Source organism: Ascidia mentula, chromosome 8 (genome assembly GCF_947561715.1).
Source record: "Ascidia mentula chromosome 8, kaAscMent1.1, whole genome shotgun sequence".
Taxonomy (NCBI): Eukaryota; Metazoa; Chordata; class Ascidiacea; order Phlebobranchia; family Ascidiidae; genus Ascidia; species Ascidia mentula.
Window position 1 is genome coordinate 6,971,171 of NC_138573.1, and position 235,020 is coordinate 7,206,190.

At 41.0% G+C, this 235,020-nt stretch overlaps 23 protein-coding genes across 30 annotated transcripts; 6 read left to right on the forward strand and 17 right to left on the reverse strand.

Annotated features, from left to right (window-relative positions):
* Positions 1–2,300: 2,300 nt before the first annotated feature.
* LOC145911354 (cytochrome P450 7A1-like) lies at positions 2,301–6,948 on the reverse strand. The gene is made up of 7 exons (XM_082998672.1): positions 6,808–6,948; positions 6,344–6,484; positions 5,859–6,243; positions 5,283–5,577; positions 4,213–4,485; positions 3,612–3,790; positions 2,301–3,265 (listed from the first exon to the last, which is right to left on the reverse strand). The coding sequence occupies exons 1-7, from the start codon at positions 6,888–6,890 to the stop codon at positions 2,825–2,827; spliced, it is 1,797 nt and encodes a 598-aa protein (XP_082854798.1). The 5' UTR covers positions 6,891–6,948; the 3' UTR covers positions 2,301–2,824.
* Positions 6,949–10,359: 3,411 nt separating this feature from the next.
* On the reverse strand, positions 10,360–39,785 carry LOC145910192 (uncharacterized). Its single transcript, XM_082997226.1, has 38 exons — positions 39,646–39,785; positions 39,459–39,585; positions 39,133–39,263; positions 38,132–38,297; positions 37,330–37,444; positions 36,144–36,380; positions 35,821–35,948; positions 35,210–35,348; positions 34,783–34,891; positions 34,443–34,509; positions 34,330–34,386; positions 33,767–34,263; positions 33,388–33,622; positions 32,735–32,891; positions 32,372–32,523; positions 31,989–32,078; positions 31,389–31,583; positions 30,358–30,786; positions 29,976–30,045; positions 29,650–29,801; positions 29,251–29,337; positions 28,758–28,913; positions 28,291–28,485; positions 27,754–27,918; positions 27,241–27,387; positions 26,285–26,491; positions 25,592–25,738; positions 25,085–25,243; positions 24,547–24,646; positions 24,408–24,490; positions 23,743–23,912; positions 22,407–22,568; positions 21,002–21,146; positions 18,674–18,853; positions 18,136–18,302; positions 17,435–17,513; positions 13,642–13,778; positions 10,360–11,197 (listed from the first exon to the last, which is right to left on the reverse strand). Exons 1-38 carry the CDS (start codon positions 39,747–39,749, stop codon positions 10,843–10,845), a joined length of 6,198 nt encoding a protein of 2,065 aa, XP_082853352.1. The 5' UTR covers positions 39,750–39,785; the 3' UTR covers positions 10,360–10,842.
* A 1,512-nt stretch (positions 39,786–41,297) lies between these two features.
* On the forward strand, positions 41,298–47,330 carry LOC145912417 (kinesin-like protein KIF3A). The gene is made up of 16 exons (XM_082999877.1): positions 41,298–41,395; positions 41,513–41,606; positions 42,397–42,558; positions 42,717–42,868; positions 42,950–43,133; positions 43,334–43,473; positions 43,544–43,741; positions 43,808–43,921; positions 44,077–44,209; positions 44,296–44,464; positions 44,532–44,712; positions 44,847–44,924; positions 45,225–45,437; positions 46,238–46,309; positions 46,440–46,558; positions 46,730–47,330. The coding sequence occupies exons 1-16, from the start codon at positions 41,390–41,392 to the stop codon at positions 46,779–46,781; spliced, it is 2,067 nt and encodes a 688-aa protein (XP_082856003.1). The 5' UTR covers positions 41,298–41,389; the 3' UTR covers positions 46,782–47,330.
* A 203-nt stretch (positions 47,331–47,533) lies between these two features.
* On the reverse strand, positions 47,534–62,215 carry LOC145912505 (dual oxidase 2-like). The gene is made up of 31 exons (XM_082999987.1): positions 62,106–62,215; positions 61,189–61,263; positions 60,130–60,291; positions 59,509–59,819; positions 59,279–59,420; positions 58,999–59,165; positions 58,798–58,888; positions 58,605–58,716; positions 57,869–57,956; positions 57,299–57,454; positions 57,121–57,222; positions 56,789–56,958; positions 55,888–56,009; positions 55,467–55,613; positions 54,821–54,984; positions 54,236–54,394; positions 53,901–54,086; positions 53,289–53,505; positions 53,095–53,188; positions 52,862–53,034; positions 52,367–52,460; positions 51,797–51,981; positions 51,135–51,365; positions 50,811–50,994; positions 50,314–50,437; positions 49,995–50,174; positions 49,387–49,557; positions 49,062–49,220; positions 48,551–48,706; positions 48,156–48,284; positions 47,534–48,076 (listed from the first exon to the last, which is right to left on the reverse strand). Exons 1-31 carry the CDS (start codon positions 62,164–62,166, stop codon positions 47,954–47,956), a joined length of 4,635 nt encoding a protein of 1,544 aa, XP_082856113.1. The 5' UTR covers positions 62,167–62,215; the 3' UTR covers positions 47,534–47,953.
* Positions 62,216–63,283: 1,068 nt separating this feature from the next.
* LOC145911818 (3-oxo-5-alpha-steroid 4-dehydrogenase 1-like) lies at positions 63,284–65,622 on the forward strand. Its single transcript, XM_082999255.1, has 5 exons — positions 63,284–63,413; positions 63,698–63,842; positions 64,076–64,245; positions 64,570–64,825; positions 65,556–65,622. The coding sequence occupies exons 1-5, from the start codon at positions 63,284–63,286 to the stop codon at positions 65,620–65,622; spliced, it is 768 nt and encodes a 255-aa protein (XP_082855381.1).
* A 145-nt stretch (positions 65,623–65,767) lies between these two features.
* Positions 65,768–85,223, reverse strand: LOC145910437 (suppressor of hairless homolog). The gene is made up of 11 exons (XM_082997563.1): positions 84,988–85,223; positions 76,975–77,013; positions 76,726–76,821; positions 76,268–76,433; positions 72,956–73,130; positions 71,965–72,102; positions 70,223–70,347; positions 68,932–69,060; positions 67,441–67,596; positions 66,903–67,088; positions 65,768–66,702 (listed from the first exon to the last, which is right to left on the reverse strand). The coding sequence occupies exons 1-11, from the start codon at positions 85,110–85,112 to the stop codon at positions 66,385–66,387; spliced, it is 1,653 nt and encodes a 550-aa protein (XP_082853689.1). The 5' UTR covers positions 85,113–85,223; the 3' UTR covers positions 65,768–66,384.
* A 1,917-nt stretch (positions 85,224–87,140) lies between these two features.
* On the reverse strand, positions 87,141–90,903 carry LOC145911340 (AN1-type zinc finger protein 2A-like). The gene is made up of 8 exons (XM_082998655.1): positions 90,767–90,903; positions 90,018–90,060; positions 89,584–89,767; positions 88,546–88,706; positions 88,357–88,473; positions 88,234–88,285; positions 88,053–88,108; positions 87,141–87,492 (listed from the first exon to the last, which is right to left on the reverse strand). Exons 1-8 carry the CDS (start codon positions 90,819–90,821, stop codon positions 87,363–87,365), a joined length of 798 nt encoding a protein of 265 aa, XP_082854781.1. The 5' UTR covers positions 90,822–90,903; the 3' UTR covers positions 87,141–87,362.
* Positions 90,904–92,540: 1,637 nt separating this feature from the next.
* LOC145912627 (C-Jun-amino-terminal kinase-interacting protein 4-like) lies at positions 92,541–105,453 on the reverse strand. Its single transcript, XM_083000164.1, has 32 exons — positions 105,283–105,453; positions 105,137–105,163; positions 104,824–104,962; positions 104,304–104,519; positions 104,169–104,239; positions 104,015–104,109; positions 103,822–103,839; positions 103,386–103,542; positions 103,089–103,194; positions 102,143–102,287; positions 101,758–101,873; positions 101,618–101,686; positions 101,139–101,271; positions 100,654–100,804; positions 100,266–100,462; positions 99,673–99,888; positions 99,094–99,153; positions 98,715–98,777; positions 98,110–98,170; positions 97,745–97,855; positions 97,258–97,425; positions 96,751–96,967; positions 96,255–96,320; positions 96,079–96,182; positions 95,843–95,997; positions 95,589–95,737; positions 95,382–95,530; positions 95,056–95,258; positions 94,731–94,829; positions 94,339–94,589; positions 93,894–94,097; positions 92,541–93,642 (listed from the first exon to the last, which is right to left on the reverse strand). The coding sequence occupies exons 1-32, from the start codon at positions 105,346–105,348 to the stop codon at positions 93,422–93,424; spliced, it is 4,203 nt and encodes a 1,400-aa protein (XP_082856290.1). The 5' UTR covers positions 105,349–105,453; the 3' UTR covers positions 92,541–93,421.
* Positions 105,454–107,650: 2,197 nt separating this feature from the next.
* Positions 107,651–109,240, forward strand: LOC145910506 (inositol monophosphatase 1-like). Of its 2 annotated transcripts, XM_082997649.1 has the most exons (7): positions 107,654–107,995; positions 108,059–108,192; positions 108,331–108,435; positions 108,500–108,654; positions 108,720–108,828; positions 108,885–109,036; positions 109,100–109,240. In XM_082997649.1, exons 1-7 carry the CDS (start codon positions 107,924–107,926, stop codon positions 109,204–109,206), a joined length of 834 nt encoding a protein of 277 aa, XP_082853775.1. In that variant the 5' UTR covers positions 107,654–107,923; the 3' UTR covers positions 109,207–109,240. The 2 variants fall into 2 exon arrangements, with proteins under 2 accessions (XP_082853774.1, XP_082853775.1); XM_082997648.1 differs by having other exon boundaries at positions 107,651–108,192.
* A 36-nt stretch (positions 109,241–109,276) lies between these two features.
* LOC145910507 (ankyrin repeat and SOCS box protein 5-like) lies at positions 109,277–110,491 on the reverse strand. The gene is made up of 6 exons (XM_082997650.1): positions 110,355–110,491; positions 110,186–110,293; positions 109,985–110,129; positions 109,863–109,922; positions 109,482–109,658; positions 109,277–109,422 (listed from the first exon to the last, which is right to left on the reverse strand). Exons 1-6 carry the CDS (start codon positions 110,436–110,438, stop codon positions 109,277–109,279), a joined length of 720 nt encoding a protein of 239 aa, XP_082853776.1. The 5' UTR covers positions 110,439–110,491.
* A 717-nt stretch (positions 110,492–111,208) lies between these two features.
* On the reverse strand, positions 111,209–112,621 carry LOC145910505 (uncharacterized). The gene has a single exon (XM_082997647.1). It carries the CDS (start codon positions 112,560–112,562, stop codon positions 111,252–111,254), a length of 1,311 nt encoding a protein of 436 aa, XP_082853773.1. The 5' UTR covers positions 112,563–112,621; the 3' UTR covers positions 111,209–111,251.
* Positions 112,622–114,009: 1,388 nt separating this feature from the next.
* On the reverse strand, positions 114,010–118,215 carry LOC145910331 (ubiquitin carboxyl-terminal hydrolase 39-like). Its single transcript, XM_082997412.1, has 13 exons — positions 118,047–118,215; positions 117,794–117,975; positions 117,354–117,447; positions 117,141–117,278; positions 116,891–117,043; positions 116,719–116,822; positions 116,406–116,451; positions 116,168–116,321; positions 115,913–115,980; positions 115,597–115,785; positions 115,218–115,360; positions 114,553–114,688; positions 114,010–114,196 (listed from the first exon to the last, which is right to left on the reverse strand). The coding sequence occupies exons 1-13, from the start codon at positions 118,080–118,082 to the stop codon at positions 114,047–114,049; spliced, it is 1,593 nt and encodes a 530-aa protein (XP_082853538.1). The 5' UTR covers positions 118,083–118,215; the 3' UTR covers positions 114,010–114,046.
* Positions 118,216–118,409: 194 nt separating this feature from the next.
* LOC145910895 (putative ribosome-binding factor A, mitochondrial) lies at positions 118,410–119,821 on the forward strand. The gene is made up of 5 exons (XM_082998108.1): positions 118,410–118,609; positions 118,746–118,938; positions 119,127–119,278; positions 119,391–119,542; positions 119,617–119,821. The coding sequence occupies exons 1-5, from the start codon at positions 118,503–118,505 to the stop codon at positions 119,811–119,813; spliced, it is 801 nt and encodes a 266-aa protein (XP_082854234.1). The 5' UTR covers positions 118,410–118,502; the 3' UTR covers positions 119,814–119,821.
* Positions 119,822–119,889: 68 nt separating this feature from the next.
* LOC145910894 (thioredoxin domain-containing protein 5-like) lies at positions 119,890–123,072 on the reverse strand. The gene is made up of 9 exons (XM_082998107.1): positions 122,228–123,072; positions 121,994–122,084; positions 121,881–121,939; positions 121,507–121,819; positions 121,254–121,355; positions 120,959–121,093; positions 120,822–120,857; positions 120,510–120,728; positions 119,890–120,393 (listed from the first exon to the last, which is right to left on the reverse strand). The coding sequence occupies exons 1-9, from the start codon at positions 122,398–122,400 to the stop codon at positions 120,250–120,252; spliced, it is 1,272 nt and encodes a 423-aa protein (XP_082854233.1). The 5' UTR covers positions 122,401–123,072; the 3' UTR covers positions 119,890–120,249.
* A 1,361-nt stretch (positions 123,073–124,433) lies between these two features.
* On the reverse strand, positions 124,434–126,854 carry LOC145911530 (elongation factor 1-alpha-like). The gene is made up of 8 exons (XM_082998914.1): positions 126,750–126,854; positions 126,335–126,520; positions 126,090–126,269; positions 125,848–126,020; positions 125,516–125,790; positions 125,203–125,459; positions 124,914–125,148; positions 124,434–124,852 (listed from the first exon to the last, which is right to left on the reverse strand). The coding sequence occupies exons 2-8, from the start codon at positions 126,473–126,475 to the stop codon at positions 124,734–124,736; spliced, it is 1,380 nt and encodes a 459-aa protein (XP_082855040.1). The 5' UTR covers positions 126,476–126,520; positions 126,750–126,854; the 3' UTR covers positions 124,434–124,733.
* A 1,898-nt stretch (positions 126,855–128,752) lies between these two features.
* Positions 128,753–131,166, reverse strand: LOC145911849 (hydroxylysine kinase-like). The gene is made up of 6 exons (XM_082999290.1): positions 130,980–131,166; positions 130,192–130,302; positions 129,986–130,131; positions 129,424–129,604; positions 129,253–129,339; positions 128,753–129,081 (listed from the first exon to the last, which is right to left on the reverse strand). Exons 1-6 carry the CDS (start codon positions 131,164–131,166, stop codon positions 128,753–128,755), a joined length of 1,041 nt encoding a protein of 346 aa, XP_082855416.1.
* Positions 131,167–133,702: 2,536 nt separating this feature from the next.
* LOC145910351 (uncharacterized) lies at positions 133,703–152,007 on the reverse strand. Of its 2 annotated transcripts, none has more exons than XM_082997440.1 (14): positions 151,866–152,007; positions 149,664–149,945; positions 149,181–149,323; positions 146,207–146,261; positions 141,006–141,076; positions 140,680–140,814; positions 140,269–140,406; positions 139,715–139,796; positions 139,539–139,653; positions 138,866–139,071; positions 138,395–138,572; positions 137,710–137,834; positions 135,079–135,929; positions 133,703–134,849 (listed from the first exon to the last, which is right to left on the reverse strand). In XM_082997440.1, the coding sequence occupies exons 2-14, from the start codon at positions 149,847–149,849 to the stop codon at positions 134,747–134,749; spliced, it is 2,388 nt and encodes a 795-aa protein (XP_082853566.1). In that variant the 5' UTR covers positions 149,850–149,945; positions 151,866–152,007; the 3' UTR covers positions 133,703–134,746. The 2 variants fall into 2 exon arrangements, with proteins under 2 accessions (XP_082853566.1, XP_082853565.1); XM_082997439.1 differs by having other exon boundaries at positions 135,064–135,929.
* A 1,742-nt stretch (positions 152,008–153,749) lies between these two features.
* LOC145912411 (uncharacterized) lies at positions 153,750–184,139 on the forward strand. Of its 5 annotated transcripts, XM_082999867.1 has the most exons (56): positions 153,750–153,872; positions 154,063–154,234; positions 154,338–154,456; positions 154,528–154,602; positions 154,660–154,707; positions 154,864–155,019; positions 155,250–155,369; positions 155,441–155,566; positions 155,638–155,724; positions 157,220–157,376; positions 157,549–157,700; positions 157,820–157,923; positions 158,021–158,143; positions 158,251–158,365; positions 158,760–158,936; positions 159,115–159,722; positions 159,805–160,827; positions 161,033–161,146; positions 161,213–162,317; positions 162,826–162,987; positions 163,204–163,394; positions 163,726–163,867; positions 164,135–164,224; positions 164,301–164,425; positions 164,557–164,740; positions 165,208–165,382; positions 165,517–165,648; positions 165,717–165,912; positions 165,973–166,126; positions 166,291–166,640; positions 167,073–167,313; positions 167,644–167,925; positions 169,284–169,403; positions 169,599–169,723; positions 170,029–170,188; positions 172,009–172,153; positions 172,226–172,411; positions 172,579–172,763; positions 173,905–174,051; positions 174,458–174,580; positions 174,904–175,072; positions 175,199–175,368; positions 175,501–175,635; positions 175,709–177,003; positions 177,127–177,346; positions 177,576–177,758; positions 177,995–178,051; positions 178,252–178,504; positions 178,725–178,969; positions 179,039–179,158; positions 179,282–179,367; positions 179,440–180,067; positions 180,811–180,903; positions 182,208–182,396; positions 183,069–183,242; positions 183,801–183,989. In XM_082999867.1, the coding sequence occupies exons 2-56, from the start codon at positions 154,171–154,173 to the stop codon at positions 183,942–183,944; spliced, it is 12,249 nt and encodes a 4,082-aa protein (XP_082855993.1). In that variant the 5' UTR covers positions 153,750–153,872; positions 154,063–154,170; the 3' UTR covers positions 183,945–183,989. The 5 variants fall into 5 exon arrangements, with proteins under 5 accessions (XP_082855993.1, XP_082855994.1, XP_082855995.1 ...); XM_082999868.1 differs by lacking the exon at positions 177,995–178,051; XM_082999869.1 differs by lacking the exon at positions 174,458–174,580.
* LOC145912413 (solute carrier organic anion transporter family member 2B1-like) lies at positions 184,128–193,164 on the reverse strand. The gene is made up of 12 exons (XM_082999872.1): positions 192,813–193,164; positions 191,554–191,681; positions 191,039–191,159; positions 190,596–190,680; positions 189,586–189,684; positions 188,914–189,231; positions 188,294–188,458; positions 186,579–186,748; positions 186,070–186,221; positions 185,797–185,861; positions 185,050–185,164; positions 184,128–184,870 (listed from the first exon to the last, which is right to left on the reverse strand). The coding sequence occupies exons 1-12, from the start codon at positions 193,065–193,067 to the stop codon at positions 184,681–184,683; spliced, it is 1,863 nt and encodes a 620-aa protein (XP_082855998.1). The 5' UTR covers positions 193,068–193,164; the 3' UTR covers positions 184,128–184,680.
* Positions 193,165–196,512: 3,348 nt separating this feature from the next.
* Positions 196,513–197,447, reverse strand: LOC145912504 (uncharacterized). Its single transcript, XM_082999986.1, has 2 exons — positions 197,373–197,447; positions 196,513–197,313 (listed from the first exon to the last, which is right to left on the reverse strand). Exons 1-2 carry the CDS (start codon positions 197,445–197,447, stop codon positions 196,513–196,515), a joined length of 876 nt encoding a protein of 291 aa, XP_082856112.1.
* Positions 197,448–207,190: 9,743 nt separating this feature from the next.
* LOC145911437 (dihydropyrimidinase-related protein 2-like) lies at positions 207,191–213,005 on the reverse strand. Its single transcript, XM_082998769.1, has 12 exons — positions 212,822–213,005; positions 212,520–212,650; positions 212,098–212,186; positions 211,614–211,822; positions 210,661–210,875; positions 209,869–210,018; positions 209,680–209,800; positions 209,351–209,507; positions 209,146–209,290; positions 208,559–208,834; positions 207,984–208,236; positions 207,191–207,741 (listed from the first exon to the last, which is right to left on the reverse strand). The coding sequence occupies exons 2-12, from the start codon at positions 212,553–212,555 to the stop codon at positions 207,656–207,658; spliced, it is 1,737 nt and encodes a 578-aa protein (XP_082854895.1). The 5' UTR covers positions 212,556–212,650; positions 212,822–213,005; the 3' UTR covers positions 207,191–207,655.
* A 2,234-nt stretch (positions 213,006–215,239) lies between these two features.
* LOC145910536 (uncharacterized) lies at positions 215,240–220,910 on the forward strand. Of its 2 annotated transcripts, XM_082997690.1 has the most exons (7): positions 215,243–215,297; positions 215,490–215,559; positions 216,430–216,486; positions 217,375–217,599; positions 217,673–217,768; positions 217,905–218,023; positions 218,093–220,910. In XM_082997690.1, the coding sequence occupies exons 2-7, from the start codon at positions 215,509–215,511 to the stop codon at positions 220,137–220,139; spliced, it is 2,595 nt and encodes an 864-aa protein (XP_082853816.1). In that variant the 5' UTR covers positions 215,243–215,297; positions 215,490–215,508; the 3' UTR covers positions 220,140–220,910. The 2 variants fall into 2 exon arrangements, with proteins under 2 accessions (XP_082853817.1, XP_082853816.1); XM_082997691.1 differs by lacking the exon at positions 216,430–216,486 and having other exon boundaries at positions 215,240–215,297.
* Positions 220,911–221,001: 91 nt separating this feature from the next.
* LOC145910538 (uncharacterized) lies at positions 221,002–228,626 on the reverse strand. Its single transcript, XM_082997692.1, has 5 exons — positions 228,464–228,626; positions 227,525–227,581; positions 223,290–223,363; positions 222,546–222,700; positions 221,002–222,116 (listed from the first exon to the last, which is right to left on the reverse strand). Exons 1-5 carry the CDS (start codon positions 228,564–228,566, stop codon positions 221,018–221,020), a joined length of 1,488 nt encoding a protein of 495 aa, XP_082853818.1. The 5' UTR covers positions 228,567–228,626; the 3' UTR covers positions 221,002–221,017.
* Positions 228,627–235,020: the final 6,394 nt, after the last annotated feature.

A 235,020-nucleotide genomic window follows, 5' to 3' on the forward strand; every position in this document is an offset into this window, starting at 1 on the left:
TTTTGTCTGTAATGTAGAACTCACGCAATATGCTCGTTTGCCAAATGCCAACATTTCAAATTTTGGAAAATTGCTGGTTCGTTTGAAATAGTTTTGAATACATTCACGAAAGATTGAAAGCTTCAGCACTTCGATAATGCCACATCAGATAAAATCTAAGAAGTGACAGTCCAAAATGTGAATGTCAAAATCGATAAAGACCCTGTCAATGTAATATAATAGTTGTGGACAAAGTTTAACACGTCAAATCGTTTCAATGCATCAATACCCCAAAAAGTGTGGACATTTATAGGTTTCTAAAATCACACAAAGCGCTTGGGTTGAAATGCCAAGTATTTATGTTCGGTAGCTTTATTCTAAGCTAGGGTTGTACGCAACATTTGTAGGAAAGTTATTGCTTCGTCATCGGGGTATTGGAGAAACGAATTAGGACAACGCACCTTCAATATAGATCTGCAGACTGGAACACTACCACGACCAGGTTTCAATGTTATTGTTTCCGTTACTTCTAACTGTATACATTATTGGACGGTATGTGAACTTTCATCCACTAATAAAATCTATAATTGCATATTTTCTTAGTGGCTTCGTCGATAATCAAATACTTGTTACATTACTGATAACAGCCCTGGACGCTTTCCAAATTTAAGTTTTCGGCGATATTTGCCGAATGTTTTTGCAAACAACGACCTTTGTGATTTATGTGGCTTGTCTGAGGCCAAACACGTGCGAAACTGTGCTGTGACTGATTTTATATTGACGCTCAAAAAGCAAATAACTTGGTAACAATGCACACGAAGTCTACTCGGTTGAAAAAGGTAAAAGGTGTATCCCTGTTTAAAATTTTCCGCTAGTGATGAATTTTATTATTGGATCTAAGTTGCGTGCAAGGACAGAAAACTAAATTTTCAACGAAACTTGAGCCGTGCATTTTTCGCATCATTGGGCATCACGCACAACGTCAGGCCTTTACAGGAGTGAGGAATTTTGACTTAAGCCAACGGGTTTTGAAACCGAAAGACACTATAAATAATACCCAACTTAAATTAGCCCTACAGCCAGGACCGATTTGAAGTCGACCTTTTTTGTCCTTGCTGGGTCACCTTTCAGAGTGATTTAGTCAAATAGGTCAAACGTGCCTGGGGTTTGCCTGTATTGCATTTGTGTGGAATTGTTATGCGCAAATTCATAGTGTCTTAAAATAACAAGCATGTAGAAATTGAGAAAAAAAAGTTTCAAAAAGTCATGTTTTGTATTATTTTGCTGTTGCAAGAATTCGTTGTGCTCCGGAGGACGAAAGATATGTAAAGCTAATCGTTCACCTGGTGCTCCATTACACTTTATGTACAACACTGTCGGCATTTGTAGGCATATATGTTGATCTTTGGATTCATAAAACTAATTAATGCATAAATGTCATATTTTTATGTCACTGACGCCGAATGGGTTGTTGTGTTATGTTTTATTTCCAATATATCGTCTCTGCTGGCGTTGGTCCATGTCTGACCATGTCAAAGCAAGTTTTTTTGCCTTCAGTGTATATTGTGCAACGTTGTTTCACCCGCCTGACTGGGTCGGTCACTTCCTCTCTGACCATCGTTCGCTTTTGCAAGTGTTGTGCCGGGTATTCTATTTGATTCGGTTGCCACGTAAAGTGCTAATGTGGAAAGGCCTAAAGTTAACGTTGCCTGTCTGATGGCTTGATATATAGGCACTTGATAAGAATAAAATTGTAAATATTAACTAGAAGATGTCGCAGAAGTAATGCCATGCCTATAAAGGGCCTGCGCAGTGGGGCGATCCCGCCTTGCTATGCGTAAGCATGGTATTACTTCTGCGTTTTTTGATTACGATGGTGGACGCATGTGAAGGCCGCCTGACAAGTTGTGCGCTTGCGCACCAGTGTACCTTGGCCACAATATACCCCGTGAAGCCACTGAGCTCCTGTAGCTCAGTTGGTAGAGCGTTGGGCCTGGTTAGCCCAGGGTCGTGAGTTCAAACCTCACCGGGAGCTTGATTTTTCAGATCTCGCTCCGACTTGTCGGGAAAAGTGGCTGATCCAGCTTGCTTGCAAAGCCTTGGCTGCGAAGCCTGTGAACCTTATGATTAACTAGAAGATTGAATGATTTCAAAACCAGTAAGTAAGGAGATTGCCAAATTTCAGTCCCAAGGATCAGGCCTTAAAGGGTCAAGTAACATAAACTCTTGAGCTTCAATAAGGAACTCTACGCTTAACCTAATTAAGCGCCACTTACTACACAGATCGTTACAGCATTGCTTTTTTACTTTTATTTCGTGTGCAAAAATACGTGAAAACAAAATCCCACCACGTTCGTTGAACACAAACATTATAAAGGTAAGTATATAAAATCAAAAACAATTTTCGATGTCGACAAAAATAGGAATATTTTGTAAATATGGAAACGAAACGCGGAACACAGAAGACGCAGTGAATGCCATCACAGCTGGATAAAAGTGCAATGATGATTTGGAAACAACAAGAGACCATGAAATATATTAAGGTCCGCTGCACATTTAGATGCCTTTAATAACTTAATTTTGGAGCATTTTAGAAAAAGAAAAAAAGATGAAAGCGCGGGTTGATAGGTGCCTTTATAAATCGCTGAACTTTGAATGAAAGGGCGTAAAGATATTAAAAACAAACATACAAAATAATACAAAACTGATATATTGTTTTGCCATTTTAGGTGAGGCACACCAACCATTATCCATCATTAAGTTAAAACATATAAATATCAAGCAGACTGCAGGTCAAACCTCACAAGCTACTACGAATAGAGACTCATGGCCAAGCCATTTCGCTCTAATGAGGGAACAGTCGATTGTTGTTGTCGTCGCCTCGCATGCAAATGTTGACCTGCACTTCGTACGTTGGTGGCATTACGCCGAAACCCAGATGCGTGAGGTCAAAATCCGGCAGTTTCTTCATAGGTTCAACCAAGCTCACGTCGAAGTGCTTCAAAAGGGCCAAAGCCACGAGCTTGATCTCGATCAGGGCGATGTGGCGCCCGGGACAGCGAGTGGTGCCAAAGCCGAAGGTCATAATCGCCCGCGAGGAAGGGATGCGTTTGCGCTCTTTGAAGAAGCGTGAACGGCTGCGCAGCGTTCCGAGAACCGTTGCACGCGTGTGATGCCTCGCATCGCTGTCGCCCGAGCTGCTGTGGCCGCTGCTGCTGTTGCCGTCGAAAGCGCTGCTCTCGGATGACTCGTTTTCTCGCAAGAGGAAACGCTCGTGGTCATATTCCTGGAATGAGAAGCAAGATATCAGTCTTTGTGAGATGGAATCTGACTTCGGTCGAGTTCACATTAGAAACCATCGGAGTAAATCAATCAGCATTCGCCCGTAAGTAATTCAATTCTTAATGCCCAAAGTCGTGTATATCTGGGTGTTAAACCTACAGCTAACAATGCACCCACAGTGTTTACGCCATTCTCGCTCATTTCAAACTGATCAACTGACTCAGGAGAAGGCCCTGAAGAGCGGAAAGGTGATTCACCCCGTAATTGGGTAACTAAACCCTTTAAAACCACGGCATCCCAAATTAAATTCCACATGGGTTGTTTATCCCACTCAAAACCCACGACCTTACCGTGGGATTGTCGAAGATTTCCTCGTCCATGTGGGTGACCCGCGCGAAGAACATGGTGTAGTCGCCCTTGCGGATCGCGAAATTTCGTCCCGAGTGCGTGTTTACGATCATGTCCGCCGACGCCTTCCGCATGCTCATGCTCGACCCAGTGAGGCGCATCGTCTCTTTGAGGCAACCGTCTGCACACGATCGGTTGGTTAGCAAAAGTCAATACAACGCAGGGATGCGTGAAGAGCGAGAGTCGAAATTTGCCACCCGCGGTGATGAATGTTTACTGAGCCGAGGAAACAGGGAAACGGCTTTTGATACGACACTAGCTCTGCTGGTCGAAGTGGAGCGTTATGTAAGCAAATGAGAGTTGAATGCCGGAACAACAACACACACGATGCAAATTTCATTAGACCTTGTTTGGAATTATGGTTCACAATGCAGTTTATCGAAATTATAAATTCCAATTTGTGCGATAATTAAAGTTGTGCTATCTAAGCAACATTTTCATTGTTACAACAAACTGTAATCGGTGACAAAATTATTAAAATTTTTATGTTTTAACCAATTTTTATTCAAAGTAAATACAAACAGTTAATTTTTTTCTACTCACCAATCAGAACCAGCTTGTCAATATCCTTTTTCTTCATAGACAGGATGTCGTTCATTACAGGCCAAGCTTCCGCCGATTCAGACTCGTTTGTGAGGAAGGAGGAACTGCGAGATTTGGTCTTGGATAAAAATTCTTCGTATTCTTGTAAAGCCGCGTGCTTCGCATCTGGGTTGGCGAACAGGTGGGCAAGGGACCAGAAAAGGGCCGGGGCTGTGTTGGCCTGCGCTGACCACAGGATGATCATCAGATGTCGCGCGCTGGAGTCACGAAAGTCTGGAAACAGTTTCAGAAACAAAACACGTTATTTATAAAATCCTGATTATTTTACAGAAACCGTCAATCAAATTTTCCAAAGGGTTCAGGGTATATTCCTATATACATATTTTTTTAAAACTGCACGTTTTTGGAGTTACATATTGCTTGTAAACATGTTTTTCATGTAAACTTTCGTTTATCGTTAAAGTTTGAACGTTGTCGCTGTACTGTTATACTTGGCATGGCAATGACCAACTATGATACTGCAATAATATATCTTTGGCGGATCACTTTAGTGATATTGGAAATTTAGCGAAGACTGGACGAGTAACTAAAGCTACTGTTTAGCTTTATTTGGCTAAAGGTCGATCCTGCGGCTTATCTGGTAACAATCCATCAGTCGCAATTTTTCCGTGAAGCTAGCGGAGTAAAATATTTCTTTAAAAATGCGACCGCGGCGGATGTTTGCCCTGAGGGATCGACGGTGACATTTTGCGCGGACTTGCAAGCGTATAAATTGGAAGAAATGTACAAAGACGCAAAGTAGACGTATGGATAAACATCGCTGGCCCTAACACTGCGCGTTCATAATTAAGGACGCCGAAATGCGCCAACCGCCGACGTTTGGTACGTGACCACAGAACCACAACCACCGGAGCGACTATAATTGTTCCGAAATATGCAGCAACGCTTCAGTGGTTTCAACGAGTTCTAAACTCTTCTACTCTAGAGGTTAAGTCTGCAATATCAGAACGTGCTTACAGATAACTAACGACTTATTTAAGTTTTGCATGCGAGATTTTCTTCAAACATACTTTTTCTGGGGTTTGCGTTCACAATTTCCGTAATCAACTGCGACACATCTCTTCTCTCCGACCAATCGATCTCCGATATCATTTCGAGCATCTTCGAGAGCGCTCTTTTGGTCTCCGGGAGGAAGTGGATCGGAATGCGATCCACCAACAGCGGGGATCCTTTGAAGTAGACCTTAAACACCTCGTAGAAGCGTGCGGTCTCTTCTGCCCGCTTCTGTGGGTCTGGTAGCGAACCGAAGAGCATGTTAAACGTGACGTCGAAAATGATACGTTTGCAAGCGTCGTAAAGGTCGACCTGAAATTCAAACACAAACCTTTTAAATGTGAAATTAAACCTGTTTTCGTGTTCCAAATTACACATCGTCTTTGTTATAGAACTTGTAAGAAAGAAGCAGTTGAACTTTATCCAAGGTCGATTTGATGACACAAGTCGGTTTAAAAATCATGCTCTAAACTATTTCACTTCTTCAAGTGAGAACGTTTGTTACACGTCAAATCATTATAAAGTATTTTTACCACTTTATGCATGCTATTATTGGCGAATAAAAATACAAAAACACGAAAACTTCAATATACCGTGGAAGCTCCTTTCCTAACCCCGGCATCTTCCAAAACCCTTTGCAGTGCAATCACAACCGCACTCCTCGCCACCTGGCAAAGATCCGTGAGCTGTGTGGTTCCTCGGAGGTTGCTCTCCAGGGCATGTTCGATCCTCTTCGAGATACTCTTCCCCGTTGGATAAACTGCCTCCGTCACACTCGGGGCACCGTGGCGCCACTTTTTCCATTGCTTTACCACGCGACTGACAAAGCCCCATTGGTGCTGTTGAGGGTTGTTGTGTATGTAGTGGTTCGGGCCAACCATGTTGGTTACGAAGTCCCCGATGATGTCTTTATGATCGAGCAATCTGGCCCTTTCCAGATTCCGCACGTCCAGGGGATTCATGAACACGTGCGTGTTCCTGTGAAAATATTTACTGACGTGAATATATGCTGGGGAACAAGAGATTAGGTTTTTTTTCGAAAGTTTATCTGTAAAAACACAAAGAAAGAGACGCTTACCACCCGGCCAGTTCTATCGTGTAGACATCGCCGTGCTTTTCTTTGAGCTGCGTCAAGTACCCGAGAGGATCTTTGCCGAAATCCAACGCTCCTCCCACAAATGGGATGGGGTGACGTACCAACGGTGGTTCGGCCTGCTTTCTGTGGCGTAATTATCGTGTTGAAAAATAACGTGCGGAAGAAATTATTTGGCTTAAAATTGATCACACCTGCATGTAACAAGCTGCTGTTTATCAACTGGAACATACAACAGGGATTTTTAATTTTAAACGATTTTATAACCGGGATGTATACAAAACGCTTGTACAAAATGTTAGGAGTAATTTACAACGTAGCCTACATGCAAATCTTGTGGAGGTCAAAATTATGCGGCCTCCAACATGCGGTGACCTTTTAAACATGCCTCAAAGGCAGATTGTAATACCTTAGCCGGTAAATAGAAATATTTAGTTACTTCAACTTACCTTCTTCTTCTTTTTATCAGGTATCGAAGAGCCAAAAAGTTAACCAGAAGGAGAATGGCCCGGACGGTGTATTCCAAAAGCATTTCGCGTTTTTCCTTTGAACAATGCAATACTTGCAATAACCTATGAAATAGCTTTGCTGGCACTGCAAAAGTTTCAGGGTTTGCGTTTAAAGTATTCGCATCCGAGCAGAAAGATCATGAAAAACGCAAACCTGTTTCGGCGTCCGCCAGTCAAAATTTTTAATACCTCGGCTAATATTTTTTATTGCCGGCGCTGACGCACATTGTTTACGCTCCACGTGACTGTTGCTAATAAAGCTCCACGAGGCCTCGTAAACTTGCCTGTCACCACACCTTAGGCAAGAGATAAGTTCCGCCAAGGCGGACTTGAATCACATAGCGTGTGTTAGAACGTCCCATGGAGGTTCTGAATAGAACACTGAAAGATGTTCACGCAAAACACCTGCGTCAGGATGGCTCACCTTGCCCTTCTGAGCTAACTTTTTCCAAATCGTGTTTTTATAACGTCTAAGCACAAGGGAGAAAGAATTTGGAGCATTGACGCATAAATAAAAAAGGTCCGTACCTTTGCAAGCACGCTCACGCAGAAAAAGAGCGGAGAGTGTTTCCGCTTGGCTGTGCCCGTAGGTGCCAACGTAAGCGTAGGCAAAATTTTCAAGTATTTGGCAGGAATCTTACAACTAAATCCTATTTTCGTATTTGCACTAAGAAAGACAAAGCGCCTATGGCACCACGTATATCAATCAAAACGGTTGGAGAAAGTTTCACAAAAACAGGTTTGTCCATTCTTTTAAAGGACGTGTATTATTTTTCACAGTGGTGTAAAAATTATAAAATATTGTACATCGGTCGGAAGTTCTGAAAGTCGTGTACGTAGTGACTATCGATCTCTGTAAATACTGGAGAGCGATCTCCGGCACTTTCTAAATGCTAAAGCGCTACTTGGCGTGTTCAACCAAATCTCAGGAGGTGAGTGGTCATAAACAATGGCTTCTACTTAAAGTATAGTGATCTCACAAAATTATAACCATATAAAATTGAAGAAAAAACATACGGCGATGACTAATGTTGCGAAAAAACAATAAAAAATGGTAAAAAAGGGAGGGTTTTGTACAAAATGTTCCCGCAAAAATACATTACACATACATCAAGTGCATTTTTTCATGACCATGATTGGATCTAAACTGTTTTTTCGGTAAAGATGGAATTCGATACAAAAACTTGCTTCAAATGGTGTTTAAACTCGAACCCGTAAAATACGAGCGCCTTGGTCATGATAAAGTGCGTAAATGTGGTCATTTTTTGGGCGCTGCTGCACATCAGAGAGCATGGTTATACGCAGGTAGATCGTATTGAATAAGCACAGACAACGGAAAGCAAAAAAAGGCGCGTAATTTTTTTTAGTCTGGGAAAAGGGGCAGATGAGACGATAAAAACATCGGTGGGTAAATTTTTCGCCCGTGTTGTAACCCGTACCGGCTTTTAGCGTGATTCATATTACAGAGAAAAACGTCTACATCCATCACTCACGCTGGCACAATACCTTCTTGGCCTTTGCACGCAAGGTCTCAACGCACTCCATATCGTTATGGTATTTGCGTCAAATATTTGGTGATAGTGAAATTTAATCATGTACCCTTATCCCTTACGAATTGATGCATTAAGATTATATCGCTGAAAGATTGCAAACATAGCATTTTTAAACCCACTATACAAAAAAACACGTAAGTCCCTATCCTATATTAATTTTTTTTCGACTTTTATATTTATTTGTGTTGTTAAATGTTGACTGCATGTAGTAAGTGTAGTGAAAAACTATACTTTCAAGCCACCGTATACATGTACCGTCGTACAAATTAAGGCGTTTTTGCATATATGCCATTATTTGCAATGCAAACGCTTAACAGATTTTGCAGCCATTTTTATCACATGAAAAAATCGACAGAACCAAGCGACTGCGGACACGCAAACTCTGTTTAACATCAAGCAATGATTGATGGCTGTTCCAAGAGGCGTAAGGTCAAAGGTCGCGATAAAAATATAGTTTTGATTTCGTGCACGTTTTTCAGGGATGCAAATAAAGTGCTGACCTTGACATTCGAACAAGACATGTCAGTTTGACATCAGTCGTATATCGCACCAGCCATTTCGCCCAGCGTGTTTGATGTGTGAGTTAAGAACACGTCGAGATGCACCAATTTTTGCAAAAACCTTCTTCTCCAGGCAAACACGTGCAACTGCGGGTAGCACTTGTCGATGTACGGCGTCAAATAACGTTGCGCGAATTACCTTCCAATGTATAATTTGGGTGTTATCCTAACACCTGCATGCTGTTGTGCTCTACTCGTTTTTAAGTAGAACATTGCAAGGGCCTCGGGGCAAAGCATTCTGCGAACAATTCGAATTCGTGTCTTGCCAAGTTCGGGAATTCGAAGGTGACCGGGGAGGATTTTAATTTTTCTTGGTTTTGTTCAATGCTTGAAGAGTTTTGACACGCCCCTAGGTAACAAAGATGTAGGCTGCAAATAAATCTTGACCAATAAAAATCTTCACTAGAATGACTGAATTCAAGAAAAAACTATCAAAGGTGATATGCGAATATTTATAAGTTCAGTGTATTGAAAACCATGCAAACAGGCGATAATATTTTATATTTTTTGGAATTTTTTGACGATATTAATAGATATGATATTTACCTTAACCTAGGCAGATTTTTTCTGTCTTTCGTGTGCAATAAATGAGTCTTTTTATCTTTGAGTCTCTTTTAATTTTTATCCCAAACGTTACTTTCGATACAAAAACTTTGGGATTTCTAAGAAATGACTTTGAAACTTATGGGACTTTCTCTATTCGAACGGATAATAAGTGCCGAATTAACGTTAAAAATACACTATTTTTATAATAAAATCAGTTAGCGTGTATGGCTACCCGCACCAACATAGGCCTGGGTCATGCATTGCAGTTGTGCCTGAATCAATGTCACTTTTCCCCGATAAACCAGAAACGTCCGGCTGTGTTGCCAAATGACCGAACGATCGGTGCTATAACTAAAACAGCCTGTTCAGGGAAATTGGGTTATCCATTAAACTGTCGTATAAAGCATGGATTAGTTAGAAAAACCTTAGTAGAGAAATTTCTCTTTCTTCGACATGAGTAGAAATACTTTAATCCCGTTATGTTTGCGATACTGTTTACTACTGTTTACACATTTTCAACGGCCAGTGGAAGTAAATAATGCGCTGCGGATTTTTATTGCAAACTCTCCGTTTTAAAAAAATTAATATCCGCGCCATAGCTGATTAAATGTTAAGATGCTTGTGAATTGATTTGAGGTAGTGGAGAGCCTTTTTATTTTATTTTAACCTAATACTTGCTTTGCTTTTTTTGAGACTGATGATGCTTTCAACAAAGCGAAATATATTTGTCCAATTTAACAAGACTGACAGATTTTAGCCTCAAACGAAAGTTTCTTAGATAGCTGATTCAATGTTAAGACGCAAGTTTGTGCATTTCTCTTTTCAAATTGGCGATTAACGTCAGAGCGGCAGCGCTTCAATGAATATTCGACTTCTAAAAGGCAAAATATGTTGCGGGAGTAAAAGTGTCAATTATACCCGGAAAAAAGCAAACGAACAAATCTGAAAGGAAAGCGTACAAGAACATTGAAGGTCTTCCCAAAAGGTCAATAAGAATGCCATTCAACAATTTTAAACTTATGTTATTATAACATAGTGCGTACAGACAACACAGTTTCCCTTATTGCTAAATAAATGTCGGTCGAATTAAGACTGTGTTAACAGCAGCGTTGTATTGCACCGGATCAACAGACAGCAACGTACACTTAATTGGTGGCAGGTAAGACACTGGTGACGAAAATACATACATCAGACTTGCGCCGTCAGATCATATCCGCGATCACGTCCAAGGCGCCTCGGCTTGGGGGCAGATCGTTGGACGCAAAATAAACGTCTGCATGAATACCGATGGAAACATACATCACTGAACGTTTTAATCAAAAATAAGGCGGTCGCTGTTCTTTGTGGTTGGACCAAGTTGGCCTTGGTTGGTCGGTGGGAGGGGCACGCGGTCGGAACGTGTAATAACTGCTGTGCGGAGTACGTTGGCCCGTGGTTGGGTTAGTGTATTGAGCACCGTACTGCGGCATGTACGATTTGTAACCAAAACCGTTCTGAGCGTTCATATATCTTGGTCTGTAGTTGTAGTTGGAGCCTGGAGCTTGTGTCGATGTATTCGGGGCCGTTGTTGGGTGATTAGGGTTCGTGTGCTCGGGGTTCAAATTCGGATGAACAGTGGGTCGGTTTAGAGTAAGGACATGCTTCAGCTGGTCGATCTTGGTGAGAATGAATCTGCAACGACACAATTTGTTTAAATTGGGAAACACGACCCGTCGTAGGTGATTTTTTTAGCAATGATTGCGGTGTCGTGAAAATCCAACGCTTCTTGTACCAAGATTTCAGGTTTTACTCAGCAATGACAACTACTGTAACACAAACATGAGTTAACCAAAAAAAAACCATAACTCATTGAGTACTACTAGCTGTCAGTATTTATGAAGTCAAGTTAAAGCGCTACGGGTCATCGTTCCTATTTAAGACCGTTTAGATAAGGCTGCCGGATTCAAAGCGGCCGACGTAACAAGTGAGGGAGCACTTAGATTGGATGTCACGCAGTGGGTTTATCGGGGAGGTCGGATTAGAATATCGTACAAACCAATCTACTTTTTTGTAAGTGAAACTGTTGCTTCCGTTCCGGTTCAACAACGTAAACGAACGGTAAATAGTTTGGTACTGGTTTATACTTTTAGGGACTGTTTCGTTGTCAAGTCAGACATTCAAAAATTGCCCTCATTGGAAAGGTAAAAATAATTTGCTCTTTGCCAAAAACCTTTTTTTTAATTATTTCGCTACCCTAGGTTCATTTTCCCACTGTGACAAGGATCGGCAACCTTTCCTTAGCCGCCGGCCAAAGTTCAAACACTGCAATGTATCAGCGGGACGTACAATTTATTCCACTTAAAACAACGTATGGGGTGAACAGGTGGAGTATTTTTTTTAGATTAACTTTTTATTCTTTGTGCTGCGTACACTTCTTCCACTCATAAGGTCAATTGCACTGAGCAACCTGGTAACCTAGCCAGGAACAATATCTCCACTTTGCGGAGGTACGATCCATTGAGTACACGTAACTTTGTACGAAATAACAGGGATTTATTAGTTATGCTCTAATGTAAAGCACACTGTGATTCATATAGTTGCAGCACGTGGGCCTGATGGAGAAAATACAAGTTACATTTCTCCCCACCTCATCTCTTTGAGCGAAATGTTAAGACAATATCGACTCCCCAAAAAATCTGTCGCAGGCGGAAGTTGTAACTTATCTTTATCTGGCACAATCTTATGTGAAAATGATTCACCCGGCCCAAACTCTTCACAGCCGGCGGAGCGAATAATGACAGTCGATAATTTGACAATTATTCTCTCATTAAACCCGACCAACGCCAAGTGCACTGTTCAAATATTTGCTCGCGAAATTTTACACCGTTGCACAACAGCAGGGAACTGTTGGGGGTAAATAGGAGAACTGGCACCGTGTTTAAAAAAATGTTGCCATCCCATCCCTTCATTCTTCTGGATAAATTGAGAAAAAAGCGACCCAATTCAGTTTGTCCCAAGTAAACACTAAATTATATTAGGTATGTTGTCATATTCAATACTGTGGGATATTTAGTGCAAATGTGATGAAGATGGACAAAGTCCTCAGTGGAAAAGCTTGATTACAGTCTAAATCTAATGCAAAAAGTGACATCACTCTTTTAAAGCAAAACCCGTAGCTCGGTTCCACCGTTCGTTTCGGTTGTTGCTCAAACAGCCACAACAACAGGGCCAGTATGCAAAGCGCATTAGGTCGTCTACGCAAAACAGATACGCTGTGATTTAGCGCACTGAAACATCACAAAGCGGTCCTGAAGAATAACCAGTTTGTAAGTTAAGTTCTTATTATAGTAGGTGCCAGTGGCATGCGAATGGCGTGCGAATATGACCTCGTTGATGCGAGACCGAACGTGCAACCGCACCACGTACCCGACATTCAGATGCGGGGTCACCGCGGAGGTTATGGTGTTCCTATAGCATATGTTTTTAGTCAACTGAGGCTTGTGTGGGTTTGCGGGATGCCGTAACACTGTGACCCGTTAGGAATGCTCGGGACTCCTCGAACCTTATAAACACGGGAAAGGGAAATGGGCGGTGGCGTGGAAAGGAGATCAAGCAATTTTTGTTTCTTATTACTTAAAATGTGGAATATGCTTGTAAGCACACCTCCTTTCATGATGCGTTGGACCACAGCAGTGCACACTGTATTTGTCAGGGTCAGACGTATGGGATCTGATACCAAAACCTGTAAGGTTTTATCGGTGTTCACGCCATTCTAACTTTTACAATTTATAATGTACAGTTCATTTATGTTGTGGACTTTTGCGCAGAAATGAAGATGATTTGATTTGACTGCAACCCTTTTGGTGCGTCAGCGTGGACGGGATTGCTGGGCGGTTTCATGCTACTTACAAAAACTGTATGCATGGGCAGATGGAAATGCGACAGGTTCTTGCATATATAGAACCACACGAAACACAACTTCAATCACGTAATTTTCGGTAAAATGACGCAAAATTGCGACTATTATATTAAATCCAATCTTTACATTTGGTCTTATAATCATTACTTTTATTTCCCATTCATGTGCAAGTTTGCATTGCGGCAAAAAATACAATATCGCAAAAGCACGCGCCAACCTTTGGGTCCGTTGCATTTGCTCCTTGAGTAAAATTTCCTTTGCTTGAATGCTGACGGCGGACGCTTGCAGTCGCTCCGTCCCCATCTCCGGATCACACGCCTTCAGTCTCAGCATGATCACATGTAGTTCCTCATCCTGTTAAAACGATAAAACTTTGAATATGTTTGTTAATATTTTGAAGAAGTTGACGGTGCAGAATCGTTGCTTTTTAGGTACTTGTAGCCTAAACGAGGCAGCACCTAATCAAGATAGCTCGACTTGGCCGTCGACCTGCTGTCAACGCTCCAATCGATCTTACAACAACAAGAACCGCTTGGCGTAATCCCCACCAGGGATTTCCTTTAGTGAAAACTAACCCGCGTACTCAAAGATGGTTTCATGTTTAAAACCGCGAAACATAGAAGGCTCCGAGCCAAGATTTGCGTTCCAGACGCGGCACGCACGACCCAAGGGCATGTTTGCGACCTCGGCGGGAAAAAAAAACAAAATGGCAGCGACTTCGTGCCCGGAACTGGCCATCCAAACCGCCGTAACATAAATCACTGTGGGGTTCTCGCATAACCTTGCAACCAGTTATGCAACAGTCGGTGTGTTTCCGCTTCAACTCATGAAGCGAGATAGATTGCCCAACTCCGCTGAAACGTTATATGGTGTGTTGAAATATTGTGCTGGCAAGTTACGCCCCACCACAAACACCGAATATTGCACGCAAAATAATTTGCGCAGAAACATTCTTGGTCACGGCTATGCAGAGGTGAGATATGGACATGTTCAGAAGCAAACTCACCGACGGAGTGTTACGAAGTACTTGCGCAGTGACCCCCAACGAGGATAATTTTTCAAGCAGAAAATTGGGTTCGGTTGCGGAATATAGGTGGACTGCTGTTTGGACTCATGCCAGTACCTGCTATACTGCTGGGTTCGGCGCATTGCTTTTACGTCACAACAAGGACGATTGGAATCATCCTAAACCATCCCCTGATGAAACAAAATTCTCACAAAAGTTTGATCAGGTAAGGAATTCGGCTCAAGACCAACCCGCCTTTTCTAAAGTTCCCACGGGGATTTGAACCCAAACATCGCGACATCCAACGGGTTTTTGCGACACACGTGCCGACGAAAACAAACACACTCAATCGGGCATGACTTGTACCGACAAAAAGTGCAGGGCGAGGTCCATTCACATGCGGTCAAACAGCAAAAATCGGATATGGGCAAGAGTTCCTGTTGAGGGTACAACAGTACGTCTGGCGTAGCGTATTCACTTTCAAGCAGCCCTTAAAGATAACGGGGTTACGGGTGGTTTCAAGTTTATGGCGTTCTTTAAACCATCGTCGTCTTTTTTAAATTTTATTCCTTTTACCGTTGCACATTTGCGGCCAACTTTTGTTAGGAAATTATTGTTATTGATTAATTGCTTTGCATACTTTCACCGCACATGTATTTCAATGAAATGTACATTTGTAATGCTTAGGCAAGAATGGATTAGATGAATCAAACGTGAACGCCAATATTATTAACACAGGGCTTCCTCTACGATTTTGTCGGTGCAACAGATTATTCGCAGCAGACAAATCGCAGTGGAAATAATTTCCCACTATATAAATATCCTCACATAACACGATGTTCTCTGGGAAACGAAATGGTCAATCGTGTTTAACGTAATGCAAACTCGGTCAATGCGTTCATCGCAAGAGCTCCATACCAAGTAGACTTGATAGGTCGCAAGTGCACTGTATGCAGCTCCCACGTTGGCCTAATTACTTAACCCCAGGAAACTGTGCAGCAACCAGGCTCCAGGGTATGTTTACCCATTCCACCCAACCGAACGCTTACACAACGGATCTCTGCTTGCGACCGATCTGCAGCCAACTCCACACCTGGGGTGTCAGGTAGCGGGAGGAAGAACTCCTCACGCTCGAAGGCTCATTCAATGAAGCAAGACCGCACGTGAGCTTTGTCGTAATGACGCAGGAATTTCATTTACCGTTTGGCGGCCACGCCACGACGTTTTCAGGCGTCTGCGTAGGGAGAAACTGATTAAAACCGTAACCTCCCGAATTGTGGCGGTCTGCTACATGATATTTTGGTCGCTTTGGTGTTTATAAATATAAAAGTGCGTTTTAAGCGTCTTTGATTCCCACTCTATCGTGCCATGCTTTTTGCACAGCCTTTCCGCAAGGGGGATGCCCCTTACAAGCTGCAGGGATGTGCAACGCAGATGGACAACTTTTCACAGGGCATATTGTTTGCATTCAAAATAAGAAACTTGGTTGTTGTGAAAAGTAGGGTTGCACTTCCATTTGGATTGTTCATAAAATGCGCTTTAAAATGCACCAAATGAATACATCACGTATTGTTCAGTTGAAACACCCGGTGTAACCCCAAAAAACGGTAAAAATTACTTAGCGGCAAAAAGGTAGAAGATTTGGAAGGGGGTTAAGGCTCATCTCTGCTATTCAAACGCATACAGGCCATAAAAGGGCGAGGCAGCAGATTGGAATACCGTGGGTGTAAAATGTAAGTCTCTGTTTTCCGAATCGCTGGTTATGGTACCGACCCTATTGTTGACAGTTAAAGCTTAATGACTGGGGAGATGGAAATTGTAATGGAAGTTAGTATTACGAAATTTGCGTGGGAATTTCTCCATGGTATTTGCATTCCAGAAATACGCTCTTCCAGGTAAGCGTGGTGGAAATTTTGACAGACGTAAAAAGACCGCCCTGTTTGAGTTGAATCATCAAAATTAATTCGCCCCCGAATATTCCGTAAATTCCAATGCCTGCTTATTTAATGGCTTTACCCAATATTTAATATGGCAAAGATCGATGAAATGTTTGCTTAATTTTCCTGATCGATAACTTCACCTTGCGGGATGGCGTTTACGTGTTGTTGGGATGACAACTTGGTGATTGTAACGACAAAACTTGCTATTTCTTCCATAACCTACAAATTTGTATGGGCGCAAATTTGAGTAAAGCAGATCCTCTCAACAACAGTTATGGATTGCTGTTATTGAAAAAGGTCGAAGGTTTGCGGCATGTTTTCATTTCGGTGAAGCTTGCAACAAAATGATTGCACGCAAAAAGCATTTTGCGGTATTAGGTTGCGATCTTATATGTCTGTTAGGGCGCCGCAGAGGTCCAAAATGTGTTTTCGTCGTTCAAAATGAAGACTGGTGGAGCCCAGGTCAAGTAATCGGCATGCCGTCGGTCTGAAACACTTTCTACCGATCTTTTTACCGTAGAGCAGCGGTGGAGTGTAAAAAAAATAACTTTTCTCTTGGAAATGTACACGGCGCAATTGCTCAGGGTGAAGTCAAGATTGTACTTAAAAAACAGGGATTATTTAAACGAAGCCATTAGACAAGCAAAAATATACACAGGAATATTAATTTAAAGTGGGTCAATTTTTATGGAGTCTGCTTTCCAATAATGGAGTGTTTATTGTCACGACCGTCACGTTCTGCAACCATACATCAAATACTTCACGTCTCAAAAACACGATCGAACTTGTTTACTGGGACCGCTTACAATCGAATGCAGTCACATGTGATTTCAATCTGACGATGACTCATCCCCTCACGCAAGGTTGGGACTACTGCCTCCAGTTTTTATTATAGCGGCCGGTTCGACATCAGGCTTTAATCTTGCAGTCAAGTTACGCAGGAAACGAGATGACGTATCCTTTGTTTGAATTGCACGCCTAAGCGACGGTTGCAGCAAAGGAATGTGGTCATTTCATTGCAGAGGGGTATGTCCTTTATTGGAAGTCAAAAACAAGCGTTTTACCTTGATTTTGGATAAGGTCTCCGTGGTTCGCTTCAGTTCGGCTTCGGCCAAATGGAGAAGATTCTGCAAGTCCGCCGTCCTATTAGACAAAAAGCGAATAATAAATAAGGTCTAGCCTGCAAGATCGTTGAAAGTCACAACACAGCTGTACTGATGAGACATATTAGGTTGAAAAACATTGCATAAACAAGCGTTATTGGCTCCATTTTCAAAAACTATCCTTACGGCATTTTATGCGGTTTTGACATTTACAACAATCAGCAAATGACGGTAAGTCTGCATTAAAATTTCGCCGAGATAATTACTTTCAGGACTTAAAATGTTCTCGCTGCAGTTTGTTTTGAAAGTGCAAACCCGTCGTTTTTTTAGTTTTCAGTTATTTTAGTTTTGATTCTATCATATTTCGCAATTTCATTTAACCTTGATCTTGAAAAGAAACCAGAAATTTGTAATTTTCATTTAGAAAAGGAAAAACGCAAGCGCAGGGGTCTATTGACAATGGATTTGTGGCAAAAAGTTACAATGGAAATTTCCAGCGCCCGGGCGAAACCCGAGAGTTCGGCACTATTCAACCACTTGTCCATGTAACATGTAACTATTGTCTAGGAGGCAGGACAGTTTGCATTTCCCAGAGGGTTCCGCGAGCGTAACATTCTTTAAACGTGGACAGAAGGATTTTACAATAAATCAGGAACAAGTACTTGAGTTTTAGGAGAGGACTTTGAGAAACGTCGATCTTCCGTCGCTCCCGGTCGTACTCGTCCCAAGCCAGACGTCTCTCGGCCTCACTCAGCTCCTCCTCCACCTGGTGGTCGAGAAGTGATTCGTGTTCGTGGTAAGACACGATTGCGTCACGTGTGTTTGCTTGCTGCGAGAGTGAATGAAGTTGTCATGGTGACACATTTTGTACAAAAACAGCTTTTTGGGTAGAAAATACAAGTTTGTCTGTAATATAGGATCGGTATGGCGGTATGCACAGCGATGCATAATGGTAAAAGACTGGATGCAATTTACAGACGGTGCACCGAGCCGGTTAAGAAACTTCACACTGGTTTTTTGAACGCTTTGACCTGAAATTATAGTCTGAGGCTATTTTCCAGACACAGATGATTTAAACCAACCAACAAAAATCTCGACGTCAAATATTAACAGGTAAACCAGAAAAAAAAGCTGTGACCCGAAATCCGGTTGCAACCGGTTTAAGCTAGTCATCGCTGACAACACACGTCGCCAGCCCACCTGCAGTAATTCGGAAAGCAGGGGATCTTTTGGCGGAAGCTTCTGTCGTAGCGTTTCCATGCTCTTCTCGTCCAATTTGTTGGGACTGAAGTCGTAAAGGTCTGAAATGTCCTCAGCCGAAAAGTGACGCACGATCTGTTGTTCGTCCACAACGCGGTATGCCAGCGACTGCTTCAACACCTGAACAACACTGTATATGAGTTAGTGGCCCTGGGTGGAGGATTAGGAAGTCACAAGGTAAGCTCAAAACCGACCGCACTGTGTTTTTTTTCATGCAGTTTAGACATCGAAAATAATGCTCGCGTAAGTACATAAAACTATTCCACGCATGTAGGTACTTTTAAAGCGGGGTATATTTTATTGTTTTTAACCGGAACAAAGGTACCTGTATTTTCGGTGGTCATGGTTTAGTTTCATTGTTAGAAAGGCATTTTCGCAATGAAATATATGCTAAATTTCGACATATCTTGATTTGTTTTTAACCACAAAACATTTTCGAAAAAGCGAAAACAAGACACACTCCGCCAGTACTTCCACGACGAACAACACAAACGGGTGACCGAATAACATTTGCGCGAACCCGGGCGAACAACAGAAGTCCCACGGATGGGTTAAGTTTACCCGATGGAAATCCATCAATATTATGAGGTGTGGGCGGTGCGAGTGCGCTATCACGCATTACCGCATGAGTGAAAGTGCAATTGAAACCGCCATTCAAGAGCAGACGGCGCGACACGGAGTTTACGCAGGATCGGAAAGACCTTATTGAAAGGTGAAGATGGAGATACCTTTCGAGTCGTTAATCATCAGGAGTAGTGCCTTACATAATAGTTGTATTTTCAGCTGTTTTCAGCTTGTTTTACAAATTCCCTGCCATTAAATGTCCAATGCGTACAAGCACCGACGTTTATTCGAACAAACGATCCAGCAAAAGTTTGTGCATTTTTCATTATCTTTGGCATGATGAAACTCTTGGGGTACGGGTTACAAGAAAAATTTTTTTGGCAACGACAAAGCGCATATAGTGTATATTTTTCTGTCCTTTACAGCAACTTGTTGTTATTGTTTATTTGTGCCAGAAGGTCAGTTCCCAAGTATAATATGCCTGACAGAAACACATAATAATTTTTTTTTCGTTTTTTTTGTTATGAGCTTACAACGTATATCCCGTGATAGCAATTTCTTACTGAATACAAAAAATATCACGTGCTGAAAATCTAACGTGACAAAGTAGTCAGTGAATTCGCAACCACTGCAACGAAATTGATATGGTGCGTTACGCACAGGAGCTCAAATACAAAGTATAAAAACCCATCAGTAAATCCCTAAAAGCAATACGGCGACAAACAGGCGGCTATTATGTGCTTATGATAATAGTGGCCCTAAGCACGCACGAGGTCAAGGCGCATTTTCCGTGGCTCAGGTCATGTGAACTATGCATACTGAGCACGAGAAGTAAAATCAATTTGGCGCAGACTTCGCCTCCAAGTTTAACTTTTTAGGGGGGGGGGGGGCGGGGGGTGGGGGGTCACGGGTTCCTGCACCTACGCTTGGGCACAGAGTGAGTGCGGGAATTGTTTTTGCCGATTTGGTTGCGCAATGTCGTCGCGCTTTATCAATCAATGACTTAGACGACGTGCGTACGGAACGAGCTATTTTGTTTTGAGAACTTCCCGTCAGGTTACCTACTATTCCTCATTCCTTCAAAATTGGATTACTTATTATTTGTGGGTTGAAGTGCCATGCAAATTGGCCAATTATATCACGTGAGATTTAGATATTATACACTGTAGGTTTTTAGTAACACAAATCCTGAACGCCTTTGATTCAAACATCGATTTTTTAATTGAAAAGTTTAGTGACTATAGCTTTTCTAAAGAAAACAGGTTTGATTCAAGTTTAATCAAAAAGTTGATCAATAAGAAAAGTATGAAAACCTCACAGATAATCGCGATTTATGCTTCAAATCCCGACAGTAAGACGCATAAATCCCAATATACAGGGTGTTTGGCCAAAGTAACACATTACGATTTCTGTGACTGAAACATTTTTCACTGCCACAAAAGTTCGTCGCAGGGCTTCTTTAAAATACCGCATCACGGAAAATACATTTTCGGTAAAATTATCAATAATTATTACATCTATTCTGGATATTCCTAACACAAAAAAAGCTCGTCTAGCAATGGTTATTTGTAGGTCAGTGTATGACGTTGTTTGTAAACATTTGAAAAGCACATCCTAATGAACATTGTTGTATGACAACAGAAACGTCGAAAGAAATAAGTAAAAACTGCCAGAAGACCCCTGTTGTATAACAGAAAACCCCACCTGACGGTTGTAGATCTTTTCCTCCATAGTACCTTGAGCGATAAGACGATACACGTAACAGATCTTCTTTTGTCCGAAGCGATAGATGCGGAAGATTGACTGCAGATCATGGGTCGGGTTCCAGCACGCGTCGAACACGACCGCCCTACGCACAACAAATGAAAACGTATGGAAAACGTGGTTATGTATTCGTTGAAAACAAATGTATTAAATTGAAGCAAGAAGTATTTTTGTTGAGGCGTTTTCGTTACCGGTAACTATGTGGCCAAACACTGATCACAAGGTATAATACAGGAACCCATGATTGGACTGTGTTTGTGTGTAGCCCGCAAACAACCTAACGTCGTCTTTTAAAGTAAGTTACATGCCTGTTACCTCGACCGTAAAGGTTTTCTCCAAAAAACAGACCACCTGCAAATGCAGGGAGGCCAAAGATAACAATCGGGGTTGGAATATGCGCGTAACAATACCCGCGCACACCTGCTTGACCCAAGCGAGTTTGGCTTAGCTTGCACATTCCTCGAAACTAAACTGCAGTGCGCCGGTCAGCGGGTGATTGAAGACCTCGCGTTCAAGTTTTACGGAAAGCGCATGAGAGCGAAGAAAGTAATCAGGCCTGGTGTTGCACTGGCTTGAGATTAAGAAAAACGCGCTAGAGACACATCAGGCTTATAGAAAATCGCTGCCAGACAACTTTGACCCAGGAAATGTTGGTTTATCTGAGCAACACTCGGGTTATTTTAGGATTGCAAACAGCGGAGGGGAGGGGGGATGTAACCCTGCGTGAGAAGGACCACACACTGCCGTCTATAGTAGGTGTAAACACTTTCGAAGGGTAAAAAATGAAACGAAAAGATGCGAGAACGGGAACTTTAAGAACACCTTGTTTTGTTTTAGCAAAAGAAGATATTGCGGTTATGATGCAAAACGACTGTTGGAAAGTTCTGTGATCTTGTAATATACGGGGGTTCTTACGACACACGTGAGCTAAGACAAAACAGGGTGTGCCCTTTCTCGCATCTTGTAACGTCTGAGTTAACGTTATTTCCCAGGAATGGGAGAATTAAGTTGCTCACTGCAATAGCGGCATACAAAAAAACAATCAAGTAGTGGTAAAAACATCCCAAAACGCCCCGCCACGAAAATGCCAATAAAAAACGTGGGCTGCCGACAAAGTTTGGGTACCACCCACTGTAAAGTTTTTCAAGGTAACCTCCAAATCGCGTTTTAAAAATGTTGAATTAAACTATTAGAGGAAAATTGATACCTGGTCAAAAACAACTGAACAATATCGCGTCGAAGAAGGAAGAATAATTTGTGAAACGAAGTATTTGAACCTCATCGAAATAGCATATCGCTAAGCGACTTGAACAAACTAGACGAAAATGTGCACTCAGATACAGACCTGTTGGCGCCGACAAGATTCACGCCGATGCCACCTGCTTTTGTGGATATAAGGAATAGGCGTCCCCTGTGGTCGTTATCATCGTTAAATTGTTCGATGTATTTCTTTCTTTGTCCGGCGTTAGTCGATCCGTCCATGCGGTAATAATCAACGTTGCGGTACCTGCAGTAAACAACGTGGCCTTACTGGGCAGAGATAGACCGATATAGGAATTTTGTACCTCAATGGGGCTTATGGTCAATGCAATGTCCAGCTTTAGTTACAAATTGCTTACTATGTGAACCACAGGGCACATGTTTACAGCGTTAAACGCGCATTAAAAAAAGAAATCTAACCTGTGTTTACTTTAGGCGTAACAATTTCTGACGTCAGATCGTGACGTAAATTACATTATTAACATAATATGTGGTTTCAACAAATAAAAAATAAAAGGAACGGACTTCGTGTTTTCAAGCCTTTTCTTAAAGCGGATTGCATTATGAGACATACCATTAAATAAAGATGCCAGTGAAAACATTTGTGAATTTTAACTACCACGTAATCCAATCACAAGTTACGTCAAAATGTTGAGTATCGCCAATCGCAATAACTACAGAAGAAAAAAACTACGCCGGTACTCCAAAAAGTATGTGTTTGCAGCAAAACAGATCGTGATGTTCGCTGGCGTGACAACGAACGAGTACTTAAAAACATCTGCGGCGGATTGTCAGATGCTGTGATCCAAAAACTGGATACACGCGATTTCGTGGTATTGTGGGAAACAACAATAAGCCAGTTGAACTTAACAGTAAGGGTGAAAAGAATAGCAATGTTGCGGCACTGAATTTTTAAGCCAACACCTGCATAGTTTCCTAACGGACTGTGCAAGTTTAGGAGACTAAATGTGTGGCCCGTGTTATAACTGTCAAGTAGCTCGTGCGATCTGGAAGTTCACTGCATTGCGTTCGGATGAGTAAGGCTCAAATTATTTCCACAAGCCAATTCGCATGTCTGACTACCGTATGTCTGATAATGGTGTTGTTTCAACGACCGGAATCGCGGTTTGTGAATGGATTTGTATGACTTTCGCTGCTGAGTCATTTGTTCTTTTTCATCACAAATAACCACCGAGATTCTTTCAACACGTGGAAAACGAATAGAGCGTCATATGAAAATGAGGATGCTGACGATGATTTTAATCTTTTCATTATTTTTTTTGGTAATACCACACAGAAAGGCACCTACACGATTTCTATTTCACAAGGCGCGATGCGCAATGATCGGTGGCAGGTTATCTTTGTTTTCTTTAAAAGTTTGCTTTTTAGTCCTTTTCCAATCGTGCATGACGTAAACTAACCATCGCCAGAGGGCGTTAGGGAGCCTCTTCATTTTTCCGTTCTCGCGTTTTTTTGTCACCTCCATCAGGACTTCCTCGATAAAATCCAGTGTTAGAAGCGATTGCGAGAAGACCACGACCTTGTCACCTATTACCGCGGCGTGGTTGAGGATCTCCAGCAAAATAACGACCTTAAAGGAAACATTTTCAAGTCAATCTTATTTCTTATACTAGAGGTCCTGTGGCAATCAGGAATGGCAAATAAACACACGTTTAAAGTGCGGTTTTGTATGACTTAAAAATCTAACGAAATAAGCAACTCGGTTTCGTTGTTGTCTACTTCCGGGACCGAAAAAATAAACTGTGTTGAAATCATTTTTTATTGAAAACCACCAGGTTGGACATACGTGTATTGAGGTGCTATGTTGGCATATTAAATAACATAGTAATCACGAACGACATCCGCGAGGTGTATTTTTCCTAATCGATGGCAATCGAGAACACCATATTTCCATGAGGTAGGGGATTGCAAACTTAACGAGAAAGTCGGCTTCAAATTAAACGTCACAGATTTTTAAGCCTTAAGAACGTTAACGTTAATAAGCGCTGAGGCGTGTTGATACAAACAAGAACCACTAAAAAAACGCGGATTTAGCTTGTCAAGCTCCGAATTGTTGGCAACTGACCTTGCCGCTGTGTTCTACCGCACGGTAGAGTTCATCCTGTGCGGGCATGACCGACTCAAACCACGATAAAGGTGGTTGCGTGCCTGTGTATAAAATAGCCATTAGTACCAAGCCATCAACGCCACGTCGAAACGTTTACTTTGAGGGTTGAGAAGGCTTTTGGCGAGATCGACGAGGTCAGACTTCTCCTTTGCACCACGCAGGTCCCCTCCTTTGTCGAGGATAATCCTTTTCAGCTCCTGGGTTGTTTGAGGCAGTAGATTAGAAAACTAGTCCATCAGCACGAAACCCTTTGCACTGGTGCGGGTAAGCAAAGTTTTGTGTGCGACAAACAAGCATACATTTCAACCGTTAGAGGCGCTGTGGAGTCCAGATTATGTAGTACTTTGCAGCCAAGCAAGGTGAGCGGTTGTGAGCATAAATATACATGCGATATATGATGATCTAGTTCATTATGCAAATTACCCTCGGTTTAAAATCATAACAATAATCATAAAAATAAGGTTGTTAATTTCATGTTGTTCCGAAAATCGCAAAAAAGTATTCGAGCCGGTCACAGATATATGCTTCTCTTTCAAAATAAGGACAACAATGATACATGACAGCGTTGTAAGGACAACAATATTTTCTAATACGTTGTGAAAATAACGGCAAGATGACGATCCGCACATATTCACCTGTATGGACATGAAGGGCAGTTTTTCGAGCACAAGGTCTTTTCTTGTATTGGTTTCGTCACTACTCCCGTCATCATCGTCGTCTACGTCATCATCCTCGTCATCGCTGTGGTCGTTGATCATTCTCTTCAAATTCGCTTGATTTTCCCCCGTAATTTTCTGGTGACACAGAATAACTGATTTCTAAAAATTTAACCCTCGAACGAGCAGGAATCAAATTGAGGAGAATTGGTTTCGATATTTTAAAATTACAACACGGTTTTAGACAAATGGCGTCTCGGTCCCAGGCGCAATGCCAATACGACTGCTACTCGATTGACATCTTAAATTGAGACCACAAATAGCGGTTCGCAATCCGGTCGTCGGGGACCCATGATATAAAACAACATTTTATCTCACCAAGACGTTTCCCCTTCAAGCCCTCGGTACTTCCCCGGAGTTAAGCTAGCCGAGAGTCTGCCAGTATTTTCGCCCGAAAAGCAAATACTTAAAGTTTCTTAAATTTACCCGTTTCTCGCGGCGCGCCTTGGCCATGTACAGGATCCTTGGATGACAATTCACCATGAGGAGGTTGTTGAAGTTTAAGAAGAGACAAACCTTCTTGTTTTGAAGGTCGCCCGAACATCGGTTCAAGTACGCTTCATAAAGTCGAACCTTTTAAAACAGAAATAAACGGTGGAAACATTCGACCGACAGCATCTTGGCATCAATGGATTTAATGGGTGGCCGAGTTTAACATTTCGCCGGAAATGCAGACTAAATTCGGATCAGAATTATTGTTTTTTTAGACATTAAAATGTAAAGACTTTCCTTTGTGGGAACTTAAAACTGTACACAAACAGATTTCTTGAACGAAGAATAAAGGGATATTTTACAGTCATACTTTAGCGTAACCAGTTTTGCACGTGTTTGTCGGTGGTTTAGGATTACCTTGAGTTATTCAACACAACACATTCCGATGGAGACAACGGCGCTAGTTGTTCCATTGCGTGCAACTGCATGCATACCTAAACCTAACGACGCATAAAGTACTTTACCCACTCAATCAGCACACGCGCCACGTCCATAAAAACGACGTAAAATAGTACCGCCGTAGTGCGTCCTTGCGCCTGTACGCTAACACCCAAAACCAACAGTTCGACGTAAATTATTGAAGCGAAAATCCCCTGCAACGACGCTATCACCCGTATAAGCACACACCTGCAAGGGAGAGAGGCGAACCAATAATACGTATTCGAACTTTGGCTCGAGGAGTTCCCTCAAGCAGCCAACGTCCTTCCGTTGCACGAAACCGGCAAGAAGCTTGTGGAGGATGTGGGATCGTTTCTTCATTAAATGGACGTCGCCTTTGGTCGAATCGACGTGTTGCCCGTTGGCAATCGGGTTGGCAAAGCGGTTTGCGAATTCCTGTGAAGTTCAAGGAGAGTGCATTAGAAGGAAGACGCGTTGTTGTGAATACGCGATGCATGTCCTTGTGGGGGCTGAGAGGCGAGACATTATTGTTACTTGACATTGATAGATGGTTCCTTTCTGTTTACAGCTGTGCAGTGATGCGCTCAAGCAGATACTAATGGAGGGAATATTGTGGCATATTTACATAGGAGGCATATTTACATAGATTAACAGAGAGAGAGGATGTTCTCGTCCACCAAGCAACCATTGAGATTTCAGGCAAACACCTCCGAAACTATATTAGGAGTGTTTCTCAAAAGTAAGTAACCCAAACGGTCAGTATACCGTTTTTAGGAATATTTCAAAACTTTACTGTCGATAAATTGATAAATGTAGCTTTCATCTGGCGGTAACAAAACGATATTTTGGTGCCACAAAACCTTTTTGGAACACTATTTAACATGCATTGGAAACAAAAAAAATTCATAGATTCCATACATGGAAAGAATCATATAACAGACAGTATCAGTCTTGTAACACTGAGCTGCACTTGTCTGGTGTTGTCGCAGTTGAAAAGACTTATCTTATTTGCGCAAAAACAGGAGCTTTCGCGAGTTCCTCTCGCTTCATCACGTGTGAATCATGGTAAACCAACGAAATGCGTAAACAAACCCAGAAATTGATTTTTCAACAGTACTAAGACCAGAAATGTAAACAATTATTGCGCAGTATTTAATAAAAAGGTAAAACAAAAATTATCTTACCACAGAATTTCCGAGTAAACCTGGTTTTATGAAGCTGACCATGCAGTGATATTCCATCAGGTTGTTCTGCAGAGGAGTCCCGGTGAGAACAATTCGACGCCTGGTCTGAACTTTAGACACCAACGTCGATAAGTCGGTCTTTGCATTCTAAAAAAAATGTGTTAATGCACATCTTGTTTTGCTTAAGGTCAGGCGAGACGCCTGTTTAATAAAAAAGGAGCGTTCATTGGCAAAAAGGCATTATCCGAAAATATCATGTTGTCTAGCAGGCACTGTTAAATAAGAAGCTTTGGAATTTTTTTTTTTTTTGATTTCGGTATATGCCGGTACGTGACCTGCAGACTTAAACGTGTCCTATGGAATTTTGAGCTACTCTTCTTAGTAAGTTTCGAACGAATAAGTACTTTCCATTTTAAATGTTCTTTATGCAAAACTGAAAATATTGAATGTATTTTTTAGAAATTCGCTAATAAATTTGAACCCCCACAAACCCGTTGATAAGCAAAACCATACCTTGATGACGTGGCCTTCGTCACACACGATGACGTCAGGTCCAGGGGAAAGAAGGTGTTCCGTGAATGTGTCTTTGTACCTCCCCGAACCTCTGCCTTTTCCCTGGCAAAGCGACTTGAACGTACCGTAGCTGATGATCATTACACCGCCTAACCGTTGCCATTTCTGCACATACAAATAAAAATAATACAACTTATACTATCTTGCTTTTTTGAAATAGAACGGATTTTAAGAGTTTTTACAACAAAATTAAACGGAAATAGACTGACCACTGTATTAATCATGATTATTTCTGAGTACATTGCCTACGCTACAGTAAGGTTGGAACCGCGTAAATATTGTTTCACCTAGGGATGCTATACCTTAAACTTAAACATATCATACTCTTTGTTGTACCACACACTGCCTTTAAAATAGGTGTGGATGTAACAACGACAAATCGAATATCAACAACCTGAAGATTTGAATTCTTATTAAAATTTATCCCCGGCGTAAGCTGGTACAAAAACCCAGATGCGTTAAAAAGGTTTGTTTTACCTTCACTTCCATACAACGCTCATAGTTGCTTTTCTGCGACACATCAAATATTCTTATACTGCGCCGACAGCATCTAGTCCACATTACGAATTCTCGTGCCCAGTTAATGACGATGCCGAGCGGACAGAGGACGAGGGCAGTGTTGATTTTGGGTAGGAACGGTGTTAGAAGCACAGTGTGTAGAATTGTAACCACCTGCAGAAAATGCATTTAGAGAATGTGTGTCAACGTGATATTTACTACCAAACTGAAATATTTTAGAAAACACAAAATTAAGGCAAGCTGTGTATTGGTGGTTTATTAGTTGGTTGTATTCAATACTAGAATGAAAATCCAGCACAAAATCAGCTCGCAGGCGAATCCGTACATTTTCCCGTAAAACATTGGAAGCAGTTTTAAAAATCTCCACAAATCAGACGCATATCACTTCCGTAAAGAACAGAGAAGTAGCTGAAAGATTTGAATACCTGAAAGGTCTTTCCTAGTCCCATACAATGAGCGAGGATACAGCCGTCTCCTTTGTATTTCCTCGCAACAGAAACCGACTCGATGACATTTTTCCAAATGAACTTCACTCCCTCCACTTGGTGGGGTTTGAGTTTCTGCACCAGACCGCTGTCGACCTACGTTACAAAGAATGATTGAAACAGTATAGATTTTATAAGCAATCGAGCCAATAATGTTTTATAGTAAGTTGCCGACAGGGCCGCTGTTTTGGGATAATAGGTCATCAGTGCAGCTTTGATGTAACAATCTTGCCAGCTAAGTACCCAAGCCGGACCTCCACTTTATGGTGACTGTCTACAGCCGTCAACCAAACGGCACCAAACATGGTTTAAACCAACGGAAACAAACCAAGGCGAAAACACTGTGGACTATAGCAAATGCAGTAAAGATCCATACAAGCAAACGACCCGCAAAATAAAACAATATATGTAGCACTAGACTGAAATATTTTACCTCGACGAGCGGTTCTTTGGATAGAATAAGACGAGTCGTGGTGATTTTCTTTTTCATTGGAGAAGATTCGTCTTCCACGATTATCACCTGCAAAATAACAATCACACAATTTATAGTTGATTGTTTAAATCAGTGGTTCTTAATCTCTTAAATGTGAGAGCCAAATGCGAAATCTCCAGTTCGCAAGAAGCCGCCAAAATAGCACAGGATGTAAAAAACTCGGATAGACGTAGCTTCAGTGTGATGGGTTCAGGGGGTATGTGAATAAAACAATTTCTATTCTGAACTTTTCTTTATGTCATATCCGGGTAAATTAACGTAGGGGTCCGAAAATCTACAATACGGTTGGGAGCCACTGACAACCTTCCCTTTAAGAAGAAAACACTAGGTATAGGTTACCTCCTCTTCCAGGTCGTCGTCGTGCTTCCGCAACCTCCGCATTCGTTCGCTCTCCATCCTCTCCGCATCCTGTGTCGCCTGACTCAACGAATCGTCGTCGATGATCTTCCGGATGTTTCTTCTTCCCGATTTCTTCGCCGGCCCATCTCCATCTAACGACACGAAAATAGCAGGTGTTTTTGCATAAATATCTAATTGCAGGTAATTGGCATTGGTTATTACATAGCCAATATTGGTTCTTGTAAAGTTACTTACACTGTACATTGGAGCGATATCAATTTCCAAACTACTTTTATTAGTATACATATTGTTTCCCAAACACTTACATGCGTCGTCACTGTCGCTATCGTTCATTACAATCCGGCGTCTCTTTTTCGTTTTGCTTGTCAAAGGAAGCTGTAAAAGAAACAAAAACATAATTTAGTCCTCAATTTAATTTAAATTTGCTTTCCGTCAAATCTAAGAAAAATTCACGCTTCTTAGATTTTTCTGTCAATGTGTGTGTAGTGCTTATATCTTAAAATTAGCAAAGCAAATCGACAGCCGGCAAGGGGGCCTTTGGTTTAAATTGATCTAGTTTTCTTTTCTTTCTGTACTCACATTGTATTTGAAGTGATGTTGTTTTAATGTAACTAGATAATTTGAGTTAAAATAAAAGCCAACAAAGGATTTTTAAACGATCACACGCGCAAAAAAAAACAAAATTACCGCGAAGTCGTCCTCGCTCGCTTCGCGTTTCACGAAGTCCGATATTAGACTCTGGCCCTTCTTCTTGGAGAAAACGCGATTGTGTGTAAAAACTGGTAAGTCATTATCCGTCGTTTCGCTACTCGATTTCTGCGGGCTTTTCGAAGAACACGGTTTCTGGTCGGGTTCGGAGGACGCCAGAAGATCGCTGGTTAACAGTTCAACATCGCTGTCGCTGTCGGAATCGCCCGATTTCCCGTTCAATATCGTATCGTCAGAATCAAGGTCGGTATCGCTGACTCCGGGTGTGGTTTGGGGTGCGTTCGTCGCCTTCGGAGGAAGCAGGCTTTCCGAGTCGTTGCTCTCCTGCGTTTTCATTTCAGCGGATGAGGACGAGGAAATTCTCGGTCGGCGGCTCCGCTGGGATGCCGGGTCCTCCGTTGGGGCTGCCTGAAAATATAAGGGTTTTAGAAACATAGTTGCGTTTACTCTGAAACTGCAAAACAATCAACCGGTTCACTGTACTGCTGCTATTTACCCGCCATCCCCAATGCCAGTACGCGTGGGCGAATAGGAAACATTCAAAATCATATGATAAGCAATGTGGAGCCACGGTCTTTGCTTGGCCGTTTGGTCTGCAAAGTTCGTCTAATAGTCACACCAGCTGCACTGATGAGACCTTTTAGGTCGAAACAGTGGCCATCTGTCTGCAGCTTATACACAAATTCAAAATCATGTTTGAGATAAAAATGGAGCCAACAAAAAATTTTAATGGTGTAAATTTTCGGGCGCAATTTTCTCCCGTCGTTTTGCAGATGACGTTTTATTGACCATCGAATTATATTTCCTTCACACTGTATCGCACTTTGTTTTGTAAACAAGTCACGGCGTATCCCACACCAAGTCAAAAACAGACCTAGTTTCATTGACATCTAATCATGTGATCTTTACATCACTCAATATCACATTTCGTTCTTTAAACAAGTCACGACACAGCCTATTGTAAGACAACGGTCATACCGGCCAAGACCGGCATATTAGCAATGTCCAACCTCATTAGAAGAAGATTTTTGTTCAGGTTGAAGAAAGTGACGAAGGTCTTCATCGTACTTAATGTCGCACAGGACGACCTCGGGTTGCGTATCGGTGGTTCCTAATACTTTGTTTTTCAGTATGGCCAGATCCTCGAATGCGAGGTTTTCGTCCTTGAGAGCTTCTTCCATGAGCAGCTTCCGTCGTTTTTTGATCTGATATCGGAAGGTTGTATAATTATAAATACCAAAAAAAGTTTTTGAACAGTTTGATGTTGAAGCTAGCAGGCATTATTGATAATTTAAATTTTGCTCTGGCGTTATTCAATACGACTGAAACGTTAATTCGAACAGTTTCTTTCGCCTAAAAAAACTGCACCCCCTACATGAATTAACGTTCCTGTACGTTTTAATATTATTAGAAACTTTAACAAGAGTTGTGATTGAGAACCTTTAACACAAAAAGCTTACGAGAAAAAATCTTTTGGAATGGAAATTGTTGTAGTGTTTCTAAAATTTTGCATGCATAACTTGCAGTTAAAACTCACGACGCACGACAGACTGAAAACGGTGCAAAACCAGCAGTGGAAACTGTTATGTTTCAAAGGATGTGAATCTTACCTGTCCGTGTCCAGACTTCTTGCATGTTGCTCTTCGCTTCCGATCTGAACTCGACCTCGTAACTTCACCGTCAGATACCGATATTGGAACCTGCAACATCATTTACTATTTATATTTCGTAACGCTAATTTCATCCAGAATTTTACTTTAACACTTTTTCTGTCGCAACGAAAAATTCGGATTGGCGCATTGATCAACAGTTGTGAGGTTAATTTTGAATAAGGATAAACAAGTTTTTACAGGTTACAGGTACATTTACTAGTTGCAAAAGATTAGTACACGGACACACGATTTAGAAAGCCGTTGCACAGTAGCACATTGAGCTGCAGACCCAGTTTACATTCATTTTGATGCAAAAAAAGGAAAAAGCACTGCAAACTTACATTTAACAGTGGATGTTTGTAAAGGGAGTTTCTGCGCGTTGTGTCGTCATCCGATTGAGTCTCTTTGCTTTTTTCGGATATCTCGGAGGTTTTTTTAACACTGGTATCTGGGTCGTCATTGTCTGACCTGCTTTCCTTGCGTTGAGCAGAAGCTGCAAAAAGTAAGGTCTTGCTCAACACTTGAAGTTAACTCCCAACTATGGACGCCATCAAAATATAAGGACGACCCATTGTCGAATATTCGAGATTGTTATTATGAAAATCTACGCAAATGTTTAAAAAAACGACGACTGTCACCATTCGCATAAGCATAACATTGTTTAAACCGATACAGGCTTATAACAACACGTTCAATCTATTTACGTTTCGGTTTCAAAATTTCGTCGACGTCTGTGTCGGAACCATCGTCGTCGGAACTCTCCATCATGTTTCTGAAGAGATGCTGAAAAGCGATTTCATTCACATCTGCATCGCCCTCTATGTAATTTTGCTTCGTTTCCGCTTGTCCGAATGCATCAACCTTAAAGGAGAGTAACGGTGTAGTGCATTTATAGATACAAAGCCATTTTTCGGACACGTCGGGGCGAGACACAAAAACAAGCTGCTTTATGGTGAAGTTGTGTTGTGAACTTGATATTATGTTCGAAATTTACCAACTTGGCAAAGAGTGCATTATGTACAGGATAGGACTATGTTTTCTTGATGTGCTTTTCTGCGAATAAGGGCAACAATTTTTGCATGGAGAAGATTGTGCAGTAATACTAGTAGTTGTTCTACGACCGAAAAGCATAGTTCGTCCACTGGTATAAAACAAATATGCTTATATCCCTAGAGCCTTTTAAAATCATTGCGAAGTTGACGAGCAATTAAGCATTTTGAACAGACATTTAGTAAAAAAAGGACTTAACAAAATTTATAATCGTTTTTTAATTATTTTTCATGCAAAGTTTTAACATGGAGAACAATGAAAAACGTTTACAAACCTTAAAGTGAAACAAACAACACCAGAAGGTTACCTTAGTATGTTGAGGAAGCTTCTGCACGAAATCATCGTCGTCGCTCATATGTTCTTCCTCGTCATCCTCCGAACCCTCAGAATCCACGAACAATTTTCTCTTTCGTTTGACGTCAGGTCTCTTCAGTATGGAGTCGTCGTTGGAGCTGCTTCCTTTCTGCTCTGTGGTGGATGTTTTCCGATTGCTGGAGTTGGGCTTAGTTTTGGAGCCTTTTTCACGTGGCGTTTGTGCGCGCCTAAAAACAAGATAGCCATGTAGAACTTTTTAAAAATCCTTTTTGAAATAAGCGAACCATAAAAAAATTCCAAAATATTCAACGACACAAAATCAGTTCTGCAATCGCTAATTCGTCAAAAAATATATGCCGTTGTTATTCTACCTGTTAGGCGTGGACGCAATCGGTTTAAATAGGTCTGCATCTTGGTCAGACGATTCGTCTAACTGATTTCTGCTGGTGGACGGAATATCGACATATGTCCCTCTGGATGTGGTTGCTTGTTCCTTCTTTTCCCCCGGTTCCTCTTTTACGTTAATCCTCAGTTTACTCGCTGACGTTGTTTTCGTTTTTGGATTTTCGGGCGAATGTAACAGAGTTGTTTCCTCCGTTACCTCCAACACGTCAGAATCCGATGACGTGAATACTATTTTGGGTCCCTGTTTCGTTTCGTGCGAGCCAGAAGTTTGAGGTAGAGTCGAGTGGGGGCGGTCTTCGGGCGAGGACCGTCTTGAGGTGTTTGGGGAATTGGCGGCGGCAGCGGCGTCTTTGACAGAATTACTGTCGCTAGTTGGCGCCGAGTCCATCTTTTCTTCTTCGCTATCGACTGAGATGTGTTCTCCCTGGAAGATGTCGCCTTTGCTCGCATCACTTAGAAGCTTCTGAAATTAAAAATATACTCCATTGGATAAAACTGAAATTAAACCATGATTAGGAATTGGGTTTACCAGATCATCCTGGGCATTTACGTTTGGACTGGAGGTGGTCGGGTGATTAGTTTCCTCCTGAAAAGGAATTAAATTAGAAGCGGAGAAAAACAAGTCAAAGAAAACTCATTTACATCGTTTATGATCAATCGGGGTTTGAGTATTTCCGTGTCGCCCGATACGTTTCTTCTTCTCAGCATTCTGTACAAAATTCAAGACTTGTACAGTAAACCAAACCAACATACGGTTATGTGGTAAATAAACATACTAAAAAATCTCGCAGCACCTAAATTGTACCTGCTACTAACTTCAAAACTCTACAAAGCGCTCTGCCGTTCGAATGCCATTGATACAAATGTTTACTTACATTGCAAACAACCACTCGCCTTTTAAACTAGTACTAATGGTAAACCAGGGCAAATCACAGGTTCAGTCTTTCTCTTACAATACTTGGAACAAAACCACCGAACTTACTCTCGTTCTTTTCTCTTTCGCAGAAATTTTCGCTTGGTGGGGGTCGAGAGCGACGAGTCGATCGAGTCGTTTTCCGATTCTTTCGCAGTGGTCGTCGTATCTCCCGAAACTACAAACACGAGGTAAACATAACTAGGATAGCAACCAGTACTAAAACTCCACCTGAAAATTAGCAGTAAAGATATTAAACCAACGGATACTTTTTGGTCTAGAACAGGGTTGTTTACAAAGTGGATAAAACATATTAAAGTCAAGTTGATTGCAATTTGTGACAACTTTGGTTTAAAATTCATTTTTTACAAGCAAACTTGTGATGGGATAAACATTAAGCAGAGCCGTTCGCACTTCATACATTTGAACATGTCATGTTGTTACATACGCACATCCGGCTTATACAGCGATAATTCACACGACTTGTGTAACTCACTATGATGATGATGAGAACTTAAAGCCTCTTCAATTTTGCATATTCTCGAGTGCATATTTTCGATTGTGGAGAGTAAGGCACTGCTGTCGTTCTTCACTTCCTGAATGGCTTTCAAGGCGGCAAACATTGACCAAGGTGTCTGGAAATAAAAGCTACAGATTTAACATTTCCGCGATGAAGGTATATGAGGTCACGAATGTACAACATATAGTGCCATGCTTAGCAGCGCAAAACAGCACGTAGTAGTCAAAGGTTTTCTCGTATGAGCCGTTTTACAAAACTCCACAATTTGCGGTTGGATCGCCTGCGTTGAAACAACACTGTTTACTAACAAAGCAGACACAGTGTCCAGGAAATTCGGCAGGGCAACTTTTTGAAGCCATGGAAACCCAAACGATTTTTTTTTTAAATCAGACAACTGGACTAAAAAATGGGCCAGGCAACATTGGAATATGTGTTCCAGGCAGGGAGAATACGATTTTTGAAATGCCTTACTTTGTAAGCAGATTGTTTGTAATAACACCATAAGAAAATACGAAAAACGTCATGCAGAAAACGCACAGGAACAGACACAGAGCGTCATTCGAACCACTGTACACGCATCTTATCACCTCACTGGCTTCATTGAAACTTCTTGCCACCTGTCTTCCGAGATTGGTTATTTCATTCCGAATGCGTGCAACCCTCGTCCTGTAATGACCTTTCCACGATTGGAAAGAGTTGACCGTTCTCTTGTCATCTAATATGAAAAAAAAACGTTGTTCTTAAGCTGCGGAAGCGGTTTGTTCACAGGCGAGACAATGCAACACATAGAAACCCAACGCTGTTGCTGAACACGCGCAATTGGTTGGATGTTTGGCAAGCAGCAAAATTTAATTTAAAAAATACAAAACATCTGTTTCCAATATCAATGAACCCAATAGTCTATAATTACCGCTAAAGGATGTTTTCTTGGCAGGCAAGAAGCGTTTGGCTTTATTTTCATTACTGCATTCAGGCGACGAGTGATGATGGCCGTTTTGTAGGCTATGCGCAGCAGGGGGTTCTACATTGTGGTCTTCGCCAAATTCCACAACCTCTGCATCGCGGTTGGTGGTTTGAGGCTCGGGGACAACCTGATGGTCGCGGTTGGCCTTGATTTGAATTCGCAGTTTTGGAACTCGTTTTGCTTCTATAAGAAATTAATTGTGAGACAAAACATTACCGTCGAACGTGTGAAATTAGCTCTATAAGTTGCAACAGCAACTTTTATTTGAACTGGAAAAAACGGAATAAATTACTCGGTTTAGGATGCGGTTACATTTTACGTTACTTATCTTGCACGTAAACTGCAAGTGCACCAGATTTTGTGTATAAAAACTGATATACAGTGAAATGGAAATTTGTTACCCTAAACAACTGCTTTTGCTTACTAAGCAGGCCTAACTCATCTAAAAGATTGTCACCGAAAGATACTTAATAAGCTGGCCGTCAAATCGAAGTGAACTAATTCTGATCTATTCAAATCCATGCCCGACATTTCCGATTCACTTGCCCAAAGGCAATTCTTCTATTTGTGACAGTTACGTATTTATCGAAACGTTTGGGCCTTCGTGGTACTGAGCAACATTAAATATTTTATTAAACTTCGATTTTTCGGGTAACAGCGCATACGCCCAATTTGCAAACATCAGTCACAGTATCATTGTATTTAGGTAAACCACATTCACTATCACGCTTATCCTAGACTATGTTAACTACTCCCAAATCCCATAAGCTGTTTATCTCACCACTTATGTTATATAAAATATAAATTCGAAATGGTATTATTTCAAACGAGGTTGACTATAATTTACTTTCCGAAATGCAACAGGCTTTACCTATGTTATCTTTGGTACGTTTTCCTATTTAATCAAAGTTAATCGTGTTTTAATCTTACATTTACATTTTAATTTGCTCGGAACCCATTTTAGCTTTGTGTGTTTAACCAACAAACACATTTCTTTCAGAAAAATACCCTGTAATTTTTTGGGGATCGGCGTCAGACTTGACAAATTTTCGAAATTGGGATGGTCCGATCGTAACGCTAACCATTTTCGCAAATACCTCATTGCGGTTCAATAGTTCGAATGCTCGCAAACCTTTGTCTTTTTGGCTATGTGCATTCGGTGAACAATTGCCGTTGATCTTGTCCGGCAACTTCCCGGTTTGATCGACTCCTTTCTCTTTGCTGTGAGTGTGAGACCGACTTCTTGTCTTTGTAAGAACAAAAATACAAAGAGTTACAACACAACATATAGATCTGTAGCGGCAAAATTATAACAGTTAGTGGTTCAATCATTGGATAATTTTGTCTCCAAAAAGATAAACCGTCAAATTTTCGTGAGATATTTCGTTTCACTGGAAGAAGATTTCTGCGTGAATCCAGTTACCGAAACCGCAAATCTGTCTATTTACTACAAACGCACAAAGCGCAATTACTAAAAACGATCCATCGCAACGAAAAACGTTCTTTTAAAGAAATGGAAACAATGCGCCCGCGTGTGAAGGTTCCATTACGAAGAAGTTGTTTTACCAACGAACCTGTAAATGTTTTACTTTCACACGAGTCAAGCAAAGGTACATGAAAGTGTTTTCTCTATACACAACGTAAAGGCAGTTAAACATCCTTTACACAGGAAAAGCTGAATTAGGTTTAATAGAAGAAAAATGTCGATCAAACTACAAGAAACAGCCTGTGCTGTGTTGCTGCTCGGCGGTGATCGATGGATTTCTCCTTGCGCGTCAATATCGATAGATTGATTGAATCCATTTAAATGTCTTTTCATAAGACAGAAACTGACGATGCCAGAAGCCAGGATGGGAAATAAATATACTGCCACTGTTTTTAAGTATTTTTCGCCAATGTAGTGTCGGTATAATGCCGATAAATAAACACAGTACCTCGGGCTTTTGCCTTTTGTTTTTCTGGCGCAGTTCGGCAAATATTTTCTGACATTCCCTCTGTCTCTCTAAGATGGGGGTGGAATCACACACGAAGCACTTGAAGCTTGTCGAGTGAAGGAAATTAAGCGCTGTTCGGGAGTTAAAATTCTGCTGGATGCACTGCCTGGAAATAAAAATGTGTTAACGTTGGGAGAAGTGCAATGAGTATCGAAACTGTTCCAATGGAATGCTGTGTAGAATTAACTCAATAACCCTTACTGTTTCATGGATGGCCATATTTTTTATGCTTATTGCTTAGGTGTGTAATAACTGCTGGTGCGAAAAAAGGTTGATTTATTGATCGATCAAATAAAAAGACAGCCTTCCCCTGTCTGGAAGGGCCTTGAAGAATATAATTCTGAATTGTACTTTTGTAAGTGGGAAACAAGTATCCAGGATATCCTGGATAGCTCTGTGGTGTGACAGTGTTACTGTTCCAATTGCTACAATAGCATGACACCAGAATTTATTTAACTGCAGCTTTGAATAGTTTGTAAGAACATGTGGGATAAATGTAGCGCATTTTATTTGCCAAAAAACATATTTTTTATAAAATCCAACAAAAGGTTCATTGTATCAACAATATGCTGTGGCCAATCGTAAAACAAAATTTAGGTACATAAAAAATAAATATATACAGATCCTTGTTTTTGCAAAAAAAAAATTTTTAGGATGTTACAATTTGCTTTGTCCTAATGCAACAACTAAATGTACCAATTGGGCAGTGTTAAACAAATAAACTATTATGCTATTAAAAAAGACCAAACAACTGCATATATACTATCAATTTCTAAAGTGCATGTCATGTCCGTTCTTAGAATGCACAATTGTAAAAACAAGCTCACATCATTTTTGGATAGCTTACAGTGACACAAGTTTAATCTCGCCACAGTACACATATCATTATTGCAGTTGGTTGCATTAAAAAGAATAAAAAAGTAAGGAATGTTGTTTCTTACTTGCAAAAAACATTGGTGCACAAGTCACAAATTGCAAGCACATCCGCACCATCCCCACACCATCTGCAGTGCTCATCAATACCATTTTCATCTTTCAAAAATTCACCAGATGCATAAAATTCATTGCACTCCTTTGAACACAAACTTACTTTGTATGACCACTGCTTTGCTTAGTAAAAATTTTAATTTCCAGTAGCTTGGTCAGTCTACTTCTTTTACCATTAGAAGTTGAACATTTTTTTGAAAAAAGTGTTTTTTGTGTGTTTTTGTAAAGTCAACAAAGACCCATAGTACAGGCTTTGTCACATAACCAAAATTATTCTTACCTTACAAACAAGAACCTTGAGGATTGGATGTTCTCTGTGTTGTCCTAAACTTGGATATTCCTTTCTTGAGCAAACAGTGCATGCGACCTTCTTGTTATTTTGTCTTCGTGATGATCGTCCAGATAAGCTAAAAATAAATGTCCAAATATGTAGATTAAGAAATCTAATGTCATACTACAACATATACCCTGCTTTCGTTGATGGTTTTGAACCAAACCTGGCAAACTCCGGCCCAATGAAGTCATCTTCAGGCAAGCCTATAGGATGTATGGTGACTACATTGTTCTGCATAACTAAACTTTACCATACCTACATTAAATGCTTTTTCTGAAAAAAAACTGGGTGAGTCTAAATAAAAATGAGGGGATTGGATGCCGCTACCTCATAAGGTGGCTGCGTTAGCTTCGCTCAATGTTTTGTCAACTGGCAATTTTTTTTTGTCAATAAACATCCCTCTGGTGATCGGATGCCCATTAAATGCGGGTCAGTGCAGAATCATATGTAACAATGAAAGAGTTTTATAGACAAGGTTGTGATGCAAGCCCATACACTGACAGTTTAGCACAAACCAAACACCAATAACAGATCTTGATTTTTGGGAGAAAGTAAAATATTAAAATAATTCCGCGTAAATGAACAACTTTTCAGACAAAGTTCCTGTTATTCCAAATGATTAACTGCAGTTGATTTATAGAAATAATGTCATTTATACTTTCTTAGAGTATAGGCTACTTCACAAACGTAAAGCAAAAAAAACTTTTGCTCGTATTAAACAAAATCCAACACAAAGTTCATCAGTATTCTTTAATCATGCGAAACGGTTTGTCGATATTAACAGCAATAATTTTTGTTGGCGCTATTCAGAGGAAAACGTGTGGGCGAATATTATATGCGAGTATAAGCTGTATTGAGGTGATTATAGCCGTTTTTGCTTTCAGCGAGGTACGTTTTTATTTTAGTAATTTCTTGATCAAAATACAAAGGTTAATACGCATCATTTTTGGCCCATTACAGTATGTTTTTTGCACTAAAACGGCCCAAATTAATGCACTTTCGCGACTAAAAATAGTACTGATAATATAGGACACAATATTTTTTTCATTTTTTGACTTATGGGGGATAAATTCTTCGAAATTTTTTGTATGTAAGATTTTTGGAAAAAATACTTACGTAGACAAGTCAGGTAAGACTCGCCTTTTTCTCGTCTCTCTCTTTCTCTCACGTAGACAAGTCAGGTAAGACTTGCTTTTTTCTCGTCTTTCTCTCTCTAACATGTTTGGCGGAAACTTACATGTGTTTAACTCATTTTCTTGAAAGTAAACCAACACAAACAAATGTTTAGTAGTTTGCACGTCATACACAAAGGTTTATTTTTGCAACAAGAAACTTTTTGGTGTCCTACGACTAATACGTTCCCACCAAACCATACCCGACTTGTCTACGTAAGTCTAAGAGAGAAAGAGAGAGACAAGAAAAAGGCGAGTCTTACCTGACTTGTCTAATACCCGACTTCTCTACCAAGTCTGAGAGAGAGAGACGAGAAAAAGGCGAGTCTTACCTGACTTGTCTACGTAAGTATTTTTTCCAAGATTTTTATTGCTCTACAAAAGTTTCGTTTAATCCGAGACGTAGGAGTTCAGGATTTAAACTAATGTTGATTTACAGTGTAAAATTTCTATCAAATTTATTAAGAAATTATGTTGTGATTAATTTAAGATAATTGTTTTTGTACATAGTTTATCATTGTTGCCATAATTATTAAAAAATTTATAAAATAAAATCAGTTTTGATTCTATCGACACGGCTATTTAGGCAACAAAAAAATTCCCAAATTAAAAATTCATCAGAATTTGTTTTTGCTTGTTCGGAAAGTATTTTGAGTTTTGCTGATACGTTTTATTTAAAAGTCATCAGGATTTCACAGCATCAACATGCCTGTAAGTTTTGATGTTATATATCAGGTTATCAACAAACCGATATATGTGTGTTTGTTCAAGTTATGCAAACGCCATGTAAATATGCTATGTTGTAAAATATCACAAAATATTTTACAGGCGTCTGACAGTGCAGACAATGTCAAAGTTGTAGTTCGATGTCGACCACTAAATGAAAAGGAGATAGCAAATGGACACAAACAAGCAGTTGAAGGTAAATTTGTTCAATTTTTTTGGCTTTTCAGTGACATTGGCCGTTTTGTACCATCATTGCTTTTCTCCCACATGTTTCAACTCAGTTAGGCAAAAGAACTATAAAGTACCAAGGTTTAAAATCATTGAAAAAGATTCCACAAAAGATAAAAAAAACTTCACTTTGAAAAGATTTGTTAAAGCAATAAAATTACACCTCCTTAACATACATGCCAATGCTGTGCAGCTATGGAAAAGATCATGTGCGTGATGTCAACATGCCCAGGAATGTGGCACAATTTAATTCAATCACAACAACTTAGTCACCACCTTCATTACGTTATTCTCAACAGTTCACACATTTTGCGTCCACAACGCCAAACTTAAATTTACAACGATCAATCAAAATTCTTGCTGTCAGCACATTTCTTTTTGTTTCATTTGATGGAAAATAATTTTTAATTTTCTTTTCTGTATATGTTCTGTAAAACAGCCGGAAAATCTTCTTTGCAATATCGCCACACCCAAAGGTCGGTTTCATGTGACCAACTGCGGTTTTTACCGGGCCCTTATCACTATCCAATTTGTTATATTTATGGTTGTTATCTGTACCAAGTTTTCATTATTTGTGGATAATGATGAAAATAAATTCAATTAAAATCGTACGTAAGATGTTCGTGGACAAGTTCCTGTGCAGCTTTATGAAACATGCTAGTGCGAAGTAATGTTTCTATCACAGTTTTGTTATGAATTTAATACATGTGCCCAGTTTCTAAATTTTTCCAAATAATTATTCATGTTCTTTTTTCCAGTCAATGAAATGCGAGGGCAAGTTTCTGTTCAAAAATCAAACTCTCATGAACCACCAAAGACTTTTACCTTTGATACGGTGTTTGCTCCGGCCAGCAAACAGGTTGATGTTTATAACTTGACTGCTCGTCCAATTGTTGACTCTGTTTTGGGAGGATACAATGGTAATTTACATCTATATTTGTATTTTGAAAAATAATCATAAGTTATATGATTGGAAGTTTTGCATAACAAAAATACATTGGCTTGCAAAAGTCATTTTGGTAAAATAGAAGACAGATTAATGAAAATTATATGAACTCTATTTTCCCTTTATTTTCAGGTACAATCTTTGCATATGGTCAGACTGGTACTGGCAAGACTTTCACAATGGAAGGTATTCGCACCCATCCAGAATTACGAGGCATTATTCCGAATTCTTTTGCACACATTTTTGGACACATTGCCAAAGCTGAAGGGGACACTCGTTTTTTGGTATGATGAAGCAATATAAAATAGCACCAGATGTTGACCTCTTCTTATAAAAAGTTAGCAATGGTATCTTTAATCCATAAGGTAAGGGTCTCCTATCTTGAGATATACAATGAGGAGGTTCGTGATTTATTGGGAAAAGATCAGACAGTTCGCTTGCCAGTGAAGGAGAGGCCAGACATTGGTGTTTATGTCAAGGACCTATCCATGTACGTTGTGAACAATGCTGATGACATGGACAAAATCATGACTTTGGGAAACAAGAATAGTTGAGTAAAATGAAATGTCATGTATGAAATTTTTCAAGTGGATTTCAAAAATTGTAATTCTAAACTGATTGTGTGCAAATATTACTTAAATTAGGTTTATATAAATAATACCAAACCATACAAAAATGTCTGAAATGTTTTTAGCTGCACTTAACAGAAAAGTAAAGTATATTAAGAGTTTGCTCATTTTTTTCCTTAGGGTCTGTGGGAGCAACTGATATGAATGAACAATCTTCACGTTCTCACGCCATTTTCACTGTGACAATAGAATGTAGTGAGAAGGGCTTGGATGGCCAGCAGCATGTTAGAGTTGGAAAATTGCATCTAGTTGATTTAGCTGTAAGAATTTATAATTTTTGATGTCAATAAAGGACACATACTGACGATGCAATATTACTCCAAACTTCAGGGTTCTGAAAGGCAAGTCAAAACTGGTGCTACAGGCCAGCGATTGAAGGAAGCCACCAAGATCAATTTATCGCTCTCAACATTGGGTAATGTTATTTCTGCGCTGGTTGATGGGAGGAGCACTCACATACCATACAGAAATTCCAAACTCACCCGAATGCTTCAGGACTCACTAGGTGGAAATTCTAAAACCTTAATGGTATAACACATTGTTCAAAATATATTTTATTTGTATATTTTTCATTCATTTTACCTGTTTTGATAGTGTGCAAATATTGGACCTGCCAACTACAACTATGATGAAACAATTTCAACGCTGAGATATGCAAACCGTGCCAAGAACATCAAAAACAAGGCCGTCATTAATGAGGATCCAAAGGTGTGCTTGTTAGAAACTGGTTTAGCATATCAACATTTGTTTTGCAAATTTACACTTGTTAATTTTTTAGCTAAAACATTTTTATACACAGTTTTGTGCCATCAATGTAAAATAGTGCCTTTTCTTTAATGGAAGATGTCTGTATTTTATCATAGGATGCCATGTTACGACAATATCAACAAGAAATTGAAGAACTTCGGAAGAAGCTTGCAGAACAGGATGATGGTGAAGATAGTGAGAGTGAGGAGGAAGTGATGGGAGAAGATGGTCAGATCATCAGAAGAAAAAGTAAAAAAAATACCTGCAGTATCGATATAGTTATTTATCTTTGGATTTCCTGTTATGGTGGATTTAAATGGTTGGTTTTCATTCAGAAAAAAAACGAAGGACAAGACATGGTTCCTCATCAAGGATGGCGGATCTCCAGAAAAAGATCGATGAGGAAAGAAAACAACTGGAGGAGGGCAGGGAAATGGTGGAAGAAGAGAAAAACAAAATTAAGGAAGATCTTCTGAAGAGAGAAGTTGAACTTAAAAATGCTCAGTATATAACTATCTAGAGTTGGTTTTGGCTAAGTAGTTTTATATTAACTTTTGTTTTTTATTTGCAGACATGAACATGATCAGCTCAAGGATAGGTTGAAAGCTGTTGAACGAAAAGTTATCGTGGGAGGTGTGGACCTCCTACAGAAGGCAGAGGAGCAGGAAAAACTCCTGGAGGAATCCAACATCGAATTGCAAGACAGAAAGCGTCAAGAAGCGGAGTTGAGAAAACAAATTGAAGACAAGGATGTATGAATTCATTCTTCTATAACAGCTGTTAAAGTGATGAAGTTTATTTGCATAAAACGGTGGTAAAATGTGGCCAAAATGTATTGTTTCTGTTTGTGTAACCCGACTAGGAGATACATGACAATCACATTTAGGCTGAACGTTTGGACATTGAAGAGAAGTACAGTGACTTAAGAGAGGAGGCTCAAGTAAAAACAAGAAAACTTAAAAAGGTTTGAACCTGTTATGATAGGCGACGTTTTTTTTGCATTTCTACTTGTTACATTAATCTTGAGTTGTGGTACCTGATAAAGCACACTTCTTGACTGATAACTTTTTGTCACAAGAGCTTTGGGTAAATTTTAGCTTTGAGCTTTGGGTAAATTTTACATAAACATTTTGTAAAAAGGGCCCATGACTGCCAAAAGACTGGAAACGACCGATTTAGAGAAAAAACACACCCAATGTAGCTGTTGCTAAAAATGGTTTCAACTCCTTGTATGTTTACTACAAGTGGAGTCCTATTTACACAGGTGTGGACGATCTACATGGAGCACAAATCTGAGATGAAGGACATGCAGGAGGAACACCAGCGGGAGATGGAAGCACTCCTTGAAGGAGTCAGACAGATGTCTTCCGAGGTCCGCAAGCTCTCGCTTATCATCGATCACTTCATTCCGAATGATTACATCCAGATGATCCAGGAACACACGCACTGGAACGACGACATCGGCGAATGGCAATTGGTAAGTGGTGTCTTATTCTTTTGACCAACAAGCAGCTAGGTTGGGCGTAGGTGTGGGGTTGCGACTTCAAACTGTACGTACTCGGCGACTAACAATAATCGTTTTCAGTCGTTTGATGTTTCACAAATACTTTGACTTGACTAATACAATTTCAACTAGATTTTACTTTTTGTACATTTTCTAAACATCTTTGGATTGTAGTCATATTGTGTGAACGCAAAAAAATGATGTAGCTATTATTAAATTTGGGTGCAAAGTATCTGGAGTTAAATAGTCTAAATAAAAAAGCCAACGCTAGAATGCTGTTCATCATAATGCTGGTAGACGTTTCGAACTCATACAGTGTTCATCATCAGTACTCAAATGAGCAGCTTACAAAAAGCGTCAAGGTAGAGAGGGGAAACAAAAGGCAGAAGGGAAACAGAATTGTTTCCCCTCTCTACCTTGACGCTTTTTGTAAGCTGCTCATTTGAGTACTGATGATGAACACTGTATGAGTTCGAAACGTCTACCATTCTAGCTTTGGCTTTTTTATTTAGACTATTATTAAATTCTTTCTCTGATTGGCACTCTTTTGTAAAAGACTGACTTTTGTAATGTAAACAGTACACAAGCTTTCGCGATTGTATCAAATTAATGTTCATGTAGGCCCTGGTAGCTTGTCTCGTCACTTGCGTGTTGCATATAGTTTACTTGTAATACCATACAACCTCATGCAAATCATTGGCGTATCTGAAGCATGATTATAAGATTACAAATTTTGCTTTAACTAAAAGAAAATGCTTGATTTTGTTTTTCAGAAATGTGTTGCTTATACTGGCAACAACATGCGCAAGCAATCCCCCCTTCCAGATAAAAGTCTAGCGGAGAAGGTAAACATTTTTGTATTATTATTAACAGTTAAGTATTGATTTATCGTGTCACCGGCTCTAACATGTGGCTTTTTTGTGACTCTTTATTTGCTATTTGCAATAACAATCAGTTACATTTATTTATCTACAGTCGGAGGTGGATTTATCAGGTAAGTACTTGACGTATTCCGGCGGCGTTCAGCGCGACAACAACCAGCGTCCGAAATCCAGCAACGGTTCGTCCTCCAAAAAAGTCAAGTTCGGAAAAAGGTAAATTGGCCACCGAAGTCTTCCATTCTTATTCCAACTAAATTTTTATTGCAATCTGTTTTAAAAAGGCATTTTGAAAAAAAAGTTGTACGATTTCGCGTTTATTGAGTGTGCAATATGTGTCTTTTGCATATATACATATGTATATGTATGTTATACGTTTACTTTCAGGAAAAAGCAGATGAGCGCGCAGGATCAGATTGATGCTGTTTTGTTGTCGTGAATGAGCTACGTTCTAAGATCATTCGTGTTTGACATACAAGGCCTGGAAACGGAACATTGCTCAGCCAGTATGTCACGCTTTGTACACTGTAGCAAAAATACCTTCAGTTCTTTGCTTATTATGCGTAGCTTGTGTGTCTGCGTGTGTGTAGATTGTAAATTCTGTGTTTATCTTTATCAGCGAAAATGAGTTTTTCCCGAAGGAAACAAAGTTGTTAGAAAAATCATCTCTTAAAAGCATTGTTTTTACGTTTGGCGTTAAATTATTTTGCGTAAAAGTATTACATACCACTGTATGTTCGCCTCGCGCGGTCAAGTTTTGGATAGTTTATTTGTTTATTGCATGTGACCAAACGATAATTTGTGCTTGTTTCGTTTGCACGCTCGTTTCACTGTGTAACACAGTTTTATGGTTCCTGTGGTCGTCGTCGACATCTTGGGAATGCGAACTTATATTTCTACCGAAATAAAGTCCCAAGTGGAATTTAACCATCTCGTACTCCGTTGTATGGGTGTTGAAAAAGTCATAGAGCAATCGGTGGTGCTTGGTAATCGGAATAAACACAAATGATTTTGGGCAGTTTTATTAAAAATTTTAGTTTTCACTGTGGTGTTTTAGGAAAAGATTAGCTAAAAGTTCAGAATGGATTTTTGCAAAACGAGTGTCGGCTAATCTCTCCTTTGCGACCTTACAAATCAGTTGCATCTTAGCTGCCTCGTATGTGTAGTTGCTGTAGTCAACCGCTTCAAATACAAAGCCGTCGATTTTGGAGCATTGTGAATACATGTATTTACATAACATGGTCTCTGCATAGTATGAAAACGAATATATTGCGAAAACTATAACATTGTATCTATTTTTTAATAATCTTGTACATTGTGCAAAATAGTGTTTCGTTAGGGTGGTTCATAAATAAATTAAAGCTCAACATTTTTTTTTATTTATAAAAAATTATTTAAATTATATATAAGCAAAGAGCCATAATTTTAAATTACAATCTAACGAAATTTACCTTCGAGGAGTTGATGTGACTACAACAAGTAACACGAAATAATCTTTCCTACAATTGTAATCAATGATAACATGGGGCTATTGTCCTACCGAGCACATCCACAACGATTAAAAATGTTTAGTGCTATTTACATCATAGTACTTTTCAGTGACTGTGTAGCCTAAAAGTTTTCGAAATGATGTGCGAACGTAGCCCCTTCGTACTTGTTGAGCTGCCCGCATGCCTTGTCCACTCCCCTAGTCATAGGTGGTGGTCCGCAGCTGAATACGCCAAAGTTGGATACCTGCAACGGTGACGTAAAAGAACGCGTGATACATTTCAACTTACGCACTGGTTACTAGAGATGATTAAAATATACTAACGCCTGTATATTCTTCTGCAAGGGAGTTAAAGAAAGTGGCAAAATCAGGACGACCAAAGTGAGTTGTGGCCCTCAGGCCAGTAAATAGGGACTTTCCGGCTATCTTCTGGAAGTGCTTCTCGCAAATATACTAGTAAGAAAAAAGCAGCGTGGTTAAACCAATGCCGTTCAGGGGCCAAATACCAATCCAACGTTTGTTCTTATTACAGGGCTCCAAAAAATGATTGGTGAGCCATCAGCGTCAGTGCCAATTTCTAGTCAAAACATGAATAAAATTTCGCAATAAACAGGCATCGTTAGTTTTTGGTATTTTTTATCCACTACAATTTTACCAATTACAAAAACAAATTAAATGGATAAAAGTTGTGGACGCTGTATAGGTTTCGATAAACCCACCAACATGGTTGTGCGAAGATCGAACTTGTGTGGAAGTTGAGTGATGAAGATGTGCGTGTGCAGGATCATCTTGCGGTCTTTCTCCTCCGCCTCTCGGATGATGTCAGTTAACCATTCATACTGCCTCTGGTCTCGCGTCACCCAAAGAAAATACACCTACAGAACAATCACTGTGGTCGGATATATTGTTTTAGCCATATTTACTACCGTTATTGCCTTGCCACAAATTTAAAACAACGTATAAAGGGAGAAATCCCGGCCTATTAGCAAATACTTCATCTATTTAAAACCAATTCAGTCTTACAGAGATTATTATCTACAGAGCTGATAAAGTCTGCACAAAACTATGTAAAAGAATACATCAGAGCAATATCACATGCAGGAATAACAATGTACGAGCAGTTTATTTAGCATGTTTGCTGGATATTAGGCATGAGCTCAACTAAACTTTTATTTGCTGCTGGGAACCAAGATTTCGAGATGTCATATTTCTAAACAAACAAATCCTTACAGCTTTGCACTTTACACCGACACCACTTTCAGTTCTTTCCACGAGATCCTTCAGAATAGAAGCGAAAGGTGTGACTCCAATACCGCCACCAACCAGCACGGCAACATCATACCTATACCAATCCTGGTGTCCTTCGCCATAAGGTCCATCCAAAAACAGCTTTAAAAGTACAAGATCTATTTGCTATATACATAACTTCAATCACTTGTTTTTTAGAGAGTAGTTTCTAAACAACAACATAGCAGTTCGCTTTACTTTATTTTCGCTGAAAACAACTGCAAAAAACATAAACTTTTTACACAAACAAAGTTTGCTTTTCTTTCACCTTGGGATAGGGGGAGTCCCGTAGCAAGTCCGGATCGTATATTCTTCTCAGGTTGGTCGTCCAAGGTCCCACAGCCCTGATATGAAGAGACAGATGTTCCTCGTGCGGAGCGGAAGAGAGAGTAAAGGGATGGTACTCGGCAGTAGATTGGGCGAGACAAGCTATGTTCACCTGAAAAAAGGAAAGTTGATCACGCGTCAGAATTATCTGAAAGAATGGCACATAATTTGGTTCTATGTTTGTGAAATGCTGGATATAGGACTACATTTTAGTGCGCAAGCAACTGTGGCAACTGTGGCAACTGTGGCAACTGTGGCAACTGTGGCAACTGTGGCAACTGTGGCAACTGTGGCAACTGTGGCAACTGTGGCAACTGTGGCAACTGTGGCAACTGTGGCAACTGTGGCAACTGTGGCAACTGTGGCAACTGTGGCAACTGTGGCAACTGTGGCAACTGTGGCAACTGTGGCAACTGTGGCAACTGTGGCAACTGTGGCAATTTTTTTACACATACAGGTTTTTTTCAAACCTACCTTAAAAAAACACCTCTTTTTTCCATACGAAAAGACCAATAACGAAAGTTTAACAAAAATTGTAACATCACTTACCCATTGACCAGCCTTGTAGTCGAAATTATTAGGACGCTTGAACAGCAAATGTGTCACTTCGGATGGCAAAAGTTCAGCTTTTACAACTGGTATCTCGGCCTTCTTCCTACTGATACTATACAGGCGGTCGATAGTGTAAAGGGTTGCAAAGAACAGAAAGTAGTAGGAAAATTTGGGTGCCTTAAAAGAAAATGCTTGGGGTTATGGTTGTGCAGCTAGACATTGAAACAGTCAGAAATTGAAAAGAGGTTATGTTAAAATTCTGACGATTTTCGATACGTCATTTTGGTCGTGACATGAGTGTAGTAAATGTAGTTACCGAAATGAGCATTCCGCTTCCGTGGAGTATGGTGAAAAAGTACAGAGAAAGATATCCAAGTTTGTGTGTCCACTGGAACCAATTGAAAATCAAACGGCGGGCGTAATTAGCTGCAAACACGTACCTGCGAAAGGCAACAAGGTTGGAAACCCAAACTGAACAGTTAATTCGTAACTTTTTGGAAGCTCTCCATAGATGGGAAAAGGCGCTTTGAGCCTTTAATTGGCAAAAGAACATTTGTCATCAATACTTTGCATTTGGCCGGCAACTAAGTCAGCACCAAAACGCAATCGTAAACGCCTTAAATTTTTGTGTACATAAACTATTATATTCCAAAACAGTTGTATAATTTATAAATCCCATATAAAGGGTAGAATTACAAAACTTTAAAAAATTTATATTTTTGTATATTACTGTGTAAGGTTATCTAAACCGGTCAGAAGACAGACGCGTTTTGCCACCTGTGCTATGAAGTGAGTACAAATTAGCACACTCACATGACGATCACGATCAATGTGAGTATGACCCCAGTGATGCCCGTGATGGTTTGATAACACCAGAAGACGAAGGTTGGGAGGAAATTGCTGGGATACCACATATCGCTAAATACACAGAGAAGATCACTAGCAGACTGAGTGGAAATGGAATAGAAGTTGATGCCGTGCGCCAGAACGTGAATTGCTGAAACAACAAAAGTTGCCAAATTTGCTGATAAGTGGTAAAAGAGCTTAACTCTTAGGGCCAAAAGAAAAAAAGAGAATTTTACTATAGGTTGTAAAAATACCAATTTTGAACATTTTTTATGATACTGTAGTACAAACCGGTAAAAAACAGTGCCAACCAAGCGACGATCCTGTGCATTGTGATGGCGGAATCGAACGGGATGTAGCGGTGAAGAAAGGTCTCCCGGAGTTGGGTTATAGTGTTTCGACTCATGGTAAGGAGAATGCTGGAGAAATTGAACATCAAAGCCGCAGCGGATGCACGTGCTGTTGCCATGGAGTATCCACCGATGCCCTTCAGGCCTGATGCGTTGTTAGAGGCTACAGCATCTGAAGAGAAATATGCGGATGTCAAAGCGAAGAATTTAAGTCTTAAACTTTTTTAAGTTTTTAATAATTTTCGTAAATGCAAATATTTTCATGCGAAACAAGAAGGAAAAAGTTGAAATCCAACTATTTTAGTTTTGTGTAAAATTACATTATAAATGAGCAGCTGTAGGTAAAATAGCATGAGCCCTATAGTTTCACGTTTGGAGTCGTGGTTAAATTTTTTTTTTAACACATTCAATATGACAGACGTCTAAAAGTCTCTAAAACCGATTTGTAATCTTCCTACGCAGAGGCGGATCCAAGAGAGTGGGAAAATTAATTCTCCCTCCCTACCTAGAAAATGTTGTAAAACTAAAAAAAAACGCTGCAGTGGCAGAGAAGACAAAAAAATTGTCGTTGATCAAACGCAAAACGAATTAATTGTCACTTACAAAATGCTTCAGCAAAAACACCCAGAGTGATGAAAAAATAGATGCTGACGCAGAAGATGTGGTTTCTGTAGTAACCCGAAAGTTTCTGGATTGCAACCCACTTTTCCTCCCATTTAGTCTTTGGTTTTGTCGGTTTAAAAACGTGCACGGTGGGTCCTTGTACGGTGACTCTGCTTTGCATTGGGCTGCGAATGCAATCGAAATGCATTTTTTTCTATAAAATGGAACCTTAAGCAATATGTGAATACCAGTATGCCCTCTGTAGATATAGGATTTGAGAGTATGTCTATCCACAGTTTTTGTAAGCATTATTCTAACCTTTAATAGGATTTTAGGTTACCCTAATATTTCCTTGTATAATTTCTTTCAAGAACACAAAGAAACAACACCAAATATGTCGTTTACATAAATTTTTCAACCGTTGCAAATTAACATCGAGTGTACAGTTACTAAAGACCATATAAATATTCAAGAAATATACGACGAAAATACCAAATGAAAATATTTTAAGCTTCAAAAATCCCACCGATTCGACGCTATTCAAAATTCCTATGGCCTAAAATTGCATACCGGCCGTACAACGAAGCAGTCGCTTTTGCTCGAGAAAGTTTGGTGTTGACGCTACCCGACGTACCCCTTTGAATTGGGTGATCTTTTTTGGAAACTAAAAAGAATTTGTAACAACTTGGAGCACTTGGACGATTTAATTGCATGTCAATATTAATTACAGTTTAAAAATTAAATCAACTATTATAATGTATAGTGTTATTCTTGTTGCCAGGTATAGTAAATTAATGAGAATTGTTCTTCTGGCACATAAGTATTAAAAAACTCTCGTAACTTATATGCTTGAAGAACAATTCTTATTATTATAATGTAATTTATTTTACGCAGTAAGTTACGTGACACAGAGAGTAAGCTTGGTTTGCTCTTAACTGCTGCTCTCACTAGATATCAACCTAACCACCTTGTGTTAAAATATTTAAATATTTGACCGCATTTCATCGCCTGTATATCATAAACTAGGGTTTAGAAATTTCGTGACCCCAAATTATTTTCGTTCACCTGTAGCTCCTGCTATGGAGGCTTGACTAAGCTCAGCCTGGTAATCGTTCATCATAAACTGAAAGTCATCCAAAGTAAGCTCCTCCTTCGTCCCATATTTGATAATCATCTGATTTACAAGCTCATCTATGTGTTGGGTATCGGCCGTCGTGTTTGACATTTCCATCATTGATCTAACCCAAAATAAATGTGCTCCTAAAAGGTTTTATCCAAAAGCACTCCGGGCATTTTACTTGAGCATGACTTTGAACTCATCAACGCTGAGTGATCCGGATCGGTTAAGGTCGTACATGTTGAATAGAAGCTTAGCCTTGTCTCTTGCCGAACCTGAAAGCCAAATACACAGAAAGGAGATATTTGCAAAGAGGTTATATTAAGGCCAATAATGTTACAACATAATAAACCTAAAAACAGTACTTGTTGTTACCTTTAGTGAAGAGCACCATGATGTCGAGAAACTCTCTGAATGATACTTCCCCGTCATCGTTGACGTCAGCAACCTGAAACATCTGCTCCACGAACAAACTCTCCGGCTTCAGCTTGAGGTATTCGGCGAACTCTTCCTTGCTCAGTACCACGTGTAGCATTTTGGATGCCTCGGCGTCGGGCGTGTAGTTTGTGTCGTCCGCATCGATTTTCAAGGCCTGTCGAGTAAAAATTGAATTGTGGGTTATTGATACAAAAACCTGCACATTGCGATCTTCGTTATTAAGCACGGAATAAAATCTTACGATTTATTTTTATTTGTTATAAGTCAATCTTATTTGCGAAACAGTTAATATTCAGAACAACACGTGAAATATAAGTTTGATATCATGTGCGGAAGTGTGGGACATGCAAGCGTACTGGGTGGACCTTAGCGTGCTGAATGCAGAGCACTTTTAAACAGATACAAACCAGGTTTCAGACAGTTATATTACAACAAATACGCTTTGCTAATCTCGGTGCACTACAATGTAAAAAAATAGCAAAGCCATTTGTTTATTATATTTTAAAACCGGCTGTAAACTTTTAATAAATTCTAACACTAGAGGCGAACCTGAGCCAACGCTGTCCGAAAGAAAGTTTGTAGAACTGCGTCTCGTTGGTGTTTGGTGTTGGCATGAGCCATCAGCACAGACTCGCTGACGCTTTCCGTGTCTAGCGACAAACTCAACGAACCCATATAGTTGGAAAACTTACGCAGGAACACTTCTCTGTCGTCCTCGTCGGCAAAAGACAGAACCTGTGTAATATTTTAGTAATCAGAAAAGTTCAAGCAGGGAAAATCGTTCTTATGGGTCTAAAAACAATAAACCGCTTCAAGCATAGATTGTTTTGAGTTGGTTTTTTATCAAAGGGCTTAGACTTTTATCCAATGTCGGTTATTATCACCAAATCGTAGTTTTCGTCTGTTCCACGGATGTACATCGTCTTCCTCTCTCCACTGATGCTTTTTACAATCTTCATGTTGTGTTTTAGCTCAATCTTGCGGAGTTTCTTTCCCGAACTTGCCAGCTTTGTAATGATGACTGAATCAGGTCCAAAGTGAACCTAAAAGTAACAATCGTGTAAACATCGAAAACACACTCAATTGGAAATTAGTGTTTTAAGCAGCGGTCTCGGAATTACCCATTCAGGGTATTGATTACCAAGGAAATGGTTAGGAGACAAATTGGTGGCGTGATGCATTGTCACATTTTTCACGTTGGGTAGATTGCTCGTTAAATTTTTTCCAACTTATTGCTTTCATGCCCAATTTAAGACGCCTTTATTGCTATCCGCGACCGACCGCTTTGTTACTGATCATGCGGCGGATTCATCGTATAGCCATTGTTGGATGGGGCCATTTTACAACTCTTTGTGGTGTATATATATGTTTTTTTGCAGGATTACTCTTTCGCAGCCAAAATTGCGGCACATACATCTGACTTTAGTTTAATTTTAACCTTCAACAATTCATTTAAAGTGTCATCTTACCCGAATCTGTTGCGTTGCGTTTTGACCCAGGAGCTCGTTTGCAATGTACACCTTGTCACCTCTCTGGGCATGAGTGCTCGCGCGTCTCATCGCCACTCTCTGCTTTTGACGTTGGAACGATTTGCGTGTCATGGAGCCCAACCAATACATGAGCAAGATGGTGACTAAATGATACGAAGAGTCATGGAGTCGGTCATACTTTTTCTTCATTTTGAGGAACATCGTTTAAAGCATATATGTTTGAAAGTTAAATTGTTCGCTGCGCCTTGGTTAGATGTCATGCACTGACCATACAGAGCAGAAAAACTTGTTTGTAGCTATTAATAAGTAATGTGACTATTTCGGTGAGTTGCATCAAAGAAACAAATCACACATTGAAGTTTAGTGTTAAAAAAGGTATGAAGTTTGTATTTGTTTCGCCCATGCTAAGTTGTCAAAGCAAATTTCAAAACACTTCTATATGGGACGTGACATGGAACAAACGGGCCGATCTAAGTTTGTCAACCAATTACTACGGAAGTGCAGCGTGACGTGGGCCAAACAATAGATGGGAGAAAAAGAGGTAAGACGAACCGGCTTTGAGACGGGGTCGAACTATTTGCGTCGCAAAGACCGATCCGCCGAAAACAGAGACGCTTTTACTTACGTATTGTGAAAAGCCCGATGACTGCAAACGTGACAGCGTAGGAAGCCTGACTTGATGCGAAATTATCGAAGCGTTGAAGAGGAGTGCACGGTTCCATGTCGCTCTCGGTGAGCTGCCCCGGTTGCGGGCAGAAAAGCTTTGTGTCAGCTTAAACGTAAAAAGTTAACATGTTATGCTGTTAATAGAATATTTAAACCGAAAAAAAAACTTGATGCAGAGTTTACGGCTAATAAAGAAAAACACTGCGCTTGTGTTTTAGTAATACTGATAATCTCTGTAGGAGAAATATAAATATCTACAAAACAAACAAACGGTTTGGATTACTGCTAGAAAGAACAATCAGAAAATCTAGGTCTTTGTTGGCCATAAAGAAAACAGGGGTTTCAAAGTATACAAATTTTACTATGCAACGGTTTATTACCTGACACGTCCCACAAAAACGGATAATCCTGGATGTCCACGCTCTCATTTAACGACGGGTTGGTACGCAGGATGACGTCACGTATCTTTGTGTCTTTGATTGCCGTTACGTTGGTCACATGACTAAAATAAGTAGCCAATCAAACTGATTGTGAACAAAAGTTGTTGAACCAGCATGTACAGTATTTCGCTATGCGTGTATGAGGCTATAAAGCTGAACGACAGTTTATTGTTGCATAAGTGTAATACCATCGTATCGGGGACGTTTTGCAGAATAAGATGGTTACAATTCGTAGCCTGTGGTGACTGGCAATATACTGTTGCCTTTTGTGACTACTTATAAATTGTATGCAGGATTAGCATAAACAAGCTAATACCTTAGCCATCTGATCTAGGTGGTAGTCACACTCGAATTTTACCTAAAGATGATCTACATGAGCCGAATTTCATGGGAGACCAGGCCCAGACATTAGATGATTTTTACTTAGCCTCCATGCAATTTAGAAGCCTGCGGTTACACATCCCTATTTAAGATCGTGGAAATTTAATTCACCGAAATGCTGTACATAGCATTTCATGTTAGGAAATAACACGATCCTTTTTACAGTATATGCCAAATATTACAAGAAACTAATTGTCGCGTGTCAAAAATGGGGACCAATACTAGAAATGCAGACGGTTTAAGTGCCAGCTTGGTGATAGCCAATGCTGTTACTTCGGTACAAAACAGATCAAATGCAAGTTCTTCATTCACCCTATATTTATACCCTTTCCTTCAAATATTTCATTTATTGTGTGGTGAACCATTTATCCGGTTAAAACACTGTGGTATGCCCGATACCGCTATAACAGCTCCCTGTGTTACATGCAACATGCGCATGGGTAGCTTCTGTTTTACTAACTTCTGTTTTGTGTTTTCAAACCAAAACCGATCACCATCGCGGAGGCGCAGAAATTGGTCACGGATCACTGAACAAAATAGTTCGCCGGGTTCGCCCTTGTTGCTTTCCAACAAACCACCAGTAAAAATGTCGACATTCTCGATTCGGCTTCCGGATACCGTTGACAAATTCTGGGTGGATACGAGTCATTAGTATCAATAGGGCAGATTGCTCGTCACAGAGCTAAAATAATCTATATTAGGTATGTTTTTTGCGATAAAAGCACGCACTCTCCGAACATTTTACGGCAGTGACAGTTTTGCTTTTTTTGAAAAAAAGGGAATCTATAATACCGCGCCAACAGATGCACTTATATCAGCGAACGTAGTTTTCCGTGTAAAGCCGAGTTCCACCCTTGCCGAGTTGTAGTCTGGCAAACCGTGGTCGCGTCCTTTCTGCGATGTAGAACGTTAGAAGCTACCTTCTAGCAGGCCACAATTGAATTGTCTTCATTGAAATTTAGCCAATTACCTGCAAAATGTTGGACACAAAATCCTTGCGCGAAAACTCGATGGAGCCGTAAAAGTGGTTGCGCAGATCGCTGGAAATCACGTGATCCTCCCGCTCTCCAATCTGACTTGCCATTCCCATCAGTATTTCGTCAATGTCCGTTTCCGACAACGCCTCCTGCGCCAATGAAGGCTTGTTTAAAGCCGATTATAACATATAATAAAATCTAAAAAAAATTCGTTGATTTGTTGCCGGAAAAATGGCAGTGATTAGAATCAGTATGATGTCAGGTACCCATAGCAACAATGAAAGAGTTTAAACTTTAAATAGTGTAACTCAGTACACAGAGAAGTTAATTACAAACAACAAAAGTGCAGATTTATTGCCGGAAAATTGCATTGGATGTTTTGATCAGCAATTTATATGCAACCAAAATATGAATTACATCCCGTATAAGCGAGAGAATAAACCGTGCTCCTGTATTATAGTGTAGCTTCATCGTTTGTCAGGGAGCACAATCCACCAGAATCAGTCTGCACGTCTCCGGCATATATTGTACATGTGTTGTTTAAATTTAAAACCTACACAAACCTTTGAATTCCAGTATGTGTTACAAGTGCGTAACGCTGGCTGACCGGCGGATCCAGTTGCGCTGGTGGTTTGGCGGAACGTGCATCCACTGTACGAGAAACACACACACAGGATATGTCAACTGGACATATACTATAAGGTATGTACAATAAAATACATGATACATATATTATATAATAGGTTCACTGCCATCGCAGCCAAGTTGGATCCAGTTTTTCCGACAAGTCGAAGCAAGAAATAAAAAATAAAGTTCTCGGTAAAGTTTGAACTCACGACCCTTTGCAAATCCTACTAACCCTTCCACAGTCTTCGTATGTGTAAAGTTCTCCTGACAAGTTGTGTGCTAGCGCCTGTGCCAACCATGGTAGTGTGCCCAGGTCGTGAGTTCAAACCACAGTGGGAGCATGATTTTAATTTCTTGTTTCGACATGTCGGGAAAAAGTGGGAATCACTTTGGCTACGATTCCAGAAAACGTATTGTCCTAAATGCTATGGTCGAAAAGTTAGTGCCTCGCAGTGTGGCGATAGTGCCTTGTCTCGGGAGAACATGAAACACTGCTGTTTTCATATTTGCAATGTGCCTCAGACCCCAAAATGTGATCTTCGGAGTATTGTCGGTCTAGACATAACGATTTAATATCAAACTCGTCTGCCCGGTTTGTGTTTTTATTTTGTTTTATCGCTTTATGCATTTATCGCCTGGCGTAGCGAATTGTGGTTTCTTGGTTTTGTATACCTGCTTAACTTGTTGCGACGGTAAACACCAGGCGGAGTGACGGTCGACAAGTAGTGCATCGCGGCGCCTTGAAAAATATCAGAAACTCCGACTGCGGTGCCCGGTTTGTAACCTACACATAAAAATATAACAGACCTTGTTTCGTCGCTGTGTCGACTACACATTGAGGCATATTTTAAAAGGTGTGATTTACCTGTATAATTGGGCACAGCGGCAGAAGCTCCAAGGAGGGATGTTGAGCAGTTTCCAAGAAGTGTTGGCAGCCACTCGTACATAATAATGTTCTGAAACCGCCACCAGTGATATTCATTATAAAGTGAAGTATTGGCATATTTTACTTTTTCGCAATCAAAACGTATATCACTTAAAGGGCGATGAAATTCTCACCACCGACCTGATAGGTTGCTATGTTTTGTACTCTGGCTTCTTCAAAGACCTCCTGATCGCTCCAGGCAGCGTTCTGATCCCTTATTATCCTTGCAAGGTAGTTGTGATGACGAAACCACATGATATTTAGACTGAGATGAAACGGGTTTTCGTGCGCAAGTCGGCTGCCAACACCTAAAAAGGCACATATACCGCATGTGAGTATATGTAAATGTAACTAACACATAGTTAGGTATTGGACAAAAAATGTCGTCATTTTGCCCACACGCGTGAAACATTAAACTTACGGTAAAAACGTTTGGCGGTTTTTAATTGGTTGTCTCGTGAAGTTGCGGGATTGAACAGAGGTAAACCGATGCTGTTCAGCACTGGAAAGTAGCCAGCATCGTCCAACGATGCCAGTTCCCCACGACAATCTCTTGGATCGCCCTGCACGTTCGACAAAAATTTTAAATTGAATTCATTTAATTTCGCCTAAAAATCTTTAAACTTAATAAAAGTATTGTGGCAAACTCGCCTGACTGGCAAATAGGTTGGATGTAGCGGTGCGTCCACTGCATGTTTTCGCATGTAAGCGCAGTTTATCACACCACGCCTTGCTTGTTCCGTAAATGCTACTTCCATCAATATACGAGGTTACGGCGTTCAGTTGGTTTCTGGGGTGATTTGGTGAATAACCACTGTCCTTCTGGTTGTACCGCGACCGCTGGTATGGAATGTTCAAGTTGGAATCGAAGACCGGGTCCCCAGACGGAACAGGGATGTTAAAATGCTCAGGTGGACAACCATGATATTCCACGTCGCTGATTTCCTGCATCACCTGACTTCCTATTATAAGTGAGTTGAGGATTTATTAATGATAATGCCCCGGACATGACTAATATTTGAAAAGCAAGGCAGTCCTGGCTCTTTGGGCCCACTTTTAAGCTGGCAAACAAAATATCTATAGTGTGGGGTGAAGGCGTATGTGCGTTGATATGACAAACTGTTGAGAATTTCTTTCATGTAGAAAGTACGAACAACGTACCGAAATACTGTTTAAATATGCGGTCGTCTGGGACTACCGCCCGTAAAAATATGTGTTAAAAGACCAACGGAGTGTGTGCAATATGATGTTTTATCTTTATACAGAACTTACCGAAGAATACAAAAAGAGCAGTTTTATTATTGAGGGATGGAAGACCTTCTGAACCCGACATGATGTCTGTGCTCACGGTACGGGGGTTGGGGCGACCAGGACCAGACGGCGCGTACACACCGTCTGCGTAATGGGCCGGCAGACGTCGGGTGAGGACTGAATCTGAGTTGAAAATTGGAAACGTAACGTTTACGCGCGACGAAGCGTGAACCTATATACCCGTGAGATGTGGTTGCGGGATTGGGTTAAAAATAAAGACCGAAAAACATGTGGGATTACCGTCTACGGCAAAAGTCCGATGAATAAGTGCGTGGTTAATCAACCTTGCTGTTTGAAGATCACTTAGCACTTGCCGGTGGTCACGCAATTCTGTATTATCAGTCTTATAATTTGAAACTAATGCAAATGTGTGAAGATGATTTGACATTCAAAAGAGTTAGATATTTCGTGGCCAAAGCAACAATAGTATTTTATTTGTCGCTTTTCCACAGCAAAAAATGGGGAAAATAACGGTAGCAACAACCCATGAACGGCTGTGGCCCGACTGATGAACTGCCGAGCAACGAGGCGTAATGATGAGAGGTTTAACATTTTATTTTCGGACTTTGCCGCTTTTATTCAGGGTGAAATTTTAGGAAAAGGGATCAGTGTAAACGAGCCATGCTGAATCTGAATTTTTACCTCAACTCGTTATTTATGCGATACAATACTATATGTGCCCTTTAACCAAAATACCCATTGGGTGATCGTTGTAGGGAACACAATGGTAAGCCCGCACGAATATAGTCAGCATATACAAAGCAAAGCCAATACCGACTTTGTGTTGTCACAAAAACACCGAAGAAACATCGCATCCGTGAGTTTCGAAGTGACAACGAAACATATTTTAATTTGTTTAGCTTTCGGTTTCAGTGCTTGTGTGTTTGCTCCGACCTGTCTGCTTGAAGCAAGATAAACATGACGCATTGAAACAGTTCTGGAGCCCCCGAACGGAGTTTTTGGAATGAACGTTTCTCCATTGTGATGTCAATTTACCCCATGACCGCGACCGTGACTAACCTGGAGTTCCTGCGGCGGGGTTCCCTCTGTTGTTATACCAGCCATCGTACGGTGGGTTCTCTTTGCTGGTGGATACTGTGAAATATACACAGTGGCATATTAAAATGGGACAACGAATACAAAGTAAAATACAACAATACCAGAAAATAGCTTTACACAGGTCTTTTGCCAGTCCTAATGAAATTGTACATGTCAATATGCAACAAACAAAGACGTTTTGATTGACTTTGAAAACTTTGAGATGCGCTTTGCCAATTCCACAAGTTAGCTAGTTTCATTTTTGCCATTTCCGTTAATTCGGCTTGCTTTCGTTTTCGCAAGCACTAACCACGTTCCTTACAGGTCCTTCAATCCATTCCGTAAAGTCTTGCTACTTTCTTTTTCGTTGTTTAACCGAAAACGAGTGTACATTGTTGGTTGACCAACTATATGCCTTTCTACGTACATTAGTTACTAATTCGGTTTCTCATACCGTAAAGAACGAAACTCGAGGTTTTGCGTGGGGCCTCAGAGTAACAATGGCAATAATTCAAAGTAAATCCCGCCAAAAAAAAAAATCTTCATCGTTTACATGCCCCCAAACATGAAGTTGTAACGACCCACGCGAAAAAAAAATAGTATTACACTTTGCAAAGGTATAATGATTAAATTCAAGTTAAACTTAGCGTGTAGCATACTTCACCACTTTCGGCAATAAAAATTGGTCGGCGCCGATCAGCAAACGCCTCACAACAAAACCCACCAAACACAAGTCGCTGAAGGCAAACATTGACACAATTCATTGTTATCAACAAATTTGGCGCCAGAATTAGGACAATTATTTTAGTGATTTTGGTAAAAGCCCACTATAGCAAAGACAATTTTCGAAAAAGAGTTATTTAATTTCACACAATGAAATAATGTATGCGAAATCTTACCTTTGACAATAGTGACCAGTACTGCAATAGCAGCATACATTTTGAATTTGAATTTAACCATTATCTGTTACAACCTACATGCAAACACACCAAAACAGTGTTAATAAAATATCACTTCACGTTACGAAGAATTCTATTTCCACTGGGAGAGCAGCATTTTCTACTATCCTATAAAGCTGACGTGCGTAAGACTTGTCTGAGCCCAGAGAAGAAATAGGTGCGCACAGAGCGAGTAAAACTTTTTTCGCTTCATGCATTAGCCGATTTTTCATTCACGATCGACAGAGCTATACGTGCGCCATCCGACAATGGTTTTGTGCCCACACAGAATGATGATTTCATCCGTATGTGAGTGATGGTCAACTTCCCATTTTTTTGTTTGCTGACTGTTTGTCGCCAAGCCAATTTTTACGATTAGGTTGACTGCACATTACTCAAACGACACACAACATGTTAAATGCTGTCTGATTTATAGCTGTTTCTACAAACGACAAGTTTTATTATAATATGAGCTCCATGTTTACAAGGGGGTCCTTGTTCTAGTTTTATTGCCGCGACGCTGTTGCCAGGAAAACGAATCTTAAAACAGAGCGGGGAGTAAATTTTACCTAGGGGCCCACTGTTACCTATCGAGGGATCTACAAGACTTTACCATGAAATAATACTTTCACTGCTGGTTGGCAGACCAGTGAAGTTCATTTTGTTTAGAGAATCGATATTATTGTAAAAAGACGAATTTAATCGCAGTTTGGTTTGGGATGTCATGATGGATTAATTATCGACATAGCAGATACATGTTGTACTTGGGACAATGCAGATTAACTTGTTTGCATTTTAAATATTGGTTTTTGCCTGCTGGTCTAAAACAAATGAAGAATTCCTAACTTACAACATGGACGTTACACAATACAACGCCCCACCATAAATTAACTTTGCCAAACTTGTCGACGTGCTAACCACAAACAGTGTTTGCGGGCTCACATATTTATGAAGGTAAAAACTAGTAAGTTCTTTGAATGCAATAAGTTATATTCGAGCACTATATTTCCTTGCAAGGACAACAAATAGCGAGAGTCAGCAAGGAAAGAATGAGAGAAACTGCTGGCCAGCGACACTTAGTGGTACAACCGTTTTAAGTTTAAAGCCTCACGACCGCCATTTGTTTGCAGTTGTCGAGAATGGAGTACAGCTTGGCGTTCGTCCAGTGGCTCTCGCTGCTTGTTTTACTGTCAGGCATTCTAGCTCTTGTAACATTTTTAAGAGGCACAATTCCTTCGTATGGCAAGCACGCGAAAGATTCAAAATGGGGTAAGTTTTGTATAACAGGCATAAAAGCATGCAGTCCAATATTATTAAGGTTTGGTTGCATAATGATAATGATGACATTCTAATTATATTCTGTCATAATCCCGTAAAACACTTGTTATTTTATCCTTCGAATAATTCTACGCAGCTGCTATTTGTGATATACTGTAATGCACAAATTCAAGTCAATCTTATTATTCTTGATACATGTCACAATGAAGTAGGTACAACAACTCGACAGCAAATATTTACGATGTCCAACCAAGATTATGAAAGTTATGTTACAGTTGTAGAAGCCCGCCTGGCGTGGATTGTGCAGGAATGCCCGTCGTTCTTTATTCCTGCTTACATTGTTGGCACTGTTGGCCCCGGGAATATCTCGCAGCCACACCTAATTATTATACTGCTGTTCACCGTACATTACTTCCAAAGGTCGGTGACATTTAGTTTGCGAACACGACGTATTTGGCTTTATTTAAAGTTACAGAAATATGTGTCAAGCCTATAGCTTGTGTTTAAAGTGATAACAAAATTTTTAAAACCATGACAATTTTTACAAATGTCTTATGCTAGATTTTTCCCTGGCATTGATTAACAAAGTGCACATACAAAGCAGAAGTGTTCCGAGTCTGCGGTATTTCAAATGAGTTTGTGCATTCGTTCAGGTCGTTTATCTACACAGTGCTGATGAGCAAACACAGCAAGCCGATGCCACTCCATTTGGTAATCAGTGCTTTTTTGTTTACCTCAGTAAACGGGTTTGCAATCGCTGGACACCAAGCTAAGTTCGGCAACCTCGGGGAAGACTGGTTGTATTCTCAACAGTTTGTAGCGGGTATGTTGTTGGTTTGATAACAGTAGTGACAACTTGTATTCTAGGTACATAATGCACACAGTACAAGGTGAAACGAAAGACACTGATAGAATAAACGCAAATGTAGCATTGTAGGCGTAGCGTGGTCGAGACCACTAGCTGCAAAACAAAGTGTCATAATCATAATAAACCACCGGGGATATGCTAAATTTGTTTTTAATGGCCCAATGCAAGTTTATTGTAAACGACTTTTGTATATCAGTAGCGTATATCCCCACAGTTTGGGTTAGGTTGAACAAGCATTAAGATTTTCTGCAATAAACCAACCCTTATGTTCAATAACAGGCACTCTTATGTGGACCATCGGCCTCGCCATTAACCTGCATAGTGACAGCGTTCTACGAAATCTAAGGAAGGATAAAGAAGGAGGATACAAAATTCCACAGGGCGGAATGTTTAATTACGTGTCAGGCGCCAATTACTTTGGCGAGATAGTGGAATGGTTCGGACTAGCTCTCGCCTCCAATTTTGCTCTTCCCTTGAACTGTTTTGCAGCCTCCACTGCCTTGGTAATTGGAACACGTGGCCTTGCCCATCACAGGTGAAAAAGTTGTATGTTTAGAGCAGTGGTTCTCAAACTGTGGTACGCGAGAGCTTTTCAAGTGGTACGCGATATAGTCTACTCTATACAATTTGCCGCACTTTGCAGAAGCCAAAACCGCTGCAAATACATGATGTCGGTTTTCTTTATTGTGCATTTGGGACGCAATAGTATCAACGTGAAATTGTTGCACTGTTGAAGTAATTCTGACATCGTGTATTCAACTGTGCAACAATTTCACGTTGATACTATTGCGTCACAAATGCACAATAAAGAAATCCAAGCAACTGGTGATATTGGCTAAATTGTTATTCATTGGTGGTATGTCATAACAGTTATGGTATAGTAATACGGTGGTACGCAGTGTATTAAAAAACAAATGAGCGGTACGTGATTGGAAAAAGTTTGAGAAACACTGGTTTAGAGCGTTTAGTACCTTTAAACTAGAGACATTTCAAACAACCGCTAGGTTTATTGGCATCGTGAATTTAAACTTTACCGTGCGCTTGATTTTCGAAGTCTTGTCGAGAAAAAATGACTCTAAGCCAGCCTGGCTGCGATGTCAGTGAACCTAATGATTGAAATACGATACATAAGATCGGAAAGTACGGGCCTTCACAGTGGTGCAATTCTGCATTGTCCTATAACAGCATGATCACTGCGTATTCAGGCAACAGATAGGATGGATAGCATTTCGAGCATTTTTTTCAAACTGGTCTATTTTTTTCAGGTTTTATCTGCAGAAATTTGAAAACTATCCTACCAACAGAAAAGCTGTCATTCCTTATTTGTTGTGACGCGGAGTCCGAAACCTGTTTTTCAATTTTTTGTTCAAATTCGACATGTTGAATAAAACTAGTGTCCGAAGACAATAAGCCGCTGGGGAGTCTTTTTTTACCTGGTTCTTGGCAAAGGCAAAATCGTTCTTGGCAAAGGCAAAATCGACGCGGTTTATTGTGAAAAACGACCGCATAATATTGCCGCATGTTTCCAAAGTAAATTCGGGCGGAAAGCGTAGACGACGTGAGCGGTAGAGTGTGAGTGAATTGAAAACAAAAAAAATTCGCAGAACGAAAAAGCACGAAAGCCGGCGAACCTGGACACTGATGTCGGACTTCGGTCGCTCCGGAAAATTAAACATCCGAGTTGCTGCAAAATATCACGCAGTCGCGTGTTCGTATGTGTGTGAACTTTAAACGCAGAGGAGCAAATAAATAAAGCTTTCCGGTCGTGCGCGTCGTTGCTAGCAGATTCGGCGACACTCTGGTTGGTGATTGAGGCTTATAAGGGACCGGTCCGCAAAAATAATCAAAACACACAAATAAACAAAACGTATTGAAGAAACGCGCTCAATGAGCAAAGACCAACGTAACTTCCATCGAGCAGAGAATAAAAAACTGCGCACCAGTCAGCTGCGCCCATAATGGGGCTTATGTCCGCCGATAGGCACAGAGTGTATGGTTTTCGCTGCGCGTCCGTCGCCGCCGAGGATCTTCAGTATGCAATCCTCGGGCGACGTCACGCGGCCGCCGCTTTAACATCGTAGTGCCCGCAAGGTGTCACGAGGCAGTCCGCAGCATGTTAGTTAAACCGGGAGCACCGTTCATCGAGGTAACTACGGCCGAATCTGACGCCACGGGCATGCCGTTCACGTCCAACGCAGTCCTTTTCATGGGCATTCCGCCGTCGTGGTCAGTGTGTCGCCCCACGTCATCCTCGGACCCCGGGGTTGGGGGCATTGGGTGTAGGGGGCGCTTGGAGTGGAGGATACCGAGCGAGGCGGGACAGTGTTGACGGGGTCCCGGTTCGGGGGTGAAGGTGAAGGTTAAATTCGTGGAGTAGATGATGCCGTCGTTGCGTACCAGGTTGATGGGCACCTGTGTGGATGAATGGAAGGTGAGTGTGGTTGGACATAAAATATAGGTAGTATTAAATTAGTACATATCCAGAGGCCTTTTGGCTGGTTAAAATCTTTCAAAGGATGTAGTCACTCGGGTAAACTATCAGTTAACTTTCGCATTGTCTTCTCCCCCCTACAACAAAACAATGAGTACTACAACAAAGCAACACGGTCTACCTGAACGGTTTCTTTCACCCATTTCCATCCCTCCCTGAACGCAGATATGTCGGGTACGACACACAGGAGTCCTTCAGCACATCGGTACATCGTTTCCGACTCGATCTCGCCAAACCACACCTTAAGCATCGGACTGAAGTTTTCACCTTTAACTTCGAGCATTGCAACGTCTCCTCCGCCGTTTAACTGCAGGTAAATGGTTGAAAATGCATAAGTGCATGCAAGCAACTGCTGACTGACATATGAGGTTAGGGTACTACAGTTACGAGAATAGGTTTAGAATTTAGATCTTATGTTGTACGTTGGCAGGTATCCATTTACAAGGGAGATATTCGTTGTATTATATGTAAAAACAAAGGAAGACATACAAGTTACTTTGCAATCGTTCCACGACGCATCCTAAAGTCAAGTTAATTTGTGATCTCACAGTAGGAATGCTGTAAAGCGTAAATCACACTGTGTGATATGAGCGTTACAGTCGCTTTCTTAAACCAGTTTACGCCATTCCACGCAACAACGCACTGCAACCATCTTGTACCTGCAGACTGTGTACGATTGGAACAGGTGTAACGGGATCTGCAGTTGGACCCATGCCGTCACAAAACGTGTATTCGGCTTTGTCTGTGCTGATAATCGTCCACGACGCCCCGTCATTAATCATCTCTTTGTTCGTTTCCTTGGGGCAGGGCGTGGCCTGAACAAAAGGCAAACCACGGTCACTTCGCTTGGTCAGTACTGCTGACTACGCGCTTTCTCGGTCCGTCAAGGTTTAGTATTGACGATCATATAGGGATTAATAGCTAGAACGTTGGGTTTCCAACACCGTTTTTTAGCATATATATCTTGTGCTTAGACGTGCATAAAGTAACCTTAAAGTAGGCACGCATACGACATCGATTATCACTCCAGTAGTAACATACCAACACCAAGACATTCAAAAGTGTAACTGGTATGCGAAACCTTATAAAATTTTCGCTTTGTTTGGGAATCCGCGCCAATACTTTGAAAACCTTAAACAACATGAAATTGTCATAAGGCTGCAAGAATCAGCCTGTGCTGCTAGGCGTTCACAGACGGCCCTGTCTTTTCCAGGAAACTTAAACAAAGTGGCAGACAATCAGCATCCGTATGATATTTAAAAAACATCAATTTTGCGTGAATGGCATTTTCGGTTTCGGTTTTGGAAAGAAGAATAAATTGACCAAGAATTACCTTACGCCAGAAAAGGTCATTTGCTCCTGGTAAACCGAATAAAATATTGCTTTCCAAAAACAGTCGAACTGGTGGCTGCGTGTGTGCATTTTGCCCTACGCTTCGTACCTCGTGTGTCAGCGGGTGAGCCGCAGATCAACTTACGCGTATTGATCTTGTGAGCGCTCGGCCCGGGCGACACGCGGCTAATCACATTCTCCGCTCGGATTGTCGCTCATCAATATTTGAAAAACGCAATTGAGCGTGCACGCCGCCAATATTGTGTCGTCACAAAGAGGTCGGCGTCATTCTCCGGGTTCAAAAATATTGATGGCAGGGGGCAGATTTCGCGCCAACTGCGAGTGTGAGTTGCGTTTGAACTAGTTTGCTGCTGAAGCCGTGGGAATGCTTCTGGGTGGTGAGATAAGGCTGCAGAATTCACTGGAATCGCGATTTCGCTTCCACCAATGATCAGAAGGCCTGTGGTTCATTGTTACAGCTTCGCGCTCTTGGGCGGTTTGCGCATTTCGCCGCGCTTGCAATATCCGCATACCGGCAGCGCTTATCGGCGAGAATGAAGGTAATCCCGCACGCGCACGGCAAAATAGCTCGGCCGAGTGCTTAATATAGGCGCGTAATTGGGAGTTGGCGTGGCGTTAATTTATCCTGGAGATTGCGACGGTGGTTCGAAGGCCACAGCGGCCTCCTTTGATTGCTGCCAAAGCGTGGGCAAAAATGGTATCCAAGAAACTTAATTTGGTCATTTAGGCTGTTGGATCCTTGTCGGGGAAAAGGCGGTTACACGATTTGGAGGAGTTGTTTTCGAGTGTTAACCCACCTGGAACTGTATAATGCGTTCCTGGGAGAGACAGAGGTACATGCGTTCGGTGTCTTTCAGATAGAAGGCGCACTTGTGTAACTGAGATACCGGGTCATCGGCGTCCAATATCGCCGTCTGTTTGTCAACCTGCATGCAAAAGGATACACTTTGGAAAACGCTTTGCACGAAAGGAAAGAGATACAAAAATGCAAAACAGATGCTTATCATTTCAGTTCAATCATCGGACAACTACACAAAGTTTTATTAATACATTTATATTACTGCAACGGTTGTAATTCCGTGATTTCACAAGCGGTGTTAGCGTTATAATTTTTTTTCGTGGTGGTACGTTTTCTTGGTGTTGGTTGTGCGCTGTACCAGTATCATTACCCTGAGGAAGCCTTGTTGGATAACAGGCGAAACGTCGGTCAATAAAGTTACGTTTTTTATTTTGCCAGAAGAACAGAATATTAAATTACAATACGCCTGGCAGAAACAGAAACATTGTATATATATGGTTGTAATTCCGGCAAACCAAAAAGGCGTAAAATATGACAAAAACAAAGCGCCATAAAAAAACTAGCCGCGTTACAAGACCATTTCATCCATCCCTGGGAACTATTCGAACGCACAAAGCGGTCCCAGCAAGCGTCTCGATGCGCATTTTCCCATGCCGGGGCCATGTAGCGAACACAAACGAGTTTCGGAATCTCGCGTTTGTTGCCTTCGGCGGGCGTGGAATGCGCGAAACAAACAATATATCGCGTAACGGTGACGCGACCCGTTGAAACAATGCGCGCGAGTTGTTTTCGTCCGTTCTGGACTGGCTCACAGCGCGGCGGCACGAACTTTCTAGTGGCGGCCTTGTCGGATCGCACCGACCCGGTAATTAGCAGTCTGTGAAGAGCATTCTCGCGTTGCTCTGCAAGGCCAGGCCGCAAAGAAGTGATTGGGCTGCGATGAAGCGAAAGGCCAAAACACGTGCGTGGTGTTTAAGACGAGCGTTTACACAACGTGGCCATTTTGGTTACGTGCCTCTGTTAATGCTTTCCCTGATACGTTAAACGGCAAGTTCATTTTCTTCCACAGATTTATCACAAATTTTACATCACCAGAGGGAACAAATTGTTGATACTTCCAAGCGGAAGAGTACCAAAAAACCTTTGCCATGATCGAATACCAGCGGCAAAGACCAAAGACAACGTCGCCAAATCGAAAACAAATATTTGCGCAGCGCCGGGACACGCTCTCAACTTCAGGTATACAGGACATTACATGCAAGACACGCTTTCAGTGGGTGTTTTTTTACCTTTCTGATGATAAGCCGAGGGAGAGCCATGCCAGTGTTGGAGCATACGAGCTTCACAGTTTGACCGTAGTGGATGTAACCGTCCATCACCGAAAACTCCTCCGACTCTGACTCATTGTCGTCCACTGAAAATAGATAAATTGGTGAGAAAAATTAACGCCGTTCGACAAAATTGTGTTGGCAGCTGTGTTGGTGAAATGCGGAACTTACAAAGAACGATTTTTTGTCACTGATTTCTCGTCGAAGAGTTCTTATTATTTTCAAAATGCGTTTGTGTTACGTACATCATGCTCCCTCTTAATCATTCAAAAGAGTTATTCTGGCGAAAATTCCCCGTATTTTAGCAACCAAGAAAAAGTTTCCGAACTGCGGGATTTCACACCGAGTGTCACGTGACTACTGCTGGGCGCACAATTCAGACTAATTTCGAACAGAGGGAGACGAAAACAAGTTCGAAAATATCCTTTTAAACGGAGGCGAACAACGTCACGCATTGAGGACAGCTTGCGAACTGGGCCCGGGACCAGGTGTCCCTGGTACTGAGTGTGTGCACACAAAGCGCCGGTTCCCACGCCTCAAAGTGAAAGCGATTCAATGGAGGGTAAACAAAAATTGTCGCTGCTTGACCCGGTCTTAACTGGTTGGAACGTCCTAGCGATGACCGCTGGTGTATATGGGGAGGTTTTTTTAAGTTTAAAATTAATAGATGGGGCAATTTGGAATATCAAATCCCAAGACTAAGTTTGTTGATTGGCATATTTTTTGGTTTTTAGAAGTTCCCTTTTAGATAGTTGAAACAGTGTGTACTGTGTGTAGGTCCACCGATTCCATTGCAAATAATATATGGTCTTTGTACCATTTGCTTATTTTTGTAACTTGTTTCAAATGAAATCCGCTGGAAAGGGCGCGGGCAGTAAACAAACCAACTGCGCTTGAATTCATTCGACAACTTCCGACATGTGGCTGCTACACAAAAGCGCAATCACACAGAGAATTGGCCGCCTCTGGTAATTGAGCGCCTCCCAAGCCTGTCGTAGCTAGCAACCCACGTTCGGTGCGGTAGTTGTGTATCGCGATGCCGGGAAAGGCGCGCGCGACAAGGTCGTCTGGCTATTCCCACAGGAAGGCCCGAAGGGAAACGTCGACTGACGACCAGGGTCCATCCGTTCGCACCGACAGGTTCCCGCGTGAATCGTGCTGACGTCAATGGGGGTCGGCGTAACTGGGCAACAAGCAGCTCGCGAGATTTGAGTAATCTGCTCAACGTTGCCACAAAAGCGAGATTTGTATTTGGGGCGTTGTCGGGAGTCGTCGGCCGGGAACAGGTGTTTGAGGAGACTTGTTGTATATTTAGGTATTACGCGCTGCGGTTTGTCGAGTTAATTAAGGCGACTTGGCTGATTGCGAGATCGGCCGGAGTAAGCCCGGATTGGGTGCAAGTGCACTTGTATGTCGAACATCTGGACTTGAGTGGGTCGGTTGTTGGCTTTCGACAAACAGCGGAACTTATATGTGCTATAAATGTGCCACACTTTGTCCATTTACGTGCTTTGTCTGTTTATAGTAACATTTTGGATGGGGCTTACCGGGAAACAGTTGATTTATTCCGCATATTCTCGAGTGTTATATAAAATTAAGTTTAAAGCAAACGCTCGACGGAAGGTACTTTTGCGCAACTATAAGAATACACTTAAAAATGGATTAGTCATATCTCAAAAAAACACTCGGTCATTTCAACTTACGTAGATGAATAGCAAAGCATCCCCACTGTATCGAGCTTGCGTGGAAATTCCCCTTTTCGACGTGCAAATATCTGGTGCTGACGGTCTGGGAGCGGAGTCGATTGAAAAGTGCCACCTTAGTCCCGGATGGTATGCAAACTGTCGAGGAAGGGGAGGAGTTTAAAGGTTGCTGCCATAGCGTGCACGTTTGCAAAATGAAAAACCTTCCATAGGTATTTATATATTCAGCCAAACAAATGGCTTAAATTCAGCCATTTTACGGTGTGTTTAAAGACTACATGCAACCGGGTTCGCGTCCGTCGAATCACGAACTCGTGAAAGCCTTTTGCGCTAATTGAAACCCTAAACTGTGGAAAGGTCGTAGAAGTCGACTGCTTGTCACAGCTGCACACATAGGGTGGCACGGAGGAAGCAAAAAGGGCCCGCACTTGAAACTGATCGTTGTTTTCCACACTGCCTTATTTTTATGCGAATAACTTATTTTTTTCTGAAAAACACATTTCTAAATTTCAACATTTTATATTACGTCACAGAGTAGTAAACGATGTTAGCACGGTTTGTTTGTCAAAATTTACCTGCATTAGAATTTGTGAACAAAATGTTTCATTTAACAGCATTGGGCATAATTCGTGTCATCGGCAATAATACAACTTATTTTTGTATCAGCCCGTCTTATTTAAATGGCCAGCAAACAGTTTCAATGCCGAAAGTCTTCAGCCTCCAGCCTTCAAAAACATATTTTCTCACAAGGCGTTTTTAGCGAAGTCGAGCAATTTGACGATGGAATGCGGTCGAGGATCACTGCGGCTTCAGTTTCGCGCGCGCATGCCGAAAAACAGCCACGTAGCGCCCCCAAAACCCTCCGTGGGCCGTCCTGCGGTATCCGGTTAGACCTGAAATCCGCCTGGGAACCGACAGGGCGCGGGGGCAAATGCGAACAGACCAACTCAGGCGTCTGTCACACGTTGATTACTAGTAGGACTGAACTTACGGTCGGCGTTCTTGAGCGATTGCTTCTTCTTGGACGGCTTGCTGATCACCTTGATGCGTTTGCTGTGGAACTGGCCGACGTCGGCGCCCATGCCGAAGAACATTTTCACGTTGAGCATGAAGTGCTTGCGCTTGTCCGTGTCGGAGATGTAGAGCGTTTTGGCAGTGCAGAAGTTCTGCGCGGGCAAAAACAGATAGAGTTGGTGTACAGGTTACCAGCTACAAACAAATCAGCTTTCGCAGGTAAAATACTGTGACATCTACCCACTCTATAACATTGACTGGACGGAACTAAACACCAGCTATTAATTAAATGCCTGTTTTGCCGCGCATGCAGTAAAATGTTCACAGTCGGTGTTTTACAACACACTTAACACACACCACGAAAACCAAAACTGGTAATTTTTATATATTCAGATCAGGAAACTGAAAAAATTCCTAACACTGTAAGATTGCGTTCAAACGTATTTTTAATTACATATTCAGCAGATACCAGCACACAGGTTTCCTTAGCATGCCCGCGCGCCGTACATGTCGCCTATTAGTTTAACCTACATATGATGACAGCGGACAGCATCGTATTTACGCACGTACGAGGCCAGATTAAATGAGCAAACATAACGTATGGCTCCTGTCATAACACACGAACTTCACAAAAAGCGACAGAGTAGGCCTCGCACCATTTCGGAAAGGGACAGTCTCGCCGAGGTCACTCCATCTGCGCAAACTGGATATTTATTGCACATTGAAATACGCCAGTAAGATCCTGTCTGTTTACTTCAAAATATTTTATTGACATTGGGCTTTATGAACGGCGACGCCCTGCAGTTTAGGGCGCCCTGCGTAATTATCTTTTTGTGAGTAAACTGAAAAATGTAGAAAAGGTCGGCTGAGCCCACAATTTTGTTGCAAACATTTCAGTATGGAGTAAACTGTAATCATGACAGGGAAATGCTCCATTTCAACCCATTTAAAGTAAGTGCAGTTTTGGCCGAAGATCGAGGTCGCCAGGCGCCACAGCCGCATCGCGAGGTGCGCGTTTCTGGGCACCTCCGCCCAGGAGCGGGCCAAGGCGGCGCCGGTCGCTCGCAGCTTAAGTGGCGGACAAACAGCGGCGGTCCGAACCCGCGCGATTCAGCTCGCGACCGCACACATTTGCAAGCGCGGTTATGCAAAGACAAAGGCCACAGTTAATAGAGACCGGGTTGTCTGCTGGGGGATGCGGGATGCTCGCTGAACGATTTGTCTGCCCGTTCGTCGCCTTTCGTCACGCTCGCGACACGGTCCAAGTCGCGCTGCGGTGCCAGCTCGTGAGAAAATGCTTTGATGTGTTGGGGTTGCGCCGCCGAACCCCAAAACCCCACAACACCCCAGGGTCGATCGCCGGGGATCGGCTGGGGGTGAGCTAGAAGAGCGGCGCCCGATTTCCATAACCGAAACCACAACGTCCGAACTACTGCAGTTTTTGCCGGAACGAAATTCTTCCGTTGTTAGTTCTCATGAAAATGTGCCTTGGTGTGCGCACGATGCTGTTGGGAGGGACTTTATTATCATTTCAAGAGTTCACGACAAAAGAAATACGCCAGACTCCCATGTACATACAACTGTACATTATACGCATTCGTGTCACGCAAAGACAATACAAGTATGTACGTAGCGTAGCAGAAAACTTTAATTATTTTGAAACTGGGCATTGAAAGCAACCTAACCACGTTGCCAGCCTATCAGGGAAAGTCACAACCTAAGATCTGGGCGGCGATATAGTCAACTACGGGAACGGTCTGCCGAACGTGAAAAGGTGATACCACTGACCAGGAACGGCCCGTATGGTACCGAAAGGTAAGTGCGCTTTGCCCGGAACTCGCTGATAAGATCAGCAAACGGGGGCGGTCACTTGGATCACACGACTGTGACAAATCTGGTTCTTCAAGAGCAGGCATTCTGGCGTGTCATGCGCACGGGTATATTTGTTTTGGCGTTGCGTTCTGCGACCGCCAGAAATTTGTGTTACACCGATCCAACTTTTAAAGGAACAACAAGAATCCAACCAGTACTTATTCAGTGATCTGAGTATTTGGGGACTTTTACGGTGCCTTGGCGTGGTATTTCGTAACCGAAAGTGTAACATTTCTTAACCGGCACTTTAAAAAGAAGGCAAGTTAGGTCAACCAATCCAAGGCATTTAGTGGATAAGCGCTGCGATCTGTTTGGGCGCCCAAGGTTAACTGCCACAACACCGCGCGAGCACCTCTTCGGGGCTCCGCCAGACAACCAGAAAAAACAAACGACGAACTGATAATTCGCGCGTGTACCGCGTGATGTTGACACTGCACTGACGAAAAACGCGCAATGGAAGCAGTAGGCGGTGAGCGAAGGGCGACGGCATCACAGCCACTCGATCTTTCCCAACAAAGCGTGCGCGCGTACGATCAGGTTCGTAGGGGATTAAGGTAGATTGACGACCGCAGGTGTGCGCCAGTCGACTAGCAGCGCAAGTGGCGAAGCAGCGGTGCGCAAATCCGCAGGCGCCGGCGCGCAACAACGGCGAGGGACTCGCGAGTTTCGGCGTACTCCTGTGTGCGACCGAGCGAAAAAACGAGGCTTGTTTTGGAATGCCGGCGCGCGCACAAATCAAATTGTGGCCTTGCACGCTCGCAAAAGAGGCATTTTGTGCGGGCGCGGGTAAAACCGACCCGACAGCGAATGCCCCAAACCTAGTACCCATCAGTCTAAAACTAGGGAAACTGCATAGTTTGCCCCGTCAACATAACTGTTGCGGTTTTAAGTCACGAACTGCTGGCTGAAGCTTTTTACCAACTGTCGATGAGTATTTGCTTGCTGCGGTGGCGATGAAACATCGGAGGCGCGAGGCGTTGACAGGGGACACGCGCCTTTCGTCGGCCCAGTATTCACGGGGCTTTACGCACTAACCGGTATCGGGAACGCGCGATGCACGGGCGAGCTGGCAGGGGTGCCAATGCGTGAATTTCCAAAACAAGTCGGCGCCAGGGCCAAGAAGGATAGTTTATACGAGGATCATGATTTCACCACCCTTCGTAGAGGGGGGACATTACACGGGCTATGCGTTGAACAGGAATCGGGCAGAAGTAAAAATATATCAATCAATTCTTTCTTTAACGAGACGCAAACATCCGAGGTTAAACAAATTTACCATTTTCTTTACTATTTCTTAATACAAACGCTACAGGATCGAGAGGCGTCACCGCCAGTCTGGAACTGTTTGCCCGACTTGCGAGTGGGCGTTAAATTTCTGGAAAATTTAAGTCAGGAAAATGCAAATATAGTTTCGTACTTTGCCGTCGAGGTGAAGTTGCTGCATGTCCTGTTCGTTGCTTCCGATTCCGATGAAGGCGTGAACCTGGCCCGCTTCCTGGCTTCCCTCCTCGTCCTCAAGTATCTGCTGCTTCTTCTTCCAACCCGAACCCAACAAATACATGCACGGGGGAGGACAGAAGAACCTGGCGTCAAAGAAGAGATGGTTTGATGGGAAATATATATACAACAAAGTCCCGTTGTTACTTTCTCGCGCATTCTCAAGGCCCATTTATTTAGTCGTAGCTCAAATTGAATGCGAATTTGCTTGTAAAACAAAATTAAAGTCTTAATACACTTTCACAAAAACAGAACACTCAGTGGACGGCGAATTCTTCATGTTGTCAAGACATATGTTTCAGCATACGCATCTGCCATCAATGGAATCGGGCAGGTTTTGTCAAACCAGAAAGAATAAATGGCAGAACATCCTCTTACCTCTTCTCGTTGCCGTAGGACTTCTGGGCTACCTTTGCATGCAGCACCACCAGCGTGAGGTCGTTACGTTCCTTCAAGTACTTGCGCATCGCCGCCCTGCAAGCAAAACAAGCACGCGAACGTCAGTCAGGCGCAATGCATCGAGGCGACTACTTTTCAAGTGTTGTTAATTGCCGCGCTGGATCACGTCTTACAAGCCGATGGTGGCGCCGGAGCTACGTGTTTTCTGCTTGGTATTCACTGGCTTACCTTGTCAGTCGCTTTGACGGCCATTTCTCGTGAAAAGATCTGTAAACAAAAAATTATATCACCAGTTTGCACGTTTTGATGAGTTCAAACTGTTTTATGCACCAGTACGATTTGCGAGGACGTGGAACAAACAAAATTCCTGCAACAAAAGACTGACGAAGGTCGACATTTTAACACCACTATACCATACCGTCAACACGGCAGTCGGTGGATGCGGAAAATGTAATATGGATGACAAACTATGAAGACCGGACGCGCAACATCAAGAGTTGTAACACCAAACACTTTGCTAGTGTCGCTCACACCATTCTTTTTGTAAATCTCACAACAAATTGGAACTGTGGAGTTGACTGGATTTGAAATAATGCAGTTAAAGGCGGTTGGACAATGCTTGGCGCAGGCCTTCGATAGATTTGCAACAATACTGGCATTGGTGTTGAACAGATCATCTCTTGTTATCATATCGGTTTAAAGCAACTTTCATGGGAGATGTATCACTATTTCTCACGTTCGGTGCGCTCTACAAGTCCTAAACTTACCATGAGAAACAACTGCAATGACCCGAGGTGTACTGCGCGTTACGCGGATCAACATGTTTGTCAGACGCGCATTCGTAAGCTGCATTGATACAAACTACAGCCCAGTATTATCTTGCAGGAGGGATCAAAAGGTGTACTAGGCACGACCGAGCATAGAGCTGAGACTGTGGGCAAGCGAAGGGCTCTTTAACCAGCTATTCTTAAGGAAAAACGACGGGGGAGGCTGTTTGCGTTATGCTGCCAAAACGAGGAACGAAAACAATGCTCACGGAGGTGCATCGACGCCAGGGCATCTGCACTCTTCGGCGTTGACCCGACCAGCACACAAAACAGAACCTAATCCGACAGCAGGGTTGGAAGTTGATGTGTGTCGGGCAAAAGTGCTTGTTCGCAGTTTTCTAAACAACACGGCGCGGAACGCGGATAAGCATGATTGATGGAAAGTTTATACGAAGGCGGTCGCGCTGGCCGGGAGGCGTCTGCCTGGGCTCTCGGCTGCAACGTCAGCTCGGACTATTGAATGCCAATGCGAGGGGAATTTCGCTGAGCCGGAGTTATTTGATCGACCAACGTAGCAATACATAGATAGCGATCAATTAGATAACCACGCATTGTAACGTATTTTGTGCTTTTGGGTAAGGACGCCGTTGCTCAGTGGAAACAAAGTATGTCTTAACGGATTTCCACTCAACAATTTGTAAAACTGATGAACTACAATCTAGAACAATCATACAATTCGCCCGAAAAAACTTTTGGCCCGACAGATGAACGTATGTTTCACTTCATGCACCCTCTTTCGTGCTCTGCTTTTGAGCAAAAGAAACTCTCAAGCTCTCTTTGTTGTCTTTTAGGAAACGCGACACCGGGTGGATGCATATAAGCAAATACGGACCTCCTAGAGAGCTGCCAGCCCGGTGCGACCTTGCAGTGATGGTGGCAAACACTTACGACGCGACGAACAAAACGACAGTTTTGATAGACGCGACTGCATGTTATGGGTGTATACAAGCCCATCGACCGCTCGCTGCTTCGTTCGTTTTGGCGCCGACCGGCCGGGAAGTCAAACTGCTTAACCTCGCATGGTCGGGATTGGCCGATGGCCGAGAAGCTTTCCCTTGAGACGAAAAAAGGTGGAGTCTCTTTGCTTGTCCCGTCCCTATGAGGTTTGCTTGGTAGTCACGAAGCATATAGGAAGCAACAATAACGCCATTTTGTTTTTAATTTGTTCAAAGAGAATAATTTTGGTGCGTCTCGTTCAAATACGCAAATACCCCGCCGACATTTCTTTTGATTTTGTCGGACAAAGTCCAGGCTGTTGGCAGGAGCAGCCAAAACACGTCTCCAAACACTTCACGTTCCACACAATCCAAAACGGTTCAACGCCATTGAGAAAAGGCGCCAAAACAAGAAGAAATCCAGAGTTCTGCGCTTCAAAGTTGGACGGCATCACGCGGGCACGCGCCAAACGCAGGCCAGAAGGCTGTTCCCGAGCCCAGATTAGCGGGGCAATGCCTTAAATCGCACCGCGGGGCGTTTGCGGGCGCCAAAGTGGGGGGAGGGGCTTTTTACAGGCGATCGCGCGCAAAGAATGTCCAATATTGTGGCGTGGGGAGTTCGGGCTTTCTTCGCTGTGCACGCGCAGATCGCAGGGGTTTATCAGTGCCTCGATCGATCGCGCTCACCCCACGCCTGCTTGATTAGGCTCGTGCAGCACGTCAAACCAGATTTACCGCACCCTAGGCACGAGGATTAGCAATCAAAGCCCGGTTCGGGACGCTTGCAGGGTAAAGGGAATGCTGGCAACGAAAAAAAGCAAAAACGTGCGAGAAGCGACGGGAAGGTCGGCCTTTGTACCTGCCGAGCGACAGGGAAAATTAAAGGACACACACTGCGCCTAATTGCCGTGATTAGGGCGGTGGAGTCTGGACACTGTCCGCGCGTCCTGCCGTTGCCCTGCCGTCGCCCAAATCAGGCAGGCGCAGCGGAATGCCTGGAATTCTCGGCGTAGCCCCCAAGCCCAGTGCGGGAATGAAAAGGAAACCGATGAGCGGGAGTTTGCGCGTGGAGTTGGTAAAAGTGGTGAAAATAAGTCCGGAAACCCAGCGCCCTAAACCCCGCACTTGTCACGCCATAAAATAACATCGTGTCGTCGTTGAAAGGTGGTCGGGGTCCCGCGACCCGAGCGCAATCGAACGTGGCCGTGTTTGTGTTAGGGCGTCGTCTTGTTTGTTGTCTCTGCGAGCACGCGCGAGATGTCGTCGCTCAACACGACAAGGCAATACATTGAGGCGCGATTGCTGTTGCAAGGCCAGTCGGCGAAACCACTACATTGGCCCAACGACTTTGCGGCTTTTTCGTTGACCCTGAACTTTGCCAGAGGGGTGACGTAATGGCAACAGCATGGGAAAATGCGCCAAGTCGCGAAACGACACCCGTCACGTTGTCAGCATTGGTAGAAGGGAAATGAGCCACTCGTTTCAGGAGTTATCGTTTATGTTGATCCCTATTTGCTCGTTTAATCCTCTGTTCCAGAGCGTGGGAGCAAGAAATTCCGACCGTGCGCGTCGTCGATTCCCAGGGCAAACCCTAACTCGATCGGGCAACGCTGGATAAAGTTTTAAGCCGCGGGCTCGATTTCAGAGGGCAGCAAACAAGGGGAAGCAGTGTTGTTAACAGCTGTAATACGGCAAGGCGGCGTTGCCTTTCGCATATTTTCGCTTCAATGGAAAGCAAGCGTCTTAAGTGACAAAGACGATTCCGCCAGCTTTGTTTTCGACCAAGCCACGACGCGGTAACTTCCTAAAATGAGGCGTTGGGAACATACTTCTTTACAACCGGAGGAGAGAAGTGATACCTATATCGCAATATCCGCCGGGTCTTGGTAGATGGGAATTTAGGCTATTGGGGGAGCACGTGAAAGCATTGTTTGCTTGTCCTCCTGGTAACCGCGTGGACGTCATTAAAGCAACTATTTCCAATGGCATGATAGAAACGAACACAAACTTCAACAGCCTAAGGTTTATCACCGACCCAGAGGAAAAGCACCCGGTATTTCAAAATAATGCGTCGAATCGTCGAGGTTTGAGTGGAGAACGCAATTGGATATCTAGGAGAAACGATCGAAGCAAAGCAATGACCCCAGCGGTGCGTTTGTTACTTGCCTGAAAAGCTCGTCCCGACACGCAGGAGCGCAACATCAAAATACCGCCGCACCTCGCAGCCTGTAATTCGGGATTACGGTGCAGTGTAAAATGTCGAAAGGAAACGGGGGAGGCAAGGAAGCGAGCCAGTGTCATGCCACGCATTTTTCGACATGGATCAAAATCAAGCGCCCTCAGAGCCCTAACACTGCGAGAGGACCTTCTTATTTGGCTTGCTACATCCCTGGGGGGGAGGGGCGTGGGTTTTTCGACTTTGGATACCCGGACGCCGTTGCGTATGTGTGTGGGCTATTAGAAGAGACTTCATTAAGGGAAATAACAGTTAAGAGGAACTGGCCCATCCCCAAACCGTCGACACTTATACGGACCTTTGAAGGTGTGTGGCATCAATCGCGGCGGGCTACGCATACCACGCAGCCCATGTCATTTATCGCCGCAAAAAGAAACGAGAAAGAGTTGTGAACGCTCAATATTCACAACTTCCCAGGAAAATACTCATTGCGAAACAAGGCCCAAGACAAAAGTCAAGCGCAAGAGTTCATCAGTTGTGACTCACAGCAGGCACAATGCCCGAATCCGGCATTCATATATGTGACTCAACCGCGGTGGACACGGCAAGGCACACTTATGGGGCAGGGCAGGGCACTGATTCCGAAAAATGTGTACACAGGACTATATCTCGTCTAAACATGTCAAAACAAGAAAGAGGACAGAAATTTTGCGGACAAATACAAACAAGCCAGGAGAATTCTGTTCTTAGCGTTCAGTGCAATCGGTTCGCCGATTTCCGGCTCATTAGGCGCGTCGCGTGGGGCGGGAAGCTGATTGGATGAGGCGCCCCCGAGTGCGTCATTAAACTAATCACGTGACGTTCAAGTGTGCACACGTGCCCAATCGTGGTTGCTTTCGGCAATGCAGGAAGTGGACGCGAAGCCAAGCCGCGTTCAATTGCCAACTGCTCTTTCAGGTTGAACACAGGCGTCTGCAGCTTCCGCCAGGCGCCTGTCTTGGCTCGGGTGGCCCGCGACTCTTGCTGAAGTTAGGGTTAAAGCGTCGCAAGTGACAGATACCATCTACGCGGGAAAATCCACTGCCAAGGTTAAGCGCTTGCTCGGCGCTGCTTCACCGCTCGTTAACCACCCACGCAGTTGGTTTTCAAACACTGCCACCTTGATAGGCACTGGGGTTACAACGGTACACGGGCAGCTACGCTATCTTCTGGTTCGTTATACAATGTGTTTTCACCTTTGGCTTAGTCGCAGAAAAATGCCTCTTATTATGTCAATATTTTTACAATAATCAGATTTAAACATAGCATGAATAGAGTTTTGAAACAGATTTCCAGACTCGTATGGTAATAAGACGACTGCGTGAGATCTTATTATGTCAAACCAGTCACATGGCGACGGACGTGTTTCTCATAGTGGTCTCGGTTGCTTTTGAGGCCATTCCACAATCAGTGCATCCTTCCAATAACATTCACAGCTGGGGAGTGTGGCTTACAGTGCACCACAATAGATTAGCTATGGCCCGAATCCATTCAAGCACTCGGAAGACGCTACAAGATAGCGAGCCTTTGTGAGCGCGGGCGTCCTGACGACAAAATAACGTTGCGCCATTGTTCGCGGCTAGGGCTTAGCTTGGGTGCGACGGTGTCCAGGCGCGGCCTCAATTGAAAGTGTACACCGGCGATAGGGGGCAAGGGTATTTGTTATGGCTTTCGCGTTGGCTTCCGGTGGCCGCTCAGGTCCCAATGTGAACTGAAACTTGAAGCCGCGTCACTCCGCGTGCGAACGAGTGCGCGGCGTGGGAATGGCCGCATCGCGCTGGTTCGGCTAGAATGGCCCCGAGAACGCTAGGCACGTATCTCGATCGGAAATCGGGCAAGGCACGTCAAAAATGACACACACCCCGCGCGTCCCATGCACACACACAATTGACTGCTGGCGCGCACATAAGCACAGTGGGACAAAATTCGCAGCCGTAATGTGTGCGACCAAAGCTGTCAAACAATGGATGACAGTTTACGGCAAACGCTGGTCCGATGGGCCGTGGTTTGATATGAATCGTTTTGATTGTTGCTGGCTCTCGTTGTCAAGCACGATTTCCGGGGCAAATGACTTAATAGCGAATGCACCCAACGACATTACACAAAGGTACGGTCCTACGGCAGGAATGCAGACTAAATGTCGGAGTCCCTGATTGTGTGCGAAATCCTCGAAGCGATTTGGGCGGGTCAAGAACTCGTGGGACTAAGAAAGCGAGTGCAGAGCAATCGTTTCGGTGCAGAAGCCTCGGGCAATGCCTCGAAATCACTTTCATCGCGATTGCGCAGAGATAAAGTAGACACATTGGATCTGCGTATTCACTACAATGCGCGTGAAGCGAATGAATTAGGACTCTGCAGATCGACTGGGACTCGAAGTCGTTGTTTTGGTAGGTGCGTCGTGTGCGCCAGCCCAGTTCCTAAGCTAAAGACCTTTGCTGGGTGGTTGGCGGAATTCCTTTCAGTGGGAAGACAAGAAGATTTATCCTTATCTAACGGTTGTTAAAGGCGGTGTTTCTCTTCTCCGCGTACGCGAAGTGAGATAAGCAGTTTAACATGTGTATGTGCGCCAGCGGCGAGCACGCGCAGGCTTTCAGCGACTGGCGGGAAAGAGAAATAGCGCTCCGCCCGACAGAGCTATCAGCGCGTCTAGGCGAGTAAAGATAAACCGCTCCAGTGGCGAGAACGCAAGAAACAAGAGCGCGGAGGAGCTACGCGTTGGGTTCCCACAAGACCTTCTCTTGCCGCGCTTCGACTGCTAATAATAGCGAACGGGCAAACAGTGCGATTGCTTCCACGCGGTGGGAAAACAGTTCTTCTTTTTCCCACGATGCGACTTTGCGCCTATTATTTCCCACCGTTTGCGCTGTAGAGGCGGCGCGGTTTGGGTCGACCGGCGCTTTACGAAATGGCGCGTTCGCAGTTTTAATCGTAGTTTGCCGGATTTATTTGCACTGGGATTACAAGCGCTATAGGTATTTTCGCCATCGTTGGTTATACACAACCGGACGACAATAATAAACACCACATTATTACTTGCCTTTGCTATTCTTTTAGTTAACTGGACAAATCGGCGACGATGAAACACATGTTGTTCGTTCAAAATTACTGCTGCTGTCCGACTACTTAACCTTCCCCCAAAGTTCGCCAAAAAGCCCAATAAGACTGAAGTGTAATTGCCATCGTAATTACCTAATGGGCGATTACAAGTCAACGTTTCCTGCGCGTAATGGTGGGCTTGAAGCTTCAGAGCAGGCAGACCTCGTTCAAGTACGTTGTCGGAAAATTTACGACCAACCAACGCCGAACGACATCAGACACGACACGGTTAAATATTTAATCATCCCACCAAGGTACAAAACATATGACTGCGTGGTCAGCGACAGTAAACAACAATATCGTGCCATCAAACAACGCTTCACTGATTTTCCCACAACTCTTAAGTCAGAACGGCCACCAGCGACTCGGCCAATTGCGGCCTTCAACGGATGATTGAATTAAATACGGCATAAAATGAAGCGGAGACGTCGCGGCCAAATGGGCCGCGTCAGCCAAATGCGCTTCGTCGCTACGAGGCAACAATTCAATGTCGGTATAAGCCAATGATCCCGAGAACAATGATGCCGCATCGTAAACCGCCGCAGCAGCGTGGGAACCTAAGTTCTCTTTCACTGTACACACAGCAAGTGGTGTATTAAAAGGGTTTGTCCATGGTGCGCCAGACTGACATTTGCTGTGCGACCCCATCCACCTATCAGCCGACAAAATGCCATTCCAATCTGCTCCGTTCGTGACAAACCGCACTTTGAATAATTAATGTCTGCCTGTTCACCAGTGGCCTGGTTTGGTTCCAGTCTCAGCTCATAACCTCCTATGAGTTCCCTACAGTCCCAGTCTCAATTAATGCAAAAAGAAGTAAAGGAAACGATGCTGATACCCCATTGTCAGATATATGACCACCACCCTGTACCAAGGGACTCAGTTAGCTAAACTTTCAAGAGTATACTTTATATTAAACACTTGTAAAAAAATCCAGTAGTTTCCTCAAACAGCAAAATAATAGAATAAAAATTAAAAATATTTAATGTTAACCAGAGAAAATATAGCAAACAACTTGGTTTTACTGAGGAAAATGTTTTGTTATGACATGAATACTAAATTTCTCTGATGTTTATACTGCCTTCAAGAACACATTTTCGTTTGTTCTTTAAATAGTATTAAAGCAATAAACTAACATACTTTTCGGAAAAAAACTCACAAAACAAACCTGTATGATGTTGGCAAAGACGGTGATGTCAAGTTATTTGTGCCATTTATTTCTTGGCTTGTTGTGGCAGCAACACTTTCTTGATGATGTCCGGTGGCATGTGAAGTTGCTATCTGGTTGTACATGTTGCTTTGACCGTATTGTATAAAGTTATGAGCCACAAAGAGCAGTCAACTATGATAATCCAAATTGCCAGACAAAGGCTTGTCCATCTGAAACTCTAAGCAACTGGCAAAGTGCCTGTAATGACACATAAAAATTGTATAGATGCAGGTTTTGGTAGAATTACAATAATGAGAAATAGTTATACTTCTAGTGCCCAGGTTAGAAATGCTTACATACTGCTGGAGATTGGTGTTGGTAAGCCTGTTCTGTTTCAACAATTACATTTTATCATTCAAGCATTGCCACGCATACACACTTTTATTTTAAAACTTGTCTTTTTGAACATATGAGACACAAACGACCATATACTGTGTAAAACTAAGCTAACAACAAATCAACCTCAAAGAATCCTGAATGTGTGACATGGTAAGCTCTCTCAAACTACTTTTACAACAACAAACAAATATTGTAAGCTGATAAAGCTACCACATTTTGAACATAAATCGCAGCATCTGCAACAGAGACGCATCATCTACCACGCCTAAACACACTTGAAGTCAAACAGCTTTACACAACCAGTACTTCAAAGCTTGCTGCCAAACGGTCGCTCAGCGCGACGAACACACTTTCCTACAATGCTTTTTTTCCCGTCGATAAAAACAACCACCATCTATGTTTTTGCTCTCTAACCCCACCTATTGATTGACTTTTAAATGACGGTTACTTCACAGTAGTGATGTTCTCAGTTCAAAATTATCCGGCTCGACCGGATCCGGATAGTTATCAATCAAATCCGGCCGGATAATTTGGATCCGGCAGTTTCCGAGTCAAACGTGTATTTTACCGGTAGGCAAAAATGTTTGATAGCCAAACAGAATACATGTTAAAGTTAGCTTATCATGAGTGGAACAAATCAACGTGGGTATTTATTAACATGGAATAACACGTCACGAAATACCTTAATAACAAGCAACCGAAAAATCGGTAGTCGACGAGTATGACAGCTGGGTCCCAAAAACGAGTAATTTGCGAAATGTTTGTCCGTTTTTAGGACAAAAATGCTTTGCCAACTATCCGGTTAAACTAAGGGAATATCCGGCCGTGTCCGGGTATTGATAATTGGTCAATAATATTATGCAACCTATGGCTTGTACGTGCCAGATTTTACGTAACAATTAATCAGTCACAATAATATTTTTCCCAACTGATAATGAATAAACTGAGAATTTGGATTGTCTTAAAAAAGAAAAATGGAACCTTTTTTGAAAGAAAAGGCGTGTTGCAAATCGACGAGAAAGAAAGTTATATACACTGTCGAGATTACTCGATTTTCTTCAAAAAATACAGTGGGGAATTATTTTGGAAGGAGAAAACTCACAGAAGTAAGGGGGAGCACTAGTTCACATTCAGAAAAAAGCTTATTTTGTGGGTGTGTTTATAGGCCTACCTATAAAATTTAGAGAAAGTTTTCCAGGCTGTTTTCGTATATTTATGAGTGATGGAAGAGAACACAGGTGTCTTTGTAGATTAAACCCAGTATTTAATATGCAATGCAAAACAGAAATTGCCATCGGGTGCTTGTATTTAAAACACGCAAACCTAAAGTATAGTGCTCTTCACCGGTAGTTAAACACTACCCATGGGTATGAACATGAATACTTGCAGATAGCAACTTTGCAATCATTCTCAGGATATGGGAAGTCCTTCTAATTTGTTGCCAGACCCCAGGACTGTGTTGACGTATTTATTAGTCCAAATTTATGCACTGCGTTGATTTCGTTCCAGAGTGATATTTCCTTATTCTATCACAATAAACAGGAAGGTGATTGTCCGCACATCAGCTTTTCTCAGAGGGCAGAGCAAATAAGATTTTCATGTGATTTTTGTGTTTTCGATTCTCCGCCATGGTAAGTATGTGTTTATTTTTCTTTACAACGTACGCCCATGAACACAGATCGCTCTTGTTTTCGTCACATAATACCTTCTATGCGAAATACGACTCGGTAAGAGTTTTTTTATTGCAGCGTAGTTAGGTTTCACAACACTACATTGCACGCACAATGGATAAAAATTTTATACGATATAACGACAAAAGACATGCTACGTAGTTCGATAAAAAGACGCGTTTCAATGTTATGTTAAACTGTACCACCGCTAATGGAATAAACTAAAACAAATACTGTTAAAGGCATTATTGTACATAGTATACGTGTGTTCAAACGACGTAAAAATAATTAGCGCTGAGTCGATCTCAATAAAAACGTGCAACGTCAAGACACGTGACAACTTGATTCGGAGTTTGATTGGCTGCGATTCTGTTGACGTGGCCGTCGCCTTCTCTGCTCCTCTTCTGCTTGGAGCTGTCTGGCAAGTGCAAGGTCCTTTTCCTCTTGTGTCATTCTGCACAGATGGTCGAACAGGTAAAACACACAGAAAATATTGCTTGGAAGTTTTACCGCTTTTAACACATGGTAAAAAGCAAAGCTGATAAAAAGGTTTAGAATTTTATGCACATACACCCCAAAATAATCAGATGTAGCATGTAAAATGTGGTCAATTAGTTCAGGGGTCCACAAATACTTTTGGGCCTGAACCACAAAAAATATTCCACTGGTATCTGAACCAAATTAGCATAACATGAAGTTTCACTTCAATCAGTTCTGCTTGTGGCAAACTTAACATACCGGTAATATAACTGTGACGTTATGATCAAACATTAGCAGAATCACTGTGTGACAACATAATGCAAATGATGATAATAGGGAAAATAAACAAGCTTTAGTTTATGGCGATAATAGGGAAAATGTACTTTTATGCACAAGAAAACTTGACAAGGTGCATCCATAAATATAAATGTTTGGGTTGCGACCTACAATTTGCGGACCCCTGATTTAGATTGTAATAAGCAATGAACCTAAGGAAAATGCATGGGAATATTTAAACTATGCCGTTTTACTTACGGTTTGGCTTCTTGCTGTGAGAGTTCCAAAGCTCGCGCTAAAGCTTCATCTTCACTCTGAACAAAAAGATATGTTGTTTACATCAACATTCAAGGTACAACCAGTGTCTTTCCAATTACACAAACTGACAAGCTTTTAGTGACAATTTCTACCCTCAACTGTAAATAATTTTTTGGCTCACCATGTTGTTCTGGAACGTGTTGCCTAAGTTCTGTTGTCTTGACCTTCGCTCACTAAAAAAGAAAACAATGTTAGCTCCTATGTTCTTACTTGCAACTCAATATGGTCATGATATGCTTCTTACCCATCCAACTCTCTCCCAAGACCATGCAGTAATGTTTGCTGTGGAGGATGAGAAACAGTTTTGGAGCTATTGTGTTTCTTCGAGGTACTCTGCTGTGCCCTTTGTATTGCTGCAAACCTAACGACAGACATGATAAGATATTACCCATTGGCTCTTGTATGATATCTTCTTATGTTTGGATTTATTTACCCAGCATTGGATATAGCTCTACCGGTGCCCTGGAACCCTTTGCAGTCATGGTCTTGAGTGTGTCTGTGGCGAAGACAAAAGTTGTGCTTACAATTGGGGCATATGACTGGCATCAATTCATGTTGCTTGCATTTTGGGACGGAACACCGATTTGTATATGCCTGCAGATACAAATACAACCATCAACACAAGCAATGGACAAAAATCAATAGTGGAAAGACACCTGTTTTCATATTTATACAAAAAACTAACCTATTTTTGTTCTAGTATTGAATATGAGTATCTAAATCACAACTGCAGGTGGTGACATGGGGATCACCGCCCATTTGGCAATAACATGCACATTATCCACACTGAATTTAATAATATATACTAAGTAATTCATAACAACCAAAATAATGGGTTTTAATGGGAACATTACAAAGTAGTGCACACCTTCAAAAATATCTCAGACAATAGCCTTGTAAGCAAAAGCACCAGACATGTTGTCAACAATGTTCCTGGCCAAATATCTTTATACGGTTCAGTGAAGATTCTTAACATTTGAAAGTAGGCTTGCACATTTTTTAATGCAGAACCAAATGTAATTGAAACCAATCCAATTACAGATGAAAACAACCCTGATTTGGGGGGTCTATATCTGACTTGCCTACTTCTAAGCATCCGAACAGGTCTCTGAATTTGTCTAATTGGAATACCATTTGTTCTTATCCTTCTGTCCATTGTGATAGTAGACATGCAATTTCCTTTTGATGCACAGTGTCATGTTTTGTGTGAACAAGATACAAGTGTTCTTGATGCCAGTGATATAGGATACATAAAAATCAATACCTAAAGTGGCACTCAAGTGTATTCAAATAACAGTGCCCAATGTAAAACTGAAAATTTCAAGTTATTTCCATAAAATTGCATTTTTAACATTATTTAAATGTGCCACAACAGGATTTAATAATATGGTGTGTCTTAGTCTTGCTATGTTATAAAACCAACAAAAAATAGAATGTATTTCACTTGTTGCAACAATAGAAGAAAACCAACCTTCCGCTTCTTTTTGGCAGGATCAGATTGACAATCTCGATCAATATGCTCCCCAACTTTGATATCAGGCATCTCACCCCTGGGAACAGGAACAGGCTGCCCACATAAGGGACACACTGGGACTTGTACATCCTTCTTGTATGATGAGCGACAGTGGTGGTCCTCATATCTCATGTGATTTTTGCTATCGACGAAAAGCAAAGATAAATGACCAAATCTAATCTCATATATTCATACAATGAAAAAAATGCATTGTTTATTCTTGTATGTTTGGCACAGCAGCAATATCACTAACTTTTTTAAAATGTTCAAATGTGCTTAGTGTTGTTGTCTATTTGCTGAAGTTGGTTTACATTAAAATCAATATTATTTTGTATTGTTTACAAGGACAAATCTCCCCAAATCCTAACAAAATAGCACATCACAAGACTTACCAGAAGACTTGTTCACAAGCATCACATTTTAGTGGAAGAAAATCTGCAAAGAAACCATTCTTTTAGTCAGAGATTGGAAAACAACAATAAAAAACACTGGTCCATGTTTTCTACAGGGAACTATATTCAACAGCCCAAAACTGCACAGATGTAAAAATAAATTGTACAATTACTAGCTTTTTAGATAAATGACAAAACTATAACAGGATTAATTTTTTGAACTTTACAAAACTTCTTTAATTGGGGAACCAATAGTATTCAGAAATTAGAGACATCAATTAGCATAATGCATACATACAACTATTAATAAAGAAAAAATTAACTAGTGAACACTAATTTTAACTGATCATGTACAAAAACAAGTATATATAATAGATTGGAAAGTTTGTTATAGTTTGGCAATCATTAATTGTGGGGACAATTGGGGCCATATTCATATGTTAATGCATTAGCTAATTTTTATTGCGTAGATTGTTGGTAAGTTTTCGCAATAGTGCGCGGTGGATTTATCCTACTTTTTTATGGTCTGAGACTATCTATATGCAAAAAAACCTAAAATGTTTCAGCAAACCGCTACCTTTTAGTTGTTTAGAAATGTTTACAGACAAAAACGAATTCCAAACAGAAAAATAAACATCCAAAAAAATTCATCAACTTAAGATTTAATGTGGCGAACCAGTCGACAAAATTCAAGCATAATATTCCTTTACCAGTTATTGTGTAACATGCTTAATAATCGTTAAACTTACCCAGTTGATGACAGGACTGTTCAGCACAATGCTTGCCTAAGTCAGGAAATTCCATGATTATCCTTCAGGTCAAGTTGAGAATAAAATTCCTATCAAATATGTACTATTTCTCCGCTTGTTTTTCTGAATACAATAACAAAAATATTTGTATTTTCGCCCTGATCAAAACCTGCTAAAAGAAAACTAATACTCAGTCACCAGGTTCCCGGCAGTGTTGCCAGGTAAAATTTTCTAAAACCGCCCAACGCCTTGTCAAAACTAGCCCAAAAACCGCCCAAACAAGAAATTTCTGAAACAAGCCCAAAACCAGCCCAATTTTACTCTGACTTAGCTTGAAATCGACAACTGTTAGTGAATTGTCGCACTCGTTAGCTTTAACCTACCGCGGTTACGTTTTTTCACATTTGGTTCTGACCATGGCGCTACCTATTACGTTTTCTTTAATTGCAAGGAGCATTAATACATAGCAAAAACATTGCTATATTTGATGAATTTGGGTCATAATATAACTGAAACTAACAACTTTAAAAAACGCAATCAATTAAAACATGTATTTTTACAACTACAAAATCTCGTACATCTGTATTCCGTAGTTTCGTCATACGCAAAACGTGGAAGCTGTGAGCATAGTGGCAAAAAAATTTACACACTACGAAAGACCTCTTGACTGCATTGTTTCCTCAAGCAATCCTTAGTTCATTAGTTACTATATTTTTTAAAATTGTTTGCAAAAATAACATTTTCTCCGCGCCATTGCTGCTTTGCAAAAACGACTCCAGTTGCATGGTTCAAGTTTCTGTCGCACCCACCCACCCACTGCGTGTTTCTCTGAACGCATTATTACTCTCTGCGCCGTACGATTGTTTCGTTTGTCGGGAAATGAACGCATTGGTTTACTCTTGGTATGAGACATTATAGTGCCAGAATGCGTGATTATAGGGGTTGAAAATGTCATTGGCGAACCCGCCCAATAAACCGCAACCCGCAACTCGTAAAAATAACCCGCAACTCGATGTTGAAAACCAGCCCAATTGGGCGGGAATACCGCCACCCTGGCAACCCTGGTTCCCGGCTATTTTCCAACAATACGATTGTTCTCGAAAATTGCTGCGTCATGTCACATGACTACACATTGTAAACGATTACTCATTGTATATTATTGTACCGTATTTTACGGACCATAAAGCGCACCCGATTATAAGGCGCACTGTCAATAAATTGCTTTGATTAGTTTTTTGTTCATACATAAGGCGCACCGGGCTATAGAACGCAACGTATTTTAAGGAGTATGGGTTACCGTATAAAGCTCATTAAACAAAAACTTGTTACGTAATAAATGTAAGCAAGTCACAATAGTATGAATATCACAGTTGCTAGTTGCTTTTACCGTAGTTTATTGTGTAAGACGGTGGTTTATTTATAATAGTATCGGTACTGGTTTTGAGTGTAGGCAATAAAGCACTACTTGATCCATACATTAGGCGCACGATCAATTTATAAGGAAAAAAAAAAGGATTTAAGTTGCGCCTTATGGTCCGTAAAATACGGTAGTTAACTAGTCTCGACTATCATTTTGAAATATTTTTGCCAAAAAAATATAAATCTATTTTATATACAACCAAAAAATAAAAAAAATTTCAAACATATCGAAATATCACTGCACCTAGTGTGAATTATTTGCTAATGATAACGGCTTACATTTCACTGAAAATGGAAAATAGACTTGCACAGTATAGTTTTTCATGTCTCACAGTACCTTAACCCACACTATAAATCACGCTCAATATTTTATTCAATTGTGCCTCGAACACCAGCTTTTACAGAAGAACAAAACATGCTAGACTGTCTGAAAGAAAAACAACCAAGAACAAGTAAATGGAACAACAAAATTTAACAAGTGATAAAACTCAATACAATTGCACAATTATAACATTTGCGAGTCCTATGCAACAGATCCACAGTTCCACAGTTCTTTGCAATAATAAAAAGGCCAAGGGAATGTTGACAATCCTATCTCTTTGCATAATTTGTTAACCTTCTAACGTTTGCTGGTTGATATTAATTGTACATGTATGACGTTATTTAATGTCCACTCAATTCGTGTATTGTTACAAATGCATTTAAGGTAAACTTCTACATTGACAGGCTGTGTTTGATAATACTGTTCAAAATTGCATGAAATCATAAACATCTTTGATATATACAATTGTACAACCACACTTACAACATGTATGACACAGAGTCGAGTAAAAGCAGTGAAAGGTCATTTTCTGTCACATACCTCAAAGTATTAGCACACAAAATATGTTATGTGTTCTACTTAATAAAGAAACTGCTATTTGTTTGTCTCAAAAACATGAATATGGCAATGGAAACACATATGGGAGTTTCACTAAAATGTTATAACTCACGGAGGTATTGTTGATCTAATGCTTTGGTTGCTACAGAGGAATATTATAGATTTCTTAAAAGATAAAAATCAACAAAAAAGATTACCAACATTTTTAGTTATAATGCTGTAATTGTACTCACTAATCACTTTACCAGAAATTCCAAACAGCTGGGCCTGAGACAATTTACATTAAAACAAGTTACCGCAAATGCGCATGCATCAATCGCCCCCCAAATTTATCCTGTTAAGGCAAGAGTCAAAATCTAAGATGAAGTCAATTGCCACACAATAATGTGACTATTTTGTAGTGTCGAATGCTCAGTTCTTTTCTCACTCGGTGAGATTGCTCCAAGGTCGCCCATACGGAAATCAACATAACCTTCACCCCCACTAATGACAAGTGTTCCATCCGAGTCTGTATTGAACTTCACTGGAGAAGAGCTTATGGTTGTATGTGAATATGGTGTTGATTGTGTAACACAACCTAAACAATAGGGTTTGGTGTTACCAAGAATCAGAGAAATACAACTGAGCTGTACACATTGTGCAAAATCAAAGATTGAATTGTTACTTTAATCACTACAGCAACAATAATGAAATCACTTGTTCGGAACTAATTTAACATTTTCTGTATCACAAACTGTTTGATGCAAAAATATACTTTCAAATTATCTGGCAGCATTGGAAGGTTGAGACCTATGTTGTGCAGGATTGTTTAATAAGTATATTCCCAACCTGGGACAGCAATAAAGAACTTCACTGCATCGCGGTAACCATGGAAGCTGAGTTGTGCATTTGCCATGGAACAGTAAGGGATAAAAGTGCCTGGCATCACTTTGTCATTGACTGGATCGCTGTAAACTCTAATGACTCCACCAGGGCGTTCGGTGTTTTTGATCGTAGTGGACATCACAGCACTTGAACAAACTCCCTTGGAACCTAAATCATTAAACCACAATCATATTGTCAGAAAACCAGCTTAGGTTGTAAGAAAATCATATTTTTACAAACTACTGAAGATTATTTTTCAAGTTTTTTGCTTACTTTCTTCATTTGTTGAACCGACTCCGCTAACTGGAAAACAACTATGATCACCCTTGATTCTTCCCTGCAAATTCATCCCTGGATAAATCAAACTCAAATCATGCCAGAAGAAAACACAAAATAACTGCAAGCACACCTTTCATGTGTTTTAGTTTCATTTTCAACCTCTTTCCTGACTTTTTTGACAGCTTCAATGTTCTAAACTCTTCACATCCTTTCATTGGACTATTACCTAACCTTTGTTCTCGGCACATGCACCTGTCTCCTGTTGTGTCAGTATCAGAAATATCCTTTTCACATACAAGGCATTTCATTTTGGCAACACCACATCTTGCAATGGTGTTCTGATGCCTAATACAGTTCCGCCTTTGTAAGGATGCTGAAGATCTTGGTTTCAACCAAACATCTTTCCTTTCTGACAAGTAAAACATCCTTCTGATTCATTTAATTGCAAAAAAACTGCCAGTGTTAAACTTTCTTTCTGACTGGTTGTTTGACATCACTGTCAATGGAAATGTCTTTAAATACTGGGGAAAACATTTACCTTCTGATAATGGAACAGACATAACCACCCCATTTCCAGTACCTATCCACAAGCGGTGGTTGGCAATCATCAAGGAAGTAATTCTGTAAAAAATTCAATTTTTGAAAACTGCTGGTCAATATTAAATCACACACATATGTTTCCGCAAACAAGGATACAACTATATCTCTGGTTTGAGTATATTTAAATCATTTTAAAACAAATGGTATTGTGGAAGTAAAAAATCAAAATACATGAGCATTAAAGAAAGGGGACAATCTTCCACAAATATTTCCTGTTTAGGGCCATAAGCTTCTTTTGTATTTATACCTTACGAAAGAGAATCCCAGCTTTCCAGACCCAAGGACCTTGCTCACATATGGTTCAATATCAACATCCTGCAGATGTTGTTGCGTCCTTGCATGGTAGAGACGAACAGTAGAATCAAGTCTGATTGAAACCCAAACCCCATCACCGGCCCAAGCTAACTGACGAACTTGTGATTCCCTTCTTGGATGGGCATCAAAAGTTTTCTGTGAATACACTAGGGTTTGTAAAAACTATTTATTTTATCCTGAAAAAAGTCTTTTACGCAAGCTGCTGGATTGTAATTTGATTTTGTAAGCAATTGCAGCATATATATGCTTGTAACTAACTTCAATTCTCATTGACTTGGGATCCACTATGTGTATTCTGTTTCTGTAGCCACACCACACACGATCATACACAACAGTCATGCATCGAATGGAATGATGAGGACGGCCAAGATCCAAAAGGTAATAATTTGATAGATCCCATACCCCATCTGTCAGTAATAAACATGAATGAAAACTACTCTCAGCTTGTGGTTATGTTAAATTTACCATTGTCACGGTGAAATATTGCCACAGTGCCATCAGCCAGGCCAGCAAACGCTCTTCCATTCACATGTACTATTGCAAGAACAGAATCTTTGAGTCTAATCTTGTGTAGGCATTTGCTCCAATTGGTCATCGCTGAATGGACATAGATGCTGAAAAGAACATTTGCACAGGAACATATTATTATCATTATGTACAAATAAACCACACAAAATGAAATAAACAATTTAAGCAAATTGCCTAAATGTTGGACTTACCAGCCATTTTGTGAACCAAGCCACATAGTTGGTTGCAGACTGGCACTACGAACAGACGCGATGTTATCACATCGGACAGTTTCTTCATCCAGAGTGACACCAGGGCCCGCAAAGTCACATGTGGGAGTCTGTACCTTCTCCAATCCTCCTATCTCCTGGTTTAAAACACTTTGTTGTACTACATAGAAATTGACACTTGTCAATTAGCACAATTGAAGCATTATTTTAAGCAGTACCTTCTCTTGTGCCACATTTTCAGTTTTGTCTTTTGCATCTGCAGTTGACTGTGTGGTTTTACCAACTTCGGTGGATGGCTGATTTATTTCAAGCATGCTGTCACCTAAAAAGTGTATTTGCATTAAACACTTGAACAGTTATGAATAATGTAATGTATTTTAGCATCTAGGAATACCTCCACTGGTGTACAATGAATCAGCTTCCTCCTCATTTGGGCTAATGTAATCTTCCTCAACTGCACCTAGCAGGAAAAGGCAGATTAGAATAATAAGTATTTCAGGTGGGTAGGTTCAAAATTCTTGAAGCAAATAATTCTAAATATGAAGCCATGCTTACCAGCAGACCTATAAGTTTGGCTTTCATATTTAGAAGTATTTTATATGTTTGACAAATGATATCACACATGTTTCAAAAAATGCATTTGAAGAAAAACTAGCATTCAGATAAACAATAAACATAATAAACAAAAGGTAATGATCACCAAAATATCACGGCTATCGAGTCGGACAACTGTGATTTGACATGAAAACAATTACAAGTGTATTAAATACGCCAATCACTTCTTTCCTATTTATATAAATTTTCCCAAATTTTTTTGGGAAATCCGAGCCACTTTACCAACTTCATAGTACTAGTTGAACATTCTAGTTCTCAAGCTCTGTTGTATATACCTGGCACACTTGTGATACAAAGAATGTGTGTGTCACTTGAACCAATGGTAAACTTCTCAATGCACCGATTGGGTTCCCGTGCATCCACAATGCTCACTTCACTTCCCTTTGAGCTGGAATTTGACTTGGCATCATCGGATACAAGCCAAACGTGGGATGAAACACACTCACGACGTTCGCTGTCTGATCGTATTTTCTGCTGTTGAGATTCAAGCTCCTGGGATTAGTGGCAATATACAAAATTGCACCACTGGACAAAATGCTTGGAATTTTTGAGCAATTTGATTTTAATAAAAACATATGAATTTCAAATAAATCAAATAATTTTTTTTCTACAATTTCTCTAAAAAGTTGAAAAAACAACTATTGGGTCAAGAAAATATTGTATTAAATTATTCATTTGGTTGTAATGGAACACCATAATATGTTCAAAAAGGCAGAAACTACTGGAATAAATTTAGTCACACAACAATTTATCTATCAGAGCCCAATAAGGAACAAACAAACCTCATTGAGTTGCTTTACGTCCAGAGATTGGTTTTGAACAACTTCCTGAAAACCAGATTCATCTTTTGGACCAGATTGTTCCGGGTAAAACACACTCCCTGTACCAATCATGGAACCACCATTTTGGGTTCTGGCATTTGAAATATTTACTGAGGTTGCACACCACACCTAATAGAAAGAGTATGTTTATCCCAAAAGGAGAACACCATCGTCAAAAAACACTAGTGTAGATCAAATTGTGAAAAAAAGAGACAGTGTAACATATGTATGCCATAACAACATTCCTGGGAAAATGTCCCCCAAACCTTTCGAGGCTGATGTGTAGCTTCATAACATGTGTATATTTTGGATAATATACGTAGAGTAAACATGTGTAAATGATATAACTGTGGTTCTAGCTACTATTGTGGCACAGCTACCTAACAGTACCACATGTTGAAAAATTCATGGTAAAAGTCAGACAGATATTTTGCAAGATCAAGTATACCTTCATGTTCGGCTCTTGGTCTTGGATTGGGCCACAGTAGACTGGCACTGGCACCGTTCTTCCACCTTCCTTTGGAGTTGCAGGTGTGTTTGGCAAGCTCCAACCACATGCCTATCACAATAAATTGTTATCTGGTTGAAAAAATCATTGCAATTGTGAATACTAATTTTCTGTCAGCATAGATTTCAATCCAAGGTGACTTTCAAGCAGGCCAATTGAAAGGCAAATAAATTATGTAGTGGGCCTATTTATAAACAAATACAATTTTATAATCCTGGCTTGCATGCTCATGTCATGTAATTATTAATTGATGGTGATGTCACACACTAAAGTCCTCAGGGAGAGGTGTGATGTTTGTCACCAACCTGAAGACGGCTGTTTTCTGAAAGTCGTGGAGTTTCTCTCTTTGCTATATCTTTGCTTGGGCTGTAAAAGCAGATATGTAAAGCATCACTGCAAATAAACTCAAATGACGTACATTGATTTGACCAAATAAAATAATCAGAAATTAATTTGCATCAGTTTCACTTTCAATACAAGGCATCTGTTGTGATAGTTGTTGTATGATAGTAAAATTAGCCTTTGTAAAAGTATAAATATATATAAAAACAACTATTTTTTTGTTTCAGTTGCATAACATTAAACCAAATACACAGGTTATAGATGAAATCAGTCACCCACTGCCCAAGGCAGCCAAAGGCAATCAATAAATGAAATAAATCAATGCTGGATTGCACACAATGCACAAACAGCACAGCAGAATTAGTATGTTACATCAAAACAGTATCACCCGGATTCTGCTTTACTTTTGGTTTGTTTTTTTGACAAAAAAAAATTGTAGAAATATAAAACTAAAAAAAGACTAAAAACAGTGAGTAGGTGAAAAAAAAAGGATTTACGTTATTAAAACAAATTCAGTAGTTTATTTATTGCATTCAAAACCATGCTGAAATTAGATTGCTTGCAAAACCTTTTCTTATTCTTAGCTGCTGTATCAACAATAAATGATACAGTTGGTGTCTTTTGCATCATTCTGTAAATCAACTTCCATTAACATTAAACACCTTGGGGCACTGGAACTTAAAAATTGGCCATTAAACAACCAAGACAGTCCACTTATCAACCTAAAACTGAGCTGTATAGGTCAGGTCTCAATAAGGTAATGAACAAACAAAAATTTTGGCTAGAAATTGCTTTCATATGCGTCCAATTTTGTAATACCATTCAGTTACATCAGTCTTTTCGCACATTAGTATTAAGTCACATCACAATATACTACAGATGTAAATGCCAGAAGCACACCATGTACACATACAACAAAGCTTGTTTGGACATTCACAGGCACTCACCGATTGTCTTCTGTAATGTTTAACAACATATTCTTCTTAGTTTGCAACTTAAGCGAAGCCCTAAGTGCCAGCATGGAGATAAACAAACAAAGTGTGTTAGGTGATGAAAACCACCCCAATAAAAATAGTTTTGATGTATGTCAATACTCGGGGACTGCACTATTGCTTGTACAAATGGATAACTTTCCCTTTAATTCTCATTAATCCAGTGAATTCAGCAAAACAACATTCACCAATTGCTCATAGCCAAAATAGAATAATAAATAGGTAACACCTTAACCCCAAACATTCGATCAATCCGCCATTACATGTTAAGATTTAAACTAAATAGACAACAGGTATTAGAACATGTATTTGAATACCCTTAGGCTCAAAATATTATGTGTTACATAAATAATGTAAGTGAGGCAATGATGTAATATTAAGTAAGACATAATTTTTTTCACAATAACACATAAATTTTAAAATTCTAAAAAAAAATGAAGCACATACAAACATACCATTCACAACACAAGGAAACTGTGTTACATCAAAAGCAGGTGATGCCATAACAAAAAAATATATGTTTAACACACTTACGCTTCACGGAGATTGTCGATCGTTGGGGACTTTCCATATAGTGAGGCAGTGCTGCTTCGCGAGCGGGGTATGATTTTTGTAGTGGAAGCATTGTAAGCCATGCTGAGACCATATTCACTGGTTGCTGTTGTACGTCTTAGCTGTCGGGGTGGTTCTGGGGATGGTTGCTGATTGGTGTTTTCACCGTTGGCATTTGAGGTGAAGAGACGACTAAAACTGAGTATGCAAATGTTTTGTTACAAGCTCTTCCAGTCCAATCAGATAAGTTGGTAAGTTTATGTCAATTTCAGTATGGACAAAAATATTTTTAATAAAGCGACTAGAACCTGCAAAACAATTCTATATAACCTACATTGGTACAGGAAAACGGGGGCCACAGATTTTGCTTGAAAGATTCATGGACTGCATTTACATTGTAGTATATTATAATGCAACCAAAAGTGTTTCACTGTAAATAATGTGACATTGTGTACAAAGTGCCCAATAAAACCGTTTTTATGGCAAAACTTGGCAACCAGCATGCATAAAACAAATATATTGATTTTGTGTGGCAATGATAAGCGTTTGGCTTCAACTATGTAGAGTTTGCTTACAATTGAAAAATGGAGGACTTGTTTTTGTTCTTGTTCTGATTTAGCTCAGTGTTGTTCTTTGATGCTCTCAGAGTTTCTGTCCATCTAACAGCTTCTTGCAACTCCATCAATCGCTCCTTGTACTGATTTCGCTCCATGAGAACGCGAGCCATCTCTACTCGTGTAAAGCGCTTGCGCTGAGACATAGGCACAATATCCTGGGCAAAACAATATTTGGTTGACATTAAAACACTGGTTGAAAACAATCACATGTTACAGTAATTTTTCAACGAAAAAAAAACACTTTTTGTTTCTCAAAGTTTTGAGCTGAAAGTAAGTTTGCTGAAAAATGTAAATAACATGCACATCCAGCTACCTGGATACATAACTTAAAGATATAGGCACATACTTCTTCATCTGATTGTTTGGATATTGAATTTCTTGCACTTCCCACAGCCACATTTTCCAGTTCCTGCTGCACACGAGCAAGTTGCTTTTCAAGTTCCTTCTGTTTTTCCTGTAATTCCGTTCTGCCCTTTTCCGAAGTTTTAAGTTCTTCCCTTTAGGTGGAGGTTGCAAGTTTGTTACCAAGTTCACAATTTGTTGTTAAAGCTGACAGACATATTATTAACTTAAATAGAGTCCTTCCCCAGAGAACTGAGAAAACCACTTGTTTACAACTATGTTTACAACCATACAATAGGTAAAACAAGCAAGATCTTTTGTTTTATTTGGCACACTGTTTACTAGTATTCCAAGAATATTATCTTACGCAAATATATAAAATTGTTATACAAATCTGATGTAACTGGTTGCTAACAATTTTTAAAAGGCAATAAGAATAGGTTATTTCAGGTAAATGTGTGGTTTACAAAAAATCATGTTTTTGTTTACTTGAGTAGTGCATGCTGGTTGGTCAGCTGGTCGACTTGCTGAATGAGGTCATCTTTGACAACGTTGAGAGCATTTTTAGTTTCCATGAGTTTATGGTTCTCTTGAATAAGATTCTCCACCTCTTTGCTCATACCTTTGAATGTATACAGTGTTTTCTCTTCGACAAGATTCAATTAAAGTCTCCGTACAATACAAAGCATGCTTTTGGGAAATAAAAACTATGCCACCAAGAAAAGCATGTTGGACAAAAACTGTGATAATTAGTTTTGAAGTTCACAACAAGGCCAATGATACTATCAATAAATTGAACTGTTCAGTTTGAACAGTTTCCAGAACATAAATTGTTGTGTTACGAATAACAACAATATTTGCATCACCACAATATTGATTGTTATTACATTTGGCCACAGGAAACCTGCAACATCTAAACATCTGAGACAAAGACAATATGAAGAAAAACACTTCAACTCAAATTTTACCAAAACAATTGACTAAATCCAAATCCTGCTGCAGACTTCCAGGCAAAGCCTTAGAGGCATCATACATTGCTGTCGATAGGTAAAGTACTTGTTGTTTTGTAAAATGAAATGAGAACATACTATAAAATTAAGCCACATACCAAGAATGTCGGCCCCTTCATCTACATCATCCAGGTCTTGTTGTGACATTTCTGCAAACAGGGAACTGGCATTTGTGTTCTGGGTTGTTTCAAATGCTACATTCTCAATTCCGGTGCTGCAAAGTTAAAAGAAAAGTATTAACGCTAGTAGTAGGCTACATCAGTGCTGCTGAAGCTTTTTCAGTAATGTTCACCCCTCCTGAAATGCGCTTCACCTTAAAGTATGGATGGTATGACTGCTAACCTGATGATTTATAATGTTAGCTGGACTAAAAATTTATATCAAAAGATACTTTTTATTCACCCTTGAAAAAAATCATTCAGACTTGGGTAAGCCATGCACCTGGCTAAGGAAGGCTGCAATACATGATAATTAATTAATTACGTTTCCAATTCCTTCTGAGTTTCTTGTGCATCAGTGCCATCCGGATCTGGTCTATCCAACTCCAATTCTCCATTCTGAAGAATTTCCTTTACTTCCTCACTGACCCATCCAACACCATCACTTTCACCTGATGGTGTGCCCACATCTGCACAATCAGGTAAAAAATGTGACTCCATTTGTTAACAGTGTTTCATAAATATTTACAACAATACCTAGGATGATTGTGCTGGATTGTTAATTGCTTGTGGTTGCTAACATAAACATCAGCCAACCTATGAGCTGATTTAAAACTGACAATTCAACACAACATAAAAAGCACTGATTTTAAATACAGAATGATATTTTAAAGGATTGCTCAGACAGGGAAATCTATTGATAAAAGGTACATAAGAAAATTATCAAGTGTAAATCATGTGAATTACTTTGCACCCATTTTCTGTAAGCAAGCAGCAATAACTATGCACTACGTAGTTTGATCAACCCAAGAAGGGGTGTCACAAAAAAAATTGTCAATGCAAAATTATTGGCTTGGCAATTTCCAGCAAACAAAGCCCTCCACCTTTCTTTTTACGCTGGAACTGCATATTGTCAGCCCTAACAGCTGGTTTGCCCAAAACTTCATGAACAAGTTGTTGTTTTGATCGTTTTACAGACTCATGCAGAGAGTTTTTTAATGCAGTTTTCACAAGTCTTTTCATATTAACTCTGCTTGCAGCAGGAACTGATGCTTTAAAATGAATGATGTCGTAAACCCAACGTATACTATTAACAATGATACTACATACTATTATTGGACATAACAAGTTTATAAAAGATGCCCACTTTTTCATCACAACTTAACACCATAAAATATTCACTGACTAGTATACAGATTTTAACTGCCACAACGGAAGCTTTAACATGGTATGGAGTCACTATTATACACTGCAACTGATTAAGTTCATACCCATTATCTCAATTTGTTGTCCTTGGGCATCATGGGGCAATGACATTCGATCATTGGAGCTTGTAGGGCTACATGGGGAAATGGGCAGAGATGGTGGGATTTCATCCTTAAAAATAAATCCAAATATTGGATTTGGTTTCGTTGTCAATACAAGTTGAACAAACAATCAACTAAATTGGAATGTTTACATAAGTAAATATTACATCATAAATACATGTGAAAAAACATGATAGTTTTGGTCATTGAGAATTGAAGGGTTAAGTGATGTGACGAGAGGCTGAAGGCATGTGCCACTACCTTGATGCTAATATGTGACCGGTCACAGCCAGGTGTTGATGTAAGGTCAGGATTGCCACTGATTGATGGTGTTACTGGTTTCTTGGCCGCATCAGGAAAACCTTTAAAGCCTGGAGATTCTGCTGATGGGGTTGTCAGTGTGGGTGTTAATTCTCTTCTGATGCAAACAAGATAAACATGCTCTTAAAGTTGTGTCACCACTTTAGATGCAATAAGAGTATTGCAATGAATGTAACAGTGCAAAAACAACCAGGGCACACATGGTAACATGTTAGTTGCAGTTACTAAACACAAGGCTGCAATTATGTCAACCATTTTTTCCAACAAAACCATTACTATGAAAATGCACACAAGAACTATGACCCTGCATCCAGTACACAAATGATCAAACTCATGGTTAAAACATTTCTGTCATATCATTCAAGCATGCAGTTACCTGTACCAATGGACAAAGCTGGCACGAAGAAATATATTAAATTCATAAAACATGACAATTTGTAATTTTAAATTTGTTACAAAGTAGAGTTGCTAATTTCAATACTTGAATATAAAATAGTTGCCTGGCTATATTAACTATAAAATTGATGCAAATTGCAAACAGAGTAGTAAAATATTTCTGAAAAACCAACTTGTTTTGATGTGGGCTTTGAGATACATCACTATAAGATGACTGATGCTGCAGTGTTTTTGATTTCTCAATATGTTCCATGTATGATTGGATCATCTAGTACAGCAATAAAATGTTAAAACAGCAGCTATACAACAATTCCAGATTAATTATACCTCTGTATGTCGGTCATGAAGTTGAGAATAATCTCTTTTTAGGTCACTCTCTTTTTCCTGAAGCCTTTCAACTACAAGTTGCACAGTTATATGATGTTACCATGGAATTTTCAGTGGAAAATTTTTGTTGTTTACCTTGGTCAGTATAGTTTTTGCATTTCAGTTCCAAGTGACGGGTGGCAATTTCAAGAGCCTCTGCACGATCTCTGATTTCCTTTGAAGCTGCCTCATTGATATCTTCATTTTCCATGAGTCGTTGTTCAGCACTTCGTCGAAGTTGACGTTCGCGTTCATATTGGTTTGCCAGCTGTTCATTGTCATCTTTGAGCATTTCAATCTCGACAACATTTTCTAAAGTGTATTTTTTGCTTGAAAGTATTCGTCTAACATAAAAGCTATCATTGTGGTGTATAACAGTTTTTAGTATGATGTCAAGATTTGGTGATAAAAATAGTGTTTTGACATCATCATAAAGAAAGGATGCCAAACATAGGCTACTTTACGCAATTTCAGTTGGTGCATGGATGCATTTTAAGGCAGGACATGCCTTTAACTGAAAGTCATTTATAATTCATGAATGGATCATGCCATTGGTCACATGACTGTTCCATGGCCAGAACAGGGTACATGCATTTCTAGTTTTATGTAGCTATACCATTGCACTCTGTAAGTGAACGATCCAATGTTTCCAAAATGGTCACAATCAAAGGCATCAAATCTTTGATTACATCCTCCCCATACATCGCCATCATTGTTTTAAATTCATTGTATACAGTGCTTGCCATTGCCTGGACCTAAATCATGACAGGAAAATTTATTAATTTGCACTACAGCCCTAAGAGAGTATTTCTAACCAGCCATTTATTAACTAAAGCTGACACAAACATGATGATTTGAATCCCAACACATTGTATTGTACAGGACATAAGACAAGTACAGCACAACATTAAAAACACACTTAATCATACCTGAACTGGCAGCTCAGGGCTAGGAGGCTTTTGAGGAATACAAATATATGAAAACAGTTACAGAATTTGTATTTGTCCAGTACATGATACCCACAGGATGTTGGTAAAAGGTATGAATTTTGTTTTTGTGTTTTTTAAAAACAAACCTTTTCTGATGAGAGTCCCGTTTTTCCATCATGGGTGCCATATATAATATCCCGTTCTTCAGTCATAATGTAAACCCAACTTGTTGCTTTCGGGTTAAGTTAAGGGCATAGCAAAGACAATCACAAAGCAGGCTTTTATACAGTCGTCAGCAGACACAACAATAAATTTGTAAAACTGCAAACAATGCTTATACAGTTAAGTTAAATACATTAGTTACAAAATAATTTTTTGAACATTAACCACAATTCTTAAACTATACTGACCTACTTTATAATAACAATTTAACAAATCACTACTCAGACTTGCACTTTGTCAAAGCAAATGCAAAACTAAACTGCGATCGCGATCCCTGCCACAATACTTGATTATTTACACCACCCAGCGGAAGGGTTTTCTGCCATAAATATTTTGGCTATAATTGAGTAATCATCTGTTTCGTAACAGTAGTTTTCTTACCATAACAAAGTAATTGGTTATACTGACAATTATTTCGCGTTTGTAATGATAAGGAAGCTGAATTCAGTTCTTCGCACAAAGCTCTGTGAACCTTTCACGTATGCCCACTGATGCATGGGAAATCTTAGTCAGCCAAAGCCAAACATTGAAGTGTTTTGCTGGATTAAAGGTCCGGCGGTAAATAAGTAACATCCCTTTTTTCCATTCTTGAAATTGTTTTATTAGCTAACAATTCTGACCATCCGTATGATCTATATTTATAGGCTGTATAGGGACACAAACAACTATACAGCACTTTCAAACCACCTCGTAATAAATTGGTTACGAAGAATGAAGTCGTAATGGCGGTGGCGCAGAATCTCAACAGGTCTGTCGCTCTTTTGGAAATGATTTAATTGGTAGTTTATTCCAAATAAGTTTATCAACCATACAGATAGGATGAGATCCTATAGTTGGCAAGATTTGTCTGCAGTAGAAGTAGGCTAGAATGGTCAGCAAAGTCTAATGCATTGCAGCATTATAAATAGGTAGTAACGTTAAGTATTGTCCACTAAGAAATGCAACACGGGTGTACATCGAAAGGACGCTATATATACACTGTCCATGACGGAAGAACAAGTGACCCGATATAAAACGATTCCATTTAGACCGAATCCTAACCTTTCTGTTAATCGTTGCACAAAAATAAATACATCAGCCCATTTTTTTACTCCAACACTCCAATTAAGCTTTTCGTTTTCTCAGATTCGTGTTTGGCACGGTAACTATAGAGCCTAGCTACAGCCAGTTCTGAAAGCAAGCCGAACGCCGTTCCGGTAAACGAATTCTTGTAGGTACACTGTTCTGGTAAGAATTCAACGACTGGCATGCCCCAAATAGTTCAAGAAACTTAAGTTCGATAAATTTATACGTGACGACATAAAAATTACAAAAATAAGGCCATTATTGCAAGGCAATATGTCATCATTAGTCCAACCAAGAATTAGGCTATACGTATAGTTGAATACACAATCAACCAACAAATACCGCAATTTGAATAACTGTACCTGTTATATAACCCTTCACATACAAAAAGAAAACTTTCCCTACAGGGCGAAAGTAACGGACACAGTGATAAGATATTTGGTAAAGTTTAAGGATTGACACAGATCGACATGAACATTTGACGTTATTATACACTGCGACAATCGAGTTTTGTATTTTGATTTTTTCGGACGAGCATCTTGTCTCATAGATCTAATTTTGCGGAATATGACGAAACAGTGACAAAAAATTGATAGGCCAACGATTCGAAACGTTTTATTATTTTGTTTAAACATGGTCTTTTGAAACCGCTTTATTCTACTCTTTTACATTTACACCCAAGTCTTTTGACGTCTTCGCTAGTTAGGCCCATCTCACTCGCTTGCGTTACGTCTTTCAACTTGCGCTCCTTCTTTTAAGTCTCCTTTGTCGCGTAATCGCAGCATGACAGCAATTATCTCTTTCTTTGTGCCTCGACTTTGATATCGCCCTATATTTGCGACTCTTACCATGCAACGCCAAACTGCTGCAAAGGTTGTTTTGTAGGCCTGTATAGCCTATTATTAGTCTAGAAAATGTTTCGAATCATGACAAGCGGAATTCCCTTCAGCACCGAGTTGCTGGCCAATAAAATAACAAGAGCAATTTTGTTGCCAAAGTCAAAAACTGTTGCTCTGGTCTGATTTAGAGCAGCCGCAGAAATTTTCAATTTTTCGTGCAACACTGCAAGGCAAGTGCAAACCCTTCACATTCCGTGTGTGTAGGGTTATTAATACCCGCCACATTCACAACTGCCGTAGGAACTGTACAGGGTGTTCCCCGTTTCGGATATTACGCTGAGTGCGTGATGCATCCTGACAGTTTGCTGGGCAACTATCCATCTATATATCTCGTTGTTAAATCATTTTTCATTCAGTAGTGCAACGTGGAAATAACAACCTGATGTGCCGTTGAATATGCGTGTCAAATTGCAGCTAAAAATAACAAAAGAATTATTATTAAGATAATAGATGAAGGAGTTTGTAATCACAATGAAATAAAGTAATAATGGACTCAATGGAATAACACAGGTTTTGCATATAAACGTCATATAAACATTTACTGATGCAGTTTCAGAACCCTTAGTTTTCCTTTATATACAATACACACTGTAAAAATAATATGGCCTACAGTAAAGAAACTTTAGATGAAATTCTTAGTTTTGGGACCAGTTTAGCAAGAAAAGCAGGCCAGGTAAGTGCTGTAGATGGTATTTCACTAAAACGCTGGTTTCATAACATGAAAATTTTGGCCCAGAAAATTCAACACGCAATCAAGGAAAACAAAAATGTGCAGACCAAGTCCTGTGTTACTGATCTAGTCACAGAAACTGATCAGCAAGTGGAAGCAATGATTATTGAACATATAAAGAAGCTATACCCCTCCCATAAGTGTGTGCTCTTTTTGGTATTAATTTCCTAAGTGTGTTGTGTCTTTTGTAAAGTGTGTGTTGGTGAAGTGCACATGGCAATTTATTTAACATCATACATTGAAAGTTGGTAACAGTTATAAATGGTTTATTGTGTTAGGTTTATTGGTGAAGAATCAGTTGCTGATGGTCTGAAGTGTGACTTAACTGATGATCCAACTTGGATAGTTGATCCTGTTGATGGCACAACCAACTTTGTTCATACGTAACACCACCTGATATTGACCATTTTTGATTGCCATTATTCACTTTTTTTACATTTAAACCAGATTTCCCTATGTGGCTGTTTGCCTTGGTTTCTGTGTCAAGAAAGAAAGAACCATTGGAATTGTCTACAATGCAGTCTCTGACAAAATGTACACGGCCATAAAAGGACATGGTGCATATTGCAATGGGGATCCCATAAAAGTGTCATGTGAAACTGGTAAACAATAATTCTGACAAAGTTTTATGTGAAAATTTTTGTGATTCACAAAATATTACTTACAGAGATTCAAAAGAGTCTTATTTTGGCTGAATTTGGTTCAGCTCGGGATCCTGAAAGCTTGGATTTTGTGTTCCAGAACCTAAGGTCGATAATTTCAACTCCAGTTCATACGTAAGTAAACAGCATAGATAGAACCAGTTTTAGCTGACACTGACATGCCTTACTAGAATCCACTGCATGGGGTCAGCAGCTCTTAATATTTGTGCTGTTGCATCTGGACATGCTGAAGCTTACTATGAGTTTGGTATACACTGCTGGGACTACTGTGCTGCTTCTCTAATCCTTGACGAGGCTGGTGGTGTCTCTGTTGACACAGAAGGTTTGTTTATTTTGATGTATTCAATGCTTCGTGGGTAGTTGTCACAATTACACTATTATTTAGGTGGAGAACTGGATTTAATGGCACGTCGAATCATAGCAGCATGTAACAGTAAAATTGCAAGTGCATTGTCATCAAAATTAGTGCACATATGCCCACCAAGAGATTAACTTAACTCTTTTGTTAACCAAAAATGTATGTTTCCATGTTTCCTCTAACATTGTTTCGGTAAAGAGTTATTTAATATTGACTATTTTGCGTACTAGCATTCTCAAATTGTAAAAAGCTTTTGATTCTATTTGGAACATCTAACTGAACATATGGTCGTATTAATTTATGATGTAAGAGACAAAGTCGGCACAGTTCCATCAGGGACAGAGGATGCTCTAAAATAAATTGTTAGGTTGAACAAATTACCCTGGTGTCTGAAAAATAAATTACATACTTTCTGCATTGGCCAATATTTTGTAGCATTCAGATGTGGAAGCAGCAAGATATTTTGCAACCATCTGTTTTGAGTTCATTTGATGGGGAGAAACTCCCAAACTTAACAAAGTTTTCAGCATGACCATGTCGTTGTTAGTGGCTGGAATGTGGAGTGAAGGTGTCCATATTGCTTTCTCTGTTTTTACGGATAAAAACCACACCCACAATTAGACAAAGCATTTTGTTTTAAAGAAACGTTGGTATTTCTACGGCATAGTTTTAGATAAAGCACCATCATTTGAAGACTGTGCATTAGTGCAATGCATTAATTCCTACTAACTGTATAGCTGACTTTGCAACATAGTTAAAGTTCACACTACTGTTCATTAAAGTTTACTACCTTGGGGTGAAAGTAGGCAGCCTTTGTCCATCACCAACTCAACAACACATTTCCACCAACCTAAAGGAAAAAGTGTCATTAGCCTGTCTTGCCAAATTATACACAATAAAAACCTTTCTGACCTCTTTTGACAGCAATCTTGATACATGATTTATATCCAGCATTGGGGTCGGCACCAGCCTGTAACAATGCTTTACAACAGCAGACACTCCCACTCCAACAAGCATTAAAGAGAGGGGTCACTCCAGAAATATTCTTTGCATTTACCTGAGATTACAAACACAAATTAATTTCCTTTCGGCAATCCTCAAACACCAGTTTACTTCGGCAGAATTTCTAAGCAGTTCTTTCACACATAGAGCCTTTCCAGCCCAACAAGCTTCATGCAAAGGTGTGTCGAGGTGCTCAGTTACAGCATTGACATTTGTACCCTGTTTGACATAAAGAAAAGTTAATAGGAAATTTGTCAACTTCCTGGAAAGTGTAACTCACTTGTGCCAGCAAAAAACGCAGTTGCAAAATTCTGCCATTGGCCGCAGCTTCATGGAGTTCTGTTTGGCATGCCCTTATATTCATTGAAAAATAAAACAACTTACATGTCTGCTTTTAAGCTCGGGAAAGTCACTGTATACAATGTAATATGGTTAATCGTTTACAAACAGGAAGTGCATGTGCATAACAATTGTCATGTCTAGGAAAAATGTTAACATTAATTTGTACAAACTTATATAACATCACACAAGTTTACACTTCTCCAGAAAATTACAGTGCCCATAAAGTTTGTTCAAAAGTTACACTCGCAGAATCAAATACAGTATCCCCACTTTTACACATCATGAAATACTTTGTATTTCAATTATTCCTATGCATGGTATATGGGAAGCACATACAAGGTGAGGATTTTTTGAAGAAGCAGAAAGAAAAGCATCAAACTACAATGTTTTAAATGTCCTTCCAAACCTTTAAAGTTTACAAGTCTAAGCAAGTAAGAAATAAACTAGTTTCATGAAGTAGGTTTTTCTGTATTTGTGGCATCATTCCAGGGTAAACAAATATGCAAAAACAAAGATGAAAGCAGTGTAGGAAAAACTATTGTTTTCATCTAATTACAGTCAAGTTTTTTGAAGTTTATATTCCCATTTACTAGGCCTTCAAATGAAAAACATGATTGGAGTGACATTAGCCAATTAACATACAATTGCAACAAAAGAAAATATCTCTAAACAACCTTACATGAAACAGTGCAGAGATCATGTTTAAATATAGGATGAGATGTGGCCTACCAAATACAATTACTGCTTTACAGACATCTGGCATTTAAGTTTAATTTTACACACAAAAAATAGTTAAACAAAGAAACACAGAAGCTTAAGGAAATATTTGCAGATATTAATTGTTAACCTTTAAAAGAGGCTGAGTTTCATCATCATCATTCTGTTCAATTACATTGTTGATCAGATCTTGGTTCATTGGTGGAGTGGATTTACCTAAAGACACAGAAACAGACAATCTGGAAGCTCTTGCTTTCACCATTTTAATTTGTGTTTGGACAGACTCGGACACATCTGTTTCATCAATAATTTCCTCCTGGATTAGCTCTTCAATTACATCTTCCAATGTCACAACTCCTATAACTTGATCGCTAGGAGTAAAAATGGACGTCAACTTGTTTGAAGCTTCTCCTTTTGTCTTTACCACTACAAACATGTGACTTTTGCCCAGTTGAAATAAATTCAGTGCATCATAAAGTGGAGTGTTCTCCTGCACAGCTGGTAGTGGACGATTGTGCTTTTCAAAAACATTCTTGATAGGCAAACGATCCTCGGGGTCAATTTTGATCAAATTTTTTATTAAAATTAGACCTAACAAGTTGGTTGGTGATCCTTCATAGATTGGTACCCTGGAGCGACCATTTGCCACAATCAGATCCATCATCTCATTGTCCATCACCCCATTTAGGTCAAGTGAAAACACACTTTCTATAGGAGTGCATATTTGCTTTACATTTTTGTCTCGCATTGACAAGGCCCCCTTAATCACTAACACCTCATCAGTGGTCAGGGGTTCTTCATTTTCATGATTTTGGTTCTGATGCAGATCAACTAGCTTTCCAAGCTCTGCTCTTCTGAAAAATGTTGTGTGTTCCGTACCAAGCAGACAGTCCAGCAATTTGGCTATTGGCCATGAAATAATAAATGTTAAACCAATCAAAAACCACACCAAAGGTGACAATGTTGCACCAATGGCAAGGCCATATCGTGTACATAGAGCTTGGGGAACAACTTCACCAAATATGAGAACAGCTGTAACAGACACAATAATAGCTGTAAGAGGGTTGGAAATTTTGTCAAGAAAAAGAGGCATGCTTTCCACTGCTGCAGCATTGGACAATAGTAAAGTCACTAAAAGCAAATGGTGTCGTTTTACAAGGGGAAGAATTTTTTTTGCATAGACTTGTTCCTTTGGTTTTCCATCAGTAGACAAAATTGTCAGGCTCATTTTGTCCAGAGATAAAAGTCCCATTGTTAAGCCACTCATTAAACCTGCTATCAGTACCAAAGCCACATATATGGCAAGATATATCCAAAACCATTTGCTGTGGTATGATATGACAGCAGTTGGAAAATACTCTGTTCCATTGCAATTTATAGCCTCACTAGTCGTCTCAAAACAGGTAATGTTTGGCAAAGATGTAACCATTGTTGTCACTTAGCGCACAACAGTTTTTATAGACAATAACTAATGAGCGTAATAACTTCCTTCCTGTAATAACAAGCGTTAACTAAAGTTGAATAGCAAACTCTTTCCAACACCAAAGCAATAAAATCGAATATTATTTACAATTAACTTCTTTTAAATGTCGTTCACAAACAATCATCCCAACTTGCTCAATTGCTCATATCCGCAATCACCAACGCAAAAAGTGTAACGTGCTTGTAGTATTGGCAACTTGTTGCAACTGCGCTGCGGTATTTTTTCACACAAAACGAGGCTATCAACATAAAATTGTTCTGTACCATGAAAAGGTGAAACGTTCTTTGAGCAACTCGCCCTAGCCATGATTTGATGATTCACATTGCAAAATATTGTTCTTTGTTTTCAGAATAAACGACTTCCGGTAGCAAGGCAGTTTAGCAAAACAGCACTTTGCATTGATGATGAAAAGTGATACCGATCTCGTTGTCAATAAATAACAGGTTGCAGCCATCACGTTTGGCATTCGTGCAGATCTTACACATGGTAAACCCAGTAAAACACTCGCACTGACCTCTTCGTGTATGTCGTGTAGCATGATATAAAGAGATTAATTCATGCACGTGGAGCTGGTAAGCAAAGTAACATTAACGGCGCTGGCCTCACTGTAGTCAACTTACACTTATTTTAGTTTCCTGTGGTCGAACACTGTGTGATTGGTTACACACACCATAAACAAAGCGCGAAACGATACCTTTCGATCAGTGAGGAATTCTTGCCGGATACGCTCTTCCGGGAAGAAATCACCGTAAATCTCACCTTGTGTGCTATAACACAATGTTTTTTTTCCTGTAAATCCAATCGTTCCGGAAAGAATTTTTTTCTTTTAACCCTGCTTTCGATAGTAATGAAATTTTTTCGTCACCATCACTAATAGTTTTCCAAGGGCGTAATTGCAGTGAGTCCTCATTGCATGTTGTTGGCTAGATTGCTTTCGGTTAAGATAGAGCACCTGGCCTATTGATGAGAATACACGCGCTAACAAAAAGGCATTGTGGCTGGTGTTCGTTAGTATGTATATGTACGTGGGTCATGCATGTGTAAACGTCACCAATGATTTACATAGTCCATTATAAGGAAATAACTATTATATGGTCACAATTGAATCTGATCAATGTCCGCTGCAATAGCACTTTGCAACATTAATTTCCTTTCAAAATTACTTTTTGGCTATCTCTGCAGAGGTGGGATTCAGGCGGTTCCTGCGAACCGGTTTCCCGGATTCAATGACCTACACGCGAAGCAGCTACGTGAACATATGTACTTCGATCATTGTATTCCCGTGGTTACTACAGCATGCTGTTAGTGAGAGAACCGGATGACAAATTATTTGAATCCCACCACTGTGTCGCTGTCGAAAACGCGGTACTACACCCACACATTTTTTGCAAATTTTATTGCTTGAAGCGAACAAGATCAGCATGCAGACATCAAGTTTCCATTTTTGTTTGCTTGTTGCCAACATTTTTGTTTTCTTTTCTCAATGCCCATATCTGAATATATGCCTCCGAAAGAGTGATCATTTGTGGCAGTATATCGGCAACGTGCAGATCCTGTAGCTCATACCACTGATTCGAACCCTGTTGAAACAATAAAATAAAACCTAGTCAAAAGAGGAAAATAAAAAAACTCTTCATCTAAATTTGTATATTCTGTAATGAAATACGATTTTTTTCCGATTGCAAAACGGTACAGCTCAAAGCTTGACTGCAGTGTTGGTTTGGAATGAGCCAGACACGCGCTGTTGGCCGGCTGAATATTTGCTTATTTTCGCCGGCGTGCACGCACCCACATAAACAAAACAAACGTGGGCTTGGCCTTGGCAAAATAAAAATAATTCAACGTAGTGATTGGGCCATTCTAATCTTGTGGGTTCATAATGAACTTTAAACATCCTGTTGGAAGTTACTGGTTATTTTAGAAGCAATACACTTGCCGGGTGTAAAACATGGGCTCTGTACGACCCCTTTCCTTCGTTGGGATCACCGTCGTGGACAATGTTTGCCACCAAATCGTAGCAAGTGTTTGGTACATTGGCGTCGGCTGCAATCAGCTCCTCCAAGTCGATGTTCCTACGTCAAAAGGTTTTTTACATTATAGAAAGAGTCATTATCTTTATATTTATTTTTTATTTAGACCAGTGGTTCTCAACTGGCGGTCTGCCGTAACTTCAGAACGTTTTTTTTTATAAATTCAAAAAACATTGTGTCCTGCACACCCCGTATTTAAACATCGGCGTTAAGTAAATTCCCGTTAAACCGAAAGACTACCCTGACGTCACGAAAAGGGATCGGTCACAACAAAAAGGTTGAGAACCACTGCTTTAGGGCGACGAGATTTTTTTGCCAAAATACAGTAATGTCATAATATTTTATTTTAAAGTATGCGATGTAGGTTTCAAATCTACACCAATCTCCGAAATCTACACAGATCTGCTCCAAAGTATGAACATCAAAGAAATATAAGGATCAGGAGTAACTAACAACAAATTGTCTTGCAACAAGCCGTTAATTTGAGGAACAATGTTCGTCTGTAACCAAAACTTCAGGGAAAACATTAGTTTCGCAGTCGCTGCCTTAAATTAGCAACTTGTTTACATACTTTACAGGGAAGTTGACGATCGTTGGGTTTTTCTCAGTGAAAAAGAGATTTCTTGTAAAGCGCTTGATGTAGAATATCAGATAGGGTGGAAGGTGGGTCAGCTCGAATCTTTTCATTGTGGAATCTCTTTTTCCTTTGTATTCCTAAACAAAAAAGCGTACGTGGCGGGTCACGGTTAATTATAGGAACAAATTAACGAATGGAAAGTTCCATGTCTTAAGGTCATCCGCGTTTATAGCATCTACGCGTTTTAAAAAGGTATTATTACGTTTGTTAAAACAATTAAAAATTTTTTAAATTCATTTAATATTTTTTAAAGCGTAATACAATTGCGTGGCACCAGATTTTTGTCCTTTTACTGCATTTTTAGCACATGCACCTTCTCAACTAATCCGTTGAATTTGGCCAGCAATGTTGAGAGAGGAATTTGTGGGATGATGTTGTGTTCCAACTCATCTTTGTATAGTGGAGCAGCAGGGAGATCAAGGGCCAAGTACAAAAATGGGGTCTTTGTCATTTTTTCCTGGTACTCCTCGGTTTTAAGGAGTTCATGTTTCTGTTCGTCAGACTGAAAGAAAATAATTATTACGAATTACGAATCCTTCTGTTACAAAACTATCCATGATCATTGCCTGGTACGTTCATTAAAATGACACAGACACAAGTGGAAAATTAGAAACATAAATAATAATTACCAGTTCTGGGTTTGGAATTTTCCTGGAAAATACTTTCATCTCTCCTTGAAACGTCTTAGTAACAATGCCTAAAATTGTATCGAAAACACAGACACATGTTGATTGCATTTTTTTGCTCCAAATTGTAATGCAAAGTACAGATTCAGCAAGTTTTAAGTTTTATAAAAAAAAATTTAAGAACACAAGTTAGTTATGTTTTGTATGTGATATTTTCTTGGATTTAAGCTACATTTGAAGGAAATGCACAATACATACTGCTGCTTCGTTTTTTAGTTCCATTTAAAGCAATGTGTAATGAGTTGAGAAACCACCCAAGTAACTCCAAAGGATCTCCCTGTTTGGTAATTTGAAATCTTTTTCTTGAACACAATACAATGCTTTGCAACATCTCATGAGGCGACACATGTGCCTAAAACATGTGAAAATAAATCTGCTTTAACTTTTTCATGTAGTTTAGCGGGAATAATTGAAAATATTAAATATGAGTACTTACCTTGAAGTTTCTAGGATTCCACAACTTTCTGATAAGTTCACCAAACCTAATACACAAGAAAATATACTCTATTTAAAAAGATTTGGCTAACAGTAGCAGAAGTAGCCATTTTCCAACTAAGACCAGCAAGAAATGTATACAGGAAGTTTAGTGCAGTTTTGTCGATCAGTCTGGTGGCACAAGACACAGTCAAAAATACATTGGCATTATGTCCATGCATTTCAGAAGCACAACATGTTAAAAGACCTCTAATGTCCTGCACTGCCTTCTAGAGTATATATGTACTCCTGTTCTGAACACAAACATCACATACCTTTGTGTTAGAAGAATCATTATATCACCAGGAGGTCTTTTTAGGTGAGTGTAATTTTCCTCCCGTAGAAAATAGTCACGTAATGGTGGGACATTAGAGAGTGCCTAGAAAAATACATACATATTCTTTACATCTTTCATTTTACATTAAAAAATGTAACTTAAAAACTTGCATGTAAGATAACATTGCAGTAGTCATTGGCCTTGATATTGTTTAATCCCACAATCCCAGGGAGATAGGTTGCTCCATCATAGGCTCGAGAAATTTTTGATTCAACATCCAGTTGCTTGATTTGCAGTTTGGTGAATGTTGGGTTTAGTACATACTGCAAAACATACAAAAATTAAAAACATGGTCTGTTAAGGTACCTGGCTGCAAAAATGTAAAAACACTGTTGTATGGTGGCACAACTGAGAACTTACTGTAATGTCATCAAGGGAAGAGTCAATAATCTGATAGTTATCTGGCAGACAATAGAACTTTAGTGTGTACAAGTTGAGAAAAACATGGTGGTTTACTTCCACGCTGTGCGTATATGCATGAGACTTTCGTCCTCTGCCCTGTGACATAAACAAGTTTCAACACCTTCATCATGCCACTTTTTGATCGATCGATGAAGTGTCAAATAAACATACCTGGAAATACTTCCCGCACACCAGACAAGCATATACATTCAAATGTGAAAGTGATACTGAACACAGTTTTTCAAAGTCAAAATCCAAAACACTCCTGAAAGCAACATAAAAGAATTGAATTTAAGAATTTACAAAAAAATTATAATGGGCTATAGTTACAAATCAAGGTAAGTCAATATTTTAGCATCCGGTTCTCTCACTAGCAGCATGCCACAGTAACCACGGGAATATAATGCTCAAAGTGATTCATATATCTATACATATGCTTTTTAACAACTAGCATAACCAGTTCATGTAGGTCATTAAATTACAAAAAACGATTCATGTGAACTGGCTAAATCCCAACACTGATGTAAGTGTTATTTGAATAAACAAAATTTCAAAAGTAACTGGTGAATACTTTTAACATCTGACAGACCAGAACAAACACCACAGGCTACCTGTATATTGTATCAAGATAAGGGCAACTTCTACTGCGATCAACATTGTTGTCAGCCTTGTAATAATATTCATCTTCTCCAGATGAATAATCTTCTACCAGTTCTTGTTTAATGTTGACAGCATCCAAAACCTTTTTCTTGTCTTGGACATCCTTCTCTTCGCTGATCTTCCTTTTCTTGCCCTGGGCATAACAACAAACAAAAGTGTTAAATATTACTTTGCATAAGTAATTCACTTGTTCAAAAAACTAACCTGCAAAATTTTTGCACTTTTCTGTTTTTCAGACATGTTGTTTAGTCGCTAGCTAAAGAAAGACAAGTCTGCATAATTATAGTTAGGCCTGTTCAAAAGCATTAACATTGAGATATTAACTAAACTACTATGAGAGGACAAAACGTACTGCAACAATTAACATAGGCGTGACCTTTTTTTTAATCAACGAATTTTGTTTGCAGTTATAACAATTTTCTCAAATGTTTGCCAAAAATAAACAAAAACACAGAGGATTACAAACACATCTAAGCAATTAAAATCAAGGAACCACCGCAGGTACACATGCCGTCACGCACCAATGCGTAGGCGTCGGTCTGGATGCACTCAAGCATTAACTACAAACAGAACAGGCATAACGTAATGCAACAATCACACCTAACCGGGACACGCATGTGCAGTATGTAATATAAAGGTATCTGCTTCACTTGGATTAAAATGAGCAGTTCCTTACTTTCACGTGTAGTTTTTCATCAACCCCATAATCGTACAACGGTGATTTGCAATTGGCGGTTAAAATACACCCGAAGGAACGAACAAAAGCGGTGAGTACTTTGCCAACTGCATTATGTTATGTTGGTATGATGACCAACCTCCAACAAAATTCAAGAGGCTTTTTGAAATTATCTCATATTAAACACCAAGAATGCCGAGTTTAACTTTGATTTTAATATTGTGCAGTGTCAAGGACACTGTGGCAAATTTCCTGAAAAAACGTCACAAGCTGAAGAGCAAGTTTTATGATGCTCCAGTAACCAAAACTTCCCCAGTGACCTCCATTCAACTAAGTGGTGGCAAACTTAAACCACAGATTAACAAGAACATCTTGTTAAGAGAGCGGACTGTTAGGGCTGTCCTGATTAGAGAAATACAGGTGCTAATATAGAAGTAGTTTATGTTTATTTTTTATGAAAGTGTATAGCATATCTGTGAAGGTTTGTTCAAATCCTGTGAATGCATGACAAAATCTGTGTTACTCTTTAAAGCAGATTTCCAATCAATAACAACAGGATATTGTCATATTAATTTCATTCCTTAAAATGTTGTTGTTTGTTTAAACAGGAAATTATAGATTCCGACCAAGTTTCCCAAGAATTACAAACTTTGGGTGTACATATTACTGCGGTTGCAATGAACTCAAAACATAGTGCTTCTGTTTTCTGGGAGTCCTTAGGCGCCGAACAAGACGTTCACATACAAGAGTTACTAAACAGGTGGTGTGAAGTATTAGTGCTTGCTTTTAAGTTTTAAAATTTGTGTTTGGGGTACAGAAACGTGCATTATTACACATACAATAGTTATTCTGTATTTTTGTATTATGTACAGAGACTCTGGGCTTATTAGGCACATTCTTATGCATAACCATGTCATTGGTCAAGTTCCCCGGCTACGCTTTGTAGTAGATGCAAACATGGCTGTTGCAAACCAGCTGAAAAAAATTTTCTCAGAGCTTAAACTTGATGAACCAAGCCCTGTTGGTAAGATAAAAAAAATACCTAATTTAACTGTATTTGTTATGGGAAAAGTTCATCATGTTTATTTTCTTGTGCAGAAGAAGAAACCCCAAAATCAAGCAGAAAAATATTCTCAACTATTGCATTAACTCCTTCGGAGAGAATCTTTGGGATAGACCACAATTTACTGAACAAGAAAGTAGTGTTGTCCAAACAGGCAAATGTTACTCACTCAGACTGTCAAAGTTTGCCACCTAAAGGCATTCTTTTGAGCACCAATGAAGGTGATAGCTGACATAACAATAATGGTTGCTGTCTACAACTTGTGGAGCGTGCGAAAAGTGGTAATGGTTTGTGGTAAACCAGTTGCATTTATGTGTAAGTATGTATTACAAAAAGGTGCTTCAAAATTTGATCAGGAAAACACGATAATAAACATTTGCAGAGAATTTAAACGGCTTCATTGATTAATGTTAGTGCAACATTGCAACTTTAACATGAAATTTATAGTTCAATTGAAGAAAGGATTTGGGTATTATGAACTGCTGCAAAGAATATGAAATATATCTATTCAACACTAACTATAAAAAATTCACTTCACCATAAATCACCTAAACAACAAAATGATGGTATTACAGAAGAACTAAAGTAAAAAGGTTTACAGTTATTAAAACAACAGCAAGAAACCTAGAATTGTACTAAACAAATTGAAGCACCAATATAAATATTCTTTACAGCTCATCTTTTTCTTGCACAGGCAAGTTGTCAAGAATTTTGTTGACAAACTTTTTCAGCTCTTCTTTGTTTCTTTCCCCTGAAAATTTACCTATTTTTTCCCCGTCTTTAAAAAGCAGCAATGTGGGATAACCTTGTACCTGAAAAATTGTTGCTTCCAGTTACTGCTTAAATAGTATAACATACTACATCGCGCTTCACAAAGATCAAAGTATTGCTTAAAAATGAAAATAATACTGCTGGATACTTAGCTCACCTCATACTTTTTGCACAGAGGCCCATGTACAGTGCAGTCTACTTTCCCAACTTGCACATTGTGTGTGTTGGAAATTGGTTCAAGGGAAAGCTCATCCCAAGTGGGAGCTAATCTCTTGCAAAATCCACACCATGGTGCAAAAAACTTGATAAATGTAACATCAACAGCTGTGTGGAAGTCAAAGTTGTCCTCCCCAATCTCAATAACAGAAGTAGGCTTCTGCAGCAAAAGCATACCACTTATAGCCAGTCTGGCAAAATAGGTTTAGCAAACTTTTTAGTTTGGTAAACATAAAAAATCTTTTTGGCTTACCTTTTCTTCTTCTGGTTCTTTGTCCTTTTGTTGTTTCTGAAACAAATGTTTCACTTTGCAGTAAAATTTATAATGCAGTTTTTCGCAAGCATGAAACTTGCTTTCATCACAAACACACAAGTTAATGCTGACAATACCTGTTCTTCTTGGGGTTTTGTATCTTTCTCTGTGGGTGGGGTAGCATCAATACGTTCCTCATCTCCATTTTGGTCCTCTGTGGTAGATGTCATTTTAGCAATAAATGTTTCAAAGCTGTTAGTGTCTCTTCCACCCTGAACATACATAAATATTTACACAAAGCCAACATGATTGCAACAAAACTAGTCTATTTATTCTATACAGCTCCTCCTTTGGTTAAATTTTTAATTTAGCAGAAAGACCAATAAGATTGTATAATGTTAATACTTGATGTATGCAAGATTTCTAACCAACCTGGTATTTTTGTGACATCTTTCCATGATGAAACCACATCAGAGTAGGGTAACCTTTCACGCTATGTGCAGAACAAGTTTTTCCGTGTGCAGTGCAATCAATCTTCAGATAACAAAAGATTCAAATAAATTTAGCATAGAAGGTCACTAGTGTACAGCAGACAAGTTTATGTTGCATTTGGAAAAATAACGGTCTTTCCAAATTAGCCCCTGTATTTTCTATGACTGGCCTAGAATAAAGTTTAAATACTTACCCTCCCAATTTTAACATGGTCAGGGTTTTGGTCTGAAGGTATGTGAGCTTTCGCAAGCTCTTTCCATGTTGGCTCCATTCTCCTACAATGTCCACACCAGGGGGCATAAAACTTTATAAAATGGTGGCCTTCCTGGATGTGGTTGTCAAAGCTATCAGATGTAATATCATACAATCCATCTTCATGTTCCAAAGGACCTTCTTTGGGCTCGACAACTGGATCAGATAATCCCATAACAACCTTCCGCAATGCATCAATATCCCGAGCACCAGTATGTCTAATGGGTTCCTTTCCAGGGTGGTACAGCTTTAACCTAGAACAAGGATGAATGTAAAATTCCTTGTATGATACATTTCTTTCGCAAGTTGGCTTACGTGGGATATCCCAAAACGCCCTCGTCAGAGCAAAGCTTGGTTTCTTTGGTGCAATCCACCTGTGCAAAAATTCATTGATAGTAAACATGTATTGTAGAGTAATACAAAAACACCTTTGCCAATGTCATTTCAACGGCATCATCCGGATTGATTTCTTCCGACAACTTTGTCCAAATTGGAGTTAGCCTTTGGCAGTGACCACACCTTTTGCAAACACATGGTACATTTCAACAAAAGCAATTAACATTTATTAAATTCACTTCAATATTTATAATGCAAGTATTTTATCAACAAGACTGACTGGTGTCAATTTATTTTAATTCAAGCATGATGTAAATTGTTATTACCAAGGTGCATAGAACATAACAAAATGTGGTGTTTTGCCGACATTTTCCTGAAACAAATTTTCTGAATAAATTAGCACTTCGCCCTCCTTCTCCGTTTGTTGCGTCACATCTTGGCAAAAGGCACTCACTGCCAAAACCAATACCGTCACCACTGTAAAATAGTTAAACGCCATTTTCTACTGGTTACTGGTCCAATGCCCCAACTTCACATAAATGGTATTCAAAGTACGTATACTAACGACCGTTCAAAGTACTCGACACGTTCGATCAACGTGTCAATTGAATCAAATTTGGTGGAACAATGAAGCTGTGTGCTCGTCGACCAATCACAGCAGGTTGACCTGTTGTGGCTTTTGTGTTGGTCGCGTGTGGGTCGGCGTCGCGGGACTTTAGATTCGGCCCTTTTGGGCCCCTAAAGGGCACTGGTCTTTTGGAATATTGAATTGCATTCAAATTTTTACAAATAAGAAAATAGGAAAGAGGACTGGTGATAATATAGCAGTTATCCTTAACAGGCTAGATTGGAGGTCGGCGACTTTTGAGCTTTGTAGCAGTTGTAGCATTTTCAGTGTGTTCTTCGAAATCCCCGTATATATGACACCAACAGGTGAAACAATCTTTTATTGCAGTGAATGCTGTAAACCACGCCCCTGGTGTCAAGCGTATGCAGCGTCCATATTCGTTTGGAATTGTGGTCGTGTGCTATGGCCGGTCGTACAAAAACCTCAATGTCAAAGCCACTAAGCAAACGCTTCAACGTTTCGGGAAGTCCAGAAACATATGGCAGAACAACTACACCCGTGGATTGCTCTTTATCACATTTTCGCGACGAGCTACGATTACGTCGGAGGAAGGAACGGGGATAACCGTTCGGGAGAGGCGCCTTATGATAAGCTCGAAATGAGAGACTTTGTTTACAGCATTCCCTGCGGGGGGTTTATTGGAGAAACTGGTCGTACGCAAGGAGAACACGAGCGGGACGTGACCAAACACGAGACACACGGTCGACTTTAAAACACGGTGATTTTGGGCTGAGAAACGGACAGAAACTCTAGACCAGCGTGGTTCAAGTGCAGGCCCGCGATTTAATTTTCGATGGCCCGCGAATTGTAACCTGACTTGGAAACACAACTTTGCATGACTGTCTTCGCATGGCCACAACCAAAATTCCCGTGGACACGGCCGCTGTGTCGCATTAAATTAAGATTAATTTTGTATTATTGTACTAGCAAATACCAAGTTTGTATCTAAATAAATTGTATTCCGTAATTCCGTGTATAGGTACGTTTTATCAAAATGATTACAGTAACACGGGCCCGCGGGATAAACAAACGGTTTGCTATGACAGCGGCAAAATTTAGCTCGACCACACTGATCTAGACAATAAGAGAAAAATATTTGAGTCGTTGAATATATATGCGTATGCGTCATCACTGACTGATAAAAAACAAACGCTGTTTTCCCCTGTGTACCGACACTTGCTGGGCCTTTCTGTCCCTGCACCCCGTGAATATCATGTTCCTAAAACAGAGATAAGTAGAGCGCCGTTTGTGGTTGCCGGGAATTCTATTGCAAATGTGTTCTTCCTGCCTTTCTTTATCTTTCCTTATTTCTTCTTTTCTACTCCTGCGTTTCTCTTTTTATGCGCTTCGACTTAGAAGACAACCGGAACTTTGATACTTACAAATATTATTGTCAGAAGAGCAGTCTGATAAATGATAAACATGCCTTGCAGCATCAGCAGTGATGAATTGCACTGAAACATGTTGAAGCCACAAAACTTAATATGGGTTATTTTGATTGGGGATGCACCGAAACTTCGGCTTGCCGAAATACTCGATCGAAACCGACTTTTTCTGCATGCATCACCGCGATGCGTGTAGTTCAGCAGGTATGACCAAGAAATATTGTTCAAACTGTACGAAAAGCTTCGTACATTTCTTTCTATAGTCACAAAAATGATGAATACCAACTTTTTGCGTTTCTTTTAATCACTGGATGATAGTAGATACCGTTCATTGCATGTTTTATTTAAATTCAATGCAATTAGAGATGGATAATATTATTTCAAGTTTATTCGGCAACAGTTTCAGCTGAATAAAAAGCTGTTTCCGTGCATCACTATTGCCAACCATTGGCCTAGGCGGGGCAACCACGAAATCTACTCCAGTCTGCCTCTCAAGTCAACTGAATTATACCGACATCCTTTGTATACAGGTTTACTTTTATTGTAAGCCAAGAGTAACCCCACAGCCGAAAACGGTGCCCCCACACTCTGGAGAAACGGTGCGCAGATTGAAAGTTTACACTACCACGAAATGAACAGTTGTCATAACTTATTTTTCCTCCGAAAATGTTTGCGATGAATTTTAACATTAAACATACTTAAATGAGACAAGTAAACCAAGGACATGCAGAAATCAATTACAGCAACCACTTGAAAATTAAGCCAGAGTCTGTAAAGCTTTGTTTTCCATGTGTGGACATCGACTGCAGTGACAGTCAGTCACTTCTTACCAACCTTCTTGGCCGATTTGGTTTCCTTGCCTGTCTTCTCATTTTTCTCAACGGCCTTGATAACCCCAACAGCAACAGTCTGCCTCATATCTCTTACAGCAAAGCGCCCTGAATAAAACATGGCAACTTTATGTGCAAATAACCATCCAAGGAAAAAAAAGTATCTTACCCAAGGGAGCGTATTTACTGAACGGCTCCACACACATTGGTTTCTGTGGTATCATGGTGACTATCGCTGCATCACCAGACTTCACAAATTTGGGATTATCTTCAATTTTTTTTCCACTTCTTCGGTCAATTTTTTCTTTTAACTCAGCAAACTTGCATGCGATATGAGCTGTATGACAATCCAACACTGGAGAATATCCAGCAGAAATTTGCCCAGGGTGGTTTAACACTATCACCTGTCAACAAAAGTGATGAAATTTTCTCAAGCATTTTTGCTAAAACCGCTTTACCTGTGCTGTAAAGTTTAAGGCACCCTTTGGTGGGTCGTTTTTGGAGTCACCGGCGACATACCCACGTTTAATTTCTTTAACAGAAACATTCTTTACGTTGAATCCAACATTGTCACCAGGCTGTGCTTCCGGCAAACTTTCGTGATGCATTTCAACAGATTTTACTTCAGTGCTAAGTTGGACCGGTGCAAAGGTGATAACAACACCAGGTTTCAAAATACCAGTTTCTACTCTGCCGACTGGCACTGTTCCAATACCTTTGCACAAAGTGTTTGTCAACTCTTTGTATGTGCAAAGCATCATTTTAACTTACCTCCAATTTTGTACACATCCTGTAGTGGCAAACGCAATGCAAGATCGGTTGGTCGCTTTGGTTCCTTAATCTGATCTAAAGCCTCAAGAAGGGTCGAATGTGGATCATTTGCATTTCTGCCGTCTTTTTCCCAGCCTTTGTACCATGGCATGTTGGAAGATGGTCCTATCATGTTGTCACCATGCCATCCAGAAATTGGCACAAAGGGCACTTGTTTGGGATTGTAACCCACTTTCTTTAAGTATGCACCTACTTCCTTCGATATTTCATTGAATCTGTTGATGTTTGGATAGTTTGAACATGCAGTTTGTGGCAAATTGTGTTAAATTTACCTCTTTTCACTGTATTTTGGCTCAGTACTGTCCATTTTGTTAATAGCAACAATCATTTGCTTGACACCAAGGGTGAAGGCAAGAAGTGCATGTTCCCTTGTCTGACCATTTTTGGAAATTCCAGCCTCAAATTCACCAACACCAGCAGCTACAATCAACACTGCACAGTCGGCCTGAAAATGAAAAAAACATGTACTTTTTTAAGTCTCACAGAAGCCATTTGTATGAATATGGAAATATACCTGGGAAGTTCCTGTAATCATGTTCTTAATAAAATCTCTATGCCCAGGTGCGTCAATGATGGTAACATGGAATTTCTCTGTTTGAAATTTCCACAAAGCAATGTCAATGGTAATACCACGTTCACGCTCTGCCTTCAGTTTATCAAGAACCCAGGCGTATTTGAAGGAACCTTTGCCCATCTGGTAAAACCCATGTGTCATAGCACGATTATTATATTATACATTTTTGTAAAATGTAACATTACCTCTTGGGCTTCCTTTTCAAACTTTTCAATGGTTCTCTTGTCAATACCACCGCATTTGTAAATCAAATGACCGGTGGAAGTAGATTTTCCAGAATCGACATGGCCAATAACGACAATGTTAATATGGATCTTTTCTTTCATTTTGTTGGTAGGGGTCAACTGTTGCCGGCTGATGCGTTTTTTATGCTGCACAAATACATATAACTGTTTGATAGAATGTGTATGTCAATTACCTGAACTAGGTTTTTATTGGTTAGATTAGTCATCTCAGTTTCGGATGTACGTGGCCGAATAATAAAAAAAAACGTATGGTACTAAACTTTAAACTAAATCTACCTCACATAACACAACCTCGTACTGCAAAACTTATCGCAAACTACGATTTATTCAGATAAAACAATGTACATCCACTCACCGAGACGTCGCAAATCGAAAGGGCTATTCCTGGTTAACACACGTGACACGGCGAAGCGGCCCGAGAAAAAAGAAATTTTGGTTTCTTCTTTTGTGCAAAGAGGTTGCGCAATTAGGATATGACGCAAGACGCCGACCAGACACGTTGCGAAATATTCACTGAAGCGTGTCTTCCATAAAAATTCTTTGAATTAATGTGCTTAGCGTTATTTCCGCAAGCATACAATTTATTATTTGCATTTATCGTTTGTCGAAAGTTACATGAAATGATTGTGCACTAAACCTTGCATTTTGCGACGTTTATTTTTACAGCCTTTGACAAAATGGTAAAAAGAATAAAACTGGATTTGTTTCAACTTTGTGCAATAAAGGACAAACAGACTTATTGATATTTTTATTGGTAGCCAACAATGTAAAATTATCATGCCTTGAAATATTTTACTTCAATTTAATATTTTGACCTGATAATAACATGAAATATTAGCACTAAAGTGTTTTTACATATATCGAAGTTCTTCTAGTGTAAATCGAACCGCTTGCTTCGGTTCGGGTTAAAAAAAAGGTTTATCCGGTTCGGGTTTTTCAAAAAAAGGTTTATCCGGTTTGGGTTTGTAACATTTATACGCGACGGGTCCAGATTCAGTTCCGGTTCAGGCAAATTCAGTTTGATTCAAAGGTTTGGGTTTATTTCCACTTGACTAAAAATTTCTTTCCACTTATACTTTCAACTGAAAACGTATTTAACACGACAAAACAAAACAAAACACATAAAATATGAGACAGCTATTGTTTTCTTACGCAATTTTATGCTCCATTGATTAGTCACAAATTAATTATTTTAGTTTAGGCAAAAGCAAGACTAAAAGAAGTTTCCGATCGGAAAAGTTATAGCTTAGATTAAAAAACTTTCTGTTTCAGTTTTTTTTTCAGATTAAACATTTGGTTCGGGTTCAGCTGCGATTCACAACAACAAACCGCTTAAACAGGTTCAAGGGTGCAGGTTTAGTTCCGGTTCGACTCCCTGGTATTTATGACAAATATGATTCAACTTTGTGAAATACGTCGTTGCTATCTTGTTTACGCCGTAGCATATTTGTTTAAGTTCTGTGTGAGTCTCAGTTTATTTATTTGCACGGCTGAGCTTCCCAAATGGTGCGTCGCAAGTCTTGAGAGTTTGGAAATTTTGTTTTCTATAAGAAACTGCATTACCTTTCAGCTGTTGCAGAGATAAGAAAACGAATTATTGTATTACGCAAGAGAATTCGTCCCATGCAAGAACGGACAACAATTTTCAGGTGCGTCGTCATAACATTTTGTTAGGGATGTGTGCTACCGGTTCGTGAAAGTGGGGAACCCCCAGTCGTGTGGGATTCGGCTTGTTAAAATTTGAATTCTAAATTTGGTCTTTTGAAATCCCTTTTTGCTGTTTCCCATTCGCACACAGACTTGCTCACGCCTTTGCTCGTTACCTCGTTTTAGTTTCGAATTAGAAACATGTGCAAGTCTGCAATTACAACAACTATCTCTTTGTTTCTGCTTTGTCTTTGGTAATGCCTTATCAATTGCGATGTTTTCCACAAATAAACGACTGATGCCTTTGGTCACAGATTTAGTGTTTTGGTCTCAGAACACAGACAGTTCGATCTCGATATAGTCTCAGACTCAGACCTAAGAGCAGAGGTTCAACCAAACAGTGTTATTTAAAATCTCATTCAAGGACAAATCGGGCTGAAAAAAATTACTGCCCTTTGAAATAAATGACTCCAATTTTATGTCAATGAAATATTTTATCTCCTGTTAAGTAGGCCTACACAGCTTTTACATTTTCAACTGTTTCATGGTCATCTGGTGGTGCATTGGTTTCGGTGGGTTTTTGAACTAACATTTGCAAAACAGGTAAAATGAATAAGACAACGTGAAATCCAAGACCTCGCCCAAAAATCCTTCATTACAAGCCGCTTTGCATGGTACAAACGTAATTGCTGAATGTGTCCAACAAAAAAATCAAGTGCTTTCCCAAAGGTAACGCAAAACGTAACACGAGGAATCAAAAAGTCGCTCTACATAGCTTTGTTGTTGCTTGGATTTGCTGGTTACTCGACTGGATGACGCGCTGCAAATGTAACTCGTCAATCTGGCCATCACCGACAGTTCGAAACAATCTATCTCTTCGTTCGTCAGTTTCAGATGTCTTTCGTATCCGCTCAGCAGCAGAGGTACAATGTTATCCAGTTTGAACCCCCGCGAGTGCGCATAACATAAGGCGAATGCGGCCAGGGTGGCCACTTCGAACACCAATTTGCTCTTCTTCATTTCGGCGAAGTCGATGATTCCTGATGATTATCACACATACATATCAGTAGCTGGCCGATTTCGCAAGACAAAATGTATTTTTGCCGGTTAACAAAATATTTTTTGTGAAATTATAAACATGCGGCCATTTTGCATTGATTGTAAATAGAATTTTGATCTGCATCAGAGCAATTTTTGAATATTTAACTCACCTGAAAGCTTGTAATGTACTGTGAGCTGTTTGGATCGCTCACTAGTTACGATAATATTGCTACAGTTTAAATCGTCGTGAATCACCCCTGCCAGAATATGTAACTTGGTGATTTATAAAAAAGACTAGTGGGCACAAGTATTTCCGTTAATATACTTTCTGATATGTTTACCTGTTCTTAGCTGATTCAGCTTCGGTACAACTGTTTTTTCAAACATTGCAACGACGCACTTGCATAACTCCTGCAAGCTTTCATCCATAATTGTTTTCAACCTTTGTGCAAGATATCGATCAGCAACTTTCTCGAGCATCCACATATTGTCTGACACGTCCCAAGCTTCGTAATTCTGAGTCTGTGCAAAAGTACGAAGGACTCAACAGTAGCAGCCGATATCAGATGGTAAAAACGCTAACCTCAAAGCAGCCAGATTCAGTACGTCAAGAATTAAAAAAAAATTAGTTATGTGAAATTCCCTTACCAAAACTAAAGAATGTAAACTTTGGCTCTTGCCCAACCAAAATAAATTTTGAAAGGTCTAGATTTTTGCAAATGTCCAATTTGTTCTTTAAGTTTTATTTTAACAATTTGCCGTGATGGACATTGGTCGTTTTCTATTTCACAATGCAATGACTTAAACCAAAAACTTATATTTGCTTGACCAGATAAAATATTTGCCCCTTCCAAAATTTCGTCCAGGTAACGCTACCGGCTGATATTCTCCAACCCCACTTACCATTAACTCGCAATTTATTCTCGCAGCCAGTTCAGCAATGCTGTATAAAACTTGCTGAAAATTATCCTCGCCGATTTCGACACTATCGAGAGTTGGTCCGTGCAAATACGACACCATCATCACTAGGTTTGGATCATGTGACTGTCCTATACCAACAGGTTGATTTATAAAATTACTTGTGAAATTGAATTTGTTTTTAAACTCACCGACGTAATTCGATAAAATCCAAGACTTAGTGTGGTTCTTTATTGGGCGTGGTACATTGTAGCCGCGACTACACAGGGCTTGGAGCATGTCACACAGACCCACGTACCTATCTAGAGTTAGGTAAGCATTACTTGAGCGTAAAAACGTGTGTAAAGAAGTGCGGTCTTGAAGCAACGAAAACAAAATTGAAGACGGCACTTTTCCTAGTAGCGCCCTTTCATGCGTTCCCCGCCGCAAGGTCAAAGTCAAGGTCTGTAGAAACGGCGGTACCCGGGCGCTCGTTAAAATGTCGGTGTGAAGTGATGCCTAATGGTTTTGCACATACTGTTTGAGACCAAATTTTGTCTCAGGACCAAACTATCTGTTTCTTATCACTACTGAGCAAATCATTTATCTTACAACATGCTTTTGCTTTTGTTCTCAAATATGAGAAGGTCTATAAATCGTAAGGGTCATATAGTAGCATCACATCTTTTACAATTTTTATGAAAGACTCACAAAACGGAAGGTTAAAATCAGTTCGCTCTCGTACAATACGCGGTTGCAATTTAAAAATAAAACAGTTTTTGTCGGTATCGTCTATGTTCTAAAAATCATAGACGACACCGACACAGTGACCGACTATAGGATAGTGTCATTATAGGAAAGGGAAACTTTAATTTGATCTGTTTCTTTATACACAATTATTTTTGATGAATATTGCAATATTATTATTGTATATTTGGTTTTCAAAAAATATATTTTAGGAGCATTATTGTGTAGCTATGGAGCGTCAAATGTATCTTACCTTGCTGCTTTGATTCGGTGGTGTTGATCACCTTAAGTACGTACTTGCTATCGCCTGAAGTTATCTGGAAATTTTGATCATCGTAACCTGCTAGAGCCGTGACCTTCACCCTTTCTAGACCATACACCGTTTTGGCCAATGTAACAGCGTCTTGATTTGAGTACCTGGGTGTTGTAATTTGATACATGCTGCAACAAATATCTGATTTAAACTAAATATCCTACGCAGTAAAAAACAAAACAAAAATTATTCGTTAATGCTTTTGAACACTGTTGTTTACATTTACATAAACTTTATCTGAATAGCCATATATACAAAAGCCTTATCAACGCTGACTGAGGTTAACGGAAAACCCCTTAAAGTTGGTCAACGCACAGCTATAGCTGCTGTTTGCCAGCTGAGTTAAACATGATCTGCATAATTTCATGCTTCCTTGCTTTGCGGAATTATGTACCCCGTCCTCGGAGCAGCAGACAGCTTAAGAAAAGTGCTGCATTGAAGGTAATAGAAAGTTTCAACTTTACGCATTTAAGGTCTATCGATGTGGATCAAAGGAAACGTTCTGAGATGGGTTTTACTTTGGCCAGCACGGCCGGGTGGCCACCTTTGGTTACATGCAACCTAGCTGTCGCAACCCATCACCTCCCAGTGCGACTGGCTGCGATCCTACGACAGACGGTGATTTTCCGTGAGGAAATCAACTTTACATGGGCGCCTGACTCGATAACTTTTATGGTTTTATGGGTGCCCATGCCATTTCATTTCCTTGTATATTGTTCTTACGCGTAGTTGCTTTTTTCGCAAAATCAACATGATTTGATTTTTGAAGAGCACAGCATTTGTGTTGTGAAATAACCGTTCTTTAAGCGAGGCATTTGCAAACGGGAAAAAAAGCTAATTGTTTGGAAAAACCCTCGCACAAACGCGCAAATAAAACGAAAATACACAACACTAAATGACCGTCGACAAAAGCAGTCGCCTATACGTTATGGCTGCCTAGAGTTTACTGAAAAAAAGTAAATTGTTTAACAAAATTTTGGTTCACATTCACACTTTTGTTCACTAACACTTTCACGATGTGCAGCTGATTTCTTGGCTGTACAAGTTATAGTTGCAACTGTTTCTCTACCTTGTAAGATGACAAACCACAACAAGCATTTTACACCCTTTTTGGTTATAATATTCTTTAGCACATTGAATTAGATTGTTATAGTTTTGTCAACATTGTATTATACTATAGTCAAGACACTCAAGATAGACTAACACACGACCAGCGTTAAGTATGCTCGTTTAAGTAACAGAAATATTAATTTCGCCAATTGTTGCTTCTTAGAGGATCCAAACATATAAATTAAACTAAAATGTTTTCGTTTGTATTTGCGCTACCCAGGACGTAAAAGACATTTGAGAGTTTCCTGTGCATTAGTAATTTCCGCACAAGGCACATCCACTTATAGATCGTGAGGGGAGAAGCGAAACCGTTTTCAAACTGGCTTCGCTTGAAACATCCATTTCTACAACTAACCTTCGAGATTGTTCAGCGCATGCTTCTTATATCTTGTTGGTTATTTTGCGATGCAAGGCACGTTACGTATGTAAAAGGTTCTTGTGCATACATAAACTGCAACGTTACCGCCACTGCTCAGCTGACCTTAGACATGCAGGAAAATATGCGCAAGTACATCAACAGCGGCAAAGCACAACAACCAAAACACGATACGAAAAACAGTCGCATGTTTGTTTGGGACAATCATTAAAAGTAAGAAGTGATTATAATGACTGACCTAGAATATTGCACGATCATCCAAGATATTGATGAACAGAATATGTATATTTCGCCCATTATCAGAATTCTGAAACAACAAACATAAATAAAACAAGAGTAAACATTAGGATTGGAATCAAACGCACACATCTAGATTAACATGTAATTTACTTAACATCCAGACTACATTCTAAGCTGCACGAAACAAGATATAACAGAAGTAGAGCAGCAATTAACGTTGTTAATGAAAAACGCTGTTGCGTCTGCAGTTTGCTCTAGGGGTAAAATCAACATTAACAGGCACCACACACCAAATTGTCCTTTTGCGCTTTTCCACTAATTATTTCGTAATCCAAACAATCTAACAAATAGTTTAGGAGCTGAGAACGGTGCAGACAGAGAATCGAATGAAAGTACTCCCCACAAAAAAGGCTGCTATATGGTTTCCAGAGGAAAAACTGTTTCAAAACTGGAAAAAAAAGTGAGCTTCATAAAGTTGTTTCAAATGCGAAAGCATGGCATTACTTCTGCGTTGTCTGATTACGGTGGTGGAGATCCTCTACGTGTGTGAAGGTCGCCTGACAAGTTGTGCGCTTGCGCACCAGTGTACCTTGGCCACAATATACCCCGTGAAACCAGAGCGTTGGGCCTGGTTAGCCCAGGGTCGTGAGTTCAAACCCCACCGGGAGCTTGATTTTACAGATCTCGCTCCTACTTGTCGGGATAAGTGGCTGATCCAGCTAGGCTGCAATGCCTGTGAACCTTATGATCAAAATATTAGAGCTGTGATCGCCAAATATAAAGGGCCTGCGCAGTGGGGCGATCCTGCATTGCTATGCGAAAGGATGGCATTACTTCTGCGTGGTTTCATATGTTTTTAAATGTGTCGTATAGAAATGTCACAGGTGGTACGGCGTCTATGAATGGAATCAAGTCTTCTGTTCAAGTGACGGAGACATCAGACGACGTGTTCTTTATTTGCAACACAGAATGAGAAAACACTCAAGACGTTTTTTATTCGTGATTTTTGTATACTGTATGTATGGCTTGCTTAGCGACAATGCGACACAGACACCACCAGGCAAAAACCAGATATGTGTGCGACATTAATACGTGTAGTTCCTTTTTAGCGTCGGTTCTCGAAAAAATACAACTTTTGTAATATAACCAACGATAGAAACGGTCACGCCGATAAATTTACAACATACGAAACACAAAGATTGGCCACAAAAAACATATCACAGCGGCAAAAGTCACAGTTTGATATATATATAAAATATATGTGTGTGTGTACGATGATATATAAGCATGTCTGTGCGAAAATGGATCACACGCGAACACGTGAATTATTGTACAGTGATTGGGGGTGCGGAGGTGTTGAATCATTTTGATCTTTATATGCAAGTTGAATTTGAGGACGGTATTTGCGAAAAATGATTTACTCGCGCCGACTGTTGCGCACGGAGGAGGGGAAGACAAAGTAAAATAATATATGTTTGTATTAGAGAGCACTGGGTGATCGCTGCTTCTTCATTTAACGATAAGGAGTGTGACTGGGACGGTTTTCACCATTAACTTTCATCATTAGGGTTGTCTCTGGTTTGGTGATTGAGTGTTATAATTTTGGACTACTCGTCTGTTTCGGATATTTGTTGTAATATTGCGGTTTGGAGTGGCGATCTATTCGTGACTAAATACGCCCGATATACACGCACAGTTTTGGAACAAGTATACCTGACCAACAAACCAATAAGGACAAATGCACGACGATCAACTGCAGAGCGTAAAGTATGGGGGCGATACGGACGAGAGTAGATTCACGATGACGACGACAGCGACGATAGACGTGTAATACTGTTACATCTTTGGGAACTTGACAACGCTACTACCCGCGGTCGTATATGCTGGTTTTGACAAGAAACTGAAAACAGGAACACGGTCTGGTTTAAGGTCTTTCGTCGTCAGCGTGCACCAAGTTTGCATCGGCGGTTATTGCTGCGCATCAGGGTTGCACCTCCTGTACACCAGGGGCCGTTCCGTTTGGAATGCTGTTGGGAGTGGTGGCTTTGTTGTCGCCGTCGACAGTCAAGGCGTTGGAATCGGGCCTGAAAAAAACGAAGGATTTGTAAAAAAATCATCTGAACTGTGGAAAGATCTATTTCAGGTAATGGGGTATCCTTAAAATCGCAATTGATTTACAGCATCGAGAATTATATTTTATACAATTGCCTCAACATTTCGAACAAAAACAAATTGTTCTTTATGAATGTCTAGTTTCTGCATTAATGAAAGGTGATTACATAACGCCGTTATGAGTACCTTGTCGTAACAAACCTGGCCTCCTCGCCGGCAATCGACCTTTCCGACTCGGGGCCGTTTTCGTCGTTGTCGTTCTCCACATTCACGGGGGTTTCGCCATCCTCGGCACCGGCCGGTTTTTCGGGCCTGGGAGTTTCAACAACATCTTCACCATCTGCAGCTGATCGCGATCTGTCCCCCTCCCCTGTTTCTTCCTTTTCCGGATCGTCCACATCCTGGTTTGCTTCAGGGAGCGGGGAGGACGGCGTGAGCAAGTTCAGGTCGTTCGGTTCTCTCGTCGCTTCGTCCGACTGCGCGTCCCCGTCTTCTTCGACGTCCAGTGCTTGTTTCACATTCTCATCGTCCGTTGAGTGTTGACTTGTGGCATCAGGCTCTGCCGATGGACTTTTAGGTGTTTCCAAGTTGCCGTCCTCGGGCGATTTATTCTCGGTATTTTCCTCTTCCTCACCAACTTGTTCAGGCTTCTCCTCCAGTGGGGTTGGAGTTGATTCGTTGTCATGCGCTGACGGGGCGACCGCGTCTTCCTGTTTATCATCACTGGCCTCTTCCTCAGTTTCGGCATCAACTGATCGACTAGCAACCGACGGAGATCGTTGTCTATTATCCTCGGCTTCACCTTCACCAGTCAAAGTGTTATCTTGTTTTGGTTCGGCGTCGCTTACTGGTGTAAGTACGTCACTCTGTGCCGATTTTGCCGGTTCAGAAGCGCTACGCCTTGGTGAGGCTGTGACTACATCATAACTACTTTCCACATCTGATTTATCTTTAATTTCTTCCGGGACGTTATCGTCTTCTTGCAAGTGCTCATCGTCTTCGTCACTTGTGCTTGCGCGCCCGGAGCTTCGACGCGAAGCTACGTCTTTTTCCTGCACCAAGATACGAGTGGTTACATGTTTTTTGTTCCAAAATACGTTGCAAGAATGCGCTTCACATTTCTTGCATTAATGTGCAAGTTCGCAATAGCGTGCAAGCGAAAATATTAGATGCAAGAGAACTTTCTTTCGTTCGGAGCTGCTAAGAAAGATTATGAGCAGGCAAGATAAGATGCTAAAAGCATGCGGTACCTATGCAGGTTACATATACTTACTCCATTCTAGGTAGTGTTTTCATTCCCAGAGCGGAGTTGCTAAAATTTGTGGTGTACTGGGGCACTCACTACACCAGAAAATATACCGAGTACGTTGAATTCATTTCCACGTAATAATGTTTTATTGGCACAAGTACATTGAGACGGTAATGAGCCGGGATAAAGAAACAGCTGAGCACATAATATAGTTGTCGTTATCTAAATTATTCTCAGAATTTTGTAATCGTTTTGTCAAAAAAAATATTGCTTGGAAGAATTTGGCAAAATAGAAAACCGCAGTTTACATCAAAGGGTTTTGTAAACAAAGATAAAATTGCAACTCTGCGGCAAGACCGAGACATAAATACACTTTGCAGTGTCTTATGCTGTAATCAAAAACTTTGGCAATCTATATCAGGCAATAACCGAGGTGAACAATTAATCGCTTATCGTGAGGTAAAATTAAGACACACAGCGAAGAATTACGACTTTCGTTTCCTTGCAATGCGACTTTACGCCCGTTTTGTGACCGTTCTACTTCGGGCCGGCGCATTCTTGTCCGGCTGTTCCCTGTTTGTAGCCTGCGTACCATAAAACCAGGTGTAAGCGAATAGTTATGCCGCCTCACCAACTAGTTTGTACATTGTGAAAGAATACGCAAGGTCGGGACAATGTTATACAAATATTTACGATTTGAGCACATTCTTACGCGATAAGCGCTCTTTGTAACTTAAACCGTGGAATTTTCTATTGCTGCAGTTTCGGATCATCGATGGACGATCCGGCTTGCCAAAGGAAAAGTTTAATCTTTATATTCGCGTTTATCGCCTATAGCAACTCACGAACCCTTGAACAACTTTTTTTTTACAGAAATTGTAATTATTTTATGAAATAGCATTTATTTAAATAACCTTGTGGTCAATTAAAACTGTTTTCGCGTCCCATATATTTGAGACCCACTGGTTTAGATTCAGAAAAATCTTGCGGCTATTAACCACACCCAATAACAAACATGTTTTAATAAAGTAAAATTCACACAAACAGGGACGAAACTTCACAGAAAGCTAAATAAAAAGTAACTCGTGACTGAATGATGATTCAGGTCTTCCAGCGCTGTTTCGCGTCTGTTGTCTCTCCTTTTTGAAGTTTTCTGACTTTGCAACGTTTCATTCTAATTTTCTTTCTGGCACTGTTCTGGCTGCATTTTTCCTAATGATGAAAAATGTTTACAGCTTGTAATGAAGTTTATAACTAACAGTACTTAGCGCTTGACTGCCACAATCAGATTCGTGATTATTTGCTCCTATACTGGGTTTAGTCTGGATGGGGGTAAACACAGCCCAAGTAAATTCGTATTTATGCCTCTGCAAAACTTTGACTAAATTTTGTCCAAAGCTATGACTGCAGATACAACTTTTCTGGCTGAATACCCTTTCGAAATACAACGTCCCTGCTTGTTTTAAAACCTCAACAACGAAGCTGATATAAGAAGCGGTTTCTAAAACTCCCCACAAATTCCGTCCTTTCGAACAACACAGCACAAATCACACTTAACACACAAGAAAAGCAAATCAATTTACCGGAATCTCTTCGACCGGGTTCGCCGATTCTTCACGATTCGACGCCGCGTCCTCGTTCTCATCCAAGGGCGTCGGTGTTTCGGCGCGCTCCGAAGCCGCAGTGGGCTGGGGAGCGACTGCATCGTCTGCGTGGGGTGGGTCGGTGTTAGTGGGGTTGGGTGTGTTACTCCTGGAGAACCAGGGGCTAGAGGTAGAGGGGCGGGAGTGCAGAAACAGGGGCGGGGAAACTAATACGCGGCTAGCGTCTTCGCTGTGCACGATCATGTCTTTGCATGATGCGTCGAGTTAGTGGCGGTTTGTTAAGAGCGCGGGGAAGGTACCGAAAAACGAGTCGTTTAATTTTCCATGTTCAGAAATTACATGAAATAAAATGCGTAGGCACAAGAATTATAAGCGTTTCTCTGGCGTGTCTGCAGGCGGTCAGGACTTACACGTATTTTTGTAATCACAAGATTTAAATCTGATCACGTAACTCGGGCAAACCAGAATATGAGAGAATGTTTTTAATTTTGACAGAACAAATGTAAGTGAGGATTTATAAATAGCTAACGGTGACAGGAGGTTGTTTAAGGAACAATTGCTTGAATGATCTTACATTTACAGATAAAATGAAATGTAATTCGGAAAAAAACCTTGCGGGGACTGACCCCTACCATCGAACGAACAAAAGGCAACTTTTCATTACCTGTCTTATCCTCCAAATCATCCACCTCCTGTTTGTAGCTTCGAATCTCTTCAATCTGCTCTTCCGCGTTGCGTCCGGTCAAACTCACTGAAACGTCTTCCTCATCTTTCTCTCGCTTTCCATCCTCGTCGCGTTGCGTCAGAGGAGTTTCGTCATCGTCAACGACGTCAGCAGGCATCTAAATTATGACGTCATGGACTCAATGCGAATTAAATAGTCGCCAAAATTACGTCTTTTTTGTTATTATGAAATATTGTGCGAGAAATGCATGCAAATGTGGTATAAACATATTTCAGCCGAAACGATCGGAGTTTAGCCAAGTGGAAAGGTTCATCACAATACATGTGTCCTTCGTTAGAACTTGGCGCAGCAATATACGCCTGATGGCATGTAGTTTCGGTTCTACTTTTTTTCAAAAATTAACAACACAAAAAGGGGCCAATAAGTTGCATAACAAAATGTTCCTCTCACCTGATCGATTGGAAGATCGACCTTCGTGTCCTCGTCTTCATCAACTTCCTCCGCTTTCACGGGTCGGCTGTTGGCGCGGAAGACACTGTCACTCTCCTCCGTCGGCGGATGCGGCTCGTGATCTGCCTTGCCTCCTCCGGAGCGTTTCACCTTTACTGGTTTTGCGTGGAAGACAGTCTCGCCTTCATGGGTCGGTGGACCTCCTCCTGGGAATTGTGAAGTTTGTTTTTTATCAAATATAATGTGAGAGGAATGACGTCACAGGTTTTGTTAGTTCGTTGAACCAGGGATTCTCATTTTGTTGTTCTTCTTATTTTACGCGATCCAATCTTTACATTGATAAAGGTTAACAACAAATATCGCACTGACGCTGAACGTCTGCCACTGTTTGTGAATACTTTTGAATAGCCGTGAAATATTTGCTCCTATAAAAATCTGGCGGTTTTCGACCCTTTATTTCAGGAAATACTGAGCCGAAAAAAACATGAATTTCAGCCAAGTGAAGGAATTTAGTTGGGCTTTTTCATAGGTATGCGATCATTAAACTTAAACAAGGACTTTCAGCAGGTTATTTTTTCAAAAAAAGGACAATCAGATTCTCCTCCACTGCGCCCTAACGACTCAGGAAGCAAGAACGAAATCGATCACAAACCTGAGAAGACAATTTACCAACCTGATGGACGTTGTGGTTTGTATCTCTTAGTTCGAAGTGGACGGTATCCGGTCACAGCGCTTGCTCCCATTACAGTGGTTTCTTCTTCTTCTTTCGCTTGTCTGCGGTTGGCGTACTTAAAAATGAAAAAAATTAAAATATGTCAAAAAACTTAACTTGTACTGTTGGGTTTGTACCATTTTGGTGTAGGTTTGTTCTCCATTTTCCTTGGTGGGCGGCTTGGGTCGGTAGCTTCTGCGCAATGGGGGAAGAGCGTGGCTGCAAAAAAATGATAGAGGCTTAATTTTGGTCGGCGCCATGAACTAACGACATTATACGCACCAGATGTCAAACCACATGCACTACAATACGCGTGCAATAATTGCAATTTCGTTATCACTGACTTTATTAATAAATATTAATATTATGGAATATTGACAAAAGAAGCTTTGAGTTTCTATACCATACCATATTTCTTAATTCATTTGGGTTTGTGAATTATCTGACTTACTTAGTAAACTATGTGGACCCCCATCACCCCTAAAAATCTGATTACCCTTTCTGAGTTATTCCTCTACACAAAATAATCTAATTCGCCAAATCGACAGCGGGAGTATTACCGTTTGGAAAAAATCCCAACCAGTAAAGAAACCCTACATCAAACAGTTATACACAGAAACAAGACTTAAAATCCAAGCGAAACCACTTGTATGCCAGACCATGTTTCTCAGCTCATTGGAATGCGACTTACTTTCTTCTCGGGGAGTTTTGCGCGACGATTTCACCGTAAGGACATTTTTTCAAGCGTTCTGTGCCGACAGCCACGTAGTAGTGGCCATTTTCGAGCTCGGACGGATCCCGCAGAAGTCCATACTCCATGTTGTACAATCTGTGAGCAATTTTGTTGAGTTTATTGCTGTAAAATAACCGCTGTATTTACACGTGTCATCATATATATGCGCATCGCGTGTGATTTTACTGAGGAGTTCATCCAAATGTTAGAAGCAATGTCGTTTTTTTGAAAACTCTCGACAATTCCTCTCCAATTCATCAAAACACAAGTTTTACGGAAAAACTAAAGCAATTAGTACAGCAACATTGATATATTTGCACAGGTAAGACAAACGCCTCACTTTTACGTTTCACAGCAAAGAAAACTCACTTTCGGACGGCTTGGCCTGTTCGCAGACTTATCTTCTCGGTGACCTCCCCCAAAACGAGATCCCATGACTTCATCATGCGGGGAATGAGAAGAAGTTTAAGGGCGGGGGCGTTGATGTCTCCATTGGCGTACACGCTGCGGATAATAAAATACAGTCATCACATGATATAATACTTGCACCACTTGTAATAAGCTTTTATTATCAGAACTTGATTTTTGGGCAATTATGAAAACAAATACTTACTCGTTTTTTACTGAATATGCGGCTTATCATGAATTATTTTGCAATTGAATAAAACATGCTGAAAATCTCGAAGTTTACTCACAAGATCAAACATGGATCCTTGACGTACTTGCGCCACCTCGCGGAAACGTTCATTCTGTTGTGGTGCTTGATCTGCGAAAAACAAAACAATCTCACTGAACAAATTGATCAGTCCCCGGGTTTGGGTTAATATTCAAGTATTCCAGTAGAGATCAATATATTTTCACAAGCCGCGTAGAACAGTCTCAAGGTATTCGCATAACCAACGTACTTTGTTACACATCTGAAGGCGCTGAGTCAGAATTCGCCTTTTGATTAAAATGTGACCTTCGGGCTGCCACTGCTTGCTGTTCCTGCACGACGACGCCATTTTTCTTTCGCCCGTTCGCTGTCTAACATCCGAGCTCACAAACAGAACAACTTCAAGTCGTAACTCATTTCTTGAACCAGACAACAATAAGAAGGCGACAGTGTGTCCTCAACTTCGACGTGCAAGTTAACAAACGTGCATTAATCACACTCGGCGAAAGAACTGGGCGACAAGCGCTGGCTGTTTTCAAGAGATGAGAGAAGAACTGTGTAAACGCCTCTCCAACGAGGCGTCATCTTCACTCGTATCGGTGATTTTTTTTGCGATGAGCAACTTGTGGGAATTAAGGAGACCGTTGAGGTTTATTGTGCTGTTTAGTCTTCGGTGCCACAAGTGGTTGCCGAGTGCACATTATTCATTATTTATGCAGCTGGTGTTGACGAACAACGGCTCGCCACCAGCCAAACGAAATCACAGTTCTTTAGAGCAAGACACGTTCACGTACAGCGAAAGCACTTCTAACGGTTGTTTAATAATTTGGAGAAATAAATATTTCATCATAATATCTGTCCCTACGTTTTGCTACTTCGGAAGCTCAACCTGTTCGTTTAATACGTTTTATAGCTTTTTCTCTTTTTAACAAATACATATGTCATTAGCAAGATGCATTAAAAAACGGAAACAAGGGGAGCACGCAAACGACCACTGCAAGAGGATACAGTCTACACATATTCATTTTCCAAAACATCTCAATTCCCAATTTCTTTACTTTGCTCGTTTAAACGTTTACTTTGCTCGTTGCGGCCACCGAATATCATCAATCGTTGTGGACTGAAGCGAATTACAACAGGCAGGTCGCCATTGTTTCAAGTTGACTCTGCGTTGTGGAGGCCAGATCAGATGCGACCGCTAAGCACCAGTTCGAGTGGCCATCGAAGGTTCGCAAACGCTGCTATCCAGCGTCGGTCGTGTTGTGTTTGTTGTGTGATTGCCCGACTAATGATGCCGAGCGGCAAGAGCGCTATTGTGTCGAGCGCTGCGATTGGAAGCAGCAGGTATGCGTGAGCCGTCGCGTGTCTTAACGGAACCGGGCGCCTCTTCAACGTCTCAAGATAATCCGCCACGACCCAGTTTATTCGGTGTCCGGCGAAAGTGGGCGGGCATATCGACTCCATACTGTAACCACGAATGGGCGATGTATGTACTTAGAGTCGAATGTATGTAAGTTTTCTAAACATGCACAGTCCCTTTTTCCTTAATTATATACGTCATGTATTTCAGCCACTTGGTATACAACACGAGGGTCAACAGCAGGACGGATGTACGCTCACTGATCAATATGAACACAAACAGCAGGCGGTTTCTCAGTGGTCCGGCAAAACCAGGTCATCGATATTATAATCTCTGCATGACATAAATAATGTTCATTTTCGTGGCACCAACTCTATGGTGAAAAATTCCAACCTTGTGAAACGATAACACACTTGAGGTTGTCAATTCCGCTGAATTTAACCATCAAAGAGTTAGGAACATAAATACGATTTAAAGCGGCGAGGTTGAAATTTGTATTCGGTTCAAACAATCAGACATTGCTTGTTGTGTGTTCTGAATATTCCAAAATTCGAATAATGACAATACCCAAAAAACCAGCGCGCGCGTCGCGAAAAGAAAACAAGTGGCCATTAAACGAATTCTCTGCCCGTTTTCTGTTGTCATTGCATCAGGGGAGCCAGTCCAACCGCTTGACTCACAGTTATCACAAGCGACGTCTGCAGCCTGATGGTCGGATTGAGAAGCCGATTTCGTAGGGGGCTTTCAAGGCACCAACAAAGAACACGGTCAACGTCAATCAAGATTTAAATCCCGGTGAAGTGGCGAGAGACCTGAAGAGGCTCGTTCTTGCGCCGATCCAATATTTGCCCGACGTCGGCTGTAGAAGGACTTTCTCAAAGTTACCCAACAGATATTTCTTGAAAGAGATCGTATATAGGATGGATGGTTTATTCATGTCACAATGATTGGTTTGTTTAGGAAACAATGGCGGGGCACGCTTCTTTAATATTTAAAAGGTAAACAAGAAATACCGCGTCGGAGCGCCAAAAGTCAAAGCTTGTGACGAAAACAGTTTTTTGTTGGCCTAATTTTTTTTTTGTATCCATTTTCAAAATTTATGCACAGTGAGTCAGGTGGGATGACGTATATTATGCTCAGAATTATTGTAATGTATATTTAGGAGTAACACGACAATGAGAATTGCATTTTTACCGTATGTTGCCTATCTATCGAAAACATTGTGATCAACCAGTCACGTTGTTGCTTCGGGTCAAGAGAAAGGTCGGTGACGCCCAGTTTATCGATCCAGCAACCTTTTTACGCCACTAATCAAAAAGACTGGAAGCGAAACATTGATCGAGCGCCAGGAAGTGGTTTTCCTTTCGTTACATTAACGACAACAGCAAAAGCTTTTTTAAAAAAAAAACGATTTTATAAACCATAGTTGACCAAAGAAATGGAAAGTCCTCTCAGATGAAACAGAACGAACGTATCTGGGAAGGTCATAAAAGATGAAATATCCGCACAATGCGCGGTGCGGCCAAAAGGTCTGTTTGTTGCCAAATACTCGTCCACAAACGTTCAACGGGTGTCAGTTTGTCGCCGCATACCGTCGGTTCGCGGCTGTGACAACTCCATGGGATAAACACAGATGAACATATTGGTCAAAAGACGTAGCAATGTAAGTCAAGTCGATACAGAGGGGGTTGTTACGGGCCGCCGTTTGAAGGAAAACAGATCAGCCGCACGGGTTCGCGTTGCCATGCCGACCGAAGATCGGGTGTCGGGCAAAGGAACAGGTTCGCCACAAGTATCCAGTGCTGGCTTTTGTGCGGAGCGACACAACCGGTATTGGATTGCGCGCAAGCAAAAACACGCGCCAGATGGGTATTGTGAGGTGGAGAGAACAATAGGCGACCTGGAAAGGGGAAGCGTGGCGGAGTGCAAAGTATAGGAAGCCTTCCACCTAACACTACAAAACACCCGCTGATTTTAGTAAATTATAAGGGCATGCTTTTCATGGCAACCTAATGCAAACGAGTTATAGTACGACCAGTAACAATTTTTTGAGAAAATTATAACAGTTTATTGGGAATGGATTACGTCATAGATGGTTGTTGCCAGAAAGTGATTCCTTTAAAAATACACAGGAGTGTTTGGATACCACTTAATCAAAACACAATCATAATAGAGAGGAAACTAATTTTGTTTGACACATTTATTGGACGTCATTGAATCCATAATCACGTTCGTCAATTCAGCAACGGAAGGCAAGCTGCCAATAAAGCGTCTTTGAGGCGCGACGTTTTGTCATCAATTATGCAAGAAGCGGGTCTCGTGCCGTCAGATTTCACGTCTGCGTGCTTGTCAGACTACAGTCAAGGAAAAGGTCGGCACCATTTCGGCGAGACACTGTTCACCACAACACAGAATAACCCTAGTTACGCAATTAACCTGTCAATCCTGACAATTTGCTTTCCACATTAATATTATGTGACGCGAAAGCACATAAAAAACAGGTATAGGACACGAAAGCCTCCCATGAAGCAGTAGAAGCAAACCAAAATGCAAGTGATCGGATATGCTTATTATCAGAACCGAATTTCGAGTACAAATTCTCATTTTACAAGATGTAACGAATTTTAAGAGTAAAAAAGAGAAAAAAGAATTGTTTTTTATCCTGAATAGTTGACGAAGCAGAAACCACATTTACATTACAAGGAAGTGGCTTGGTGTTGTGAAGCCACTTGTTCGGTAACTTTCATAGCGTGATTAAAACCTTAAACACAATAAAACCTACCTTACAGACGGGCAGAAAAGATGTAACTCTGATTCCTTGAACAGGCAAGTACTATATGGGTAAGCGCTAGAAACAAATAAAAAACAGACTAGGTTCTAACTTGTAATCACTTATCACTACCTCGCTGTTGCAGCGCACTGTTCACGCTTACAACGATCTGCGCAACATTAAAACTGTTTCCTAATGGTATATACAACTTTCTTCAGGTGGGCTAACTTTCCATCTTGAACAGCCGGTAATGCATCTACGTCTCGTTGAGATGTTTACAGAGCACTGCAATGCATTTCGCCGCTTGACAGCAAAAAGAAAGAAGGGAAAAGGCATCTGATCGATTTTTATTATAGCAGGTGACGTTCTCAAGCAACGACAGCTGACCCGAAGAGCGCAAGTATCGATTCATGGCAGGATAATCTGCGCGCAAAGAAACTCTCCACTGACTAGAAGGCGAACACACATATGTGGGATATGATATAGCAATGCATGCCAAACAGTATGACTGGAAACCACTGCATCTGTTGGCAGCATCGATCTATGTCGAGAATTCAGGTTTTGTCGTATTAGCGAAACTAAAAAGTGACATTGTTGGTGGAGCGAAATGCATGGGCCATAGCAGATTGCCAGAAGGAGCAAAATATCTGATATCATCTTTTGGGAGCTGTGCAAGTATGAAAAAATATATTCCTTTTGTTATTAATGCCCAGAAGGAAATTTACAAAAGCGTTTACTGTAAACCACTTCCAGCTTTCATCTCACTCAAATTGCAATCTGCAATTGATTTCAGAGGCCATCGCCGGGCTAATGGACCTCGCCGCATTGGAAACATCCAGCGTAATGGCCGCACATCAATTTTTACCACCCTTTTGGGCACTTTTTTGCACTGAATGTGGTAATCGGATTAACAGGGTAACTAGACACGTTTTCGTAATGGTTGCCGCAATGATATAGGTGCACATTACACGGCAATCAACGTTTTTATGGTGAATTTGCATCACAACCTGTGGCAACTATGTTGCCATAGTAACTCCACAGCCTTGGTCAATGTTAAAGTTAGTATTTACGAAAACAATTTTTTTAAAAAACTTTTTAGTGCGGAACTTACGTCAAAAATATTTCTCCTGGGTGGCGGCCTTCTCTTCTGCCCAATTTCCTTGTACCTGGAATAACGTGCAGAAAAATATTAGGCATGTCTTTAAAACCCAAATTTCTCTGTACGCAATTAAATCAAACTAGAGGCAGTCGAACATCTGTTTAAAACAGTTTGGTGTATTCATAATTTGTTGTATCAGGGGTGCCAGCACTAGATTTGAATGCACGTCATTGTAAAACGACAAGTGTTGGGGGCCATCTGCGTATAAATTACAAACACCTTGCTGCAAAATAACTTCGCGGTGGCCGTTTTAGCTAGATTTATGAACACTTTTATAACAACTAATCGAAACACAAACAATCCCTCATGACCGTATCGAAGTGTATGATTGTAATAATAAGGCAATAATTTCGTGCGCCGAGAACGTTGGACTCGCGTCATCGACAACAAGTCAGATGAGCTTTCTGGTGCCGAGTGACATGCTTTGTATGCTGAGAGGAAAGGACTTCTAGATTTCAACGTAACGATTGAACCGCATAGGCTTAGAAATTGGAACAAAAGTCAGTGCCTTGACCCGGTTGGAATGATTGGCGATTTTAGATACAAAAGAGTTTTCGGCGCGCCTTTTTCTGTTTTAACAATAAACAATTGTAAGTGACCTTGAGAACTTACGTATTGTGCGGCCACGAAGAGCAAAATCTTATTTCAAGTTTGTAAACCATAAAATACGCGCCTTTTTCATGATGTCATTGCCAAAAATCCAATGAAACCAGTGCAAATCCAAAAGATTAACGCGATTTTCGCACAGTTTTGTTTGCACAAGTACACGAGCTGTAAAAATGTTTACACAATTCATCACTAAAGTCGTCTTCAGAACTAAATTACAAAGTCTACAAAAAAATGGAGAAATGCCACACCCGCTTTCCTTGGCAACCGTCGTTGCTATGCGCGCCGTGACTGCCAAGTCAAGAGTGGATTGTGGGAAAAGGCACGCGGACTTAATCACTTCGCAAGCAAAATTCCTGAACAACAGATAGAGAGGTACCCGACCGGCCGTAGCATGTTCAGACAAGCCGGTGTTTGATGAAGTGGTGGCAAATACCGACTTTGTGGCCGTGTGATCGTGCAACCACATTAATCATCTCTATTGTGTGTGGTTGTACTTCGGCCACAGGCTGCTCTGTACTGTTTGTATGCCATTTTCGTCACACAGTTGTTAGGTTATAACGGGCACTGATGCTTATATATGCGGTAATGAAAAATTCCGTGACGTGCAATCATGTATGTAAAAGACACTGAGCAATTGGCACAGAGAATATATAAATATATTTAATCCTAGGTACCCAATGTATTGAGGTTAATATGAACATCACTTATATTATCATAGAGTACGAACAGAAATCTTAAATTTTCTACGTAGCTTTATAACAAGTGATGAGAAAATTAACATTTTTATATTATACAAGATTCAAACAGAAACCGTTGGTTTTAATCAAATCGATGGTTTACGACACATTTGGCAGAAACGATCCAATATTTTATACAGAACGCTTGTTGACTCCTTCCGACACCCATTTTGAGGTTGTTGATTAAGGAATTCATGTAACGCACTGTGTTTTACCAGGACTGCCACGGGAAAAGCAAACATGTTTTAGTGCAACTGATCCTGTGCGCTTACGTGGTCAGATATAAAAGCTTATATTTGGCGCTGCGAGGGTGGAATTTGGGGTTCTACGATCGTCCTCGAGGCGGTAAATATTTGTTCTGCGGTTTTTGGGCATTTCTACGATTAGCTGCTATATCGATTACATTAGGAAAGTACATTATAAAAAATAAGTGGTCTTTGAAGTTTCGCAATACCGGGGAGTTACATTCTCAAAACTTGAACACTGAATACGTGTGGGCGTTTGTGGTTTACGTCCCGTTGTTTGCTGGAATTTGGCCACAATGGGGCAACACCCTGCAGCAAACAAACAACGCAACGCGGGTTCGAGCGTAAATCGCGAAGCAGTGCCGTCGTCATGGCAATCGGCCGTAAGACGTCGCCATAGTTTATTTTAGTTGCGCAAATGCTTCCTGCGGTTTCGTCGGTCTCTGTACGGGCGTGCCAATTTAACAGGCGTGATGCGGCTTGCGCGGCGATGCGCCGGTCGTACTCGCATTCAAGTGCACCTGAGTATGAACCGTGGCTTACACGAATCATTCACCTCTCATACACGTCCATTAGCATCACGTTTTTGCGCAACATACTTCGGGCGTTGGTTGGTTCGCGGGATGATTGACACGACGCGTGGGGCCAGAAACCAGCACTTGCCAAAATAGAAATTAACGTTTGTATGTAAAAACTGCTCGAAAAAAAACAATATACGTCCATTAACGCACATATAGAGCATGCGCTTCCCAAAAATTTACCGCCGTTTGAAGAATCCACTCAAAGGAGGTACTTAACCACCGACATGTGCAGTCTGTTTAATTAGCGTCGCCTGTATCTATTGAGGATCTGTTATATTTTGCCCCTTTTCCCCCCACAAAAACCATCGCGTGCACATCAAGGGAGGCCAAACCAAACAGAAGCGACATCACTGCGGCGAGTGTCCATATTTTACCGAATTCCCCGGCAACCGGGTCGCTTTTAAGTGGTCAAAATGTGACACAAGATGGGGTGGAACAAAAGGATTGGCGATACCTTACAGCGGCCACGATGGCCACTCCGCAATCAAGTTTAGAAGAAAGTGGGAATTGATCGCTTAAGGCAACACGGCACTGGGTTATGGCAACAAGGTGCAGAACGCGAGGAGGTATTAAAATAGGGTGAAAGGTGGAAAAAAATAATTGTTACAAAATGTTCGGAGTTGCCATCCTAGAAAAGTATAATTGGCACAAAAAGTGCACGTCGCCGCACTTGACTTACCGAACGTAAGTAAATAAGTTTGTTACCAAACACATAAAAACTGTCCTTGAGTGACCGCGGTTACCATACACTTACTCTAGTCGACGGAACCTCTCGACGCCACCCGCTACCACGTCCATTCCATTCTGCAATTGCTGCAGGTCGAACACCCGGTGTCCCGCTGTTGGCGTGTAGATGTTACGGACGGCACCGAACGGAGCTTTAATGCCCATGGTAACCTGTTTGAAACAAAGTTTTGACCACGAGAAGGCAATATATCCACCGTCAAACGTTCCACACAACAGTATGGTTATTACACAAATTTATATGCGTGGAAAAGAGTCACAATAATCTATGAGAGCTGAAGACAGGTGCACACCTTAAGGGCTCATCAGTGCAGGTGGTACCACAAAGTGGAAATCTGTGGGTCTGATGGTGTAAAGGCTGGCACAGTGCCACAGTCACCAGTTGCGCTAATGAGACCTTACTGGTCGAAACAGTGCACACACCTGTATGCAGCTCTTGTCTGATATTTCCGAATAAAACAATAACGACAGGAACATTTACACGTCAATGCACCTGATTGAGGAATCCATCAAAATCCGAGATGTGGCGTCGATTTACAACAAATTTCCGCCCCTTGTAGAACCGGTCGCCGTTCAAGTATACGTGGACGTTCTTTGCCGTCTCCGGCTGCTGCATCTGTACGAAGTTGCTATGCTGCTGGGATGGGTGATGCTGCTGCTCATATGCAGCCGTTGACATCTCGTGCGCCCTTCAGGCCAATTGTGTCGTAACAATACGGATTGTTACGTGATGGATCAGCACCCTGCCGCCTGCTGCTGAACGATCGAAATCCGTCTGCGATAGGAAAAATGCACGTCATCTATTGATCGTCTGATTTTGTGTTTTCCAACATTTCGCTACAGCCGCAATGGCGGTTTTATGTTCTAATGGATGCGAAACTTTAGGCACCCGTTTAAAGCCATTTAGCTCCAAAATAAGCCGAAGGGTGGAGCTTATATATCAAAGGTAGCGGTTTGTGAGGAAGCGCGCATTCGAAAGCAGAGTTAATATTTTATGACGTTGCCGCCCGCATCCTGCAAGGGCATGAATATTTAATTGCCGCTAACGGGTAACGTGTTTCAAAACAGTAAAATCAATTTGCTACTGATGGAATCCTTCACCGCAATGTGATAAGTGTATTGAAAACAGTTGCATTGTTTAGGAAAAAATATTTTTTTTACACAAATAAATTTATTACCTAACTAAACCTCAAACGTTTTAACAAACGCTAGTGGTGTTACTTTTTTATCCTCTTGTCCCTAAGTTAACAAGTTTACGTAAAAAGTATATTTCTTTACAATTTTTCATGACGTAACAAAAACAAAGATGTGTAACCTCAAATTGTGGAAAATGCTACAGTGAAGTACAATTAGCTTAAATTACCTAATGCTAACTTTCGAACGGTGATTTACACAAGACATTTGGTAAATTTGTACCAGCCCGAAGTGACCCAAGCGTTCGACACGTACTGTCGTGCGTCAATCAACAGTGGCGCGTAGCAACAGTAGTTCAAAACACAACAAAGGTCTGGCATCAGGTTCCCAACGTGTGAAGAAAACCCAATACAACGTAAACATTCCACTACTGTTCAGCACACGGGCCCAGTGTATTCGTTTTGTACTGGCACTTGCCCAGCCTGCCAACACACAACCAAATAACGGGTGTGTATCGAAGTTCGTTCGTGATTTGCTGTAACTGTATGACGTGATTAGCCACATGACCGTCGCATATTAAACTTGATAACGTTAAAACCACCTCAAGTGGGTCGCGCTATTGTCTGCAGTGTGTATTCAACAAAACCCTAATTTGTTTGACCTGTCATCGGCACGCGCATGGCGCTGCGTTCAAGTGCATTCGAGCACAGAGAAAAGTGGGCAACTGAATCAGTTTGTTGGAGCATCCCATTAACACCCACAGGTGCTGGAATTTTAATGTGCTGGTGGACAAACAGCGGGTTGTGAAATATTGAAAAAATATTTCACAACCTATGCTTATCAATTTCACTTGTTTTAACCAGACATCGAAAAAACATGGTACATAATATTATACTTTGTGGTAAACAAATGCGGAAATTGGTTTGCCAAACAAGATGACATGAGCATTCATTTCATTTTTTGTTTTTTCATGCAATAAGTTTTCTTTTCATCACTCACTAAAGAACAAACCATAAATTAATGTAATTGGCAATTTTTCTTACGTAACACACTGTCATAATGGATAATATATGCATATATACATGAATGTTTCAAATATTAGAAAACATTTATATAGGTCAGAAAACTATTTAGGATATATTGAAAATACTATGGAAAATATAATATTGGGCACACTGTAATGCAGTAATTGTAGGGTAAAAGTATGCCCATCTTTACTTAAATATCTTAAAAACAAGAGACAAACTTTTTGAATATATTTAAAACTATTTTAAATTTCATTTAACAGACAGGTACTTAATGGTATTTATTTTTCCCCAAACCTGAACTAATTTTCTCAATTTTTAATGCTCCTTCTCTTATTTTTTACATGTTATACAAACACACTAAATAAGCATTGTTTCATTGCACAATAAAATATGCAGAAATAAACACAACAAATTTGTCATTGCAACAAATTTGATATCATAACATGGAAACTACAGGAAATAAGTTTTGCAAGAGCATGTGTCAAGAAAACAACATTTGAAATTATCAAAATAAATTTGTTGTTGATACTTACAAGTTATCCACAAACTTTTTAAAGTTAATTTAGCTTCTTTTTTGACAGGTTTTCCACAAAGAATTTAGCATTTTATGTCACTAATTATAATCTAATACTGAACAGACCAACAGACAACACATAGCTACTAGTCGACTGACCTACTCCTAAAACCAACAGAGCACAACGTTATGGTACCATTAAAACGAGATGCGACAGCGCAGCTACAACGCAATTGTTGACTAGACTGCTGGACGTTTTGTGCGCAAGGCCAAATCGCCGTTGCCATGGATATTGTCTTACCATAAGGTGTCGCTAAATACAAGCCGATTCTATGTTAGATTGAGGATTAACACAATGCGTACACACATGCTTTTAGACAAATAATCCATTAGGTTTGTAAAAATTTAAGTAATAAATCAAGTTAATTATAACTATTAAATCAATCGTTTAATAAAACATCATATATATGACCATTAGACATGGCTGTCTGTGATTTCTTGGGGATGATGTTTAGGTTTTTGAACAAAAAACGCAAAGCTTTATTAATATAGTTCAAAATATAGTGCTTAACAGTGTGTTGCGCCGATTGAAACTGCAAACATAAGAGTGTGTGACTTACATTTTACAAATGTTTGCGAATTCCCTTTCGGTTTGAGCTTACTATTTAGCACAATGTCTCCCACTAGTTGTTGGCGCAATAAATTGCCGGAGGTTCAGTTTTGTTGTATTTTTTTGGACTTTTTTTTAGCAACGGCAATATTTTTTGTGCTACCGAATAATTTGTTGCGTTGTTCATAGTATATCAAGGTCTTTTTGTATGACACATGGACTACACTTTTGTTGAAAAATGTTAAAGCAAGTTTAATATTATATATTTGTAGCTTAAAACTAGCAACAGCACGTTTCACAATCCCTTAATGTGGTTTTGATTTCCAGTTGACTAGGTTTTGCAATAAATTATCAAAGTAAAATGACCAAATAAATATTCAAGAAATCGCATGTGATTCTGTAGTTGTTTCCTGACATGTCGTGTATCTTTTCCATAGCATTGCAAGTTTGTTTTGAAAGATAATTATTAACGTTAACGAAAATAATCATACGCATACTAACTTACTGAAGAATGTTCTTTCAATTGTTTTGCTTTCGCAAGAATAAAGCGATTGGTAAGGGGGGTAATCAGATATCACTTTTGGTGTATTCGATTAACAATGGTAACCAAGACAGGCACTGACAAACAATTGGGCATAAAGTTACCTTGATTAAATTGTGTTTAATTGTTCATTGCGCCAATACCTGGTACCACAAGCAGTCTTAGAAAATAGTTCATCAGTGGTTTATATTTTTACCACCTACAAGCAAACGCAAGATAGCAAAAGTTTTCTGCGTGTTTTGTAACAACGTTTTCATAAGTATGTGTAGATATTCAGTAGTTTGAGCGTTGTCAGTAAAAACGCTGATAGTACTTAATTTGACTTTCAAGCATCGAAAATAGGATACGTTGTGGTATTCAAACGTTCTATGTATCATGCAGCTTTCAGTTAATGTCATTAATTCGCGTGCTGATCTTTTTTAAACGAGGAAACGAGAGAGGAAATTTCAATAAATGTATGAGAATTTGTGACTTGTTTAATAAAAACTAAAAACCTTTTTGTCAGGTAAACCATACACTCGTAGCAGGAAGTTTCTGTATAGTGTCCGTTTAGCGTGGAAATGAACGCGGACGATAATACCTCCGCCTCCAAAACCGACCCCTGCCCATTGCAGGGGGCCAAGCTAGTCGGTAACGTACAAGCAGGTGATACTGGCGAGGTCGGTGTAAACACACAAACAACAAACACTGCCGACAACAAAGACGTACATCACATAACGGGCGATGAATGGCGATATCCCGTGGCAGATGAATCGCCCACACCCGATCAATCCGCACTGGTGTCCGTCTCTTACGAAGCATTTGAAGGTGAATTCCTGGCCGAAGACTTCATCCACCGCGCGACACGAGATTTTGGTCAAACTGGGAAGGATGATGTAAGCTTCGTTTCATGTTTATCAGCTTATTATGGCTTATTGGCGAGATTAGCAAAGCGAGTATTGGCATTATTGCAGATCTATAGAAAACATATATTATGTGGCCATGCTTCAATAATCAATGAATATTTTGCCCTTTTATTTACGATTGGCGTAAAGTAACAATTTTCCAATCCGCGTATCACGACAGGTAAAAGAAGAAGACGAGAGCACTTGCGATGACGTAACCACCATACGCGAGTTTGAGGATACTGAAAATTTAACCAGTGGTTCACAAACAGACCGGTGTAGCTCAGACATGCCTCAGCGAGTGGCATCCAAACCGGAACACCGTTTCCAACCGGAAAACACATTCTTCGAACGTAAGGGTGTTTGGTATAAATTGGTAAACATTAAACAACACTGTTATACGAACTGTTGTGAGCAAGTCAACAAAGGATGAAAGCATTAACTTGGTTGTGTTAGATGTTGAAAAAAATCGAAGGCCGAAGTCGGCGGGCACCAGAAGAAGGCACAACTCTGCAAATCATCCTCGCGCGCCGTCTGACGACGAAGCTGCGAACCAGACGGATGATATACGTGCGGTAAACTAAAAAAAGGCGTTTTTATAAAAAGCAGTATCATGTATAACGTTTCAATTTGTCATTGGCTTTAGGTACTCAGCGCTTGCAAGAAAAGCAGCCTCAAAAAATATAACTCTACTGGCGATCTCAGCAATGCTGGAAGGATGGTAAGATATCGACAATAATTATCAGGGAAAACACAAAACCCTTTGTTTTTTTTGCAGAGTCCTGCTACGCGAAAGCGACTCTTGCCGGACTTGGCCACATGCAAGGTAACTTCTCCCACTAGTTGTTGGCGTAACCAAATAAACAAATATCTAAACTCCGTACACGTTCAATCCGATCGATTGGCTTCGTTAATAAATTACAATAACAGTTTTTAGGCAGTGCTCCAGCAAACTTGTATTCATGTTTATTTCTCCCTTAAGCGTTTGTCTCGAGACGACGCTGGATCTGAGTTTTCCTCGTCAGAAGAAGACCTGCGCATGCCCGAGACTCCAGGAGACCGACCGACGCTGGAAGCCCAGTTTAAATTGCTTTATCGGGAAAACGTAAAGTTGGACAGGGCGTATGGCGAACTACAGGTGAGCAGAATGTTTTTTGTTGTCGGGCTGTGCGCAAGCTTTAATAACGGTAAGCATACCTAACGTTTTCAATTAAACACGTTCGGCCAAAGGAAAAAGACATGTAGTATTCATTGGAGCGTTCTGCATTTTTTTAGCTTAATCAGTATAGTTGCAACATGATGGTCAGTATAGTGGCCACACGACGGTCAGTATAGTTGCCACATGATGTTATGTCACATCTCATTCAGGACAAAGTCAGATCGGAGAGTCCACGCATTTTATCAGCGCGTTACCTGAGCCCGCGGGAGTTACAATGGCAAGCGGAGAAAAAAGAGTTGAAACGAGAAATTAAACAAGTGAAGGAAGAGGTAACGCATATATGGAACTGCTTTACCACAGAAACTTTTCTACATAAGTAACAACACATATTGCATGACAGCTGGACGGACTTAAAACCTTTCATTCTCACGAAGACGTGTCGAAAGCAAGCGGCTCTCTCTCTCCACCTAGCGAGAAGACTGAATTGTATTTAAAAGAGAAACTTCAGGCACTGACTGATGTAAAGGTTCGTGTAGAAAACTACATTGTGTGTTAGCATAAAGACGTGAAAAAAAATTATTTGCTGTGAAATGTTAGGATGGTGAGATCACTCGGTTGAGCAACCAACTTGTATATTGGGTGGATCAAGTTAAACACAACAACGAACAAACAGATAAGCACAAGGTCAGTTGGTAAAGTGTTAAGAAAATGCAATTACTATACCTAAAACTCATTGTAACGCAATTATGGTGATTTTGGTCCTCAGACGAGCAGATAAGAACGCGTGCGCCAGACAAAGCACGCTAGTTTCAAACGAAAATTAATCTGAGACAAATTTGTCAACTAGCGTTTTGTGTTATTGCAAATTCTTGAGGATAAATCGCTGCATTCGCGTCCTCCTGGATCCGTCCCTAAGAATGGTTTAAGTCAATACCGGTAATCGGTTATACTAGTTTCGATCACTAGAAATATTAGGTCGTTTCGATAAAAAAAATTTTAAGCAAATTGTTGACAAAGATTATTTCAACGTTTCAACTTTCAACGTCAGTTTGTCATAAATAAAACTGTTCATTTAGAAACTAGATTTTAATCGCTTAGCATAAAAACCTCAGCGAATTTGAAAGTAGCAAAGAAAATATGCGCACTGCAAATCGTGACTGGTAGCTATAAGACAACAATCGGATGAGCGGTAGTCTGCGCGTGAAGCACCATTCAAGTGCGAACAACAATCGACCAAATCAGTGAGAATTCGAAGAGTGGCGAGTATGTGTAAACCCAGGCCATAGACAGAAGGATTTATCTTCCTCCAGAGAGAAAGTTGTCACGTAAACTAGTAGCGTAAACGGAACTAGTTTCAACAGTCACCACACTGTACAAAGACGTAACACAATGCTAGATATTTTCAAAGCCCGGCGCGCGAGATGTGTTTAAAAACCGTGCTGTTATTATTGTGCGGTGGCGAGTCGAACAGGCAGAGCTATCCCCAGGCAAACTTTGCGGCAGTTTTGTTTCGGCCAAGTGGCGTAATAAAGATTACAAATTGAGCAAACATTTAGCAACGCAGGAGAGGGGCCACTTGGTGTTTTATGTTTGTCAAAGCCGCAGCACGCCATTAGAGTTTATGCGGTTGCGAATAGCAACAGTTACGTTAGAGGCTGACAATTGTCGCAACACATTCGTGACTTTCACAGGTTAGTGAAGCAAGTAGTCGACATACCGTTGATCAATGCCTGAAAATTTTTTGAAAAGAAAATTGCGCGATATTTCCCCATGAGTGTGACGTAACAATAATGCGCTTGCTGACGAAAAGGCGCCGCAAAGAAAACAATGCCCAAGCACTCGCGCCACGATGTAAGTACAAAAATTTGAGTTTCAACAAATGTTGTTTCGTGGTCAAGAAATACCAGTGTTGCGGTTTCAGCGCAGACAACTTGTTTTCGTCATACAGTCTACTTAATGCGACACCTATTTGTTGGCAATTGTCTTCACGATACACTGGGGTGTAATATTTCCAGCCCTATATCATTTCATTAAAGCTAACGTTAAGTTGTTGAATACGCTGGTACATTGTGTAGTTCTTTGGCCATTGTTTGGCTATGATTACATGTAACGTTTGGCTAAAATTCTAACTTATATAACTTAGTTGTGCAGTTTGTGTACACTGTTTGTTATTCCGTAGGAACGAATCGCTGACTTGGAACAGTCGGAAGCATTGTTAAGATGCAAGATTATAAACCTCGAGGAACAACTAGCCACCTCACAGAAGCAACAATCTACGAAAGATCTGCAGATCAAGGATCTTGGCGATCACTGCAAAAAGCTCGAAGACAGCTTGGGTGAGAGTTTGGCGATTTTGGGGCTTAACTTCGCTGAGTTTTAAGTCGTATTTCAACCACATTGTCAGCCAAACTGTTTATCGAAACGACTAGCAATGACATTATCATTGACCTCATTAAGTAAAACTTTGAAAGTTCGAAAACTTTGAAAAAAATCAAATTGTGTGTACAGCTGTTATAGATGCAGAGAAGGCTCTCCTTGACGACCTTAAACGCGAAAATGGCAACATCAGAAACAAGCTTGCCTCATCCGAAAACGATAACAACGTTCTAGTTGGTAAACTAGCTCAGCTTGCAGAGCAGAACGCAAGTCTTGATATGAAGGTACGCTTTCCACTTCTCCTAACGTTCATTGGAAGTTGTCTAGGGCCTGTGTAAATATGAATAACCGTATAAGAATGCCGCTTATATTAATGGCTGATCTTCATTTGGTCGATGTTTAGCTTTCCAGTCAGAACAAGTCTGACTCGACACAGCAGGAAAAACTGAAGAAATCGGGTGATGAGATTTCCACCTTGAAAAACGAGTGCACAGCTCTTAGCGACAGGTTTTATGGCAAAACAGTTGTGTTTATCTTGGTGTTGTGGCAGTTCATGTTTTGTGTGAAAGTTGTGTGACTGACGCCGCTTGAATTTAAATTTTAGATGCTCAGCGCTCGAAGTTGTGAAATCGTGCCTGACGGAGCAAATTCGAAGCATGGAAGATGAGTTGAATAACGAAGCGAAAGAAGCAAACGAAAAGGTCAAGAAACTCAACCAGAAAATACGGTAAAAGTGTGTGTGTAGAGCTATGGAGACGTGGCTGTGCGCTAACATTTCTTACAAACAACGTGTTTGATTTCGAGTGGTTACCTTTCTGTTTATTTTGTTGGTAGGTCGCTGCAAAGTGAGAAGTCAGACCTGACCGAGTATAAGGAAAAATACGAGTCAGAACAGGAACTGAACGCCAACATGACGGAAAAACTCACTAAGCGGATATCTGACTTGCAGGTCATTTTAAGACTTCTATTAGGGATTTCCCATTTTTGTGTGTGTGATAGGACTTTAACACGGAGTTAAGATGTTGACGACAGGGACAACATGGACCACATTGTTTTAAACGCCGGTTGACAGTTTAATATTATGTCATTCATCACATTATTGACACACGCCATATATGGCAAAGTAGTATAGTGTATTAACTCGAAAACTTGGCGTGTAACGGTCAAGTAACCAAGTTTTGATGCGTGCCACGGGGTTGTCGGCCCTTGGTTTACATAATTAATTAGAGATTATTGATATCTGAATTATTTGGCAACTGATCTAAGTAACTGCCTATCGAAAAGCAAAGAGTTTGGCTTGCAGTCATTGGCACAAATTCAACTTGATACATTTGCTACTCCAGGACCACATTGAAACGCTCAAGTCACAACTGGACAACCAGAAACACAAAGTTGCATCATTTGACAAACTTCAGGAGCAGCTAGAGGTTGCAATATCGGAAAAATGTTCAATGGAGGCTGCATTACAACGCCAGCGCGCTGAAAAACAAAAGCTAGAAGCCAAGATGTCAGACCAACAGGTATGCGCTACGCAAGCTTGGATTTTGCTTGAACATAATTTCACCAACAAATGCAATGAAGTAATTGTTTTTTTGATTTATTTTGTTGCACATGCGAGCTTTGGTTTCGCCCAATTGAGAAGATGGTGATTTGCATGCCTGCGCTTTTGCTTTATGGCGTTTGCGTGCATTTAAACAGGAACAGCTTTCGGAGTCGTTTGAGCGAGCCAACGAGCAGCTGATGCTTGAGACGAATGAGATGGCGACACGTCAGCGCTCTCTGCTGGCTGAGGTACAAGCGCTCAGAATCAAGTCCAGCCTTCGTGGAGTGGACGCTCGTATTGGAGCCGACCTCAGACAGAGGCTAGGCGTAATTGTCGAACAATGCAGAGAAACTCTTCGGTCGATTCAGGCCAGTCGCCCCAAAAGCGAACAACGCGGTGTTTCCCCTGTACCTACACTTGCCCTCGGAGATTTGGCAGCCACCCCAAGAACGCCTTTCTCTGCCGACTTTAACGTCGACTTGCAAACAGCTGAGCTTTCTGAACGCGAACTTGACGAAATTCTATCGCGCACAGCGAAATCGGTGGACGGTTTAACATCGGAAGAGTTATATGAGCTACAGAACGACAGTCCGCGACTAGAAGGAGTTGGTACATTGGAGGATTTGAAGCGGTGCGCCGGAGAGTGTCACGTTATCGTAGAAACACTCGCGTGCGCATCAAATGCCTTTGTCCACCTCTGGTCGCAGGAGATTGAGAGTCAGCGTGAGATTGAAGATTTGATTAGGGAAAATGATGACCTCAGGTTATTTTGTGTTGTTGGTATTAGTTTTTTCTGACATAAACAAGTGAGTATTATACGTAACGCTACATTTTTAAATTCTCAGGAAACGCCAACACCATGGCCAAGAGAGCGAACCTTGCGAAGCAAACGAAAACAACAATGAAGCAAAACAACTTTCAGAAGACTTACGTGTCGCGATGGAGTCTTTGGAGAAGAAAAACACTCAAATGGTGCAATCCGAAGAAGAAAATAATAAACTAAAATGTCTTGTGCGACAAGAAGAGGAAAAATGCAGAGTCTTCGAACTGGAACGCGATAAGATAAAGAGTGATTTTGATCTTTCGAAGCAAGTTGAGGAAGAGTTGAAAAGCCAACTCTCCGACACTCAGGACATCTGCGATCAGCTTGTGTCCCGGATGCAAAAAGTCCAGGAGGAGAAGGCCGAGTTAATAATGGCACAACAGAAGGTTCACTCGGATTCAGGCCAGGCTGAAATGGAGGAGTTGCGAGAGAGTTTGCGTAAGCTACAGCATGAAAACTCTTCACTCCGCGCAAAACTAAAGGAAGAAAGATCTAAGACCGAGTCAGAGCTTTCGGGTCGCTTGGAAGAGATTGAAGATCTGCGAGTGAAACTCGACGAGTCACAAAAGGCGGAGGCGAACCTGAGAAAAAGTTTGGATGAAACACAACTGGCTGGTGAGGAGCTGATAAAACGCGTCCAGGTCATCCAGGAAGAGAAGTTTAAGATGCTGGAGCAGAACAAAATAGAAACCGAAGATCTACGGAAGTTATTGTCGTCGAGAGATGACTCGTTTCAAAGCTTGGAAGAGGAAAAATCAGCTCTCACAGAAAAGAACCTTAAACTAATAAAAGATATCGAAAACCTTGAAGAAGGGAATGAAAACCATGTGGAAATGCTTCTTGCTAACGACGCCACGATAGCAGACCTTCAGCATTCTCTCGATCAGGCGGAGAAAGAAGTTGTAGAGCTGAATGGTCGCATGGAAATGATGAAAAAAGATGGGAAGACAGCTGAGGCTGCAGAGATTAGCGAGTTAAAAGAGAAGCTTGAAGGGTTGAACAACGCATTGAAACAGTCCAACGAGCAGTCGGAACACAATGAAAGGTACTAATGTTGCATTTAAACGTTAGTAGTTTTATGTAATTCTAAGAATTTTAAGATTTGTTTTGTTTATTTCTATTTTGCAAACCGTTGAAAGCAAAAATTCACACAAAATAAATTCAATCAAACGTAAAAGTCATAAATTTCGCCTAAAAATCCATAAAATAAGTTCTGCGAAATTTTTGTCACTGTATAGTTTTTGCGTTAGGTTGCGTGAACAACTGCAATGCGACGTGGATCAATCAGCGGAGACGTTCAAGGTTTACAAAGAACAAACAGAAGCAACAACTACAGCTTTTGAACAGGAAATTGAAACTCTAAGGTATCGATCTTGCGTTGAAGTTTTTGAAAAGATGTCAAATTGGTTCTTATCGATATTACAATTCAGGTCCTCCAATGAGCAACTGACGGAGGAAGCGAACTCGGCAAACGCAAAACTTGAGACGGCGGCAGATAAATCCACAGCGACGGAAGAGGAAAAAGAAGAGCGAGCGATAAGTTTGGAACAACAAATCGAAACGCAGGAACAGGAAACTAAGGGACTTCAGGAGTTACTAACATCCGCCGAAAAGAAAATAGAAAGCATATCGGAAGAATTAAACGATAAGCTGATAGCATTTGCGGAACTGCAGTCAAGCTATGACGGAATAGTTAAAAGCCTGGAAGAATCAGAAAGCGAAAACCGGAGTCTGGAGCGGATTATTGAAAAACTGCAGAGCATGCAGGGAGAGGAAGATCGAAATATCATCCAAGGCAGCGACGAGGAAGAACAAAAGAAGCTGAAAGACGAGCTTAGTCACGCGAACGAACAATTACGCGAAACGGAAAATCGTATTCACTCTTTAAAGGAGGAAAATTCACGGCTACAAGAAGAGGTTGCCAAACTCCTAGAAACAAGTCAATTGCGACACGCATCATGTGACCAAGCAATTCAATGCTTAATGACGCGCGACGAGCCCGCGGACAAGTTGTCGACCAGCGATTACCAGAGTAACGCGTTTACTGGAGAAGTTGAGTGGGAAACTGAACGACGCTCGAAATTCGAGGGCGATGTGGTTGCGCCGGGGAAACAGTTATCGATCCCTCCCGAGCAACAAACTGTCGCTAACCCGCCAGCTCGCACTTCGTCGTATGCGCAGGCTTCAGATGTGAGCGGCTCGAATAAAACCATGGAAGATCTGATTGATTTTGACAGTGAAGTCGACGCTGTCGTTGAAGTATCTCCTCCAGAGGCGTCGCCGTTTAGTACCTCGGACGAGCCTAGTTTAGTGTCAGCTGGCAACCTAAGCGCAACTGAATCAAACCAGTTGCTACTTGAACCTGCAGTTCAGCAAATAGGGCCTTGTGAAAAGCAGTGTACGGATTCTAAAGAAGAACCGATGTTGAAATTCCGTGAGGACAACTACGTGCAAAAGCTGCGCCAAGACAATGAGCGGCTTGCGGCGATGCTCCGCGTCGCACAGGAAAATGCGGACGGCAAGGAAGCACTGCAGGTACAGCGGCGTGTTCGCCGCATCCGTAAGCGCGTGCGTCTTACTGCACGGTACATCACGTTGCTCGAAACTTTGTTTGCCAACATCGAGCCTTGTCATAGTGGCTTGTAACTACTTTATCAACGGTAGAAAGTGTGACCATTAACCGTTTCCCGTGGATTTGATATGTGGAAATTTCATTTGCTTCCTTCAAATGGATTTGTTTGTGTGTGGCTTGAGGCAAGTGTTTGGCCTGTATTGCTTTAGCGCCGTTTTTGCTGCATGGGTATAGAAGTTAAAAATGATTTGCCAGACTTGAAACCTAATCACGCTCAACCGATGCATGAAAGTGTGTCGCGGATTTGCTTTATCATTTTGCATGACGAAATGCCTACCTACACAACCATTTGTATTAATCAGTAACAATAATTATTTAAAACCTCTTAGATCTGCATGTCTGTGAATAATTTGCTTGCGGTATGGCATTTTCTCCTATTTGTTAAACAAACCCTTAATATCATTTGAACAGGATCAGATGCTTGAATATCAAAAGATGGTCAGTGATCTTCGCGCGAAACTGAGCGAGGCGGAAAACCATATCCAGAGTGGAACTGAATCCGACCCTGAAGCAATTCTGCAGGAGAGAAGGACTCAACACGAGGAGGACAAACGCGAAATCGAACGACTTTGTGTACGTTGGTAGTTCAGTTGTTAGACCTGACACTTTGCAAAGAGATTTACTGACCAAAAGGGATGACGCGTTACACAATTAATTTATAACCAAATTTCATTCATTTGTATGGCAAACTATAGTTTAACCAGTGAGGACATAATGAAAAACAAAGATTTGCTACTACCTGCCAAGTCATTTTACACTATACTCCCAATCATAATCTTTTGTTTTTAGGCTCAGCTTCTCGACGCCGACTGTACGATTGTAGCATGCAAAAACAAAATAGAATACGAAGAGAAGGTTATCAACGACCTACGAGTGGCCATCGACGGCCTTCATTCTGAATGTGACAAGTACAAAAAGAAACGTAAACTACCAGACCACCCAGCTATCGAGAATGCGATGATGCACCTGAGACAGAAAAGGTACCTGATACACAGACAGTTGCCTAAAACAAATATTGCAAAAATAACTCTATATGCGTAAATGAGAGTTTGATTTCTATGAATCGCCTGTGTCTCTATGGCTGACAGAGACTCAGTAACGGATCAATGCAGAAAATATCATTTTCTATATGCGTAACAGTGAAGTTATGCCATGCTTACGCATAGCAAGTCGGGAAAAGTGGCTGATCCAGCTTGGCTGCAATGCCTTGGCTGCGAAGCCTGTGAACCTATATGCGTAACATTTGGTTTAATCCGTGTTGTTATACAAACGCTCAAAGCACCTCTACTACTTTAATATATTTACCACCAGACTCACCACTTCATCACCAGCATCCCTGGCTTCCCAGCTACGACCGACTTCAGCGTCCTCAGCATGTTCGTTGAGTGAAAAGGAAACATTGCCTTTCGATGAAGTTATAGCTTACCTCTGTGACGATTACGCTGACGGGAAGGTACATCACGTGTCTGAGATCAGTACAATTTAAATCCTAATCGGTTTAAACGGGTCGATCGATAAGGATTACTCACTAATGTGACCATGCCACTCACGCAATAATATTAGCATTGTTATGCAGTGACGGTAAGAGGATGCAGTCTTGTGTTCCATTTATTTTACTGTTTGTGAAGTTGTGAAAATGCATGTTAGTTTGAGCTTTACATGCAAGTGCTTTAATGGGCAAACAAATATTAAATTGATTTCAACCTGATTTAAAATCTAGGAAGAAATAGAAAGGCTAACGACTGAGTTAGAGGATTCCAAAGATCTTCTTCAATCGTTGAAAAAGCGAAATCAAGACCTTGAAAGAGAGGTGGTTTTTATTATTTATTTAGTTTACCTTTCGCTGTTCGATGTAAACACAAGTTAATATTCCTTCCGACTGACAGGCATTGGATTTGGAGGAAAAACTCCAAGAAACTCACCGAAATTTGGCGGTAAAAGAGGATGAATGGTCGGAAACACAAAAGCTTCTTACGATGAATGAAGCAAACTCAAAGGAAAGTCTCAGAAGGTAGGTTTGTATCCTTGAAACTTTAAACACGTGAAAGGCGTAAGAACTGCAAAATGTCATATGTCGAAAATTCCCGCTTAAAAGTTTAAATTTATCTCTTCAATATTCGAAACATGTGACTTTGTGAGCAGCAAGGAGGAGGATATCGAAAAGCTGGAGGAGCGAATACAATCGCTTAACTTCGACATTAAAGAAAAGGTCCAAGAAGTTCGTCGTCTAGAAGAGAAAACCGAAACCACCAACGAACAACACGACGCGAAAATTTCACAAATGGAGAAGAAACTGATGAATCTTACAGCTGCAATGGACAGAAAGGTAACATGCTATTAGCTTTTTACTTAAAAGGGTTTAGATTTTAAAAGCATTTTCCTGTGTGTTTTCCGTAACCATTATGCGACATCTTACACCACACTTGTGGCTTTATTCTATCACGGTTAGAACACTAAAAGTGAAGCACTGAATCGTTTACTATTGAGTTCAAGAGGCCTTGCTAAACTGTGTGTATTGGACAATGAGCTTAAGTGCGCTACAAATCCTTAAGACGACGCGGTGTACTTCCGAAAGTGCCACTTGGACACTCGCCGGAGAAACCGCGCATCTCCGTCATACTTGCGGCATAAGTTCATGTGCTTATGGTTTTTGACAATTTGAGTGGGATATTAGTGCCATGTTGTTGCTTTAGCGGTGCAATGTTATTTTTTGACATTAGTCATTATATCGACACCTAAACAAAAAGCGCTGTTTGATTTGGCCACCGATCAACAAATGTCTATTTCTTCAAGGCGGAGGAGAATGACCTTCTCTCATCAGAAACAAGAGAACTGAAACGAACAAATCACGAGGTCAAGTTGCTTTTGGAAAAAAAGGACGAAGAAATGAAGACGATGCGGGAGGAGAGACAAAAGGAAGAGGAAAATCTACGGAAATCGTTAAATTCTTTACAAGATAAATATACAGGTGGCGAAGATCTGTACAAACGTTGGTCCCGCGATAACATTCAAAAAGTCAGCTTAACTATTATGACCGCTAGGGAAAAATTGTGTGATGGTGTGGTCTTATCTTAAAGGTATTTTCTCTTTCGCTGTTCGTAGAAAAATGTGACGATGAAATTGCTTTGAACAAAACTCTGCATTTCCGTCAAAACGAAATCGACCAATTAAAGGAAGCCGCTCGAAACCTCGAAGAAACGGAAAATCAGCTGAAAGCTTCGTTGCAACTAAATGGTAAAACTTTCTTAACACCCAGCTTTCGTCCATCTTTTACAATTATAAAGGGTCATTTTCTCAAACAGAACAAAGTCTATCAAATCTGAACAATCAACTGAGTGACAGAGAGGAGCGAATTGAAACCTTGAGTGCCAGATTGGACAAGTTGCAAGAAACAGAGGGGGCGCTGAGGAGCACGATGGAAAGCGCCGACGAAATTATTGCTGAGAGGGAACAGCGACACCAAGAGGAAGTGGAGGAACTCAAGGATGGATTAAACAAGTAAATTGTTTTCTGGCATCATACTGGTACGGATTAGTTTACTTTAAAAACTTTGAGCAGGACTTTGTCGGAGGCTAATAGAGCAAAGATGAGCAGCGAAGAGTTGCAAGAGGAAATCATCCTTCTCGAAGAGAAGAACCAGTCGCTGGAGAACGAAATCGAGGAGATGAGGAAAGAAGAGCGCGACTGTGCAAACGACATGGAGACTCTGGAGGTTGTTAAAACTGTGCTAATGTCGTGATTCTTACCAGTTACCATATGCAACGGCTCTTTCCATAAGCAAAAACATACGAACCCAATTTTATCCTATATGGTTGAAAAGAACGTAAATAAAAAAAAAACATTTTTTATCCCGTGCATATATAACTTATTTACCAGATGGAACGCGAGCTTATGAACACAAGCCTTAACAACGCTAGGGAAGAAACCCAAGAGGCTCGCGACAAAAGCAATGATCTCGCTCTTACCGTTGACGAACTCAACGATATAATTGATGAAATGCAAGCGACTATTGACCAACTGAACGCCCAGGTGGTGGCGCTACGGAGCGAGTGCGACCAGTTGACTTCAGACGCGCAGCAGGAGAGGATGGAAGCAGCGGAATTAAGGGAGGATAACCAGGTTTTAAAGGAACAACTGCAGAAACTGCGCTCATCCACCTCGACCGGGTCGGCGACTCCACATGCCCAAAGACCCGTTGAAACTGCTAATGGCGAACAGACGGAAAGGTAATTGGTTTTGGAAATTGAATTGCTTCAAACCTCGTGGATTGATTTGATTGTACTATTAATATTGAAACTGTTGCGATGGTAACGAGCAAACTGAAAGAGGTCACAAAAAATTTGGGAAGTACTGGATTAAATAACTTGTCTACAGCTAGTCAACAACTTGTCATACGAGCCAAACTTCCTGTGAAGGTTAATATTTAATTTGTAATCAGTGTACGACTACTCAAACAAACAACTAAAACATGTCGATGACGTAATCAGTGCGTCTATATTCGTACTTAACCAATACAGTTCACAGTCTCGTGTTTTCCATTGAAATATCTCGAGAGTAAAATCATTTAGGCACGCGTGCAAGTGCTTACTCAAGAAATCAAGTAAAAGGTCATTTATGAAATCTGATCCCACAAAAAAAAATTGATTTTCCTTTTCCAGACTTGAAGAAGAGATTTGTCTCCTGCGAGAAGGTCTTGCTCAGGCTCAAAAGCTCATTCACTCGCTAAGAATTGACAAGGAGCATCTAGAACAGGAAGTGACGCGAATGCAGACCGACAGCGCTCGCGGTTCACTGCAGTGGACGGATGGCGCTGCCGACAACACATATGACGTCAGCGATCGTGATGTATCAACCATGCACAGTGAAGAAGTCAAGATCCCAGAGGAAACAAAAATACAAGTAAAATCAAAATGAGTGACAAACACTTTCCTTCTGATATCGGTGACTGAAAAACATGCAGGAGATTGAAATATTTTCGATACACTCCGAAATGTTATTCCATGTAAACTTCATTTCAACGAAGTTAGGTTTCGTTTATTTATGTCAGCATTCTGCTCAGTTAACGCAATAACATGACGCAAGACAGTCAGGCAATTTGTTGCCAATTATTGCAGAGGAAACGTAACGTCCTGCTGTATAGGGTTTTACAAAAAAGCACGAATTATGAAGGCCAACAAAACGCACTGTCCCTTTTAAGATTTAGTTCAGTTTCTTTTGTTTATTTAACAGGAAGATTCAATCTCTCTTCGCTCTGAAAACGAAGCCTTACGTTGCAAGATCGCATCTCTGGAAGACAGTCTGAACGAGATGACCGAAAGGTTGGTTCCCAAACTGGAGTTAGGAAGTATTGCCGAAAGCGAGCCGAAGCAACGGCATGATGACGACACTGGTCGTTACCTGGATGACTGCGACGTGGACACAGCTCGCGTTATCGATCACGAGGAGGTGGTCGAAAGCTTGAAAGAGAAACTACGCGCATCTGAGGACGCGGCCACCAAACTTTTGTTGCAGGTTGGTTTACCCTAATGTTGACCATAAATCGTTTGTTATATGCACAGGGTCCTATTTGTAGTTTGGTATATTTTTCGTCTCAGAGGCATAGCTTGACCAGAAGTTTTAGATGGGACCAAATATTTTATAGACGTGTAAAGGTTTTTGGTTTTATCGCCGCAGTAATTCATGGATTCAACAAAGTCTATAGTTTAAAAAAATATATTTTTATATAAACTGTGGAAATTTGGAGTAACCCAAGCTTATAGGAAATCTTTATCATAGACTTGGTCACTTATTTTAAGTCGTTTTTAGTATCATTTACTGTCCATTGGGTCAGAGCCGGATCGGTTTTTCATTTACAACCTTTTTGTAAATGTCGAGTTTGGGCTTGTGTAAATGGTGATGTACCAGACAAAATCTCGCTAGTGTGATGAAGAAAATATCAATTCAAGAACAAACCGTTTTGAATGACACCTGTGTGTATGTGTAACAAGGGGGTGTAAGGCAAAGAGCAGCTCATATTCTCCAAACTTCCGAATATCAGGGTTAGTTTAGCCAACACTCGAAATGTTTTTCTCCCGGGAACTCCCACTTGTTCAAACGCTCCAAGCATTTGTGGTTGACGTTCGTTTGTGGTTTAAATCCAGAAAACAAACTAGAAACGTAATACGTTGACCCACGGCCTGATGGGCAGTATTTGAAAGTTATATCATGCCTAGAAGCAACAGTAGCAAACTAGTAGGTTACATTCTTGAAATATCGTTCTATAATGCACCTATTTGAATGGCGCCATGCGTCAGATTTTATAAATGTCGATCAGCTTTATACCAGACCAAGCTAGCCGAAACTTGTCGGCTTTAACAAACATTGATTTAAGTAAGTGTTTATTTGCTTGTACGTGCTCTGGTTTCTTAAAAACAACTCTGTTCGACCTTGATTAAAAACTGAAGTCGTCCTTTGGGTTGTATCAAAATAGTAAGCTGGAAAAGGTCACAATGGATAGTTGGAGGCCAATCTTATCTAAAACTCGTCTTTGTTTAGGCCGTAAAAGAATTTAGTTACCGTTGCTATGGTTGCAGCAATCGCATAGCGAAGTAAATGGCGAACCCACGCTAAGGAATGACCATTTTATAGCCAATATAGTTCTGTTTCGCGTGGAATAAAACATCTTACAGCGACGGTGACAAACAAAGCGCGTGTTGACACAGATCCGAAGCGCGTCGTGTAAGTACACAATCGGATCCCGAGCATCTCGAAAACCTTCACATGGGCAAGTATTTTACGATTCCGCTTTGGCCACAGCAGGGGTGACTATAGTGTATGTAGTATAGTCGTAGGTTAAACGGAGCATGGCAATTAATCTAGTGGAGATGTAGGTACAAGAAATGGAAGAAGAATCGGGATCCCTGCGCGAGAGAGTCCAGGAGCTCGCCAAGCAGAATGACGACATGCAGAGCGAGTTTTTTGGAGCAATTCACGACAACTTTCAGACTCAGGTGCTCGCGGATTTTCCAGCCACTTTTTTGCTAGTTTCGTTAGTGTCGATGCATGCTACATTAAAAAAAGGGCCAACTTATATGCAAAAAAATTTGTACAAGAAAAAAAAACGCCAGTTATTTCCCCCATTGCGTTCAAATAAGAATCCAAATTTAGATTCTCAGTTTAAATTTTTCATAAAATTTTACATGAAGATTGACGAGCTTACCACCGACAACGAGAAGCTGCAAGAAGAGTTGACTAACAAAGAAAAAGAACTGGAGGAAACAAAGTCGCAAATGCAGCAAACTTCGGGATCTGAGAACCAATGGCGTTTGAGGTTGGTGCTGGCTAAGTGTATGTCGGAAAGCTTTAAACTCTGAACTGGCTTTGACCATTCTCTAGGCAGATCAAACGTGTTGATTTAATAAAGTTTAATATGTTAAATAGGATTTCCAAAATTTCTTTTTCGAAGGTAAATATTTATTCCAAAAAGGACATTCATATTTTCCCTCTATTGTCAGTTCAAGAATGTAAACATTTCAGAGCGACTAAGAAATCAATTTTACCCGGATTTTTCCTCCACAATATAAGCTAGCTATATCTTCATTGCTGGTATTGACTGGCTGCACAAAATTATCACAGGTACCAAGATGTGCAAAAGATGGCAGAGGAACTTCGATCTCGGCTTCAACGAACAGAGAAAGACAACCACGAGCTCCAATGTCGACTGATCGACCTCGACCAGGAGTGTCAGAAAATGATGAACCAGGTTGAGCCGGCGATAAGCGAACGTTCGCATGCGGTAAGTTTCTATTCGTTTCTACTGCTGGGTGGGTTACGATGTAACTAGTTCAACGCACATAAAGTGAGTTTGGAGGAATAGGATATACGTACGTACAACAAGGAATAGCTCAAGTTTCTGGCCATTTTTGTGCTTGTTTCTAATCCATCGAAAATGTTTTGTCCTACGTGTTCTCGTTGGAAACCGTGATATGGACGAATTTGGATTGTTTAGCTGAAATATGAACAAGTTTTCCATAAATACAGTTTTATTGCAAAGGTTTCCCAAATGAGTTAAAGTAAGAAAACACTTCTGCACTTGACGCCACTTTATCGCGATCTCTTATCGCTTTCTACTGCTGGGAAAACCTTAGTAAACAGCTCATTGTGTTTAGCATTTGGCGCACATCATTTCACATTTCTGTCAGTGGGCATTCGATGGAGTTAATTCAGTTCTGGCAACGTTACGACGACAAAAATGCCAATGCGCAAACTTCTGCCGCCCGCATCAATCTTTTCCTGGGCAAATAGCGGAGACGCCATACTGCCCCATGGCCTGAAAGAGCTCAGGCAATGAAACCGCGAACACAGCGGGTCGTTACTCAATGTTTTCCGACTCTTTCCGCCTCGTAAAACTGGCGGTCATGTCCGGACAAGATTGTCCTTCCTCGGTCGTCACATTGAGTTACAGCTACTTAGTTTTCGTCAGTTTGCTTTGGGGATGTTTGTTTTGGCTCAAGATGCCGTATTGCCGCTATAACCGACTTTTAAATTTTTGAACTTTATTGTTGCGTGTCGCCAGAGCGAAGTTAACTGGTTTTAATGGCTTAAAGGTTAAGATGTAAATGCAGTTTGGCCCAGGAATTAGATTTAAGTGAAGCACTAAGGCAATCCATCGATGGTAGTTAATGTAGTTTTTACGACTTGCTGGTAACCTGATAAACTTAACGCTTTTATCAAGTGAGCTTTTAAGCTGAGAGTGTAGTAAAACCGATATCCAAACTAACCTATAGCTCTTCAGTTTGTTATGAAATAAATATCTTTCGGCCAAAACCTATTAACCCAGGACGCGAGTACAACAAAAGAGGGTCGTATGGAACATACATGGGCGTATCGCGTATTTGTTTTGCTCACATGTGCGCTATTGTGTTTCATTGTGGCGAAGGCTAAGCTCCGGTATGTAGTCCTCGGAAGGCGTATGGCAACAAGCGATTCTGTCTCGGCGAGCTTTACTTCTGTGCGCCAAAAAAGCATCCGACTCTGAACCTCAGAATGTTAAAACCTGTCTGAGTTTCAACAAAGCTGTTGCGTTTAGGTTAAAGCAAGTTATTTTAGCAGACAACCAGCTGCTATTTGCGCGAGCGCTTTTTGTGGGGGAAATTATTGCATACTGAAGCAAGCGGTAAAGATAGCTGCCAAACTGACCTTCAGCGTTGCTTGTGTAATATTTATAGGTAGCTTGAGTTCAAACATAGTTTGTTTGCTAACGTGTTTGGATGAGGCTGTGTGTTTAGAGTATAGGTAAATTTGTTATTACTACGCAGTTTGATGTTCTGTCTTCCAAAACCAACAAGATATATATGTTGGTGGATGCACTAGCCGAAAAAACGAAAAACATACATTGTGCCTTGTTTATTAAACCAGCGCAATCTTGATTTAAAGAAGAAATTTCAGAAGAGGCAACCAGATAGAAAGTAGAAAATAAACCAGCTGCTCTCATTTGCATCACTGGGACACAATATAAGAATTGCTTGTCGCCTTGTAGAAAAATAATGTTGAATACATGATACCAAGCACAGCGTGAGAAAGCTTGGGCTCTGACAATACGGACTGATATTACAGAGCATCGATGCTACCGACATGAAACCAAAGTCGTGCGACGCGTGCGCTCAGACCCTCTCCCTCGATGACGTCATACGGGAGGTGAGAGAGGCAAGGAAGGCAAGAAAACGACAACAAATAACGACCAATGGCATCGATGATACGGGTACTAAAATAACTATCTTAGAAAAAGCTGAAAGGTTTATTTTACCGCTTGACTACATACATCCCGTTGCAGAGAACGAGGTTTCCGACATAGATTCTCATTCCACCGGTTCGGCGCAAAATCTAGCGGCCGAACTTCTGGTCATCTCCGAGACGCAAGGGGGAGCTACGGAGGCAGACGGCCTCGCAAACGATCCGCTTCTTCAGCGGAGCATCATCCGAGAAAAAGTTGCCCCCGAGGAAGTAAAATTTAACGAAGGTTCGTCCGTTTATTGTGCAATTTGGTTTAACGTAAATATTGGTAAATTAAAGATTAAAGATGACTGGACTAACTTTATAACCAGCTTTAATAAAAGAACGATTAATCACGAGGCAAATAAGTACACCGACCACTCAACCAACTTTATCAACATTTTTCAATTCAAGCTGACATTCCTCTTCCCGTGACGCAAAATGGTGACGTGGGAGGAACGAGGAGCCCGGATTCCGAACCGCCCTCGATATCAATCGCCACCAAAATCGGTGCGACCCTCGGAGACCAAATCAAGTCGCTGCAGAGCGAAATCTTGGGCTTCCAGCTGATGATCGAGAAGCTGAAAAAGCGGAATCAAGTAAGTTTTGTCAAATGCATACGTCGAAAATCTTAACGAAACGTGCGGAATTTTTGTTGGTATAAAGTGTGTTATACCCAAGGTGGCAAAAATTCTAAGTGAAAAGAAACGTCGACATGACAAATTTCCGTAATATTATACGTAGCCGACGCACTACAACAGCAGACTTTCACAAAATCAATCATTTTTCCATTCCGTTGTACAATTCACACCACCTTTCACCGTTAAACCATTGTCGTAACTTCTGGTAATACACAATGAGGTTAAATCCGCTACCTTTGCTACATCGCTACAATAGCGAGCGTCGCGTGTTTTTCTTGTACACCGACCGCGACACATCTCCTATTCATTGAGCGTGGCGCTATGCGGCAAACGATAACAGGGGATCGTCGAGTTACGTTTTGTGGGAGTGCAGACTCGAAGTTTGTGTAGAAAACATCCCTTTGCGTGATTTGATTTTCGAAAAACTGTTGGAGAGGGCGCTACACTCGACACACGTTAGCGGACGAAGTTGGGAATATACCAATAAACTAGAACAGCCAAAGTAATACAGCAGGTTAAATGTGACAAGGTCTAGAATCTAAACAGTAATAGTACAAATTGTTATTGATTTCGAGGTATAACTTATGAACCAAAAAGTTTCATTTAACAGATTTTAGCTTAGGGGTAGGCAACCCACGGTGTCCGCTCAGCAAAATCATCTGCCCCGCCTCTTTACAAATTGCAGTATAATATGTAAAGAAGAAGGACATTGTTAGTGGAAAAATAATACGGCCCGCTGATACTATGCAGAGTTTGGCTTTGGCCATCAACTTGGGAAACTGCTTTAGCTTGTTCAGTGCCTTTCGGTGCAATTTTTCCGTTGTGCAACTGTGCAAGTTCATAACTCGAAACAGAGTAGAGTTGATATTTGTAATGTGTTTGACAAACAGTTTTCGTTGTTGTGCGCAGTGTTCATTTACAGGTTGAAATTAAACCAAAAATATATCCTGTAGGACTGTGTTCCAAGTCAACTCACACCCTAACGTTTGACCAGGTGCCTCTTCGACTGTGTTTATAAAGTCTCTAAGCTATAGAAGGGTCAGCGATTGTTCGGTGTTGCTTTAGCACTTTTCAACCTGCCATACACAAACTTCAACAGGAACTTCTCGACGGAGCTGGCGCGGCAATGACGCAGGACGACAAGGAGGCGATGGAACGTGAAATCAGTGCCCTTCGCGGTCAAGTAGCTCTTCTCGAACGGAACAATCGAATCTTCTCGGATCGTGAGAGAACTGACCTAAAGCAGGTGGGTTGCTATATTTGGGTGTTGTACTTTATTGTAGAATATAGGGATAGTGTAAAACAACGGCGAAATAATTTTAACTTGCTGATTTTTCTGCATTTCCATTAACAAATTTAAACACGCTGACTTTACTATCGGCACAAACTCCATTGCGCCGAAAAATGTTTACTGATCTCTTTCAATGAATTAACAAAAACTATGCATGTTTTCTTGGGTGCTGCTCTCTGAAAGAAACACCTACATTAGCACACCCATTATTCACTTGCTCAGCTTACATTCACCACTGAGGTGTAAAACACAAACAATTGTGATAAATCGATTTGATTTATTGTTGCTTTTCACACATTATCACCTCACATGTAGTGAAAGCTTACACTTTTCTTCAAACCCCGGCGCCTTGCCACTGTAGGATCTGGAGATGTCCAACAAGCGATGCAACAACTTACAGACACAACTGCTCAACATAAAGAAGCGAATGGAGTACGAGGAGATGGAAAAATTACAGCGGGAATGCGACAAGTTCAAGGCCGAAGTTGGTTTCTAGTCTTTTTCACGAGTGTGATTTGGTGCTGATTGTCACTGCATGTCACGGAATGCCACTTTTTCATCTGTTTTCAAACGAACAAATCTTTCGCTGAAAATACAACGCTAACTTTAACCCATTGAATGTAGCTGTCAATAAGTAAGTCAGTTATTGACCTAATTCCAGCTTTAGGAGGGAAAAGTTACTTATATTGCTTTCCCTTGTTGTCTGTAGATCTTAAAACACTGTGTTAATATACGATACGTGACCAATTGACATGCACATTTCTGCATTGGAAACTTGAAATGTAACAATATATACTAAAACAACAGGTTGACAAGCTACGGGAACAGCTACAGGAGTATGAAGATGATAAAGCAGGGAGCGGATCGGAAACTTCCGGTTCAAATCAAGGGGAAAAATACGCTCGTCTTTTGGAACTTGAAGAAGAAGCAGAGGAGCTTCAGAACAAGATAAAGGAAAAGGAAGAAGACGTGAAAGGTTGGCGAGACTTAAACAAATTGTCGTATATTAAAGTTACCTGGCACCTAGTCCCAGTGAACGTTCGTTAAGAGTAACTTTACTTCTATAGTTTAAGTTTCTATTCAGTTGTGGTGCATGTTTCAGACCGTGACGTCATGGTGGAAGAGCTGCAACATCAACTGGAAAACGTAAGGAAGCAGCACCAGGAGGAGGCGAGGAAGTTGGAGAAGAAAAACAAGGAGCGGGAAAACGAGATGATTGAAGAAATAAGAGACTTGGAAAAGCAAGTGGAGGACTGTCAAGAGATGATAGAGGTTTTCGTGATGAATGTTTATATTGCTGGGTCCCTAAATAAGCAGGACAAAATACTTTACCTTTTACTCTGATATCTAGAATCATGTGTGTTAGGTATTTTTGTAAAATTGATAAAATAAAAGTGTTTACAGCTAAAGCAAGCCAACCTAAAAAACAAGTGCGACGAGCTCGAAGAATCAGAGTACGAGATCGAAAAGTTGCAGAAGGATATCCTGAAAAAGAGCAAGGAAATTGAAAAGCTTAAATGGGACATTGAATCTTTGCAGGTAAAACCCGCGACTTGTGGGCGATTTATGTGCGCGGCAATGTTTCACCACTGTATAAAAAATATTTTCACAGAGGGAAAATGCCTCTCTACGAGAACGCATAGACAACCTTAGACAAGCGCTAAATGACGTCAACGAATATCCCACGTCACCGCCGACGTCATTCCGCTCTCCTTCCAATGTGTCTATGCAGTTCCGTTCACGTTCTTCTTCTCGTTCTTCCAACCCAGTGACGTCACCGAAACGCAAAAGTGAATTGTCGAACCGCAGCACCGAATCAATCGGGTCATCTCCGGCTCACGTCCGAGCTACTTCTTCTGGAGACGAAGATTCTAGTGGCAAACGGACAAAAAGTCCGCTGAGAACCGGGATTGAGAGCGCAAAGAGGAAAGTCCACGACATCGGAGATGTTCTGGACACACCAAGAGCTGCTCCAACGCCCAGAAGTTCGACTTCCAAAGAATCAAGTTGGTCGCATCCCGAACAACACCCTGATAGAGAGGATATAGGAACAGACGCGATGCCTCTAAATAGAGGCGATGACAGCGATTCGAGCTTATCTTCTTCCTCGTCTCTTGAGATTTCAAAAATAGGAAGAGAGCGCCCACAGTCACTAAGCCTCTCTTTGCCGACAGAAAGTCACGCGCAGAAGGGATCTCACAGCGATCTGGAAGATATGCGCAAAGCAGTAAACGATAGAAAAGGCCCATTCACGCCAAACAAGTCTAAAATCAGTCAAAAGCCTGAACCTGAGCATTCAGAAGCCAGAGCAGAAGTTCCGGAACAGAATGGGCAGACGAAGCCGAAAAACGGAGATCATATCAAGGAAGATATTGTGAGTGTCCTCTCGGTTCCATCGAACAACGCAACCCTGGAAACTTCACTTCCATTAGGCCGGCAAAGATTATCCTCAAGCGATGAAGGAATTTTGCCAGTAAACAGAAAAACATCACCGGCCTCATCAAAGCTAATCGGCGACGGTGGAACGAGTGACGACGAAGCATCGACTTCTTCTAAATCTTCAGCATCCACGTTTAGACAGTCCCGCAAAAACTACAGTGAAAAGCCAGATTATAACGGAGAAGATGTTGCACCGACAAGTCAGCAAACAGCGCCAGCCACCAAACCTGTGAAAACAGTTAAAGAAACTGGAAATGCATTCAAACCAAATGTTCAGGGGTCTGAAAATCGAGCCCCACTGCTACCCGACGACCGCCCGACATTGATCCAGGAAGTGACGAAAGCGCGGGACGAGGCGCGGAAGTGGTTTCAGGAAGTGACGCAATCGGACCGGGAGAAGAGACACATAAGCAGACGCTTGGCAGAGTTGGAAAGCGAACTGGAACGTCTAAAAGGAATTGAAGACAAGTATGTAAATGTACTATCATGTGCCATTTGTCAGCCAGTGGAAGATTTTAGCCCTAAAGTAGTGTCACCATTTCAAAGCTGACCTATATTCACTGTTAATATATTTTGAAATGTCATTCTTAGTTATTCCGCCCTTAAAAAGAAGCAGGCAGAGGTGGAAAACGTGACACGTGACTTGGAGACGTTGCGAGCGCAAACCTCAGCAGCGAACCGAAAGGCGGAAGAGGCGAGGGAGAGAAGCGCTCTCCTCCAAGCTCACCTTCTTGACAAGGAGCAAGTAGAAGCAGAGAATGCCAAACTCAAGGAAAACATTGAAACACTTAAACAAGGAGTCGAAGAGAGGGTAAATTTCACTTTCACGTTCGCCTTATGTTTGGTGTTGGTCAGGTATTGGTCTATGATGTTGTTTGGAACAAGGAGTGACTTTTTTTTGCCTACAATGTGTTTGAAATACATTCATGTTAAAGTATACCCTACTCCATTGTTTAATGACCAAAATGTTGAGTTGCAGCCTTGGCCAACTGGTCTAAATACACTTCGATGGTATCATAGTGGTATATATTGTCGTTTAGAAACCGTCCACTACTCCACTGCGAGAATTGCAGCCTTCGTCTCTCGACTCATCTCTAAATGACCTCAAACCGTCCCCAGAGAAAAAATCGGGTGAAATTCCACCACGCGATGTCGCAATGGATCCCGGAATTGAGACACAAATTCGCAGCATAAAAGACAGCTTTGAATATGTGGCTAATAATGTACGACAACAAAACAAATACACCGATATATTTTGCGTTGTGTCCACCTTGCATTGTTTGAACTAGCCATAAACTAACTTAAGGTTACTCATTGATGTAGTTTTCATTAACATGGATTTTCTTGGTGTATGGCCGTGTGGTTAGTGGTGCTAGTGGATGTTAAAACGTCATTGTTTGCATTTACTTTCATGTACAACTAACCGTTTGTAATTAACCCAGCTTTGTGATTTTTGTAGTTTACCAGTCTTGTTTTAAAGAAACATGACGCCGAGCTTGCACTTACCCCCGAAAAGGTACCAATGTCATGTTGTTGTGAATGACTTTTGTTGTGTGCTTTGCATAAAAACATCGATGTGTGCTGCACCAAATAATCCACATTTTCTGTAACTGATAATGAAAAAGCAACTGAAAAGTAGTGCAATGCAGAAATTTTGTTGTTTTTGTGTAACAAAATTTTAATTGACTGGTGCGGTTATGTCATAATCCTTTGCAGGTCAAAGTCTCAAAGCTGAAGCGCAAATGCCTCGAACGCGATCAGCTGTTGGCAAAACTTGTGTTGAAATTACGCAAAAAGAAGCAGCGTGACGTCAGTGACGACGATTCGTCAGTGACGTCGTCAGTCGGACTCGACAATATGCTTGCCAAGGCGGATTCTCTGATTCGCTCAGAGGTGATTGACAGTGATTGGTCAGAGTCGGATCACGTGCTACCTGCATCGCGCAAGGACGATGGGGCAAAAAGCAATGGTAAACATTACACAGTACAAATATTTACTAGTTATTAATAGGTAATGGAGCATTTATCTTCAGTGCGAATTAGTTTTGCGTTTTTTAAAAGAATATTTCTGTATTAACATCAAGTCGGTGGATGAAAGACAACCATTTTGAAAATATAACAATTTCAAATCACTGCCATATGCAATGAACGTGCAAAATACTCCTTTTTTAAAACACATTTATTGCCTAGAATTCATATCTTCACCTCGTCCATCATCAGCGCTCATCCGCTCACTTACGGAGAAACCAATCAAGCGTCCCTCGACATCACCCACTCACCGGATTTTCGTCGCCAAGCGTGATTACGCCCCCTCGGCGGCAGCAGACAGCGATACGACTGCTCCAGTGACTCACGCCTTGCTCCCAGACCTCCCAGTGTTGGCTGGGGACACGGTGGTTGCCATTGGTAACCCGGACAAACGCGGTGATGGAAAAGTATGTACAGCGATACGGTTATTGTGACAGATTGGCTGAAAAACAAGAGCATGTGTTTGTTTTTTTCAGTTGTACCAACTTGCTGAAGTGCGCGGCAAGATTGGATTCGTGCCTCTGGCGCATCTGGTGGCCGCCGAGCAAGTGGAAGGCATGCAGGCTTTTATGCAGGAAAAGACGAAGAAAAGAAAGGCAAACAATTTTTTTATCTTTTGCCATGAGAAAATTATCTATGAAAATAACTAGGGTCAATTTGTTATTATGGAATGAACGTAATAGTTACAATAATTGTACTACATTTATTTCATTTCTTAGAGCCCGAGCTCCAGTCCCGAAAAGATCGTCGATCTATACAAGAAATTAGAACAAGCTCATCTTTTGGTGGCCGATAAGATAGACAGGTAACGATACTTCTTGATTTAAATATCCGTTTTTTGAAAACACGAATGAAACTATATAGCTTGTAATTTAAGGGCATCCAAATCGAGCAAATCATCGCCCGGTTCCAGGTCAATGGATTCCGTGACTAGCGACGGAAACCTTGGCCTGTCTCACTCAGGTCACCATGACGACGTTTGTCGTTCTGGGAAAAAACACTCAGGCGACGAACTTGCAGCAAGCTTTGGTAGTGAAGCGAGCAGCCTTCCTAGGGACCGACGTCGAAAAGCAAAACCGCGTCTTGGCGAGTTGGGACACGACTCGACCAAACCCCTCAGCAAAACACATCTTGATCGCTCGTACAAAGGAAGTGCCCGCTCATCGAATCGCAGCATTAGCCCAGTCCTACCAGTCGCTCGCGACTACGGCTCCGACGTTCGTTCCAGCACGCCGCTGATGTCGCCTGAGAAGCAACCGCGCCGTTCATCATCTCTACCTCCTCGCAAAAGCTCATCCGAAAGACCAGAAGTGCTGACGTCAGCAAAACGTGCCGATCGACGTCAGCGGCGTGACCGAAACCAGTGCAGGGAGAGCGGAGTGGAACGCGCTCTGGCGCCGCCGCGGGTCCTGTCTTCACCCAAAAGTCCAACGTTCGTTGTGATTGAAAAGACGATGGGCCAAAAGAGTATGATCGTTAGCTGGACTCCGCCGGTGTTAGATATGGTAAGCCAGCCTTAATGCGACGATAACGCTCTTGGCAATTCCGGCGCCGTGTGAGATCCTGCATTAGATTATTATCGGATTCGAGCTTTATCCGCCATCACTCAACACCTGACGGCAATAGTTATGTTTAAATATAAAACAAAGCGTCTTTGTACACAATTGCAGATGCAAGCGATCTTACAAAAAAAGCCGGGGACCCATTTAGACTGTGTTTAAGCTGGACACGCATACATTATTTTATTTATGAGAAAGTATGTAGTGTTTACGTTAGACACTGTATAATGTTTTTGTTGCTGCCAGGCATATTGTAACTTAATAATCTGTTCTTCTGGCATATATAAGTGTTATTAAGTTATTCTGGATTATTAAGTTAGACACTGTATTCAATCAAAGCAACAAACACAAAAATGACACATGCACAGTAAAACGGCTCGCTTGAGACTTTAATCGCCTTTTCTTTTTAAATATTAAATATTTAAGGACAACACAAAAGAAACATTGTTGTTAGTGACAGGATCCATATTTATTAGAAATCGGAAAATTTCATTTTCGTATCCGACTTAAACATTTGTCTCCACGTTCAATAGCCAGACACACAAATTCAATTTGCCACCGGGTCTAAAAAGCTTTTATTTGATTTCGGTCTGGCCTCGCACGACCACGATCGAATAAACGTGCCTGACAAGATATCAATAGCTTTGAAGGCTGCGGCCCAAATCCTGACGACTGTATACATTCTGCAGATCTCGAGAAGCAACGGCATTCCAGTGATCGGCTACGAAATATCGATCGACGGAGAGCGACGGGTTCAAATTTCAGGAGCCTACACAAACAAGGCAAGTTTGGGTAATTCACGTGAAGGTGAAAGACAAATATATGTGGAAAATATTTCCCAGCTTCATCAAGTTGTTGTGTTAAAGGATTTACTCTGGACCTTACCTGCCCTTATATAATCTAGGGCCTTGTTAAAAGCTCTTTAGGTGCTGCCTTAGTGATTCCACAGCACGCCTCGTTGGGCCTCGGGCATTTTCTATGAATCGGACCATGTAGCTGTTGAAAAGATAATGTTCCACAAGCTTGGCTGGACTAAAAACCGGAAAAAAAGTACTTTGTTTGCCATCGGGTGCTGTGGGGCATGGGAGATGATGACAGCAAAACTTGAAACAACTGAGACGCGACATATCACTTCCTGTGTTGATCAATCGCTTGTGCTGCGCTTTGGCCATCTTTCAAGTACATCAAAACCAATGGGCGTTTACAGCAAGATAATCTCTATTGCGTTATGCGAAGTTCTCGACTTTTCCACTTAATACGCGGCAATTACCGGCTCTATCGGGCAATTATACGTTGTGATATACGTCCGCACAGTTGCACAAGATTATATATAGGTTGCTAAAACCACGCCTTTTTGTTCAAAGCAAGCTCTCTCATCGGAGCGATTAAATTTGCACCGAAAACAAATCTAAAAGTTTTTGAATACTGGGTTCAATTTCTTCAACAAGTGAATGAATTTACGGGAAAAAAGTTTATCTGACAATCACGGATCGTGGATACGAACTGGAACCCCGACATGGAAAGAATAGTTTTACTGGAACGGTGTATCGGGCCGACCTGATATACCTTCACAACTGATTTACCTGAGGACAAAATCGAAGCCATATTTGTTAGCTGATGGCTTTGTATTGTCTCGCGTTTTATTCGAAGTCACGTTCATGCTCACGCGGTAGCATATTACAGACACAAAAGCATTCAACTGAACAAGGTTCGGTCATATTGCTTAAAGGATTATAAAAAGGTCAAAATCCCGACCGCCACTTCGGAGAATTGCCTTTGGCATGCCTTGAGACATCGACCTTTGTTTGCGGTTTTGTAGCGACGTGTTTTAGGAATAATGCACAGTTTGGATAAGGCTGGAACATAATTCATACGTTTCTATGAATCCCCGATTCGTTTGCAAAACAGTCCCAAAACATTCCAATAAATTTAATATCGACGCTGTGTTTGTTGTATATGCACTCGCGGCGATTCGCGATATTTTGCCCGCTTTGACTTTTTCCTTCGCCGTTTTGCATCGCTCCGATCTTCGGACGATCACAACTTCACGATATAGCAGTTTCATAATGATGGTGATTTTGTGCAGGCGATCCTGGGTGACCTCGAGCTGTCACGAAGCTTCCTGGTTGAAGTGCGCACGGTGAGCTCGGTGGGAACGCTGTCACGGCCAGCCGAGGTTATGTACTCACCAAATAGTGACTTCAGCTCACGTTACGACCCTGGCGCGTCGTTCGACCTCTCGCGAGCGAGTGTTGCAGCCCATCAGAAAAGCAAGGTAAGGGAAATTCTTTAGTTCTTCTGACTCAAATTAATTTGATCGAACCTCGATTATTTATTACTGATCGTGACTTTAACATCACTTCTTATCTCTTGACGCTTAAATGTCTATTAGGTAGTTCGTTTTCGCCTTGAATTCATCAGTCTTTGTTTCTACAAATATGCGTATGACGTAAGAGTGAGTATAGGCTTTCCAGGGAAACGCCACAAAACAGCCCGTGATCGTTGCACTTCATATAGATGCGCTATTGTATGTTCTTAAATACTAATGTTCACCCCATGTTGTACACAAACTTTTTTTTAAGCCCAAATTCTGGCGTGCGACAGCCATGGGATGTTAATAAAGTAATATATCTCCCTGATTTTTGTACCATGGGATAAAAAGTTAGTGTTTTTTTGACCAGCTGACTTTTTTTTGACTACCTATCCCGACAAAAATTGGTGTCGCTGGTAGGAAGACAATGCTCAGTAGAGGGCTTAATTAAGGCAAAATTAGGGAACCAGCTTTTTCAACATGCCTAGAGATTTTCCGGCGAACACAATTTAATAAATATTTATTTTATTAAATTTAATCAAATACAGAAAATTAATTCAATAAATCTTCTTTATTTCAGCATCTTCTAGTCCCAAGTACATAGTGTGTTCAATTTGAATTAATGTTTTCGTATAGAGTGAGGCAGCAAGCTTCTTAGAAACCTCGATCAAGCGTGCCACGGCCTTGTACGATTATGACCCGGCAGTGGACAGCCCATACAAATCCCACGACGAAGAGGTCGGGCTCAACAAAGGCTCACCTGTTCTCGTGCTGGGTTCGCCGAGGCCCGACGGATTTTGTGACGTGCAGGTTAGTGCTTCAGTTACTTTCGCCTAATCTGCGAACTGTTGTTCTTTGCTATTAGCTAGCGCATTACCAGATCAAAGGTCCATATCCGCCGGGTTTATTTTGGTCGGATAACCACTGTACGAGAAGCACTTTTTCTTTATGTAACAAAACGATACAAGTTGAAAAGCAGGCATTTTAGATAAAATGCGAATACACAATTTCCATCGCATGGGACAGAAAACAGTGGATATCAAAATTATATTGTTGATTTTCCTTTATTTCTTTCACTTGTTTTTGGCCTATGTATAGAGAATTATGTTGAATATACACCTGAAAATTTGTTATATATTCTGCATCCACAATAGTTGTGGAATGGGACATCATGAGAAACGGGAATATAAAATGTTTCACATTTCACGCATGACGACCATGCTACATGGAAGCTTTGCACATAAACAGTAAAAACACTTTTATCCTACCGAGGGTGTTCAGAAATCAAGCTTTCTACTCTTCAACTGTTTTCACAAACGCCATGCAAACTACGTCATTTGGTCCAAATACTTTTTGTGATAATCACAGGTTGGAAACAAACGTGGACTTGCCCCGATCGCCTTTCTGATTAGCGAAGATGGAGAAACTGATTCTAGCAGCGTGACGTCATCCACACGTCACAAGCCCCGCTCGTCGAGACCGCGGACCAAAAACAGGCGGCAGCAGCGCTAGCGTGATTTGCAATTAGTTCCTTCATAAATCTGTTCTCCACACTGTAACTGTGCGTTGCTCACTGTAATTCCTAACATAGAGTTTTGTATTTTTCTACCCAGAAGTATTTTATATATCGTTGTATCATCTTTGTGTCCCTCTTGGCGCTGTAAACGATTGTACCTCTTTACAACACACAAAATATAAGCTGTCGTCGCACAATTCTGTGTATTTATTTTGCCTTCTTTTGAAGCTCACATTTTATAGTTTATCGTGCAAAACAAAAAACAGATGCACCAAGAAAACTTTCCCGGTTGGCAACAAATCTTCACATAGTATAACAACAATAATAATTCAAGAAATTTCTACAAAATAACCCTTGCAAAATAATAATATATTTTCTTGTTAAAACGGTATGATAAAGAAACAGACTTTGCTGGACAACATACTTTGGTGCCAATGAAAGTTGGTGCAGATTCACGTACAAATGGTTTTTAATTCAATATTTGACGTTTAGTGAGAGTAATGCAGGCAGTCGCTAAAAAAGTTCATTGGTTTTTGAGCTACATGCTTCCAAAAACACTGGTCAGGTTCACCATGTACACAACAGAAAAAAAACCTCCTCACACAGTGCACGTGTATCTATTTACCCAAAGTATCAGTGACATGAAACCTAATCAACCCATGTTCAGACTGTGGGACTCCAGCTTCGCTGGGTTGCGCCTTTTCGGAAACGCCCGCATGTTTCCAGCCAGCGTTAGACCAACACCCCGTTACTGGTTGCAGAATCTTCCCGCCAAATGGAAACGTAGCGCCTGCAGGCGTTCATGGCCGAACACAGAGGGCCTGAATCGACGCCATCCTTGTGTCGGACGATAGCGTACGCGATGAGATTAAAAAACGAACAGGCGAATATTCCAAACAGCAGTATGGTGATGAAGCTTAATCTGCAAAGAAAAGACAATTACCAATATTATCACATGCCGCGTACCACCTACACATTATGAATTGTCTTTGGCCAGGGCGCATTACTTAACCAAGCAAAACATATTCAATAATTCTTGTATGTTGTTTAGAATGTCACCTTTAGAAAAGGGCTATTGCCTTATTTATAAACACTTCTTACCTAAATAGCTCAACGTCGTACTTCATGCAGTTGGCTGTTTCGCCACATTCCTCTTTCCACTGCAGACAAGTCCCATCGATCACTGCGCCAGTAACGATAGGCGCCGGGACCAAACCTAAAAGAGAAATTGACTTTCGTGTTTTTAAAGATTAGAAACGCATCGACATTGTAAACATTAGCAAATATTGGTGTATAATATAAATAAGAGCATATTTGGGATATAGGCAGTCAGATGAGGATGAAATGTCCACAATTAATTTTTCAAAGTGGAAATATCTTTGCGAAAACGAAGAAAAGTGAAAAATAACCCCAACTCAAATCGACCCATGTTACCAAAATCCACACAATTTTCCTCGGCAAATATCGACCTGTCAATGAGTTGCGACTGTGAACAAACCAAGCTAACCAGAAGTGTGGCAAACAAGACAGAGGAAATGACGAAGTGTTTGTTACAGTTTTCCCACAGGAAGCACTGTTTAAAAATGCGAAAGAATATGCAGATATTTAATGCTTTCGTGACGGGAGAATTCTGTTAGTTGCGTATATTCGATTTTTTTTTGTGGTATGTTTACAAGGTAAACAGTCCATTGCCAAAAACGGATGATGTAATCAATCTTGTTGATCAACAAACCGGCCGCGGACCACATACGTCGCTTGAACTGTGTGCTGAGGACTTGTTTGGCATCAAACAAACCGTCAAGCGTGGATTACCCAAGCCGAAAAGGTTTGAACAAAAATGTCGCTTACCCAAAACACGAATGACGAGAAACATTACACCGATCGCTGTGCACTTGTCTTCGGGGCTCACGGACCTGTGGGGAAAATTTGGTGATTGAAAAATTCCTTTTCGTCAACAATTGGATTTGTTTGCTTCAGAGTGAATTCATAAAAATATCAGCAGTGTTCTCAAATCTAATCCATCCAACTAAGTCCATAGCAGTTACTTGGAAAGTGGACCATTTCCAAAATTCCCGGGTCATAGTACTACGTAAAGTAATTTGTGGAAAGCGTAAATTTTACCTGAGAACCACCGTGTAAATCGGGGTCACCATATTTGCTGCAATCAGTGCTGCGATGGAAGTGACGATGACGAACACCACGGTCATCGTGTCGCAATTTGATTCACAGCTGCCAGTAGAGATATCGGTTGTAGTATTTCCACTCAAGCAACTCTGCAAGCAAATATATATTTTATAGAAAGGAACTAGATATTATTTTATAATAGTGTTGAGCGTTTGTTTAAGGTCCGAGAGCGCACCGTTCAATAAATATTTGCTTTTGATACACAGGGCAATAATAGACTGCTCTGAGCAACCGCAAAACACGAGGGCTCTTGGCCCGACATTGACATGGAGTAGCTTTCCACACACACTTAACCACCGGAGAGGCGTAGGCAGCTGCGGCCGAATTCTTGTCATCAGATACCGCACCGTTATCGCTTGTTGGTATTCGCCACGGCATAAGAACTTTTTCACGCAAATACGCCGATTTTTTTGGTCACAGAGGTTTCAATATTTCTCACAGCATACCGGGTTAGCAGGTGCACAGGAAATGAAGTAAGTTGAGGCGACGGGTATGAGGGCCACAAAACCGCATATGACAACGAATCGTAGAATCTCATCACGTGACCACTTGAGGCGGTTGACGATGATGCCGCCCGAAAGAAGCCCGATGCACATGATCGGGGGAATAACTACACCTGCGGACGACAAAATACACATTAATTCTGATTAGTTATATTTCAGTTTCAATTGCAATCGGAGACGATTTTTCAAGCCCGTTGGGCGAAACGTGGTTATATGGTAACAACGGTTTGTAAATTTTTTTGTAATTATCGATGTACTGCGAGGGTCTTTTTAGAACATTCCAATCGATATACTTATGCTGGACTAAACCAGCGACACCTGTATTGGGGTTTCTTTTAACACTAGGGTACCATAAAAAGTGTGAAAGGCTCCATGAGCAAGCAAAAAAGTAAATTTAGCCAAAAACTGATGTATTTTGTTATTTAAAAGGGAAACCAGTCTGCCAAAACGTTTATTGCAAGGCTGGCTAATTGGAAGGTTGTGGTAATAAACAACCAATGCGAGCACAGACCGTTCAGGCGAATCAGCGTGGCGGAAATGAGTTCTTGTCAATAGTTATGAATGTTTTTATAACACGCAATTGTACGTTCAACCAACCAAAAATACAGAATGTTAGCCGATGTGATTGCATAATTGAACGTGCGACAAGTCATCTAAAAGGTTACATTGCGTTTCTGGCGCCAGTAACTTGCAAATCATCACGAAAGAATAGGTGCCACCCAGATGCAATGAAAAAAAGAACGAAAAACGTTTGTGTAACCTCGACATTCTACCCTTCAAAAATTGTTACGATTTAAGCACTTAAATTGTTGTAAATCATGCCTGTTGGTGTATGGTTTCAAGTCGCATAGATAATTTCTGTAAGTTTTGGTGCGGAAATATGTTTACCGTCACCCTATATAGCTGAGCAATAACCTATTTCGTAAGATGTATAGTGTGTTGAACATGGGCGCCGTTGTGAGTAGATCATGAACATACGGAAGCAATACCGGTAGTACGTCCGTGGCTCGTGAATCACGGGTAGACGCCCTGGCGTCCGCTCAACTTGTAGCAGGAAGTGCAATTGTACACTGCGGTAATCAGGTAACAAAGCTCGTTAAACGACGCGATGAAACGAGGAATGCTCGTTTTTGGACTCAAATACACAACGAGTGGGTGGTAGAAACGGTTGAGGGCGCTCGCCTAGAGGTACGTGATGATTGATATTTTTTGGTTAAAATCTTCCGCGAATGCTCGTTTTTGGGCTCAAAACCACAACGAGTGGGTGGTAGAAACGATCAAGGGCGCTCGCCTTGAGGTACGTGGTGATTGATGGGTTTTTTTGGTTGACAATCTCCGCGATCTCACGCCTTCAAACAGCTTCATAATAGACGCCTATTGACCGTTGATCATTTACCGTCAACTCTGGGCCCCACTCGGTCATTTTTGGTACCGAAGTTATATACGGAGCACAAAGGAACCAAACCCGTATGCTGCCGACCCAGGTTTCCTTTATCAACGGACCAATGAACCACCGCATTTTGCAGTGCTTAGTTAGACCAATAATCGCGCATCTTCGTTCTATAAAACGCATGACAAGGGATATTTGAAAAGAGGTTATTTTTGTCTTGTAAAAGCAGCATATCACGAGATGCAAATTCATTGGGGCCAAAACCTACCGAAAAGGAAATTTGCCGACCCGGGGGACTTGTTGAACGCCTGTTCCAGTAACTTGGGCATGAAGGCTGTCAAAGCTCCGGTGACAAACATGATTCCTGAGTATCCGAGTATTATCATGAGATATGCAGGATTAGACAGCAGGCGGGTGACGGTGGCGACAAAGTCTGTGAAAAGAGTATTGGGAAGAAGGGGGAATATCTGGAATGTTAATGAACAGTGGCTTTCAAAAACAACGTTCACGTCCATTGCAAACAGCGAAGCCGAATTTGAAACGGCGCCAAGATGCTGCATGCGCTTGAACATTTACTTGTTGGCGCTTTCATCAATTGCGTTAGTTGGTTTGGGGCTTATTTAAGGTAGAAAAAGCAAATACTTTGGATTAATGTCAGTTATGGACCACTGAGCTCGATAAACTTAAACCAGAAACTTATAATTGTCGAAGTGGTATAATTTTCCCTTGAGACTTTAAACAAGTTTAACATATTGGCAGAGCATTACCGCGAACTTGGCCCCCAGACAGAAGACTATTCCCAAATGATTGCATTGGCTCCTTTTCAATGGCACCACTGACAATATAATTCTACGTTACGTCATGAACATCGCACCAACAAAAACCTACCTTCGCAAAAACTGATCTTCTCTGGGGTCTGCGAAAGGGCATCACTTTCGACCAAAGCCTGCCCCTTTCTTTCCACACTCTTATCGTTAACATTATCATTGCTGAAGGCACCGTTTTCGTCTCGCAAAGGCTCCATCTCTGTGGAAACTCTGTCACCGTCAGTGTGACCGCAGCCGCTGTCCTTTTCTTTGGGAAGTCGTTTCGGAAAGAAAAACAGTGGGAAGGCGGCAAGGACGACCCAAGTGCCAATAACAAGGTATCCCAACCACCAAGCGCCAATCCAAGCCGTCTTGTCTTCTGGGGTCACGGTTATATTTTCTGTGAAGAAAATTGTAATCAACTAAAGCTAATATAGGCAGTGTTATATGCAGCGCCTATGCCATTGGTCTAGCTACGTGGAACCTGCAGACACAAGGCACGTTATCTTTACTTAATCTTTCCCATGTCTAAACAAAGTACTGACCCACATCGCTGTTTGAAAACTTTTGGATTGCGCCAGCATTTACACAGAATACATGCATACGTTAAAACCCTTTTCTTTCCATCAAATGTTCAAACATAAACCAAAAACAACAGAAATATTTTGCAAGTTGCAATGAATTGATTTTAGCTTCATAAATCCCCCAGAGTATAGTGACTAAAAATTGTAAAACCACATGACGAGATTTTTACCTTCAGGAACGCGATCAAAATCGACGTAAATGCTCGAAGTCCACGATCCGATGACATATCCGATACCAGGGCCAATGTTTTGAAAAACGAACGAGATTCCTGCAAACGACACAAGAAGTTGATAGATTTTCGCGGTTTCTTAAGTTCGCTGCCCGTTGCATGTTAATTGCCTTGGGCTATAATCCGACGGAAAAGATCAAATCAAGACAAAACGCGGCATTCGGTGAAACGTACTTTATTGCTCAAGTGCTATACAAATAAACTGGGGGCTCATATCGTTAGAAGGGAAAGTCAATCAGGGAAAGGTAGGCGAACAATATGAGACAAACTTTACTATGGTTTGTACGCTTGACTGCATCGATTGAAACCTTTTGATAACAAAGTAACCATAGGCATGAAGCTAGTTTTTATTAAACAGGTCCATGTGGCATTCATCAAAATGTCAAATTTGACGACTGTCATGCAAACACTGGGACTTCCTTACGTCCATGAATCAGACCGTGGCGTTACACTTGAAGAAGCCGTAAATTTTATCTTTAAACGTGGAAGACATAACTTTAAAGCAGTAGCTAAACCTTCCGATAAACCATTTTCCAAGGGGCTAAGCGATGCATGTCGTGTTCAGTCACCTAAAATGAACTCACACATGCGTTAAGCTGCATGTTTCGAAGCTCTCCGGCCTACTTGAAAATTTGTTTTTCGGTAAACATTGCGAAAGACAAAGGTTTAATGCCTTGCAGACGAAGTTTTCCGAGTTACCACCTCACAAGAAACGGTACACAAAACGTAACGCATTCCTGTTTGTTTTGCGCCGGTTTAAGTACGGCCTATAGTCTATTGTTTTATCAACACAGCCTGGCGCAAGCGTAATATTGCCAAGCTGCTGAGTGAGAACCCGTTCCTAATACACCTCCCGCTCATATTTACTTGCTGGCGGACTGCGCTTGGTTCATTAAACTTGCTTGCGAAATTGGTTCATAATATTCAACTAAACGGTATCACACGCTTACCGAGATAAATTGGGGACCGTGAGGGCAGGGCAAAGTCGTCGATGTATGATGAAGAAACTGGTATATGGACCGTTGCTCCGATACCCTGAAGAAAAATGTTTCATAGCTTGAGTGCAAACAGGAAGTGCTACAAAAGTGAATGACCTCGTTTTAATTGTGTTTGTAACGCGACCTCTGTATCTGCTTTTCACAGAGATTGCTTTATATTAGTGATATCATAAAATGTGGCTTTGCCGTAATGAGTGAGGAAAGTACATCGTTCAGTAGTTTTAAGCCACGACTTACTTTTTATCGCTTGTTCAAGAGAACAATCAAAGCCGCAGCAAAGACCCAACACAATCTCAAGTTTTAAACCTTGCGCAAATTCCGCACAGTGGAGATATACATTACTAAATGGCACGTTTTGCAGGCCCTTGGAGGGTTAAACGAATCCAAACGTTTACCTGCAGTATCTCTCCAAGAATGAGAACAAGAAATAGATGCGATCCCACGCCGCCATCCCTGCTTGAAGATGTTCCATTCGTTCCAGCGCCCGAGCAATCGTCAAACGAATCCGACGCGTTCCTGCCAAAAACCAATATTTTAGTAAGTTTAATGACAATGTCGGGCCGTTCCAGGTGACAAACTGCTGTCGGGGTGAATAAAGTTGGTCGCTTTGATTTCGTGCTTGCTAATCTTGGTAACAATTGCCACAAACTAAATCAAATAATGGATTTTTTTGACAAAGAACGGCGTGTTTAGGACGCTATAGCGTGTCCTTATCTAGATGGCCAAAGGTATCAGAAGTGAAAGTGACCTCGAGTCCTTAATGCTTTTTATCAAAACGGCCTTGTTTACATATGGGCTCAACCAACTTCCCATGTTAACAACATGACCTTTACGTAACGGTCTTGTAACAAGGCACTATGTCGAGGTAATGCGCATGCCCAGCGCGCTCAATTACAAGTGAAAACCCTACCGAGACGGTGGCTGGTATGGACTCGAGACGAAATGCGGAATGGCGTTGACGAAGCCGCCCACGGCTATCAGCAAGGACCCTATCGCCATGATGCGAGGTCTGTGTCGCTTGCTGCTCAGCTTGCTCACCTGTTAAATCATATTAGGTTAATCCTGTGTTGGAAGTGGGTCTGTCACATATCACGGGAAGTGTCAGGCGCCTAGTTCTTTTACTTGTGCAGAAGCAGGTGTGATGGACAGGCGGCATTTCGAATAAATCCTTTAAATTTAACCTGGTGCAATGTCAACATAGTGGTGTACAAACTTTACACAATACCCTGTACCAATCCAAGCTTGAAACGATGGCCTTTGGTATTAAAGAAATAAATTACAGTTATTTCCTTGCACGTACACAGGGTGACAATACGTGAAAAAATGATAAGGTATAAAAGGCGAAAAGGTCACTGAGCGGCCAATTTCAGACGACTGGCACAAAACAGAGAATATTTTCTTTGTTTTCGCTGTGATTGGCCAAGTATTTCATGAGTATTGGAACGAACGAGCCATTCCATCAATAAAATACTGTATTACGGCACTCAAACTTTGTTTTGGCAATAGTCGACAATATTTATGTAGTATACCTTTCTATTGTTCTCGTTATAATCATTGCCCGGTCATTGATTGCGCGCTTTTCCAACCTAGACCGCGAGTGGGACCGGGGGGATTTGATGTTTTAACGCTCCTATCTAATCTCGTTGAAATCAACACTATCCCATACAACGCATGTGGTTGTGTAATTGTATTCTGACAAGAAACGGATGGCAGTCGGTCGCCAATGTAAAAGTGATTTTTCTCGTTGGATGGTCGTTGTGGTTGTACACACCCATATTTTTTCCGCAGTGCCGTGTCAAAGAGAAGGTCAAAGCAGTTTATGACAGAATGTGTTTTTTTTATTGCTGTAGCCTACACGAATTTTCGGAAAACCCCTAAATTGAAAACCCTGTCATTTGGCAGGTGTCCTATCTATTTGAGCATATAATTGTTGCCAATAAAATGAGTAATTACTTTGAAGCGGTTACATTGCGGTTTGTTGCACACGACCCTGACTACCGGCTTGTACTGTTCGTCAGTCACGATGCTGAAAGAGCGAAACACCAAGGAGAATGTGCCCGAAATGACAAGACGAGGGGGAAACGGAAACCCCGGCTTGGTTTCTCGTTTTGGTTTGTATTGACTTGCGATGTGGTCAAACGCGGACCACATCACTCGCCTCTGACTCACCGCGACTACAAAGAGTAGATTGCCTATGTTGAACGATCCAACGACGAAACCGGCCAGTGAGCTGGAGATTTCGAATCTCTTTTCGATGCCTGTGAGCACGCTCTTGCTGTAGATTGCCAACGACATCTGACCGCACATCACCACGCCGGCGAAAAACACGAAGGCCTTGATTGACTGAACCTGACAGGACTTCTTGCCAGTTGAGTCTTCGCTGACTGCGTTTGCATCCCTTCGTTTTGCATCTGACAGGCTCATAATTGCGAGATGTTACAGTCGAGTTTCCGGCCGCCTTGATTTGTAACACCGTTTACCCTGGTATCTATGTTATGTGTATTTGCTGCTATAACCTGCAAAAAATAATTTTTAAACAACGTGTTACAGCAGCTTGCGGATACATATGTATAGCACAAAAAACACACAGAAAACCCAAAAAAAACTTCCAAGACTCATAATTGGCCCAAATTATGCTTGTATGTTGGGTAACCTTTTGACAGCTACTACATAACTGCCAGGAGAAAACACCCCCCCCCCCCCCCCACACACACACACACACTGTACAGCGACCACCCACTTTATTTTATGCCGCTTTATTACTTTTCCCACACTCTTGCATGCCCTACGCACCACTTACTTCCAACTACTCGTTCAAGTTAACAGCACAGGTTTCTTGAAATTTCAGTCTTAAGGAAGAATGGCGCCCGTCAACCGTAAACTTGCCCGATAGTATCTCGTTTTACGATTTCGTTGCGATCGCATACAAAAGAAGGAATTTGCAACACCACCACGCATCCGATCAAACAATAGCTGTTCGTTGCACAGGATATTCTGTCTCCCACCTCGCACCAAACAATGGAAGTGAAATCCCGTGTGGTAAATTTCGGTAACAACAAGGAGTTCCGCGAATTTCCATTCTTGTACAAAGCAAAAAATCCACTCGATGCGTTGCGTGGCAACGAGTCTCTCGACACCACTTGAAGATTCAGAATCATGTTCATTTCGCCGACGTCCTTTCATGTATGCAACAGACAGTTAGTGTTTAGAAACGACTGCTTTGTTTCGCGCGCAACAACCAATGCCTGTCACGACTAATTGTTCAAATTCAACTCTATCGCGTAAGTCCAATGCTTAGCAACCTTAATGAAATACACATAGGGCGGTTCATTGTTACGTTCGCTGCAGTTGTAAAAAAAAAAATTAGATTGGAAGTGAACACGAGCAGCTGACACTCCGGAAACTTGTTCTCCACAACAAGGTTGTAACGCGCGGTACTCTGCCGCGCCACGCAGTCGAAAACAGAGCACTTACGTTGTGAACAAACGTCACAGAAAACAAACATAGCTCAACGTTACCTTGTGTTGTTTTTACTCGACCTCTGTTTCATTTTTGAAAACACAGAAATGGATAAAACTTGTTCGACAAAATTTGGAACGCGCATGTCTTTGCCGTTTCTGTTCCGAATTCTACGACCGTCGCGGAGAATTACACGACATTTAAACAAAAAAACTCTACCCTTATGGCCATGACAAGCTTAAAAATCTTAGAAGAATAAACCATTTTTATGTCAACATGTATCTTACTTCACTAGTGCGCTGCATATACTTTTCATCTTCCCACTGTCGCAACAAATGACGCTCGGACATTCTAAATTCCTGCGGAAAAGTCCTAACAGCATATTATAAGTTGGTGTCCAAAGTCCAGACGCAGGTGTCCCCTTGAGCGACACTGATATGACGCAAAAAGCCCTTGAGGGGAATTACTCTAACACCTACCTCTTTCAAGTAATTGTTTCAAGCAGAACAAAGCAAAATACGCAGGGCTTAGAGGGAGACCCAACTGATTGCAAGAAATTCTGCCATAAACGTTTGTTTCTCTGTTGCAAATTATCTCGTTTAGTTCTTACTCTATTTAACATCATTGCTAAACGTGAAGAAACAAATACGCCACAAACTGAAACAAACACGCTATTCGAACACAGCAAAAATGTAGCTCTTCTGTAAGCTGAAAATCGTTTATCGCACAAAAAGCCAGACAGGGTAATCTCTGCACGGCGGAGGGCAGACGTATTAACTGGATTGTTCACGCTTGGCCGATTGCTATTGCCTTCTTCGCTCAAGGCTACAAGTTCTAGGATTTTGCAACGTGAAAAAAAATGTGCCACTGTCGACCGCACAGAAAAGAGTTGTTGGGCAAACAAACCCTTGCGCGTTCCGTCTTTTGTTTGCCGTCTTTTCAAAACGATCATTAATCTTTTCGTTTCGGTCTGGAAAGAGCCTAATTAGGAAACTCAAAACTTTCTGTCTTAGAACAACGACGGAGGATCGATCTGCTGCTGATCCATATGTTCGATATGCTGTACTTTGACGTTGGCCACACACGGTCACAAAACCCTTCGCATTCCTTTTGAGGATTAGCCTTCAACCGTCAGTGAAGGTGTACGCTATAACAACTGAAGTCAGTCAGTTTTACTCTAAAAACACTTGACTTTTATTTTGTTCGGCGAAAAGGAAAAAGTAAACGTTTCAAGATCTTTGGATTTGTTATGAACACAAGTACTAAACATACGATAACGTTGTCAAAAGCTTCAGCCGGATAAACAACCCACAAACTTCCTGTCACATGCCCGCGCGTATACGGTGAAAGTAAGCCGGAACTGACCGGAACGCCGTTTCGGTAAAAGAGTCAATGTCGGTACGACGTTTAGGAAAGAATTCAACGGTTGGTGTCACTAATAGTTACGAGTCTAGTTAAATCTATTCAAACCTCACCAAGCATAAGTAAACACAATGGTTTGTTTTTTTCCGCAATTTCAATTGTTCCGGTGAGAATACTTTTTACTTTCAATCAGCATGTTTCACATGATTTTTCTTGCGTGGACAAATTTGCACTTCACCCGATTTGTTCTTGCATATTAATTGAGAAGTGGGTTCCGTCAAACATACAGAGTTTTCCTTTAGTTTTTAGACCATAAATTTTTACATGTTCAAGCTATAATGTACATGACATTAAAATCACAAAAACCTAACAAAATTTTTTTTCTCTTCCAGCTTGAAAAACGACCACCTAAAAAGTTTTTCCGGCCTTTATTTGCACTTCCAATTGAGAGGTGAAGTTCGGCAACATGTTAATGCTCCCCTATAGTTTGTTTCATTGTGTTAGTTGAGCGATTGTTTATTTTAACCCTTTGACTCGAAAACAAACCATATTCTTGGAAAAGTTAGTGACTTGTGTTTTCTTTGACCCATGCACTCTCTAGATATGCTTTGTACGAGAATGCCATTGAAAAAGACCCTTTGTTGCTTTGCCGTTTGACGTTACACTGTTTTGAAGCGATAAGAAACTTTACTCGGGCGCGCGAGTTATTCATCTTAATTTTCAATAGACCCCTTTTAACTGCAGGTCGTATGTCAGTCGTATTTTCCCTCGAACACCACTTCTGGCAATTTTTTTACATCATAACTGAGTGTAGTCTTTGTCAGATAATCTGACGCAATGTATGTATACGAAGGCTAAAATTTTATTTATTGTTGTTTGTTTGGTAAGAATAAACATTGGGGCGTAAAACCCGTGTGAATAATCGTTCGATAAACCCTTCACCAACACCGCTTATCGTTAACGCTGCACTTTATTTAACCGCTGGTCAAAATTTAAAGAAGAAATTTAATCGATTCCGTTGGTCTGGTCGGCGGGTCTGGGTCAAAGTTTAAATGTAGGTGTTAAGCATGACGAGGAACATATCCTTGGCGAAGACACTCTTATTCATCTTGGCAGAGAACTCGGCCAAAAGCTTGTTGACTAAATCGATGGTAATCTGGCGGATGTTGTCAATGGCGCTCTGTATGTTCTTGATTTTCTTTTCCTGTGCGGCATTAACTTCGGAAATCTTGCGAAGGACGGCGTCTTGGGCGGCATTGCGTCCAATCTCGGATCGTATGATGTTGTCTTGGCCGTTGTTCTTGGCGACAGCGGCATCAATAGAGGAATCCTGTTTTCCGTTCTTTGATCTGAGCATATTCAAGCTATCTTCCTGCTTGTTGTTGGTGTCGCGCACTGTGTTAAGGCGAATTTCTTGGGCTGAGTTTACGTCACGGATGGCATGGATTTGATTTTGTTGATCAGAGTTGACGCGCTCCTGTGCAGAGAGACGAGAGTCCTGCTTTGAGTTGTGGCTTCTCAAGGAACCCAACTGACTGTCCTGTTCGTTGTTCTTGCGCTGTGCAGCCGCAACTGACTGCTTCATCCTTGCCAACATGTTTTCCAACTCCTTGTTTTCCTTGTAAAGATAGGAAACCTCGCTATACAGACGAGCGTTGATGGTCCCTTGTTTCTTAATCAAAGCCTCCATCTTGTAGTGGGCGCTGTTGAAATTGGTTACGATGGAGTAGATGGCGCAGACCTTTCTGTTCACTGCAGCAACGTAGCTTGTAGCGCTGTTAATTCTGGCATCGCGTAGCCTAAACCAGTAGTTCACATCGTTCTTGTAGCGGTCAAAAGTGCTGCATCGCTAAAAGGTAATCGTTTAAAAATAACAAAAAAAACTCGCCGCTAAAACACTTAACTCACCAAATAGTACGCGGACGCTTGTGGAACAATCATCGACGCCACGAGGACGACGGAAACGACAAATATCAGTTTCATTTTGAGTTTTGAGTTTTTCTATTCTAAAAAATAAACCGTTTGTAAATATATAGACGTATATATTAAGTAAAGATTAATGTCTCCCCACTGTCTTAATTTGTGAGCAGCCTATCATCCAAGCTGTTCTACCACAATAAAAAGTATGCGTAGCGTGCCTCAGCTTATATAACGGACGATCCATCCCTGGGTATCAGCAAAGAACGAGGGGGCGTGGCTGATCGTTTGCTGTTTTAGACTAATGCGTGGTTAAGTGCTTGTCGTGTGCGGCAAACACTTCACTCGATGAGCTTGCGGATGTTTTTAATGCAATGCATGTCGCTTTAATTTTGATTTTCTGGTGTCGAATTGAGTAGGTGTTAGAAAAACAAACCTGCCCAGGAGAAAATACGTCCTTTTTGTTTGCTTTTGGCGATAAACTTCGTAAAATGATGTCTCTAAAATAAAAACTTTTCCTGATTAGTTTCCGATTGAGAGATAGGAATAATGCTGATAATTTCTTCGGCGTTCGCCCTACCTGTTGCAGTTTGAGACCCAAAATAAACGTAATGCAAGTTAAGAGGTTCAGTGCAAACAACTTATCTGGCGTGAACGTCAGAGCCATCTCCACAGTACTGAAACATTACAGGAAAGTTGTCGGAACAACAGAGTGCACACAAATGCAACAACGTGCAGCTGTGTATATTTAGCGCATATCCGTCACCGCCACTTGCAATATGTTTTTTAATGCGTTGACGTGCGACGCTGAAGCGCCTACGTGCGACCTGGAACTTCAGGCATATTTGTTATGTTAGATCGAATCGTGCAACTTGTTTTTCAACTCCGATTCTGCCATAAATGCAGGCATGCATGTCTCTCAGACACCAGTTGACTCACCCGAGTCTTACAGAACACTAGTTGTAAAACCAGTCGCAACGTTGCGCTTGCTTTGTACTGCAGTTAACATAGCAGCCGAAAAATGAAGTTTGTTTCCATTGTCGTGATCGCTTTCGCCGCAATGGTGATTCTCCCGGAGTCATCAAATGCCTGGCTTGTGGTAAGTTTCTGTGCGAAAAGAAGACTTCTGTTAACTAATAAAAACTAATATCTTGCCTTTTTGTTCGCAGAGGTGTTCGACTTTCGACGGCTACAAGCGTGATGTCTCCAACTGGTTTAGATACCGCGACGCCAGAATCAATTCCGTTTACTCTTACGCCAGCGCTATCGCCAGGAAGGCCTGCGATACCTACACAAAGGTGAAAAACTTCGACGCCACTACCAAGAAAATGGAATCCTACATGCGCAGTCAAGGTCACGTCAACTCACTCCTCACACATCAAATGAGCGATTTGAAGAACAAAAATGCCGCTCTCCGTAGGGAAATGGAAGCCCTCGCATCTTCCATCAACTCCATCAACAGCAAGAACGGCCAGCAGGACAGCGAGTTGAGCAAGATGAGGAGTCACAACTCCAAGCAAGATTCACGCTTGGGCTCTATCGAGAATGTGAACAACGGTCAGAATAGGGACATTGGCGGACTCCGCGACACCAACGCCGCCCAGGACAGAAGCATCGGCGATTTGCAGTCGGTCAACAGCAGACAGGACACCGCCATTTCCGACTTGCGCAACAAGGATGCCTCTCAGGACAGCGCCATCTCGGCCATCAACTCCAAGAACGCGGCTCAGGACAAGGCCATCAGCGGTGTGAAGAAGGTCAACGACGATCAGCAACAAAGAATCAACGCAGCCGTGGCCATGAATGCCGCCCAGGATAGTAAGATCAACGACATGTTTAACCATTTGAAGAACATCGCTGACGTCACAACCAAGTTGGTGAAGGAACTTCTCCACGAATTTAGTCAGAAGGTGAACAAATGCGTCTTCTCCGACGACATGTTCATGTGCATGCTTGCGCCCCCAACTCGCGCGGCCTACACCTACACCAGAGCCAGCAGCATCAGTAAGTACAAAAATCTTCATCATTTGTGTGTGCTGGTCTCGTACAAGTACACTAAAATACATTGCATTGTAGTTTCATCCATTTTGAGCGTAATTCTGGTGAAACTTTAACGCACTTATCTTTGCAGGTGCCGAGCAGGTTCTCAGTGACGCCGCATAGATGCCAAGTCCGATCCGCGCCCAATGACTCCTAACCAACGACCGCATGAACCGCCCACCCTCAAAACTTGCATTTATTATTTCTTGTCTAGTTTTTAGATTACTCGATGTTGGTTGCATTTCTACATGTGGTTGTGTAGAAAAATCCTCATTTGTTCTTTACCGTCGCAATTATTTTCGTTCGCTCGTTTTATCGCTGTTTTTGCTCAAACGTTTTATTCTGAATACATGCATGTTCAAGCAATTTGTCTCTTAAATTACATTAAATATGGCAGTTTTGGAAACTATTTAGCGTTGATAAACATGGCAAAACTTTTTAAATTAATTTAATAAATAAAAATCTACGTTGTCTTGGGACAAAGTAATTTACATTCACAACTAAGCCATGGAAGCACGAGAAAATGAAGATAATTTCAGATTATATATTAATTTTAGTTGTAAGTTTGGGTGTGTGACGAAAGTAGAAGGCTTTTCGGTGAATGACGGAGATATGCTCTTTAAACCCAAGTGTTGTCACTGACCTCGTCGCAAGATGTCGCTAATAAACAAGAAGGCAAAGATCTGTAGGCGTTTTTCGGTGCCACAAATATCCTGGGTTCAAATACCGGTGTGGTCAAAAATAAGAATATTTTGACACGTGGATATATGTGTACATATATCAGGTACAAAAAAACCGTGATAAAGAAGGGTATACAAACATGTAGAACACTATAACCGCATAAATATTCATTTGAACTTGGATCAGATTTAAGGTGCGGTACAAAGCGGAGGTTGAATTGCCGGACATTGGGGGCATAACATCAGATTTTGATTTTACAATTTTGAAACGAAACTAACGGACCTGGCTGCGGGCCTTTGTGTATTGCCCTCCCTACAAAACAACGCAGGATTTACTTAAACCCGAAGCATTCTGTTTGATTAGACCTCGCCTCACTGACGTATAGGTAGTGCCCTTGCGGCATCCTTTTTGTATATTTTGCAACCGTTTGTGATTGCAGGGAAGGATGCGCAAGCCAAATGCCTACAGAAGCCACAAAAAACTCGTAATTGATGTTGCGGTACGTGCGCACTTCAACGCTGTAATTACACAGCTGAACGCAAATATTTGCTGATGCAATATACTTTGTTCGTTGTGAAATCACTAAACTACAGTTTAAACTTGGTAACATGGATGTTTATTGACAAACAAAGTTGCGTTAACCAACGAAAGCGCAATGGTGCCATATTTTACGCTTGGGTACACCAACAACTAACATCAATGATATATAGTAGATTTCTGCAGAAAGGTAAAAATCACTTCAGGCATTAAAGAACGATTAGTAATAACCCTTTACTACGAACACCAACCTTACAATTGCAACAAGACATTAAAAACGTAAAATCACCAAACGAATGCTCGTCAACACCGGGTGTTCCTTTATACATCAAATACACAACACCGAGCTTTTGAGGACTTTTTTCTTTCACAATTTTCTGTTTCTGTTTGTTGTGCAAATATGGCGGCGAATGTACAAGGTGCTATTTGCAGGGGGCGTGTAATCTCATACGTTTGAAACATGACAACTTGTCTTTTTATCCGCAATATGACAATAACCTTCCACTGAACTTAACTGAGGCTGAAGTTTGATGCGCCACCTGGTGGCACGGAGTAACGGAAGGTCGTCTTTTTTCGCGAATCGTCAGATTGTTCTCCTGTGCGACAAAGAACTTGATGTTAAATATTCTCGTTCAAAAGAGGCTTTCGTGCAAAAAGTCGTCTTAATGCAACGATTTCGAATATGTTAGAGAGTGGCGAGAGTTCAACACTTATTGCTGCTATTGTATTCATTGTGCCGTTTTAACCAGTTGATTTAATGAGTTCAGATAGCAAAATTTTTCTGACCTTATCATGCATTGTATGAATGTGATTATTAGGTTGTCCTGTTCAATGCACAAACCTGAGAAGCTCCAACCGGACTGATGCATCGAACGATGACCGGAAGTTCTTGTAAATCTTTCAGACCTTTCCTCATTTTTCTCCCTAAGCTTAGGTCCGTTCACAGAAGGGAAGGCAGTCGGTGGTTCCATGCTGTCTTTGGAGCTCAAATATAAGCCCTTCATCATTTCATCGCGTACGTCAAATTGGCTGTAAATCAATGGCGGCTTCATGGGACGTTCCAACAAGTTACCATGTGATTGGACGACGTGCACCTGCATCAACATTGTGTTTGCAGTTTGTACTCATAGCGGTATTGCGTTGAGGACATAATGAAGATGGAATAGATGGCGAAATTCATTAGCTTGGTAAAATAAATTCAAAAAATCCTCATTCGTTCTTTACCGTCGCAATTATTTTCGTTCGCTCGTGTTATCGCTGTTTTTGCTCAAACGTTTTATTCTGAATACATGCATGTTCAAGCAATTTGTCTCTTAAATTACATTAAATATGACAATCTTGGAAACTATTTAGCGTTGGCAAAACTTCTTCACATGAATTAAATGAATGAAAATCTACGTTGCCTTGGGACAAAGTAATGTACATTCACAACTAAGCCATGAAAGCACGAGCAAATTAGGATAATTTCAGATTATATATTGATTTTAGTTGTAAGTTTGGATATGTGATAAAAGTGGAAGGCATTTCGGTGAATGACGGAGATATGCTCTTTAAACCCAAGTGTTGTCACTGGCCTCGTCGCAAGACGTCGCTAATATACAAGAAGGTAAAGATCGGTGGGCGTTCGGTGCCACAAATATCCTGGGTTCCAATACAGGTGTGGTCAAAAGTAAGAATATTTTAACACGTGGGTATATGGGCACATATATCAGGTACAAAAAAACCGTGATAAAGAAGGGTATACAGACATGTAGAACACTATAACCGCATAGATATTCATTTGAACTTGGTTCAGATTTAAGGTGCGGTACAAAGCGGAGGTTGAATTGCCGGACATTGGGGGCATAACATCAGATTTTCCTGAGTAATTTGATTTTACAAAAACGAAATTAACGGGCCTTTGTGTACTGCCCTCCCTAAAAAACAACGCATGATTTACTTAAACCAGAAGCATTCTGTTTGATTAAACCTCGCCTTACTGACGTATAGGTAGTGCCCTTGCGGCATCCATTTTGTATATTTTGCAAGCGTTTGTGATTGCAGAGAAGGATGCGCAAGCCAAATGCCTACAGAAGCCACAAAACACTCGTGATTGATGTTGCGGTACGTGCGCACTTCAACGCTGTAATTACACAGCTGAACGCAAATAATTGCTGATGCAATATGCTTTGTTTGTTGTGAAAATACTAAACTACAGTTTAAACTTGGTAACACGGATGTTTATTGACACAAGTAACAAAATATCCAAACAAAGTTGCGTTAACCAACGAAAGCGCAATGGTGCCATACTTTACGCTTGGGTACACCAACGACTAACATCAATGGTATATAGTAGATTTCTGCAGAAAGGTAAAAATCACTTCAGGCATTAAAGAACGATTAGTAATAACCCTTTACTACGAACACCAACCTTACATTTGCAACAAGACATTAAAAACGTAAAATCATCAAACGAATGCTCGTCAACACCGGGTGTTCCTTTATACATCAAATACACAACACCGAGCTTTTGAGGATTTTTTTCTTTCACAATTTTCTGTTTCTGTTTGTTGTGCAAATATGGCGGCGAATGTACAAGGTGCTATTTGCAGGGGGCGTGTAATCTCATACGTTTGAAACATGACAACTTGTCTTTTTATCCGCAATATGACAATAACCTTCCACTGAACTTAACTGAGGCTGAAGTTTGATGCGCCACCTGGTGGCACGGAGTAACGGAAGGTCGTCTTTTTTCGCGAATCGTCAGATTGTTCTCCTGTGCGACAAAGAACTTGATGTTAAATATTCTCGTTCAAAAGAGGCTTTCGTGCAAAAAGTCGTCTTAATGCAACGATTTCGAATATGTTAGAGAGTGGCGAGAGTTCAACACTTATTGCTGCTATTGTATTCATTGTGCCGTTTTAACCAGTTGATTTAATGAGTTCAGATAGCAAAATTTTTCTGACCTTATCATGCATTGTATGAATGTGATTATTAGGTTGTCCTGTTCAATGCACAAACCTGAGAAGCTCCAACCGGACTGATGCATCGAACGATGACCGGAAGTTCTTGTAAATCGTTCAGACCTTTCCTCATTTTTCTCCCTAAGCTTAGGTCCGTTCACAGAAGGGAAGGCAGTCGGTGGTTCCATGCTGTCTTTGGAGCTCAAATATAAGCCCTTCATCATTTCATCGCGCACGTCTAATCGGCTGTAAATCAATGGCGGCTTCATGGGACGTTCCAACAAGTTGCCATGTGATTGGACGACGTGCACCTGCATCAACAGTGTGTTTGCAGTTTGTACTCATAGCGGTATTGCGTTGAGGACATAAAGAAGATGGAATAGATGGCGAAATTCATTAGCTTGGTAAAATAAATTCAAAAAATCCTCATTCGTTCTTTACCGTCGCAATTATTTTCGTTCGCTCGTTTTATCGCTGTTTTTGCTCAAACGTTTTATTCTGAATACATGCATGTTCAAGCAATTTGTCTCTTAAATTACATTAAATATGACAATCTTGGAAACTATTTAGCGTTGGCAAAACTTCTCCACATTAATTAATTAAATGAAAATCTACGTTGCCTTGGGACAAAGTAATGTACATTCACAACTAAGCAATGAAAGCACGAGCAAATTAGGATAATTTCAGATTATATATTGATTTTAGTTGTAAGTTTGGATATGTGATAAAAGTGGAAGGCATTTCGGTGAATGACGGAGATATGCTCTTTAAACCCAAGTGTTGTCACTGGCCTCGTCGCAAGATGTCGCTAATAGACAAGAAGTTAAAGATCGGCAGGCGTTCGGTGCCACAAATATCCTGGGTTCAAATACCGGTGTGGTCAAAAATAAAAATATTTTAACTCGTGGGTATATGGGCACATATATCAGGTACAAAAAAACCCGTGATAAAGAAGGGTATACAAACATGTAGAACACTATAACCGCATAGATATTCATTTGAACTTGGTTCAGATTTAAGGTGCGGTACAAAGCGGAGGTTGAATTGCCGGACATTGGGGGCATAACATCAGATTTTCGTGAGTAATTTAATTTTACAATTTTGAAACGAAATTAACGGACCTGGCTGCGGGCCTTTGTGTATTGCCCTCCCTACAAAACAACGCAGGATTTATTTAAACCCGAAGCATTCTGTTTGATAAACCTCGCCTCATTGACGTAAAGGTAGTGCCCTTGCGGCATCCATTTTGTATATTTTGCAAGCGTTTGTGATTGCAGAGAAGGATGCGCAAGCCAAATGCCTACAGAAGCCACAAAAAACTCGTAATTGATGTTGCGGTACGTGCGCACTTCAACGCTGTAATTACACAGCTGAACGCAAATAATTGCTGATGCAATATTCTTTCTTTGTTGTGAAATCACTAAACTACAGTTTAAACTTGGTAACACGGATTTTTATTGACACAAGTAACAAAATATCGAAACAGAGTTGCGTTAACCAACGAAAGCGCAATGGTGCCATATTTTACGCTTGGGTACACCAACGACTAACATCAATGGTATATAGTAGATTTCTGGAGAAAGGTAAAAATCACTTCAGGCATTAAAGAACGATTAGTAATAACCCTTTACTACGAACAACAACCTTACATTTGCACTAAGACATTAAAAACGTAAAATCATCAAACGAATGCTCGTCAACACCGGGTGTTCCTTTATACATCAAATACACAACACCGAGCTTTTGAGGATTTTTTTCTTTCACAATTTTCTGTTTCTGTTTGTTGTGCAAATATGGCGGCGAATGTACAAGGTGCTATTTGCAGGGGGGGTGCAATCTCATACGTCTGAAACATGACAACTTGTCTGATAGCACGTTGCATGGCAATAACCTCCCACTGAAATTAACTGAGGCTGAAGTTTGATGCGCCACCTGGTGGCACGGAGTAACGGAAAGTCGTTTTTTTTCGCGAATCGTCAGTCTGTTCTCCTGTGCGACAAAGAACTTGATGTTAAATATTCTCGTTCAAAAGAGGCTTTCGTGCAAAAAGTCGTCTTAATGCAATGATTTCGAATATGTTAGAGAGTGGCGAGAGTTCAACACTTGCTGCTATTGTATTCATTGTGCCGTTTTAACCAGTTGATTTAATGAGTTCAGATAGCAAAATGTTTCTGACCTTATTATGCATTGTATGAATGTGATTATTAGGTTGTCCTGTTCAATGCACAAACCTGAGAAGCTCCAACCGGACTGATGCATCGAACGATGACCGGAAGTTCTTGTAAATCGTTCAGACCTTTCCTCATTTTTCTCCCTAAGCTTAGGTCCGTTCACAGAAGGGAAGGCAGTCGGTGGTTCCATGCTGTCTTTGGAGCTCAAATATAAGCCCTTCATCATTTCATCGCGTACGTTTAATCGGCTGTAAATCAATGGCGGCTTCATAGGACGTTCCAACAAGTTACCATGTGATTGGACGACGTGCACCTGCATCAACAGTGTGTTTGCAGTTTGTACTCATAGCGGTATTGCGTTGAGGACATAATGAAGATGGAATAGATGGCGAAATTCATTAGCTTGGTAAAATAAATTCAAAAAATCCTCATTCGTTCTTTACCGTCGCAATTATTTTCGTTCGCTCGTTTTATCGCTGTTTTTGCTCAAACGTTTTATTCTGAATACATGTATGTTCAAGCAATTTGTCTCTTAAATTACATTAAATATGACAATCTTGGAAACTATTTAGCGTTGGCAAAACTTCTTCACATGAATTAAATGAATGAAAATCTACGTTGCCTTGGGACAAAGTAATGTACATTCACAACTAAGCAATGAAAGCACGAGCAAATTAGGATAATTTCAGATTATATATTGATTTTAGTTGTAAGTTTGGATATGTGATAAAAGTGGAAGGCATTTCGGTGAATGACGGAGATATGCTCTTTAAACCCAAGTGTTGTCACTGGCCTCGTCGCAAGACGTCGCTAATATACAAGAAGGTAAAGATCGGCAGGCGTTCGGTGCCACAAATATCCTGGGTTCAAATACCGGTGTGGTCAAAAATAAAAATATTTTAACACGTGGCTATATGGGTACATATATCAGGTACAAAAAACCTGTGGCAAAGAAGGGTATACAAACATGTAGAACACTATAACCGCATAGATATTCATTTGAACTTGGTTCAGATTTAAGGTGCGGTACAAAGCGGAGGTTGAATTGCCGGACATTGGGGGCATAACATCAGATTTTCGTGAGTAATTTAATTTTACAATTTTGAAACGAAATTTACGGACCTGGCTGCGGGCCTTTGTGTACTGCCCTCCCTACAAAACAACGCAGGATTTATTTAAACCCGAAGCATTCTGTTTGATAAACCTCGCCTCATTGACGTAAAGGTAGTGCCCTTGCGGCATCCATTTTGTATATTTTGCAAGCGTTTGTGATTGCAGAGAAGGATGCGCAAGCCAAATGCCTACAGAAGCCACAAAAAACTCGTAATTGATGTTGCGGTACGTGCGCACTTCAACGCTGTAATTACACAGCTGAACGCAAATATTTGCTGATGCAATATACTTTCTTTGTTGTGAAATCACTAAACTACAGTTTAAACTTGGTAACACGGATGTTTATTGACACAAGTAACAAAATATCCAAACAGAGTTGCGTTAACCAACGAAAGCGCAATGGTGCCATACTTCACGCTTGGGTACACCAACGACTAACATCAATGGTATATAGTATATTTCTGCAGAAAGGTAAAAATCACTTCAGGCATTAAAGAACGATTAGTAATAACCCTTTACTACGAACACCAACCTTACATTTGCAACAAGACATTAAAAACGTAAAATCATCAAACGAATGCTCGTCAACACCGGGTGTTCCTTTATACATCAAATACACAACACCGAGCTATTGAAGATTTTTTTCTTTCACAATTTTCTGTTTCTGTTTGTTGTGCAAATATGGCGGCGAATGTACAAGGTGCTATTTGCAGGGGGAGTGTAATCTCATACGTCTGAAACATGACAACTTGCTGATAGCACGTTGCATGGCAATAACCTCCCACTGAATTTAACTGAGGCTGAAGTTTGATGCGCCACCTGGTGGCACGGAATAACGGAAGGTCGTCTTTTTTCGCGAATCGTCAGTCTGTTCTCCTGTGCGACAAAGAACTTGATGTTATATATTCTCGTCCAAAGAAGGCTTTCGTGCAAAAAGTCGTCTTAATGCAACAATTTTGAATATGTTAGAGAGTGGCGAGAGTTCAACACTTGCTGCTATTGTATTCATTGTGCCATTTTAACCAGTCGATTTAATGAGTTCAGATAGCAAAATTTTTCTGACCTTATTATGCATTGTATGAATGTGATTATTAGGTTGTCCTGTTCAATGCACAAACCTGAGAAGCTCCAACCGGACTGATGCATCGAACGATGACCGGAAGTTCTTGTAAATCGTTCAGGCCTTTCCTCATTTTTCTCCCTAAGCTTAGGTCCGTTCACAGAAGGGGAGGCAGTCGGTATTTCCATATTGTCGTTGGAGCTCAAATGCAAGCCCTTCATCATTTCATCGCGCACGTCTAATCGGTTGTAAATCAATGGCGGCTTCATAGGACGTTCCAACAAGTTGCCATGTGATTGGACGACGTGCACCTGTAACAACAGTGTGTTTGCAGTTTGTACTCATAGCGGTATTGCGTTAAGGACATAATGAAGATGGAATAGATGGCGAAATTCATTAGCTTGGTAAAATCAATTCATGTGCAGCCATTGAGCAAATACGGGAGGATGTGTTTACCGCATCCAGCGTATTGTGTTTTCTTAACGCCTGCTGAGTGGGAATGCTCATCAACGGACTGGAGTAGCTATTTCGGAGGGATGCATTTTAGTTCCATTGTAATTAATACCGTTATAACAAACAACTATAAAAGTATTACGTGTATTTTGTACAAAATACACAAAACAAAGCACACACCTCATTTTCATCCAAAACCACTTTTCCTCGACTAATCACAACCACAGGAGCTCCGTTGCTTTCAACTTCGTCAAAGACATTCGCGCAATCGGCTTTAGTGATGTTCAGAGCCGACGCGCTGGCTGCCAATGAGCGGTGTTCGTTGGCGCGCCAAACCACCAGGTCGGCGTCCGAGCCAATGGCAACGTGTCCTTTTCGCGGAAAAAGATTGAAAAGCCTCGCAGCATTTGTGCTCGTGAGAGCAACAAATTGGTTTTGGTCGATGTTCCCTTTTTCCTGAAAAAATTATTATGTAAGACGTCGCAAAACATATTTGTTGCAGTCCATGTTGTTTAAGTTTGAACTGTTTTGTTGAGGAAAAACCTACGTTTCAAAAGAAACAACTCGTTACAACTGGTATTGGTTTAAAAGTACGAACTGTTGGATTTGTGCCAGCGCGGACGAATGAAATAGTCCCTTGTTTGCAATCAGCACACAACTATTTTAATTCCACAGCATGATTTGAAATTAGGTTGTCTAGAGACAAAGTCTTCGGGTTCTTCGCTTGTCACACCTTGTCCAATAACTAAAACACAACATTTGCTCACCACCCCTAGATTCCAGAGCGCCATCATGCGTTCAAACGCGCCATTGGTCCCTGGCGGAATATTCGTAAAATCGCTTTTTCCCAATTTGCTCTTTGATGTATTCGAGAACGTACAGTGCCCGCTGGAAACGCATTGAATGTTGCCACTAAAATGGAAAACGTTTAAACAAGGCAATCCCGTGGTATTGTAAATATTTTTTTTGAACCTGGACAAGGCATCGAACAAGCGTTGCTGGGCGAGTGGTTCGTCCCGAAGAGGTGGCCAAGTAAGGCAGGCGGTGGCCTTGTTCCACGACGCGTTTTGATACGAGGATCCGTTTCGGCACAAGGCAACCGCGTTTACTTGGCCGTAAACTTGTTGACCTGTAAGATTGACTAAAAAGTTAAACTAAAGAAAAAACATGCGATAAAAATTCACATTTTTGTATTTAGTGGCTGTCATACCAAATACATGTCAAATGTATGCAAAAAAATGTGTGCAAACATGTTTCGTAGACACCTCTTATGCCAGCAACCTTTTACGGATGCTGCTTACCTATTCGCCTCGCTTCGCTTATGGCGTTCACCGCTCTTACTCCAGTCAGATTGATGAACATGACGGGACAAGAAACTTGTTTTGCGATGATGATGACGCGGTTAACTGCTTCCCACTCGACCTGCAAGGAGTAATCAAATCAACCCCGTGTGTCATTGGAGGATTCAAAGGTAACATTGCCATACATACATCCTCGTTTCTAGCAGTGAGAATACCAGCTGGTTGCGAACGTCCTTTAACCTTTTCAGCTTGACCCAGTTTTCGTACCAATGATCCGTTTTCGGCGTGAACGAGCGCCACGCCACCTAGTGTCCGGATATGCAGGAGAACCTCGAATATCTTCAGAAAACGATTCTTTTTAGTTTTCAATATGTTAACATGCATAGGATGCTCTAATTTAATACTTTTAAGACGATTTAACTGTTTTTGAATACAACGTATATGTTTAAACTTGTTAGAACAAATTCACTAACATTGTCATGACAGTAATAAAGTAACGTAACAGTCTTTATGAAAAACGGCATACTAAGACTTGAGATGCCCTTGGGCGTTCTACTTTGGTCCGCTAACGCATTTTGCAACACGGCCTGGAGGTCTTAAACATACTTAGTTTATGTAACTTGTTGCACAACTATCGACCTTTAAATTTCGAAAAAAACACGTAATAAACGGACGTTTTTATCGAAACATGTCAATGATTTTTTAAGCTGTCATCGCTCTCCTTTTTGATACAAACGTGGTGAAGTACTTTAATAACCAACGCTAAAGATCCTCCACACACCCACTAGAAAAGATTTCGCACTCCCAGATTAAGAACCAATATACCAAGATGTGATGTTACGATTTCAATGGCGTCAAATAAATGTTCCTTATTTCACAGATTATCTCACAGCGGTATCTATGAACAGGTGGCACAATGTTTGCCTGGAGAAGCCAATGACTTTGCGTTTGCCCACCCCTGGTTTATGATTTATTCAGAACCTGTTCGTCGCTGAGATGATATCGATCGCTCGTCCGTACACGGAAGGAGTTGACTCCGTGTTCCATCGCCAACGTCGTCATCGATTTCTTGACATCTTCGTTCCATGACGTCACGTCTACATGTAGGCTGACGTCACAGCAACTGGCCGCGCTAGTCTCCGAACGTTGCTGGTAAGAGGAAGTCAGTCCACCTTGGTCCGGCGTGACGTAATCGACTGAAGAAATAGGGTTTTAATTTTATCGCATTGATATTAATCACCCCCGTTTCCTACCCGTGGTTTGCGGAGATTTTGTCTCATTAAAGACTGTTTTTATGTTGAAGTAAGAAGAAGTTTGCAAGATAATTTTTTTTATAGTTAGAATATCACGTTTTTATCTTTTACATATACTAGTATCCAAAATCAGCAAGTTTAAGTCAATAGTTTTGATCGCTTTTAACAACACGCAGGTAAATGGGGGTGACATGCACACTTGTTTTAGATGCCAATATGATAAGTTCCAAAAATATTTGCAATGCTATGTTACTGTACGGAAAGGTACTTTCCACTGTTATTATTTTGTTGCTGTAATTTTTGTGTTATATGTGGTGGGTTGATGATCGCGAAATTCAGTGGACGCATAGTTGTTTACCATGAAAATGCATAACACTACTAAGTCCTTGTACGTAAGCTTGTCACGGTAACATAGTCAGACGGGAATTGTCGCGTACACAATGCATTAGGAATCGATGTAAATACACAGGGCATTCCGACGCCCTTGGGATTCCTAGAAAGGTGCCGAATTCCACTGGGACGCCTTTTGGTTAGGTAAACGGTCCAGGCCGTCAATCTTGTTTGCCGGCCTCGACCCGAAAACCCATAAGACTTCCACGTTACGCTCTAAAATGACCTAATTGCGCCGCGCAGTGAATCAATCCCAATAACGGCATTTGCGAGCACAATGAGATCACTTACAAACGGTGGTCGTGCCTCCCAGAAGGGCCGCCCTAGTTCCGCTGTAGAAGTCGTCGGCTGTCGTTTCGTCGCTGTTACCTCCGCAACCGTACCATGATGACTTTGCAGCTAGGTTAACCGACGGGTCGACACCTCCAGGTAGGATGAGGGCATCTTTTGCGTCAATGACAATCACACCGCCTGGAACTGTGAGATCCAGACCAAGTTGCCTGCGCCAGACGAAAAAATATGGAAAATACCCATACAAATTGCTTGGGTTTGAAGCCGACGAGACAAGAGACGTTTTGCAAATTTAACAACATTTGCTACATTTTTACGTTGTTTTGCGATGAGGGTTAAAAAGGATATTTAAAGCCTACACATTTGCATCAAATTATGTTAAAAACCATACAATATCAACACAATAGGCAAGTTTGTGGGGGCGGTTTTATCACAGCAGTTATCTGTTCGCGTATCGGGTCGTATGCACGGGAAAAAGGTTTACCTTATCAAGCCGTTTTCAACAAAAATATCCGCTCTGAAGGTGTGATCATGATTGACAACCTTTCCACCCTTGATCAACAGACGTTCGCTCTGCAAAATTTGCACGTCAATTTAGATGTATACGGTAAAGGTCGTGTTCGGGCATTTGCCAGCGATATAGAAAATTTGTACGTTATACAAAAAAACAGCTCTTGATGTGGATCCCCGAATCTTGCAATTTACGAGTTTGAGGAAACCACCGAACCTATTTTAAAACTGCAAGTTTGTCGCCTGGAGCGTTTCAAGCGACGTTAGCCTAAATTGCTTCTCATGCCGCGCGTTTATAACATGCTAAAAACTCCCGTCGTAAGTTTCTGCTAATTATTTGCATTAAGATTGAACTGGGAAAAATCCACCGCAGGCGCTTTCGACCTCTGCACTTACCGCAATTTTTGGAATACTTCTCTTGTTCTGACTCATGATGTCGTCGAATTGTTGATGGCTCAACTACAGTTGGGACTCGTTGCGCTAGTGGTCCGGGTTTCGTACAAAGGCCCGACGTACTGTTCAATAGCCTGTTCGCAACAAAGGGTGTCAAGTTCAAGGACCGTTGAATTTAAATGGAACCAGAGCTCCAACGGCAACTGTTCACCTCGCATGCGCCTTTATCGGACAAACTTAGATAACAAGACCCTATTGAAGTCGCCAGTAAAATAAATAAATACAGACTGGGCATAAAAACATACCTTCTTTCGGAGCGATCTGGTCCCGGCGATTGCGATGGGAGTGTCTCGAAGTGTTTGCACTTTCGCCAGCAATCAGCACTTCGTCCCTTCTTTTGACGTCGAGAAATCGATAAGCGGACGCTTCGAGCGCTTTTCTTGAGCAATACACAAAGAACCCTAGCCTCTGTCCGATGCAGTATGTCCCCGTTTCATTCGCCCGATTCGCTTGCGCCTAAACTTTCCATTGAATTATTCATGCTCCGGCTCTGCAGTGAAGGCATGCCATGAGAATGCGCAACAAAATGCGTTTTTCCTTTGAGTGATCAAATTCCATCTGCCATATGTCTAAGATGTTTCGTAATATAATATTTTATGCTTAAGTTTGTTTATTCGAAAAACCAGCACAAAGGTCATAACGATAATGGTGTGATTGAAGATTGATCAATGCTGGTGTTGCAACTTGCGTGAGTAGCCAATTAAAGGACTATAAACAACTAATATGCTTAGTTGTTCATCACACTATTGAAGCAAAGTCACTGCTTTATACTACTTATGTTTATTAGCCCTTGCCTATAATGTATAAACTCAAGTAGATGCACAACAAGCATGTGCATAGGTTTTAACCGCTATATTTTAAACAGCTTTTGGTAAAAACTTTATTTGTGCAAACCGCTTTATCAACAAGGCAATAACATTTCATTTATTTTGCAAAAAAGAAACCATTCCATTTCTATTGGACATATTTTGTGAGACTGTGCAAAGTTTTTTCTTGCCACATACAGCTAAGATGTTTTAAGATACACATAGAGCCATTTAGGAAAGGCTGGTACATTGTGGCCACCTAAAAATTGTATCGAACCTTACGTGATACTCATAATAAACAAGCCTAAAAACAGGGATCGTTTCTACACAAATTATAGCAGAGTAAGTGTTAGGAGTCAGAGTTAAGTGAAATCGAGCCTTGGGCTATGCGCTCATTTTCATGCAATTTTAGCTCAGTGACCATTTTCCTTCAATAATAAAAACGTCGGTAACAGGAGACACATCAAGTGGTTAAGAATGACCTGGCACATGTTTTGAAGTGCAGAATAACCCAAAACATAACAAGTGACCAAAGCACGCGTCGCGGTGCAATTGACTCATAGCGGATAATTTACGCTTCGGTTTGCTCATAAACAGACATACGTCATTCTTACGGAAAATTGCACCTACCGTTTTGTAAACGTGAGAAAGGGGCTTGGATTTTCGTATGAAAGATTTGCTATTGAATGATTTTACCTTTTTAATTGCTTGCGTGATTAAAAATTGCATTTCGTGAGTTATGCAAGCAAGTGGTTTCACATACTTCAGTATACATATACAAACGAATTTTTTGAAATAATTTATTGAAAGATATGTATATTTGGTGTTTTTCAAAAATCATTTACGTGCTTTTAAATACTGCAACACAGTATTACATGACCAACGCTGTGCTTGCCATAATTTGAAAATTTTTCCACGTTAATAAATCGAATGTTTTAACAAGCTGCTGCAAACGCTGGTTGTAATTTAATGGAAATATCATTCCAGGGATGTATTGCTTGGGGGAAATGTATGTTACGTAACCCAGCAACTATCCGCTGGAAACAGTACACAAAATTACCAAGCCTTCGACATCGAACATGCTCAACATCAGGCCTGATTGTACCAAATAAAACTGAAATACTACTTTTAGTCTGTCATTGAAATTAAAATATTAAATATCTTATAAGTTGAAGGTTGTGAAAAATGTTTTATATCCCCAAATGGAAATCTGATGTTTGAGTCAATTTATAGACGGAATTTTCTACCTGTGTGTTATTACATTCCTAGAGCTCCAAAAGGAGTAAAAGACGACCACACCAGTATAAGATCTTTATTAAGGAAATATTAATTTCGCCTATTGGCATCTTCAGTTTCTGTCTGAAAACAGAATAGCAATAAAAAAATTAAATTAATTAATTAAAAAAACAGAACAAAAACAAAATAACTCAACAGTAGGTCCACTTTTGGGACAGCCACGACAAAAAAAACGAAGCGATCAACTAATTATAACATTTTGGACAAAAATTGAATCAATTCCAAGCGCAAGGAAATGATGTAAAGAAATGTGAATTTTGCAGGTTTCACGTTTGTCGTGGTATATTATTTCCATAAGCTTGCGCGCAACATCACAGTGCGTGGGGTATATTTACCACGTTCCATGTGGACAATAAAAGCCCAGACGCCTGGTCACAACTTACAAATAACCGTTTCAGTCGAGGATGGAAGTCAGTAATTAACCGTAAGGCACACCTGAGTTTAGCAAGCCTGTCTCATCCGATCCTCTTTAACTTGTGTGCGCCCGGGGGCTGTTTGTGCGGTCCACATGGAGAAAAAAGCAAAAGTTTCGCCGACGAGACAAATTTACAGCATAATAGAGGAACTGAGTCGACGTGACGTTGGACAAAGAACAGAACAATTCAACAAGTTTACCAAGGTATGAAAATTACGCATCAGTAATATTTTTTACGAAGAATGAGTATCGCGATTTTGTAAAAGTTTCTTGATTTGTAAATACTGAAAAAAATTTTACAAAGAATTTAGTTGTTTAAGATATTTTTTTATTGTTCCAAACGTCTTTAAATCAAATGAATCAAATGTCAAATAAACTTCTTGCTTTGTTTTCAAGTGAAAGAAAATAGAGAAACATGTTGGTGAAACTGTTGGCCTTATTTGGCCTTCTCTGCGTTTCCAAAACGGTAAGTGCGTATTTTTTTTTCTTGTTTTTTCTTTTGGAATATTTTGGTCTTGGGGTGGTAAAATTTTTTTAAAAACCTAAACAATTTGTTTTCACTATTACGCATAGTTTAATTCAAAACATCTTGAGGCAAATTGAGCTTTTTTGCCAGGGAAAGGTTATACGTGATATACCCCAAGGCAATGTATCTCGTGATGTGGTTTGGCGCAATCTCTTCTGGAGCATAGATAATTGCATGGTTTCGCTGTGAAATATTTGCTACGAGTTTAACTGTGACACGTCTACACAAAGCAAAAAAAACAAAACATGGTTGTGTGTGTCTGTGTGTGTGTCAGAAAGCAACAATTGTAAAATGAAACATCCTTGTTATAAATCTTTAATAAAAGCTTTCCGAAATACTTTTCGAAACAAAACGATTTTTTAGACTATTCAATTATGTACATTTATCCGCATAAAGTCGTTTGAGTTCGGTCGTACCGCACAAACACCTGATTGTTTGGCTTCGAACTAATCCTCTTTACGTCACGAGTTTAAGTATAAGCACTCTCTCACAACAGTGATGTGTCAAATATGGGTAAATATTTCGGACAATGTGACACATTCTGTTGTTTTCCTCAGAAAACAGTAAAATGAAAATGGCTTTTTAATCTTCAAAATGCTGTGGCGAAAAAAACACTGTAATGCAACACCTTCAAGTGGACGTAACAAAATAATACAAATAATCGCGCTCTTGAAAGGAATTTTTGGCTTGGGTTGTTACAATTTTTTTGTATAAAACTACCGGGGGCGGTGACTTTTACGTAAAAACTATCGCGGTTACTATCTGGTTCCGTGAATTTTTGTATAATTCCACTCTGTGGGTTTGTTGCAGAACGCCCTTAACTGGGGGAGAGATTTTGGACTTGGGCCGTCATCACCTACCGACGAGGTTGCAACAATTAGTGATTTATAACGATTACAAATTATTGTGAAACAGAAATAGTATATGAGTTGAAAGCAGGTTAATATCACGAAACTATGTTCTCCTTACTAAGGCCACTTGAAAGTGACGGAATTGGTCAATAATAGTAACACACCTAAATGACGCAACAGATATTTAGAGTAGATTTGGGACGCAGGCGGAAACCGTTGAATTGTAGCTAGGAAATATTTATTGTAACCCAATGCGCCAATTACACTATCACGCATGCGTCTTTTACAAATTCTCCACTTTTTCGTGATACGTGCTTTTATCGTAATTAAATCGATCTAGGATAATTTTTAATCTAGAACAGCAAAGTTTGTTTTGATTTCAAAATGAGATTTTGCCTATAATTAGATATATTATATATATATATATATATATTACACGACCCATCAAGACTAAAATTTTATAATACAAAAGCTGTGACCAAGTATTTTTTGGCCATAAAGCTAACATGAGAGTCTGGTAATGTACACTTATGATTGAGATTTCCAAAGATAAGCTTTCGCTAAGAAGTTCACAAGAACTCGCGTGTCATCATAGCTAAGGCAGAAAACGATTGCGTCATAAGTAGCGATAAGAATGCTGCCTTTCTGTATGTGCAACTTGCGATTAAGCTGCTTATGCCTGACAAATCGCTGCTACTTGTATAATAAATCTCTGCGTATAATAAATACATGTCGCAGCTTGTTTATAGAAGGTGACCTGCTGCTGTCACTGCGAAAATCCGTTTACCGGTATTTTTGGCTCAACGGCAAAGTTTCAACAAATCTGATCCTAAAAACTGTTTATTTCGTTTCTAAGGGTGAAAACCTTCCACGATAAATATTTCAATTTCATCTTTTGTTTCAGACGTCAATGGATTCTGACGAAAAACAGTTTCCAGACATAACGAGTATGTTTGTTGATGGGGGCGATCTACTTTCATCCTGGGACGATCTGGATGTTGAGAACGACGACAAAGCAACCCGGGATGAGTTTGTCAGCGCTCCTGAGTTGCCTGAAGAACTGCAAACAGAGTTGGAAGGAATTAAGTCAGCCATGGATGCCATTGAAGAAGACATTTCCGCTTTCGAGGTATTTGTGTTAGTTGTTGTGGTGAAAGAATACTTGCCATAAGAGGATAAATATGCATTGTTCTTTTGTTCAGGAACTTATATACGCTTTGAATGTTGCCGCAGCCAATGGCAAAACATCGATTACCCTCCCTGAAAAATTTATGCAGATTGAAAATTTTACAATCTCGGTGAGCAAACTTTTGCAACTGTAGTAATTATCGTTATAATTTTCTTTTGTATTTAATTTTTAATTTAAACCAAAACCGCTGTTGTTTTCTTCCAAATTAAGGGATTATTAGACTCATAAATTTTTGCTATTTTTAGGAGGTCGCTGAGCTTTCACTTGGTGTTTTATCTTCTCTGAGAGGTTTAATCACTCAAACACAAGACGTTATTGATGACCTATTAAACAACTTGAGAACTTCCGAGCAAAAAATTACGCAGTAAGTATTATCTACATCAGAAATCCAAGAAGTTGGAAATTATATTATCTTTGTCCATGTCTTTAATAGACCCAGCCTGATCGGCAGCTTGGAAGTGGCTAAGGCGTACTTGGACACACGTATCGAAGACATTGCAGAGTACCGGGGTCAACTTTCACAATTCATTCAAGGTGACCAAAAGGAAGAGATTTACGAATCGAGCGGAAGTATGGAGCTCACAGAAGATGAAAATGAACTTACAGAAGATGAATCGAGCGGAAGTATGGAGCTCACAGAAGATGAAAATGAACTTACAGAAGATGAATCGAGCGGAAGTATGGAGCTCACAGAAGATGAAAATGAACTTACAGAAGATGAATCGAGCGGAAGTATGGAGCTCACAGAAGATGAAAATGAACTTACAGAAGATGAATCGAGCGGAAGTATGGAGCTCACAGAAGATGAAAATGAACTTATAGAAGGAGAATCTAGCGGAAATGTGGATCTTGCAGAAACATACATTTTCGAAGAAGAGGAGAGCGAATCATCAGGAGATATCGACCTTATGTCTGGTTCATTGGAAGACTTAAACCTATTTTTAAGTACCCTGGGGGCTGAGGCAACTGATGAAACCAACGCCAACCCCCACGCAAATGTTGTGCAGGGAACAGAAATCGCCGAACTTCGTAACACTTTTAGAAAACTGGTACGTCGAGCCGTTGATGATGATTTATTTGATGCTCCTGCGGCTGCAGATGGGCAGGAGAGTGATTTACCCATCCCAGTCTCACCTTTTAACACATTTCCAGTAAACAATGGCGTTGGAGGGAGCGACGGTGATAGTTTAGAGACAGACCAAGCAAATCCATTGCTGGCTGAAACAGATCCATTGGCGAGTTTCATCAATAACATTCCCACGGAATACCCTTCCACAGATGCAGAAGCATCCGCTTCTAATTCCTCAAGCGTTGAAGAAGATTCGCCCGATCTGTATTCAATTGCGGAAGAACCGCCTCTCGGCATGACCCCTGAGGAATTAGAAGCCTTAGCAGAGCAATTGTTGAATCAGGAAAAACAAAACTATGGGGAGGTTTTCACTATGGAAAATCCTCATTTTAGCACCGCATACCTTATTCCAACCTTTGGGGTCTTTGGTAGGGGTGAGTACGATCACGGTTTGGTAACAGCGGAACCAATGACAACAACTGCAGAAGAAGTTTTTGAGAAAGTGGATGCTGCTGATTACCCGCCATACGGAAATGGTCCTAACACCGACAACAATAACAATGTCGAAGCACCGGGTACCCAGGAGCCGGACGAAATAATGCAGGAAGGTAATACTGAAGGAGGTAGAGTCGATCTAAATATAGAAGAAAATATAGTTGCGGTCGAATCTATCGAAACGGACAATCAAGAAACAGACGATGAAGAATCAGAAATAGAGAAAGAAGCGCAAGAAGAGGACGAAGAGGACGAAGAGAAAGAAAAGGAAGAAGAAGAGGAAGAAGAGGAAGAAGCGGAAAAAGCGGAAGAAGCGGAACAAGAGGAAGAAGAGGCACAAGAGAAAGAAGAGGAAGAAGCGGAAGAAGCGGAAGAAGCGGAAGAAGCGGAAGAAGCGGAAGAAGCGGAAGAAGCGGAAGAAGCGGAAGAAGCGGAAGAAGCGGAAGAAGCGGAAGAAGCGGAAGAAGCGGAAGAAGCGGAAGAAGCGGAACAAGAGGAAGAAGAGGCACAAGAGAAAGAAGAGGAAGAAGAGGTAGAGGCCGAAGTAGAACAGGCAATAGACACGTATGAAGAAAATTTGAACGAGGAAGACTCAGAAGATGAAAATATAATCGAAGAAAATTTTCCTGCGAAAGATTCCCTCGAAATTCAAATTGATCCCTACTCTGACGAGTTTTACTCGGACCCTCCAAACCAAGATGAAGAATACCTTGCGCTAAAAATAGCTTTGCCAGCTGTTGCGTTTTTGATCTTGCTTGCTTTGATAGGTTTGGTTGCTTTCGGCCACAGACGAAGGTCCGTTAAGGGATTCAGCAACATCCAACGTAGCACTGTGCCTTACACAAGTTACGACAACGACATCGAGGCTTACAGTCCGTCTTCCTGTCGCAAGGGTGTGTACGCTGTTCAAGCGTAAGGTTAACAACTTCCAAGTAACATAATACGACAGTGTGTATCATGAAGTTTGCGCTTTATTGTCAAAACACTTTTGCCAAGTAATGTTTCGTTGAGTCAACTTTATAACGATTGTAAGTAACAGCTGTAGCCCTCGATCGCATATTTGTGTACATATCATTGTTGAACAACAGCGACTTGCTGTGCGCCTACGCACTTATGGTCTTGTTACATTTGCCTTCGTTACAAATTCTTCTGGCGAAATGGTGTTGTACATACAGCATTATGCTTGAGACCAACGTTCTGCAAAAGTAAAACAGGCCCACTATAATGTTTGGGTATGACTGCTATGAGAAACGTACAGGCTTGGTAAATAAAAGTAAAAAGATTTAAGTCATTCACCGATTTATGTCAGTCACCTTGACCCGGCTTTGACATACATATTCTAAGCAAATCGCCGCTGATTGCTATAGCACTCTCTAGGACTAGGTTCTAGGTTGAAACTCTGCATAACAACTCTTCCTAAAGCAGATTTAAACCCTAAAATCCCGAACATGTGATAGAACTTCCTGATGAACGACAACCCTAATTTGATTAAATTAAAACTAAAAATTACCTAACAGAGGTTTTATCGTCCTTGTTCTTTTGCGTATTTTTGGTTGCATCGGACGCCTTTCCTATTTTTTCAAATTGCCAATGGAATACGAACTCAGAATGGAGAGAAAGTTTGTTTATTTACGAGTGATTGCACGATAAAGGATCTTACCAGAACAAAAATAAAAACGATGCAATAGCATATGTAGTGTTACGACAGCACGATAAACTTTTTAGGGTACCAGCCACTGTAACACTGACAGGAGTAACCAACGGATAAATATAACAACAAATGATAAAACTCTGTTAGTTGGGCAGCGCTCTGAGCGTGTGGTTTACTTGCAAATGGTGGCCGTCGACTTTAAGGGACTTAATCCGCTTGAAGCCGCTGCGGAGCAAGTGACTCGGCGAGCGGGCACGCTGTCGATGACGTAATGATTTTCCGTCGCGACAAAGGTGAAGGAAAGGCTCAGCGAGGCAGAACTCGTGATCGCGGAAAGGTGACACTTTCGAAACACCGGAGACGATCGAACCGTCGCAAGATGTTTTGTCTTCTTTGGGCGAATCGACGCGAATCGAAATCGGGGACACGCGATTCGGCAGCCTTGAGGTAGTGGGATCGCGACTGTCACTGTCCTGTCCACATGACGTAAGACTCTCTGTGCTTCCAGCTGTACTGGCAGAGCTCCCACTACTGCTGGATGAGTTTGTTTGACGTCCGTTCACTAACGTTGTTGAAGAAACTTCGCGTGACACGGGCGTCCCAGCGGCGAACAAGGTACTCGACAATCCGCTCATGAGAGTCCTACTGCCCGACTGTTTACCGTGCTTTGACTGACCGCTCGACTTGTCGGCTTTGTATATTTTTCTGCTAAGTCGCGGGGAAAGTCGTCCGATAAGACTTGTCTGGCCGAAGCGAGACTTTTTGTTCTTGGGCAACGACAAGCGATGCATGGCGACCGGCTTGCCGTCGTCGCTATCTTCCTCGCTCAGTGATGGGGTACCGGAGTCCGATTTCGGGGCCTCAGAAATGTTCACGGTGGGCGTAATGCAATTTCCATTGATCTCGCCTCGGACTCCGTACGATGAATGTGAACGTGAGTGACTGCGGGAACCTTTACTGTCTCGGCGCGCAAATTGGTCGACGTGAGTCACGTGGGTGCTTTTTGTGACCAATCCAAATCCGAAGGGGACGTAGTTTGACGAAGTCAGCGAATCGCCCTTTGTGAGGAGGGAGAGACTGTTTGGTGGTTTTGTAATAAGTTTTGACCAACCTTCCCGCGCCGAAGTCTCATAGAAATCGCAGTGAAGCTGTTCCGCAAGTTCGTGCGCCTCTTGGCGGGAAACTCGTGTCGCAAAATCAAGGTCGCACTTGTTTCCAACAAGAAGCAAGGGTGGCACGCGGCTGCAAACAAAACAATCGTCAATTAAATTTTATTTATTAAGCTTGGGTACAGTAGTGTGTTGGTTGGACATCTATTTTGTAAACCCGACGTCGCTTTAGAAAAATCAAATAAATGCAGTGCAAAAAAATGTCAAACAAACGTCGTTTTTTTGGAACGATTAAATTCAAAACAGAAAAATCAGCTCAATTGGTTGCATTGTTTATATTCAGAGTGACCTATAATTAGAGCTTTGACTAACGCTCCGTTGTTTGTTTTTACGCCAAAACTTACGCCATGTCAAGCGGGGAATCGCATGACTAAGCATAGCACGTGGAAATGCACAATACAACAATAGTCTTGAGACCAAGGCGACGGGCATACATCGGTAAGTGGCAGGAAATTAAAACACAAGCCGAAGCGCGCGGCTCTCACGCAGCATAAACTCTCACCTGGCTTCCTTCTCGTCGATCTCGTTCACTTTGTCGACGATTTTTGAGGCCGTGTCGCGAAGTTGGCGAAAACTCTCGGGATCGGTGACTGAATACACCAGCATTATAGCGTCTGCCCATCGGAGGTGGTGATCGATGGAGCCGAGGCGCATGCCCTGTGGTTTCATAGATAACTGTGATTAGATTTTAGCCAATATAGTGCAAGACAAGCGCCGAATTTCGATTTCTCGAAAGAAATCTTATACGGACTTGATACTCCGTGAAAACAAGTTCACTTTTTCGAAAAATGTGCAAATGCTATCTTTCGCATTTAAATCCAAATCTTACATAACCCATTTTGACTGGTAATGCAAAGTAGCAAACATGTCTAAAAAGTTGTTTTCCAGCACGATTGGGAGTATGACCCTAACTTCATTGCGCAACAGTGTGCTTGTGAGAAGAAATTTAGAAACGGCCATTAGCGTCAAATTTAATTAACAGCGTCTAATTGGTAACAGTTGTCGTATACGACCGTTCATGGTGTTTATATTGTAAATAATCAAACAACAATAGTGCACACTGTACCCCAGGCGCGATCAAATTTATACAGCAAAATAGTGTGGGCGAATATTACAATGCTTCTCCGCACACGCCCCTGGGCGTAAAAGCGACGAACAAAACGGACGGGTATTCAGGCAGGAACGAGTAATTTGATGTTGGCTGTCATGCGAAGATGGGTATCAAAGCAAGACGTAAGCAAATCACCTTTTCGGACGTATCTTGTATGTTCACGCGTAACGTTTCGCCGTCGACGTCAACCACTCCGTTGCAAGTCATATCTGCAGGGAAATAAGGGTTTGGTTAATTATTTAGGCGTGGAGTTGAACAAATATAGCTTTGGTTTATTCATAGAAACAGCCGGATGTGGGCTTAAGGCATACCCACGTCTTTGTCGGTACACGGATAAGAATACGTAGGGTTCACTTAACTTTTTCTTCATGTCAAAATCGGCGATGTGTGTAACCGAATGTCTCGCAAAGAAAGAAACAAACTTGCTTTTCTTGTCAACGGAAAAGGTGTCACTCGTGACGTAAAAACAACGACAACGCCCACCAGCCGACACGGGTTCAGCAATGCCCAATTACCTGCGATTCGGATTACCTTGACGCGGTTGCTGATGACTCAGCAGTAACTACACCTTTGTCACCACACGAATCACCGCGGTTTCTTCAAATCGTCTTTAATATACCTCACACTTAAAACGGTCGCAATTTTAGAAATAGCTTGCGAAGATCGTTTTAGGGTCGGGAGTCATACTTACGATTCCTTATAATTTTTAGGAACCGCGCCACAGTAACCCTTATAACCGTTATCACCAAAACTATACGACTTTAAACAATAACGTCACTAAACGTCCTTTGTCAAAGCAAACAGGGCAGAAGAAATGTGAAAGGGTAAACAAAAATGCTTTCAATTTGAATTATCTATTTCGGGGAATCGAAATTTCCAAAACAAGAATAAATTGGGTTATGATCACACAACGGGCCATGGCAATTTCTTTGCGCCTTTAAATCAATGCAGTGCACTGACTGTCGATCTCGCTTTTCCATAAGCCAAAAACCGTATATTCCCCGGTCTCATGAATCTTTTATGAGCGACCTGCACGCCGATACCATCTCGCTGTCCAAATTTATAAAACAAACTTTAGGTGATATCACCGGCGCTCATCAATCGGGGAACTTAAAACGTTTTGTTGTTTGTTGTTGGTCACGGAAAGCGACTCCCAGTTCCCTTGCTACTGTGCTTACTTTAATAAGAGAAAGAAAAAAAATCATTACATTTATTATCCCATCTCGGCTGACGTCAGCTAAATTGCTTTTAAGCAAAGTTTTCTGAAAAACCTGTTTTCGATTTGCGAGCTGGAATTGGAAACACTTACTTTGTACTGGAAGGAAAAATCGCGTGCGTCAGGTGACATGACAAAGACGTATTGGCTCGTGATTACCCAATCCCTCGCATAAATCATTTTCAAGGCAAAAACATATTTGTTCGTAAACTGGAGTGTTTCAAGCATTTCACGAGGGGTCCAGCCATGGAGTGAGATGGGAGTTGCACAAAACCTGTATTGTGGCGACTGTATGGGAGGTCGTATACATACGCGCATTAATCTATGCGGTTGGTCCGCGTGCACATACGTTCCACTCATGAGGAATGTGGACTATTTGCGTGGGTCATGTGCGAAACGGTTCGTAATTTAATCGGCCACGGCGCCATGTTCAGTGTCGAGGCTTCCACTGCATCCACTTGGACTCATGCGCGGTAAAAATTTAACGTTAAGTGTTTCAAAACTTACGGCGTCATTGCTACTGAGGAAGACGTTACATATCTCACGGCGTAGGTAACATGCGATTCATTATAATGGCTGTGAAAGTTCGCGAAGGTCGAGAGACACAGTGACGGTTTCCCCTTTTGACTGTCGTGCTCAATTTAGATGTGTTATTAAAAGTAGATTAAGGGAATTTGAAAACCAGACAAGGAAACCGATATGTTTATCGCATCACACGCCTTGCACAATTTATCATAAGCATATCTAAAACGACTTTCGGGCGTAGCTGCTTTCACGTTCAAAATTGCATTAGTTTCTGATGGGTGGGATCCTACGGCCTGCGGTGTTACACAAAAAAGTCGTTTCCAGAAAAAGCCAAGTGGGGCCACTTCATTGTCGGACAAAAATTATACCTTGTGGCGCTGTCTTGTTATCTGTGGACGCGCAATAGGTTCGCGACTTGTGATAAGAAACCGCTCATTACGTAGTTTTTGGACGTTGGTTTCTGCCTTTACATCCTCAGCAGAAGACTTCCGACAGGCCTGACGTCAACGCCGCTTTATGCGAATCAATGGTAAAACTAGCAGGTTTTCACTTTTGTTATGAATGCTCTTTGGACCAAGCTGTCAAAATACATGCATAATTTATGATATGGGTGGTGGCGAAAATGGATTTGGAACCTCGGCGAGAGTTCACTGAAGCCCGAAAGGGTTTCTTGCTAGTGGAGCGACAAGTTTATTATGCATATGTTTTCCCGGTATGATCATCAAACAATCTTCATTACAGATGGTAATGAAAGTTGTGAAGGCCAAATATGTCAATCATAACGAGTGGATTAGTAGTTACCAGTAACACTTGTCCCCCAACTGAACTCCGTTGCGACTAAAAGAACTAAGTCTGTGCCGCGAATATTCCTACGTCATTTAGTGCGGGTACAACACGGTTCGTTCCCGAACAATGCAACGGCCGCGCTCAGATGACTTAGAGACATCTTTTGATGGATTGCCAGCAGTTGCATTCGCCACTTGGGCTGCGACAAACAATTGCCGACCGGCGCCCCAGCGCGAAGATAAACACGTCACGGCGACGGACACGTCTCCAAAACATTGGCTCCATTATGAGGAAAGGCTCCCTCTAACCCCGTTCGCAAACACTGCCCCTGGAAACCCATTCTGTTTTGAAACAGATAAGAAGACGGTTTTATCCTTTTCCGAACGTATTGTCCCGAACAAGTCAAAAGTGACGTAATGGTTGTTTTGCGATGCTTTTGATCTTATATAGAGGAATATTTTGCGCTCTTCATCATGTTGCAAAGGCCCACCGGGGAAGAAATAAATGTTGGTTGTGAACTACGCACTGGTGGTTATGACCACCCGCCATCAAATGCACTTCGCAAGGTTCAGAGAGCAACAGGGCAATTTTCCACCAAACTGTTTACGAATTCTTTAGTCAAAATTAAATTCCATTTATCATGCGAAGTGAAAGAAAAGCTGTCACACAAGGTGATCGTTTTTGTTCAAAAACTTCACAACACTCAAACTGGCTTTCAAACGGGTTTGACACTTTTGCTGGACCGCATTGAAGAAGATATTAAATATGTACAGAAACAACACTTGGCTTTGCACAGACAACAGGATTTACGAGGGTGCTCGCCGCTCTTCACGAGCATTCCTTGTTATTATTAGCGCTGGAACTGTAGGCGCCGACAGAGGACCGACGTCACCAACTGCTTGTACCCGCAAAGCAACGCTATTATGCCATGTTTGGCGCAGCTATGCAAACCGTGACGTCATATAACTGCGTACGAGTATTTGTACAGTTCCGTATAGAAGCGCAGTGAAGCATCAATAGACTTACACCCCAATGACCACTAGGTCAAGTGGACCAACTGTGCACAACCACTATTAAGCTTTGTACACTTCATTCTGTTAAATTAGGTGCAGGCAACATGTATACGTTTCGGTGGTAAACGTGCAGCTGACCCGCGGTTGAATGACAAAGACAGGGGTTTGATGTGGGGCGGAAAACCGCGGGTGTATTTAGTGTTTTATTTTATCTGGAACGTGAGAACATCGAGCACCTTTGCAAGTCTGTCATGCGGCCAAAAATGCATTGTAGAAACGAAACTGAACACCTCAATGTAAACGAACCCATGACAATTTCGAATTACATTACGTAAACAGGCAACAAAAAACAAGTTAAAATCAATCGGTTTGAAAAGCAGGTCATTAATCCCCTGTCAAGCGACAACGGCTTTGCATTCTGTTGCAATGATGCAGGGAGGTTTCGAATTTGTTTAAAGGTCCACTCAGAGCCGATTCTTTTTTGTGCAAGCATAGAGGTAAATATTTGCCGATACGTGCACCGCGGCGCTGAGGATTAGATTATAGATCACATTGTGTGCAGGAGAAATGCCAAAGAACTTTCAAAACCTAACAGGCTCCATTGTTTAGAAAAGTCTACGCATCGTCTAATAATGAAACGGAAACGTCTTTTGCCACATGCTGTGTAAAAAATATCGCCATGTGCCTGGGAATGCATTCATTTGTAATGTCGCGTGTCGCTGGGCCTTGTAATTTCCCGCTGTGCGGACACGAGATATTTGTCCTGCTGTTGCTGGGCGATGAAAGGTCACCACGTAACACGCTCGAATGGGAAGGCTGGATGTTCTTACCTTCGTTCTCCAGGTACTCGTTGATGAAACGTCTTGTCAGGAAGCGAACGACCAACGCTGCAACATAATACGAAACAGTTTTAACTTCACGCTCGTCGAAATCAGGCTAATGTGGGCTGACAAGCGGCGTAGCGGAATTTTTTGGCCTTCGATAACTGGTTTACCAGGCAAACATTCTTTGGACGGGCGACACGGCGATTAGTATGGGCCAACCATTACAATAAACAAATACCCTGCTTGCGCTGTTACTGGAAAGCCGGGTTTACTTTGAGGCCTCGGTCGCGCCGTAATCGCTACTGGGGTTATCTACACATTTTCCGTGACATCGTTTGTCACGCGGGACCTGGAATTCGTGAAATAAAATGCTCGGGATGTTTGTCGCGGTAATCACGCACAACTTGTAGTGTTTTTCTGCGGTTTGCTCTACGATGGAAAGTGGCTTCATTGAGAAACTATGCGACTACAAATGACGCGCGACATTTGCCACCACTTAACAAAATCGAACTGCGAAGTTGTGAAAAATACGACTACCTCACTGGCGCGATTAAGAGCATATAATGAGAAATAGTCAGAATTTTCATACTAGGGTTTGCTCCTTGATTCTGAAATCTAGTTTTGCATAATCGGGGCCTTAAAATAAGCCTTGTAAATAGCCTTTGGAAATCTATAGTGCTTGCCGAAGCAAGGTAAACATCGCAGATAGTTGCCATACTTTCGCTCAGTTAACATATACTGCAACTCCCTTCTCCCCATTATCCAACAACAAATTGCCATGTACGGAGAGCCTGCATTCTTTGGCTTGCACGGTGAAGGTTTTGACTTGAGCGGCGCAGATAAAACGTCCATTAACCCCAGACAAACTTTGCATCGCCATTGGCCGTGCCTTGATCGCGTTAGTCGCGGCTGGCAGGAATTCCCAGCGATGAAAATTGAACTTACCCGACTTGCCGACTTTCCTGGGGCCGAGAACCACCATCTTGAATTCTCGCAGGTTGCGCGGGGTCAAAGCGGACCTGCTGGAACTGTGAAGATCCATGACCATTGTATACAGTTCCTCAATTTAACACCGAATTGCCAAGCGCAAGTTAGCTATGACGAGCGAGTTTCTAAAACACACGAAAGAGAGTTGTAAAACTTTCCTGCTATGAGCTGTGCACGAAGTAAAGGGAGTGTGATAAGGAAATGTCTGCAGAGACAACATCTTCGTCTGTGTGGGTCATAAATAACTACAAAGTAATTGCTTTGCGCCTGTCGAATGATTTACGTTATTAAAAGTGCTCTCTGCTCTCCACAATACCCAACTTACTGTCAAAGCTTTAATCTCAAATTGATTTACGCTGCCGATATGTTGACTGTCCTTATCGTATAACGATTTATAAAACTCTCTCCAGTCCTAAGAGCATGCGCCTAACAGGAGCTACTACTAAATCATACTGCTAGAGTTATTTTAGATGTTACTACCATCTGACGTTAGGGGCCAGGTTTTCCGCAGGTTTGCCCTTAAGGTAAGCCATGGGACGTCACAAGAAGATGTACAGCTTTTGGGCGTGTCGCCTCCTAATGCCTCCAGGACTGAACCAATTGCGGTTCCAAAGGCACACAAACCCTGGCAACTCGCGATATCTCTCGCTGTCACGCTTTGGCTCGCCACGCGTTCGGCCCAAGTCAATTATATTAAAGTGAACACAGATTATTACATACATAAGGGATCCACATACGATTAGAATATCCGCACTCACGCACTTGTACCTCGCGAACTGGGCGAAGATCAACGCGAATTAATGAATTATGATACTGTTATCAGAGATAATTGCGCGACCCAGCTATTTAATAAGGCCCTTCTATAAGCGTACAATTATCCCCGACTTTCGCCTTTCTTTCAAATGAAAGCTAGTGGGATTCAGTCCTCACACATTTCTGCAGTAATTGTTCGCCGACCATTTGGCTTTATAAAGCGAGCAAACGTTATACCTAACCTGATTTGTTTCTTCTGATACGTAACTGTCACTGTTTGGCAAAAACAACCCGGATTTTAAGCACTAGATGTGCGTAGTTTGGACAGCGTCCTTACAACTAATTTAATAACTGCAAGCGGGCGTCCTTCTCGATCGATTCGCCTTAACATGGAGTTTATACAATATTACCACACATATATGCAAAGCTCACGAACCTATGCGCTTTCCAACAACCTCACCATGCATCGTGTAAAAATTCGTTCAAATTTAACGTTTAAGTAACGTGCTTACACGCTTTCACCCACCGAAGCGCGCCCGCTTCACTGCGGCAAAGTCGCCAAATACAGAATCTTCTGCCACGCGCTCTTAAATATGCCGCCAACCCCGCTCCACTTTTTCGACTCCGGCGTCGCCAATCGCCTTCATGCGAGTGAACGGCGAGGGTTTACAAAACACGCGAACGCGGTAATTTTGGGTTGGGCTAATATTCTAAAAGCGCGAAATATTGCCTGTGTACACTGTTTTATTGGGGCGTCATGTCGGAATAAAGTTTCATTTACCAAATTAAAGAGTTTTCGAAACAAAAAAACGGTGAAAAAACAGTTGTCGCAATTTAACAAAGAAAATAAAGGCCTATACTGCATTTGTACCAAACTCTTTTGCAAAACATTTTGGTTTCTGAAAAAACTTGGCGAGACATTGTGATCATGCCACGAAAAGAACTTGGCTTATAATTAACATTTTACATCAGGCCATAGTGAACATACATACTTTATTTTGAATGTAATACAGCCATACTGGCGAACATATAGAATATCTATCAAATGTTCACACACGCTTTTTCTATAGTTATTTTGTAACGTCGAAGAAGACAAAAACACTCGTTAGAGCAGCGAATATTATGCAACAATTTTGGCCGTGTTGAAAAACAACTGGAAATCGTAGCAAAGGAGGACGTGGGTCCTTCTAGGAATCGACCGGTTTTCCGTGCTACAAAATTTCCTCCCATGAGCGGCAGGTAATGATGTAACTCCACCTCAACCCGCGGGAGAAACGACCGCAAAAAATCGTCATGTGACGTTGGTCATTGAAGATTGTTTTTGAAGGGAAGATTAATGACTACTTCGATACTGTCACGATCAATGCCTGCTCATATACTTTCACATTGCTAATTAACGGCCATGACGCGACACAAATTGGCAGTAACAGTGCTTTTAAGCCACACAGGCCGTTATATTCTGGTTGTACTGTAAAAACAAAAATCCCGTCTGCGACCCGCAGGTGAGGTGTCGCTAAGTGCTTACAAAAAAGCAGAATAATGGTGATCTAACCAAATCCTGGACACAACATAAACCGCCGTGTTGATGATCGGCGTGTGTCGCTCTGGATTATGGTAGCCTTACTCGTTGAAATTAGTATCGTACATAATCCTTCAGACCAAAGCTCGCGCCCACGGCCAGTAGCGGAGAACTTTGACAGGATTACGATTCGGTGTCAGAAGCCAAATCCTTAAACGATGGTAGTGTGGGCAAAGAGGCGGAACATAGGTTAATCCTCATTCAGCACCGAATGCAGGATATCGACCAAGCCCTCGACTTATCGGAATTTTTCGAAAATAATTTTAGCTGAGAGAAGAGCGATATGTAGGGAATCTTATTGACGAGGCTAAATTTCATTATCGTTAGCTGGTGATTTTTGTTTGTGCGAACAAAATACAGTCGTAGAAGTGAGGACAAATCCGGAAAAGGTTTTGATTTTGTACGATAGACATGATCAACACACATCAACACCAGCTTTACCGAAAGACGATTATTTCATCTTCTATATTCCAATTCCATCTTAAGATTTGCCACTGAACTCTAGGTACAAAATGCAATAACACCATACACATAGTCTGTATAGCCACATATAGACAACAAAATTTTAACACATAAGACTTTTTCTGTGTGACACCCGAATTGTTGGCTTTTTATGCGATAACAAACCAAGTAAACACTATAACGCAAAAGGTTAGAGCCGAAGTTGGTTTGTTTCATCGCAGGGGTGGGACAAAGTCCATTTCCATCTACGCGTTACAACACTGCGGGTGCCGTCAAGCTTCAAATAAACATGTTTTGTTGCTTCACTCGAATACTTGGTATACTTCAATAAGCTTTTGAATATTTTTTAATAAAACATTAGTACGCAAATTCTTCATGTGTATACGTCATTTTATATACGTGCGTCATTCCATATACGTACGTCAGAAGCTTTGACTGCAGATCAATATTTTATGAGTTTTCTGGTATCGTCAAATTTCACGCCCCGTAATAAACATGTCAATTGTCTGGAATCATCTTATAGACCCCAGTCGTTTATCGGAACTTGAGTTATATATTGTGTTGTGCAAACCGGGTTAACATCCAATGGTGAAGTTGCAAAACGCAATGTTTTTGAAACAATAAAACTACTTCTCCCATTTTATAGAAATTGCTGCCAAAACGCACAATCCCAAAATAACATGATACCCTTGCATTAAAATCTTCAAACGTATGAACAATTGTCGACCAAAACAAGTTAATGGTAAAGGACGAATCAGGACCGTTGGAGAACGGAATAGGTTGACGATGGTGTTTGAGCGGGTTTCCACCGCCATAATAAGCGCCCGTGTCTCAACAGTTCCCATAATTACCATTTTGCCGCTAATGATGTGCCAAGACTCATGTGGAATAGGTGGGTATCAAGCAGCTGTCGATTGCCGGGTGACCAAATCTACTAGACGATATCCGCTCGCTCGCGGTCCAGTACAAACTGGTTTTTCAGTTTTTCGCCAATTAAAACTGTGACGCAAAATGTTCCAGAAAGGACAACTTGTTTTCATGAGCGCCGTCTCTTACGCCACAAACTGTCAATATTTGTCAAAGAAGCTACATCAAAATTCGCAAGTCACGCTGCAAATTTTGCAAACTCACTCCCCTTGCTTCGTTACGTGATGCGCGTGCATTTCTCGATATCACATGCCCGCAATTGCTTCAGGGTGTATAAACGTGGGCGCATGCCGAATGTAGGCGAACACAAGATTGAGGTTTTTGATCGTGGCAGCGCCAAGCACGAAAAAAATTACGCGCTCCTGTCCTGGTTACATGATATACAACACACCGCAGCCTTGGAAACATAAACGACCTATCCGCAAGGTAAAAATAGCTTCAATCCCAAGGAAAAGGGGATATTTTTAGATGTTAGGGCAACTGAATCGGAATTTCAGGCTCCTGGTTAATAAACATTAATGACTTGCCGATTCCAAAAGGATATTTTTAACGGGGTAAAACTAAGTATAGTTACTTTGGGTTGGTCGGCAGTGCGGCGAACAAATTTTATAATTTTTGAGATGAATTTTCACCACAAAACCATATACAAGTGAGAAGACAAATATGTCGTGTGTCGATAGGTATTCTCTTTTTTGTTGCGTTTCAGCTCGTCTCAAAACAAATGTCCATTACCTTATTTCTTGTGTTTACGAAACTTGTTTTTTAACTAAAGATTATTGATTCATGTTGTTGTTGTAGTATGCTGTGAAACTTTGTTCAACCTCATTAAGTCGTTGACACCAATAATACAAAAACGCTGTTCATAAGAAAATACGAACAAGAAAAACATCCCACCCACTTAAAACGGATACACTTATACGGCAAAAAAACAACTATCGCCGAGACAAACAATTGCCCTAAACAAGCAGCCCGAAGCCCCAATTTGGTTCTCACGAACGGACAAAGGTTTTCCACTTCAAAATTGGAAACTTGTGTTGTTGCAGACGTCAATAACGTCAGAAGAACTTACGGTACTTAACCGCTGTTAAAAGTCACGTTGTTGCTTAACACTTTGACGCAGAGCAAAACACTTGCGTCCCAGCTATTTCGCGGTGCCGAAATGGTGTTAACACGCTGGGAGTTGTTCCTTGGACGTAACGACTTCTCCAACGTAGCTTTCACCACTAACGATCGGACAGCATTGCCGGCAACCCAATTTCGAGGAAAAAGCCATTAGCAAGAAACTTACAACTTTGATTGACACGTGGTAAGGAGATGTATGTCGAATTGCGTGGAGCGACCTCGTACTGAGGTTTTAACTAACTTTGAATCGTTTTTTTTTGCAAAATAGGACATACTTACACGTCCTTTTCTTCTGATTCATCCCACTGTGATGATGACCACTGTACGAAAAAACAATTTGATTTTACATGTATATATGCCATTTATACAATTTATCACATACAATACGAAACCCGCTTGGTCAACAAGTTTGGTTTCTCATGGGTCAATTATAAGTAATTATGCGTCAACAATGTGCTTGGACGTAATTAGCGTCATCAGGGAAATGCCATGGCAGTGCGCACAACCACTTCTCAGTATATAGCGACTACACATTTAGGAGTGCACAAGCAAATTAAAATATTGGCAAGACAAACAAACATTCAAAACGATAAAACCTTACAATAAATACCCTTGGAACCTTCCTGGAAAAAAATATTGATCATATTCTAATAAGGCTTGCTGTAATATCAATAAAACCTATTTTACGGAAGCAGTTTTTGATGTGGGTTTAATGTAACTCTCGTTTCGCCGCACGGCTCGAGTGCGCCAGTTTCTAAATAAAACACAACTCGTAACTTATTTCTGTTGCCCACCCACGGACCACCCGAAACTTTTCGGTACCACAAAAAACAACTGCTTACATGTAGTGGAACAAGTGGAGTTTCTAAGAGTTTTTTGTAACGCTCACCCGCAAATGTGATAAATATATATGTTCGGAATTTAAGTCACTATATGCTGGGGCATCGTTGCTCTAATCATCTCAACGGGTTGTCGCAGATGGTATGCATTTAAAACATGGTGTACAGTCCACGTTACAGTTCATTTTATTATCACAAAATAAAATGTACTACGCCCGCATGAAAATGATTGAATAATTTTATTTGAAATTTGTTGGTTGAAAATCACGTGGGAGGAAAACTAAAGAGAAAGTCCAGAAGTTATCCTCACTAGGTCTAATGAAGCATCCAGGATTAGGCGTTTCTCACAGAAATGACCTTAAGCGTGAGATAAAGCTCACTTTCGTGCCTAAGAGAAAATCTCCCTTGCAACTGACCCGTGTTCCCTCCACAAAAACCCACACACGTGCATTTCTAAAACTGAATCCCGGCGAGGCACGTTGCGTTTTGACGGCGGGTGATTGTCCGACCACAAACAAAGCAAAACAAGGGTAAGATTATAGGGAATGCAGTCGACTTCACACTAGGATCTGGGTTCGGAGGTGATTCACTTCGGGTAAGTGACGCTTTGGCAGGAAACAGTCGTTTCGCTTAAAATGAAACGTGCCTAGTTTTCCTCTGCTAGGTCAAGACCGTGTAATGCGGGCAGAGGCGGAACCAAAACAATATGGCTTGAATTACACGTTTTGGATTACAAACATGAAACCTGCATGGCGCTGTGAAAAGAATATTTAGTGTTTGCTTAGTTTAGAAAAAACATTGCAAAAGTCGGCATTATTTCGCCGCGGCAGCGA

Coding starts and splice junctions, on each gene's coding strand:
- LOC145911818 (XM_082999255.1), top strand. CDS start 63,284: ATGGAGTACAGCTTGGCGTTCGTCCAGTGGCTCTCGCTGCTTGTTTTA. Junction 63,414..63,697: donor CGCGAAAGATTCAAAATGGG/GTAAGTTTTGTA, acceptor GTTATGTTACAG/TTGTAGAAGCCCGCCTGGCG. Junction 64,826..65,555: donor CGTGGCCTTGCCCATCACAG/GTGAAAAAGTTG, acceptor TATTTTTTTCAG/GTTTTATCTGCAGAAATTTG.
- LOC145910538 (XM_082997692.1), bottom strand. CDS start 228,566: ATGGTCATGGATCTTCACAGTTCCAGCAGGTCCGCTTTGACCCCGCGC. Junction 222,701..223,289: donor TACAAGATACGTCCGAAAAG/GTGATTTGCTTA, acceptor ATGAAACCACAG/GGCATGCGCCTCGGCTCCAT. Junction 222,117..222,545: donor ATCGACGAGAAGGAAGCCAG/GTGAGAGTTTAT, acceptor TTTTGTTTGCAG/CCGCGTGCCACCCTTGCTTC.
- LOC145912504 (XM_082999986.1), bottom strand. CDS start 197,447: ATGAAACTGATATTTGTCGTTTCCGTCGTCCTCGTGGCGTCGATGATT. Junction 197,314..197,372: donor AAGCGTCCGCGTACTATTTG/GTGAGTTAAGTG, acceptor ATTACCTTTTAG/CGATGCAGCACTTTTGACCG.
- LOC145910894 (XM_082998107.1), bottom strand. CDS start 122,400: ATGGCGTTTAACTATTTTACAGTGGTGACGGTATTGGTTTTGGCAGTG. Junction 122,085..122,227: donor GTTATGTTCTATGCACCTTG/GTAATAACAATT, acceptor TGTTTGCAAAAG/GTGTGGTCACTGCCAAAGGC. Junction 120,858..120,958: donor CAAAACCCCAAGAAGAACAG/GTATTGTCAGCA, acceptor CATTTGTTTCAG/AAACAACAAAAGGACAAAGA.
- LOC145910331 (XM_082997412.1), bottom strand. CDS start 118,082: ATGTCTGAAAAACAGAAAAGTGCAAAAATTTTGCAG. Junction 117,044..117,140: donor CTTCCCTTGATGACATTACA/GTAAGTTCTCAG, acceptor TATGTTTTGCAG/TATGTACTAAACCCAACATT. Junction 115,786..115,912: donor AAATTCCAAACCCAGAACTG/GTAATTATTATT, acceptor ATTTTCTTTCAG/TCTGACGAACAGAAACATGA.
- LOC145911437 (XM_082998769.1), bottom strand. CDS start 212,555: ATGAGTCAGAACAAGAGAAGTATTCCAAAAATTGCG. Junction 212,187..212,519: donor GAAGTATTCCAAAAATTGCG/GTAAGTGCAGAG, acceptor CAAATTTTGCAG/AGCGAACGTCTGTTGATCAA. Junction 210,876..211,613: donor GGGAGGCACGACCACCGTTT/GTAAGTGATCTC, acceptor CTATTTCTTCAG/TCGATTACGTCACGCCGGAC.
- LOC145912505 (XM_082999987.1), bottom strand. CDS start 62,166: ATGGTTAAATTCAAATTCAAAATGTATGCTGCTATTGCAGTACTGGTC. Junction 55,614..55,887: donor GTTTTTGTGGGACGTGTCAG/GTAATAAACCGT, acceptor TTTACGTTTAAG/CTGACACAAAGCTTTTCTGC. Junction 54,395..54,820: donor ACGCAACGCAACAGATTCGG/GTAAGATGACAC, acceptor TGTTACTTTTAG/GTTCACTTTGGACCTGATTC.
- LOC145910895 (XM_082998108.1), top strand. CDS start 118,503: ATGAGCAGTTCCTTACTTTCACGTGTAGTTTTTCATCAACCCCATAAT. Junction 118,939..119,126: donor TCCTGATTAGAGAAATACAG/GTGCTAATATAG, acceptor TTGTTTAAACAG/GAAATTATAGATTCCGACCA. Junction 119,543..119,616: donor TGATGAACCAAGCCCTGTTG/GTAAGATAAAAA, acceptor TTTCTTGTGCAG/AAGAAGAAACCCCAAAATCA.
- LOC145912413 (XM_082999872.1), bottom strand. CDS start 193,067: ATGAGCCTGTCAGATGCAAAACGAAGGGATGCAAACGCAGTCAGCGAA. Junction 191,682..192,812: donor ATCTACTCTTTGTAGTCGCG/GTGAGTCAGAGG, acceptor ATGATTTAACAG/GTGAGCAAGCTGAGCAGCAA. Junction 186,222..186,578: donor CCTGTGCACCTGCTAACCCG/GTATGCTGTGAG, acceptor ATTTGCTTGCAG/AGTTGCTTGAGTGGAAATAC.
- LOC145911849 (XM_082999290.1), bottom strand. CDS start 131,166: ATGTATCAAATTACAACACCCAGGTACTCAAATCAAGACGCTGTTACA. Junction 129,340..129,423: donor GCTGAATCAGCTAAGAACAG/GTAAACATATCA, acceptor ATATTCTGGCAG/GGGTGATTCACGACGATTTA. Junction 129,082..129,252: donor AGTACATTACAAGCTTTCAG/GTGAGTTAAATA, acceptor GATAATCATCAG/GAATCATCGACTTCGCCGAA.
- LOC145910506 (XM_082997648.1), top strand. CDS start 107,924: ATGGCCTACAGTAAAGAAACTTTAGATGAAATTCTTAGTTTTGGGACC. Junction 108,655..108,719: donor AAAAGTGTCATGTGAAACTG/GTAAACAATAAT, acceptor TATTACTTACAG/AGATTCAAAAGAGTCTTATT. Junction 108,829..108,884: donor ATTTCAACTCCAGTTCATAC/GTAAGTAAACAG, acceptor ATGCCTTACTAG/AATCCACTGCATGGGGTCAG.
- LOC145911354 (XM_082998672.1), bottom strand. CDS start 6,890: ATGCTTTTGGAATACACCGTCCGGGCCATTCTCCTTCTGGTTAACTTT. Junction 6,244..6,343: donor ACGATAGAACTGGCCGGGTG/GTAAGCGTCTCT, acceptor ATATTTTCACAG/GAACACGCACGTGTTCATGA. Junction 3,791..4,212: donor TGACAAGCTGGTTCTGATTG/GTGAGTAGAAAA, acceptor GATCGTGTGCAG/ACGGTTGCCTCAAAGAGACG.
- LOC145910192 (XM_082997226.1), bottom strand. CDS start 39,749: ATGCAGAACAATGTAGTCACCATACATCCTATAGGCTTGCCTGAAGAT. Junction 18,303..18,673: donor TGCTTTCCGAATTACTGCAG/GTGGGCTGGCGA, acceptor TCACTCTCGCAG/CAAGCAAACACACGTGACGC. Junction 11,198..13,641: donor CAAATGCAACGGACCCAAAG/GTTGGCGCGTGC, acceptor GTGTCGTTGCAG/ATTCATTCTCACCAAGATCG.
- LOC145912417 (XM_082999877.1), top strand. Junction 42,559..42,716: donor TGTTTTGGGAGGATACAATG/GTAATTTACATC, acceptor CTTTATTTTCAG/GTACAATCTTTGCATATGGT. Junction 42,869..42,949: donor AAGGGGACACTCGTTTTTTG/GTATGATGAAGC, acceptor TTAATCCATAAG/GTAAGGGTCTCCTATCTTGA.
- LOC145910437 (XM_082997563.1), bottom strand. CDS start 85,112: ATGTACAACCAGATAGCAACTTCACATGCCACCGGACATCATCAAGAA. Junction 72,103..72,955: donor ATCGCTCAAGAACGCCGACC/GTAAGTTCAGTC, acceptor CTTCCTCGACAG/TTTGCATACCATCCGGGACT. Junction 66,703..66,902: donor GGGTGAAAGAAACCGTTCAG/GTAGACCGTGTT, acceptor TCATCCACACAG/GTGCCCATCAACCTGGTACG.
- LOC145910507 (XM_082997650.1), bottom strand. CDS start 110,438: ATGAATATAAGGGCATGCCAAACAGAACTCCATGAAGCTGCGGCCAAT. Junction 110,130..110,185: donor TGCTTAGAAATTCTGCCGAA/GTAAACTGGTGT, acceptor TTGTAATCTCAG/GTAAATGCAAAGAATATTTC. Junction 109,659..109,862: donor CTGCCTACTTTCACCCCAAG/GTAGTAAACTTT, acceptor CCGTAAAAACAG/AGAAAGCAATATGGACACCT.
- LOC145911340 (XM_082998655.1), bottom strand. CDS start 90,821: ATGGAATTTCCTGACTTAGGCAAGCATTGTGCTGAACAGTCCTGTCAT. Junction 88,707..89,583: donor CTGCCAAAAAGAAGCGGAAG/GTTGGTTTTCTT, acceptor TTGTATCTGCAG/GCATATACAAATCGGTGTTC. Junction 87,493..88,052: donor TCACAGCAAGAAGCCAAACC/GTAAGTAAAACG, acceptor CCATCTGTGCAG/AATGACACAAGAGGAAAAGG.
- LOC145911530 (XM_082998914.1), bottom strand. CDS start 126,475: ATGAAAGAAAAGATCCATATTAACATTGTCGTTATTGGCCATGTCGAT. Junction 126,021..126,089: donor TGATTACAGGAACTTCCCAG/GTATATTTCCAT, acceptor TTTCATTTTCAG/GCCGACTGTGCAGTGTTGAT. Junction 125,791..125,847: donor CCAAAATACAGTGAAAAGAG/GTAAATTTAACA, acceptor AAACATCAACAG/ATTCAATGAAATATCGAAGG.
- LOC145912627 (XM_083000164.1), bottom strand. CDS start 105,348: ATGACTGAAGAACGGGATATTATATATGGCACCCATGATGGAAAAACG. Junction 105,164..105,282: donor CGGGACTCTCATCAGAAAAG/GTTTGTTTTTAA, acceptor ATTCCTCAAAAG/CCTCCTAGCCCTGAGCTGCC. Junction 98,778..99,093: donor AACATTACAGAAGACAATCG/GTGAGTGCCTGT, acceptor GTTGATTTACAG/AATGATGCAAAAGACACCAA.
- LOC145910505 (XM_082997647.1), bottom strand. CDS start 112,562: ATGGTTACATCTTTGCCAAACATTACCTGTTTTGAGACGACTAGTGAG.
- LOC145910351 (XM_082997439.1), bottom strand. CDS start 149,849: ATGTCAACGGCTGCATATGAGCAGCAGCATCACCCATCCCAGCAGCAT. Junction 137,835..138,394: donor TGATTTGGAGGATAAGACAG/GTAATGAAAAGT, acceptor CACCCCACGCAG/ACGATGCAGTCGCTCCCCAG. Junction 134,850..135,063: donor GCCAGGTTTGTTACGACAAG/GTACTCATAACG, acceptor CGTTTTTTTCAG/GCCCGATTCCAACGCCTTGA.
- LOC145912411 (XM_082999867.1), top strand. CDS start 154,171: ATGCCTCAGCGAGTGGCATCCAAACCGGAACACCGTTTCCAACCGGAA. Junction 154,235..154,337: donor GGAAAACACATTCTTCGAAC/GTAAGGGTGTTT, acceptor TGGTTGTGTTAG/ATGTTGAAAAAAATCGAAGG. Junction 154,457..154,527: donor AGACGGATGATATACGTGCG/GTAAACTAAAAA, acceptor CATTGGCTTTAG/GTACTCAGCGCTTGCAAGAA.
- LOC145910536 (XM_082997690.1), top strand. CDS start 215,509: ATGTTGGTGAAACTGTTGGCCTTATTTGGCCTTCTCTGCGTTTCCAAA. Junction 215,560..216,429: donor TTCTCTGCGTTTCCAAAACG/GTAAGTGCGTAT, acceptor GGTTTGTTGCAG/AACGCCCTTAACTGGGGGAG. Junction 217,769..217,904: donor TTGAAAATTTTACAATCTCG/GTGAGCAAACTT, acceptor TGCTATTTTTAG/GAGGTCGCTGAGCTTTCACT.